Source organism: Spea bombifrons, chromosome 13 (assembly GCF_027358695.1).
Source record: "Spea bombifrons isolate aSpeBom1 chromosome 13, aSpeBom1.2.pri, whole genome shotgun sequence".
Classification (NCBI taxonomy): domain Eukaryota; kingdom Metazoa; phylum Chordata; class Amphibia; order Anura; family Pelobatidae; genus Spea; species Spea bombifrons.
The window spans coordinates 25,438,421-25,726,778 of NC_071099.1; the positions used below are offsets into that span (position 1 = coordinate 25,438,421).

At 41.8% G+C, this 288,358-nt stretch overlaps 11 protein-coding genes and 3 long non-coding RNA genes across 17 annotated transcripts in view; 7 read left to right on the top strand and 7 right to left on the bottom strand.

Moving 5' to 3' along the window:
- Nucleotides 1-1,679, top strand: part of GPRC5C (G protein-coupled receptor class C group 5 member C) — an 11,648-nt gene extending 9,969 nt beyond the window's left edge. For both annotated transcript variants that reach the window (XM_053453702.1, XM_053453701.1), the window contains exons 5-6: nucleotides 369-500; nucleotides 683-1,679. In XM_053453702.1, coding sequence (XP_053309677.1) covers nucleotides 369-500; nucleotides 683-709 — 159 coding nt within the window. In that variant the 3' untranslated portion in view covers nucleotides 710-1,679. The remainder of the gene's footprint in view (nucleotides 1-368; nucleotides 501-682) is intronic.
- A 12,622-nt stretch (nucleotides 1,680-14,301) lies between these two features.
- Nucleotides 14,302-17,598, bottom strand: CCDC137 (coiled-coil domain containing 137). Its single transcript, XM_053453389.1, has 6 exons — nucleotides 17,445-17,598; nucleotides 16,542-16,672; nucleotides 16,136-16,424; nucleotides 15,650-15,732; nucleotides 15,368-15,447; nucleotides 14,302-14,985 (listed from the first exon to the last, which is right to left on the bottom strand). The coding sequence occupies exons 1-6, from the start codon at nucleotides 17,504-17,506 to the stop codon at nucleotides 14,824-14,826; spliced, it is 807 nt and encodes a 268-aa protein (XP_053309364.1). The 5' UTR covers nucleotides 17,507-17,598; the 3' UTR covers nucleotides 14,302-14,823.
- A 129-nt stretch (nucleotides 17,599-17,727) lies between these two features.
- Nucleotides 17,728-18,976, top strand: OXLD1 (oxidoreductase like domain containing 1). The gene is made up of 2 exons (XM_053453390.1): nucleotides 17,728-17,870; nucleotides 18,198-18,976. The coding sequence occupies exons 1-2, from the start codon at nucleotides 17,868-17,870 to the stop codon at nucleotides 18,585-18,587; spliced, it is 393 nt and encodes a 130-aa protein (XP_053309365.1). The 5' UTR covers nucleotides 17,728-17,867; the 3' UTR covers nucleotides 18,588-18,976.
- Nucleotides 18,977-25,413: 6,437 nt separating this feature from the next.
- Nucleotides 25,414-29,373, bottom strand: ACTG1 (actin gamma 1). The gene is made up of 6 exons (XM_053454223.1): nucleotides 29,255-29,373; nucleotides 27,820-27,953; nucleotides 27,496-27,735; nucleotides 26,770-27,208; nucleotides 26,477-26,658; nucleotides 25,414-26,392 (listed from the first exon to the last, which is right to left on the bottom strand). Exons 2-6 carry the CDS (start codon nucleotides 27,943-27,945, stop codon nucleotides 26,249-26,251), a joined length of 1,131 nt encoding a protein of 376 aa, XP_053310198.1. The 5' UTR covers nucleotides 27,946-27,953; nucleotides 29,255-29,373; the 3' UTR covers nucleotides 25,414-26,248.
- A 16,698-nt stretch (nucleotides 29,374-46,071) lies between these two features.
- Nucleotides 46,072-55,688, top strand: FSCN2 (fascin actin-bundling protein 2, retinal). The gene is made up of 5 exons (XM_053453417.1): nucleotides 46,072-47,422; nucleotides 52,000-52,156; nucleotides 53,509-53,630; nucleotides 54,182-54,349; nucleotides 54,952-55,688. The coding sequence occupies exons 1-5, from the start codon at nucleotides 46,597-46,599 to the stop codon at nucleotides 55,155-55,157; spliced, it is 1,479 nt and encodes a 492-aa protein (XP_053309392.1). The 5' UTR covers nucleotides 46,072-46,596; the 3' UTR covers nucleotides 55,158-55,688.
- A 28,705-nt stretch (nucleotides 55,689-84,393) lies between these two features.
- On the bottom strand, nucleotides 84,394-91,422 carry FAAP100 (FA core complex associated protein 100). Its single transcript, XM_053452810.1, has 10 exons — nucleotides 91,366-91,422; nucleotides 89,785-89,973; nucleotides 89,143-89,261; nucleotides 87,989-88,890; nucleotides 87,512-87,665; nucleotides 86,343-87,088; nucleotides 86,130-86,254; nucleotides 85,897-86,007; nucleotides 85,504-85,590; nucleotides 84,394-84,860 (listed from the first exon to the last, which is right to left on the bottom strand). Exons 2-10 carry the CDS (start codon nucleotides 89,935-89,937, stop codon nucleotides 84,729-84,731), a joined length of 2,529 nt encoding a protein of 842 aa, XP_053308785.1. The 5' UTR covers nucleotides 89,938-89,973; nucleotides 91,366-91,422; the 3' UTR covers nucleotides 84,394-84,728.
- Nucleotides 91,423-91,681: 259 nt separating this feature from the next.
- Nucleotides 91,682-92,431, bottom strand: LOC128471590 (uncharacterized). Its single transcript, XR_008346114.1, has 2 exons — nucleotides 92,313-92,431; nucleotides 91,682-91,976 (listed from the first exon to the last, which is right to left on the bottom strand). It is a non-coding gene; the product is annotated as an uncharacterized LOC128471590 (long non-coding RNA).
- An 8,847-nt stretch (nucleotides 92,432-101,278) lies between these two features.
- NPLOC4 (NPL4 homolog, ubiquitin recognition factor) lies at nucleotides 101,279-110,936 on the bottom strand. Its single transcript, XM_053453692.1, has 17 exons — nucleotides 110,811-110,936; nucleotides 109,803-109,883; nucleotides 108,835-108,947; nucleotides 108,068-108,250; nucleotides 107,085-107,133; nucleotides 106,879-106,973; nucleotides 106,255-106,378; nucleotides 105,641-105,820; nucleotides 105,108-105,194; nucleotides 104,805-104,876; nucleotides 104,596-104,722; nucleotides 104,024-104,184; nucleotides 103,649-103,720; nucleotides 103,191-103,286; nucleotides 102,793-102,909; nucleotides 102,093-102,195; nucleotides 101,279-101,853 (listed from the first exon to the last, which is right to left on the bottom strand). Exons 1-17 carry the CDS (start codon nucleotides 110,823-110,825, stop codon nucleotides 101,696-101,698), a joined length of 1,833 nt encoding a protein of 610 aa, XP_053309667.1. The 5' UTR covers nucleotides 110,826-110,936; the 3' UTR covers nucleotides 101,279-101,695.
- Nucleotides 110,937-112,253: 1,317 nt separating this feature from the next.
- Nucleotides 112,254-114,446, top strand: TSPAN10 (tetraspanin 10). The gene is made up of 3 exons (XM_053453940.1): nucleotides 112,254-112,358; nucleotides 113,343-113,959; nucleotides 114,140-114,446. Exons 1-3 carry the CDS (start codon nucleotides 112,272-112,274, stop codon nucleotides 114,444-114,446), a joined length of 1,011 nt encoding a protein of 336 aa, XP_053309915.1. The 5' UTR covers nucleotides 112,254-112,271.
- A 1,535-nt stretch (nucleotides 114,447-115,981) lies between these two features.
- Nucleotides 115,982-120,875, bottom strand: PDE6G (phosphodiesterase 6G). Its single transcript, XM_053453409.1, has 4 exons — nucleotides 120,786-120,875; nucleotides 117,427-117,658; nucleotides 117,152-117,192; nucleotides 115,982-116,837 (listed from the first exon to the last, which is right to left on the bottom strand). The coding sequence occupies exons 2-4, from the start codon at nucleotides 117,570-117,572 to the stop codon at nucleotides 116,761-116,763; spliced, it is 264 nt and encodes an 87-aa protein (XP_053309384.1). The 5' UTR covers nucleotides 117,573-117,658; nucleotides 120,786-120,875; the 3' UTR covers nucleotides 115,982-116,760.
- A 6,951-nt stretch (nucleotides 120,876-127,826) lies between these two features.
- On the top strand, nucleotides 127,827-227,398 carry LOC128472067 (uncharacterized). Its single transcript, XR_008346145.1, has 2 exons — nucleotides 127,827-128,004; nucleotides 227,061-227,398. It is a non-coding gene; the product is annotated as an uncharacterized LOC128472067 (long non-coding RNA).
- BAHCC1 (BAH domain and coiled-coil containing 1) lies at nucleotides 146,813-214,948 on the bottom strand. 2 transcript variants are annotated; one of them, XM_053454115.1, is made up of 28 exons: nucleotides 214,645-214,948; nucleotides 203,185-203,429; nucleotides 183,694-183,873; nucleotides 174,548-174,661; nucleotides 171,360-173,057; nucleotides 169,471-169,573; nucleotides 169,161-169,366; nucleotides 168,796-168,954; nucleotides 168,338-168,528; nucleotides 167,854-168,232; nucleotides 164,764-165,576; nucleotides 162,356-162,555; nucleotides 161,954-162,090; nucleotides 161,618-161,716; nucleotides 158,288-158,408; nucleotides 157,301-157,547; nucleotides 156,937-157,128; nucleotides 156,619-156,857; nucleotides 156,374-156,469; nucleotides 155,900-156,032; nucleotides 155,295-155,409; nucleotides 153,870-153,945; nucleotides 152,954-153,062; nucleotides 152,741-152,857; nucleotides 152,238-152,324; nucleotides 151,031-152,115; nucleotides 149,332-149,568; nucleotides 146,813-148,889 (listed from the first exon to the last, which is right to left on the bottom strand). In XM_053454115.1, the coding sequence occupies exons 2-28, from the start codon at nucleotides 203,336-203,338 to the stop codon at nucleotides 148,683-148,685; spliced, it is 7,494 nt and encodes a 2,497-aa protein (XP_053310090.1). In that variant the 5' UTR covers nucleotides 203,339-203,429; nucleotides 214,645-214,948; the 3' UTR covers nucleotides 146,813-148,682. The 2 variants fall into 2 exon arrangements, with proteins under 2 accessions (XP_053310090.1, XP_053310089.1); XM_053454114.1 differs by having other exon boundaries at nucleotides 152,238-152,408.
- Nucleotides 227,399-253,484: 26,086 nt separating the features above from the next.
- On the top strand, nucleotides 253,485-255,403 carry LOC128471836 (uncharacterized). Its single transcript, XR_008346126.1, has 2 exons — nucleotides 253,485-254,211; nucleotides 254,756-255,403. It is a non-coding gene; the product is annotated as an uncharacterized LOC128471836 (long non-coding RNA).
- A 29,667-nt stretch (nucleotides 255,404-285,070) lies between these two features.
- Nucleotides 285,071-288,358, top strand: part of SLC38A10 (solute carrier family 38 member 10) — a 20,293-nt gene continuing 17,005 nt past the window's right edge. Inside the window, exons 1-2 of one of the 2 annotated variants that reach the window (XM_053453111.1) lie at nucleotides 285,071-285,766; nucleotides 286,283-286,400. In XM_053453111.1, the coding sequence (XP_053309086.1) occupies nucleotides 285,677-285,766; nucleotides 286,283-286,400 (208 nt within the window). In that variant the 5' untranslated portion in view covers nucleotides 285,071-285,676. The remainder of the gene's footprint in view (nucleotides 285,767-286,282; nucleotides 286,401-288,358) is intronic. The other variant, XM_053453112.1, reaches the window with a different exon arrangement.

Here is a 288,358-nt window from a genome sequence, read left to right on the forward strand (position 1 = left end):
GTAGAATTATCCAACAATGGCCATAAAGCTCCATATATAATATATATAATTTCAATAAAAACACCCTTTTAAGACTAAGGGATCTCCAAGGTAGACCGGCCGCCACAAAAGAAGTAATACTTTCTAAATAGCAATGAAAACCTCAGATAAAGGAGCAACTGCACCCTGATTCCCCTCGTCAGTGACGTATTTTGCCCTAGGCCGAAATAGCCCTGGGTGGCAGGTCCGGTTTCCACTACTCAATTGGCCAGAAAAAAGGTGGTCTTCCCAACTGGCCCACTAACACTATGAAGGGCTGTGCCAGGATATGGCATTCCCAATTTAATAGCCAACCTATTTATTAACCCTTTTTTTCCTTCTCTCAATAGCCAGATGTTCCCTATGATGTCATAATTCCCCGGGCCACGGCCAACACTCATCCAGCTGCAACGATACGGGCAGACGATGCCTACAATGCACAAAGTCGACAAAACGCAAACAACTCATCCAATGATACACAGGTAAGATTAAACGCAATCGATAGAGGACGACCTGCGTAACGTAAAACCAAGTGAATTTATTCAAATAGTTACAGCTGGAGCTATTTTTGTTCGTCAATCTTGTGTAATTATTCTGTAAAATAAGAATTACAAAGTGCTATGGTAACATTTTAATTAACGATGTGTTTTTTGTCCTTCCTCAGACTCACTCACCATACAAACAATGGTAAAATCCCACCGCTGCCACCAACTATGGGATCCGCAATGGACTTCTCCTTTCTTCTTCTATACAGATGGACCTGGGAAGGAAGCTAAAGCTATGGGGACTTCCACGCTCAGTTACTGAACTCACATAAGAAGACTTCTACCAGAAAACCGTAAAGAGGATAGCCTTCCATGTTGGATTTTATAATAAAGATTCACATAACGAATATGCACGGAGCCCACATAACATTCAGACTATCTTATGTTTCTTCGACCCGCAGTTATAAGGAACAAGTCAATAACACAACATGCTGTCAGCCTCTTGTAGGCTCATGTTTATTGATAAGAGGTCTTTCCCACGTTACATTTTTTTTTCAGTTTTATGCTTTCTTTGCACAGGAATTTCTAAAAACGACGTCTTTTCTGTCTTTAGGGCTAAACGCTGCTACCAAAGCCCGAGTGCCTTTAACACAAATCATAACTATTATAAAAGTCCATTTATTTCACCTATACACTAATCACCACCCCTCTCTACCTGTTTGAAATTAAAGTGATGTAAATGTATATATTTTTTTTGTGTATATTTAACTGACATAGCATTCTGTATGAAGGGATAAGTGTTGTTTTTACAATATGGCATGTTTGATTCTTGTATGAGTGAGCTGGTGTTTAAATTCACATGATCTATCTGCCCCTGCCCCTTATCAAAATGTGGCAACCATCTCTTCAGGGACTAGGTAGCCTCTAGCCCTAGGAGACCTTATCTTTCTTAGCAGATGTACCATTAGGTATGATGAATGCTGGGAGGCGAAGTCCGGGACAGACAAGATGCCCTGGGTACTTATGCCTACTAACGAGATACACCTTGGGGCTGAAAAACATGTTCTATTTAATTGGCCCCGAAAAGCCTGTGCAATTTTGTACACTCCAGATGTGTCTTGTGGCTGGTCATGATCAACTTTGTCGTCAATAATAATAAAACTTTTATTTAAATTATTTTATTTTTACTGTCGCGCTTCTGGTAATCATTTCAAATAAAATCATTTTATATTGGTTTGATTTAATTATGGATTTAAAAAAAAAAAAGAAGAAGAACTGTGTATATGTTTATAAACCCTTCAAGATGCTTGTAAAAGTATTTCACAACTTACTCGTCACCAAAAGCACTTTGCCAGGCATGAAGAACGTTCTTGTGGAAATATGGCTAAGAATATCGAGGTCTTTGGCCAGCTGAACATCAGAGGAGCTTCCATAATAGCGGTTTGCTCATCATACAAACAAATAAATGTCAACGAGTCAAGTAAAGTCCCCGTCCTACCCACGTTTTGGCCAGGATGTTGGCCCACGTGTCAGAACCATGTGAGAGTCATAGTTGCTCAGATGTTGTCCGACCCTGAGTTAAAGGGTTAACACATCTGAGATTACGACATAGGATTAGTACCAAACAAGTAGGGGGTAAGAACAACATGGGGCATACTGCGATTCTCCAGTTTATTGCTAGTATAACAGGAGGTCTGCTTGTGGTTAAGGCAGTAAATGTGTTACAATTCTTTAGATCTTTAGTTTTATAGGTAACATACGTAATGTATGTGACATCTTGCCCTGTGAGATGCTACAAACCATGGGCCACAGTAGCTTCTAGACAACTGGTTAGAGAATCACCAGTTTTGTTGGATCCACAGGTCAACTAGATGTTCACGATTAATGAACAATGAACAGACATGGGTGACATTATTGTGGCTTCCAGGTCTGGAGAACCTTGTGATCCCCTCATACTCAGCAAACATTCTGAGCTCCTAGAAAAGAGGGACATCGGGAGAGGAAAGAGAGGCAGAATGACTGGGGACTGGACAAACCAAACAGGGACACTTGGTAAATATGGGACTGATTCTGCTTCTTGTGTCAGACACGAGTTCTATTCTGTGATCCCAAGATAGATTCCAAAGTTCTTAGCAGGCTGCTTGGGTTAATAATCTACTCACATCTGCAAAGCATGAAGACATCTCAGTAACATTTCCATAAAGATTTGGTCCTTGGGAAAGAAAATAATGGCAAAAAGAAAGAAAAAAATATATATATTGTATATTCTTCATCTTAATCAACGTATAATCTTTGAAAACACTTTCAGAATTTGTTAAATGCACAAATCATCTACAATCCATTAAAATGAATGGCGAAAGGTTCCAATTAACAATGCCGATTGGTCACCTGGGCTACTTGATGCCCCAGTTTGTCCTTTGGAAGAAATTACGCAGAAGAAGAATTACGCAGAAGAAGAAGTTGGCATTAATAGAATAAAGCAGGGTTCCCTCTGGATACATGGATACTGTATCCCTTTATAAAAGATTATCCAGAGCCAAAGAGAAAATCTACTGTTATTGACAATACATGTTGCCGTCATCGCATTATCACCATGCGCTTTTATCACAGAGCACGCTATCTGAATTTGGTAGTAAGTGTCGTCAGTGATAAATCGATAAGTTCTTACATCACAAGAACGTCTTATCTTTATTTACCATTGCACTGAAAATCACTCCAGTTCTCTTTATCTCTGTAAAGAGTAAAGGACTTTTGTGGAATTTAATTACATTCGGCAGTAGAAACATCATTTTTACTGCTGGGCAGTTCCACGGGAAAATGGTGGCAGTGTTAGGAGTAAGTGTAAGCATGCGCAGGCACAGGGTACATCTTACTAAAGAAGGCAGACCCTGGGTAAGTCAGATATGCCACAGAGAGCGTTGAATCAGCTCATGGATTACACTGAGATAAGGAGAGTAAAGCTGGTTGAGGATGATGATCATGGCTCATGTTGACGTTGACGTTGAGGGTAAATATTCTGGGCTATTTTCCAGGAAGAAAGGTGTCTTTAACTAGAAATTCAGGTGTGGTCCTCAAATACTTAAGACCTGAGTATGAACAAGACATTTATCAAGTGTGGAGCTTGAGCTTGCACAACTATGAGTTGAATCAGGCGACCTTGTTACCTCTATATTACAAAATCAGCTCTCGGAATGCTAGGATTGCGAAAACTGAAACTCCAAAAAAGTTGCCATGACATGAAGAAAGCTGAAATACAAGCGGCTACACAACATATATTCGTTTTTCTTATATTGTGTTCCATTGCATGTGGTTTCCCATAGTGCCAATACACAGGTTACCCTGATTTTTTTTTAGTCCATTTAATCCTAATGGAAAAAGTTAAAAAAAAAATGGGAGATGAGTTTAAGGAGGTTGGGGCAGAGACGTCAATAACGTTGAGTGTTGGTAAAAGTTAATGGACCATGCGGTTAAATAGAGGCCATCTGCCAGACTTTGAGAAATCAATATTTGCTCAGTGGACACTTCATTTTATCTTTAGAAGATAAGATTTTGGAGGAGTAGAAAGTGGGCCTTTGGCATGGTGCGGGTCGCTGGTTCTGTGGAATGTCAATATAACTTCTGTGTTTACAAACCGAGCATTAGAGATTACGTTTCGTTAGGAAAGTTAGGAATGCGCGCTTACACCTTCATTGTGTTATTGTCCTGGGACCCATCAAAACAGAACCTGTATTCTGGAGGTACTATTCACTAAGGGCATATAAAGACCGAATTCCCCCCTATCTAGTACACAAATAAGCTTACGCGCCTTATGGACGTTCCATTGGAAGTTGATAGACACAGGGTTGACTTACTGGCCCTCACACTCATCAGTCTAAAACAAATCTAGGTAGTATGTGAAAACCTGATGGAGAATCCCATTGAAGCTCACTTGGTTTTACCCTAAAACATCGATGAGACCTCTAATATACTATTCATAGAGAGATTACCCTGCGCCTGGCATGTGTACATATCAGAAGGCCATGGCTACTGTAAATGGAGTTTATATATGTTCTTCTACTTTGGTGCCCTTTGGGATCTTGATCGAGCTCTTCTACATCCGTGTAGAGGGTCCTACCAAAGCCAAGGTCCTTCTCTTCCAATGAAGAAAACGATCTGCAAAGACTAGCCTTATACCCCCCAAGAAAACAATCCAGCTCTTCAGCCTTGTGCCTCCAGTGACCTCTCCATCCTTGGCAAACCAAATAAACAAGAATAGGAACTTCCTTCCGCTTCACTCACTCCATCTTACTAAGGGCTTTCCTGCTGGGGATCTCATTACCTCTCTGTTTCCGTAATCAAACCCCTTTTCTCACACTGGGAATGTTTATCTCGGAGGATGAATCTTGGCACTTTCGGGGAATGCTTGAGACTAATTTGGGACTCGTTCTCTCGAATCCGGTGCAGAGTTAGAATAACAGCCATTTCTTGAGACTTGTAACAATGTCTTTTTTAAAGAACGTATCGGGATAATAATATCTTCTGTGCTTCGCTGATTAATTAATAAGCCAATAAAACTCTGAAAAGTTTATTTCCTAAGCAAAGTTTTACACAATTTGGAGAAGGGACGGTTAAAATAAGCGATAAGGATTTGGGGCGTTAAGTTCTTATTTGAAACTTGTTATTCCAGACTGAAAATTCTATCTGGAATAACGCCGTTGGTTACAGTTCAAAAAAAAACGATAGGTTTTTTAAGGCTGTGGATAATTAAAACTTTGAGGTGACTTAGTGATCTAAGCTATAGAGCGCTGTTGGACTTGGGCTAGCCAAAAATATTGACCCTTTACCACTCCACAATTATGATGTCATAACTTACCATATAGCTCTAATAGTGGAATTCCAAAATTGTAACATATCGGTATCTTGGGTCACCTGAATTCAAGCAGGGATAAGGTGATTTGAGATAAGGTACTCAGATCCATTTGTCTTACAGGGAATTAAAAATGGTGCATAGTACTTGAAAACAGCTTAGCAGATACAGCCCACAATAGTGTAAATTGTAACCAGTGGGGTAACCTCAGGTTCTGGCAGTCATCCTGAAGGCAGACCTGGTGCCCATGGGCCGCACGCTTTGCCGGCTGGCTCGCAGGAGACCGGTTCATTGTTGGAATCGAGGGATCTCAGCCAGAACGGATATTCAAGGGCATTCAGGAGAAAAGCAGGGGAGGCTTTGCCAAGTTTAAGGATACACAGAGTAATGCGTACTGTGGGGACGCCCCCGCTGCAACTACAATTCCCATCATGCAGAACATCATAGATAATATAAGAATTTGTTTCAGCAACAAATTTGTTGTTTTGTTTCTTTATTTTTTTTATAAAATGCATTTACCCCGGACACCTATGGATTCTACAACCTGCTGCAGTGCCCATAGGTGACATTATTAAGCACCACTTGATAGGGTAACTAGATTTTAGCTGGTGGATGCTTACTGAATATATATATATATATATTCTAGACAGATTTTCATAGTATTCTTGGTTAACATGTCCTTCTGCGCATCCTACACTCCCAATAGCTGCCAACAGTCCAGATTTGGTAGAGAAAGTCCTGCAGGTAACTAATTAACAGACGCCCCACCATATTGACCAGTGTCCAAACATTTGGAACTCTGTGCCCAAATCTGGTACTGTACGTGCACACAAAGGGCGTCACGTGGCCAGGGAAGAGCATGATGGCATAATTATCCCAGCATAACATAGGTGGGCTGTGATGTCACAATTGGGCTCAAGGCCTCTGGACAGAGATGAGTTATAAGGTCCTGTGATGGTGGGTGTTGTGACAAAGGGACACTAAAAATGAGCACGTAACCATGGGTATTTTTTACACTTGTCAAGACACGCTCCTGCTTTATTAATGGAAAATGTAGCCGCAGTTTAAAGAAGGGACTGGAAATGTAAAAAAACAGGTGGTTTGCATGCATTGTTCTAAATAAAACAGCACTTCTAAGGACTACCAGTTCTTTCTTAGGACCTAAGCACCTGATGGCCCTTTTTCCTCCCCTGATGCCCCTCTTTTCTAGGAGCTCAGAATGTTTGCTGGGTATGTGGGTGTCACAGGGTTCCGCACCCCTTAAATTGTGTAAATAACATGCATTCCAAAGTTACATAAATAGCTATTAATATGTCACAAAGTCATATAAATAGTCCCGTAATGCCCCGCCCCTAGCCACGCCCCTATCCCGACAGCCTTAAAACAGAAGTGCCCGTCTGTGGCCGTTTTAAATGTTCGCACCGACGTGTTACCGTGGAAACGCCACAAAATGCCAAACATATCCAGCACTAATAAGTCCAGGACTGTGTCCCCATCTCGGAGTCTCATCTGTTAATTCTCATGCTAATGGCTTGTGGCAATAAACAGGAAATAATTATATTTACTAATGATGTGTATTCTAAGCCGTGATTAGACAGGCGTGAGTAATTACCACATACACCAGAGGAGTGTCTGGGGATGATAAAATAGCATGTTCTCTGCAACATGTGAACGTGACACATGCCTGACTCATGCAAGGAACGGCACTAGCATGTATTCCGGGATCTAGTTCCTCTTGATGTGACACCCGACATTGTGTGATGTCAAACACAGCTCTATATATATCACAAGGGCAGCAGCATGATGTCATAGTGCTCTCTGTCATGGGATCCCCACAGTCCCTCACAAATATACTGCCTCACACAGCCCTGTCTTCAAATGTAGGGGCTTCTCACGTGTGCCCCATAAAGAGCTGGACCTCTTTAATGGGGGAGGCTTTGGGGAACAGGAAGGGGGTTTAAAAATAAGGGACCTTGGGTAAAGGAGTGATTTTTTTAAACAAGGGAGCCGGAGGAGTTGTCTTTTGTTAACATGAAGGGCACTTTGAGGGATTACCAGGATGATCTATTGAGGTTGGGTTGTGAAGACCAAGGCCCAGAAGTTTCTAATGGCGTCTCTGGTCATCATACGAGACTAGGAGTATGGCATGTTGGAGGTGCCTTCGATGGTCTTTATTGCCTAATCCCAGTCCTGTCCTTTGTTTCATCACCAAGACCTATAAATCAGTCTTTCTACCCAATATCCAGTGCCTATCCGCGCACATTAAACACACAGCCCTATGGAATATTGTATTAGTAGTTAATCATTTGGTGATCTTGGTTAAAATGTCCCTTTTGTTTCCTGCCTGAGCGCACACGGTGAGAATTCTGCCAGCATTGTCCTTGGGAACGAGTGGGAGGTGAGGGCCATTGATTTTTGGATTGCGTTTCTGAATAAACCTTACTCAGCCCAAATTTAATTCCCCCTGAAGAATTAGCTGGAGGCACAGAGCTGCCAGCTAATGAGCTCTTTGAACACAAAGTCTACAGAACTCCATAGTATCGCTTTCCTAAGACTTTGAGATCGGTTCGTGGGAGACTTAAATGAGGTTAATGTTTATATTACAGACTCGTACGTTGCCTAGATCCTGCATAGAGGATGCATGAGGCTGTCCTAAAAGACAGCTGGCATGTTACTGGGATAAACCGGACGGGACCCCAAGCCAGTGGCTGCGGTTCCTGGTGGCCCTAGTTGCGCACAGGCCGTAGAAGTCACCATATTTAATGAATTCCTTCTGGACACGTGAGATTCAGACACGGACGATCTCAAAGTGCTGCCCCCTACAGTACGCGGGATGTATAAACGCGCGGAAGGGAACCAATTACACGTCGCACACTGCAGGGGGCGCCACTTAACCCATGCCGGTCAGAAATATGTGAAATGACACAGTCGCTATGGTCACCCTACCCGGTATATCTTCCCCCCCATCTTACCCAACACTGCCACTGAAACATGTGACCTTTTGGCCATGGCACAGTCCCGTGGACTCTTTTATGCCTCTTTTATGCACCTGCTCTTTAAGTGCGATTCCACCTCCCAGCTCTGCTTTTCCCAAAACACAAGAACCCCTGGTTTCTAGGAAACCAATCCGCACGTCTCTGCCGAATGTCCCTTGCTGTCACATTAATTTATCCGACGTGACTCGGCGATCGGCCTCCTGTTTGTTTATTTGTAGTAGAAGGTCTGCCTCTAATGAAAGCGCGTTAATCTCTGGCGTGCGCAGAAACTGCCCCCTTCCCCGTTTTAATAAGAGTAACTGGCTGCTGCTCAGGGACCAATTATCCCGTCTACACAAAGGAGCTTAGAACTTGCCCAAACAACATTAGTAATTAACCCATTGCTTGCTGTAGGCCGGGTACAGCAGATATTTTCACCGCTTGACTTGGTGATTTGGTAAACGGACCAACGAATCAAGCCCTGGGACTCGTCGATAAACTCTTAAAGCGGTCACTCAATTCATTAATTAAACCTAGCTTTGTATTTGCCAATTAATGTTTTATTCATTTATTTTCTAACTCCCAAGTATCCCTGTTTAGGAGATCAACTTTGGGACCAAACACCCTCGTTCCTCCCCTGATGCCCCTCTGCTCTAGGAGCTCAGAGTGTTTGTTGGGTATGAGGGGATCACAGGGTTCTACAGCCCTAAATGTCACAAAAGTAGGCTTATGAATTAAATTGTGTAAATTAAATATATTATTTGTCCTATGATATAGTAACATAAATATCTAAAAAAAAAAAAAAGTCATAAAGTCATACAAAAAGTCTTTGTAGCGCTAACCACGGCCCCTCTAAAATGTTAGGAGGTATGAAATGTTAGGCGGCACTAAAATGTTACCTTTAGGGGGAGTACGAATGTATGGCGGGATATTAATCCGTTGGTAACACGTAGACGGGCGTTTACGGGACACCGGCTCTCGGTCTCACGCCTTAGTTCTGTAATGACAGATAAACATCAAGCGGCGAAGGGGGAGAACTTCCAGCGCATGCATTCCTCAGCCCCTGGCGACACAAAATGCCTTTGTTCTGGATCACCAGGTGAAGCGAGTCTACTCCCAAGGCGCCACTTAAAGAAAACACCGGGACATAGAAAAAAAAGCTGTTACAGAGAAAAAATAGCATTCCCCCCATACCTGCGTCCAGGTCAAGACAAGTGTCTACATAAACATGGAAAGAGAAGCCAAGACTAAGTCATACGTATAACCACCTTTACAATGGGCCGAAAAATCTCTTCCTACCTGATTCTGGTTCAATTAAAGTCTTTACTGGGATCGATGAAACCTGTAGATTCAAGAAGCTGAAGAAATACCTTTGAGGAGTTCCAGAGTTGGTGGGACAGAGTTGGTGGGACAGAGTTGGTAGGACAGAGTTGGTGGGACAGAGTTGGTGGGACAGAGTTGGTGGGACAGAGTTGGTGGGACAGAGTTGGTGGGACAGAGTTGGTGGGACAGAGTTGGTGGGACAGAGTTGGTGGGACAGAGTTGGTGGGACACCTGATGACCACTCTGAACCACCTGCAGATACCTCTTAATATTCCAAATGACTAAAAAGGGACAATGTTTAGGGCTGGGAAAGGGGTCTTAATGGGGGGGTTAGCCTGGAATCAGGACTTAACGGAGACTTCTTAGGTGACTTAATGACCTCTTGATAGATCTTTATGTAAGTGTGTGAGTCAGTTGGAAGGAGAACAATGTATCCCTTTGAAATAAAACGCAGGTATGTTGATAAGATGTCTGGTATTTCTTATGAACAAAAGCTTCTTTTTTTTGCTGTGGCTCGAGGCAAATCTGCAACTAACGTCATGTTTTAAGCGTACCCTTTTTTTTTTGCATCAGTTCCATTTATTTAAGGCAAAACACGGATGACAGAAATACCTTAAAGGCAAAAGACTGCGATATTTGGGTGTGCTTGATATTTGAGCACGCATGACCTCTCCGAGATACACCCAGGTGTTTGTCTCTGCCACCTCTGCTGGAAGTCAGTGCCACCAATTTACCATGCTTTCTCCAGGAGGGCACTACCTTCAAACGTATAACGTCTCTCAATGGTTTGAATTCATGTAATTTTCTTTTAATTTACATTGATTAACGTCTAAAGCAAGACATACAACCGGACATTACTTAGAACTTATTCAGTCCGGGTCCGGTCAGCAGTAAAAGAAATATATTGTCCAAACTGGAAAAATGTTCCCTTTCATGGAAAAAGCTGGGGCTGAAACTGTGAAATGTTTTATTCGTGTCTCCTAGAATTCTTATCTTATCACTTGTGCTAACACAATATATTCAAATCCTATCCCTGTGAGATGCCTGTTGAGGAACATCTCCATGGCATTATCGTCCATCATGGACTATTGGACCTAGGTCTACTCAGGCTAGCCCAAAATACGTCGCTGCTTAAAGGTGCTGTTCCACTCAAACAAAATATTATTTCCACTCTTCAACAGCAGTGTCTACTGGCCAAGGACGGGTCCCAGCAGTTGCGTGAGGAACCAGAATGGAGTTTGGTCTTAATACCCCACTCAACCAGCTACTGTCTACATGCCCCTCACCTGTCCTCCTCACCTGGAACGTGAGTTTAGTTTCTGTAAGCGTTGACCAGACCTTGTCATCGCTTGTGACGTATAACAAACAGACTGCTGTGGTTTCTGGGCAGCCTATACTGAAACTTTCCAAATGCAAACATCATCCTTCACCGGTAATCTACAGTTCCAAATGACAGACGGTCCCATTAGGTGCAGTGAATTAACCCTTCCCCTTAACGCTTTGGTGCAAAATTAACCCACATAGGAAGAATTCTACATAACGTAGTTTCGTGAGAGGTCCAGGATACATATGGTGCCAAACGCGTCCCACGTGACCTGTGAACGTGGTTGTGCATCTCCGTGTATCGTGATTACCACCACATCCATAACTGTAAATAGGCATCCCCTTTACCAATAGTACTTATTTACTGAGGATCCTCTAAAGGGTTCATTTTCCCAACGTCAACGGAAAAATATCAGTTATACGGAAACGCCATCAGCAAACTCGTTTTAAACTGTCACGCAACGATAAGCGTTTAAAATTCTAATTATACTCGGCACAAACTTGGACAATGGGTGGTTTTTGAATCATCTCTAGTGAGTAACGTCTCCATTTGTTTTACGATTCTTGGTATCTCTCAAAAATGCATCTCAGACGTCCTAAATGCTGCAACACAGGATGGGCCGGACTGGGGATTAAGAGGAGATGCAGGCACTTATATATATATATATATATATATTTACAATCAGGGGCAGGTTGACCCAGAGGACAGGGAGGCAGTTTGCCCATCACACCAGTCCAAAATTCTTCACATAGGCCCGGTCCGACTTGGGCACACAGATGGAGTGTATGTTAGCATGAGTGCGTGTGAGTATGTGTGTGGTAGCATGAGTGCGTGTGAGTATGTGTGTGGTAGCATGATTGTGTATGCGTATGGTAGCATGATTGTGTATGCGTATGAGTGTGTAAGTATGTGTGTGGTAGCATGAGTGCGTGTGTGGTAGCATGATTGTGTATGCGTATGAGTGTGTAAATATGTGCGTATTTGAGTTACCAGGGGGGCACAAGGGGCAGATGGGGCCGCGTGGTTTAGAAAAACATAGATTTCTTCTTTTATTCATTAGCTCGGGGCGTTAAATGTCCAAACCTTTTTGAAATCGTGTTGCCGATACGCAGGACTCCGGGCCTCACAGGTGTTAGGGGACGCAGCATTTTCATAAATTATTTTAGGTTTATCGCGTGCCCACCCCAAACCACATCACTTTCCTTCCACAACCACTGCTCAATGGGGGCTTTTAGACACTGAAAAGGCATCTCTGTTCTTCTAAGACTAAGAGATGGTTGAGTACTCGGATGTTTGAAAGCAACTCTCCACATTCACGTTACCGAGATCCAAGACGCTTTGGTCAAATGCTCCATGGAAGTGGATACATTTGTAGGAGATATAGATATAGATATAGATATAGATATATATATATATATATATACACACATACATACACACGCATTTATATGGAATCTCTACCATGGACTAGACTGTCTGTGGACTACAATTCCGACAATGCTCTTCAGCTTTCCTCCCACCCGATTTTGATGGAGACATGCACCTTTGTATATTTTGAGCTTAAAAACTTGCAGAACAGGTAATGCAAGGTTTTTTTTGGGGGGGGGGTTAAGTTGCTGGTAAAACCAGCAAATACCTTCTCTTTCTTGATTGCCTACTGAATCAGGCCAAGCTTTGCGTCCTTTTTTATAGTTGTAAAAGAAAAAAATCCTTAAATGTCAACATAGAGGGGTTAATTATCTTTTGATTTATACAAATGCTAATGAGTTTGCAAACTTTGCAGGCAGATAAGCGTGTCACCTCGTAAGTGACAGCTTAGTTTTTAATGTCCCGCATCAGACTCCGAGGTAGCCCTATGATCATAATGTAATGTCTTTTTGTAACGTACAGGTGACAGGTCCACGTAAACACGCATAAATTATAATAAAAATCACAATCTAAGATCTGATTTCCATCATTCTGTCTGTAATGAGATAAGTGGACCCGTCGATGCCAGAAGAAGCATTATCTAGCTGTCTGAATGCTGGATTAATTAGCAACTCAAAGCAATGTTTAACCCACTATGTTTCCCAAAAAATATACATGGACAGGTCAATTATTTAAAAAAAAAAAATCAAGCAAAATCCAAGAAATAATATGCAATAAAATACATCATCAAGTCACAGATTGAAACAAAATCCAACACTTTATTACCGATACTAGAGTATCCAAATAATCTGCTGCCCTCTGATGGGTAATCTATGTTATCACAGCCAGTTTTCCACTTCAAGGCTTCTTCGGGAGCTAAGCACACTAATACTATTATGATATAATATATATATATATATATATATATATATAATTATAATATATGTCATTATAGTATGATATACAATATATGGACAAAAGTATTGGGACATTCAACCTTTACAACCACAAGGACGTTTATGACATCGTATTCTAAATACACAAACAGCTTCCACTCTTCCACAAGATTTCGGAGAATACTGTGGTAAAGCATTTGTGAGGTCAGGCACCATTGTTGGGGCCGGCTCGCAATCTCCAATCTATTGAATCCAAAAGGTGTTCGATGGGGCCGGTTACATTCTTCCACCCCAAATTCATCCAACCATGTCTTTACGGACCTTGCTTTGTACACCACTATACGGACAAATGTATTGGGACGGACCTCTTAATTATTGAAATCAGAGTTTGGGCCCCCTTACTTCCAGTGAAGGAAAAATGTACTGCTTCAGCATACCAAGACATCTTGGACAATGCTCTGCTTCCAACTTTGTGGAAACAGTTTGGGGAAAAGCCCTTTTCTATTCTGGCGCACAAAGCGAGGTCCATAAAGACACAGTTGGATGAGTTTGGTGCGAAAGAACTTGACCGGCCTCAACCCCATCCAACACCTTTGGGATGAACTGGAAGGGAGAGCCAGGCCTCCTCATCCAACATCAGTGTCTGACCTCACAAACGCTCTACTGAATAAATGGTTAAACATTCCCACATTAACATTCTAAAATTGTGGGAACTCTTCCCAGAAGAGTGGAAGCTGTTTATAGCTGCAAAGGAGAGACCAACTTCATATTAACGTCTGTGTATTTAGAACGTGATGTCATCAAAGTCCCTGTTGGTTTAATGGCCAGGTACATACCAGCCATTGTAACCTGGTTGCTATAAGACAAAGCAATGTAAACATCACGTACGTGTTTAAAGAAAGAAGCAAAATACAGAGCGTTCCAGTGAATGTATCCCTGACAGCTGGCCGCTCAAGTACTTGAATAATTGCCACAAAGATATGGATACATATGCTCATCACTGTAAATTAGCCTAAGTTACAATAGATAACTACAACTGGGTTATTCACTCGGCATTTATTGGAGGAGAAATGTAGAGGACAGTGGGTTCCCCGCAGATTAGAAGCTCTCATTAAGTCTGAAGATGAGACTGTGTTTCTCCTTTAAGATGGGCCAAACAGACCATTTTGAAACGTTATAGTTAATGCAGAACTTGCACACACGTCCCACAACAGGAGTGCATTGTAAGTCACACTAGCAGTATTTTCATGGTTGTAACTCATGCCGGGAATTACTTCATCATATAGCCCAACAGGTATTGGATCTCAGCTCCAATAAAACCACAGCTCTTTACAGAGTTTTGACTGGTAAAAAAAACCCCACTGGATCATATTAACTCGGCATGTCCTTTCATCAATGCACCAAAATGACAAAAGGTCACTTGGAACTAACGTAAGATTGTCCCTTGTGCAATGAGAAGTGTTTGTGAACTTTGTGAACAGTCTTTCAGATTGCTCTAAAACGACGATGCAGCTTGCTGGCACTGGAAGTGCGGTTAAACATGGCAGATTCAAAGGCCAGTCTGTTGCATTTTTCTCTTCTTCATTTCCCTGTAAGCTTCTACAACCCTCTCTCGTTCCTCCAACAACAGTCTCTTCCTTGCCATGGACAGAGCAGGTACTTTCGCATCTTTGTTCAAGAGCTTCTTCAGCAGAAGCTGTTTCTCCCCAGGCTAGTGGGCAAAATACGCATATTGGGTTACTATATCTACAATACTTACGTAATGATGTCATATATGAACAATGACTCCAGCTAATAAAATAACTTATTTCACTGAGATAAAGATTGTTTTCTATGCTCAACAGAGGTCTAGCAGGGGACTATATGTCCTCTCTTAATGGGTGTGTTGCTAGGGACCCAGGCACATAATTATGACATCATAGTCCATGTTCTGGCACCCAATGCCCTTGTGATCTCTTGGCTATAGAAAAAAAAACCTATGTACATAAAACCTACTGTTATACCGGTGGTTAACTACACTTTTGTTACCAAGCAAATGAGAAAACTCACTACACAATCGTTACTAGCCCCATGACCCAAGATTATTTCGTTACCTTTGACCACTCTTTGCTCTTCCTTGGTTTTACTGTGAAAGATGGTGGCTCCATAGCTACCTCCCCAAACTTTATGTCATCTGTTAAATATGAAAACATAACATTATCAGGTACCATGTGAGTTGACAACTATATGGAAGGGCAGATGGAAGACATGTTTAACCAATAACACCATGGCCGACACTGAACACGTACATTGGTATAAACATAAAGATGTCCGAGTCGGCTTCATATATGAGAAGTCAGAATTTTTAGCAAATACATTGTACAACGCAACCTTACCTTTGAAAATATCCTTCTCCAATCGACTTGCCTCCTTTTCTTCTTTCTTCCTTAAAACCTTTTCTTGTCTCCGCTGGTTGAACCTGCAGAACAAACATAAATAGATATATTTAGAGAGACTAAAAACAGGCTGTGTCAAGGAGGCCAACACGTAGCTTACTATGAGTTGTTGATCTACAACTCCCAGGATCCCATGCCAACCTATGGCTGGGCAAAAGATGCTTGAGTAGTTGAAGATCAACACCAGCTGGCAAGGTATGTTTTGGCTACCATCTAGATAGATTTATATACCATACAAACTGTTAATCATGTAAAATAGCAGGAAGGATAAATGTAATGAGTGTACGGACAAACAGCAAATGCTGTGTATTGTAGAATCAGGTTTCTGCGAGGAAACAATATCAGCGGTCGGAAATCTACTGGGTCAGCCAGCCAACTGAATGCGATTCTAAAGTAGTAAGATTGTTTTTCCATGAATGAACATACGCTTTCTTAGATTTCTCTGGTTTTCCTTCCTGGGTACTGTCTGTCTCCGTGTTGTCTTTTGAGATGTCATCTTTGGCGATGCTGTCTTTTGGGGTCTTCTTGGCCTTTTTCTCCAAGTCCAGCTCCCGCTCGGGCTCGCGATCTGGCTGGTTCTTGCTCAAGAACATAACGTGTTTGGCTGCCCTGTCCATGCGATCTAAGTAAGCACCCACAGATTCACGCTTTTGCCTCTTAAACTTGGGGACTGGGATCTCGGTCTGGATCTCTGCATGATCTGGTCCTTGTCTTGCTGAAAATGCAAAATTGGGCAACAGTTAATAATAAATCAGTAGGATCAAGAATTCTGAGGCTGCCTTCTTACCCTAAATCACAGCCTATTGTGACAAATACAGAAAAATAACCCTACCTCCCCTTTTCTTCCTCTTTTTCGTGGGTCTGTTCATTTCCATTTTGCTTTTCATAATTTCCCGCAACTTGAATGGGATTTCCTGCATGTCCACATCTTTCGGTGCCGAATTGGTCTTTTTCTTTACATGGCTAAATACAAAAAGCCAAAGATCGGATTATTACAGATGTGCATTATATTAAGGAGCAATATCTTTACCCCGTCACAAAGAAATGTACATATCGTGTAACATTACATTTCTCAGCAGTTCTAACAGGTTGAAATAGAGCAATTACAATATAATAAACTTGTTTACATTAAATTGCTGTTCGAATAGCCATGCTTTTGCTCTATGCTTTAAAACTAACATAACAGTAAGTATTAATAACCACGATAGATTAACACCGTTAATTAAATCGTCAAAGCTTCCCGTTACTAATTAATGTATGGACTGTTAAGAAATACTGCACTAATCATTGGCGCTTTATAAATAAATAATAATAATAATAATAAATAATCAAAAGGGGTTGTATTATTTTTTTTGGTTTGTTTTATATAGCGCCGTCAAATTCCGTATCGCTGTACAGACGAACAGGACATAGCATGTAGTATATAACATAACAACTTGATTTACAGAAACAACAGATGAGGCGGGCCCTGCTCAAAGAGCTTACAATCTAGAAGGCAATATAGCGCAAAGTTGGATAAGTGGTGCAGACACCATAGCAACCAAAGTGCTGACACTATTGCTGGACAATTACTTTGGTTGCTATGGTGATAAGATAACTTTCCAAACTTTGCACCAGGCACTTTTTTCTATATAATCCTCTTATGTAGTCACTAATTAAAACTACCCAGCTCTTAACGGCCCCATTCTCCTGTTTTCCCCGGTCCAGGTTCCCGAAGCCCATTCCCCGCACACACCTGCGCTGCTGCACCGGACGCCCGGGCTGTTCCATACTTTTATTGGGTTTATTCTTCCCCATAGTTTCAGCTCCCCGGACCCACGTGCGCCCCACAGCCCCTCACTTCCGGCTGTTAGTCATGGCGTAACCCAAAACACCAGCGTTCATTGCGTTGTTGGAACTAAGACCCGCCTACCCCTCATGCTATTTGTCAAAGCGCTTGTCACCGGTATCATGCGCCGCCATCTTGGATATGGGCATCACCTACTGCTAAGACGTATTGCCTTTTGCGGCGGATGTTATTTTTTTTTCAAACATCATTTCCGCTATAGAGATCATGAAGGGTCAGGAGCTATGACGTGAAATGAAAACAATTAGGGGACAAGAGAAGACTTAGCCCCGTCTGAAGCAGCCTCCGTCCCCTTAAGGATTCAGCGTTGCTATGGTAACTGGAATTGACGTAAATTGAGGCTTTCTGAGTACCACTCACCCAGCATTCATAGGGCATGAAGGATATGCAGTTACAGTAGATGTGGGTTATAACTCCCACTATTCTCAGCCATTCATTAGCATTCTTGGATACAATATTGGTCTTATAACTTAAACAGTATGCTTGGAAAGGAAAAATCATTATTTATCTCTTAATTTTTAACAAAAAAAGTGCCTTTCGGGTGGATTAGTAAATGAACGGCTTCTGGAAATAAGAAAGGTTTGTAGGAATCATAATGAGAAAATATAAGATAATCCACATTTCTCTCTTATTTTTTAACAGCTGCTCTTTTGGATCCTGAAGAGACTTCACCGTCCTGCGTCGCCACCATCCAGCCTATATTTTTGGGCCAGAGGAGTTTCTTTGAGCGGATCCTTGAACAGGTCTAACGTAGAGAATCCGGGCGAGAAGCCAGAATATTCAAGCCATGGACCCGACTCTACGAACACCGTCTCCACGGACTCGCAAAGAGTCACAATACCACCTCCACCCACCCACTGCTGCATGAGCGGGTGCCATAACTGCGTGTGGATCGCGTATGCCGAGGAACTGCTGGAGTTATATAAAGATGGAGGTGAACGGGCTCTCCGTGCCGTGGAGAAGAACATAGAAGATGAGACTCTTAAGATGTTCATAAAAATGGAAATCAAGTTCAGAATAAAAAAAAGATGAGACATGACTTCCTTATAGCGACAAAGACTTACAAGGCGGACAGGTGGAAGGAACAATGCGTAGGTTATGTCTTGTTCCTGTTAAAGTGACATCTTCTCATGTTTGAAGATGTCCCATTTTGTTGTGAGCTAAATCCTTTAAATTATAATTATTTATAGAGCGCCAACAACTACAACCACTACTGGTACGAAGAAGAGGTCCCTGCTCTTCAGAGCTTACAATCTAGACGTTCTAGTTTGACCGGGAGTGAATTTTTAATCTTTTTTCCAGGGATGAAAGGACTTTTATATAATATTTTATATTATATTTCCACAATTTACCATTAATAATGTATGTTTTCCCATTGTACATTGCTGCGGAACAATAAATAATAATAATAGTCTTGATAACTACACCTACTTCACTGTCTCCACAAAAATAAACATGGCGGATAATTTACTGGTTTGCGGTGGGGGGGGGGGTTCAGCTGCTTGACTTTACTATATGAAGGTCCAACCCCAGTGAGCTTCTTCTCCAGGAAGAGCTTGGTCGATGTTGTATAATGTATAGTTACATCAATGAGGTTCCTTCATCCATTGAATTATACAGGGCCAACCTACCCTTTCTAGAGAAGCCTGCCAGCGATGGCCCTTCATAATAAATACTGAACTTAAGGATCAATTAACCCTTTAAGCTTGGATCAGCAAACACAATGTGCCATTGATAAGTGATAAAGGGCCTCTGTACACCTATAAAGATATTCCATTAAAATCAGTTGTTTCCAGCTACAATGGTCGTTTTCAACATTGACACCAAATTCTGATCCATTTCATGTTATTTTAATGGACAAAACCAAGGACACCTCCAAGTGACCCCAAACCTGTGAACGGCGGTTTACGTTGAGTGAATTAATTGGCCTACATCATACATTTCATGGAGTATCCACAGTTTGTGTAAGACAAGGGAAAGAACGGGCAAGGGATCTGCGCGGAGGAGCAGAAAATGTGCAGGTTTTACAGTAACTATTAAATGTAATCTGATATATTAATATGGCACAGCGCTGCGGAAGAGGATGGTGCTATATAAAGCAATACATAATAATAATGGCAGCAACAGTTTTTTTGGTTTTTTTTATTTTAATTCAAGTCCCTACTGTATATGCTTGTACCACCTCTGCTGGCAGGCAATCCCATCCGCACACAGGTTTGATTATTTTACCTATTGCCTCCCACTATATTTTACATGCAGTAACGAATGTAAACTTACATCATCTTCTAAATTCCATGAAACCGTCCTGATAAGCTAAATGTTCTAATTAATGGGGCTCCGTTTCCGGTCTTGATATTGAATGCGTTTAGGAGGAGAGTATAGGTGTGAAGCATTGGTCAGAAACAAAGGAGCGGTAACCCAGGTAGTTTCCCCCTTACTTTTTTTTATAATTAATTCTAGAGATGCTGAAAATTCTGAATATAATGTTTATGTAATATTAACCCTATTTCCAATGCCATTGCTATGTCAACATGCCTTCTTCTCCACCCCGGACTGATAATGGCCTTGTTTAAATCCTACTTGGAAGGTCAAATTCAAATGCTACTTGGAAGATTTACCATTCTTGTATCTGTTTACCACTTCTCAGGTTTCTACCATAAAGCCAACAATCAGTCTCTGATGACATTTTGGGAAAGGTAACACTTAGTGGTGTCCTCTTATAGTTACCAGATCATCCTACCTGGGAAATCATAGGGGTTTGCCCCAATCTCAGGGTCTCAGAGAAAAAGTGCAGATTCTCATCCAGTCTTAAACTGACTCATTCCTATGCTACCCTTGCTGCGATCATATTTAAGACTCCCAATTGGTGCTTTTGCGTCCAGTGTGTTATGGTTGATATCCCTGCTTGAATGCAGGTGACTCAGATAAGTGTATGAACAAGTCAAGGTTCCCATGAGGACCACTATTAGAGCCATTTGGGAAGTCGCTACATTTACTATGGGCTATTAAAGGGTTAATATTTCAAGTTCCTCAGTATGCAGATCACACACTGACCTACACTGGCAGTAAAGCATAATAGGCTTCAGGGCTTGGTAGGTTAATAAGACTGTGACGTACATGCAGAGCTGTAGCTCCCTCTGCTGTCGATCTGTAATATTACATGATGCGCCCAGCAGTCTGACTAGTCAGTGGAGCTGATATATCTGAACTGGGTGCACAAGTAGTCGTAATCTGTAAGTGCTGGGGAGGAATCACATGCCATCAGATAAGAGTGCCACAGCTAACGGTATAGAAGAATTAAACTGTTGTCCTATTCACTAAGAGTCAGGTTCACTCCAACTTGTCATACCGACTTGCGGGCCAAACTGGATTGGAGAGGCATTCATAGGTGCCTTTTGCCGACCTCACTGGAAACTCAACCAAGGTGCAACTAGACTTGCTCTGTGGCTGATGAAATCATTCCAGTAAATGGGAAATTTAGCTACCTTCTTATGAAACATTTTTAATGTCCTGCTTGTGATGTCCGCCAAGAGAAAAGGTGCACCTGAAAGGAACAAAAATCATGACCTGCATAGATGTTGCAACCGGGGGGGGATGAACAGTCCCACTACACTTCTTCTACACTACACTTCTTCAATTGAAGCAATAGCAAACATGCATGGCACATTGTATAACCCAATAAGGGGTAATAGTCATCTCCTCTTCCATATTCTTCACGTGCATCAACAGAGGACTCTTTAACGACCCTGACAGGGGCAGAGTGGCGATATTGTGGAGGATTACAACAAATTTGCAGAAACAAAGCATCCCAATAACCAAATGGAAAGGGGATTTTAATACACTAAAGTGCATAATTTAACCCTGTGGATGATGGAAAGATAAGCAGTGCGCTATCCAACCACCTGGAACTCATCGGGAGCGATTATCATCTTTCTCCACCAATGGCTCTGGGGCATCAGGGAGGGGTTGCCTGGCTTAACGTCTTATAAGAAAAGAACATTTATTTTTCCAGTCATTCAGAATTAATTGAAATCTGCATTCAGACTGCTCCATTCCGGTCGCTGCTGCCCTGCATTTTCCTTTCCCACCTGATGACACAAATTCTGCCACATTATGGCCCTCCGAACCCAACCCTGCAGTCTCTTCCAGTCTCAAGCGACTCCAATGTTTTGTTTGCCTCTCTACAAGTCAGACACCTATGCTTTGCTGTAAATCCTTATCACATCACTTGCACTTACTCGGCTCAATTGTTACCCCACTTATTTAAAATAAATCTAATCTGTTCCCTAGTGCTGGCCCTGGCTTTACCTTCGCAGGGACAGCAGAGAGTCATCGTCATCATGTCTCCTGCAATCACAGAGTTGTGTTTCTCTGATTCCACTCTGTGTCACCTTGTGATTTGAGGACTGTCAAGGAAAGGAATCCCAGAGACACGTTATAATGGGAACGTCTCCACTCTGTCACTCTGCGGGTTCTAGACTGGCTGTCTGCGCAGGGAGATATAAAGCGAGCTTCTTAATCTTACACAGTCACTAATGGAAGGCCAGGATATGCCTCATTGACACGCGGTACTCATACACATCGCTATCGCGCACATACGTGACCCTGTCTCACTCTCTCTAACGCGCCAATTAAGAGACAATCATTCAGTATACAAATATTGGACGGAGTATCACTTTGGCTACTAAGTATATCTTAATCAAATCAATTATAGGTGCCTTTGATGGTTTGCAATGAACAGAATTGTGTATTTTTTTTCCAATCCGTGCAGCTAATATAATTACAAAAAAAAAAGGCAAATGATCTGAAAACAAGCAATAAATATCTGGTACCCTTTAGCAGTATCCGTTTTGATCACCCACACTGATGAACCACGGCCATAGTTATAAGACACAGACACGTTGTTCCAATGACCGATTTCAATTTCAATCTTTATCGTTCTCGGCAGGATGCGCTGCAATTTATTTATGAAGGGGGGGGTTCTGGTGGAAAGTTCTGGTTTTTAGAGCAGCAGCCAATAGGATGCTTCAATTAATAAAAATGGCCATTCTGTTGGTTGCTATGGTGACAAGACCACTTTTAAAAGTTTGAACCTGAAATGGTCATTAGAAATAATAGCTATTATTTATTGATAATATATTTAACCCCTACTGGGGCACAAAGAGGTTTAAACGACAGCCACAGAATATTTGCCCCTTTATATACATATACATATATGGGGTGTACTGATACGACGAAAGACATTGATTTATACTTGAGGTATTAAAAAGAGGAATAATGTATTTTGCTTTCGCAATTTAATTTATAATCCTATTTCTGCTGTTTCTATACACATTTTCCTTATGTTTAGGCCACAGAAACCCTGTAATGCCCTCATACCCAGCAAACATTATGAGGTCCTAGAAAAAAGGGGGCACCAGGGACTTGGGTCCTTAAAGAGGAACTTTCCCTCCTAAACAGGGACACTTGGGATGTATCTGCACCCTGTCCCATGGCCCTGTAAAGAACTGCACATACTTTCGGCGCTATAAAAATCTGTCCATACCTACTGTGTGCTCTATCAGCAGCTCCTGAGGTACTTTCAGCTTGTTTGCCCCAACATACAGAGCGCCCTCTTCTCTGAGGCACACAAAATACAGAGCGAGGACCCCTGCTGTCTGGAGGAGGAACTGCAATGGCCTTCGATTGGCTGGACTCTGTGAGATGTCAGACTGATAATGTAATAACCTGATAAAGTTTTATTTGTAAGTAAATAAAAAAAAAGATTGTGCACTATTGTTTATTACTATTACTTGTTATTAGTCCCCTTTTTTCAGATTAATATTTAAGTTTTATTACAAGTGTTTCTTTATCATGTATATTTAATACTCACAGTTGGTTCTGAAGAGAACTGGGATTTGGGTTCACATTGTTCCAGTAATTTACCTGACTGTGTATCTGGTGGCGGCCATTGTTGTCATGTGACATTTTGGTTTCATTCCAAGCTTGGGCACCACACTGTAATGCTAACGAAGACCCTGTAGTCTTTAATAAGTCAGAGTCCCTTCCGGTAACTCAGACTGAGGCATTCTATTTATTTATTTATTTTTTTTTTACAGTAGATTAGTCGAAGATAACATACCTTTAACATACAAAAAAGCCACTATACAGCTGCCACAGCTACACTATGGTTTACAGGTATTTTAAGTGATTTGGGTATGGGGGGAAAAAAGAAAATAACGGAAGCTTCCCTTTAAATAGATTTTTCAATGGATGATGAGCTATGCAGTCCTGCAAATGATCCCTTTCACAATCGACACATCTTCTCATGAGGCTGATAATCAAACTAAACGTTACAGAAAAACATCCCATTGTATGCGCTCTACAAAACCCGCATTTTCCCTTAAATTTCTAACCCCCGCTAAACAAATTTGATTGCGCTTATGAGCGAGATTACCTAAAATGCCCATAAAGCTCATCAGCAGGGGCTGCGCGTTGAATTCATTCCCAGTGACGCCTTTGCTAGAAGCCCTAGGAAAACGAGTTTGGAATGGTTTTATAAATACCCCACTGGGATTTAATTTCTATATGTACTTTTAGAATTGTATAGTAATCTCTTTAACACCCCCCCCAACCTCATAGAAGCTACATAACAGAGGGGTGAAAAATGGGTTAAATTCTCTACCACCCCATTACCAGCTGCTTTTGTGTGAAGTGCAAAGAGAGTACAAACATGTTGGTTTTTTTGCTGAGGTAATGATCCTGCGCATGGGTAGGGGGGGGTGTTGGTGGAATGGGGTTGGTATGTGTGCCAAGGCTGTAGATCCGCTCGGGAGGGGGCCACACAGACATCTGGCATTTAAAGGACCTGCAAGCGAGGCAGCCCCTTTATATGAAGACAAAGGAGTCCCAGGATGCTGCTTGCTGAATCAACAGGGGGGTCCTGTCAGCCACACAGCCCAACACAAAAGCCCCATGTGGTCTGGATTTAACTCTTAAACCACCGCCTGGTATCAAAAGTCTCATCCCCAGCATTAACACCATTAAAGCAAGACCCAGATTAAAAGTTACAGGTTGTGTGTGTAACGCGGCTACGGTTTCCACCTCCAGTTTGTTTGATGTATAGAATAGGAAGGAGAGGGTTTAACGCTGGAATATAAACCATCTACTCAGATTATGATTTATCGAGCCATGGGCTGTAGGTACCTGCAACCAAAAGCAGTAAACAATTTTTCCTAATCTGCGATTCACAGCCATTAAAATAGCTATAAAAATACCAAGGTGTAGTTTTGTGTCAGATGGCTGTATACAAACATGGCATAAAAACCCACACCCTGGGCAGCCTGGGTTAACGAAGCCAATTCAGGAAGGTTAGAAAAAAACTAAATTTAAAGCCAAGGGCAGCACTTCCAGCTGGCCAGTGATTGTCAGACTTTGGCATATGAAACTAGAGCTACTTAATCACCCACCACTATCATTTTGCATCACCAGGCAATTTCCATTGGTGGCCCACATAGGTTATTTTATTTTTTTTTTTTTTTAAATGTATTAAATGGGTAGACCATACATGTGAAGTGTGAGAGATACTGATGTTGCTTGAGCTGAACGCCTGTAAGGGGGGGGGGGTTAAGCAAATCCCCAATAGACCACCAAGAACCTACCCTCTGCTCGGGGCAATTCCAGCTGCACTGGTCACCTTCCACAAGTGCATCAATGTGCACCTTGGCTGCATCTATTTGATGTAGACATCTTTGAATGTCTACTTCATGACGTAGGCGATCGGAAGTCATGTTATTACATTCTTTGGAGAACTTGGACCCATGTGTAACCTGGTATTTTATTTTAACCTTTAGGATTTTCAGAAATCACCAAGACAGAGTTGTATTACTGCAGCGCTTTATTCTTACACAATGAAGTGTTTCCGGGAGTTACAATTCAACGGCAGGATGACTTGCAAATTTTGGTTTTCTACTGTCATGTGAGAACATTAAGGCAACGTACAAAAAAAAATTTACATAAATTAAACTTGGATGTATAAATTTACAGGTGTAACTGCAATAAGGTTTGTAACTTCTTCAGACCCATGGTGAATGTTGGGAATACAAGCCGGGTTAACAGAAAAATAAACTGGATCTAAGGCCTGGATGTCACATTTTCCTGACTTAAGGAAAAGTGGCAAGACAGAAGTGACAACTCCTTCATGACTCTTACCAGCCTCCAACGTGAAATTCTGGAATATTAAGCGCTATTTTGATAGCTGGAAGCCTAACTTTGGATACCCTGTACACAGCTCTAATGTCAACTTCTCCCCAGACAGCTACTTTATTGGTTAGGGAGAAGTGTCATTCACAACACTGTTGCAGATCGGCAGCCTTTCACAGAAATGCTTCTTTCTACGCAAAAAACAAACTTAGCTAAGGGATACCCAGACGGTATGCCAACCAGGGTTTGTATCAGAGGTGTGTACAGGGTATGATACGCTATCACTGACACCAAAGGAATGATTTTGAGAGACAGGTCCAAGTCTTGCATTAGAAAATCCCCCCCAGAAAAAGTGACTTTAGGAAGTGTCTCACATTCCCAGGGCAAGTTCGTGGTGAAGTTGGCTCTATTCCAGTTTCACGAGGCTAGCATGAGGCGTACACATTTGCCAAGGCAAATTAATACTTTGAAGAATTCACGCAGCAAATGCAACGCATCCACTAGCAGTCCATTTAGAAGCATTTGCGGTGAACAATGGAGGGACCGGACTCATCGTATTCCTGCTTGCTGATCCACATCTGTTGGAAGGTGGACAGGGATGCAAGGATGGAGCCACCAATCCAGACTGAGTACTTGCGCTCAGGTGGTGCAATGATCTGCCAAGAAAGAAGGGGGCATTTAGTACATCAGGTAGGCTTGAGGAGTACACAAGCATCTTGGCATAGTGAATCTGAGCTCACCTTGATTTTCATTGTGCTGGGTGCAAGGGCTGTGATTTCCTTCTGCATTCTGTCAGCAATGCCAGGATACATAGTGGTACCTCCAGACAGGACAGTGTTGGCATACAGATCCTTACGGATATCAACATCACACTTCATGATGGAGTTGAAGGTGGTCTCATGGATGCCGCAGGATTCCATACCTACAAACAAAGAGGTACTGTAAGTCTTCTGGACAGTGAAAGTGTCTTAAAGGAGCTTTGCTTATACAGACTAAAGACCAAGCTTAACGTCACACATTAAGAGCTACATACCCAAGAAAGATGGCTGGAAGAGGGCCTCTGGACACCTGAACCTTTCGTTTCCGATGGTGATGACCTGGCCGTCAGGCAGCTCATAGCTCTTTTCAAGGGATGAAGATGAGGCAGCTGTGGCCATCTCCTGCTCAAAGTCAAGAGCAACATAGCAGAGCTTCTCCTTGATGTCTCTCACAATTTCCCTCTCGGCTGTGGTGGTGAAGCTGTAGCCTCTTTCAGTCAGGATCTTCATGAGGTAGTCTGTCAGGTCACGGCCAGCCAAATCCAGACGCAGAATAGCGTGGGGCAAGGCATAACCTTCGTAAATGGGCACTGTGTGGGTGACACCATCTCCAGAGTCCATCACAATACCAGTGGTACGACCAGAGGCATACAGAGACAGCACAGCCTGGATGGCAACGTACATGGCTGGGGTGTTGAAGGTCTCAAACATGATCTGTTAAAGGATAAAATAATGTTACTAGCTGCTGTATGAATACTGGTCACCCCAAACCATGCCAACATGCAGGCATGCATAAAAATCAAAAAGTTAGGTGTAGAAAGAACAGAACAGGCAGAAATAAACCAATGAAACAGAAACCTGAGGCTTCAGGAGGGAAATGCCAGGAGAGGTACAGAGCCCTGAAAATATTGAAAGAAAGGTTGAGTCTGAGAAATAAAAGAGGGATGAAGTCTACAAAAAGCTACCCCTGAATGTGGTCAGCCCATTCACTAAACACAAACCTGGGTCATCTTTTCCCTGTTGGCTTTGGGGTTCAGAGGAGCTTCTGTAAGCAGGACTGGGTGTTCCTCAGGGGCCACACGCAGCTCATTGTAGAAGGTATGATGCCAGATCTTCTCCATATCATCCCAGTTTGTGACAATACCGTGTTCAATGGGGTACTTCAGGGTCAAGATACCTCTCTTGCTCTGGGCCTCATCACCTACATAGCTGTCCTTCTGACCCATACCAACCATCACACCCTGAATTTAGAAATAAGGGACGTTATTCCTTGTGGCACATTAGGCTTAATACATTAGAGTTTGTTTTAATATGTTCTTACAAACCTGATGTCTTGGGCGTCCAACAATTGAGGGGAAGACAGCACGGGGAGCATCGTCTCCAGCGAAGCCGGCCTTGCACATACCAGAGCCATTGTCAATGACGAGAGCTGCAATCTCTTCATCTGCCATTTTGTTTGCTGAAAAGGTAAAATATAGCAATATTTACATAATGAAACTAAAGGCTGTAATACAAGAAAAGTGCAGAAATACACTAATTAAACCCACAGAAATATGCATTATTGTCCTCAATGGGACCAGGTTCCCTGCTAGAAGCCCCGATTCCATTAAGGGTTAATGAAAAGCTCTGTCAGCCTTGGGCCACCGACAGTTATTGGACTTTATGACTAGCAGGTTAATGGCTGACTGGCTGCGCATTACCACCCAAGGCCTGATCTCCAACGGGCAGGCCATCTTCAACCAAGCTCTGAAAGCCTCCGGGCCACACCCCACCCTGCTCTCCACTAGTCATGACAGGAAACGACAGTTCATAAGGCCCGCCCCCCATGCCGGCCGTTTGCGCATCCGCCCACTGCATCAGTACACACCCAGCCAATCAGCTGAGCCATTCCCATATATGGAAGCGAGACAGGGCTCATGCTACGCCTGACGAGAAAAAAAAAAACCCACCAAGTTCAATTCAAACTATAAGGCGTGGCTGTCGCTCGCTACAGAGCAGACTAAACCAAACGCTCAGAGTAAACGGGGTGGGGCATGTGTCAAGTTCATGATGTCAGTGCCTGACTAATTTGTATACCCATTCACCCACCCACCCTTTATGCTATCCGCCTGGCGCCTCAGCCCGCGCAAAACCTCCTCTTGGGGCCTCCACTCCCCCGCCGCACAGCATGCACGGACAAAGCCCCCAGCCGCCCCACCCTGCTGTATCTGGCACCAAAAGCATCCGCCATGCCACCCTCTTCCCTGCCCAATGAGCCAAGGACAGGCTCCACCATCACCGTCTTTTCAGCACAAAGTGCACCTTGCAACTTTAATGCAGTCCCCCAATAGGGCGACTCTTAGGGGGGAGGGTGATAAGCCATGAACTGCACCCCCAATAGCTAGGAACAGAACAAGCCCCGAACAGCCACCATTAAAAAGTACATTCAGAACACGAGCCTAAACACCCCAAAGCCACACCCATCTTTAACCATTGCACTACCATGCAGCCACCCATCACAGAATCCTATTCATTGTCAGTATTTGGAGCCCCCATAAAGCAGTAGAGAACACGCGTTAAACACCCCAAATAACAGGCAGATCCCAGCCAGTGACCCCCTTCTACACATCCAGGAAGGCATAGGAGTACCGGCTAGAAATCACCGAGGGACACCGCCCTGCAGCAGAATAAACCGACCAGTCCCGAAACACCAGCCTCGAAAAGGTATACGAGAGACGCAGATATCCGCAAAAAAAAATAAAGAAGGCTCGCTTTATTTACCTGGAAGCAGGAGGTTTCCTTAGAGGAAAGAAATAAAGCGCTGAAGGTGACAGGAGGGGAGGAAGTGCTGTCGAGTCCTCTGCCGGCGGCTGAATGAGACCTCTGATGCGGCCGTTATCCTATTTAAGCAGAAAGCAAAAAGATCCGCCCTCCCAGCGCGAACAGCGAAGATCTCCAAATATGGGCATCTTTCAGAACTACGCTGCTCCATTGGCCGCCTGCGAGGGGGGAGGAGGCGTGGCCGGGGTGAAGGGTCCTGCCTCCCGGAACCCTGAAGCTGCTTGAGGTTATGAGCAAAGGAAGGTGTGTGAACGGCCCTGATACTGACAGGGAGAGGGTGCAGCCCTAATACCAGCACCCTGTATTATTTATTGGGCTTAACAAACGACACTGAGACCTATTGTTATAAAATGTAACAAACATGTGGCATGTGACGCTGTTAATTCATAAAAGCATAAAAGTACACGCTTATATGAAAATGTTATCGACATCCTATGGGCTTTAAATTAGCAGGGTAACATTAATAAATAACATCCCCAGGATCATGATAAAGGGGCCCGGCCACGTGTGGGTTTGGGTGGGCCCCTTCCTCAAAAAGAAGACAAAAGGACAATTGTCATTTTCTCACACAGTAGATTGCAAGCTCTTTGCGACAGTCATAGCCCAAATTCACCAATCGTGTCCACGTTTTTATCAATGAAGTCTTATATGGCAAGACCAGGTCCCCTTTCTCCTTCTGTACCGCTTTAATGTGATTTTTATTCATTGTCCTCTTTGTAAGCGCTATGGAATCTGCTGGTGATATATACAACTGTGATGGGAAGTATAACCTACGATCATTGAGAGGGGGGGGCTCTTTTTTTCCGGCTGAGATGTAGCTTTAGCAGGATACAGGAAACTGTGCAGACGCGGGGCTGAGTAAGTGTGCCACTTCAATCTGCCACCCACTGTGACACGCACATGTGGACGGGTGGGTGCAGTTTGCTGCTGGGCTTTACTGTAAGGAATGGGATTTATATATATATATATATATAATTCATTTGGTTTAATAAGGAGCTGTACGAGATAAGGGTTTAACCCCTCGTGTGCCAGACACCCAAGACCTCTTCCTGTTTCTGGCACTCCCAAGGATGAAACCCTTTATTGTGTGCACTAGCCCATGATATCCTGTTATACAGTTCCCCAGCCTGTATTGTTTAGTTCCTACGCTGGATTCTCCGATCAGCTGTAGAGCTTTGCCTACCTGCTGCTAATGTATGTGTTGTTTACCAGGAACAATGTAACCACTACGACGGCTACAAAACATATTGAGTCTTGGCTTTATTAGTTATAGCGATGTGTACCCCCCCCCTTAAAAACCCCACACAATTTGTTTCCTGTCAAAAGAATGAAAAAATCACTAGTATTATTTCCTGTAACTATATGAGTACAAAGGAAACCCTGGAGAGACCAATAGGAATGACGGAACTGAACGTTGCCTAAAATAATTTAAGGCTACGAGGATGCTTTTTCTACAGGTTAACCAACGTAGGGGGTCTTTAGTAAACGTTGACACCTTTTATTGGGCCAGCATAGAAAGAGATGTAACCTTACACAAGCTTTGGGGACCTCGGTGGTCTCTTCTTTAGATGGGACGAAGAAGCTGTATTTAAATGTCCTCTTATTGGGCGGTATCTCTTATAAAACTCCTAAAAAGCTCGTAGAATGGCTTGTCGGGACATAAAAAGGCTCATCTGACCCAGTCCATTGTTAAACAGGGACCATCCAAGGGGAATACTTCTTGGTTGTTCCTCCTTTAACCTTTCATTAATGAAGATGCCTGACGAGGACAGTGCTCAGTGTGAGAGCCATTGTTCCCTGCTATGGCAGCAATGTTTTAGAAACTCATTCCTTTTGTAGTGCTGGGTAGGAATGACAAGCTAACACTTTAAGAGGGGCTAATGACAGATGCTTGCTGCAGGGCTTCATGGGGAATAACGTAACCCAACAGGCCGCATTGTTCCTTAAGATATTGTCGTAAAAAGAGGTCTGGAAAACCTAAACCTGATGGTATCACAAATCATTAGTTGGAGGGATTCCTGAGACCACAGAAAGGCACCAAGGTACATCTAGCAGTACATTTTATTTGCAAGAATGTGCAAGAATATTTTGTCTGGTGTCTTAGGCAAGGCTGGACACCAGAGACTGGGGACCCGAGTTGGGACAGTCCTGCTAGATCTAAGAGAGTTGCCAGATATGCTATGACTAGGAATTATCATTTTGGGCATTCACTACATTACTAGGATGGCCAGATCAAGCGCTCTGGGTTTCAGTGTTGCTAAAACTCGAGATTTGGTGCATTAACACTACAGGGAATAAAGAACTGCATTGAATGTGAGGTTGTTTTATATATATATATATATGTGTGTGTGTGTGTGTGAACTGGTTAGTTGTCAGAATGTAATCTCTATTAATGTGCCTGTTTTGTGCGGAGTAATGTAAATGTCATTTACTGCTGCGGAGCGATATAACACAATTGTCAAGAATTCCAGAGCGGAAGCATAATTGGACAGAAACACCAGTTTGGAGTATCTGCTTCCATTCTGCACACAAATCATTGTGGGTGCATTAGAGGGCAGCACGGGGTCCATAGCAGCTGTATGCAGAGGTCGGGAGCAACCCAACATATGGTAACGCATGGACTTGGCACAGCAGGTAGTAGCCAGAGATTTCAGTGAACAGGCCAGGGGTCAAATGCCAAGTAGAAGTGGAAACAAACGTTTAAATACCCTGCGATTTGAATAATCAGCTGAGCACACTGGCCACTGTACCCTCCAAACGAAAGGGCATCGATAAATACAGAACATCAGGAGGTCACAATTCTTTTTTAGTAAAAAAATATTATTATTGGTGAGTTTCCATTGAGAAAAGATGTGTGATATCATACGCTGTGCATCTACAACATATTCTGGAATACTGATGGGGGGGTGAGTTTAGGTATTGGGTCATCTGTGCTTGTAATATGCCAATATGCATGATGTAAGCAGGGTTATGTATCATCTATAAGCAGTTGCCTAACAGGAATGATCACGCCAGCTTCTGACTTTGAGAAAACACCCATAACATCAAAGCGCACGAAATCTGTTAAACGTTTTTTTTTTCTTGGCCATTAAAACATTGATAGCCGGCCGAGCTGTGCTGGGTTGGAGATCTGGCGTAGAACGCTTTGATGGGGACATACAGAGGCGTACCTAGAACAGAATAGGTCTGACTTAAGGCTGGGAACCAGGCTAACAGGGGATGTGATTAATGACATAATTCTAAAATATGCTGCACTGACGAAAACATCTCTGTAGATTGTTTGCATTAGAGGAATTCCTGAAATGCTCTCTGTTTGTAGGGAACAAGGTACAAATTTCCACGGTGGGGGTAGTAGCTTGGGGGATGAACCCTGGCAGAGGATCCCATGTGGATTTTCTTTATTTGGATAAATTCATCTGGCCTATATTTGGTTAGGAATTCTTTTTCACAATCTCTGAGAAACCCAGATATAGTGGACAATCATAATGACAGTTCGGGTAGCATTTCGTACGTGACGGAACGATTCCCATCGGAGGCTGAGTATGGATGATAGGAGTAATAGTCTATTAAGGGTCACAAAGGGCTACCACTACCACTACAAGTGAAAAGGTCTACCTGTAACACATTTAATCAAACCTCATAGATGAAGAAAAGCTGACTTCCTCTTTCAAAATTTCCTCCTATAGGCTGTAAGGCATCACCATAATGGAGTTTATTCACTAAACTGGGAGTCTGCCGAGGAGGTGAAACATTTGAACCATACGCATTATGCAGGGACAGCTTGCCCGTGTATTGACTTATAAAAGACACAAGAGAATGGTACTCTATTACCAAGACCTTGCAGAAGGGATATTACAATTGCAGGGTTGCTATTGCATGAAACTCCCAAGGGTGAGTCTTAATTATAGCGAGTTTTAATTATATTAACTCCTACAGGAAGCCATGAACGGAACACCTACAATGTAGAGACTGTGCAGTCTGTGAATTCTAACCTTATTCTTCACTGCCTAAGTGTTGCATTTGTTACAGTAATGTAGAGGATAGGACAGGAAGACATGCAATAAGTGGCTTTGTCATTTTTAAAGGATGTTGCAGCCATCGTATTGCCTGGCAGTAACTCAGAACTTCCTCACATAACTGCCGACAATCCCAAATTTGCCAGGCTTAGGTTCCGTTGGTTGACTGCCCTGGCAGGCTTCCTGGTTATGGATGATGGTGCTGTATGCGCAATGACTGATACTGGTGAAAAAAAGGCAAAGATGGGGCATTATTTGGAAAGAACACTCCGTGAAGTCATGTCACTGCCAACCTTTGTGGGCCCAAGTGAAGTCACACTTTTCAGGTGTCCCGGGAAAGTTGAAAAGTCACCAATATAGTTGTACTTTAAAGTTTGTGAGCACCCAGTAGGTAAGAAGAAATATGATGGGCCAATTGGTTCCAATCTGCTGTCAACTACTATGTAATTTGCATAGGTCACATAGGTCCTAAATGTAATTGGATGATCTTGGATAACCCTAATGTTGCAGTCCTGCCAATTAACATCCTAAACACGATTACTAGGACAGTCATACGCTGCAGTACATCAGCTAACATACAATTGCAGCTGGCAGGTCACTACACTGGCATTCCTAAATACATTAACCTCAAGGCAACTTAGGCTACTGCCAATGGCCCTTTCCATGTGGCTGTGATCCTCCTCAAGGAACAATGGGCTATGTCCAATCACTTCTGCACTGTATGCTGTGAATTAACCATAAAGGAGCATGGATTGGCTGCCATAATTCAGTTCCCTGTCATTTGGATTCTTAATACTTCTTTTTCCCAGTGGAAGCAAGAACTCTGATTTACTTTGTCTGCTTGGATGTGCATTTACAGTTAAATAGAAATGAAAATAGATCATGCGTGCTTAATATTGGGAATAGTACTAATAGCATCGGAAATACATGATTCATTGCATAGCTTTTAACCCTTCGAGGCTGACAGTCACATACTTTCACTTATACTTATTAGATGAAGAAGTGCTTCTCTCGGTCCAACATATAGAGTTCTCCAATACAGCAATAATGCCCTTTTGTTAGCAGCAGGTACTTATTAGGACCTAATGTAGTTTCCTTTCAAGCCCACACATTTATATTACACATTCAAAATGTCATATGCTCTCAATAAAGCCTCTTTACATTCCTACAGAGAATTAATGATGCAGATTCAAGTGAATCGTCACATGTTTCCGGTGGCATGTTCATTGTGCCTGCTTCCATGCCACGAGACTGAAACTCTAAGCTGAATGTGCACTTAGATACAGTCCACCGCCCTGTTTGGCACCGATACAGAACTGGTTTCAGATCTTCATTCGCTGAGGTCCCTCTTCCTGTGATTTCAGAGCTGCTCCCTGTTATGATTCCACCTACTAATCAATGCATCAGTGAGCAGACAGGGCATCTAAATTACCCCGGATCCAGGGCAGGCAGGTGACTCAGTGCAATTATCTGTTGTTGATGGCACCTAGGTATCTATTCTTGTCTGCTACAACCATATTTGGTATTAACCTCGCAAGTGCCAAAGGGCTACTCCCTGTATACTGTCTGGGTCACCTGATGCAGAAAATGAAAGTCAAAACTTCTAGAATTTAGCTTTCTAAATGAGTTGACAGTGACCCTCTCCATAGTAACTCTTTAATAGCCCATCACAAATGTTCTATTGTAGTGAAACACTGATGGTGGCAAATAGATGGTTATAGTAATTGAGCTTAACTAAATATCTTGAAATGTTTCATAGCCAGGAAAACAGAGATGTCCTTTAAAATGCCATCTTATGAAATCAACTTAATCGAGAGAACATGGAAGCAAATTGGGTGGACTCGATTTACTCCCGCTAGGCAGATCATCCACACACTACTTTACAAATGGAATGGTTCTTAAACTACATAGGCAGATACGGCTAGCACCCTTTTCAATTCATTTTATATTATATCTTGAAATTTTACACAAATCATAACTATCTCTCATCAAGTCAGGGGTGTGCCACAGCAGGTTCCCAGGCCCAAGAAGAGAGAGAGAGAGAGAGAAGGAAAGAAAGAGGGAGAGAATGAGAGGAGGGATTGAAGGAGAGGGGGAGAGTATGTCTATGTGTTTTAGTGTATGGTGCTAAGCATGAAAGTGTGTGTCAGAGTGTGGTGTCAGGGGTGTGCCTAGGGTTAGTTGGGAGAGAGAAAGTGTGTGTATGTATGTGTAAGTGTATGGCACTAGCATGAGTGTGTATTAGTGCATAGTGTTAGTGGGTGTTGGAGCAAGTGTGTGTGTTAGTTACAGGGGTGGGGAGCAAAGAAATACTTTAACCCGGTGCCCGCGCTTACATTAAGTGAAAGGTTGAAGACCTCTGATAAAACACTCACATTTTGGTACTTTATACATGGATTCAAATATTAATTAGGGCACTGAACAAGATTTCAAATCAGGGCCTGGCATCATTCCTGTGCACATATAAGTAAAGAAATGAAACCCCAAAACAAAATGAAACTAAATTAAAAAATGTTTCATATCTCCTAACATCTCATTTTGCCAAAGATTAACACTTTTGCTTTAGGGAGTGGTTAGAGGCCTGGCCACGAAGCCTTTCAAAGACTATTTATGTAAGGCATTAGAAGAACAATGTATTACGTTAACAGCTTTATTTATAAACCTATGTCCTGTTGTTTCTATACACATTATTGATACTTTTTAGAACCCTGTGATACCCTCATACCCAGCAATCATTCTGAGCTCCTAGAAAAGAGGGGGTCTTTCAAGTGACACATTTTCTTTTGCTATTGTCATTCAAATTTTAGATGATCTGATGTGTTATGTACCCAGACCAATAATAATCTAAATTATTTGAATGAACATCACATGCTGGGTATGCTACATTAATATATACATCTGATTGACAATATTAAGTAGCATCTTTTTAAGCAGCCAGAAAGATTAGTTAATCGCTGTAGACTATGTTGAAACCATTCATGAATTTGCAAAGCTAATGTGTTTTAATGCCTCTCTCCACCCTCCTTCTTCATGAGTTCTGCTTTTTTCCCCCCTTTCTTGCAGACAAGACCATGATCCATAGCCAGCCAGCCACCCACCAAAACACCCTTAGAGGCCCCAGATTGCTAGCACGTAGGACAGCTGTCATTGTCACAAAGGGACAGATATGCCTCGGGGTACTTAGCTAAAAAACAGGACACCTGGCTTTTTTCAATAATTAAATATGGCCTATACAATTCAGCTTGTATTTGTATCCTGTATAGTAAACCTCTAGGATGTCAGATGGAGATTGTGAAAGGGGTTAACTTTGGTGTCTGCACAGATAAAGGAAACTGTGTTTCCTGTTACAGTAATCATCTCAAACCAGGGCGTGGATATGTTATTGTGCTGTGAGAAGAGTATGTCTTCCTGGCCACTAGTGCCGAGGATTCTTCTGGCACAACAGTTGCCGACAACCTAATCTTTCATTGAGCCCTTTTTCTAGTTGCGCATCACGGGAGTTGTAGTCCTCAGCAGGTGTGTGGTTAAAGATTTTCCATCCTGCTTTTAACAGAGGAGTTAAAATGTCACATTACAAGTTTGCTTTTCAGCATTTCATTTAATATTAACATAACGAATGATACATCTTTGGGGTGTTATTACCATTCTGGAGATTCTAAATGATTTAGGTTTTTATGTTGATAACTGTGTTCATCCAGCTGGAAAATCGTTGCTCCTAAAGTGTCGACTTTGTTTGCAAGGAATGAAAAAAGCGACATACCTTATACCATTATGAACATCTAAGTCTTAGACGTCTCTAGATTGTAAGCTCATTTGAGCAAGGACCTCCTCACCTGTCGTATACTAGTTGTTATGTCCTGTCTACGCATTGTACAGCGATGCGGAATCTGATGACGCTACATAAAACAATAAATAATCATGTCTATATTGGCATACGTGTATTTTATTTTGCTTGTATTGTACAGTCAAGATCTTTTGTCACTTTCTTTATATATTTAATGAAAGCAGAAAAGGTTGAATCTCTGTGTATAAAATAGTGCTTTTTGATGGCCATGTATCTGAGCTGTATGGATATGGTATCTGAGTTATGCTTAGAACTTGGTAGGTTGGGCAAGGCTTGGCCCTGCTCATCAGAAAGGGGATCGAAACCGGCTGAAAATGCCTCCTCTCCTTCCATTTTCAGTTTCTATGGTGCAAATCCAGCTCACCTAATGGGTGAGGTCAGGTTGGGCTCGTCACTGACAAGCTTGTGCCCACCACCTACCTCCTAACATTTGAAATGTCCACAAACAGATACTTTTGCTGGAAGGGGTTTGATGGGGGATGAACTTTTACCAAGACTTTTTATGTGACTTTGTGACCTATTTAGCAGAACAACAATAGAATTCTTGGCTTGGTTCTTTGTTGACCCCCCAATGCAATGCATTACAAAAGAGGAACAGTGTGGTTGCCATATACTTTTACAACACGTCTGTAAAGGTCCCACTCTGAAAGCCATTATCGTTTGCAGAAGAGGGCTTTCACTGCCTGGCCCAGTAACTTTACGTTTTCTGAGAGTTTTGTATCCTTTAATCTCTCGCCGACATGAATAAAAGAGGCAGAATATATAACAGCCATTTTTTATGAGTAGAATAGTGGAAATCCGCTGGAAATCAATAAAGTGCTCTCTGTCTGACAAAGGACAACAGCGTATAAGACCAAAAGGGTTAATCAGGAGCTGTTTGTTAAAAGGTTCTAAGTCAGCTGTCAGCACTGAGTCATTAGCCTGAGGATGAAATCAGGGCCTGTACATGAGGTGTGGCCACCTGAGAAGGAGCTGCTTTTATGTCCATATATGGTGCTTAGACGTGGCGCTTATGGTCTCCTCCCCTTTCAGGCACACACCTAGCACCCACAAGCATCTGTATGGAACAAATAAACAAGTGCACGCTGTCAGGGTGTTTCCTGCCTGGGCGTGTTATCATGTGGATTTCTTAATAACAACTTGTTTTAATATTGACAGTGTCATTGTGATACTTATATACAATACCTGTCTTCTAAAGGCCGTACAGTCATGGGCACACTGAGGCGATACAAGGGACCACATGAATCAGGTTGCCATATTCATCGATGTGACCCCCATAAAGTAGAAGCTTATTGCAAGTGTTTTTAAAAAGAACCTTCATTGGTTTTAGCAAAGCCAAATATATTAAAATTACTTGCAGGTTTCATTTTTTTGTTTTGCAATAAGTCTAATTTGTGTGGGGATATATTTTACATAGATACAAAGTAAGTTAGGTTAAAAAAAGAGATATCGTCCATCAAGTATCAAGTTCAACCATTCCAGAAACCCATATTAGTTGAAACATTTAAGTGATTTATTTAATTATATTGAAGTTGAAGTGTGAGGCAACGAGTGAAAGAACTACAATATCCAATGATATCTTGAGGTTAACATCCACCTTTACAAAGGCAAAAGGGGTTTTTACAGAAGACAGAAATTTTACAACAAGGGGGGATAATAGGAAAGAATAATGATTATGAGAATCAGGATTTAGGATGGCTGCTCCTATGGTATGCATTCTAATATATAGAAATACAATTGAAAAGCCCTTTAAATACTTTGCTCTGCATCTTTGATAAGGGCCCATCTGGTCATCCTACCCTAAGGCGTTCTTTGCTTCAAATGTGAAGTACTCTTATCAAATTGCATGTGGAACAGTAAGGGCTGTGTGGGGCAGGTCAAAGGCTCCTATGGTTCCATCCGTTTCTAATTAGGGAGTTTTTCGTATTCGCCTTCAGTCATTGTTGGGTCTTCTCTGTAAAATGACCAAGAGCTGCGCTTTACCATGACTTTTTGTGTGACTGTGGTATTTTCTGGTTTCTATGCATATTTCTGTGACTATTAGGGCCGTAGAACACTGGATACCCACATACCCAGCAAACATCCTGAGCTGTTAGAAAAGAGGAGCATCAGGGGATGGAAAGAGGGACATAAGGATTTGGGTTCTTCGCGGTACAGTCCCCTCTAAATGGAGGCACTTGGGAGGTATGGTACAGCGAATTTTGTACATCTGGAAAGTTGTACTACAGGTTGTACTACACCTAAAGTACCATAATTAGGGGTGTATTTCGCAGCGTTGTTGAACTCCTTCGACATTCTTGGAACTTTTAAAATGTCTTGCTTCTTTGTAGCAAGAGCAGAAACATCTCCTTTCGACAGTTTCTCAATTCACAGGCGCTAATAAAAATAAGCAGCATTGAAACACTTACTAATCCCACTCTTGGCTTGTATAGGGATTAACAAGTATTTAGTTTCCTTATTTAATACATTCTTATTAAAATGTTTATTTAGATCAGTGGTGTCCCACTTTTTCCTTGGATCCGTTGTATATTTTATAGACCTACCAGATTGTAAACAGATTCAGAATTTAATTCTAGAATCAGACACTTGATTGTAAAGAAGATTCTGTGATGTTATGGAAATGTGCTTAAAAATGAACTATTAATTTTAACTATTCTCCTTCCAATTGCCTTAAAATTAGCAGTAAACTTTATTTTTTCACTGAAGAAAACGATTAAGCAAACCCTACTTAGATGCAGGCCCTCTGCAAAATCCTGTGTCACTTTCTCGTAGTTTGGGGAGCGCCCCCTTTTTAGTTTTAAGTAAATGTTTAACTGAATGCATACAGTATGAGTATAAATTGCAAATGAAGATCATTCTGTTTATTGATTGCTGCATTTGCACAGCAGATAATAGAGGAAAATAGGAAGATAGGAAGAGATCGTTAAGAGGAAGAATAGGCAAACATGAGGGGGGTCCCTGGAATTAGCCACTTGGTACAAGGCAGCAGAAGTTACAGATAAAATGAGGAAGAGAGAGGGAAAATGAGGAATTTCCACAAATGTAATAGTTACACAATGTCAACAGTAAAATGTACAAATAAGGGAGAAACTACTGTAATTTGTCACAGGTCACAGGGGCTTTTGTAGGGAAGGAAAAATAAGGGCAAATTTTCTGTGAGGCCCCCAATCATACTGCAGACTCGGCATGGGAGGGCCTTCTCATGCTGAACAGGGCCAGACTGGGGGCAGCCTATTTTCGAAGGGGTCAAGCCAGGTTAAAAGCATGATTCTCATTGAGGACAGCCTGAGAGGGTTAAAGTTAAACGCACCTTATTGTGCTTTGTATTTCCCTGAGCAACAGGAAAACCTAAGCCTACACAACGCTGAGTAACCGCCCTAAATCGGGTGACCTAGTAATATAAAACAAATCAGTCCTACTTTTGCCCAGGTGGGCACCTAAATTTAAAGTATGCCGTAAGTTTTTAAAATGTGGTTTATTGTTTGCCTCGCAAATAAATTCTGTGAAATGACTGTGGACTCTCAGGGACAGGTCTCTACTAGCAAAGGCTAAGTACACAGTTACGAAAACTATAAAGGCCTCTGAAAAACACAGGTTAGGTTATGACAGAGGGGAAAACATGTTACATTTCTTATTTTGGGGGATTATAAACTACTGATATAGTACAGAAGAGCAATACAGTTTGTCAGCATGATAAACAATGTAACAAGGACATAGAAGAATTCTTATCCTATTTGAAAATGGATGAGTGGGGCGTTTAAAGGTTTTAAAGGTTTAAAGGTTTGGCTAGATGTCCCCTGAAGCATCCTTGTCAGTTTTTCTTTTTAAGAGGACCTTAAAAGGTAAGAATAGTGGCCACCTAGCAGGAAAGGTAGGCCACCTGCACAGTGCTTCTGGCAAAATCTGTTCTCTGCTTTATGATATGCCCCCTTCCATGTACAAGGAATCTGACCTTTTGGGATGTCTAAGTCTACCTTATGATGCCATTTTTACCTAATTTAATTTGATCCAGGCGTGCATAACAAATCTGTGATAGTTAAAGTGGATGTGTCCCGAGTTCTATAACCTGAAGTTCGATACCTGAAATAAACCTATGTAACGGTGTTAACAGATTAAAATTATATATATATGTATTAAAATGCACCTTACATACATATACCCCGGGACGAGCCATATTAACTTCCTGTTCTCAGGAGCGGCATGATTATTCCTCCCTTCTGTTAAGTTACTGCTCCCTTCTAGTGGAAGCTGATTGGCTCTGGCAGCCTTTCAAAGGCTATGGTGAGAAAGGGAGTTTTCAATAGGAACTAATTGTAAGTCTCCCAGACTATTACAACAAAAAGTTAGAATTATAGTACATCAATTTAATCATTTTAACCATTATAAAGATGACAACTCTGTATTTGGGGTGGGATTTTTACCCCTAGTACAAATTAGGATCCTTATCTTGGTACTAAAGCCTTCAGGTTCTGGTGTCAGGTGGCACCTTGCCAGTCGAAGGACAATGTCTGTAGTCAGACCTGATAACACTATCTCCTTGGTCTGCATGTTGGTTACACTCAAGGACACAGGTGGAACATTTCAGTAACAGCCTGGGGGCACCTCTGGCTCTCGCAGACCAGCTGTTAGTGGAATGAAAAAAAAATTCAAATGCAGATATATTTGTTTCTTTTAGTATATGTCCATTAAAACATGGGTAAAAAATATTTCATAGTTGGGTATATTGCCACTTTACAATACTTAGAAACGCTCTAATTTTCCCTGGGAGATTCAGTGGGACCATCAGCGGACCTCCCGTCGGTGTTCCTAGGTATGCACAGTGCTGTTCTGAGTAGAAAACAAGCAACATTGAAGATTGCAGATATGCTTAATAGAGGGATAAATACAAAAATGCTTATCATGGAGTCATGGTGCAGTTGTGTTGATTATTGTTAGGAAAAAAATCATCTTTACTAAAGTGATGCCTGATTAGAACTCCCTTTATATTTAAAAAAAAACACTTTGGCCTCTGCAAAGCTCCAATGTGGAAACTTGGGCTGTGCTGAATCTAGCGCTCTGTGGTTGGAGAGCTACATCATATACCCAAACTCAGTACGAGCTACAGAGTTTGTGGCTGAGATCCTACCCGGTTCAGCTAAATATGTGACTCTCAGTAAGTAGGATGCCTAAAGAACACTATTCAGAACTCATTTGGGCCTTTTATACACCTTGGTGAACAGTTCATTTTCTGAAATAGCTAAATCGATATGCCGCGCTACCCTAGGCACAACAACCTTGAATGCCTTACACTCTAAACAAATTCAGTTTAAATGAGCTATGTGGATGCCCCAAGGTCAGAAATTGAACTTATTACAAGCAAAATGAAAGAAAAAGTGGTGCAGACAATTGCTGATTAAACCCCTCACTACAACTCCAGTTATAATCCAGAAATGTTCTTATTTTTTGCTTCCTGATACATTTCTTATAGTTTACAGAGACAGTACCATTATTGTCCTGGTTTCCAGTACTGTATTGAGTTACATGTGGTGAACAGATGCCCACCTGGGGCGGTTATAGTATAATCTATTGGTATAGAATAATTATAGACTTAGGGCTTCCGTCACGATATGCTTACGTCTTTCTGTGCTAAACCTACGTACAGTAGAGACAGTAGCCCAGTTCCCGTGCGGCGACTATATGGTCAAAACGCTCTCACGCTCAAAATAGGTTGTCTTTGGGTGATTTAGTGTGTAGGCCACGTGTGGTGCAGTGTGCAGTGGAATCCACAAGGTGTGCCAGCATCCTGACGGGAGGCTGTGTCCTGAGACCAGTGTCAGTCTATAATTGCTGTGCAATTCAATCCTCACCTAAATGTATCCACGGCTCACTCCATAATACTATCTTGGATGTGGTAACATCATAATCTACATAGCAATCAAGGCTGGGAAAAAAAGTTAATCGAGATCAACTCCCACTCCCTGCTGTTGATCCAGAAATAGGCTAAAAAAACACTGTAAATCTGTAAATAAAATGTAATGTACTGATATTCAGACAAAAGGATATTCTGAAAACAAGAGCACGTAAGTTTTGGGGTCTTACAACAGGTTAAAAAAATGGGCAAATGACATGGGTTCATTGACCATTAAAAATGTTTCTATGTCCTAGATGACTGGATTTCTTCAGAAGCAGGTTGGAATCTCTGCATCCTTCTCCGATACGAGACATTTAAATTAACACGCTGAATGAATATTTTGACATGTTCAATCTTGGAGATTTAAGTAAAAACTATTTTACAGCCATTTTTTTCTTTTGGTCCTGACAAAGGTGCCACTGCATTGTTACAGTTTGAAATATTTAGATCCGCCTCAGGCAAAAAGTATATTTCACGTAATTGACTTGGTAAAATGACCCAGAAGCTTCTCTCTGCAGCTGCACACTTAGTTACATTAAGTGTTACGGGTATATGTTATCCTAAACCAGCCATGGGCCTAGTAGGTAAAGCACACCCAATGAGCAGGTAAGAGATGATCTACTCGCGCAGGCTGGAAAGAGATAACATAGGCATAAAAAAATCATTAGAACCCAAGCTGACGGCCTTATTTTCAGGAACAGAGAAGGGGGAGCTTGAAACACAACCTCTGCCTTTAGGGATATGAGCAACAGCAGGAGAGAGTCAGTTCCTCCTCCCATTATCATTAGGGGAGAGAGAAAGAAAAGTGCCATGTCTTGCAAAAAGTGACAGGCACTCTGAGACAGATACAATCAATCTTCCTTGATCATCAATATCTGCTGCAGTTAGTTTTTCGTTGATGCCATTTTATTTTATTTAAATACATAGTTATTGATTCATACTTTCCTTTTTAATCTATTCTGGTGTGTGTTTTATATATATATATATATATATATATATATATATATATATATACGTGTCAGGTTCTGTTGGGTACATCTTCTATGGAAGATAACAGAGAACCATCTACTCAGTATATCTGTTTTTCCAAATAAAAAAAGCTGGACAAAAATCTAAAGCACATTTTCTGCCCTCCCTAAGTAATGTCACCTGCCTTAGAACATGCCAACTGTAAAAAAGCAAAAGTTTTGTTTGCAAAGCTAATGAGGTTACTTCGGAAAAGCTCTGGCACAATGGATCTCTTTTTAGTAGGTAAACAGTGAAGAATGCAAGGGATTTGAATTTCAGCCTTCTGAGCCTATGCTGTTTACTCTCTGTGATAAAGACCCAGCGGTATAAGCCAAAAGTGCCCTTAGTAAAGTGGGGATACAGATGTAACAGTACACCCCTTTGTAGTTGTTGTTGTTGCCAGAGATGGGTGTCCCTTGGTTTCAGATTACTCTGTCTTTTTGGCCTGGTATTGTTTTTTTTTGTGTAATCAGTGAGAGAAAGATAGACAAATGTAGGATCACTAAACAAAAATTTCACAAACATGACAAAGAAATGGTTATAGTATAATATGCTCTTGTATGAAGTGTGTTTTTAGCTTCAATTACACAGGTAAACTAAAGCTAATGTATAGGTCAACTGAAGTAATTTAGAGATAGGTTGGGAATACCCACCAAGTTTAGTTCTCAAAGAGTGGTCTGTAAATTAAATCCCAATGTTTAATTAATAAGTCAGATAGCTAGGCTGAGGGGCAAACCAACAAAACATGGGTGAAATGCTTTCAAGTTACTATTTATGAGTAAACTGATGAGCTTGACCCTTATTGACTTCAACTGGAGTTTCTGTTGAAGTTGGCTGAAACTTAGCTGCAATCTCCATAGCTTCAAAAAAGCTCCACTAAACTTTGCTCCTGTGTTCTTAGAACTGAATTTGGCTGCTGAGGAATTCAGACAAGTTCAGTTGTCGAGTGGAGTTGTGTCTATGCTCTATCCAGTATTTACTGACTTGAGTTTGGCCATTGTGCAAACCTCACGTTAATGAAGATGTATGTTTTTTAGCTGGATCTCGATAAATATCAATGCCTGTTCTTTAGGTGCGGTAGCTGGGTTTGAGTTAAGAAGTAATAACCATGGCACCCTTAAAAACATTAACATAAATAAAAATAGGCACATGCTATATGTGTTACAGCTGCCTTTTAGGATGGGTCAGCTCAATGGGAAAGTTGTTATAGTAGAATATCACAACATTTTAGAAGGCACCATGATTTTTCAAGAGAAAAAAAGCAGCTGGTCTTTTATCTATGCTGTATAATCTGCACTTCAGTGTTATCAGAGATTCCAAAGCCTGTTACCAACCAAACGACCTTGACAGTACCTCAGAGAGCTTTCAAGGTCAAACACAATTGTAGAGACTTTAACCTTGATGACAGTGCTTTTGCATTTAACAGCCTTGGCAAGGACTCCTGTTGAACTAACTTCTCAGCTTTGTCCTCTGAATATTAAGATGATATCAGTCAGAGACATGCCGTGTGCCCAGCACATGCTATGTACGCTCTCCTGATGCACCACGGAGGTCTGAGGATTTACAGCAGTAGGGGTTACGGACAGATGGAGACAAAGCACAGTGGGGAGCCATAGCAAGGCTAAACGGATTAAACTAAAAAAAATATCAGGATAATTGTTAAGGAGATTATACCATGGGCGGCAGAATGGGGGAATAGTAGGTGACCTACAGAGGCACTGCAGGAATCAGAGAAGTAGGTAATTTTATACAGGTGTAAAAAGGAAAAGATACGGGCAGAATTCAGCTGGTGGGGAGGTGGAAAGGATCACATTACCAAACTGTTTTTTTTTTTTTACTTCTTTCCACCTGCAATTTTCTAGACACAGGAAAGAGAGAGAGGTAGTACAGGCGAATATATGATTTTTTAGCAATAAGAGGATAATGAAAGCGGACTATTCCCGAAAAATAGAAACATCTTTTGAATGTTGAGCTTCTGCAAAAACCCAGGAGAAAGTGAGTGAGTGAATATTTGAGAAGCAAGTTGACAAAAGGACCATTGTTTCATCATATACAGGCTCTTTGTGGCTTATGCAATTGGTTACTGGAAGCTCGCGGTTCATTGAAAAGCAAGGACAGAGCCTTTGTAATCCTAGATGTGGCCAATTAAACAGGCTGCAGCTACCACTTGGCTAAACAGGCAGCAGCTTCCACTTGGCTAAACAGTCTGCGTCCTAGCTAAATATGAAAAGAGGAAAGTCCGTCTCTCTTGTATCCAGTCTCGGAGGGTGATGTCAGTGGTATTACTGCGTGCAGATTATCGGAAGGCTACCAACACAGCCCAATGTACAGGCAATAGGAGCCGGATCAACACAGCGTCATTAGGTGTTAAGTTGAGGTGCTTGTAAGTTCATTCATTTTAATCCAGATCCTACAGGGCTACTTACAAAGTGCCTACCTTTTGCGCTCAGACAGGGGAGCACGAAAACACGGATACTTTTCTTACAGCCTAAAGCGGAATATTGCTTTCGAAAGAATATAAAATATGCCAACCAATGGGATACACCAGATCCTTAAGATCCAGTTTGGCTTAATAAACTGTGAAAACAAATATTTGACAGCGGAAGCCTTTGGCTTCAAGGTTTATGCATCCGCTCCAAGCTTGAAAAAGAAGCAGATCTGGACTTTAGAACAAGATGAGATAGATAGTTCAGTGGTCTATCTCAAAAGCCACCACCTTTCAAGGTACTTGTCTGCTGACAAAGATGGTAATGTATCATGCGAGGCTGAGAAACCGGATAAAGACTGCCGTTTCTCCATAACTGCTCAGTCGGATGGGAGGTGGGCCCTCCAGTCCGATCCCCATAAACGATTCTTTGGGGGTTCAGAGGACAAATTGTCATGTTTTGCGCAAACAATCACAGAGTCAGAGCTTTGGGCTGTACATCTTGCCATCCACCCTCAAGCTAACCTACTAAGTGTCAGCAGAAGGAGATACGCACACTTGAGCCCTCAGGAGGATGAAATCTCCACAGACAGTAACATACCATGGGGCGTGGACTCCCTTATTACTTTAGTCTTTCAGGACAAAAAATACTGCTTGAAGACTTGTGACAACAGGTACTTAAGGAACGATGGGAAGCTGGTTAAAGATCCTGATGATGGGACAGGCTATACTCTGGAGTTCAAGGCAGGAAAGTTGGCCTTCAAAGACTGCACTGGGAAGTACTTGACACCTATGGGTCCTACAGGTACCCTGAAATCAGGGCGGAGTTCTAAACCTGGCAAGGATGAACTTTTTGATCTGGAGGAAAGTCACCCACAGGTTGTCTTTATGGCATCCAATAGAAGATATATCTCTATCAGACAAGGTAAAAAAAATCACTTGTCAATGTCATTCATTAACAAGTAGGTTGTAACAATTGTAGCATTTTGTAACAAGTCCACATTTGTGATGAACCCATGTAAGAATAAAACATCTGTTATAACTGTTTCCTATCAAATACCCTTAACCATTGGAATTAAAAAAGGTTTTCAAGTATGCCTGGTCCCATCAGGATGGGTTAAGAAACAATGATGTATATAATGTATAAATAGTCTTCTATATCTAACACTTCTTTACACACCTAACAGCCTTTTGATCATCCATTATATATAATTTAGCAGCAGCTCTACATAGGACTGAAATAATTCAGATTATAACAGCCCAGGAACATAAATTATATGACAGCAGATAAATATTGGGAGCTTCCCATTTAGTAACCCAATACTCACTCACTTGTTAGGGTAGCTTCACACATAACCCATGCATTTTTAAATGCTTTCATTAATTTTATCTACTTATTTATTACTTTGGGACTTATTATTTTTTTTCACCTGGGGGTCATGTGCTAAAATGTTTTAAGTTCTACTGATGGTGTGGAGTGGAGTTTCAGTAATGGCTCACTGCCAGAAATAATACCTACTTTCTGAAAATACTTTGTGTGCATAACATTACAATGTAGCGACGTCAAATGCTAGTATGGCAATAAGGTGTGTAAACTGTGATATATCGACACCGACAAGGCAACCTCTTGTAGTAGTGTTTGAAAATTAGTAACTAGTTGAATTCATAAAGTTATCAATATGTTTTCTTTCTCTCGAAGATGAGATTATATTTAACATGAAAATGAGTAATAGCCTCATGGCAATTGCCCACCCAATACTGGGGACCGACAAATAGTCTTCAGATGTGCTGTCTGGCAACAACAGAGGGCTGTGGAAACCCAATACCTTCCCCCTGAAATGTTTTAATTTTAGGGTGTGAACAAAAAACATCTACCGACCTATAGAAACCTCTATTACTGGAGTTAAAGTTCCCTAGGTTATAACACATTAGTGCTTCTCCCTTTGAGTTTATTTATTTCTCCTGCAGCACACTAAATGCTAAATTCTTAGCATTGGGATCTTCTGTGTCACCTTCTCCCATCTACAATGCAGGATAATGCTTTTAGACTGTGTAGGGAGAAACACGTCCCTCAATTATTTAACCTCATGTATGACTACTGGCCAGGCTACAGGGTTGGGCTTTCCAGTTGCCCCCAATGTCAAAAGACATTCTAAGGACCTAAAGACTACCTAGCCTGAAAAGATCATGGCATCCAAGTGTGCTTTAGTATTACTGGGAGGTTCCTACAGACCTCAGAAGAAGGCCATGTACTGTGACTAGCAGATTCTTCCAGAGTTGAAAGATTCCATTCAGAGTTTTGGGGTTTTTGTCTTTTTCTAATTTACACGTAACCACACAACTGTGCTTAATTAACCACTGCAGTGCAGCATTCTAACTACCTTTTTCCATTACGGCCCTCGAAGATGTGCTTGGACATCCTTGCTGCAGAAATACTTTGACCAGCAACAAGTTGTCAAGTCTCAGGAAATTTCTTTTCTGATGAATCCAGTAATTTGTTTTAATAATATAGTTATATCTCATAGGGGTTCAAATCTATTTGTGTTGTCTGGGCAGCAAAAAAATATCTTGGCACACCGATAAGGACAGTGAGGCACTGCCACTGGGCTGATCTCACACTAGGGAATTAATGGGTGATTGCTTTGGTATGTAGGCCAGAGGATAATTGTTCACATCAAGAGCCTCCCAGTACCAAGGAACAGACTTATCAGCCTGTGAAACATTACTTGTTAACAGAGCAACAGAGAGACCCTGGCTTCAGCTCTTATCAATAATAACTCAAGAGCTACTACAGGAGTTAACACCACTGTACTTATAGCGTTGACAGCCCCATATATGCATGGTGGTATTAACTGGACATCATTGGCACTTAAAAGGAACTGTCACTGTCATGATTACCCCCGATCCACATTCATATTCCCATACATCATACTAGTCACATGTTAATAGCATTTACAAATATTTTTTTCTTGTTGCTGCATCACATGCTTTATAAAGATACCGTATCCTAAAATATTTGCTGTAATAGCTTTACAAACAAAGCGCATGTCTACAAACAAACTCTAGTGCTAGTTGCTCAGACGCAGTTCGCAAGAAACAATCCAGAGAGAGGCCCAACTTACTAAGTAGACTGATAGCATAGGAAATTAAGGAAAATCTGCATGAAGTGTCCTGTTATGGCTTTCTATTATTAATAAATACTAAACCATATAATATTTCTAACTTGACTAGAAACAATGTTTCTTAAAAAGAAGAGAATGGTAAAAATTTTAAATTGTTCAAATGTATAAAAAAAGGATGCAATGCAAGTACTACTGTGAGTACCACCTTAATAACCTTTTAATTTCTGAGTTCGCATTATGTGTTATGTACAACTAAAGATCTTCTCTTCCATAAACACTTTCTTTCACATTCTGATTCTATTATTAAACAAAATTATTTTTCAGAGTTTAGAATACTAACCCAAATGCTATTGGATACTGCATTAAAAATTATCAGCTTATCCTGGGAAATACATGATCAATAAATCTATTGATCATTTGCTTATTTCCTAAAACTATTATTTTTCTAATAACTGATAAACAAAAGCAAAAGACAGGCTCATAGTTATGTGAGTCTCATTATGACGATATAACTGACCAGAATCACAGGTGGGTGGGCTGCACACAAGGTGAGCCAGACAGTGGGGCTGGCTCGCCAAAATACAGTCATTTTATAAAAACACAAGGTGCTTCCAAACAGATTGAACATGACTTCAAAAATCTTTATTCACATTGACTATTTACTGACTATTTTTTAAACCGATAATTTCTCTATGTATTAAACATAAAACACTCATTTTTGACTCTTTCTTCCTCTAACATTTTCTGCACATTATAGTTTTGGAAGAAAACTAATGTCTATGTTTAGAAGAAAGTATTATCTGCCTAGGCTCTCCAAAAGCCCAGCAAAAGCGTTCACACCATTCTGCTGAGCCTAACGCAAAGCTGCTTATGCAAAATGAAGGCTAACAGTCAAGATTAAAATAGGGTGAGGGTCGCAAATGCTGGAACAGCCAGCCAGATGGAAATAACAGCAATCAGATTAACAGGCTCAATTAGAGGCAATTGTTGAGGGAATTTGCAGATTTAGAGGGTTGGGCAAAGGAGCTGCAGTTGGCATCCTCACACCAGGCAATGGGGGTGGAATAAATAATTTGGAGAGGGCTGTAAGACAGAGGCCATGCCATATCACAAGGGGATTTCATATTGTCCATGTTATAAATTACCAATAGGTCATTTGAAATTCATTTAAGGTTTGCTTGTTTAAAGTTATTGGTGTTTGCACCTCAAGACAGCATGGGGACAGGGTGGGAGTTATTTATTTCCTTGGCTTAGGGCCAAATAGTCCACCCCCAAACAAAATATGTTCTTAATGGTTCTTTACATTACCTGTACCCACAGGCAGCAAGCTATTGTTTATTTAACTAGCTTACTATGACTTTTAACAAGGTACCTGGTTAATGTTTATGAAACCTTTTTAGTACTGAAGTTGTGTTTAGTATCCATATTCGGGGCTGTTGGCCTTCCATATCAAGTTATTATGCCTATCTTCGTAGGTGGAATCTAGGAAATATTGAATGCAGTCAACCATATATGAAATATACAGGGGACTCAGCCTACACACTGTATGAATACTGAAACACAGGCACCCTTTAGATCCATTTGTAAAGGATCCCAGAATGTGACATCACTTCATTACATGCTCGAACCACATAACATGATGTCATGCACAAAAACTGTAACCGTGTACTCAAACAGAGGACACGTCAGGGAAACATCTTCTTTTTAATAATAGGTGAATGGCTAACGCAGGATCAAGAAAGATGAAGTTTTAAACAGCAGTGACATATTTGAAAAGAGGGAAGAAACAGAAAATAAGTCCCATTCAGAACAAATAAGAACTTGAAAAGCATGTGATTGAACCTATGAAAGGGTATTTTCAAAATCCAACTGATACAACTCAGATCTAACAAACCCCAAAATGACTCAAGAAAATATGGATCCTAAATGGTTAATGTGGACATCCTTTTTTAGAATTATATTCTATGTTATGTTGTTTTGTTCCATAGGTTTGTAAAGAGCTTGTTATTATGTGATTCTGTGTCTATTTCATCTGTTCCAAAATATATAGATTGAGCTTATATTATGCTTGAGATCCATGGTCAGAATTTAACCCAGACCCTGACTTTCTACAGTATTGTTTATAGCATTTTAAGAATAGTTATAAACTGAGATATTATTATATGGGTGAAATGGAGAAACCTGTAATGCAAGCAATATATAAATAAATGTTAAACATTTGTGTTTATAGGTAAAATATAATCTATACTACATTTAGAACTGTGTTTAAAGGTATATAAAATAACTTTAAAAAAAATCATCTTAAGTATCTCTATCAGCTGTTTTGCACACTGCAGTTTAGTCCAATGATTTATCCCAACTTTGCTACATCAACTTCCAGGTGTAAACGTCTCAGCCAACCAAGATGAGGAGACAGATTTTGAAACCTTTCAAATGCAAATTAATAGAGAAACCAAGAGGTGTAGTTTTCATACCAATGCTGGAAAGTACTGGACCCTGGTGAGCCATGGCGGGATCCAGTCAACTGCCACTGAAATGTAAGTACCACATTTTCACATACTTGAAATGGAGATGACGAAGGAGGCTATAAACTAATTTAAGAATATTAATGCTACTGCTATACCATTATATATTAATTTCTTGCTAGCAACAGCCATGCAATGTAGAACTCCGTATATATTCCACCTATGACCTAAAAATGATTTACTATATAGTATAGTATAACAATCTCCGAGAGTGGCACCTGCATCCGGTGAAAATATGAAAGTCACACTTATGCCATTTGCCTGGCTCATGAATAGTGCACAAGTGCACTCAAGAAAAACATGTTTGTCCTGTAGTAGCGGTACCCTTAAAAAGTAGAGGTTAAATTCACAGGGAATATACACCTGGCTCTCTTATGCTGTGGTTAACAGTTCAGATCATATAATAAGTCAGCATGGACTGTAAACTCTAAATTGGCAGTAAAGAAACAACTCTACTAGATGCTGCCATCAAGCTACCACTTCAGTGCACCATGTGTTTGGAGGGTTGGAGAGATTTAATGCTATCTAATTTCCTATACATGAGCTGTCACTCTGCTCTTAAATATAGGAAATGAACTAAAAAGCCCTACTTAATGTTGGTCACTGGGTGATAAAGACCCATGACTTCTGGTTGACTGAATTATTGTATGGAAAAACGGCAATTCCAATATGGGCCATTTGCCCTTGTTTCTCACCCATCACAATACATCAAACAACGTCTAGAATGAAAGCTGAAAATAATAAAAACAATGCAGACATACTGCAGGCTTTCCAAGAAGTAACCGAGGACCTTGGAAAAAGCCAACACCAATACGAGAGCTATACTTCATATATTGCCGTCTGAATCAATCAAGGGATGTTCAATAAATCATCTATGTCCTTGATGGTTGAGCAAGTCTGCAGCCAAGAAGCTAAGTAAGTAAGAATATACAGAGCTGGTGTTTATAAGTTTTCTTTACAGAAATTTAATGTAAAGGTCTAATTATGACAAGAAATGGCATGTATTTTTTGAGGCATCTTACCAGCCACACCATGGAGGGCAAGTAAGATCATCTTAATTTTTAATGAACGGGATCGACAGAATTATTCTACAGTTGAAAAATACCAGGAGTTTAATGTTCACACAGCAGGTTCAGGAGAAATGGATCCAGTCAGTTGTTCAAGTCTGAGCAAAGGACCAAACAACTTGGTCTTAAAAGCTTGCAATCAAACGCTCAGTTAGCCAATAAATAGCATGATTAAAATCACCACTTGGGAAAGCCTCAATATTAAATGAATGTCCCCGATAAAGCTAGAGACGTTTCCAGTGGGCAAGAAGTGAATTAACTGAGATTGAAACACGGATTATTTTCATGTCTTGACAGTTCTGCCAACACAATGTTTGATATTGAATGGCGAGGCAGGAAAGTTGCACTGAAAGCCAGCAATGGAAAATACATCTGTACAAAGAAGAACGGGCAGCTGGCAGCTGTCTCAGACACAGTTGGTAAGTCATGATGGAAGGGGTAAGAGGACAAAGCCTGGTGTTCCAGCTGCTGTGCACCATAACAAACTGTGATTGTTATATTTCACATAAGTAGAAAGATGGTCATGAACTTCTTCTACCTGATGTTCTTCTGTACCGTACCATATATCAGGAATAACAGCTATAGGCTTGAGGTCATCAGTCAGTGTGGTCTGACTTGACAAGAAGGTAAGTGTGCAGGCCATGCAAGTTAAAACGACTTCCTTTCATTCCATTTCAGGAATATAATCTACTTGCATTTGTTTACAGGTGCACAACAGAATCGTGGCTAAGCTAGGATGCAAATATAACACAATGGAATCTAGAGCTGCTCTGTCACTTTGTGAAAGATAATATGGGTTTAATATTTGCTACTCTGCACAGTCAGGATTGGTTTATGGCAGAGAGTCCTATTTCCGGGTTAAATAAACCAAACATAAGGGAGTAAGAAAACACAATACAAATATGGTAGATAACATTTAATGAATGTAATTACTCGAATAATCAATGTTATTTTTCCTCTATTTCTGCAGGTGAAGATGAGGAATTCATGCTGAAGCTGATTAACAGGCCAATACTGGTCCTACGTGGGGATCTGGGGTTCGTTTGCTATCACAAAACATCGAACACACTTGATGCAAACCGTTCATCATATGATGTTTTCCAGATTGTCTTTAACAATGGAGCCTACCAAATCAAAGGTCAGGTACAAAAAAATGTAATAGAGCTTAATTAAAATGTCAAGGGTATTTTTTTAAAATCAACTTTGGACAACAAGCTGAATTTAAACCATTCTTGCACTAGTGGGGACAAGATGTCTATTCGTGCAGGGGTAGGCCTTCATAAAAGCCATTGGGTTCAGCAACATAGCTGCCACACCTCTTTATATCGTTGACACACTCTTTCCACCCATGGCCCATGAATTCCTTTTACTCATCCTTGTTCTTCTGTTGAAGTCCTGTAATGAATGTAGTTAAGCTCCATGAGACAATCAAGTTTCCAACTTAGGGAATGCAAATGTTTCCAGCTGATGCAGGTAAATTTTCAGCCTCTGTATGAGCTGAACCAGACTTTGAGTGGTTACCTTGAGTGGTGGTACCCATCCTTATAGACACATACATGCCAGAAGACAGAAGGGACATTTTTAGATGGGTTAGTACATGCTTCTCCAGGCCTGATGAGCTAGGCTGAGCTAAGTACTGGAGCTTGCCCAGCGATACTGAAACCTGTATTGCCCCTACGCATACATATGATTATGAACTACTTAGATCCATCAGTAAATTGTTCTCTTCTCCCTTTTCAGGTCAGGCTGGCAAGTTCTGGTATATCTCCAGCAATGGCACCATTTGCACTGATGGAGATATGTCGGAGGACTTCTTCTTTGAATTCCGAGAACACAATCGTGTAGCAATCAAGGGCAAGAATGGCAAATACCTGCGTGGCGACCAGGCTGGCACCCTGAAGGCAGATGCAGAATCTGTAAATATCGCAACCCTCTGGGAGTACTGATGAACATACAGCACCTCTTAGGTTTAGAGGACACTAGATAAACGTCTTGGTGGCAACCAGTCAGAATGAGTCAGAGAGAGGTTTTCCAGAAACCACCATAAAGGACAGCGACACAGTTGAACCTGAGCATTATACTTCTCTAACGGTTCACAGCTTTGTTCTGATTGTAAGTTGTGGATATAGTGACGCTCTCGAAACACTGGTCCCCTTAAGGCATGTAATTAACTATCTGATAATACAATTTATATTATAGATTAAGATTATCTATATTAGTTTTGTTACCTTCTTTGACTGTGCTCTTTGTGTACAGTCAAAATGACCAGTGTATCTTCTGCGGTATACACTGTTAAAATATGTAACGCGTGTACTGTGTAATTAATAGTTACGTTACTGGGGCAGCTTATTACTAGGGTAAATCTGATCATTCACTAATGCAGGTAAGGCCTGTCCATAAAATTTGTACATGCAAACCACACAAAGTTGTCCAAATAGGTGATGGGCTTCAGAAGGCTTCTAGGTGCAAACTGACACCCCATCCGGCTAGATGTTTTTTTTTTTATCATTTGTAAATGAGGTGCTGCTGCATTCACACAAAACAGTAATAAAGATTTATTTGGCAAATCCATAACAGGTTTATTTGATTTGACCTCAGTTTCACGACTCATGAAAAACTCAAGAAACATGACTCGAATGTGTATTCACTTTTTCTCTTGGCATTAATAGTCATCTAACTTGCTGAGTCAACTTTACCAAGCTTGGGTGCTGAATACATGTGTTTCTCAGAGTGTGTAAAGTTCCATTCAGAGCTCTCTGACTGAGTCCCCGGTGATTTAAAGTCTGGACAACTCAACAGAGATACTTGTATGGGTTAGGTTAACTTTTCCTGCCTAATAGGTTTCTAGTATTTTACTCCTCATTTCAGTTATTTGCTAAATTCACATTTGTTGCATACTTTTCTATTTTCCTTTAAATTGCTAATTTCTGATCGTCCTTCATAAATGTGATCATGTAAAACATCCTGAGGGGGAAAGGAAATACTCTCCATGTCATACAAAAAACAACTTCCGGTGATTCCTCATTTCCCAGGAGAAAGTTCTGGCACCAGGCTTTTGCTGCGTGGAAATCAGAAGCTGGACTCGCTTGAATGAATCCTTGAGTCACCCAGTGATTCACATAAAAGAACCAGCATCATCGTAATCAGTACCAGGTAAAGTATGACAGATAGATGTGTATATATAAGATACACATTACGAAATCAAGCCGTTGCCTCCTAGCGATCTTTATTCCAGGAACATAGCATTTTGAGCATTTGGCAATTGGTAATCCACAGCAACTGCATGGCCTGGGGGTGAGAAGGGGAATCTAAGGATGAGCTACAACAGGTTTCTTAAAAAAATATATTTCACAAAAGTGAAATTGTGGTTGTGGTACACCTCCTCCATTACATGCAGAGCCTTATACTGTGGTAGCTAAAGGGTTCCCACTGCTGATGCTACATAGGTTAGGATAACACCCTTGTTGAGGCGAGTTTTAAACCTCTGGCCTTTGAGAACATATACTACAGATGTTCGAAAAACCTAAAAACAAGAAAATCAGCAGGACTTCCCAGAACATGGCAAGACTTAACGCGTTATGTCTAAGCCTGGGGAACTAAGGGACGATCCACAGATAGTAGACAGCAAACACCCAAATCATCTGGAAACGCTATAGCGCTGTGCTTTTTTCATGTCTCTATTCTTAAAAGTGTGCACTTAGTCCTTAAGCCTGAGCTGATAAAAGTAGTGGAAGTGACAACCTAGTGCATGCGATAGACTGCTTCTGTTAACCCCTACCTTGCTACGGTTATTATTGTAAAAGACAACAAAAATAGAAGCTTGGCCAGATGTGTCTTCTTATACTTTTATGACACACAGAGGCATTGATAGTCCCTGCTGCTGTCATGTTACAAAATTTTGGGCCACTACTAAGCACCGTGTAGGTCTGGATTAGGTACCGTGTCTGCTGATGTCCGATGTGCTAAGAAAAATATTTGAATAGATTGATGTCCTTCAAGTGTACCTCTTTCTAGTTGTCTATGAAAGGGTCCTGTTATGATTCTGCTGAAAGTTAACACTGCAGAGAAGTAAACTAGAATCCTTAACATGCAGAATATGAAGTTTTCACTTTTTTTCAGCATTGAGCCCACCCTTCCCAGCACAGAAGAGGTTAGTTCCTGCATTCCAGGGGGTAACATCCGCTTCCATACATCAAGCTACTTGTTAACGGAGGCACATAGTCTCTTCTCTATACCTTGTTGACTTAAACAATGCTAATGGTTACTTTCTTTGGAATGTAGCCCTGTATATCCTGTTCTCTCTATCGTAAGCATCTCCTGGCCACAGTCATGGGGTTGCATTTCTTTGTTTTGGGAGGAAATGTTCTCAGAAGGTTTTAACTTCTATCTGACATCTGCCGCACAGTGGCTATGTAGCAGGAAGCCTAGTTTTAGTGATGGACCAGAGCCTGCTTTACCATATGTGGGGAGACGAGAATGTTCACCTTTGCGTTCGTAGTCCTGGCCCCTCCCACTGCACTAACTCCTTCCTAAAATGGAAGTCCCTTTATGGCTGCTGCAGAGTTTTGGCAGGAAGGGCCGAGAAAGTATTTTTTTTTTTAAATACCTTAACCCTTTCTTTGTAATAAACCTTCTTAAGAGCTTAGATAGTATTGTTTTCGGTGATGTCCCATTCGAAGATTTAACCATGTAGTAAAAAAATATGTTCCCATGCGGCAAAATGTTTTAAAAGCAGCATTTTATTGGGAAAAAATGTATTTATTCTGAAGTTGATTTTAACAATGCTATAGGCTGAAAAGGTTGAAAGTTAACATATGATAGGTTAATAGTTAACTTTTCTTGTTGTCTCCCTTGCGAACGCATGGAGGGAACCTGTAGAATCCCTCCCGCGCATTTGCCTTCTTCGATACCCGTCATCTACCTGGCTTGCAGAAGATGTGTTTGGCTGAACATTTCCCTTGCTGTCTGCCTCCACATAGTATACCCATTGCCAATCAGCTTCAATGCTGTCTCAGCAAGGATTCTAACAAAACTCCCTATATATGCGCATAAAGTCCCCCCCACTGAACACTTTCCTGCCACTGGCTGTTTAAAGCAACTGAATGAAAATGGAACCATGGAGGAGGTGTTACACTGCAGCTGTGGAGCTGCAGCTTCTGCTAAATATTAGTGCTTTAACACTTATTGCACATTAAAGTTGTACAGAGTAAGTTAATGCACATTCTTTGTTGATAAGACTATAATAGACTGCCTCTTTAAATGTGACATTTTTTATCTTGTTTCTCTCTACAACTCCTGTCACCTACAGGCTTCAAAATGTGGGATTTCTAACGATTTCAGCTTCTCTCAGTGTGTTATTTTTATATAAAGGGTATTAAATGAATGTGCTATAGTGTCTTTAATTTAAAATGAACACATCTACCCTAAATTGACCTTATGTTACTACTGTGGATGTACAGTTCTCAGTGATACGGTGTCATTTTAGCATAGGAAAGACACATGCCACGGCTGAAGGTCACAAGCAGTTTCTGTCCCTGTACTACCTGTTGGTTTAACTTGCTGAACTTTAACTTCTCATGTTACAAATGACTCAAGTCTGTAAGTCATTAACCCAAGACAAAGCCTTTCTTGAGGTTGGACAGATCTAAATTTCCTTATATAGGAGTGTTTATACTCCTGTGTGACCAATAGAAGCCTCCGCGCAGCATGTAATTACTAAGAATGTGTGAACTATATCTTTAAATAGTTTGCATTGTTGTCTAGTGCATAGTGACCAAATACTAGTACCCAGCGTTTGCGGTTTAAAGGTTTAAAAAAAGATTCGTATAACACCCCGGTCGTTCTGGGAGATTTATTGGAGAAGCTTGGGAAATAAGTAAAAATAAAGAAAAATTGTAAAAATCCACCACACTATTCCCAAACTACTGGTTTCAACACATGACCATGGCATTTGAAAATCGCGGCTTGTACAATCGCGATGTTTCCGACTGAAACTCTATTTTTCCGGGCTTTACATAGTTAACAACATTTACGCAAATTACACATTGTAAAATAAACAACATTTGTTCCCTAACATAATGTGTGTTATCGGTCCATATGTTATTAAAATGATTGGGGCTTTAGAAGGTAATGCAATTCTTTCAAATTACGTTACTGCAGTAGTTTGCCTGGAAAACCACCAACCAGCCCTGGGAAAGTTTTGTAGACAGAGAAAGATTAGACTGGACTCCATTAAATGGTTTTTGATGACATCTAGCCTTGTTCTGTAACATTTCATCTTTATTTATTTGCCGTATCCTGTGAAACAAGCCTTTCCAGCAGATAAGAGATTAAAAATCTTGCTGACTAACTGAATATTAACGTGTTTGCAGATTTCCTAAACAATGGGCTTAAATCCACACAGTATCTGAAATGCAGAGGTGGAACTCTGCGATGTTTAATAACCAAGAATTCCATTCCCTTTCGTAACCCTTGTACCAGGTACTGGTTCTCTCCTTCAAATGAAATCTATGATTTGCAGTAAATAGCAGCTGGTGTTTCTAAGACAAGGCAACAATGAAGCACCAGGTTTATTAGGTCTCATTTACAGTTATTTACTATTTTTTGTATATGTGGGTGGTAGTTTTTAATCTAGTCCAACTTTTTTGAGTACCTGGAGCTATGAGGTTCTGTGGGTAATTAAAATGAAGGTTAAGAATACCGGCAACAGGGTTGTTGATCAAAATAAGAGAAAAGGTACAATTTATCTTGGGTGTCCTATAATGGAGATTAGGGGAGGCAAATCAATGAAATAGAATAGAATATAAAATCTGCTGCAGGAGTACCTGACGGCCCTTAGATTCCCTGGTGGAGATGGCCTTATATCTGGTTTCCGTTCAGGTAAGTACTGATGTAACATCTATGTATGATTGTAAAATAGACTTATTTTTCCAATGAGGTTTTCATTCAAGGGCCGAGAATGAATCGCAAGAAAAATTGCACTTCACCTCGGACCCAATGCTCTAACTGCGGACAAACAGTCTAGTCACAGCTACCAGGTTCATGTGGGATGTCATGGACCCACACGAGCGAGGACGGTCTCTACTCAACTCAACTCATTCAACTTTAAATTCATGAATTTCCACCAAATGTCACCACATTCCTGAGTGTGCTACAGAACGCATGAGAACTGTCTTCTACGTAATTGTAGCTATAATAACTTTGGTTTAATACAATTATATCCATTTTTAAGAACCACCAAATCAACCAGCCTTCCCCTTATTCAGAAAGCCTAACCACGAGCCTTCATTTCCTAAATTGGTGTGCATCCATGGTATTTATCCATCTAAGAGCTTCGGCACCCAATAACCTTTGTTGCTAGGCTATTCCAAGCATCCACCCCCTACTGCTTTCTCTAAAGTTGTAGCCTATAACCCAAACATGACCTAAAGTTCAATCGAAACCCTTTTGTCATAGAACATAAAAAGCTTCCCACTTGTTATTTGTTCTATTCCAGGGGTAACCAATAGGTTACAATTCTGATGGTTCCCAGCCAGCAGGCAACTGAATGCTCTGAATATGAGCCCTTAAAGGGTTAAGGATGAATGGTTGCAAGTGAACAGAGAGGTACAGCTCTGCTGGGCTGTACTACAATGCTATGCAGTAATTCAAGTGGAATGTGAGGCAGCCAGCGGCTCTCTCCGGAGCTCTTTGGGGAACAGGGAGGGGCGGAGAAGAATTCACATAGAAATACTCTCAAGTTTCACCTTATAAGGACAGAGCCTGGAAAGAGGAAGTTAAGGATTGGTCCTTGAGACGTGTTCAAACTACATATTCTTCACATTTCCACCTATGTAGTGCAGCTCTGTACGCAATTACATTTTTACTTTAGGTAATAGACATGTGCAACGGACTCCCAGCAGAAGTGGTAGAGGCTAACACAGTGAAGGAATTTAAACATACATGGGGTAAGCATAAGGCCCATGAATCCAAGAAACTGATTAAAAAAATCTAAAAAAATCAATGTTTCTATTAAATGCCAGCTTCTTGTCTGCACATTGTATGTTGCATGATCACTTCTTACTATTAAGCCTTGAAGAGAATCCCTAATCAATGGTACTTACAAATAATGCATCCTAACTTTGGGGCCCATGTGAAGACCCACTGATCACATTAGCTTATTTGCTTCTGTCTGGCCCCCTTATTCCCTTATAGGTTCAAATACAATTATATAGTAGTCTTGCAACTGTGCATGTCCAGTAGTCAATGCCCACAGGGCACTTTACACAGATGGAAGGGGTGGGATGCTGGGTGGGACATGACTGCATGATGCACCAGAAATATCAAACCAATATCGACACATCGTAGGTTTTTCCCTAGAATAAAAATTAAAGTTGGCAACTATAAGTCAAAAAAACCTGAAAGTGATAGAGGATATGGATCTTGGGTACTGTGGTTTAACCTCAACTAGGGAGCTCCAGGTGGACTAGGGATCATTAGAATTATAGTGCATCATCTCTAGAGCAAAAGACTTTGGCAGCTTTAGTCTCTGGCAACTTGAGAAAGCCATTGCTGCTACTAGCATTTACAACAGAGATAAAGTCCTTGGCTAAACCACATGACTAAGACTAAGAAAACCTCTGGAATGCAAGGTTATTGTGACAACATGTGCTTATTATCAAGAAACTTGTGGGTGCAGATATACATAACAATGTACTGTTAGGAGTCAGGACCAGCTTTGGTTTCATATGCTTACTTTCCCTGCCTCTCGTCACTCTTCTGTGATACATGGGAAAATATACAGTTAAAATCTGTGATAACATTATTACAGTTATAAAGGTTAAAAATAAAAAATACATATTATATATATACATATACACACATATTATATGAGAACGTGCTTATAATGAAAGTACTTATAATGTACTTATAATATGATTTTTAGGGCTGCAACAACTAATCGATAAAATCGATAATAATCGATAATGAAATTCGTTGGCAACGAATTTCATTATCGATTAGTTGAATCGATTATTATCGATTATAAAATGAGGGTTTTTTCAGAGCAAACGCTCTGAAAAATCCCCCTCATTATATAATCCGTTTAGTCTGACTCACCGTCTCACAGCAGCAGCTCCTACTTACTCCCCCTCCCTGTAATCACTGTGACAACTGGCCCCGCCCCTTCCTTCTCCAGGCCAGAACCACATGGCTGTGGCACTCATCTAACTGTAAGTATATGTGTGTGTATATATATATATATAATATATAATGTGTATGTGTGTATATATATATATATAATGTGTATATATATATAATGTGTGTATATATATATATATATATATATATATATATGTGTATATATGTACATATATATATATATATATATATATATATATATATTTGGGCTACTGAAAGTTAGGGGAGGTGGGGGTTAATTTAGGGGCAGTTATGGTTAGTGGGGTGTTTAGGCTTAATTTAGGGGCAGTTATGGTTAATTGGGTGTTTAGGGTTAATTTAGGGGCAGTTATGTTAATAGGGTGTTTAGGGTTATTTTAGGAGCAGCTGTGGTTAATGGGGTGTTTGGGGTTAATTTGAGGCAGTTGTGGTTAATGGTGTGTTTAGGGTTAATTTAGGGGATGCTGTGGTTGATGGGGTCTTTAGGGTTAATTTAGGGGATGCTGTGGTTAAGGGGGTGTTAAGGGTTAATTTAGGGGCAGTTATGGTTAATGGGGAGTTTAGGGTTAATTTAGGGGAATCTAAATCCTGGGGGCAGTGAAGTGACATATCTGGGGGTATAAGGCATATACAGTATATAAGGCATATGTGGGGAGGGCAGTGTGGCATGTCTGGGGAGGACGGAGTGGTGTATCAGGGTGTATAAGGCATATCTGGGGGTAGAGTGGCATATCTGGGGGTAGAGAAGTGGCATGTCTGGGAGGCAGGGTGGCATGTCTGGGGAGGATGGAGTGGGGATATAAGGCGTATCAGGCACAGTGGCAGATGTGGGAGGCAGCGTGGAGTGGCAGATGTGGGAGGCAGCGTGGCATATGTGGGAGGCATTGTGGAGTGGCAGATGTGGGAGGCAGCATGGCGTGGCATATGTGGGGAGGGCAGGGTGGCATGTCTGGGGAGGATGGAGTGGTGTTTCAGGGGGTATAAGGCGTATCAGGCACAGTGGCATGTGGGGGGTAGAGTGGAGTGGCAGATGTGGGAGGCAGCGTGGAGTGGCAGATGTGGGAGGCAGCCTGGAGTGCTGTGGTAGGCAGCGTGGCATATGTGGGGGGGCAGCATGGCATGTCTGGGAGGCAGCGTAGCAAGCCTGGGCTCAAATGTGCATATATTGGGGGGCTGGTTGGGAAATAAAGACAAGAAATTTATTATCAAAGTTTTTTTTATTCTGCTGTTTGTATTTAACATCATTTGTTTAGTAAATTATTTTAAATAAATGAAAAATTTACATTCATTTTTTTTATCCGATTAATCGATTAATCGAAAAAATAATCGGCCAACTAATCGATTATTAAAATAATCGTTAGTTGCAGCCCTAATGATTTTTAATCGTTGAAGTGCAAAAGTAGAACCTCTTCATAGAATTTCAATTAGACTCACTGGAGTCTAAGGTCCTGTGAAACCTACTAAAGTTCTCCTCTGAGTATACTGTATACTTAATACAGTCAGATACAATTTTCCATCTCATCACAAACCTACTCTTTGTGAACCAACCTATAAATGTCTCAATTTTATTATCTAGAGATAACTTCTACGTTAGGCTTTTATTTAGTAATTTCAGTCGCTCAATAACCAAGTCTTTAACCTCCTAGACTGCTCCAGCATGCCACCCTTTTTTCACATGATAGTCCACATCTTCCTCAGAATGTAATGCCTTGATAAGGGCATCGCCTTGTAATGTGTAGCACAGTCCTCTAGCTCTTAAAATGTCACAGATTAAACAAAGCAAGTTTTGTCTTTCACCTCCTGTAAAAATACCATACTTAGTTGGTTCTCTTTGTTGCAGAATCTTAGCAGAAATAGTGAGTGGGCCTTGCAGACCTCTTCAAAACCAATGGTGGCTGGCCCAGCTGTCCTAATTCTTCTCCAATTAATGATTTAAAGAAAAAACACCCAATCCCCTACCCATTGTTGGGAGAAATTTTTTTCCCACCATAAATTACTACAATAGCTAGATATATATAACTAGACCTCAGCCAGTGTGGTGTTGTTAAGTCTACTTTAGTTTTATATTTTGTCTTGCATTTTGTCATTAGCCAGAATTTCCAGAGCTACTAAGGTTTCCATGTCATTCACAAATGTGCAAAATAGCCAGAGCACTAGCAAATGTATAGATCAAATTACATTTTTATCTAAGCTTTTCCTGTACCTTATAGAGTGGATTCAGCACCCTCTTTTTTGAATGACTAAATCAATTTACAGGTACTTTAAAGGTATGCTAACTAGATAAATATGGAGCACTGTTCATCAGTCATGGAATTCTGGCAGGGGAGAGGCCCTGGAGGACCATTTTGTACCATACTGCTTCAGCAAACATATTTCTTTGTCAAGCTACCCTTTGTCCAGATGCTGACAAATCTGCTGTTTAACAGTTGGCCATCTGAAACGCTGTCTCGAGAACCATTTCTTGTTTTTCTATTTATTGTCTTTTATGGTTTGCAGGGAAAGCTGTTTGTGTGTTCTTATTTTAGAATGTGCAAATACTGCTTTCCTGTAATATATGTATCAGCTAAGAGGTTGGGAAAATAATTTCCCTTGTCTTCAAAGCACTAAATGATCTGTACTTATTTATTTTCAGTTTTTTTGAGTTTCCTGTATTTTTTCAGTAGCCTATACCTGAATAGATAGTTTGTGAGTTTTAATTAGCAGAGGGTTCACTTGTTGTTAGTGGATTCATGGTGGTTTTAATACAGGAGCTCAAACAAAGTATTTCCAGCGTAAATGGTTACACTGTATCTGCTGACAGATACACTTCTGTATTAAGTGGCATGTAAAGTGTAGCTCTGATTGCCCTGCCACTCCTCTGATGTCAAGGAAGCAGACGTAGCTTAATCCTAAAGTAGAAGCTGCTTGTTAATCTAAAAACAGCATATTCTGCTTTCAAACACATGCTAATCACATGCACTTATTGAAAAAGGCTTGAGGCATCTTCTTTCACATGTTATCTACCACTTCTCAGGTCAAACCTTCTCAAGTGGTTGTCATACCCTGATGCCACACTTTCTCTCCCCTAATATCCGACTTGCCGTCCTGTTTGCACCCTCAATATTCCAATGAGATCTCACCCATCAAAGTACTCATTAATGGATTTATTCACTAATCTGTGAGCTGTAGGTTAGTTGAAACATTTCAGATCACCAACTTCGCTAAGCATTATCACACCTTGGAGCTCTCTGGGATTATCCTGGAGGTTCTGAATATCACAGCGGATTACTAGGCCTCTGGCTAAATCCTGTGGGTGGGTGGAATTCTACTGAAACCAGCCATACTGGCCAATTTGACCTCTTTAATAGCCTATTAGTCCTGCCCTCGTGCATCGGTAGCCCAACCAACCCCAACCTGGGATGGAAAGAGATCCAGTTATGCATGCGCAGCCCACACATTTTTACAAGGTTTCTCTGCTTACAGTATGCTATATTCAGCTCATTATCCTTTTGGAAAAAATATTACAGGTTTTACTTTCAAATGTGTTGGCACTGCATCTATCTACATACCTTTATAACACCAACCCTCATACTTCATAAGGACACTGCACAATGCATTTTGTATAAATGTTCTGTTAAAGACAGTTTACTGTCCCATTCAACCTCACAACAAAGAATGCAAAGTACTTTAATGTGCATTCCCTGACCTGTGAAAAACTCACAAAGAGAAGCTGCAGTTTTTCACTCCCTCATGGGTGCTTTCTGCTCATGTGTGTGGGGTCTTATTTGACCCCTTAAAACTCTAGAGCAATTGAGTATCGTGTTAGCATGTATGTGTGTTTCTGTTACTGTGGGGTGTTTCTGTGAGTGTTTGTCAGCATATGGTGTTAAATTGTGTATGTTTGTATACGGTGTTAGCAAGACATGTGTTGGTATTTAGTGTCAGTATATGTATGTGGGTGTTAGTATATGGTGTTAGCGTGAGTGTGCATCAATGTATGGTGTTAGAGTGTCAGGGGTGAGCCTAGGGTTAGTGGTGCAGGGGAGAGGAAGGAGATAATGTGTGTGTACTTAGGTATAAGTGTGTGGCACTAAGAGGGAGTGGGTGTTGGAGCGAGTTTGCGTGTTAGTATACATGCCTGTTTTAATTAATTGTGGGGCACTGAAGTAATACTGCACCCATGCGCCACAAACCCTATATACTTAGCTATCATAATTGTTAAAGCCATGGAGCACCTCTTTAAATATGTCAATGCTACATGGCTCACTTTATAAGGAATATATATATTCCTGTTTTCTTTCCTCTTTATGCTGTGTAAAATATTTTTTGTTCTCAAACTATACTTTCAATTCTGTTTTGATACAAAGTAATCCTGCAACAAAGCTGGTACTTCCCTTGTGATGATACTGTTTTAGGAAGAAAGAATGCTTTGACCTGAAAACTCCCCCAATATACGGAAAAAGGAAAGCATACTCAAACTGAAATTGTTTTGTTTTTAGTATACATCCGTTTGCTTTTGAAAGGCCTGCTGTTTTTTCAGGAATGCTAAGATTATCCTTTCATGGTTTTGGCAATTCTAAAACTGACAAAGGTCTGTGGTTTTCTTTCTTTACTCTGTAAATAAACCCCAAAAAACCCCTTTTGGATTTCATTGGAGCTGTGATTCGGGGACAGAGATAAATTCTCTAAAATACAGCCACTTGCCCATAGCAGGGGCTAAAGAATGGATAAATTTAGGCAGGCTATTTTCTACATTTTTTGTGACCATACCACGCTACTTTTGGCACACCTTACTCCATCATGCCATGCCCACAATGTTATTATTTTTACCTTTTGCAAACAAGAAGGATGCTTTGGATTAAAGCATGTGGTTAAAGATGTTCCTGGTGTCGGGGCTAAGTGTTTTTATGTGACTTTGAGGTTTATTTAGTAAAAGGAGAGTTAACAGGAGAGTTCCTGCTCCTTAACTTAGTTGTACATTATGAATACTCAAGCCCAGTGAGTTCTGCTGCAGGAAGAGCTTGGCTGTCCCTTTATAATGTTTAGTTTCTTCCAAAGTCTCCTTACATATTGTTTTTATACACATTATTGTGACTGTTAGAATACTCATACCCAATAAATATTCAGAGCTTCAAGAAGAATCGGTGGGGAATAGGGACAGTGAGCTTTGGCTTCCAAAGAGAAAATGGTCCACCTAAACAGGGACCCTTGTGAAGCACTGAGTGGATCTGAAATGTAAAGATGTGCCATCTTCAATTAAATGAAGACTGGGTAGGTACTGAAGTCATGACCTGAGATGATTTTTGATGTAATCATATGTCATGCTTTTGCATTTGTAAAATCATAGCTGAGATGGCACAAAGATTGTGGTCAGGTAGCCCTAGCAAAAGTTAAAAATGTGGCTGCAGACCTGGAGGCATTTAAAATTATACTATAATTTATGCTTAGTCAAATGAAATTATTTCTTCCTCTGCCTTCTTCCTCTAAGCTGCCACCAGATGACTTTTCTAGATAATATCACTGTTTTCTAGTTCCTTATAAGGAAACCTATCTGGCCATCCAGCAAAGGTGCAGGATTTCCCTTCGTACAAGGCACACAGAGGGTTAAGCTAGAAAATAAGTAATGATTAAGCATTACTTCCTCTAATAGCTTATTCTTCCTATAATGTATTTCCAAATACTATACCAGCTATGGCCATTCATGACATATGTGAGCATGTCATCTCGTCTATGCTGACTACATTTTTAAAACTGAATCCAGGGAGAATTTTTTGTTTAATATGTGTTTTATTTACATAATTTTCACTTTATGTAACAAGCAGAGGCTCAGGAAATATATATGTGGTATACTGAAAAAGTATCCACAATAAATAGTTAAACTTGTTTGTCTCAAATGTAAACATCATTTAAATAACTTTTTAAAATCACATTTAATATTAATGATGTTTTTTTGAAGCTTTGTATTCAATAAAATTAATAGACTGGTGGAGATTTTTATAATGCCATTTATTAAGGCAATGACCTACGTAAAAACGTTTAAATATAATTGACCTTTAGATCAAAATGGATTTTGGGGGGCAATTTCGAAACAAAGAGAACCTAGACACATATACCTCAAGCAAGGGACACTCCTATATAGACATAGATGCATGGTTACCCATTCCCTAAGACAATTCCTTTTTGCTAAGTGAATCCCCATTAACACTTGTGACGCGATCATCACGCATACTGTCTTTGGGTTAACTGTCCCTTTTAAGAACATTATGTTTGAGCACAATCATTTGATACCAATTCATTTCAGACCCAAGCTTGAAGCTGGGGCAGCAGTGTTTTGGGAACTGAGTATGCTGGATTAGTAAAGGTAACATCCTCCCTTGTCCCAGAAGCAATAGGCTTCAGCCCAGCTGGAGGAACCCTTAAATAATTGATGGTGACATGTGGATACACGAGTCAGGAAGTGATATGAACCATGCTTTGTGAACTGGCTGCATCACAGCCCCCACCCGACTTACCCTGCAACGAGGAAGCAACAGCAGGAAACCGATGTGCTGCTTCACTTCAAGTTGAAGGGAATCTGAAAAACCATGAATTCCTACAAAATATTTAAGTTAAAATATGCACTTAATTTTGTTAATGCTTGCACACAGAATTATAGAGCTCTTGTTACAGAGAACCAGGGGTACAAAGTAGTTCCTCTTTTTAATTTACAACTTTGCTAAAAAAAACAAAACATTACTAGGCATGACTGCAAAAATGCAAAAGAATTCTGTCTCATCTCAGGTGGTGGTCGTCTGAAGGGTCGATCCATTTTGGGACTGTCATAGGTCGGTGGTAGAAATGGGGTATATCTCCAACATTAAGTGGATTCAGTTTAGACATACCCTATATTAGTGCTGAAACAACGAATCGATAAAATCGATAATAATCGATAACGGAAATCGTTGTCGACGATTTCCGTTATCGATTAATCGAGTGATCGATTCGTTGTTGGAGCACTCGGCTCCTTTTACTTACCTCCGCGAGCGTTCCCCGCTTCTGCTACACGCTCTGCAGTCTCCGCCTTCTAGCTACGTGACGGATGTGACGCGTTCCGGAGGTAAGTATTCTTCATGTCTATGTGCACAGATCGCACAGAGCCACTCGCACAGAGCGGTTCGCTCTGTGCGAGTGGCTCCATTCGCACAGAGCGGTTCGCTCTGTGCGAGTGGCTCCATTCGCACAGAGCGCTTCGCTCTGTGCGAGTGGCTCCATTCGCACAGAGCGGTTCGCGGGGGTGGGGGTCCACGGTGGGGTGGGGGTGGGGTTTCAGGGGATGCAGGGTGTGAGTGTGGGTGCAGGGCAGAGTGGGGGTGGGGGTGCAGGGCAGAGTGGGGGTGGGGGGTGCAGGGCAGGAGACTGGGTGCAGGGCAGAGTGGGGGTGGGGATGCAGGGTGTGAGTGTGGGTGCAGGGCAGAGTGGGAGACTGGGTGCAGGGCAGAGTGGGGGTGGGGATGCAGGGCAGAGTGGGGGTGGGGATGCAGGGCAGGGTGTGAGTGTGGGTGCAGGGCAGAGTGGGTGCAGGGCAGAGTGGGTGCAGGGCAGAGTGGGTGCAGGGCAGAGTGTGAGTGTGGGGGCAGGGCTGGGTGCAGGGCAGAGTTGGAGACTGGGTGCAGGGGCACAGTGCAAAGTGCTGGGTGCAAAGTGCCAGTGCTGGGTACAAAGTGCCAGGGCTGGCTGCAAAGTGCCAGGGCTGGGTGCAAAGTGCAAAGTGCTGGTGCAAAGTGCTGAGTGCTGTGTACAAAGTGCTTGCTGGGTGCAAAGTGCCAGGGCTGGGGCAAAGTGCTGGGTGCAAAGTGCCAGGGCTGGGGCAAAGTGCTGGGTGCAAAGTGCCAGGGCTGGGGCAAAGTGCTGGATACAAAGTGCTGGGTGCAAAGTGCTGAGTGCTGGGTGCAAAGTGCTGAGTGCTGGGTGCAAAGTGCCAGGGCTGGGTGCAAAGTGCCAGGGCTGGGGCAAAGTGCTGGGTGCAAAGTGCTGGGTGCAAAGTGCTGGGTGCAAAGTGCTGGGTGCAAAGTGCTGGGTGCAAAGTGCCAGGGCTGGGGCAAAGTTTCTTGAACAGTAATAGTCCACCTCTTTTCAGAATGTTTGGGGTTATTTTGTTTCATAAATATTGTGTTTGGGTTCTTGTACTTTGAAAATATTGTTTTTTATTACATCATAACAAAATAAGAATGTTAATGTAAATTTTAAGTTGTTTTTTAACATCCAGTTCATTAAATTATTTTAAATAAACGAAAAATTTGCATATTGTTTTTTTTTATCCGATTAATCGATTAATCGAAAAAATAATCGGCCAACTAATCGATTATTAAAATAATCGTTAGTTGCAGCCCTACCCTATATAGACAAAAGTATTGGGGCACCTGACCATTACACCAACAGGGACTTTTATGACATTGCATTCTAAATACAGTCATTAATATGTAATTGGATGAATTTTTGCCCATTCATCCAGTAGAGCATTTGTGAGGTCAGGCACTGATGTTGGACAAAAAAAGCCTGTCTCGCAATCTCCAATAGGGGTTGAGGCCAGGGCCTTGTGTGGTCAGTCAAGTTCTATTTTGGACCTTGCTTTGTGCACTGGGGCACAGTCATGCTGGAATAAACTTCCCTAAACTGTTCCCACAAATTTGGAAGCATAGCATTGTACCAAAATAGTATGCTGAAGCATTTTCCTCTTCCACCAAACTTTACAGTTGGCACAATTCAGTCAGACAGGTAATGTTCTCCTGACATCCACCAAACCCAGAGTCGCCCATCAGACTGCCAAACAATTTTTCACTGCTCCAGAGTCCAGTTGACGGTTGCTTTCACCACTCGAACCAACGCTTGCCGTTGTAGTTGGTCATGTGAGGCTTGTGTGCAGCAACTCAGCCATGGAAACCAATTCCATGAAGCTCCCATGCCAGTGGAAGTGTGGAACAAGCAGAGCATTGGTGTCGTTTACACACCATGCGCCTCAGGACTCAGTGACCCCACTCTGTGGCTTTACGTGGTCTTCCAATACTTTTGTCCACATAGTGTATTTGATTGAGCTTACATGTGGTCACAAAGAGTAAGCACACTCAGGATTCCTAACAAAGAGACCTATACTAGCATCTCTTTACTCTACAAAGAAGCCTGTTAGGCTTATATATTTTTACCTTAGGCTACTAATGTTTTGTGCCATTTTTTACTGATTTTAAATGATGAATGCCTTCTGACCTTTACTTCTGAATGTCTGGGTCCTATTTTGTATATACATTTGACTGATGGTAGAATTGCTGGTGACCAGACCACCAGGAAAGAGGTCCTCTCCAAACAATAGGTATGTAAGAGGGAGGAGGTTTCTTTTTGTCTTACACATGGAGATCATAATTAAATTATTCTGAAGAAGGGGCTAAGACTGCCAACAGGGATAAAGATTGGGGGAAGATGTTTCAATTTAACAAGGAACATTAAACATCTGTTTATGAAATCAGGTTGTAAAAAAAAAGCATTACTATAATTTGATTTAATTTTAGCCACACTGGAATCAAACACTGATCGCTCCTCTTCAATATTCACCTTTTTGTAAAGTGTATTAATTTGGAGACATACACTGTCACAGATGGTCACTTTGCATCCAAACATATCTGTAAAAATCCTTCTAAATATAATAAGCGAATCATATATACGATTAGATGATTGATATTAGCAGTGAAGGTTATAAGCACAGTCTATCCGTTTATTTTGGAATCTTTCATGATTTGTGCAAAAGCTATCCAGGGGATTAATTCATTGCTTCAGATAACAGTGTAAATTAAGTGATATCTCTGCAGCTGCCACTAGCACAAGGTCCGATAAGTGTGCTTAACAAATAGCTGTCTCATTTTATTTATATATATTTAACATTTTTGTTATACAACTTTAAGTATGCGCCATAAAGCATATAGAATGTCTGTTATATCTATGTACCCAACATGAGGTAGAGGTCCGCAAGACTAAGCACCTATTGTTAGGATCCTTAAAAGAAACTAAATTGTGAAAGATTATATTTGCAGCAATTAATATTGGGAAAAAAATTACATTTTTTTGCTTAGGTCTTCTTCTGAAATTTGTAGTTTTCCCGCCTACATATGGTAGCGCAAAAGTTTTTAGGACCGACAGGGACTCTACTGGCCTAAAAAACTCTCTTAACTAATGCATGAATTATATTTCAACAAATCAGGCCACATACAAAATCCATCAAGATATCTTATGTATGAGATGCACGAAGATATATGATGATACTGCCGACGGCTCCTGAAAAAACAACCCTTGACCTTTTACTACAGATTCCATATTCACATTAAGCAGAGGCGATGTGTACCCTACGGCCAGGTGGGATTTTAATCCATTCTGAAAACAAATTAATACAATCTCCTTCATGAGGTTGTAGGAGTAGATCACGGTGTAAAATTCCCTGGGTAATTAAATAATAATAATAATAATAATAATAATAATAAAATACTGGTGCCCATGGTTTGTCAGGCATGCTAGCCTAAGCCAGGGGAACTTCAGCACGAGAAGACCCATGGTCCTTTACATCTTCCAACAAACACTCCATTAACCATCAACCATTAAAATACCTAGTGATGGGCTTTATCAAAGGAGAGTCCTTTATTCACTACATGTATCTTCTGCTTTTGTACAAGTTTATCATTGTTTGTGATTTTAAATATTATCCTACCGATTAATACTGATTGTAAAGCGTTATAGAATCTGTTGGCGCTATATAAATAAATCGAATGTAATGTAAAAGAAGCAGCGTTTTACATCCCTGCAGTCTTTAGTCTGGATCTTTGTTCTGTAGTCATTCAGAAAGTATGCAATAATTTGCAATATCTTCTGTTATGGATGTGCATCAATTATCTTCAAGGTTACTTGCCTAGCATAGTAAGCACAACTATCACATCTCTGCTGTAAATCAGTGTATGTCACAGGACTCTCAAACTTCCTTGGAATTCAGAAGTTAAAATTTTTTTTCTCTAAGCGGGAAGAGGGGGGGGGTGATAGATCTGTGGTTCCCTGGACTTGATGTGGGGAGAGGGGGTGGGAGCTGTTGGAAGAGCCTTTTGCTTTCCTAATGAAAGAGCACAGAGCCCACTGTAAAAGCTGTAATGTATGCCCTCTGGGGAACATTGGCTCACATCAGCTCTGACCAGCTGCCAAAGTCTGTGCTAATGGGTTAAATGGGATTGAGAAGCTGTGGGTAAGACTCAGAGGAGTAATGCAAAGAGAAGACCCATCTGTCCTCCAAGTCATAAACTGGGGGGAAGGGAGCCGTGTAACAATTAACCTACTCTGGGTATTAAGCTGCATGATTATGCTGCATCTAGTTAGTTATAACTAGTTCTTATTTTCCACCAATCTGAAGGTCTCGGGGGTGCTGCATAGAACTGAGCCTATTACAAGAACAGAGATTTTACTGTTCACACTCCACACTAGTCTTACTATGGAGAGGTCCGCCATCCCATTTGTAACATGATTACAATCCATGAGCCTGAGAGGTACACACCACGTGGTTGTGATGCAGATGGATAATCAGTCATGCTTCCACTACCGTTTTAAAGAGAAAGCATGGTACACAAATTTTACCCCATGAACCCTCTGTGAAGACTGCATTGGCATCTTACATGACAACAGGGGAGCAATGTGTTATTGGGGGTAAATAATCAGGTCTGGGGAACAGGAATATATATATAGTTGCCTCTTGGTTTTTAACACTGTAGTGACCACATCAATGCTGTAGAGTATTGCCAGTGAGGGTGCTGGTCCGCAGGCTTACACTCCATTTGAGGCTGTGTGCATACAAAATGAGCGATGTTAGACAGCCTGGCATGGTACACCCTTCTCTGTGCTGCAGCTGCCGTTCCGCTGTTTGCAGCTGTGATGAGCGAAGCGTTTTAAAATCCATAAAAGATTCAGCGCAGCTCCCGGCTCCAGTTTCATGCAGGGCCATGGATCCATACAAACCAGATAAAAGGCACTTGCTGTAGAAGCAGAAATTGGTCAGGTGCCTTAAAAACATTCCCTTCTCCAGGTGCAGAACAAATTTAATGGGTTCATTAAGGACCCAAGTGGTAACCGCCTGGATGGTTACAAAAAGGCATCCTGTATTAGCCAGGTTCTTGTTCTGGAGCGCGGCTCATTGTTATTACATGCATTGTATTAAACAGAAAAAAATAAACAGGCGGTCACCTCCATTTCACCCTTCATATTCTAATCTCCGCCCTACTAGACTTTTCTCGAGACTTGAGAAAAAGCATTGTAAGTAGAACAAGATTGGTTCCATGCTTGAGAAGACTTTATGGCAGTAGTTCCCACTTTCTGGCTGCTGGAAAAATATGCATTGCCAAGAGGACACTTCTTTCTTCTCCTCCTCCATCGAAGATGCATATATTTTCAATTACTCCCAGAACACATTTTACGCTAAACTAGAAACTGTTCATTATAGGTAAAATCATCAGTTATCATGTTAGCGTTTTTAAATCTGAGAACACAAAGGTAGATTATCTGATTGATCAAACTTTTTGATTACTAGCTATAACTGAGATAATTGGTACATTATGGGACAATATAGAAAGTTCCTCCTGGATCTTATATTTCGATGTTTTACTCTACAATAGTTGCTACGTTGATATATGATTGCAATATTTTCTAATATTTTCCTCTCCCCCCTTTCTACTCTCAAAACTTAAAAACCCGTTATTTAAAAAATAGAAATAGTTTCCATTAAGGTATGTGTGAATCACGCAATCTTGTGGTTTGGAGGAGTAATTTGAAAAAAATATAAAAATATATATATATTAAATAAATATATATTATATATTAAAAAAGGCTCAACCTATAATACATAAAAGACAATAGAAGGCAGTGATCTGGTCAAGTATCGGAAAGCAAGGATTCTTAGCACCATACAGAGTTGCTAAAGCTGTCCGATTCTTTTGGTTCCTTAACCTACCCCATGCAATTTCCTGTTTATGGGTGGGGGCTGGTACAAAAAAAAAAAGAAGAAAAAACGGGAAGAAGCTTTGTGTGCGGAGTCTGCAAAGTCTGAGCCATAAAAGGAGAATCAGCAATGAAGCCTTCAGAGGTAAAAGGGAGAGGCCAGCCTACAGATGGGTCCCCAGTGCTCCGTTTTATAGATCGTCACGCCTATTTCATTTAAAAGGAGAAGCATACATTTTTCATCCTGTCCTGCGTGAAATAGTGCTTTGTAGTAGGAAGATGCAATGGTGTATGTGACCAATGCAGGTTGATGTCACATTCCAGGTATTTGTGAGGGCCATTAAAAACATGACACCCACCAAGTGCAAATATTTGCAGTGACCAAGGAATCGAGACCTGGATGAATGCGGATTCTCTATCAGTCTGATGGAGCCGCAGACATGCTGATCAATATCTGATTTTCTTGTTGCCTGTCATTAGTCATTCTGACCTGAGGTGCTCGGTAAGAGCTGAATTTGCTCCTGCAGAATAAAAAACAGCCCAAAAACGAAACAATGTAAAATCTATCGCCTGCCACGATTTCTCGAGGTCTATGATATTAAACAGCTAGGTTAAGGCGTAGATATAAGCATTATTTAACGTAATGAATAGTCCAACATTTTCCAAGTGAAAAGGGCCTCTGTTATGCTTAGTCTCGCTTTATATGGCAGTGTGTTCGATAGTTATGTTTGGGAAAAAAAAAAACTAAAATGTACTCCAAGTGAAGTATTAGATGTTTAATTGTGCAAACAAATGCTAACATTCCAGCTGTCCGGGGAATGAAAATTCTTGCTTTGCTGGATGCTGGAGATGGGCAAAAAAACTTTGCTGACTCCACATGGCGATAATGTGGAACAGCATTGAGTCTGGACTCTTAAATAAAAACATTTGGCCAATCAGAAAGGTCCTTTACTGTCTGCGAACATTAAACACCAATCAGCTTCTTACACACAAATTTTGAAAGTGACGATCAAAAATTTTCATGCATTAGGCTGACGTCTTCACTGTGGGTGAAATTTAAACTTCATGTCAGCTGCTGGCCTGTGAATGATGCTTACACAAGGAATAAATTGTGGTCCTTTAAACATCTCGAAATATATTTTTTTCACCAGAAAGCACAATTTAGACAGGATCATTCCTCTACAGGAACTTAAGGGCATCATGCCTTGTATCATTCATCATGTAGGCTTAAAAGTCAATTCCTAAGACCAGCCAGCGCTTCAAAGGATAAACATATTAGGGATGCATTTGGTTCCCACCAGCAGTTCCTTGAATGGGTTTGTAAGCCATTTTTGAGTGGTTTATATACAAACTTGGTTGGTTGAGAATCAGGCCCATAATGCAGCTTTACCCACATTGGGTTATGCATCATGGTAAAGGATCACCACCTGCTGGCCACGAGAGCTAATAGCAATGCTCTGCCTAAATTGCAGATATTCGCTTCAAGATGTTCCTTTACACATTCAGCACATCTGTGCCACTCTAAAGGATGATGCAAACCACAAGATTCCACTAGAAGAGACAAGTCGGAAAGAGTGGAGATTAACCATTCTGTTGCCTGTGAATAGGCCAGATAGTAGCCGCTACCTGTATGATTAGCACCTTGCAGGAAGCTTGGGAGCCCTGTGGATTATTCTGCAACGCCATGTGGTTTTCCTCTCTTCTGAAGCCGGTAATCTCTGCTTGTGCTGTCGTCTGTGATAATCGAAGCTGTCACAGAACAAAAGAGCTTCCTTTCCTTTGGGGACTATTGCCCGCCTTGTAAGCTCTGAATGCTACAAGCCACTCTTATTTATCTTTAAGGGAGTGGGCAATAGTGTTTTGGAAATCTTGGCCAACATGGTATCTTGGACAACTGCTGCCCTCTGGTGGCTGTTCCCAGTTCTGCAAACTTTGCTTTCTCCTAAACCATATCCCTCGTTAATCCGATAAAAGTTTTTCTTCTGCACTTAAGAGTCAGGCAATAGTAACATAGTTCCAGATATTGCTTTGCAATATACACTGAAATAAAATATAGTTCACTTCATTTTAATATCTATGGAATTCTGCGTTACATATTTGTTGCATAAACCAAATCTGGAATTGTCTTTATATGTAGGACAACAGTATTGGGCTAGTGATTTTACAGCCTTGCAATGTAAAGCTACAGTAAAATAAACCCAAGCCCATAAAGAAGTGACAAAGCTCAGATCTTTTCCAAGTCACCATAAAAACATTGTGCTCACACTTTTCAGGCTGCTGATGAGGATCAAAGTTGGTTAGATGCTTGTTAAAATAGATGCCAAACATAAATCTTTGCAAATACGGCCAGACCATTAACAATGAAATACTGCTTTCAACTTGGCTAAGGGATGATGCGGGGACAGCGTTCTACTTCTCTAGATTCTAGAATAGGCTTTTTCTTAGGTGGCTCAGTCTAGAAGAAGTGTGAATGAGGTTTGATGGTCTACTCGCTGGCTCAGTAGAGGTTAAACCCAGTGTGTTTTGTATTAGTGGTGTGTGTTTGTATCTCTCTTCTGGCTGAAATCCAATTAGGTTATCCCTGCAGGGCGGCTGCACAAGACCCAAATCTGTCAGCTCGGAGAGGCCAATTGGACCATGTAACCCAAGAGAGCGGCCTCTATGGGGCATGTAGGCAACAGAGTGTCAAATGCTAACCGACAGAACGGCATCCTCCTCCCAAAACCACAATACTCAGCGGGATCCAGAGCAACTCCATATTCCCACTTGCCTTCTGAATACAATTCCATTCTGCACATCGCATTCTGAATATGATTCTTCAATTCAATCTACCTCTCCCTGCTGAGTAACAACAAATACCTGGGGCTGCTCTTAACGCAGTTATACACCGCTCCAAAAACCCACCGGCGCCTCCTTTTAATAAGACTCTGTTTTCTTTCTAATGCTCACTACCCTCATTGTCTATTCCAAAAGACATCTGCTCCAGTAAGTTCCTTTTTCGGTGGCCGTTGCGAGATGCAAAACCCCTTAATGAGCCAATGTGAGAGCCCTCCAAAGCCAAACAAATTTATGCTTTTCTAGGACTTTTAAATTCATGGGATCCAGGCACATTAAGCTCCTGAAATGCACATCTTTTCCTCAGCTCGGAAATGGTTTTAAAAAACCGGCGTTAAAAACAATATGTTAGCATGACTGTCCGATAAAAACAAGTCATTAGATTTAAGTGTAGTCTGGTCTAATAAAATGAAAGTATACCATAACACAGCGTAGTCTTCCAATTACCTTCTGCATCCAAAATCCATTTCCAACCTACGCTACGGGCATATTCACTAAAAGTAAGTTTGCAGGAACGTTTAAACTAAACAAGTTCACTGTGCTGCATTGGTCTCCTGCAAGGATGAACAAGGACAATGCATAATTTACAGTATAAATGCATAGTTAAATCACCAGGATGACATCCAAGTTCAGACCTACGTTGTATAAGAATTTTGCCAGGACTGGCCTTTAATAATGCATGGCAGAGCTTGTGAGTTGAAATGTCCAACTGCAAATGAATACACGTTAATAGAGTCTCTCCAATTAACCTGCAATAAAACCTTTTCTATCGGTGTGCAAAGTGGCACATATCTTACTGAAATCCTCACTATATACCCTTATATATCCCCCACAACACTCATCGGAGCACCCAAGCTGTTACTAAGGTCCCATGGGGTATTCTTCTCTGCTCAGAACAATGTAACTAAACATTAAACAATACAAAGCAATGTAGTAGAATTCTAAGACCTTTACTAAAGTGTGGATGTTATAAGCTGCAGCAAGAAGGGTTTTTTCCTTAACAGTGGCCTCTGTTCATTTCTATGTACTTAAAAACCCCGTTGTGAACTGCTTTGGAACCTGCTACAAAGGCAAAATGTAATAACAAAGTGCACTGGAGGTAAGTGTATAATACGGATATCTGTCGACACACTATAAAGCCGTTCAGACACTTTAGAATTTCATTAGCCTCCACCCCGCACACCTGTATAAGTGAACAAAGAATAAACTATTCACTCCAACTGTCTGGACAATCTTGTTTGTAAAGTTTTGTAGGAGTCTGAAGTATAAATCAAGGTATTTGGTTGTTTGTTATACAATCTAAAGAAGGAACACAATGCAGACATCCATACACTTTGTATTGCATTGTATCATTAAACCGCAACGCGAGTTGAGGGGTGCAGTCAGGAAAGGGGAACTTGTATTCCCAGCTTTTAGTATAACTTGAGTCGTTCATCAAAACTACATGATGTGATGTCTTGATTTGCTATCAGATATTTAGTGTAAACGCTAGCAGCTTAACCTTCGATAAACGGGGAGGGATAACCATGCAGATCCGGAGAACAGAATGTTAAAGATGCGGCTCTAAACAAAATCCACCGATTCTGCTTTCTAATATCTTAAGTAAAAAAAAATATGTATGAGGCAAACTTTTATGCGATTGAAAACACATATGGTAGATTTCTATAACATATATTACTTATTTGAATCTATACACCATTACATATGTTTATTGTGTGTACTTTATTACATATGTTTATTGCTAACTGTATATTTTATATGTATAAATGTCTTCATGCTATCTTCACAGACAAATCCCTTTAACCCCAAAAAGGCTCTTTCGTAAAAGACGTTTCCATGCTCTATACAGGGAGGTTCACGGCTTACTAGTCATGGGGAAAAACTCTCTTCCCCACTCCTTAGAGGTGTATCATTATTATTTACTTTATGTTTAGTTTGGTATTTGTGTATTATCGTTACCCTCTCAACCACTTAACGTTAGCACAATGTACTCTTGCTCCACAAGACCCCAACCATTAATCCCCCCTCCACGTACTCCTATATTAATCCACAGTGTGAGAGGACAAGCTGCTGATGCTGAACAGATTGCGGCGGGTCACGAATCCCATCACGTTCAACCAGACAACTGCATCTTTACTAAGAAGGGAAACAGTGCTTCTTCCTTCCAAACTTAAATTACCATTATTAATATATAAGCGGAAGAAAATGGTTCTGCATTGATAAAGGATTCCCCTTTCTACGAATCCAAACTTGAGTATAATCATTAATGTCAATGGAAAGCACTTACTAAGAGTCAAAAATGCAATCGCTGGTAAGTAATAATTTAGCTGGAAACGATCAGTTTTCCAGGTGCTCAGGCTTATTACATTGAAACGTGTTAGCCGCCAAAGCTCAAAGACGCAACGGCAACAACTAAACAAATAAAACCACTAAACAAACAAAACAAGTAACTCTGGCTCAACGAAGCCTTGGCTTTAAAGACAAATGAAAATGAAGCTAAGAACAGTGCTGATCCAGATGACCAGACTAGTGGACTTTTCCACATACATCTTTCTTTCGATAGGAGAGGTAATATTTGGTCACACTATGTTTGAGGGTGACAGTTTGTATGACGCTGATACCGGCAAAATTTGAAGATGGAGTGCGTTAGATAAAATCGTTGGTGGTATAATGGTGAGCATAGCTGCCTTCCAAGCAGACCGGTCGATGCTCTATCACTTGTTAATAAATTCTCTAGATTGTAAGCTCTTTTATAGCAGAGCCCTCCTTACCTGTTGTTTCTGTAAGTCAAATTGTTATGTTACATACTAGTTGCCACTTTTCACAGCTGTGAAATATGATGGCGTTATATAAAACAATAAATAAAAATAATAATAATTCAAGCACAAGAGCAAAGCTATCCTGAACATAAGACAAGATCAAGAATCAAGTAATGTTTTACAGTTTTAGAAGGTTTGAACTTGATGGACTTAGGTCTTTCTTCAACATTATGTACTATGTAACTATGTAACAACAGGAAAACATGGCCACATTCAAAGGCATGAAGGGTTCTTACATGCAATTAATCTTCTGACAGCTAGAATAGGCTCTCCAGCATTGCAGTAGTAACGTTGTGAAGGACAATTATAACCCCCTTTCCTTAGTGACCCTGCAATGAATGACATGTCCTATCAACATTTAGGAACAATAATATTCTGCTTCCTGTTTTCTGAGGATATCCGTGTTCAGCAGCAGTCGCAGCGTCCGTCGAAAGAAACATCCTAGGATTTTACTGCTTTACCAACCAGCACTCAACGCGTTTGGTGTGACCGCATTTTGTTTGCCAGCGAGACACAGGAATAGAGAGCTTTGCCTGGACCTAATGGCTGATTGGGTTAGCTAAAGCTCTACTGTGCTACTGTTTCAATAATTGATAAGCCGTCGGTGCATTTGTGAAGCTGCCTGCAAGCTACCAGTCCATTAGTTTAAATCCATAACTGCAGACACTAACCACAGAACAAAAGGGTCTACAGCTCCTACATTAACACTGTCACCCGGTGAGCTTCAACCATTAGGCTGCTGGCTTTGGCCTCTCATGTACACTCTGGGGAGAAACTACTTTGTACAGATCCACAGAATACAGCCAGCCTGTTGCTGTTAGAAGTAAAGTAAATTGGGGCTTTATTCAACCTACTGGGCATAATGACAATTTACATCAGGACTGTTTATGGTCAGGAACAATAGGGGTTATGCTTAAAGTGCAAAAGGGAGCAATCAATGGGAATGTTCCATCAGTCGCTATGGTGACTGCACTCCTCTGCAGTAGAATCCCTCCTCACCTACGATTCTAGTTAACGCAGGGGGTGAGGGCAGGACAAAAATCGAAGAGCCAGAGAACTATGCTTCCTGAAAGTCTTACCTATGGGTCCTATTTTATCTTTTTCTATAGAAATGTACGGACGTACCTATTTCCTCGTTTGTGTTTGGCTCCTAAATACATCTTCGTGGCTCCTAACCTCTGCCCAAATTGCACAAGCCCTGGTGGGAAGACATATAAAAGTGTTTTACGGTAATGTAAATATGGCAGACGTCAAATATCGATACAATAATTAGAGTGGGGGAAAAGCCTGGCAATGACTTAAGAAATCGTTTATATTACCTACTGCCAAGAGGTTAAGTTTTCATTTACTAGAATTCGACCCCAAAACCACTTATTAAAAATATCCTCATTTGGGGCAAGGCCAGCCCTTGCATTTAGGCAAACGGTAAAGGTACCCAGGGGGCACAGACGTGAGTGAGCCGGCCAATGGTGATGCATAAAACATAAACTAAACTCAATGGCCATTATGAATTAAACTCCATGAACATTAGTTCTTCATTTGCATATCCAGATTTCACATGTGAAGTATAACTGTGTTAATGGCTTATCGTGAAGCGCGAGCTCTTAAGCTTTGGAATCCCTTAATGTCTAGAAACAAACCAGCAGGACACTTCTCCTAAGGCAGTCTGCCATAAAATAAGAACCAACAGCGAATATATAAATAAAATATAAATAAAGTTTTTCGTGCTGAGGCCATCCAACTGTAAATGCTACATTCGTATATCCCTTTCCGCACCCTGTTTGCTATGCAGGAGATACGTTCAGCCAAAGTTATCTCCTGGCACGTGATATACTTACTTCCAGTCAGCTCCAAACGCTTTGAGAATGGGGTCTAATGTGATCCCACGAGAAAAGCTCTTCAAGCAGCCAATCAGTGGCGCAGAGAGAGAGAGAGAAAGGGCTGTGAACTGCAGCTTCTCCCTAAGGTAAGCTTAGGTGTCACTGTTTATACTGCTGGATGATATGCGGCATGAAACAATCAAATACCTTTGATTGTAAAAGTTCCTTACATTACACCCAAGCCTCTGACCCTCTAGAAAATGACCTCTTGTACTAACTTTCCACCTCTTTTATAAACTTCCTCCCTGTCCTTTGTTAAATCCCATTATGTATTTAAATCCCATCACCATCTTCAGAACTGTCCACAACATGCAAGGTCTAAAACCCATCTGTTTACTAGATTAGGGCTTGAAGATGAATTTAATATAGTATAGAAACAACATATTTTACAAACAACAGATTAGTTATTCATCATCATGATGCCGACAGCCTAAAGCCATTTGCTTTCTTGATAAACATGAATTTTAACTAATAATCATATGGTAAAAACATGAACATAAAACACGTGATGATGTATGCCTGCCATCGCTTTTTATAGCTGAGGTGTCGTGTAAGCAGCAGAATACGCTCTAAAACGTGTCATTTTTAAAACCAAAGAAGACAATTCATCCACAACTACGGGTTTGACGTTCTTATCTTGATGGTTATTGTTACACATATAAGTAAGGTGTCAGTACAGATTCTTATTACTTGAAATTACATTGTTTTATTTGAAATTAAAGAGACATTCTATTAGCCAAGTTTGCAAAAAAAAATATTGCATTTTAAAATAAGTGAGACGTAAAAAGGTGCTTTGAAAGAGATTTCTTTCGAAAACATAACTGTGTAATATGGGAAGTGTGCAAAGAAAAAACACTAAGCGAAACAATCTCCAACCAGGAGAAGTCATCTGTGGACGCAGATCTCTTTGGGGTAAATGGTGCATTATGGATCGGGGCATTGCCTCGCCACCGTAAAATTCTATAATCAACGAGCTCTGGATTGCACATGGAAAACAGCACTTGTGACATTCACTGTCAGTGGAGCTACACCCAAGATGTCTTTTGTCCTAGAGGTTTACATTATCAGGATTATCAGATTTGCTACGACCATCGGGTATTCCTGTTAATTGGAGCACACAGTAACTTTGTATTCCATAATGGATATTGTCAAAGTAGACTTTCACACAAAGTCTACTTGCAAAGTCTACACAACACACCAAAACCAGATTTCTATGTTTTGCTTGTGGGTGATATTGATGGAATATAAAGTTATGTGATGTCTGATAAGTGTCTTCCATGCGCATTGTATAACACCTCAAGCTTGTTCTTCTGTAGCTATGAGTGTTGCATTTTGTATTTACATGAGATATACTCCATCTACAATGCCTTTGTTTGATAGCACAGGTAACCTTTCTGCTGTTGCTCTCTACGGGGGCCGTGCATTCCCATGGGCAGTACAGGGTATCGTGCTGTAGTACCCAACACACCTCACCTTTCAATGTGAAAGGATAATTTAGGGTTTGGGGTATACAATCTTTTAAATGAACCAGTCAAGACAGTAGCGGGGTCAGGTTTATTGAGACAAAAAAAAAATTAAAAACAAAAATAAAGTGTTCTCAAGGGCAACTTATCATCTAAATATGCACCTGACAAATCCAAACTGTTTTTTTCCTGATGATTTACTAAATAAAATGTAGCAAAATGTGTAGGCAATTTTCCATGTTCTCATTACCTGTTTCTACCACGAGGGGGCAGGCTCACTTTAGCTTCTGCATGCATTTTTGATGTCTAGCCTCATCCAAGCTTTTGGTCCTGATATATCTCCAGAAAGAAAAGTGTTCGTCTCCTCCGAGGAGCAGACAGCATCACTCAAGCTTGAGTTAGATGAAAGGGAGCCCCGGATGACGCAATGCTCTGTAGGTGTCCAGAAGTCTGTGCAGAATCGTGTCTAAGTTAAGTTCCTTCTGCACACAGAGTCTGTCCCGCAATGCTTGTACCTCTTTTAACAATGACTAGAGAGAAATAATTAAGATGTGTCACTGACCCCATGCAACTTACGGTCCGTTTAAACGTCACTAGTCATACGAGTCATTCCTTTTACCAAGGAACTGCAAACTCCCCCTGTACAGAACCAGTGGCTTTTCAACCAACTACATTTAAAAAAAGAAGTGGAAGAATAATAAGGATGTGATAACATGTATCTAGAGAAAGAGAGACATCCACAAATAAAGTAAAATATAGTTTATCTGCTTTCTTTTAGTTACTGTTGGCCCAAGACATTTTTTAAACATTGAATTTGGGTAAACTACTAATATTTGCTAGTTTGTCCTATTATAAGTACTAATGTATGCACAAACTTTTAATATGAAATATTATACTTTTGAATACTGCAGACATATTTTTTTGTCTGTTATGCCATTGCATTTAAAGTTATTGGGTTCATGTTTTTTTGTATATATGAATACCTATGAAATTAGAATGTTACAATGTCTATCAAATAAATATATAGTGTAAGCAGATTGTGGCACCCAAATGTTACTATTAACTTCACTATGTCGTGCAGAAAAAGTGTAACTCACCCTGAGACTTATACGATGCACTACAGCAAGAGAAAAGTAAATGTTACTGGAACAACAGAACTGTCCTGGCACTTACCTTTCGGGCAATAAATTGCTCTTGGATGTTTCTGAGTTTCAGTTCAGGGACGTTGCCATCATTCCTTTTATGTTGCAGGACAAGAGTCTGGAGAAAAAGGAGAACATTCAAGAAAAGACCAAACTTTTGAACAGTAGTTTGTGTGTATATATATATATATATATATATATATATATATATAACAATATATTGTTTAAAAAAAAGATGCTGTAGTTGAGCACAAACAAGCAAGAACAATAAATCACCCAGATTTTAACTGCAGGATGATTAATCTGAAGCCAATTATGATGTCACATAAATGGTGACAGTAAAAATATTTTTACATAACCGAACAGTTATTGGCAGGCAACATGGAAGAAATTGAAAAGCTCCTATTTATTCCACAGCCTGTACCTTCAGGCGTCTGATCACTGCCATGTGCAAACAAGCTAAGGCATCCAGGTGAGGGCTTGTGATTTCAATATCAATGGCAGGAATGGTTTCTGGAAGATCTCCCACAGACACCTGAAAAAGAGAAAAAAGGCCCATGAATTCCTACGCAGTTTGTGAGCCTGTTGCGTGCATTGCGTTGCATACATTGGTGGGATGTTCATGCATAAACAAAGATCTTAATTATATTAAATTACCTTTCTAACACGTAAACCAAGAGCTCTTCCGTCTGGGGTAACACCGTGCACTTCCTCCTGATTCTCTGTACCTGTCCATCGTTCCGGGAATAGCCAGCGGAGCACAGCACAGCAGACAGAGACTCCTGGAGCTAATATATAAACATGAGAAATGAAGGAGTCCATCGCTGGCTCTGAGTGTTCGTGATTCATCTGAGAAGAACAGACATTTACCTGACTTTTCATTCTGTAAGGCCTGGCTTATCAGAAGGGATGATACTCGCACTGTGGCTTTTAATTGTGCTGCATAATTAACTCTCAGGCTGCAAATATCCTCCGGTAGATGGTTCCATTTCTTGATACCACCTTTACCTCTTGGGGATGAGAGCAAAAAGGACTCCACGGGATCCCACGATAACACCTGGGGAGCGGCCGGAGTGAAAGGAAGGCCAGCCTTGGGGTTTACCTGAACGCAGTGCAGAAAGTCAATAATAAGTTCTTGTAGAGGTAAGCAAATTCCCTGTTTGTGGGGAACAAATGGGTCTGCGTTGTTATCAGAGTTTCCGAGGCCTGTTGTAATATTCCTAAAACTGTAAAACAATGTGCATGAGACTTTTATAGGGAACCGAAGCTTTTCACAGCTGTCTGCGGGTAGAGGGAAGCATAGTTCTGTTGTCTCTCCTGGAGGAAGTCTTCTGATAGGGAAGGAATATGAAATACTAGAGTCAGAGCCCTCGGAACATAAGTAAACACACAGTATCCATCCTCTGTCCAGGACACAGTCTGAGTTGTTTTTCAAGATACAAGATGCCATAAAACGTTTCTGTTGCAAGATGCTGGTCTGCGACACCTTAATCTCACAGTGGACAGGTGGCTCTGCCAGGTGACTCGACAACACCACGCGGCTCAGTGTCATCACTTGGTTAAGAGTCAATAGCGAGGTGGTCTTCTGATCAAGGACGGTCCTTAGCTTAGAAACCCTGAGGAGGAAAAACAACACTTACATATTTATCATATATATTTATGTATATTATATCTGTTTTTTTTAGGGCAAGCGAATCATGAAATTATAATGTAATATAATAGAGAAAAATAAAATAAAAATCACAGTACCCACCTAAATTATCTCTTTCTTATGGTGACCATTTGAACAGGCAGTGTAGAGTGTGCAAGTTAGTGTAGAGTTATGCTGTTATAATTGTAGAAACATTACCACAATAAGATTCTAAACAAGTTACGGTGCCTAAAATATTTGTCTTGTGTGTTACGGTGAAGGTAAAATACTAATTTAACAATACCATGAACACAAATTTGTCTTATATTCTGATTGTTAATTTTGGATACAGAAGAGGATCCTGCTCTTGTGAGCTTTCAATCTATCACAGCACCAATGCCTTGCTCACCTGTCTGATATTGTGCCAATCCCAGACAACAAAGTTTTGATCCTTTTGCCCATATTGGTACACAAAACTCCAACTTGTGCCCCTTTTTCTCTCTGACACAGTTTACAAAGCATGAGTCGTCCTCTGTTAGAAAGGGCCAGAAGTTCGATATCACCTGCAATTTAACATAAACACTGATGGTATATGACTTGAAGACTTAAAGTATAAAATACAATATATAATATATAATTTATTTCACAGTGCTGGGTAAGCACCAATGTCTAGTCCATCAGTAGGTGGCAATGCCGACTGCCATAATTAAGATTATCACCAAGTGTCTTACAAACATATAAAAGAAAAGGGTCAAGTAGAGGGAAGAGAAGTTGGAAATGAAGAAAGAACGAAAGAGAATGAATAGGAAGTTAGACAAAAAATATACAGACATATTAATACATACACTCTTTGTTTGTGGAACACAAAAGTACATGTACGGCTCACCTTGTGTGGAAACCAGTGATACTGCCACCACCAGAGTGATATTGTGACTTGTAGAAGGCAGTATGGGATTTTGTGGAGTCCTTGAGGCAACTTCCTTCTGTGCTGGAGGGACAGCGACAGACAGGAGGTCAGTGCAGGTGCTGTAATAAATACAGGAGCTGGCAGAAGCAGCACACGACACAGGGGCCTGCAGATGATATTCTCTGAACTCGTAGGCAGAACCCTGTGTATTGGCCAAATGCGTTATGGTCACTAAGAGTCCTCCTCGTCCGATAAACAGTATGCAGTCAGAGGCCAAACGTTCAGCACTCTCAGCCGAATGAGCAGTATTGCTGGATTGAAATTCTGCTTTTGTTGCTCCAATGAAAACTACAGGCTGCTCGAGATGATACAGGACTTTTACGGGTACTAGAGGTTGTTCCTGGTTTACAGGTCTGGAAAATCCAGCAGCATTTAAAGGAAAGCATGCAACTTGGCCATCGGGAAAACCACAGAAAATAATAGGGCAACTGAGCAGCGTGCAGTCAACGCCAAACAAGCTGGTGAATAGGGAAGCTTCTAATGCTAGGTGACACGGATCACAACTCGGTTCCTTCTCTTTCCATAGACAAACACAACATAGCACTGGCTGTAAAAAAGCATGTTCCATTCCCTTAATGTCTCCCGGTGAAGGTCTGAATGATAATTCGATTTCTCGCAGTGGAGCCATTGAAGGGGGCTTGCCATTCATGGGCCTCAGTTTGATACCCCATTTGTCTGGATACTTAGATACAGTAACTAAAACATCATGGGCCACAGCAATGGAGCAAACAGAGGGGTCGTACAAACAGCAAGATTCTGGTCCAACAGAGACGACATTCATCCTTCCTGCACTTGAAGAAGAGCCTGGTTCCTTCAAACACCTTAGTGCAAAACAAGATTGATGTTACTTAATACAATTTTAGCAATTTACCAGTTTAATATTTTTTTTAATAACACATCTTATCCTTCATATTCATTATCATAATAGACCATTCTCTTAATGTATGTTGATTATTATAAAATTGTTTTAGGTGGCAGAGCCACTTAAAAAGGGTAAACTAGGACGAATGGGGTGTTTGAGAGTTTAACTAATGTCATTTAAACCTTAATACAAAAAAACATGGGATCCTCACCTTCCTTGTTTATCCAGTTCCAGCAGATATATTCCATTTTTGGCACACAGGACATAGAGCTGTTGTGTAGATGAGACCAATTCAATTTGACAGACTTTGGCAGGAAACAAAAAAGCAGCCTGAAAATAGAAATAAATAATATGTATCATCCTAATAATATTAATTACAATTTACAAATTACAATTTTGGAATGTTATAAAGTAATTACTGGATATTTAAGAATGTATAGTGTTTTCATTACAAGTATATTACTAAAGAACTATTCAAATTATTTTATAGATGGTATTTAAACTCAGAAAAATTAGGTTGGATATATTGGAACAGTTCAGGGCTACGCTGAAGATGTTTAGACCAGGTTGGCTTCTTTAAATTTATCTGGTGGGAATTTATGGTTATAAAACCTTTACGGTTAGAAATTTCACTGAGGTTGACCTGAAACCGTTCTTCTTCGCTTGAATTTTCCTTCTCCATGTACTTCTTGTGGTTTTGGCGTTTACCAATTCAATCAAGTAGGCAGGAGATAGAACCACAAATTGAGTTTCAGTCTCAAATGGAGAGAGGTTATTACTTGGACAATATGGGTACCTATGGGTGGAAAGTGTTATGTGATATAAGAGTAGTAAGAGAATGAACATGTCTCACCACTGTAAGTTTCTTCTTTGTATCATATCTGTAGACAAACTTGGAGCCAGTGGTCACGTAGAAGGTTTGTCTCCCAGAGATCACCTGTGCTTTACTCGTGGACAGATCTGCAGCTGGACAGTGGAACCCAGCAAGGTACTGGACCGAAGACATGGCAAAGGCTGCCAGGTGTCAATTCTGTATGAATCTCTGCGAAAAAAAAGAAGTGGAACTCTGTCACGAACAGCATTCAACAACCTTCAATCCACCAATAATCACCGATAGGCATATGGCTCCTGAATCAGGGACTGATTAAGGTAGTCACAGCATGAAAATAGGCAGCAGGAAAAATAGGCAGACTAGATGGACCCAAAGGGTCACCTAACGGGTCTCCTCTGTGTATCCTATGATTTATAAGTATCTCAGGTCTGACAAAAATAAATGCTAGCTGAGTCATGGAGTTGTAGTTTTAGTAAATTATGCTGATAAATCTGTGCAATTACCCTGTATATGGACAGTTCTCAGAAGTGTCCACAGAAAAAGATAGGCAATTATATAGAATTATATAGAAACTATATTTGGGCACTATTTAATTTCAGAAAACAATGCACAGCCGTACATACTGTATATTAGTAATGTCTGCTAGATTAAGCACCGAGGGTGAAGGGTCCTAATCTCCTAACACAGGGGTCCCCAACCACCGGTCCGTGGCCTATGAGCAACTGGGCCTCATGGCAATTCCGGGCGGGTGTTTATCTTTTTAATTTAGCCCTGCTGCGGGCAAACAGCAGGGTGAGAATCCAGATCGCCCGCAGCGCTGCAGGGGACCTAGATGCCCCTCTCCGGCAGCCATGGACGTCTGTGTGATGAAGACAACCTCGCTGCGGCCGGCACTTCCGCTGGGCTTCTATGAAGGAGCGCCGGCGTTACATGAGCTTCCAGTGCTCCACCATAGAAGCCCCGGCAGCGTATAGCACAGACTTCCCCGGGCTGCCAGACATGAGGATGCCCCTGCAGGGGACCTGTATCCTCCTCTCTTGCAGCCGGGGAAGGTCTGCGCGGTGTGCGTAGACAACCTCTGCTGCCGGGGCTTCTGTAACGGAGCACCGGCATAGAAGCCCCGGTGGATGTGACGGTGTAGAATAGGACGGTGCTTGCGTGATTCTGAGTATCTGCCCCTTCACCTGAGATTGGGGCAAAAACCCTGAGACTTCCCAAGTATAGTAAAGCCCCATCCACACCCCTTAATGCAGAAGTGCCCCCCTTTGGTCATTTAACCTTTGCAGTGCATATACTATTGTAAAAGTATGTTTTATCTAGTATTTCCACTGTGCAGTTATGCTGTGGACTTCCATACCAAAGTGCTAAGCGTCATGGCGGTTGTAGTCCACAGTTACTAGAGGTACCACAGGTTGCCCTCGCATGCTGTTACTTCTACCGCTGTCAGCGTAACACACACTTTATTCAGTAGCGAACCGCCACTGTACTCCGCCACTGCACATGCCAGCGCCTTTATAACAAGGGAATTAGCCAATACTATTAACCCTTTAAGGAAACGTTCGGTGTAAAATGCCCCTTTCCCGCTCTCCCAGGCCCCGTTACCATGGCAGCTTCTGCTAATTCCTCGCGCCGCTAAGCACCAGCAGAAGCCAAGGACCACGTGAGCTACGCGGCCCAATCGTGTAGCGCACACGATTCTCGCCGTTCATTGGCTTCTCAGAGCTGCTCAACCCGGAAGTTGGGAGCTTATGGTTGGCACATGTCACTAAAGTAAGTAGTGATCTGACGTCCGTGTGTTGTGGTTCTTCTGTTAATTGTCCTCAATAATTGTGAAAGTGATGGGAGGATCAAGCTGGATCTGAGCCTAATTATATATTTACACTGTATTAAGGTGTTAATAACAAAAAAAAAGAATGAATTGCACAAATATACTTTTATTTGGCATGTAAAATGCAGTGAACACATGATCATAGTCACTATTGTCAGATATGGCTTGTGTTATGTATGAACAGTGTAATCAGAAAGAATACTACAATAATATGAGCTTATATAAAACATTGCTTATTATTAGTTATTATTAGATTTATAAAGCACCTTCATACTCCACAGCGTTGCACAAATGGTAATATAAAACTTATAGCAGAGCTTATACATCAGATCTATGTAAGCAGTATGGACTATAGTTAAAAAGAGCAAAATGATACATTTGTTTGCTCAGAATTGCTTTATTTATATCAACGACCTTAACCCAAAAGAAATTAGAAGGTGAGAACACAGAAATATAAAATCATGGGAAACATGTCAATTGTGGGAATGTTTTTGTGATGCAGCCACTTCTTTTTCCATTAAAGTGTTAAATCAGCTTAAATCATAAACCAATATTGTTTCTGGTTGCTAAGCAAGGCTTAGAAAACACACAGATCCAGTGAAAATGAGGTTTTGAAACTATATTGTTGAGTCACGATGAATATCATGTTGGTCGTTGTATACACTGTGTTAAGTTACTACACTGTTATGTGGCTACACTATATGGACAAAAGTTTTGGGACATCTGACCATTACACCAACAGGGACCTTTATGATATCACATTCTGAATACATAGACATTAAAATGTAGTTGGTCCCCCATTTACAGCTATAACGGCTTCCACTCTTCTTGGAAGGCTGTGTTTTGCCCATTCATCCAGTAGAGCATTTGTGAGGTCAGACACTGATGATGGACGAGACGCTCAGCTCACATTCTTTGTTCCAGTTCTTCACAAAGGGTGTTCGATGGGGTTGAGGTCATATTTAGAACGTCATAAATGTCCTTGTTGGTGTAATATCCCAATACTTTTGTGCATTTTAAGCTGCTCTTTGTCATATTAACAATATATTTCATTATCTTGCCAATGCTTACTGGTCAAAATCAAACTGAAATAGCTACTGAGTCCATGAGAAAAGCTTTACTATTAAGGCATAGTTCGGAAAATGCTACTGAGAGGTGGATTGCTTTCGATACAGTATAAAGGATTCCTCCTTTTCTACTAAGGGTTGGCTGCTACCCTGGTCCTCTTAACCTTTCTTGTCTGACCTCTATTCGTTGCACTTCCTAGGATCCCAGGCTTTAGAATAAGTGTTGGGACTTTTGAGGACTCTTGTGGTGGTGCAGGTGGTTTCGGTGGTGCAGGTGGTTTCGGTGGTGCAACTTGTCGAGTATTCAGGTCTTCCATAAAGGCTTCAACACTATCAAATTTGCTGATCAGCTCCCCGAGACGTTCTTTCAGAGCATTGAACTCCTTATACAAGTCCTCCAAGGCTTCAGAAAGAGACTTAATCCTAAAGAAGAGAATGAGTAAATTGCCACTGACCATAGAGGACAGTCCATAGCTAAACTGGTTTGTCCACTGCAACTGTACCAGACAGCGGAAACTTCTTACCAAGAAGGAATACTTCATTTATTCTCTGGATTTATACACGTTCTGCATCTCTAGGTCTGGGTTTACACATATGAGATATTGAAGGACGTTAGCATATAATTATTGGGTATAGGAGTAAAAAAAGACTTCTCTAAATTTGGCGAGCCAGCCATGCTATTCATTGATAAAATTATTAAGCATCATTCATATCGTCTCGTCTTAGATTTAGGAAACATATGTCTATCCCATGTATGTTTCAATTCCCTCACAGTATTACAAAATGTTACTGTTCTAGCTAGGAATTCTATTAAATAAAGCATCTTTAAAACACCTAAAATCAGTAAAGTGAGTTGAAGTTTTTATGGGAGCCGCACTCACCTTCCGTACTCAGGAAGCACAGTGTGATGATCGTAAAGGAGCAAATTCCTGAATTGAGTCATGATGGCAAATTTCCAGTTGTCCAGAACAGTGGTCAGGTTGGCACAACCACGCATGTTTACTTTCTCAGCTACAGAAGAGAGGACATGTCAAGCAATCGAGACAGATATCTCATATCTTAGAGGATGTCAAGTGAAGGTAAAACAAGAACATTCAAGAAGATGGCCTGTGCCCAGTGTGACACTTGTACAATTTCTCTTGTGTACAATTTTGATCACCAACTCTCACGACATCATAAAGACTAAACTGATCCTGAAATATCACGTGGAAGAACCTATGAGAGAACCTTAGTTGGCCATAAGACCCTTTGCGATGCTTGATGGGAAAGTTATGTTTATTTTTTAAGGGGATATAATTGTCAGGTCTAGATTTTTCTGACCACGAGAATCTGTTATTTTGCCCCGAGGTGCTAAGAGTTTAGTATAACTATACATTCCAATAGAGTCAGATGAAGGGTGTAACTTTCATGGACAATGGTGCTCTTAGAGGAGCCAAATATGATCAGAGATCATAAAGTACTGGGCTTCAGATTACTATAGTCTTGAGTACTATGGCCAAACACTACATTTAGGTTAATACTTTAATTTTCTAGCCAGTTCTCCAATGGCCAACAGATGAATCTTCTCCTTCACAACCACTCCTTACCCTCCGACCGATAGTCCCATTCCGCCGGCTCTCGTCTCTGTTTTGAAGGGAAGCCCAAAGCAAAGGTCAGCAGCAGACACAGGAAAGTCTTCTCCATAATGGAACCTGAAATGTTTGTGGCAAAAGAGGCTGACATTTACAGGCTCATTGAGTTGGGAGGCAAAACCTGAAGACCTGGTTGCTTCTTGTGTGAAGCCAAGAGTAGCTTAGTCATTTTTGAAAGGCGAATGAAACAGAACATACTATTCTGGTTCTCTGTTTTCAGTATGCTTCTCTTGGTACAATTCTCTTGCGATTTAAAATGCTACCTTTTTACATTAAAAGTCCTTAAAAAGGCTATGAAGAGGATGAGTGTATAGGGGAATTGGGAGGATGACCGTGGGAAGCCCACAAAACAGATGTGATGGGATAAAAAGTCCAATATAATAAGTGAACTTCCTCTTGGCAAATGGTTCTCTTAGTGTTTAACATCTCATGTTTTCATCTGTTTTTATGTTTCCATGAGGCAATATGAAGGGAGGCACATCTGTGCGTGGAACATTCGAAGCATGTACAGAGTTTATGACTTCATTCAACGTTCCATCCAGACACGCAAAGTACCAGGGCTACTTACTACTCAGCCCCTTCTCATGCACAGATACCAGAGGCGTGCAAGTCTCTTCTCTCCAAATACACAGACGTCACAATAAATAGGTCTTACCCCTATGAGTACACAACATCTGGACACCTACCCCGCTTCATCAAGACACCTACACTTCCCCTTCTCCTAATACACAGACATCAGGACAGCTACGTCTCTCTTCATCCTAATACACAGACATCAGGACACCTACCTCTCCCCTCCTCCTAATACACAGACATCAGGACACCTACATCTCCCCTCCTCCTAATACACAGACATCAGAACACCCACCTCTCCCCTCCTCCTAATACACAGACATCAGGACACCTACATCTCCCCTCCTCCTAATACACAGACATCAGGACACCCACCTCTCCTCTCCTCCTAATACACAGACATCAGAACACCTACCTCTCCCCTCCTCCTAATACACAGACATCAGAACATCCACCTCTCCTCCTAATACACAGACATCAGAACACCTACCTCTCCCCTCCTCCTAATACACAGACATCAGAACACCTACCTCTCCCCTCCTCCTAATACACAGACATCAGGACACCCACCTCTCCTCTCCTCCTAATACACAGACATCAGAACACCTACCTCTCCCCTCCTCCTAATACACAGACATCAGAACATCCACCTCTCCTCCTAATACACAGACATCAGAACACCTACCTCTCCCCTCCTCCTAATACACAGACATCAGAACACCTACCTCTCCCCTCCTCCTAATACACAGACATCAGGACACCCACCTCTCCTCTCCTCCTAATACACAGACATCAGAACACCTACCTCTCCCCTCCTCCTAATACACAGACATCAGAACATCCACCTCTCCTCCCCTCCTAATACACAGACATCAGGACACCTACCTCTCCCCTCCTCTTGGATTAAAACAGAATAAGCTGTTTTGTTAAAAGCCCCCTTTCAGTATAATCCTGGGGAACTTGCCCTTTAAACAGTCAATCGGAATTCTTCTCTATGTGTTTACTTATTGCACAACTGTCATCTCCACTGGAAACGAAACTGTGATATTTTGCCATTATTTCCTCGGTTTCCTTGAATTCCTTCCCAGGGAGAAGAGGGGTGAGGATGAAAAGAAACAGCTAAGAGCTTTAAATATTTAACAGATTGGACTCTTTACCTGATGAAGCCTTGCTGCCTCCTGCCTGTCACCTTCACCGATCCACTCTGGTCAATTAAGACCGTCTTCTCACTCTGCTTCTCTCCACCCTTCTCTCTTTGGGATCCTGCCCCTTGTATGATCTCAATGGGATGCCCGTAGGTTATGGACATATATTTAAGAAGACAAGCGATCGGTATTCTGGCCGGGATGTTGGGACCTTTTATACTTTGGAAGGACAATACGTACAAGGCACCTGTTTAGAAAAACCGTCGCATTATTTCAGGGTGCAAGGGTCAAAGATTTATACGTAATGTTAGAAAGAATTTAGTTGCTGAGAAAGTGGTGGATAAATGGAACGGGCTTTCGGCAGTGTGGGAATTTAAGCCTGCATCGTAAAAAGACTATCCTGAACAGCAGACCAGACCAAGGACCAAGTCATTTGAAGCAGGTAGGGCCGTGGGCAGACTAGATGAGCCTAATTGCTCTTATCTGTCATTAAATTCTGTTGGGAATTATTTTACAATAATGAAATAAAAGGTAACGTGCAGCACTACGATGCCTTGGCGGTTAATATATAATTTAATTGTGCGCTCCTGCCATCAATGTGTTAACCATATGGACCATAAGTTAGCTGGTGACTAGTCCCCTGTTGGGCCATGTGTCTACCAGCTGCCAGACGTAAAATAGAAACAGGTTTCCTAAGAAGTTTTAACTTATGCATCTCATTTATCTTAAACACCACAATTATGATTTAAATAAAGCAAACAGCCTACCCAGTGATGATTTCTCCATCCTCCGGGGCTCTTTTTTCGAAGGCGAAAGAGTTGAATAATGGGTTAAACTTATTGTGTTGGCTTGTTCTAGGTTTATCTATAAGCAATGAGGGGCTAATATCGCAGGCACCTATAGGTGGAGGACTCTCCCTAATGGGATAAGGGGCCCAGGTCATGAATGAGACTGAAGGTGAGGGACTCCTTGGACGAAGATGATTTGATTGTAGCGAAGGTCGTGTGCCAAAGTCAATGGTCTGGAGAAAGCGAGATGGCTTCGTTCCATGATGTAGGTTGTGGGATATAGATTGTACTCTTCTCAGAAGATGAGCATTTTATGCTGGAGTAAGCAGGACAGTCTGACACAACACAAGGTTCTATTTTGTCACCTATAGAGTTGCTTAAAGACTAATCCTTCAGAATCCACATTTCCACGCCAAAAATCAGGAACCCATAGAAAAGGAGAGGGCCCTTCAAGAAAAGTGAGATAGGTAGGTGTAGTGCATTTTAATACGACTCCTGGGCCCGGTCACAATAGGGTTAATCAGTTTAGTATAGTCATATGTCTTGTGACTTAGGCATCAGGCGTCAACACGTGTAGACCACTGTGCTAGACAGATTACGAAACGCCCAGGCATATAAGAACAAAATGGCGAAGGACCTCTGTTTAAGGTGCCCGGCCAACATCATAAGACGGAGGGCCAGCCTGCGTCACAGAACAGAAGCCACCTAGAGATAACACCATGACGTAAAGAGACTCGCCAATGGAAGATTCTGGAAAAGTCCCCACGATGGCTATAAAAGCTAAGGCCGCGACCACAATCTTTGGAACCTCACCTGTGGTGTTAGCACGGGCAGCCCAGGACGGATCCAGACATCCTTGCGTCCAAGACAAGTGGCTCTTCGAAAAGACTGTTCTGAGGGGTTCCCCAGTCCCTGCTGAGTTGCGAGTTAATCAGCTAGAGGAGTGATAACTACTTGGCTTGGTGATGTATTACCGTATTGACACTTGACACTATCTTCTGTAGTAAGAGTTCTATATTAACGTTTTGCTTGATCAAATTGCTGTGTGTTGTGCTGCCATTCCGTATCCTCATTGATTGGGCAAAACAGTAGGTATCTTCACTAAGGGTCAACTAATTTGAAACCACTCGACTGAGCCTACTTGAACAGCAAATAGCCAAGTTCACTGCCGTTGAGTTGCCATTGACAGCTAATGCCAAGTTCGCCAGTTGAGTTAGTCATGCAAGTCAGACGTTCCCCATCATTCAAGCCGTTGTTCTAGATTGGCAGCCCCATTATTTTAGAGTTCTGGGTCAGCTGAGCTACCCCAGGAATCGACTTGGCTCAACTTCTGTAAACAAGAAACTATGCTTTTCACAGCCTTGATGTGAGTTGGCTATGATCTTGAAATATGGTTTTACGAACTAAGGATCTTAAACATTCCTCCAAACTCCTAGAGTCAGGATTGGACCAGTTGAAGGGGAGCTTCAACATTTAAAATGAGAAAGCAAGTACAGAAATAATAATGAAGTGCTGGGCTCCTTTGTGTTTGCCGCTAGGTGCTAATAAGCTGGTGTCTTGTCTCCTATACGGCACGGGGCACAAGAGCTTACCTATATATCCTTTACTGGAGCCATAGTGCCGCTTCCACTTGTAATGATAAAAGTTGGAAAGGTGAGTTTTTTTGGACAGATCACTCAGATGATGATACCTTCTAGAAAGTGACTCTTATACAAAACAGATTGAGCTACGAGTTCCATGAGTAGACGCTTAGAAGTGTTTATGTTCACATCATATCCAGACTCCTAAAATCTATTTTCGTAAATCACACCCAGGAACTTCAAGATAAAAGGGAAATTTACAACCGTGAGGACCAGGATAGGATTGTAATGAAACCCTTATGGACTTTTTTTTTTCCCTCCAGGTGGTCTGGAACCCATTATTTCACGACATGGTAGAAAACCCATGAATTTTATGTACAAATGCAAGCATGACTGTCTGCATTAACACTTCTGTGTCTGAAAAGAGCTTGCAAACACATTAAGCAATTAAAGAATGATCCCAAAACTGAAAATCAATGGGTCTGTTGGCCGTAGATCACTGCCCAATATCAATTAATGCCACCATGTATGATTTAACCTATTATACATTCTTTTTCTGTAATTGACTAGAACTAAATACAAATAGTTTTACCGGTTAACGTCTATGTTTCTACGAACCCCTGAAAAACAGACGAGAAGATCACTGCGACGTTTCCGGTACCCGCTTACATTGGAGCAGGTGAGTTTGGGTGACTGGTACAAATAACACAATATAACAGACTTCCATTTTTAAGATCTTTTATTACACACCAGAGGCAGAATAAACCATCTCTGACCCTTATGCCCCACACTCCTATTTAACCCCTATTAAGAAAAAGAAAAAAATTCAAAGCTACACTCCAAACCCTGCGGGTGAACAATTCAGTCCCATCACAACATTGCTTTGCGGGAGAAAGGTTACGTTTGTAGAACGTCCAAGACGCTAATTTGCCATGGACCCAAGCCTCAAGCAGTCTGGCAAACCGATAATAATTACTTTTACTGTCGCATCTCGTGGATCCGCTAATTAAAACGCTAAAACGAGAACCGTCACAGGGCCAAACGATTGGCAGCAAAATAATGCAGACGGTGGTTGGGTGAGATTTGTGGTCGCCAATATTAACCCCGGGCTGGTAACTACAGCCCCCCAGCCTTCTGTGGGTAGTGCGTCAACACCCTAGGACATCCGATTACCTGGAAGCGGGGCAAAAATACTGGGAAACATTTATATAGGTAGCGCTCTAGTGCACGCTGGGGGGGGATATCTGGTATTATTACAAGGCAATAAGGCACTCTAGACTTTGGTCGATAATCCCTTTACAAAAAAAAAAAAAAATATGTTGCTTGGGTAAAGAAACTCAACTGATTTCTGCCTTGTCAGTGGACCTTTATCTACAACCAAGGGTGACCAGACCTTAATTTTTAAATATTTAATTTATAAGGAACCTAGATATCAGCAGCTCATCTCTGATGTCCTGTTAGACCAACAAAGGGATGCAATTGTTCTAGAGTCAGACGGGGATTCTGTACTATTTTGTTCTTTCGTGACATCTCTAAAACCCCGAGCCAAATAAAAACTGGTTTACATTGATGGGGGTTATATTTTAATAGAGCAAAACTGCAGATATGCAGAGAAGTGTATATATATATATATATATATATATATATATATATATATATATATATATATATATATATATATATATATATATATATATTTTTTTTTTTTCCTCTGCATATCTGCAGTTTTGCTCTATATATATATATATATATATATATATATAATATATATATATTATATATATAGTGTTCACTAGGGGTAGATGCCCTACTGTTGGTAGGACTAGAACTCCCAGAAGGATAGGATATGGATTTCTGTGATTGCCGATGGCTCTTCAATGCAAGACCCAAGAGATGTTTTAATCCTGAGGGGTCCCAGCAAAATGCCTAAAACTAATTTGCCAATTTTAGTTGTACTTCCAACATATTTTCAAACCCACGTGCCCAGTGAAAGTTACAACATTTGAGGAACGTTTACCTTGCTCCATAGGGGTGAGAAAATGTACACATTTCTCAACTGTGCAACTATAAGATGTGAAAGTATATACATTAAAAGTCTATGGCCATATGAAGTTGACATTTGTGGCATAATAACGGAAAATATATCTATTAATAAATGAAAAATCCACGGGGATGGGGCCTTACTGTGAAATAAATTCCAGATACACTGCATGTTGGCTTAGGATTTTGTGTTTTTAAACTTTGTAAATAAAATACCGCATTTATTCCATCGAGTTTTGTTCTTAAATATAGTATTGTCAAATGGTAGAGCTCTCAATGGCAAATGACGCTTGCCAAATACTTTAATAGCTCTCACCGAATGTTATATTTGATCCCTGATCACTATGGTATCTCTCTACCGTAGCATCCCTAAGAAAGGCATTTTTCACTACACCAAATGCTCAAAAGAATACTGAATTCTGGAACTAAATAAGTTAATTTTTTGCACTTTTTTTTTTGTCAAATTCACTAACCTGAATTTTCAGGAAAACTGAAAAAAGCTCAAAATTTGGATTCACAATACATTGTCACAGGCCAGCCTCAATAAGTTTCTCCTGCGGGAACATCACGGAGATGACTTTCAAGAAATTAACTATGCACACTGCAGGGCAAACTCGGCCCTTTTTGCAGGGGAAGCTCTCTGCAGATGGATCATTAGAATGCACAGAAATGCCAGGGAGCTGGGTTGGTGAATACACTCCAGAGTTTAAGGTGTTTCATATGGCTGCTCCCCTGTTAACCCTTTTTGAGAGCCAGAGTGTCATGGTCATGGAAATAAGAGGCTTGAACATTGAAAGAGTTAATAAAGTATTGATGCGAGCGGTTCTTAAACCTCAAAGTTCCAGAACAGTGTGTTCCGCACCTTTCTGGAAGTGGAAACATTTATTGCTCTTGGGGAGATGTGATTTTGCATGGATAATAAAACACAAAGCTAGACTCATTAGAATCGAGGGGTATGTTCCAGCTATAATTTTTTTTTTGTCACTGCAAAACGCAGACAGTGCTGTGAAGTAATACAAGTGCAAAGGGTTAAGCTAGCACCCCAAAACATGAGAGGGCCAGCTGCAGCGTATCCCTGTCTGTGGGCGAATAAAGCTTTGATGCGTTGGACACTACCCTTGACTTGCTTGGCAAAGTTCATACCCACGGAATCGGCACCTAGGGCACCTCACTCAGCCCTAAAAGCAACATGATAGGGGACGGGGGACTTGCTGGACACTTTCTGCAAGGGGCAGCTTTCCGACGGAGATCTTTGAGGCCTGCCCCCGATCAACCTAGTCTTAGGTCCGGGGAAGCCGGCACATCTCACACTGGTCTGTACCCGCCTGGTTCATGAAGGTGCAGTGCAGACAGGACCACATGGCCGATGAAGCTGCATGCGTGGGTCCCCCAATCGCTCCATATGGATGCAGGTCAGCCGGTGCTGCACCAACAGTACCTGGTGAATGAGAAAAAAAAAGCATAAGGACAAAGGTGTCCTCAAAGGGTCCAGACACAAATCTATATTGTTACAACGCTCAAACTTAATTATTTGATAATGCTTCAGCTCACAGCAGACATGGTGCGCGACACAGCATCATCTAAATCTAACTGGTAAAATATATTCCGTAAAAAAAAATTTATTTACCAGACCCATAAAACAAACAATATACGCAAACAAATCCAGAGTGCACTCACTGCACAGCTGCTCAATGGTCGCCCACTGCTCTGACTTCTTCCACGTCTGAGCCAGCTCTTCATCCCGGGTTCTCACTGCGTCCAGTAACAAGCCGATACTGTCCTGCAGAGAGAATGAGTCAGAAAGTTGGAACCCATGAGATTAGAAATTGTGAATATTATGTTTTTTAAAGTAATAAAGAGACAGTTTTTTCTTATGGAACTACGTACTTAACATGCTGCTACCTGTGCAATCTAACTCTCCGAGCCACCATTAGCGAGACATGAGGCTGTGCAAATCTTCTTATTGGTCCTGATTACCAGACTGACAAGGTCATCCCAGCTGCTTCGCGCATACTCTGACTACAAACTGCTAGGATCCTGCCAATGGGCAGCTAATACGATAGGGACTGGTCTCCTGCCAGTATCCCTGCCTGTTGAGCCAGCATTGGCAAACACTGCAAGGACATTCTCTGGCTTGGGATACACAACTCCCCCTGATCATTGCTCCAGGGGCCAGTGCAGCACGGAAGGGCTGGGAATTTCCGGGACTGCTCTTTAATACTTTATTTTCTCAGTAAAGTTGCTTACTACCAAATGCAGCATACTACCCCGCTGGCTTAACAATCAACACCGCTGAAAAAGAATTCTACGCAACGGCTGGCATTTAACCCTCACAGAGGAGCTGTGTGCAAGAACAAGCTGGTGCCTGGCTACTAACCTGTAGGGGCATCACCTCGTTGGTTACCAAAAAGAGGAGCAGGTGGAAGTCAGAGATGATCTCAAGGAAAACTGAAGATGGGTTTTGGGAAAGGTAATTGGCCAAACTGTGGAAGTCCTGTAAAGAAAGAAAAAAATGGTAAATAAAATAATCCACACTGGGGTGAAACAAATCAGGTGCCCTGTTATTTAATCATGCCAGAAATCAGATGCATTCATATTAAAAGGACTGCCTAGTTCTAGCCTGGTGTCATGAGACGGAGTGCCGATAGATTGGAAGACTGTTGCCACAGCACAGGCTGGGGGTGACGAACGCCACAAAATTACTTAATACAAGGGAACCAGCCGGCTACTTGGATAGGCTACATAAGCTAAATAATACAGGAACACTGATATTACCTGAGTCTCACCCAGAGCATCTCTGTTTTCGATGGGGAACAGGTTGGAAGAAGTGGAAAAGGTGTACACCGGATCCTTGGGGAATGTTGTTGTAATCTAGAAGGTATAAAGGAAAGCCTTTCTATTTTTTCAACAGGTACTTAAGACACGATTTTCCTGTAAGTTTTATTTCAGACTTTGAAGTTCCCCAAATATATCTTTCTTGCCAATCACCTGTTCAAATCTCATCATGTGCAGTGTGGCTTTTACCGGAAAAAAGAACAATAGCTTAACCCCTTGACTCATTCCCACAATATTTTACATGACCTTACCCCGTCGGTAAAACACAAAGCCTCCAGTACAATGTGTCAACTGATTGCCCAGTGGCCAACACAATTCATTTACAGCCCCTATTCAGTATGACCCATTTCTCTTTCTTACATCAAGCAGCTTTCACGGGGCATTGTGCGCATACTCACATCAATAATCAAATACTCAACGGGTAGTGGCCGAGCAAGCTGGGTGATTTCATTGCCAAATTTGTCTATATCCTGTAACAAATCAAATGGTATGATCAGCAGCAGTTCGGCATACAACAAACTTAAAATAAAAAAGACATACGTTGTGCTGGGGACATAAAAAAAAAAACTTAACACGGCCAAATCCTTCAAAGGCTCCATGATACGGACATCATAACGATTCATGTTATATCGATTACAGTCAAACAGTTTGCGGTAACGCAGCTAGTTTGTTTTGCATCTGGTTACCTTTCAAACCACAATGATCTGTCTTTTTAAAAATGTGATTAAAATGTATTGTAGGACAGATAGCCCAACCCCATCGAATGACCGTACCTTGTAGAAGACATCAGGCACATACTGCTCACTGCTGGACTCCTTGGCATATCCCAGCTCTGGAGCGTCTCTGCAGGGCAGCAAGCATTCATCCCGCACCAGCGCCATGCACTGGTTGGACACCTGGTAACCCTCAAAGTGCACCTGGTTATCCGGTCCTCCTGAAACGGAAAGAAAAAATGTGAGTTATTCTTGACTCAAGCAGGACGGTTCCATTAACAATTACTTTGTGTTAAAACTGCACTTTACAGGTAACGGTTATAAAGCCAGTCCTTCTTCTGATCTCTTATTTATATAGCACCGACAACTTCCACGGTGCTTCTAATAGTCCATACATTCAAAAGGCCTGGTAAAAGTAGAACCGACACAATAACTGATGCATTAGGTAAAGAGGACCCTGCTTGGAAGCTTACAATTCTAGTGGAAAACACTTTGCTGTAAAGTTTTGATAAAGATCCTTTAAGATCACATTTTGTTGTTTTGTTCTCTTATCTTTAAAGAGAACTACAAGCTTTGGTTTTTAGTTCATCACCTTAAGACACCACAAGACTTGGTAGAGAAGCCGTGCCTACCTGTGGCTACCACGGTCACAAATTTGGAACCAAAGTGCCCCTCTGGTGATAAGCGACACAGGTTTGGGTGTTTGTTTTGGAAGTAGCCGGCCGTGATGCACTCCTCTGCGCTCAGGTAATACGTGTCCTTGAAAGAGACTTTGCTGAAGTAATGCAACTCAACAGATCATGTACAAGGATGGGCTGAATGACTAGGTGCTCAAACATACCTTGTTTCTACTGTACCGGACAGTACCTTTCCTTGTGTCTTCTGACATCAGGTCTGTAAAAATCCAGCCAACCTTTACAGAGGAATACAAATAATGCTCAATAACTACCAGAGCCATACTCCAATATAACACAGTGTAAAATGACGTCAAACATTAGGATTAGTCGTTCGCTGAGTTGTATGGCAGGGACACTGCGATAAATAAAATTTAAATAACATTTTCAAACTTTCTGCTTGGGGAGTTCATTATACCCTATGTGGGTCGTACACAAGCCTTCATCATTAAGCAGTGACTGCTACTTGCCTTTGTAAGCCCGAGTTTAGCCGCTATCTCATCCACCACCTTAGCTTTAGGATCCTCAAGCAGCTCCAGGCTGTTCTCGGTTCCAATCTGCAAGAAACAATTCAAGAACATACAGATATCTAGAGATGCAACGTTATGTAAACATGTGTAAGGGAAACACTCATCTTCATAAATGTCAACAAACGTATGTATTACAACTACCAATAATGTGTGCTTTTGGTTTTGCAATAGTTGTTATTGTTATGGGGATATTTGGTTTAAAATAAGGGACTAACTCACCTTGGGAAAATTCAGATTTGCGGCTAATGTAGCGATAACTCAAATTTAATCACCTCCTGAAGTTCTCAGTTACACTCTTTACAAAGACTGGCCAAAGCAATCAACAATAACCAACAACTTAACAAGTTAATAGGAAGTAATAATCATATGGATTCTGAAAACAGGAATAGTATACAAAATGTTGTGTTTCCAGATACTGCCCCTTTAACTCTGGGGACTAAGCATGGAACGTAGTTTGTCTTTTAGGGTCTTACCTGTGGAGGCTCATAAATGGCAGCAACTTCTGCCCGAAGGCCGAGGGGAATGTCCTTGTGCTCAGTGTATCGTCCATACAGATAGCCAATATGCTGGTTCCCAGTCTTGCGCCAGTAATCTAAGAAGCGGTCGGCAATGGTGTGGTTCTCAAACATAATGTTATCCACGTGCCTGTATTTCTAATGTTATAGAGAGATTCGCATTAATTTACTACTGTGAAGGTAATGCAATCTGCATATCTCCTAACATACAGCTAACCTATACTCCTAGAGGCAAATAAGATAACCAGAACACGCGGAAACGCAGAGAAGGGAAATTTAATATACCAAATACAATTGCCAATATGTAACAAGACAGAATAACAAACATGTAAATAATATGTAACAAACACCTCATGAAACAGCCAACGCTTACATAGTAAGTTACATATAGTTACATAGTAAATAAGGCTGAAAAAAGTCCATCAAGTTCAACCCTTCTACCTAACCTTCCTATTCTTGATCCAAACAGCTTAATGAACTTTTCTTATCTCAAGGTACCAAAAGAGAACACTAACTAGCCTCAACATGGAAATGTCCCTTGCTGTGGAAGAGCTCTACACCCCGCCACTCACCTGTCTGTTGAGAGTGATGGCACTAGGCTGGCATTTGGTACAGATCCCTTCCGGCCACGGAGGATGCCCTTCACACCCAGATTTGATTTTACAGCTGATATTCTCCAAGGCCACAAATTTCCCTCTGAAAGAAGATAGTTGTTACTTTTGGGACCTTGTCGGCAAAACTACCGATATGCGCCATCTGCCCATTAGAACATATTTTTCATTGACGATATGGATTGCGACATCCCTCATGCAACTGTCAGTTAGCTGAAGCTTTATGATAAAGGAACTAAGATAAGATAAGTTGTTGACAAAAAAGGGTTTATGATAAAACGAGACCAAGTTATAATCATGGTTTCCTTTACATAGTATTCACAAGCACAAGGCTGTCCGTAGTGTATCTGTAACCACACCAGTCCTAGTGAGAAAAAGCTGAAAACCCACATCTCCAAGGCTTTTCTGGTGGCATTCGCACAAAGGCACACGTGGGAATGAAAGACCATCCTGTGCCTGGGCAGCCACCCCTTTGTGATAAAGGATGGCCCCGGTGTGAAGAATGAAAGTACAATCGCCTAATAACAACACAGGGATATCATGAATCACTCTGATACTGCATATTAAAATGGTTTTACTGCTTACTTGTCTGCACCGCCTGTCAGTTTCCTGATGTAGGCATGGAAGGACATGTGTTTGACGGGGGGCTCTAGATGGTTCAGATAATCCTCATCGAAAGGCTGCAAGGCAAAACCATAGCGGGATAACGTATTAATACACAAACACAACACAACACAGAGGAACCAGCCACCCCGTCCTTGCGTTGCTTAAGAGAGGAAGGTGACGCTTACCTCTAGGGGGACGCAGTGCACACATTTTCCTAGCGGTCCATGTCGACACCTGCAAGTGGTAACGAGAACGTGAAAGCAGAAAAATAAATTCCAAATCCAGGAACCATTCCTTAAATTAAAGTTATGATAAAATAGAAACAGTTGGAAGTGTTTTCTCTCATGGATCATATATGCATGAGCACAGTTAGCCCACAAACATTTTAAATATAGACACAACAATAATACAGCCAAATGTCTGAAATGTGAAGTAATAAACATGGCAACCAACGGAGCATTGCTATGGAGTCACCTCCATTTTGCACCTTTGGACGTATTTATAAAAAGCGATTGAATAATTACAAGAGGCTCCGTGTGTGCGGGAATGATCCCACAGCTGGAAACGTATACAAAGCTTTGGTGAGCTGTCCAACCGCAGCAGGCAGCTACAAAAGTGTTCTTCTACCTTTATAGCACTTAGAAAGATCGCCAGATGAAAAAAAAATGTTCTTTTACTGACTCGTAAACCTAAAATACATTTATTGTGTTCAGTACTGTAGCCATAGTCCTGTTTACTGCTTGCGGCTTTAATGCTAGAACTAGAACTCTGCTTCTCATTAAACAGCTGGGGGCATGGGCAGCAAAAGCGTACAAGGAGAAACTACCCAGTATTTGTCAGGCCTTGATTCTTCTTGGGGGGACGGTTAGACGATAAAGTCCAACAAAACAAAAACCTACATTTTTCTGGAGCTCTTTGTCGAAGCCTATATTACAATTTAAAGTACTTTTTAAAACATACGGATTGCTTGTTTGTCCTGTACTCAAACCAAAAGTAAATAACGTCAAACAGTAATAAAAAATGTCATGCATTGCAATATCTCCCATAAAAGAAAATCAGTCAAAACTAGTAAAAAAAAAAGTTGCCGAAGGTTATGCGAGTTGAACGATCTATATATTGGCCAGTCCCAGTTTAGACAGCATATCAGCTCAACTAGGTCTGTACATACAGCTGTGGATCTCTGTTCCTATAGATCTTTCCGTCCTGTTTGTTGAGATATTGGTCAATTTCATCTTCGACCACCTGGGGAGCACTTGAAGGCCGAGCGCTCTGCGTTTGTGCGGACATATCCATGACCTCATTGGAGGGTCCGGCGGAGGCTGAAGGGAACAGGAACAGCATGTCCCCATGTCTGCATGGAAAAAAGAATACGCAGAAATCAAGAAGAGATCAAATATTTAAAAAGAAACACTGTTTCCCATCATGCACACATCATTGCGAGTTGTGTTACAGTGTAGTTCCGAAATATATTCATGCACACAGAATATTATATGTACGCAAAAATGATGGACATGTAGATGTGCCCACAAGAGATGTGTAAAGGTTGGGCATGTATGGACACTGTGCTTTACTGGAGACGTGAATCCAACCACTAATCCAACAATGAAGAAGTTGCGTGCTTAGATCAGAGTTGCGTCACAAGTGCCATGAACAATAGCGCCAGCAGGAACGCAGAGCCACCAAAAGGCTCCATCTCAGACTCTGCTGTCTTTCAAGTCTAAACATGTAGAAATCAGAACACATCAGACATAGGGCGGTGAGGTGAACCTTTTGGTGACAATATGGGACCAACATACTCCTCGGCCCTTAACACTTAAAGAGATACAATACACAAGCTGGGGGTACCCCAGACAATAGGTCACACAATTAACAAAACAGGATTGTCACATGCATTTTTTTTCATATTTTGTCCTATTCACATAAATTAAAACTCACTTGATTTTCAGTAAATTAAGCGACTTGTTTTGAGACGCAGATATTTCTCCTGTCCGGTTTCTGTTCAGATACACCGAGAACCCATTATTCCTAAACCCAAACTCTTTTGCTACCTGGAGAAACACAAAATGCAAATGCTTTGTACAAAATCTTTTAACACACTCAACACAAACAAATGTATGACAGTCCCCTTCCCTGCTATCAGCAGTACAGCTACAGGACAATTAGCTAAGAATAAATGAAGTGTCTGTATTGAAATGTAACAAGAGCTTGTAACTGAAACCAACGCATGGATGCAGGGTGTGGGTCGGTTTACATCAGAGAGACGTCGGTATTACAGCATACTTCATGGATCAATATTCTTACGGCAAAGGCTATTCTTCTACTCGATAAACAACTGCAGGATTTATTTGGTGGCCATTAAACAGATAATATAATAAAATGCCCGTGGCCAAAATTTGCAAAACTCAGGAAGCTCACAGGAGAAACTGATCCCAACCCATCTCTTGGATTTGTCAGCCTTGTCGGATTACAAACCGCCTTGCAGACACCCAGCTCAGTATAACACGGCTGTTGTGATGTCATCACAATAAAAGTTCCTCTTTTATGGGACATAAAACATGGAAATACATTATCTACTATCTTACTTCTGTTTCTCCCAATCTGTTCTTTTTCGACCATGTAAATCCATATTGTTATATTTCAGATAGAATAACGACAAGCAATGTTTATATTATATAAATATATTATCATTATCATTTAAATCATATCACGGTGTTGCTGTCAGATCACAGTGTCATTATTTATAACTTTTTAGAGGCCATCAGGACGCGGCCACAGAAATAAATAGCTATAATTGTAGCGGTATGAAAGGTTTGCCAAAGCTCACCCAGCGACTGTATCTAATGCCAGAAACACTTGTCACGGGCGCTATAAAAACATAATAGGAGTGGTTACGGAAAGAATACCTTTTTAAGGAAAGCTGCTGCCGATTCTCGTTTACTTGCAGTAATCCTCTTAACTCCGTCTGGAGACTGAATACGAATTATCTATATAAAAAAAAAATAATAATGGATAAAGCACTTAATGATAAATTCATATTTTATGGTTATTTCAACATATATGTCTAAGAAATGTATGTTTTCAGTTCATGTGTGTATTATAATTTCATATATATGTATCTCTGCCTATTCCCTACTACTACTTAGATTGCAAGCTCTATGGGCCAGGGCTCTCATTTTCTAATACATACAATAAAAATTATACGACAGCACTTATTGTACCTTCCCTTTAATTATACGGTAAACTGTAAAGCACTAAGTACATCGGTTAGCATTTAATAAAAATATATGAACATATATATAAATATATATATGATATATAAAGATAAGATTGTAAGCTTGCGGGTCGGGCTCTCTCTACCTAATGTATCGATTTGTCTTAGTCTGTCAATTCTTATCTTGTCATACCCCTTGAATATATCTATTGTATTAAGCGCTGTGTAAACTGTTGGCTCTATATAAATAAAAGATAATAATAATATCCATCTATCTATCTATACAGTATATAATATAGGCAGATCATAAATGTGTATAGTATTTAGAAGCTGTGAGCCATTTACTCCAATCAGCTTCCATATTTAATTGAATATTTTTTTTGTTATTATTTGGCATGAGGTAGCTGCCTAATTCTTCTTTTCTTCTAATTTATTCTATTTTTACTAAATTACTTTGAGATAAGAAATCATTAAATCCTCCAAGCCAGCACCAAAGTAACACAAACACAGCATGGATGCTCCTACCTAGTCGTGTATTATACACATCATGACGTATAGAATGTGTATGCAGCACTATGACACATCATATACACTGTGCCATTATTATGTGTCAGGGAGTGGGGGCTTCCTGGGCCTCTGTCACTGCTCTGGGGTGATACTGCTGCCCGCTCTCCAGACTAAGCTCTTCCCCGGTACTCACAATACTTTCTGCCATTTCCCTCTCTTCCCGGCTTAGTTCTGGTAGCTGTCCGCCGGTAACTCCCGGGATCCCCGGCCAATGACGTTTGCAACCTGCCGGTTCGGGTGTACTAGTGTAACTACAAGCTATTCCTCTGCAAACGGCGCGGGGCGAAGGTTCCGGGACACATCGTTCCGCCCTGATACTGAGTGCGCCAGTAAAAGTCCTCCCCCATGAGAATAATATATAAAATATGTTACAATATAGACCAGAAATAACGTATACGTTTCCTTAACTGTCAATGTGCACATACCTGCCTATAGTAAACACATATGCAAACATGTAATGTGTAACTTTATGTTTTTTTATGAACAGATGAGTCATTTATGAAAAATTTATGCTGGAGCCCTGCATTCAGTATGTTTTATGACAGAAGAGAACTAGCATGTATTAATGCAAATCTGACACTAGATTAATGCATTAAAAACATGTTTCCATACAGACTGTGATATAGTGTTACATCATTAAATAACATTATATAACTTTAGCGAGACAGAATTAAAACAGCAGTAAAGTATGCCACTGATTAAGATTATAATAATAATAATAATAATAATAATAATATAAATCACATATATTCTTAATGAATATGAAATGACCGGACTATGGCAGTTGGGCTATCAAGCGTCCTTGCGCATATTTGGTGTTATACATGACATCATACATGACATCATATCATGTCTTCGCTCGCATTAGGTAACCTATTTGTGCCATGGTTGGTATTTCTGCTTGAATGCGAGTGACTTACAGTTTCTGTTTAAATAATCTTTATAGCCGTATATCATAATTGGCGACTTTTTCTGACGTTCTTTGATATACAGCGTGTCATTTTCATCCTCATTGGGCACGACGGTGAGATGACATCATACTCCAATCACACCACATCATACTCCAATCAGAGCACCAATCATTTTACTTGGCTATTACTGATACAAAGTATTTTGTTTGTTTGCGGATGTCCAGACCAGCTGAACTTACCAACAATGGTTTCAATAGGGTCAGTGGCTAGGTATTTATGGAACTGAGCGAGGTCTTGTGTTTTATTTACATAATTTAATATATAAACCCATTTCCAACTGTTTATAAACATATTATTGGGGCTTTTAGGGCTGTAGAACCCAGTGATACCCTCATACCCAGCAAACACTCTGAGCTCCTAGAAAAGAGGGGCATCGGGGAGGGAAAAATGTATAAAATATACCTAATGCATATAGAAAGAGTCACAATATGTTCTCTCGCAATCAATGCTTGAAAAACTCTTCTAATGAAGGGTTAACAGACAATTAAGACTCTCATGGAGTTGAGATGGAGTAGTCAGATACGGCCCCTCACATGATAAGAGGCTGACCGGTCTGCTGATTCTCTGTAGGGTAGGTTAAAGAAATCTCAAGACCCCTACAAACTCACAGAGACCCCGGGAAGATGGGCGTAAAATCCCTCCAGCTTCTCTTCCGACTCTCCAGAAAGACCCCGGAGGAGCCGAATGAATCCAGCAGCTTAATACCCAAGGTGACCATTCTAGAAATTAACTCCGGGGGGGATTTGCACAGAAATATTTAAAACTCTTACAGAGGCGCCGTATTCAATGTATATGAAATTAACTCTCAAAATGCTGAGCTGTTGCTTGATATTCACTGTATTATATGAACCACGGGGTTAAACTTTTTTATAGAACTTTTAATTTCACATTTTTGTAATTTATTTTTAGTTTGTGTTGCTTTACCGCCAAGTCGTAAGAATACTGTAATTTCCGTTTTGGACTTCATGTTTCCAAGAACCTCTTGTATTATTAGAACATTAATTAGAATCAGAACTTTTCAGTTCCTGACCCCCTTTTAACCCATTAATTGCTGCAGTTTCATGAAATAGCAATCTAAGAGCATGGGAGCGCCTTGGCAGCTGTATCGTATATTTATTATAAAGATATATATATAATATATATAGTAAAAAAAATCAACAAATGTGTTGCATACCATAGTTTGTGTATAGTTTAACCCATAGCCATGATTAAGGTGGAGGTATTTCTTTGCTTAAGGTGGAGCCCCATCTGATTGTAGCGCAATTACTCTGTGACAATGAAATGGTTAAATTAATACGTTAACCAGTATTTTATATATAGGAATATATTGCATGTAAGAATTTTCAGTAATGTTGTTTTTTTTATACCCCCTCCCGGGGGGCCATTTTGGCTGGGAACCATCCTTTTTAGGGTAACCAGGTGGCTTCTTTAACCACGGTAGTTGGGGAGCCTGTGGCAAGAGCCGCTACCGAGCTAGACCTTAGAATATGCTTCTATCCACAAGTTAGAAGACAAACTCTGAAGGAGGGGGACTGTGTCCTAGAATAATCGTAATGGAACGCTGTAGGTTTCATCTGGTGATTCCAGGCAGAAAAAGTAGTTGAAGAGATTGAGGAGGAGAAACAGGTCAAAGAACTGAAGCACATCTTCGATTTAAAACTTCACGCTTCTATGAACCTTTTTTTTTCTCTCAGGGTACCGCTGATCTCCAGAAAGCAGGCTATGGTCAAGGTTCTGGTGAACACCAATGCTGTACCTCTGGTTATTGTCCTCCTTCAGACCAACTTGTGGAATCTCGCCTCACCTCAGTCAAGAAATGGCCGCCGCTACTGACCCATCGTCCTAATTTGTTCATACCTCTCATTAAATACTTCATGTTCTTTTTCAACTTCATCTTCTCTGTCCTGGGTTTTGCCATCCTGGGCGTTGGAGTCTGGGGAATTATAGACAAGCAATCGTTGATGAGTGACAAAATTGGCAATTTAGGCACTGATCCGATGCTAGCATTTATCATTTTGGGTCTGGTTGTTTGCGTCCTTGCTGTGTCAGGTTGTGTCGGTTTCCTGAGAGAAAATTCTTGCCTCCTGAAACTTTTTTCCGCCGGGATCTCCGCTCTCATAATCATCCAGAGCGTTTCGGCCGTTGTTGTGCTTTCCTTCAGGGATCAGATCAAAGATTCTGTGAAAAGCTCAATGCTGGTGGCTGTATCGAGATACCAGGATGATTCTGATCTAAGATTTATTATGGATGAGATCCAGCTTGGAATGGAGTGTTGTGGGGTACAGTCCTATCAAGACTGGAGCATCAACCAGTAAGTATCACTAATACACCCATCTGTATCTTTAAGATAAAAGTTGTACAAGCTCTACTTTCATGATCATTTGGTTTGGCCAAGAGCCACCATGACGCTTAGGGCATATGTTTCAGCTCGTTTTGAATGCTTCCGGGTTTTAGTGTCTGAAACTAAAATCTTGTGTGATTCTCCCTACAGATATTTTAACTGCAGCTCTCCCGGCGTTCTCTCTTGCGGGGTTCCCTATTCCTGCTGCATCGACCCCGTGGAGAATGGGACGGTACCCAACTCACAATGTGGATTCCAGGTCCTGGGAATGGCGGAGACAATGGCCGGGAACTTGGTCTACCTGGGAGGGTGCGTGCCTCAACTCTCTCTGTGGCTGAACCGCAAATTTTGGGACATCGCTGCCGGATTCCTAATCGTAACTGCGTCAGAACTACTATGCATTGTGTGTGCCCAGAGGGTCCTAGAGGAGATCAAGGTGATAAAATTACAGTGGTAGGAACTGGGTGCCCAAAGTGCCAAGAGAAGCACTTTCTTTGCGGGTCACATTCAGCTGATATTAGCAGCTTGCAAACTTTGACGCTGCCAGTGGATCCTGGGAATAGGGAACATTATATATTTTCTAAAGTGTGAACCCTTAAGAGACTCGTTTTTATGATAAAAGCAGGCATTGAATCTTTGTGCTTCTTCGCGATCAATGAAAGGGTTAGTGCAATTATGGATGGCAGAGGGGAAAATAATGGGGGTTAATAATTAGCAATTATATGCATTGGGGGGGTACAGCAAGAATATTCATGGCAGTAAAGCTTTGATGCGGAAATGTAAAAAATGAATGTCTGACGGTATTTTTGGACCCTGTGATCCTTTAATCCTGCTTGGCTTGCTAAGCATCATAGGGGTTATTGTTTATAGCGGCTGGAATGCCAGTGACTGGATATTTTTCATGATTTAATCATGAAAGGGCTTATTCTCTTTACTTTTTTTTGCAAACGGAATCACAGCTGTGTAATTGAGGGCTCCCCCAATTTGTTCCTCTGAGTAAAGCGAATGAAGCTGTTCTCTAGACCTTCAATATATGTATGTATAGGGGAATCAGATTGCCGTATGGTGTCTCTTCTCCGGTGTAAATAAATAAAATCATGCAGATAACACTTTGTCCTCTATCAGCTTCTAAAACTCTTTATATATATATATATGTTTGTATATGTAAATTTATTTCGCTATACTGTGTCCATTCCGGCAGCCATTGTTAGAGCGGAATAAGGGAGATAACGTGGATAAGGATGGCTTTGTCCTCTTCTGCCACAACTCTCCACTTCCATAATGTAAAATAGTCCCTACAAACCATCTTCAAAACAATTCCACTGATCGAAAAATAAAAATCTCGAGCTACGCCTGGTTTTAAGAGGTTAGTTCAGTTTTCCTAAAAGCTGAGAAGGTGACAGTCCCTTTAAACTATGCGTCACGGAAGGCCAACAGTGGCAAATGTCTCCTTTCTGAAGGGCTGAGTTAGCCCTGCATAATGTATGTATTTCGTGGCTACTCATGGAGTGAAGTATACTATACTAGCACCCTATTAAGGAAAATGCCATAAGGGTCCAAGAGTAGACAGTTGATAGCTTTTTCTTGGGCCAACGTTGAAGATGATGTAGAGTCATGAAAGCTTTCAGGAGCTCAGGGATTTTATCTTGGGATGAAACGCATGGTCTGTCTAAAGAAAAGACCTCTGAGACCAACACAGAAAACAAATGTATCGCTTACATCTAAAGGCTTTATGGGGGAACCTCCGAACAGAGCCATTTTTCCCGGTGGTCTTCCAAGCATGAATTGGATGTATCGTTCCATCTGAATTGGCTGAACCAATTACACAAAGGCACCGCAATCTCGTTTTAACAACGTAACACAATCTGGAGTGTACAATCGATGTTCTGCCCAGCAGGAGTTATTATAGTGAATTATCACTTTGATCTCTGTTTTATTACATGCACTTGTTTCTGCGAGATGACCTAAAGCTAATATCCGACTCAAAAGGAGTTTGTATCACATTTTTTTTATTATTTTCAATACCAGCCTTTGTTAACTGCGGGATTTAACCAACACGTGATACTTTCTTACAAAACAGTTGTGTGGCAAGGATTAGATGAACAGATTACAGGTGATTTGTAGTCGGGATCGGGGGAGAGACGGAGGGAGCAGCAAGGACGTCGGAAATATGTACAAAGATTCATTTTACTGCAAGCTGGCGGGATATTAAGCTACAAGGAAAAGACGCTAGATGTTCCAAACATGATAGTGACTTTTAAGTCAACTCTATCACAGTACAGATAAAGGGCATCATATGATATATAATAAATAAGCATATATTTTACTCATTGATTTGCATGCAACTGGAAAGAAAAATGATTTTAATAAGTTAGTCCATCCCCATGTGTGACATCACTACATAGCCCCATATGTAAATGAGCAAATGTCTACTGATCTACTAAGATTATATAAAGAGCACGTTCCATGCCGGCATTGGTTCCCTAAGCACCAGATGTAGTGATGGCATGATATATCAAACTTTTGGGTAACTGTCTATCAGCTAGCAGAGCAGCGGGTTAGTGCAAGCTGGTCACGTACATGTGTGAAGGTGAGAACTGAGACGCGCGTATCTGCCAGCGCCATGATAAAGAACTGGCCGCTTGACCCGTAGACGTCTGAGGAGTGGAGATTTGGGTGCTTTTGACTTTCATTGAGTTCTATGCACACTACATCTCCATGCAGTGATGGGGCAGAGAAACAGGACTGGGTAAAGACCGGATCGGGGGTCTCTAGATGATACCATATTGGGCCAACTCGTGCAGCTCCAGGTGGTTGAAGGCTTCCCAAGGGCAGATAACGGTGATGTCTGTAGACAGGACACAGAACAAGGTTGGATGTTATGATACTGATGCCTCCAAACCACCTTGCTTCTTAAGCAAGTCCATTAATCACGACCTGGGTCGCTCAACCAATATATAGACAATAGTAAGTGTTAGCCATAAGGTTAAAAACATTGATGGACCCTGAAATATTTAAAATGCCATATAACCATGTCATATTTTGTTACGAGCTCTTTCGGATACAAAACTAACACCAGTGGTGAAGGATGGTCCATAACTCTGGACCTTCTGTTTTTCTCTATTAGTGTATAGGAAATTGGTGCCCATGTAATATTTTTACCTGTTCCTAGACCTTCCATCCCAGGGATATCATCTCCAAATCTGCATGGGGATAAAAAGAAACAAGTGAGATGTTGATGAACCATCTAAAGGTGGGTTTAATGGTTTAATTCATGGAATGCGTTGGGTTTACTTTAGCTTTGTTTAAGCTGGTATTCAGCAAAGAAACCTTACAAAGATTCCATTGATCTCAACAGAATATGATGGCCCATGTGCCCAAGACCTTGTATATGCACCATGCCAAGCAAATAGTTTCTGTTGAGGATTGCATCTTACCCTTGCACCCCTTTCTTGGGTGGTTTGCTCTTGAACTGCCTGGTCTGTCTTTGCTTGAATTTTGGGGGTCCTTTCCTAGGGGTGGCTGGCCCACCTGTCACACGGGTGGCTGGTTTGATATCAGATTTGGCAGGTTCCAGGTTCATGGTTTGAGTAGCGTCTCTCCTGTCTTGGGAGTCTCGCTGTCAGAATTATCGGGGGGAGCCAGTTGTATGAAAAACTTGCTAACCACCTGTCGAAAAAATGATAAAAGAAAAAAGAGATGACCCAAACTTTTTAATGATGCAAACAGTATACCAAGATTCCCATTAGGTCTTTGATTTCCAGTGTGTAAAATATATATTGTGAGACATTGCCATACCTGGGAACCGTTTTAAATGAGCAGACCCTGAGACTCTTGACATAGACCCTTTAATGGAATATTGATGATTCTATGCAGTGACACACCAAAAGTGTTATCCAAATGGTTTTAATACCGGCCCTCATGGAGACCATGACTTGTCATTATTTAAAGAAACACTTACTTGTGTCACCTGCATTTAAGAAGAGATATCAACCATGACATACTGGGGACCAGTTGGTAGCCTTATTTATGAGCATAGCACTCTAGAATAGGAAAGAGAACCTTCTCCTTCACCCTGGGATTGGGGCAAAAACCCTGAAACTTAGAATCCCAGATATGGACATTTCCCCCACCCCTTGAGATAAAATCAATTCATATTTTCTTTTCTTTTTGGCTAAATCTGAAAATAATATTTCAAAGTCTGGAAGCCGGCTGCAGCATCACCATTAAGTAGGCATCTGCCAGATGTTCTTCAATCTCTTGATGGCTTAATACTCGTTACGCAAACTGTGACCTTCAAGCTGTTTTGGGGTTACATTCATCATCCAGAGACTGCATGGAGGTATTAAGAGTTGCCATGTCCACTTCTGCTTAAATCCATGAAATTTATAATCTTGAACCCAAAGCTAATCTTGTTCTTGATTCTTCATCGATATGAATTGCCGGCAGAAAAATGTACATGTATTTTGTTGCATGTTAAACAAGAACGTATCTGTACATACTGCAACCTGTATTTGAAAACCACAACACAGAAAATATAAGCACTGCTGCAATTCAGTTCTTCCACTTTTCTGTTGCGTTGTTTTTTATGACCCCATTTTTTATCAGCATAGCTTTCTCCGGGAAGCGGTAATCTCTGTTGACCCGGGCATTAACTCGGCTCAAACCTGATCCTCTTAACCCAAGGACACCAAAGGCAACTGTGAGCACGTGACCAACCACAGACGGGGCAAAGGGTCTCTCCTAAAATGTAGAGAGTGGAGGGTCGGGATCCCCTTCTATATTTAAAAGTATTACTGACACATAGAACCATTCCACCCATTTAATTTGCCTATTTTATTTTTTGACCACATTACAAATTGGCACAGGATAAGTTAATCAGACTATAACTCCCATCATCCTCCAAAACCTCCACACGCTACTGTCAGACGGCTCAAAGGTTAACAGCAATGCATACACTTTTTGGTTTGGAGCGATTTGTCCCTTTAGTTTACTGTGCTATGGGCCATTTGGTTGGGCCCATAGGTATGAAACACATACAATTTCCTTCATTATTTAACTTGCATCAAGTCTAGGAAAAAGATAACGTTATGTGTGAGAGATGTGTTCTATGACGTGAAACCCGTGTTGAACATTGAAGTTCAAGAACAGGAAGATGGCCGTTCAATGTGGTCTATTCTCTAAAGGTTGAGCTGGCCCAAGATGAAAAGTCTAGTGAACCTTTATCTCCAAAGGGCTACCTTGAGGGGGTCAGTCAACCTGTGTCAGAGAAGACCAAATTCTGATTTCCAACGAGCTTCCAACAACCCAAAGAAGCTAAAGGCAAATTATGGAGGTTAGTGAAGGGACATAAAAGTCTTCTCCTATACTCTTGTTCTGTTTCATTTCATTGTCCATGTACTTTACTGGCTTTCACTTTCATCCTCTTTACTCTACTTCTTCATTTACACTTCATTTCACTCGTTTACTTTTCCAAGCTTAACCAAAATGTCAAATTTCACTAAATACATAAATATCTCTTATCTTCTTAGTTTGAAATCACATGCGTTTCACTGCCTGGTACTGGTGACGGCACAGGTTTGATAGGATTAAGTGCAGGTTTCGCTGAGGCGGCAAGATGGTTCCACCTAAAGCTACTTATCAATTACACAAATCCCTAACTCTCTGGCCTCTTCTGGAGCTTTCTCCACTGAAGGAGTCCCCGTGCGTAGGCAGTCCCGTGTACCTGGTGCTAATGACAACATCGGGGGGGGGGTCACGCTCTATGACCCCCATCACAATATTACTAGGAACTATTTGAGAATATGTTGTTCCTAGAATAGAATGACATTGTTACTGTTTCACAATGTAAACACTCAAACCCTATCGAAACTTTCCTACCCCATGAGCACTCTTGATTATTTGTACAGACAAGTATGCACCGGTAAATCGGGTTTAAAGTGACAAAAGGCTAGAGGAATAGCCACTAAATGCTTATTTAACAGTAATACATAAGCAGTACTTGTAGAAAAATATGTAGAAAAGCAAAAGGAGCCTCATCTAAAGTCTTGGATGGCTTTAATAAAAGATATACAAGAATAACCAGTATGTTTCAGCCTGAAGAGCATCCTATGCTCGTAGGAAAGACACTTTGTGGGTTTTGTGAATGTATTACAAGATATGAGGTTTTATGGAAGAATTCTGCCTAAAAAGCCCATGGACTGGTCAAGCATGAATGGAGAGACCCTTAATTCTGTCAGCTTTATCTGTAAGGTGAGAAATCCTAGAACGAGGATCCATCAACTGTGTTGATAACCCTGATCCAACCATTCTCCAACACAGGCCTCACAAAGCTTGGTCTCATTGCAACGTGATCTGTTGATTATCGGATGAACCGTGCATTAACTAATCTTTCACATTACGTAAAAGTAAAAAAACAAAACGTCTCCATGCTTTGATATACCCCTGTTTCAGGGCCGACGTAAATGGCGTATTATTGGTATTATTATTCCTCGAGCCAACAAATAATTTACACTGTTAAGGCGTGGAAAAAGCATCTCAATTATATCTTGATTGGTAGTATATATTTATCTATATTAAAAAAATCATACACAGTGAGTTCCATTGAAAAAAAACACCTAAGGCATAAATGTTGGGGATTCGGTCACACTATCTGGCCACAAAATGCTTCGCCTGCCACCACCAAGTACCCCAAGTTTGGCGAGGACTATCTGATCATATATTTATCTATACTAACACTTTATAGTCTGTTACTTGCAGTTTATAAATGTCTTCGTCAGGTTTTGCTATCACTTACCCTACCCGGAGATTTTACATGTCCAGCCTTAGTAATATCTGGCGAGTGGCATTCACCTCTTCACGCGCTCGCTCCTGGGGCAGCTCTGATCCTCTCCACCTCTGTAACTCTGGATTTATGAGACTCAGGGCTAATAGGATTATTGCTCTCCATCTCAAACGGTAATCTGATAGCGCTTCACCTGGGAAGCATGGGATGTGACCCTTTCCAGCGTTCTTACCCTCTGTACATTATAAGCTTCAAATAAAGTGCGTTTTTCTCCGTCACCTCTGGAAGTGGTATGGAAGACGGTGGGTGACTTTGCTGACTAATGAACCCACTGGCGCTCTGTAATCCATTAATATCATATACACACACACACATATTCCAAGAGAGAGCTGCCCCGTTCAGTCATCAGTCAGTGTCCAGTTAAGCGAAAACTGATTTTTTTTTTCTAACCAGGCTCTGAAATAGTCTAGATGTTATATGATATCCTCTTGACATAGCTTAACAAGATATATAATGATTTTGTGCAATTAAGTGATATCTATGCTAAATCTATTTAGAGCTAGGAAGCTTGTAGACTAAAGTTAAGTGTGTGAAAATGTTCTCAGATGCTTACGTGGTGGTGCGTGGAGCGAGCAGCCCTTGAAGCAGGTGTTCTAGAGGATAATACGTTAAGGAATGTAGTACCTTGCATGAATAAGACATGCCCACAGGCTTTGGAAAACAGATCTTTGTGTGTTGAGGCATGAAGGAAAAATTGATAGAATACCACGTAGACGGTTGACGAGCCTGCCCGCTGTCCCGGGTAGACTGTTGACGGGCCTGCCCGCTGTCCCGGGTAGACTGTTGACGGGCCTGCCCGCTGTCCCGGGTAGACTGTTGACGGGCCTGCCCGCTGTCCCGGGTAGACTGTTGACGGGCCTGCCCGCTGTCCCGGGTAGACTGTTGACGGGCCTGCCCGCTGTCCCGGGTAGACTGTTGACGGGCCTGCCCGCTGTCCCGGGTAGACTGTTGACGGGCCTGCCCGCTGTCCCGGGTAGACTGTTGACGGGCCTGCCCGCTGTCCCGGGTAGACTGTTGACGGGCCTGCCCGCTGTCCCGGGTAGACTGTTGACGGGCCTGCCCGCTGTCCCGGGTAGACTGTTGACGGGCCTGCCCGCTGTCCCGGGTAGACTGTTGACGGGCCTGCCCGCTGTCCCGGGTAGACTGTTGACGGGCCCGCCCGCTGTCCCGGGTAGACTGTTGACGGGCCCGCCCGTTGTCCCGGGTAGACTGTTGACGGGCCCGCCCGTTGTCCCGGGTAGACTGTTGACGGGCCCGCCCGCTGTCCCGGGTAGACTGTTGACGGGCCCGCCCGCTGTCCCGGGTAGACTGTTGACGGGCCCGCCCGCTGTCCCGGGTAGACTGTTGACGGGCCCGCCCGCTGTCCCGGGTAGACTGTTGACGGGCCTGCCCGCTGTCCCGGGTAGACTGTTGGCGGGCCTGCCTGCTGTCCCGGGTAGACTGTTGACGGGCCTGCCCGCTGTCCCGGGTAGACTGTTGACGGGCCTGCCCGTTGTCCCGGGTAGACTGTTGACGGGCCCGCCCGCTGTCCCGGGTAGACTGTTGACGGGCCCGCCCGCTGTCCCGGGTAGATTGTTGACGGGCCTGCCCGCTGTCCCGGGTAGACTGTTGACGGGCCTGCCCGCTGTCCCGGGTAGACTGTTGACGGGCCCGCCCGCTGTCCCGGGTAGACTGTTGACGGGCCCGCCCGCTGTCCCGGGTAGACTGTTGACGGGCCTGCCCGCTGTCCCGGGTAGACTGTTGAAGGGCCTGCCTGCTGTCCCGGGTAGACTGTTGACGGGCCTGCCCGCTGTCCCGGGTAGACTGTTGACAGGCCTGCCCCCTGCAGTGGACACAATGAGAAACCGCTCCATGGTCATATAATGGCACCTGGGCTAGAGAAGGCATCTTGGCATTGAAACTTCTTGATCTGAAAGTTGAAAGTTGAAAAAATAGGAACGGGACAGTATTTGACATCAAATAATGATTTCTGGAAAGGATTTTCACAATTAGCAGTAAGAAGAACCAATTATCTTAAACCGAGTGTATTTGAGCAAGTGTTCTGTTTAGAATGTTTTGTGACCGAAACCTTTTAGGGTCACCTAGACATGTTTTTCTTCTGTGATCATGTCTATATTCCAGAGTTGGATTTGGTCATTTATGTTTAACAGGTGGTAAGCATGGTATTATTCTATATTATTCTTATGTCTTCATACAGAATATTTTGATACAGACCTTTATTTCTTTAAACTCATCTGTTTATTCTCAGACTATTTGACCTTTGCAGTCACATCGAAGTAAACTCTCTATTGTAGGGTCTATTTCTTTTCTTCGTTCTATTTTGTGACAGTCTTAAGGTCCCTGTCTCACCACATAAACCTGAAACACACTGATTTAATGCCGGGGTCGTATGGGTCGTCATAGGGTAACTGCAATGTTTTGTATAGTTTGGATCCAGCGGAACGCTGCTAGTGATACAGGTAAGGAGCCACGCGGCAGAGGAAAAAATCTAGCTTTGTTCATAACACTAAGGCCAACCGGCTCATCACTAAGATGAAGAGATTTAACGATATAATATAGGGTTTACAGGAGACTGGAGAACTAAAAATACAGTGTGAGGTTATGAGGTAGAGAACAAGGTTGTCTAATGTAGGTTTGACTAATGGGATTTATTGATATACCGGCTGGACGCTTTATTGAGTCATCTAGATCTTGAACGTTCTGAGGGAGTCTGATGGAGTAAATGTGTTCCGCGGGCCGGTTAGAGAACGGCTGAAGTCTTATCGGTGGTAATGAGATATGAGATACAAGTCATCGGTAGAGGGAACGGTTTGGAAAGTGTACAGAGAACATACGCAGAAGGAACCGCGTCGAGGCTTTTCGTAGTTGGGTCAAAACGTTACGGTACAGATAGACAATAGATTTCAAATACTTGTTTGGAGTTTGCAGTAGAAGTTGACTTTGTACACTCAACTTGTCAATGGAGGTTTTAACATGAAGTAGTCTATTCACTATCCGCCTCAAACAGGAGTAACTTGGTAATGAGCTCTTCACCGGGTAGATCTTAGTCTCCCAGAGGTGTTTCCGATCGAGTCTCCATTCAGGCTTAAGAGCTATAATTGGGAGACGGTTGCTAAACTTGATACGATGGCGTGTGAGTTTGCTGTCAACGCGATGTAAGTTAGACTCGCTTAGCCCTGAAGATTAATTGGTGTTTATTCACTAACATCGAGTGCTAGGTGTGCTGTGGCAAGATGGAGAATTTTAATCCACCTCAACTGTGCATTATGATCAGCCAACTCAACCTTGCAGGAGGAACTCAACACTCACGTAGCCTTGTTAATTTGATGATATATTTGGAAAGATCATCTAGACTTGTAATTTGTTATAACAGCGACAGTCTGACGGATGGACGCTTTCTGTGGTTTGTCCGGAACACCAACGTAACAGAAGAAACGCAGTGTCTTATTGCAAATAGCAACTATTCCTGTGGTTGCTATGGTGATAGAAGCACTTTAAAAACTTTAGAATGATTCTTTATAGATCACTCCCTGTGTTTTTTTAATTTTTATGTCATATTTAGCACACATTGACTAACTTTGTGGCGTTAAGGTGGCACCGGATTTACCCCCCTAGAGGTACTTTGAAGGCCTCCATGGAGAGGCGCCGCATTTTTTCCATGTGTCATGCCTTAAATATTTAGAGGACAAGGCAACACATCATGCCATACAGACCGTGTGTAATAACTCACTTCAGCTTATATATAACATTTAAAAATCTGTAAATTATATATATATTCTTGAATTAAGTCATAGAGATAACACGTGTGTGCTTCATGTCTTCTAATCAAAAAATATTTATCCCATAAATCTTAAATTTGCATTTTAAAAACGTAGCCATGATCCTCTTTTAAGGCAGAGCTATCTTCCACCTATGAATAGATAATTGGCTCTATCCAGGGTAAAGCCTAACGTTGCATGCCCACTGTGCAGCACTACGGAATATGATGGCGCTATATAAATCAATAAATAATCTGTACTTGTGCTAGTGAAACATTAAGAGATCCCGAGACAATACTCGTCTCTGCTGGGCCCGTTGCTCTTAGATTGGACATTATGTCAGTAGCAAGTGGCTGGTTTGATAGCCTCCTCTCCACTTCATCAGAAAGCCCTGGGGCGTGAAGGATAAAATAATGTTACGAAGGCCAAACTTGCCGTACTTAACTGAAGGACAATAAGATGAGACCTGTCAGTAGATAATGAACAGTTTTTTGATGCGTCCAGATCAATGAGCTTTGAAGCTTATCACTGGCAGGTAAGGTGCAGAGACTTGGATGGAATTATCTACAGCTGGTGGCTTCCGAGAATAACTCAACATGCACAGTAGGGTTCCCGATTCTGGTAGACACCGAGCTCAGGGGTGGAAGAATGGAAAATTATGAAGTGGGGATTCGTAAGGGCGCTGTCAGAACACTGTCTGCTATCCACAAAGGAATGAATGTTTCCATAAAATAACTGACCTTACTTTATGTTAGCATCTGTGTAAGAACCAGCAATAGGCCTTATAGCAGGGAAAAAGGAATGGGCCCACTAAAGAGCAAAACAAACAGAATGGGCCTAACTACCCCACTGAAGAGCAAAACAAACCGAATGGGCCCACTACCCCACTGAAGAACAAAAAGACAGAATGGGCCTTACTACCCCACTGAAGAACAAAAATACAGAATGGGCCTAACTACCCCACTGAAGAACAAAAAGACAGAATGGGCCTAACTACCCCACTGAAGAGCAAAACAAACCGAATGGGCCCACTACCCCACTGAAGAACAAAAAGACAAAATGGGCCTAACTACCCCACTGAAGAACAAAAATACAGAATGGGCCTAACTACCCCACTGAAGAACAAAAAGACAGAATGGGCCTAACTACCCCACTGAAGAGCAAAACAAACCGAATGGGCCCACTACCCCACTGAAGAACAAAAAGACAGAATGGGCCTAACTACCCCACTGAAGAACAAAAATACAGAATGGGCCTAACTACCCCACTGAAGAACAAAAAGACAGAATGGGCCTAACTACCCCACTGAAGAACAAAAATTACGTTGGTTGTGTGTTGTGTATAAATATTTTTAGAAACGCATTTTAGCTTCTCCGGTGTAAAAGACGCCAAGTTAAGGGCACTTAGGATACAAATCTGATCTAATTCTCCTGATGAAAAGATGCTTTAAAGAGAATATACGTCTGGAAGAAGAGGCCAGGTGAATGCCGGGAATTGTTACAAGAGCAACATAGTAATAGAGGGCATTTTAAAATATATTTCAGCATATTCTTTCTTTTTGAAGACGGCATACCTCCCCAGTGTCGTGTTTTTTGCAGCTGGACAGTCCTGGTTCTGTCCCACTTTTGAGAATGATGGGCCGGGTTTGGGGATCAGAAGATCTCTGCTCACCAACTGAGGTGTAAAATCGGCTGCAGCAGAAACCTTAGTTGCAGTTTCCATGTGGTCGACTCACAATGCGTTATTGAGACACAAGCTTTCAAATCCTCTATTTAGGACAGATACAAGGAGAGAGAGACCCCTCAATGCAGCTCGTGGGGACCCCAAAATATTTTGTGTTATGCCTCTGTCTTTTCTAAGTGTTCAGGTCTATTATCTCGTTGTCATGCTGTCTTGTAGGGAGCAATATAGTGTCTTGGTCTTAATCACCCAGAGGGACCATCTGGCTAATTAAGGTGTATGAGGAAAGGGACTTCATTAGCATAAATGTGTCTTCATTAGAATTGCCATAAAGAATCAGCTCTACCGTGTACTGCTCCGCTCTGCTTCTTTGTGCGCTTTTAAAAAGCGGTACACTGAAGGCATAGACTTAAAGATGAGTCGCAGAGCTGACACTTAATTAATAAAATATGGTAATAATGTCGTAGTATAGAGTGCTAAAGTGGCATCTGTCACAGCCGGCTGCCGGATTGTGCAGAAAGCCCACACTGGCAATGCACTTTAAAGGGAATACTGAATTAGCACCTCTGCCCGGTTTCAGAAGAGTTTGCAAACCTCCGATCAATTATAAATGGCCTATTTTGAAGCACGGTAGCGCGGTTTTGTTGTTGGTCTGTAATTAAGGGATTCGCAGGTTGTCTGATGGCAAATTGGAAAAGCCGCGCCAGTCCAAGGAAAGATCGTCTTTAGCGGAAGGTGATGCCTTTCATTGGGTCAACGTAGAAAAAGATGTAGCGTCGCATAAGCTTTCAGGACCTCAGAGGTCTCCTTTTTGGGTTTTTTTTTTTTTTTGAGGCTTTTGAGAGTGAATGTTTGTGTGGAGCTGTTAGTTTGGGTGAACACTTCACTTTGGTACACGGAGCGAGGACACAGAGATTAGAGGCTCAGCATTATGAGAGAGTCTGAGTCTCATTTTTAAGGCCACCGGTAGAAAGTGCCAGATATTCCACAATTGTCCTTGGAACCAGGATTTTAGAGACGTATGATGTGAATCTGTGATTTATTGGTTGCTAGCTATAAGTGTATAATTTATGCATTCTTCACTTGAGGGCTGTAGAACCCTGTGACACACTCATACTCACACTCATACTCAGCACCCCTGGAAAAGAGGAGACATCAGTCCCAATGAGGGACAATTAGGAGGCCTAGGACCATCTGTAGGATATCACATAGCAAAGACCATTGCAGGATAGGTGTGATATTTGCATGGGGGGGGGTCAGTCATGCCTGAGAACTTTCTAAATGAGCTGGCCTGGAAACTCTTGAAATATTAACCCTTTAATAGCCCAACTGAGAAGGTTCTATGTAGTTATGCTGCTCCTCATGACCCTGGGACCCGGGGTGGGCATGGTACGCACGGCAGACATGAGACGATTCCGGGTTTCTGAGTCGCAGCCGCCGGCCCGGCAAGCTTTGTCATAGATTGCATTGAAATATAATTTTGCCCGTTCTATATTTAAAAGTACATTTGTAACGTTCAAAAATATATTAAAACGTTTCCGTTCTTTGGCAGGATCCGAGGTGTTCGGAAGTGCATGTGATGTTTACCAGTCGGTTGGGCTGATGCCTCTGTTGTATACCGGCTTGAACGGGGTGCTGCTATGAGACACAGCAGGGATATTGACTGCCAAGGAAAAGAAACGCTGCCGGGTGATGGGAGAAGAGTTAAAAAAACAAACGTGAAATCATCTCAGGTAGGCGGACTTTCATTTGGGTATATTTTTATTTAACCGTATAACTTCATTGCTTAATCATTGCTGTTGGTTTACCCAAACACTATTGTTAAAGGGCTTCAATAGACGTTAATCCAGGGCTTGACAAATTTGTTGTGAATCTAGGCGCCAGGTAAAAAAGTTAGGAGCCAGGATTTTTTTAAACTAACAGTTGGTCAGGAGGGATCCGATCATCATCAGCCCACTTACTAAACTCACAGCGTTTGACCTGGAAGCACCCTGGACTTTCAGGTCAGTGCAGGTTTTTTTTTATTATTCATTTTTTTTTAATTTTTTTTAACTCTCTCGATGCTGATGTTCCATTGGAGCACAGCATTGACTGATGTTTAGTCCCCACAAGCTTGTGGGGAAAAAATGTTAACCCCTGCAATGCCACGAATGTGTCATACACAAGTGTGGCATTGAAGGGGTTAACGTTGCACTGTCGCTCTCATGGAGCGATCAGGCAGCAGTGGGGTGTTGTGTCAGGTCTCCACACTCATGTGGAGACCAAAGAACCCTCTCCCCTGTCCCTGAAGCTGCCTCTGGCAGCTGGGACTCAATTGCTGGTCTATAGACCAGCCATTGCAGGGGGGAGTCTTTGATGACTGCTGTAGGCTTCCATGCCTACAGGAATCATCAAAGGGCTTCTGGGGGCTCGTTTTTGCTGTTGCTGGTCTGCATGGGCTTCCAGGCAGACCACCAGCAGCAGAGCCCTGTACAAAACGAGAATTAACCCCTAAATGCCGCGATCGCGGCATTGAAGGGGTTAACGCTGCACTGTCGCTCTCATGGAGCGATCAGGCAGCAGGGGGGTGTTGGGTCAGGTCCCCACACTTGTGTGGGGACCCAATCAACACACAACCCCCTTCCCTGAAGCTGCCTGTGGTAGCTGAAAACACGATTGCTGGTTTTGCAGCAACCGCGTTTTCAGCCTAGAGCCTACAGGATCACTCCGTGGGAGTGATCTCAGGCTCGGGGGCGGGCTCGGAGTGGCTGTGCTGTCTGCCCAGACTCCTGGGCAGACAGCAGCGCCCCCGTGTGGTTACTCAGCCTCTTACATCCACAATTTTTTATGGATGTAAGAGGCTGACAAAACCTAGGCGCCAGGACAAAATTCTCTGTCGCCATGGCGACCTGGCGCCTGGGATTTGTCGAGCCCTGCCGTTAATCTAAAAGTCATAGAGACAACTAGGAGGCTCCAAAGAACTTGGCCTAGCGATCGGCGCACATCACTGAGAGGGGTTGTTCCTTGGAATAGAAAGACTGACATTATGGAAATGTCAGATACTCCAGATCTCTCTGGGGAAATTTATGTATGAGAGGAATGTACAGCCGGATCTGTAACTGGTAAAATTAACCCTTTACAATGCTTTAATGTTATTTATTGTTTTATATAGCACTATCATATTCCACGGCGCTGTACAATGGGTAAAAGGACATAATAAAAAAGTAATGCATGACGGTACAATTTGATTTACAGAAACAAGAGGCAAGGAGAGCCCTGAGCTTACATCTCTGACAATGAAAAGTCCTAGTGTTGTGGTTACCATAGCACCCAACTTTTAGCTGGAGCAAGGGTCATGGGAGTTGTAGTTTATCAAAACTCGGGGGGGGGGTACATTTTGGCACCCCTTGGTCTATTATTATTATGAATTTCTATAGCGCCATCAGATTCCACACTGCTGTACAATAGTCTAGATCCGCTTCCGAGCCTCATAGGAGTCGTAGTCCAATATCAACTGGAAGGCGTCATAGTCCTGGTTGCAGTTATATCGTTCAAGTATTTTTTTCCCTTTGTAATTCGCGTTTCAATGAATCTTCAGCGTAATTCAAGCAAGCATATAAAAGATGATTTGCTGCTACATTGCAATAAAAAAACTACGTGAGCGTTTAAAGTATGAGGTGGTGTGCTTCCAGATCTAAGCGTTGAAAATCTTTTATTTCTTTTTGTATTTCTTAAAAAAAATGCAGATAGATTTGTTTTGACAATTATTAATATGTTTCCGTGAAGTTCTGAGTCGCCCGGCTACCTAAAGACCTGAAGTCTGCTGTTTTTACGCAGCAGAAAGAAAGCTTAAACTGCAGGCAGATTTATTGAGGGGGGCCGGGGAGATAAGAGTCACAAGCTCTCCGACGTGGAGACACGGCTGCCAAACCCCCAGAACTGCATGTAGATTTACCCACACAGACCATGCCGAGGATCATGGAGGAGAATGCATGAAAGAGGAGAGTTAAATATTGTTGCATATGCAACATGCTATCCCAGGAATTTGCCCCACAGAGCTGACAGTCGGATGATGGGTAGGGTACTTGCAGCTGTGCCGGTGTATATCACCGTGACAGGATGCCATGCTAAGCCTGTTTCATTCCAGATACAGTATCACACTTGAAATCTGTTTCCTTTTTCCTCCCCTACCTTGTGCAAAAGTATCCCCCTCCCCATCAGCCCATCACTAAATCACTGTGTGTTATGCCATTGCCTTGTCATTAACACCTCAAGCACCAGCACAAACCGCGCACGTCGCCAGAGACTTAGCTGACCGTAGCTGGTAAAAGCACAGAGGCTGCGCTCTCTTAGGTCTCTTGTTCCACTGTGCGGAGTTCTTTAAATCTCGAGGGTGTCTGCACTGTGTTTACAGCGCTTGGCAAGCCTCAGGGGTCTCCTGTAATGTGTTCGGGGCTATACATACCTCACAGGTCATTTCTCCGTGTGTACGGGACTCTGGGGCTCATTGTCATGTTTAAAGTGCACCTGCCATGCAAAAGAGCAGACACGTTGATCTGTGCATTGTGCTTGCCAAATGGCTACTAAATTTATAGATCAAAAGATTTCCCAGCCTTATATTTATTTAACTTACACATAAATAATCACCAGCATGGACTGTAACAGCGACACATTGTTCGCTATACCACAGCTTAAGGTGCATGGGTGCACCCCACCACCTAAAGAAACTCACACGCAGCGACTTGCTAATGGTAGCAGTTAAATGGTCACAAAGTCATCTGTATTCAAGCAGGAGTTTCAGCTGTGATATAGCAGCGAGGATGGTGTGATTTCAGAGTAGAATATGAAAGAGTCGGTGAAAGCACTGATCCAGTATCCCAAAGCAGGTCCGTTTTTCTCTGTAACTGTTTCTTCATGCGCTGCACTTACACACACTCTCATACACTCACACTCGCACACACTCACACTCTCACACACACTCGCACACTCACTCAGAAGTACAGAAGGGGAGATTGGCATTACTGGCATGTTTTTTATGTCGCGTCCGCATCGCTCATGTGCTTTATCTAAGACACTCTAAGGAGAATAAAGCGTCTTGAGTCAGGTTATTCTCAATATTGGCCAACATAGATTCCTCCCTTCCCTTATATCACCCCACAGCGATACCTCACCCTAAAGGTTAAGCCCGTATTTATTTCACCCCTTAGCTGAAATGTGTGTTAAAAAAAAAAAAAATCTATAGTTTCCCAATATGTACTAAATGCACCAGCCCCGGTATGTGACCCTACAGTTCCCAGACTCTTTTTATATGTTTTAGCTATGAAGAATTAAAGAATATTTTATGATGAGCTAATTTATGTCCTTGGAAATGTGAGTGCATTACTGCTAAGCCTCATTTGCATACGGGGTTACACTATTTTGTGTCAAAAATCTCTTTTCCCCCTATTTGGATGTGCGCCCCATTTGGAAGAGTTGTATAGATTATGAAGTGTTGGAGGGAAGCTTTTTTGGGTGCTGCTGCCTAATTAGGGAAAGTATTATTTACTCCAGTGTTGTGTGTTTGCTTTTCTTGTGTTTTCGGCCCTACTATACAAACCCCTAGGACAATGTTTAGGCTTCTCTAGAATCGGGATCTTGTATGTTAAGTTATTTTGGCTTCATTCTACAGGCCAAAAGATCGGCCATTTATCAACCGGTGGTCTTGTGGTGTCCACATACCCTTCTGCCAAGGTCAGGGGACGGCAGGATGGTAACCCGATGGTTGCCGGTGGGGCCACCCTAATGGTGAGGAGAGGACTATTGCAGTAAAATGTGAGATCAGTGCCCAGAGATGCACAGAAAGGAAGTTTGGTTCATTAACCCCGTGAAATTCATTATTTAGTGCATCCTGTACACCGGGATTAAGCATTAGATATTACTGGAACTGAGCATAGTGCCGAATATCAGCATCAGTCCAAAAATACCAGTTTACTCATTCACATCAGACACTTGAAGCCTCGAACGTCAAGCGCCAAAAGGTTATTAAACTATAAGCGTGAGGGATCGTAGGAAATATAAAACGTATACAGAGTGGGATTCCGTAAGTGTATCCCCCCGACCTCCACGTTAAATATGGTTCTATAAATATTCAAAACTCCTAATAACTTGATGGAGTGTTAATAGACTTGTTTGTTTACGCAGAGTTACAACATAATAACACTTGTTTGTTTACATACAAACAATTACATTAACCCCTGGCTCCCCTGGCCTCAGGAGATAAAACATCACAAGCTAACACTTAGGATTTTTTCCCTGTTTTATATAGAGGACATACCTCGTTCTGAAGACCCCCTTAGAAAATGAAGTGGGTTCCAGGGTGTGTCTGAAGGGCTTCTAAATTCTAAAAACATTTGTCAACCCTATGCATTAACCCACTGATTTTTCTATGGTTAAATCGTTTAGCCTTTGACTAAAGAATCCATCGGTCTTTCGGACCAAGAGATCTTTTATGCTTTAGCGTTTAATACATTCCCTGGAACAAAAGGAAGCAGATTTGGTAAAGATGGTAAATTGGCTAATGAGGATACCTTTATTGCCCGAGATTGCATGCTTTCTCCTGAAGAAGAGACCTAAGTAGCCCTGAAAGCTTGCAATCCAATGCAATTCACGTAGCCAATAAAGCTATCATCTTTATGGTGCTTTTCCTTCTGTGGGTAAAACAGTACAATTCTATACCTGGAATAAAAGGGTATACTTAAATTAAATGTCTTTAATGCCCCCCCACACCTTTGCAGCACATGCAGGGTTAATTGTAGCTTGGGAGCAGCTATGAGTGTGTAGGGGGTGGGCGGGGCTCTGGCAGCCAATAAATACAAGGTTCTAATCATCTCGCCCCACGTGCCTTTGACAGTCAGGAAATGCACAGCAGCCACTGGCCCGCCGCTGACCTATCAGAGCACGCCAAAATGCATCTTTGGCCCGTGATTGGCCGTGGGCTTCCCTTTTGTTCTGCCTGGTAATGTATTGTTAAGTGTCGTCCATGGGGATGCATCTGGGTTCGTCTCAGAGACCCAGGCGGTCACTTTTCTAATGGAATATCACCTGCGATGCATACAGGCGTTTCGATTGAAAGCTCTTGCGACCAGAAATAGCTGTACCTCCTCTGCCTGCACGTCTGTCCCTGTGTGTGTGACATACTGAATTTTCCCTGTTTTTTCTCATGTGCAGATCGCCCTGCACAGAACAATAGAATAGGAAAATAAGTATCAGAGCACCCAAATCCTCTGGCCTAAAGGACTGGGGACCCAGGGTGCTGCAAATCCTCTGGCCTCCCATCACCCCCAGCCAGCCCTAAGTGCTGAACACACATCATCCTGAATGGTAGTTTTTTTTCAGTCCTGAGCTAAGGTTGAGTACCTATTGTTGGATCATTAGGGTCCATTTCATCCGCAGGAAGTCCGGTTCCTGTACCCACCTACATTTCCAATCAGACAAATCAAGCCATTCATAGGATAAAAGTGACCTGACTGCGACATCTTGCACCGTACTGGCTTCAAAGTCATTAATAATCCTCTTGTGTTTCCAATGCCTTCCATATTACTATCAGGGAGAATGGTTTAATAACCGTTTTATCACCAGGGATGACTGAGTGCTAGCAGTTCTGACACAAAGTGGCCGAAACATTGCGATCGCAGCCGCAACCAATGGTGGCTTCACTCTCATCATCTAGCAGAGAGAGACGAACGAGACCCCCCCCCTACACACCCACACACCCATTGTCTTGTCACTTGAAAGCCCCGGGCTATTCCATATGCCTCAGCCTTCCAGGAAAGCAAGAGGTTAATTTCGTAGTGTTCTTTTAATAGCATCACCACGTTTTCAGATTGAAAATCCTGTCCAGGTTATTGGTTTCATAGGATTAGCATTGATCTCAAGGTACATTTTTACCTTCCTGCTGGTAACGTATCTGCTGGGTGGCAACCCTATCTGTCGAAGGCGATTTTCTCGGAGATTATTCTTAATTAAAGGCTTCCTGGTTTCTTGTTTGGTTTTATTTATTTATTTTTTAAATGAAATAATCTAAATAGAACCACAATAATATTATTGTCAAAGTATTGTGTCTTTCCTACTCTAGATGGTCGTTAGAGCGGCAGGTAAAATGTGAAGCACCTGATAGAACCCAAGCAAAGTATAAAATTGATATTTTAAACTAGATTCCTAACAGTTATTTTTTGTTTTTAAATAATAAAACCAGAAGATAGTATAAATACATATTTCCATAGGTGGAAATTGGCAATAAGCTAATTTAAGCCCCTCCCATCCTGGATCTGGCGCTGCCACTTAATAAATTGTCGAAAAAAGTCTTATCGCCATAGCAACCAATAAAATGCCCCAATCAGTCAGAAAATCAGTTGTTGTGATGTTAAAACTACTGTTTTTTTGTTACCTAATCCTACTGAAATATTAGAGTATGTTTGCATAAATGCATAGGCACCTTTTAGCAAGAAGCAGATACACAGTGTAGCCAATATATCCTTAAACCTTTGCTAATTTGTTACTACTGTCCTGTAACATTCAATAAGTTTACAGGACTTTCCCTGGACTGCTTGATTATGGTGGGGGCCATCATTTTCCCAGATGCCATAGGCAGCAGCAGAAAGCCATGACGTGTTGGTAGGTAAAGATATTTTAAATGCAGTCACCTGTATTCAAGCAGGAATTTCAGCAGTGATGAAAAGGTAGCTGGGATGCTCCGATATCATTATATCAGAATAGAATATTTAAGGAGTCAGCATCGGACTGCGTGAGCCCCTGAAGTTGGGGTAAAAAAAACCCTGACTCTGGTTTCCAGGTCCAATGATCAAGTGTTTACGTCTCCGTTAGTGGTTTTGCAGGCTTTGCGCACGTTGTCTGGCATATTTAACATGCGGTGAATCTTTAGATAACCCTCCCAGATAAACCAGATGTCTCGTACCCAAGAGCTAACAATGCAGAGGACTACAAATCATTTAATAGATACAGATGTCCCGTTGTAACATGTCACTTGCATGTCGCATGCTTGTAGCACTCAGGGTGCTGTGTAATAGCGCACACGTTAATTCCCGAGCCGAGACACTGTGTCAGGGGGAGATGGCTAATGCCTACTGACACACACTGACAGCACCGTGACAATCTGCTCCCCCTCCTCCACCGTCTACCTTACTCAGCATCGCCACGACTCTTTATCATACATACACAGCCAGCCCAGGGCTCTTATAGCCTTGTGAGATCTCTGATTTTTGCTCCCAATCTACTACAGGTATCCTGATGTCTGTGTGTTAGGAGGAGGGAGAGGTAGGTGTCGTGATGTCTGTTTATTAAGAGGAGGGGAGCGGTAGGTGTTCTGATGTCTGTGTATTAGGAGGAGAGGTAGGTGTCCTGATGTCTGTGTATTAGGAGGAGGGGAGAGGTAGGTGTCCTGATGTCTGTATATTAGGAAGGGAGAGGTAGGTGTCCTGATGTCTGTGTATTAGGAGGAGAGGTAGGTGTTCTGATGTCTGTGTATTAGGAGGAGAGGTAGGTGACCTGATGTCTGTGTATGAGGAGGAGGGGAGCGGTAGGTGTTCTGATGTCTGTGTATTAGGAGGAGGGGAGAGGTAGGTGTTCTGATGTCTGTGTATTAGGAGGAGAGGTAGGTGTTCTGATGTCTGTGTATTAGGAGGAGAGGTTGGTGTTCTGATGTGTGTGTATTAGGAGGAGGGGAGAGGTGGGTGTTCTGATGTCTGTGTATTAGGAGGAGAGGTGGGTGTTCCGATGTCTGTGTATTAGGAGGAGGGGAGAGGTAGGTGTCCTGATGTCTGTGTATTAGGAGGAGAGGTGGGTGTTCTGACGTCTGTGTATGAGGAGGAGAGGAGAGGTAGGTGTCCTGATGTCTGTGTATTAGGAGGAGAGGTAGGTGACCTGATGTCTGTGTATTAGGCGGAGGGGAGAGGTAGGTGTCCTGATGTCTGTGTATAAGAAGGAGGGGAGAGGTAGGTGTCCTGATGTCTGTGTATTAGGAGAGGTGGGTGTTCTGATGTCTGTGTATTAGAAGGAGAGGTGGGTGTTCTGATGTCTGTGTATTAGGAGGAGAGGTGGGTGTCCTGATGTCTGTGTATTAAGAGGGGGGGAGAGGTAGGTGTCCTGATGTCTGTGTATTAAGAGGGGGGGAGAGGTAGGTGTCCTGATGTCTGTGTATTAGGAGGAGAGGTGGGTGTTCTGATGTATGTGTATTAGGAGGAGGGAAGAGGTGGGTGTTCTGATGTCTGTGTATTAGGAGGAGAGGTGGGTGTTCTGATGTCTGTGTATTAGGAGGAGAGGTGGGTGTTCTGATGTCTGTGTATTAGGAGGAGAGGTGGGTGTCCTGATGTCTGTGTATTAGGAGGAGAGGTAGGTGTCCTGATGTCTGTGTATTAGGAGGGGGGAGGTAGGTGTCCTGATGTCTGTGTATTAGGAGGAGGGGAGAGGTGGGTGTTCTGATGTCTGTGTATTAGGAGGAGAGGTGGGTGTTCTGATGTCTGTGTATTAGGAGGAGAGGTGGGTGTCCTGATGTCTGTGTATTAAGAGGGGGGAGAGGTAGGTGTCCGGATGTCTGTGTATTAGGAGGAGTGGAGAGGTAGGTGTCCTGATGTCTGTGTATTAGGAGGAGAGGTGGGTGTTCTGATGTCTGTGTATTAGGAGGAGAGGTGAGGTAGGTGTCCTGATGTCTGTGTATTAGGAGGAGGGGAGAGGTAGGTGTCCTGATGTCTGTGTATTAGGAGGAGGGGAGAGGTAGGTGTCCTGATGTCTGTGTATTAGGAGGAGGGGAGAGGTGGGTGACCCGATGTCTGTGTATAAGGAGGAGGGGAAAGGTAGGTGTCCTGATGTCTGTGTATTAGGAGGAGAGGTAGGTGTTCTGATGTCTGTGTATTAGGAGGAGAGGTAGGTGTTCTGATGTCTGTGTATTAGGAGGAGAGGTAGGTGTTCTGATGTCTGTGTATTAGGAGGAGAGGTGGGTGTTCTGATGTCTGTGTATTAGGAGGAGAGGTGGGTGTTCTGATGTCTGTGTATTAGGAGGAGAGGTGGGTGTTCTGATGTCTGTGTATTAGGAGGAGAGGTGGGTGTCCTGATGTCTGTGTATTAGGAGGAGAGGTAGGTGTCCTGATGTCTGTGTATTAGGAGGGGGGAGGTAGGTGTCCTGATGTCTGTGTATTAGGAGGAGGGGAGAGGTGGGTGTTCTCATGTCTGTGTATTAGGAGGAGAGGTGGGTGTTCTGATGTCTGTCTATTAGTAGGAGAGGTGGGTGTTCTGATGTCTGTGTATGAGGAGGAGAGGAGAGGTAGATGTCCTGATGTCTGTGTATTAGGAGGAGAGGAGAGGTAGGTGTCCTGATGTCTGTGTATTAGGAGGAGAGGTAGGTGACCTGATGTCTGTGTATTAGGAGGAGAGGAGAGGTAGGTGTCCTGATGTCTGTGTATTAGGAGGAGGGGAGAGGTAGGTGTCGTGATGTCTGTGTATTAGGAGGAGAGGTGAGGTAGGCGTCCTGATGTCTGTGTATTAGGAGGAGGGGAGAGGTAGGTGTTCTGATGTCTGTGTATTAGGAGGAGAGGAGAGGTGGGTGTTCTGATGTCTGTGTATTAGAAGGAGAGGTGGGTGTTCTGATGTCTCTGTATTAGGAGGAGAGGAGAGGTGGGTGTTCTGATGTCTGTGTATTAGAAGGAGGGGAGAGGTGGGTGACCCGATGTCTGTGTATTAGGAGGAGGGGAGAGGTAGGCGTTCTGATGTCTGTGTATTAGGAGGAGGGGAGAGGTAGGCGTTCTGATGTCTGTGTATTAGGAGGAGGGGAGAGGTAGGTGTCCTGATGTCTGTGTATTAGGCGGAGGGGAGAGGTAGGTGTCCTAATGTCTGTGTATTAGGCGGAGGGGAGAGGTAGGTGTCCTGATGTCTGTGTATTAGGGGTAGAGGTTGGTGTTTTGATGTCTGTGTATTAGGAGGAGGGGAGAGGTGGGTCTTCTGATGTCTGTGTATTAGGAGGAGAGGTGGGTGTTCTGATGTCTGTGTATTAGGAGGAGAGGTAGGTGTTCTGACTTCTGTGTATTAGGAGGAGAGGTAGGTGAACTGATGTCTGTGTATTAGGAGGAGGGGAGAGGTAGGTGTCCTGATGAATATGTATTAGGAGGAGGGGAGAGGTGGGTGTTCTCATGTCTGTGTATTAGGAGGAGAGGTAGGTGTTCTGATGTCTGTGTATTAGGAGGAGAGGTGGCTGTCCTCATGTCTGTGTATTAGGAGGAGGGGAGAGGTGGGTGTTCTGATGTCTGTGTATTAGGAGGAGAGGAGAGGTGGGTGTTCTGATGTCTGTGTATTAGAAGGAGAGGTGGGTGTTCTGATGTCTGTGTATTAGGAGGAGAGGTGGGTGCTCTGATGTCTCTGTATTAGGAGGAGAGGAGAGGTGGGTGTTCTGATGTCTGTGTATTAGAAGGAGGGGAGAGGTGGGTGACCCGATGTCTGTGTATTAGGAGGAGGGGAGAGGTAGGCGTTCTGATGTCTGTGTATTAGGCGGAGGGGAGAGGTAGGTGTCCTGATGTCTGTGTATTAGGTGGAGGGGAGAGGTAGGTGTCCTGATGTCTTTGTATTAGGAGGAGAGGTAGGTGTTCTGATGTCTGTGTATTAGGAGGAGAGGTGGCTGTCCTCATGTCTGTGTATTAGGAGGAGGGGAGAGGTAGGTGTCCTGATGTCTGTGTATTAGGGGTAGAGGTTGGTGTTTTGATGTCTGTGTATTAGGAGGAGGGGAGAGGTGGGTCTTCTGATGTCTGTGTATTAGGAGGAGAGGTGGGTGTTCTGATGTCTGTGTATTAGGAGGAGAGGTAGGTGTTCTGACTTCTGTGTATTAGGAGGAGAGGTAGGTGAACTGATGTCTGTGTATTAGGAGGAGGGGAGAGGTAGGTGTTCTGATGTCTGTGTATAAGGAGGAGGGGAGAGGTGGGTGTTCTGATGTCTGTGTATTAGGAGGAGGGGAGAGGTGGGTGTTCTCATGTCTGTGTATTAGGAGGAGAGGTAGGTGTTCTGATGTCTGTGTATTAGGAGGAGAGGTGGCTGTCCTCATGTCTGTGTATTAGGAGGAGGGGAGAGGTGGGTGTTCTGATGTCTGTGTATTAGGAGGAGAGGAGAGGTGGGTGTTCTGATGTCTGTGTATTAGAAGGAGAGGTGGGTGTTCTGATGTCTGTGTATTAGGAGGAGAGGTGGGTGCTCTGATGTCTCTGTATTAGGAGGAGAGGAGAGGTGGGTGTTCTGATGTCTGTGTATTAGAAGGAGGGGAGAGGTGGGTGACCCGATGTCTGTGTATTAGGAGGAGGGGAGAGGTAGGCGTTCTGATGTCTGTGTATTAGGAGGAGGGGAGAGGTAGGTGTCCTGATGTCTGTGTATTAGGAGGAGGAGAGAGGTAGGTGTCCTGATGTCTGTGTATTAGGAGGAGGGGAGAGGTAGGTGTCCTGATGTCTGTGTATTAGGCGGAGGGGAGAGGTAGGTGTCCTGATGTCTGTGTATTAGGTGGAGGGGAGAGGTAGGTTTCCTGATGTCTTTGTATTAGGAGGAGAGGTAGGTGTTCTGATGTCTGTGTATTAGGAGGAGAGGTGGCTGTCCTCATGTCTGTGTATTAGGAGGAGGGGAGAGGTGGGTGTTCTGATGTCTGTGTATTAGGAGGAGAGGAGAGGTGGGTGTTCTGATGTCTGTGTATTAGGAGTAGAGGTTAGTGTTTTGATGTCTGTGTATTAGGAGGAGGGGAGAGGTGGGTGTTTTGATGTCTGTGTATTAGGAGGAGAGGTGGGTGTTCTGATGTCTGTGTATTAGGAGGAGAGGTGGGTATTCTGATGTCTGTGTATTAGGAGGAGAGGTAGGTGACCTGATGTCTGTGTATTAGGAGGGGGAGAGGTAGGTGTCCTGATGTCTGTGTATTAGGAGGAGAGGTGAGGTAGGTGTCCTGATGTCTGTGTATTAGGAGGAGGGGAGAGGTAGGTGTCCTGATGTCTGTGTATTAGGAGGAGGGGAGTAGTAGGTGACCTGGTGTCTGTGTATTAGGAGGAGGGGAGTGGTAGGTGACCTGGTGTCTGTGTATTAGGAGGAGAGGAGAGGTAGGTGACCTGGTGTCTGTGTATTAGGAGGAGGGGAGAGGTAGGTGTCCTGATGTCTCTGTATTAGGAGGAGGGGAGAGGTAGGTGTCCTGATGTCTGTGTATTAGGAGGAGAGGAGAGGTAGGTGTTCTGATATCTGTGTATTAGGAGGAGAGGAGAGGTAGGTGTCCTGATGTCTGTGTATTAGGAGGAGAGGTGGGTGTTCTGATGTTTGTGTATTAGGAGGAGAGGTAGGTGTCCTGATGTCTGTGTATTAGGAGGGGGAGAGGTAGGTGTCCTGATGTCTGTGTATTAGGAGGAGAGGTGAGGTAGGTGTCCTGATGTCTGTGTATTAGGAGGAGGGGAGAGGTGGGTGTCCTGATGTCTGTGTATTAGGAGGAGAGGTAGGTGTTCTGATGTCTGTGTATTAGGAGTAGAGGTTGGTGTTTTGATGTCTGTGTATTAGGAGGAGGGGAGAGGTGGGTGTTCTGATGTCTGTGTATTAGGAGGAGGGGAGAGGTAGGTGTCCTGATGTCTGTGTATTAGGAGGAGGGGAGAGGTAGGTGTCCTGATGTCTGTGTATTAGGAGGAGAGGAGAGGTAGGTGTTCTGATATCTGTGTATTAGGAGGAGAGGAGAGGTAGGTGTCCTGATGTCTGTGTATTAGGAGGAGAGGTAGGTGTTCTGATGTCTGTGTGTTAGGAGTAGAGGTTAGTGTTTTGATGTCTGTGTATTAGGAGGAGGGGAGAGGTGGGTGTTCTGATGTCTGTGTATTAGGAGGAGAGGTGGGTGTTCTGATGTCTGTGTATTAGGAGGAGAGGTGGGTATTCTGATGTCTGTGTATTAGGAGGAGAGGTAGGTGACCTGATGTCTGTGTATTAGGAGGGGGAGAGGTAGATGTCCTGATGTCTGTGTATTAGGAGGAGAGGTGAGGTAGGTCTCCTGATGTCTGTGTATTAGGAGGAGGGGAGAGGTAGGTGTCCTGATGTCTGTGTATTAGGAGGAGGGGAGTAGTAGGTGACCTGGTGTCTGTGTATTAGGAGGAGGGGAGTGGTAGGTGACCTGGTGTCTGTGTATTAGGAGGAGAGGAGAGGTAGGTGTCCTGATGTCTGTGTATTAGGAGCAGGGGAGAGGTAGGCGTCCTGATGTCTGTGTATTAGGAGGAGGGGAGAGGTAGGTGACCTGGTGTCTGTGTATTAGGAGGAGGGGAGAGGTAGGTGTCCTGATGTCTCTGTATTAGGAGGAGGGGAGAGGTAGGTGTCCTGATGTCTGTGTATTAGGAGGAGAGGAGAGGTGAGGTAGGTGTTCTGATATCTGTGTATTAGGAGGAGAGGAGAGGTAGGTGTCCTGATGTCTGTGTATTAGGAGGAGAGGTGGGTGTTCTGATGTCTTTGTATTAGGAGGAGAGGTAGGTGTCCTGATGTCTGTGTATTAGGAGGAGAGGTGAGGTAGGTGTCCTGATGTCTGTGTATTAGGAGGAAGGGAAAGGTGGGTGTCCTGATGTCTGTGTATTAGGAGTTGAGGTAGGTGTTCTGATGTCTGTGTATTAGGAGTAGAGGTTGGTGTTTTGATGTCTGTGTATTAGGAGGAGGGGAGAGGTGGGTGTTCTGATGTCTGTGTATTAGGAGGAGAGGTGGGTGTTCTGATGTCTGTGTATTAGGAGGAGAGGTGGGTGTTCTGATGTCTGTGTATTAGGAGGAGAGGTAGGTGTTCTGACTTCTGTGTATTAGGAGGAGAGGTAGGTGTTCTGACTTCTGTGTATGAGGAGGAGAGGAGAGGTAGGTGTCCTGATGTCTGTGTATTAGGAGGAGAGGCGAGGTAGGTGTCCTGATGTCTGTGTATGAGGAGGAAGGGAGAGGTAGGTGTTCTGATGTCTGTGTATTAGGAGGAGAGGTAGGTGTTCTGATGTCTGTGTATTAGGAGAGGTAGGTGTTCTGATGTCTGTGTATTAGGAGGAGAGGTGGGTGTTCTGATGTCTGTGTATTAGGAGGAGAGGTAGGTGTCCTGATGTCTGTGTATTAGGAGGAGGGGAGAGGTAGGTGTCCTGACGTCTGTGTATGAGGAGGAGAGGTGGGTGTTCTGATGTCTGTGTATTAGAAGGAGAGGCGGGTGTTCTGATGTCTGTGTATTAGGAAGAGAGGTAGGTGTTCTGATGTCTGTGTATTAGGAGGAGAGGAGAGGTAGGTGTCCTGATGTCTGTGTATGAGGAGGAGGGGAGAGGTAGGTGTCCTGATGTCTGTGTATTAGGAGGAGGGGAGTAGTAGGTGACCTGGTGTCTGTGTATTAGGAGGAGGGGAGTGGTAGGTGACCTGGTGTCTGTGTATTAGGAGGAGAGGAGAGGTAGGCGTCCTGATGTCTGTGTATTAGGAGGAGGGGAGAGGTAGGTGACCTGGTGTCTGTGTATTAGGAGGAGGGGAGAGGTAGGTGTCCTGATGTCTGTGTATTAGGAGGAGGGGAGAGGTAGGTGTCCTGATGTCTGTGTATTAGGAGGAGAGGAGAGGTAGGTGTCCTGATGTCTGTGTATTAGGAGGAGAGGTGGGTGTTCTGATGTCTGTGTATTAGGAGGAGAGGTAGGTGTCCTGATGTCTGTGTATTAGGAGGGGGAGAGGTAGGTGTCCTGATGTCTGTGTATTAGGAGGAGAGGTGAGGTAGGTGTCCTGATGTCTGTGTATTAGGAGGAGAGGTGAGGTAGGTGTCCTGATGTCTGTGTATTAGGAGGAGGGGAGAGGTGGGTGTCCTGATGTCTGTGTATTAGGAGGAGAGGTAGGTGTTCTGATGTCTGTGTATTAGGAGTAGAGGTTGGTGTTTTGATGTCTGTGTATTAGGAGGAGGGGAGAGGTGGGTGTTCTGATGTCTGTGTATTAGGAGGAGAGGTGGGTGTTCTGATGTCTGTGTATTAGGAGGAGAGGAGAGGTAGGTGTCCTGATGTCTGTGTATGAGGAGGAGGGGAGAGGTAGGTGTCCTGATGTCTGTGTATTAGGAGGAGGGGAGTAGTAGGTGACCTGGTGTCTGTGTATTAGGAGGAGGGAAGTGGTAGGTGACCTGGTGTCTGTGTATTAGGAGGAGAGGAGAGGTAGGCGTCCTGATGTCTGTGTATTAGGAGGAGGGGAGAGGTAGGTGACCTGGTGTCTGTGTATTAGGAGGAGGGGAGAGGTAGGTGTCCTGATGTCTGTGTATTAGGAGGAGGGGAGAGGTAGGTGTCCTGATGTCTGTGTATTAGGAGGAGAGGAGAGGTAGGTGTCCTGATGTCTGTGTATTAGGAGGAGAGGTGGGTGTTCTGATGTCTGTGTATTAGGAGGAGAGGTAGGTGTCCTGATGTCTGTGTATTAGGAGGGGGAGAGGTAGGTGTCCTGATGTCTGTGTATTAGGAGGAGAGGTGAGGTAGGTGTCCTGATGTCTGTGTATTAGGAGGAGAGGTGAGGTAGGTGTCCTGATGTCTGTGTATTAGGAGGAGGGGAGAGGTGGGTGTCCTGATGTCTGTGTATTAGGAGGAGAGGTAGGTGTTCTGATGTCTGTGTATTAGGAGTAGAGGTTGGTGTTTTGATGTCTGTGTATTAGGAGGAGGGGAGAGGTGGGTGTTCTGATGTCTGTGTATTAGGAGGAGAGGTGGGTGTTCTGATGTCTGTGTATTAGGAGGAGAGGTAGGTGTTCTGACTTCTGTGTATTAGGAGGAGAGGTAGGTGTTCTGACTTCTGTGTATGAGGAGGAGAGGAGAGGTGGGTGTCCTGATGTCTGTGTATTAGGAGGAGAGGAGAGGTAGGTGTCCTGATGTCTGTGTATGAGGAGGAGGGGAGAGGTAGGTGTTCTGATGTCTGTGTATTAGGAGGAGGGGAGAGGTAGGTGTCCTGATGTCTGTGTATTAGGAGGAGAGGTGGGTGTCCTGATGTCTGTGTATTAGGAGGAGAGGCGAGGTAGGTGTCCTGATGTCTGTGTATGAGGAGGAGGGGAGAGGTAGGTGTTCTGATGTCTGTGTATTAGGAGGAGAGGTGGGTGTTCTGATGTCTGTGTATTAGGAGGAGAGGTAGGTGTCCTGATGTCTGTGTATTAGGAGGAGGGGAGAGGTAGGTGTCCTGATGTCTGTGTATGAGGAGGAGAGGTGGGTGTTCTGATGTCTGTGTATTAGAAGGAGAGGCGGGTGTTCTGATGTCTGTGTATTAGGAGGAGAGGTAGGTGTTCTGATGTCTGTGTATTAGGAGGAGAGGAGAGGTAGGTGTCCTGATGTCTGTGTATGAGGAGGAGGGGAGAGGTAGGTGTCCTGATGTCTGTGTATTAGGAGGAGGGGAGTAGTAGGTGACCTGGTGTCTGTGTATTAGGAGGAGAGGAGAGGTAGGTGTCCTGATGTCTGTGTACTAGGAGGAGGGGAGAGGTAGGCGTCCTGATGTCTGTGTATTAGGAGGAGGGGAGAGGTAGGTGTCCTGATGTCTGTGTATTAGGAGGAGGGGAGAGGTGGGTGTTCTGATGTCTGTGTATTAGGAGGAGGGGAGAGGTGGGTGTCCTGATGTCTGTGTATTAGGAGGAGGGGAGAGGTAGGTGTCCTGATGTCTGTGTATTAGGAGCGGAGAGGTAGGTGTCCTGATGTCTGTGTATTAGGAGGAGGGGAGAGGTAGGTGTCCTGATGTCTGTGTATTAGGAGCGGAGAGGTAGGTGTCCTGATGTCTGTGTATTAGGAGGAGGGGAGAGGTGGGTGTTCTGATGTCTGTGTATTAGGAGGAGAGGTGGGTGTTCTGATGTCTGTGTATTAGGAGGAGGGGAGAGGTGGGTGACCCGATGTCTGTGTATTAGGAGGAGGGGGAGAGGTAGGTGTCCTGATGTCTGTGTATTAGGAGGAGGGGAGAGGTGGGTGACCCGATGTCTGTGTATTAGGAGGAGGGGAGAGGTGGGTGTTCTGATGTCTGTGTATTAGGAGGAAGGGAGAGGTAGGTGTCCTGATGTCTGTGTATTAGGAGGAGGGGAGAGGTGGGTGTTCTGATGTCTGTGTATTAGGCGGAGGGGAGAGGTAGGTGTCCTGATGTCTGTGTATTAGGAGGAGGGGAGAGGTGGGTGTTCTGATGTCTGTGTATTAGGAGGAGGGGAGAGGTAGGTGTCCTGATGTTTGTGTATTAGGAGGAGGGGAGAGGTAGGTGTCCTGATGTCTGTGTATTAGGAGGAGGGGAGAGGTAGGTGTCCTGATGTCTGTGTATTAGGAGGAGGGGAGAGGTGGGTGTTCTGATGTGTGTGTATTAGGAGGAGGGGAGAGGTAGGTGTCCTGATGTCTGTGTATTAGGAGGAGGGGAGTGGTAGGTGGTCCTGATGTCTGTGTATTAGGAGGAGGGGAGTGGTAGGTGGTCCTGATGTCTGTGTATTAGGAGGAGGAGAGAGGTAGGTGTCCTGATGTCTGTGTATTAGGAGGAGGGGAGAGGTAGGTGTCCTGATGTCTGTGTATTAGGAGGAGGGGAGTGGTAGGTGGTCCTGATGTCTGTGTATTAGGAGGAGGAGAGAGGTAGGTGTCCTGATGTCTGTGTATTAGGAGGAGGGGAGAGGTAGGTGTCCTGATGTCTGTGTATTAGGAGGAGGGGAGAGGTAGGTGTCCTGATGTCTGTGTATTAGGAGGAGGGGAGAGGTAGGTGTCCTGATGTCTGTGTATTAGGAGGAGGGGAGAGGTAGGTGTCCTGATGTCTGTGTATTAGGAGGAGGGGAGAGGTAGGTGTCCTGATGTCTGTGTATTAGGAGGAAGGGAGAGGTAGGTGTCCTGATGTCTGTGTATTAGGAGGAGGGGAGAGGTAGGTGTCCTGAGATAAGTGTCTGTGTAGCAGGTGGAAAGTCACTTGTTTGTAGTTCCTCTGTAGTAGGAGAGATGCCGCATTGCTCTGGTTGGCGCAGCAGTTACAGCAGATCAGGAGCTGTGAAGATCTTTCTTAAATATTTGTTTTTCTGAAGGTAAACGCTTCCTATCGCTGGGTATTTCTTCTTTTCCTCTCTGCAGTTGGTTTGATGAATGTTAGTGAGGTTGGAGACCTGGCACGGGTTCTTGGAGGCGCATTCTTCGTAGGATGTGTCCAGGAACCATAAGTCTAAACCGGTGGTGAGGTCCATCACTTACCTGTCTCTGTGGGATGACCGTAGCAGCCATTTTCCCGTATAACGTGTGCCCCGCAGCCTGTGAGTTTATACATTACACATACTGTATGTATACTGCTGACTGTAACTGGGGCAACTCACCTAATACAGATCCATAGTTACAGATGTCAATGGTCCCCTAACTCTGTATAGTCATACATCTCATGATCATACGTACTCTCTCTAGAAAAATAAGTCTATTCTCCATCTGAAATATTACTTCCCGAGTGTCCCCTTTTCCTCCCCCCAAAGTCCCTCTTTTCTAGGAATGGGTATGGAGTATCGCTGGATTCTATAGCCCCAAAAGACCCAATAATGTGTATAAAAACATATTAATGCCATGCCGACTTTCCAGGTATAAATGCAAAATAAATGCCAGACCACACTTCATTTATATAATATATATTTATAGAATATTTCCTTTTTTTATTCCATCGGACCATATCGACATTCCCAATACATTTTCTTTACTTTTTCCTTAAAAAATGTCTTAAACAACACAAAAAATATTTCAGATCTATTTACATATTTCCAGGAATTTGGTATATTTTTTTTTCTTTTCATTTTTTTTTAAACAATAAAAGCATTTAAATGTGACGATTTTATTTTTTAGATACATAAATTGTCGTTCGTTGCCCCCTTCAAGTCCCTGCTTAGTTCCCAAGTGCTTTTTTCATGTTAATCCCCATATATAATTACAAATTATACATAAATCCTAATATTACCAGCCTTGCTGAGGGAGCACAGTGCATAATTTATAGTTTAGCGCCAGCAAAATAGGGGAAAGATTTTTTTTCTTTTACGTTTATTATTTATTTTTTTTAAGGATTTTTTTTTTATTATTATTTTTGTTTTGTTAATAAAAAAACTTTCCAAAAAAGAAAAATGTATTTACAAAGTGAATAAATAGATAATTATTACACCTGATCCTGCCTTTCAGGAAGAAAAGCTGTTAAGAGGTACTGGGGAAAGTATGGCTTGAAACTTGAGGCTGTTGACCATAAATTAGAAAAAAAAAAAAGAAAAAAATACAAATAAAACACACAAAAAAATACAAATAATTACAAATAAAATGGGCTGGAGCAGATTTGCTAGGAAATGTTTTCATTTTGTTTCTTGCATTTACATATTGACAAATAGTGATTATCCTGCACCTAACATCTCCGTATGTAACATATATTTCATTAAATTATACTCCGACTGCATGCTCCTTGAAACAGGGCTTACTCTGTATGTATTTTGGGCACTGTGTTTCTCAGCTTGTGTCTTTAAGTACTGAGAGAAATCTTAAGTGCCATAAAAATAAGATTTTTAGCATCTGTTAGATCCAACAATGTCCTTCGATAGAAGGTGGGGGGCCTCAACTTCCTGTTGGGCTGGGAAGTGCTATGGTTAACTTCCTGTTACTGTTTTATGATGCTGTGTTGGCCTCTAAGGTCAGGAAAGACATTTAATACTGTTGGTTGTTAAGAGCAAATACTTTTTCTTCATTGGTTGCAGCTATTGGGTTGTCAGCAGGTATAAAAATTAAGTTATTATTATTTTTTCTTCCTAGCATTGCTGAGCTCAGCTCTTCAGGTTCAGAAGGCCCGTAACACATTTGTTCTACGGTTTTATGCGTCCCACGGAGCATTACAGATCCTTCTGGTTTTTGTTTCTCCTTTAGATTCGGAAGGGCAGATTTTAGACATGCTTCCTCTTAGCGTTTGGCTGGCAGCCACAGTAATGCTGCGGGGTTCGGTTAGATGAGATTAATAACAATGATCGCTATAAAATAACAAACAAGCAAGGCTTGCCATCTACCCGGTCTGAGTAGCCCTTGAATGTGGGATTCCTCCAATTAACTTTCCTGTTCCTGCGTAGAACAAGGACCAAAACAAAAAAAATGGATTGAAGAAATGTTTTAACTGTTTGGATGTTTTTCGATGATTAGCTGTGTTTAGAAGACAGAACCAGTCCTGGTCACCAAGGTTGATGTTTCTGAACAGAAACGTATAACGGTGCAGTATACATTAGTGTAAGCGTTAGAGGTTTGTGAGAGCGCTCTCTTGTACGAGTTTCGTTTTGTGTACCCACACAAAAAAGGGACTGCGTGGATGGAGGCGTCTTCTAGGTTTAGGATTTGTGCGTATCCATGTCCGAGTTCATATTAATGTACATATGTATCTGTACATGGTTGCCTTCGTGTCTTTGCATGTGCTAGTGTTAAGAAGTGCAGTTAAGTGACACCCTTCGCCGGCAGACAAGATTGGCGTCTCAGCACAGCACCGGAACACCTTCAGCTGTTACTAGCCGTCCAGTTCCCGGGTCGTAGGTCCCTGCCAGGTAGTAGAGGTTTTGCCTGTCCTGGTAGCGCCTGCCGTGGCTGATCTTGTCATACTGCTGGCGGCTCACCACCTGGCACTTATGTGAGATTGTCTGAACATCATTCTCGTCCTCGTGAGAGGACTGGTAAAGCGCATTCTGATGAAACAAAGCAATATATGATTACAACGATGTTCAGGGAAAAGGTGAATTCATATAACTCTGTCTAGTTAGTTCGTTAAGTTCCACCATGCCTTGCCAAATCTATAAATTAGGCTATTGAGACCCTGAGTGCAATTAACTGGCTACGGGTTAAGAATGTCCTCTGACCTGCGAGCGACCACTAAATAAGCGCATTGTATTAGCGTCCTCTTCATGAAGTATATCTATCATTAATAGGGGAAAATACAATCCAGGATAATCTTTTGCACGTTAGGTGAGATCGTAGCAGAGATCTAAATATTATATAAATATTGCTGATTTTCTGTTTTTAGTCTCTATTTGTGTAATTGGGTTTCACTACGTAAAGCGTTTCATCGTTATCCGCTTTTGGATCTCTTCCCTCTTTTTCCTATGAAACCGCCTGCCCTCCATGACTCACCTTGCCATCACTGTGCCTTTTGCCCAATTTAGTCTCCTCTGGGTGGTAGAACCATTTGACTTTCACCACCATGTTTCCACCCCAGGACTCCCACATGCTCTCGATGCGTCCAATGTAGGGCAAGTTTGGGCGTCCAGCCGACAGAAAGACTGCGCAGTCCCCAACATGTAGGGTCTCCTTGCCGCGCACGATAGCCTTGTAGAACAGCTTCCGGGCTTTCCCTTTCATTCCCCGTCTCTAGAAGAAGCAGAAGTCGAAGGCTTATTAAAAGTGCTTAAAAAAACATCTACCCAAAAATAAATCTGGAAATGAACCTGGCTAATCAAATTGATGTACCCGGCTAATTCTTGACCAAGACAACATGTCTGCAACCGTAGCAGGGATCTGGATTGTGCAATGAGGTTTTAGCAAAGGAATCTTCAGCATCGGAAAGATAATCGGAGCTTTTTACTTTTCTCCAATTATGCATTAACAGGAATGTTTTCTGAAGACCAAGGAAGGATTTTCCTGACAAACGGAGTCCTTCTGGTCTGCAGCATCGTCAAGGAGGACGCCACAGCTGTTAATTCTAATCTATTACCTTTTGTGTATTTCGGAGAGTGACAAACTGATAGAGCTTCTAAAAATCTCTTTCCACTTGACTGACACAGCAGGGGACCTTTTCTTCTCTTTCTTTATAACGACAAAACGCCTTTGACTACATCATTAGAAAGAAAGTAGCTTGGAACATGTGCAGCGGGGAAAATGCTTTTCTATAATTTCTAGTGTTCTGGTTTTGCTGTGTAGTCCAAACAACCATAATTTCTGTTGTTAAATGTACAGTAGCCCATTCCCTGTGTGCCCGTGGAGTCATTTAAACTTCACTATGCCTGAAATAACTGCCAATATATACGTTTGTGGCCGCCTATCTTTCAGAAGGCTCACCGTCTCCTGACGTCACATCGTATCGTTGGACCTCAACAGAGGGATCTGGTATGATACGGGCTGTCACATCTCCATCTGATGTCGTAGCAGACACATGCCACCACGTGCAGCCATGAAATACTTCCAGACTGGAGCATTCTCTGCGCTTGCGCAGTAAAATACATTGCAGCAGGCATTACCACAGATCACATTTTCATTTTGGGGATGGGGCTATTTTATTTTCCTTTAATTTTTACCTATGCCTTGAACATTCATACGTTTCGGATCTTGCTATATTCATGGAGGGAAGCATAATGTACACTGCAGACATGTATTCAGGGGTGGACAGAGCTCTATAAAAGATTATTGTACCTTTATGGCTGTTTAAAATAAAAAATAACTTTTTTGGGCATTTCATTGTTTTTGAGGATGGGAAACATTAGGGTTAATTATATTCGACATAATTCTAGATGACATGTTTAGGAGAATCTGGGTTTTAAATATCAATTATTTTAAAAGGCTTTATAGTGCTTGCGCAAGAATGTGAACAAAGGTGATGATAAAGATCAAGTTATTGGAAAGTGTACCAAGCTTCATATGTCAAGTAGGATTTTGTTACACAAGATGAGGCAACTACAAGATCAATAGTGTTTGGTTTAGTGAGAGCAAAAAAAAAACAGTTTCTGATTTTGTTCAACTTCTCACCACCAAATCCTGCCCACCCAGCCCAAGTTACCTTTCTGGGCTACTATTCTCTGTTTTCCTAGGCATAACTGTACAGGGCATTTTAACTTACCTGGGTGGGTTCCCCGGACCACCTCCAGAGCTGGCGTGCAGGCAGAAAGGCTGAGATCTTTGGCCGGTTTTCCACAGAGGGCAGGCGTTCCTGTCTGGGGGAGGGCTCTTTGGTTTTAGGGAAGTTTGAAGGGGTCCCTTTCCTTCTCTGTTTGGCCTTTTGCCCTGAGGCAAAGCACCCTCGTGAACCTGGGCTCCTATCCTCTGGGCGCCGTGCCAGCAATGTAGGCACTGGATGTGAGAGGCAGGGTTGTAGGAGCAAGGCAGAGTTCCCTTCGTCAGAGCTTTCAGATGAGTCCTCATTGTCTGTAGAGCAAACGCTGGAACTGGACACTGAGCCAGAACTAGAAGATGAAGAAGAACCAGAGGAAGAGGATGAGCCAGAAAGACCTGGCAGAAATCGAGATGGAACTCTAGTTTGCAGACCCCCTTCATTCTCCTCTTCGTCCTGGTCTGAACATGAGCTGGGGCAGTCGCTATCACAGTTCACTCCACATTTCCCCTGACCAGTGTATTTTCCCAGCGCTAGGCTCATTGGCAGGTGGTCATGCAAAGGGGGTCTCTTTTTTTTGTCCTTGCCCAGCCCTGGAGGGGCAGTGTAGCTCTGTCCAAGGTGGAGACCAAAGTCCTTTTCACACAGCAAAAGGGCTTTACCATTTTTTGTCTTGGGTGACATCACCCCTTCATGGTCAAGTTTCACGAGAAACTCACTGCCTGTTTTTCTCTTGCTCCCTTTCCCCTTGTCGTCTTCCTCCGGTCTCTCCCCCTTTTTTGTCCGTACTGGCTTCTGTCCAGGAGTGAGCCCGGCATTGGCACTTCCTCCAAAGGGAGTGTAAGAGTTGGCCAGACTGCTGAAGGAACCAGCTCCAAACCCGTTCCCGAAAACATGGGGCTGTTCTCGGCACTTCTGTTTCTTGCTACTCCCCTGTGATTGGAAGGGATCGCCGAGTCCCGCACCAGTCTTGCCCCCAGCTTTCCTCTTCCCTTGAGATGTCCAGCTCATTAGCTCAACGTTGGTAGAACGCCCTAGGAAGTTTGTGGCTGGTAACTGCGACTTTGCACCTGAGTTGAACGCATCTGTTTTATCTGAAATAAAAAGTAGTAGTTTAAAACATTAAACATTATGACAAAAGACATTATGGAATACTTTGAAGTTTTTTCTTTTTCTAGAGGTAAAGAAAGTGCAGATACACAGGGCTCTCACTCACCATTTTTATCTTTACTGGCTGCCTTCTTTCCGCTGTTCTTCTGGGACTCCGTCTCTCTGGTATCAGGGCCTGGGTTCTGGGAAAGATCTGTGGGAGCAGTGGTGTTACTGGTAAAGCGCTTAGCTCTGCGACTCTCTGCAGATAACAAGAGAGCAGGGGCGGGTTCTGTACCTGTAACCACAAATGTGAAGGATATCACATCTGAGCACGTGTCACTAGGCATATGATCCCCAAGCTTATATAGTCTGCTTACTGGATAAACCTCTGGAAAGCAGTAACTATGGGTAGATATTCCATTAAGATGTTCTGTTCCGAGTTACACTCTTAAACAGTCCTCGACTAGAAGTGGAATCGCAATGGGTCGGGTCAAAAAGAAAAAAATAATCCCCTAATTAGAGGAAGTTCCCACCTCTAGGAGCCCTGTCTATGGAGGGGACAGTAGTGTCCCTTTAAATAAAATGTTTAACAGCTTAATTAAGGCACATGGGCAGACTGAAACTCACACTGAATGGTAAAATCCGGAGGCAGCAAACGGATGTTGTTTAGAGTGATTCTTCCCCGATCGCCATCGTCAAATGCAACGGTCACGGAGTCGGATTCACTCTCATCGCTGGAGGAGCCTGGAAGAGACAATGCCAAACACGGCGTCATGTTTCCATCTATCCCCCTTTACGTCTCTGGTCTATTATATAAAGTAGGCCACAAGGTTGAAGTACCTCTCACCACGTTCCCTGGATAGAGACAGCGTGACTTCTGACTCCAGTAGGCACAGACCCTTGTACCATGGGGGAGGCACCGAGTAGACTGGGGGCGTACATCCACCACCTGCAGAAATGGAAACCATGGATGATGTTCGGAGGCATCGGGCAGTAAACAATTTATATCATACAGGGAAAAGAAAAAAGAAGAAGCGCAGACAGTTTTTGTTTCTTGTATACATTGTACAGCCAATACACTGTTTCTTGCTGCATGCTTACACCTGTTTGGTAGGCCTCGTATTACACATTTGTATTATTTGAGCCTGTGACTAGCTTAGCGCACCGACATTTTTTCTTTTCCCTGTTTGCACATATTTGAGGTTGTTGGCTCCTCATCAGTCTGGTTGCAGCTTGCTGTCCAGGGGTTAATAGGGAGCCGTATAAACTGCTTTGTGTGCCCACTATGTAGGAGGTGAGAGTAGGTTCTCACCCTATTTAGAGTGTGCCTTGACGTGGCGGGTGAGCTTAATTATGCTTTGGCCAATTCATATAACCAAAACCTCTCATTTACATTATGTTTATATATTTGTTGCCAACTTTATTAGGGTAAGAAGCGCAGACAGTTTTTGTTTCTTGTAATTTATATCATACGTTCATATATTTTTTGCTAGACCTGCTGTAAATTGGAGTTCTAATCTTGAAGTCCAAATAACTAAGATTTTATGATTCTGGATACTGTTTTTGGCAAGAAATAAAAAGGATGTTTTAAGATTTATCTGTTGTTAATAGGATCAACTTTGTGACCACCGATGGTTATATATACATGGAAACAATCCCGAATCAGAGCTGCAGGACTTTGTGATGTCAGGGCTGTGCCGGTGACAGTCCATCCTGGTCTCCACAGAACACAAGCTTTCCATTGGAAGAAACTTACGGCTTCCAGCAGCAGTTGCTCCTGGGAGTAAATTCGAGGTCGGTTTCCTCTTTCGCCCTCTATCACAACACTGTATCTGCAAGAAGGTATTATATGGTTATAACATGTGAGTATGTATGTGAGTATGTATGTATGTGAGTATGTAAGTATGTGAGTATGAATGTATGTATGAAAGTATGTATGTATGTGAGTATGAATGTATGTATGAAAGTATGTATGTATGTGAGTATGTATGTATGAGAGTATGTATGTATGTAAGTATGAAAGTATGTAAGTATGAAAGTATGTATGTGAGTGAATGTATGTATGTGTGTATGTATGTATGTGAGTATGTATGAATGAGAGTATGTATGTGAGTATGTATGAATGAGAGTATGTATGTGAGTATGTATGAATGAGAGTATGTATGTGAGTATGTATGAATGTGAGTATGTAAGTATGTGTGTATGAATGTGAGTATGTAAGTATGTGTGTATGAATGTGAGTATGTAAGTATGTGTGTATGTATGAGAGTATGTATGAAAGTATGAGAGAGAGAGGGAGAGAGAGGGAGAGAGAGGGAGAGAGAGGGAGAGAGAGGGAGAGAGAGGGAGAGAGAGGGAGAGAGAGGGAGAGAGAGGGAGAGAGAGGGAGAGAGAGGGAGAGAGAGGGAGAGAGAGGGAGAGAGAGGGAGAGAGAGGGAGAGAGAGGGAGAGAGAGGGAGAGAGAGGGAGAGAGAGGGAGAGGGAGAGAGAGAGAGAGGGAGAGAGAGGGAGAGGGAGAGAGAGGGAGAGGGAGAGAGAGGGAGAGGGAGAGAGAGGGAGAGGGAGGGAGAGGGAGAGGGAGGGAGAGGGAGAGGGAGGGAGAGGGAGAGGGAGAGAGAGGGAGAGGGAGAGAGAGGGAGAGGGAGAGAGAGGGAGAGGGAGAGAGAGGGAGAGGGAGAGAGAGGGAGAGGGAGAGAGAGGGAGAGGGAGAGAGAGGGAGAGGGAGAGAGAGGGAGAGGGAGAGAGAGGGAGAGGGAGAGAGAGGGAGAGGGAGAGAGAGGGAGAGGGAGAGAGAGGGAGAGGGAGAGAGAGGGAGAGAGAGAGAGGGAGAGAGAGGGAGAGGGAGAGAGAGGGAGAGAGAGAGGAGGAGGAGGAGGAGGAGGAGGAGGAGGAGGAGGAGGAGGAGGAGGAGGAGGAGGAGGAGGAGGAGGAGGAGGAGGAGGAGGAGGAGGAGGAGGAGGAGGAGGAGGAGGAGGAGGAGGAGGAGGAGGAGGAGGAGGAGGAGGAGGAGGAGGAGGAGGAGGAGGAGGAGGAGGAGGAGGAGGAGGAGGAGGAGGAGGAGGAGGAGGAGGAGGAGGAGGAGGAGGAGGAGGAGGAGGAGGAGGAGGAGGAGGAGGAGGAGGAGGAGGAGGAGGAGGAGGAGGAGGAGGATTATACTGCTACCAAAACCGGATTCCCGTACATGTCAGGAGGTTGTAAGCTTCGGATACTGGCTGCATACAGTAAATTGTCCTCCTTGGGTATCAGGACCTGAAGTCCTTCCCTCAGATCCACCTTGGAGAGGGAACAGATGTGAGCTGGGGAGGGGAAAAAATGTTATTCATAATACGAGGGTGAGCCAGGTGACATAGGACAGAGTTCATAGAACACGTTTCTGTTACACATTGAGTTATTCATGGCTTACTTCACCAATACATGATTTTCTCTGCTGTGTGGCACCTCGATTCCATCAAGATGCCAAGAACAAAGCAGGAGAGACTGCTTTCTTTCAACTAACTTTTATTTATACATCAGAGGTTACTCCTGTGATATGTAAATATGAGCAAAGGTGCTTCAGAGCACACTGGCTTCTAAAACATTCCCTGTTTTCTTTTTAGATTAGTCTTGTCAAAGGCAACAAATGTAAGGTTGTGTGACTCTAAGCAACTAATACCCCAGGTATCGCAGGGTTTTTAATCGCTATGCTCGGCCTTCCATTGTCTATACAGAAAATCTGTGACTGCCTTGATACTGGGGCCAGAGATAAATATCATTCCGCAATTTGTCTACCTACAACAGATTCCTCACCTCGGTCTTTGTTCATGCCAGCTTTTGAGTTGTCCTCCTCCTCTCCCTCTGAGAAGCTGCTGTTATCATCAAACTGAAAGTCATCTTCTACAGCGAAGCTTTGCAGAAGTTTACTGACTGCACGGCCTCGCTCCTGGGAAGGGAAGGGGAATGGAAGTGAGTAAGCTGGACAATGAACAGGGATGTGCAAAGGAACAAGAGGCCAAAACAGAATCAAGGGATCAGGTGGGGAAGACTTTGTTCAAGGCACGATGTAAGGACAACCCTGCCAGTTCAATATATAAATATTATCCTCGGTAAGTGATATTTATCCACAGTCATACTGACTTTTTTTTAAATGAAGTCAGAGAGACTAAACAATACTTGTCAGCTGTGGTTGTGACGTAAATTGCGGGCGATGCAGTTTTTAAGGCTGCACAACAAACCATCTGAATTTTCCAATTAAACACAGCAACATCTAAGCTCATAACGTACCTGCTTGGATTTTAGTCGACCCAGTTTCATTCCTTCTTTTAGGAGGTTTTTGGGGGCTCTGGTTGTCAGGGCAAGACTTAACACTCCATTCTTTCTCTGTGAAGAGTAACATTAAACCAGAAGACCGTGAATTTACTGTTAGTTGAGGGCAGGCTTACAAACTGAATACATAGGTTCAAGGAATCTCCTGGTGCATAGTATATACAAATAGGTTTGAGGAAAAGTGCTGTCTATTGGTAACTCACCCGGAGGTCCTTGACTTTCCTGTCCTTCTTTAGGCCCTGGCTGGGAGTGGAGAAAAGGCTCTCGCCAGGAGTGAGTGGCCTGGTGTCTGACAGCATCCTCCCCCTCATGTTGCCTTTGGTGTTGTTCTCATGGATTATTGATTTCTTCTTCAGGGGTTTGGCAGGAAGGCCTCGAGCATCTAGCTTGGAAGAACGTTTGCGGATCTTAACCTCATTCTCTGGGCTGGTGATACAAGAGCCTGGAAGAGATGGTGCATTGATTAGCTCTTATCACTTATACCTCAAAATCCACCGTCCTTCTTTGTCTCAGATCCTCACCTAACAAACCCTGCCTCTCGATCTTCTTCTTGGCCTTCTGATTAGCTTCCATCTTTACTACTGAAGATGGGGAAGGGCCCATCATTGAGGGATTCACGGGCGTGTGCAGGGCCAGCCCTGCATCGTGGCTGGACAGCCCAGGGTGATCTTGCTCGTCACCCTCACTGTCTGAGTCTGAGTCGTGTTCTTCATCTGATGAGAAAAATGGGAAAAATCCAATAAATTTGTATTATAGATCCTAACAAAACATGACAATTATCTCAGACCACATCCATGCTGCATGTCAGACCCTGCACTCTGCAGTAGAAACTCTGATAGAGTCTCTGTCGCCAATGCTCTAAAAATTACATTTAAAGAGCCTCACCTGCTTCTCCAGCTCCCTCTGTATTGGTTGCCATTCTTAATCTCTCCTGGCCTTTTCTTTCTGGCCCTTTCTTAACCATGAGATGCGGCAGTTTCTTCTGCAGTTTACCGACGGGATGAATCTCCTTACGACGGAAAGCATTGGTGGTTGAGCCAAGGGCTTTGCTCTTTAGCTGAGAAACTTTTCTTGCCAGTTTGGACGCAAGCTTGTTCTGTGGGCATGGCATCTTTTTACAATGGGCTTTGACCTAAATGTAAAGGGATACATCTTATAAAGAGCAAGTTAAGACTGCAGACGCACACTGATGTCTTCACGCGTCTCAGACAATCTTAGCCAATGGTTTGGGTGCATTGAGTGATTGTTGGCAACTGGGTCGCTGTCTGCAAGGCGGCAGTGCCAGTCGCAATGTGAATACAGATCGTAGCTAAAATACAAGTTGCCTTCTCAAAATGTTGGGGGCATTGAATAAATATTTTGGCTTCTTTTTGAAGTTACAACTGTTTTTTTTGTTTAAGTTTCAAAGTTTAAGGGCGCTTTAATTATATCCAACATACATTACTATTATACGCAATGATTAAAAGGAAAACAGCTCATTTTAATAACTTTAATCAGATGTATTTTGCTTGAGTAAATGTAATCATGGATATGGGATGAAATCCAATAAAAAATATGTAATGAGAACCATACAGTATACTTAAATTAAGAGTGGCCACCAGGGGGGACCATATGTTTTTTTTTTTTTGTTCCTGTGGAAGGCAGTCCTAACCAATAGTTTTCGGTTTGTTAATTCATAGGACTGATGTCTGAATACCATTCCTCGCATTAACCCGTTTGCACATCATGAATTTATGTATTTTTTTAATCCAAACACTGATTTTTTTTTATTCTTTTATTAAATTTCACAATACCCTGTTAGTTTATGGGAGATCATGGGGTATAAAGCCCCAGGTAAAGGTATTTTAACATAATCCAGCCGCAAGTACTCACCACTCCATGGGAGCGCTCCTGGTCGCTGTAACTTTCATCCGATGTCTTCGCCTTCTTCTTCTTGGGTTCTCCATCACTCCGCAACTCTGCACACAGCATACTCAGACTTCTGTTCATCGACCTGGCAAAAAAACCCAGCAACTTCAGAGTGGAAAACCCACATCACGTAACATGGCGTGTACAAGCATTTCAATAAACGGGTGTATAGAAGAGCAGCCTAAGACCCAGTAACACTGACCACCAAACCCCTCTTACCCTAAACCTATACCTTACCCACATTATATTCAAGGACCCCAAGTATCAACTCAACAGTTGCCAACAATCAGTGGGCTCTAATTACAAGACACAGATGTGGCATACAGATGATAGGGTTGGCCAAAGTGCATGCATGAAGCGACGTGACACAGGACATGTAAACAAGGCATGTTCTTAACATACGCTTAAACAAAGTCCTGCTTGACTGTATAAGGTAGATGTTTGAGATGCATGAACCATTGGCCTGGACTATTTCACTGCGGTGATGCAATCCAATAGAACACTTGGCTGAGAAGTGCTGATGGGCCACCAGTTAGACAGCCCTGCCTTAAGTTTATTGTTTGTCGGTGACCAATGTGGGTCATGCCAAGTGCACGCGTGGCTTAATCGAAGAGCCTATCTGAAATCTGTCACTTCCTAACACGCTGCAGCACAGAAAGCAGAGTCTCCAGCCAGGGAGAGGTTCCTCTGCCCGCTGCTAACCTTACCTCCCCGTGCCAAATTCTGCGTAACTGCAGACAGGGAGGGAGCGGGGATTCCCCGTACAGAGCATGGAAAGTGCTTCCCAGTCTGCGCGTTCATTTCTACTGGTTCTCACAGTCTGGATCTGCCGGTATACACCCCATGCTCATTACTGTGTATATTTCTGGGTCTGATCCTTAACTGGCCTTTATGGAAGGAGGTTGCAGAAAAAAGGACACCTTTGGTAGTCATTAGGAGTAAAATTGTTAAATATTACAGATTTCAAATATCTGGTTAAGGGTGATGGGGGCTTTAAGTCTGAAACTGGCCTGTATATAGCCTATATTAATAGATCAAAAACATGTTATTTTTGCCCTCTTGGAAAGAATTTAAAGGGTTATAGTACAATCTAAGCAGCCGATTCTTTGGAATCTGCGTTTTCAGGTCTTTGGCATCCAAAGTAAAGGGCAGAAGGTGCCAAGGACAGACTGTGCCAGTGTTGGCACAGCAGGAGCCTGGCTATAGAAACAGAGGACGTGGGTCCGACGAGCGTGGACTGCAGGTCAGCGAGACCGTGGGGGTTTCTTTACAGACCGGGCTCCTAGCAGAGAGGATTTCATCCGGCCCTTTAAAGCCTCAGTAAAAGCATCTCCCGCAGGCAGATCCATCAAAGCCTCTGAAATCCGCTCAGAAATCTCAGCTGGGATTGTTTAACTCTTACGTGGTTCAAGGACTAGGCTTGTGACCTTCTAAGGATAATAATAACTATTTGAGTTGTGCTACTATACAAAATATGGCTTTGAGTGTGACTAGTTGGTCCAAAGTTTATAGTATGGGAGTGTCTGGAGGATTAGCATGCATTTAATGGGTTAATAAGGAAAGGAACCCAGGTCTCCTTTAATTTATTTTACAGATTACACCGCGCTCAGGTTTGCTTTCGGCGGGGTGCTATGAGACTAATGAAAGACGCGGGAGGTTGCCAGGCAACTACCTCCGGCCTACTGATGCCTAAACTGTAGCAAGGCGCCCTAACATAATGGAGGAAACTCAGGCATGTCAATATGGGGTGGCAAGTATAGAGAGGGGGAGCAACACCTTGTATCATGACCAAGGAATGGAGACACCGTTATGGGCATATGGTCAGTGTATCGTGCGTCCACTGTTAGTTCCCCTGTTCTGTAGTTACAATATTAGGAAGCGATAAAGAACAGTGACAACAGAAAATAATTTGTAAAGGAGTGGTGACATCATCACACCATATAAGGAGCAGTGATATCAACAAACATGACAGCCACAGAGGGCCACTATAGCGGAGAAGAAACAATGACATTATAACACTATGTGGAAGCAACGTGTCCGTCAGAAGACAAGTGGAGGGAATTGGGGCAATATGTAGATTTGGAGGCAGTGACACCATGCAATGGAAAGGGCAAAGCAACGAATAGAGGCTGAAAAGGAGGAAAAACTGACAATATCAGCATGCAGAGAGAACAAAAACCTAATGATAACAGAAATCAAATGGACATATTGCTATTGTAATACAGTCAGAGGAGGATAGAGAGACAGAAGTTGGAAAGGAAACTTAATAAGAAAGGTCATTATTAACTCGTTTCTATCCAGAAACCCATTTTTGGGATTGAGGGCCTCTGCCTGGCAGACATTGATAAAATATAAATAAAACCGGAGACATTATTAAATCATTCTTGCATCTCCTGTTCCTAATGACACAGCCCACTGGGGCAGGGACGGAGCCACCAGCCAGTCTCCAAAAAACAGTGGCCCAAACATGTCCTGTGACGCTCAGTAAACATATGCCTTCCGTTGTCCCAGTGACTCTGCCAACCCAAACACTGGTTCTTTTTGTTCAGTTCTTTTTTCTTTCCCCCAACCGTGCAGCATTTTGCTAATGTTTTCTGACATAAAACCGAGACATTTATTTTTTTTCCCTCTGTCTTAATTGAGGGAGTCATTTAGCAGAGATTTAACTATTATTACCAAATCATGGCGCTTGATGCATTGCACACGCTCTCCAATCATGTTTGGACTAGCTCGGAGGATTTATGCAAATGGGCCTGCCGGGAGAGGCAATTTGTAGCAGAGAAGGACAATTATACAGGGCCCGTGAGTGCGCGAATAGCTGTACCAGGCTGCTAATGGGTAATAGCAGAGCGCTGGAAGCAGCGAGCGGCACCGTAATGTGACCAAAGGCAGCTGAATGGCACAGAGAGAGGCTTCATACGCTGTGCTCTGTGCCACTTTTCTGGGGTCCAAACACCCCACCCCCCAAAAAAAAAAAAAGGCTGACAAAGAAGTGAATCGTGCAAATACTGTAACAAAATGATGATAAGAGAACATAGAGACTAAACAGGGAGGGTTCAACTGGAAGAAGATGAATAAAGCTGATCAACCTGTTAAAGTCAAAGGGTTACGGGCGGACTATTCACAGTTTATCATCCGCTAAAGGCAAAAGTAACTTCATTTTTAAATAGTACCAGCGTCGAGGAAAGTAAATATTTCATTTTGTTTTTGCTTTAGAGCTTTTTAAGTTCCCTCCTTTGCGTTTTTTAAACAGTTTAAAGCAGAATAAGGCAGTCATATTCTATGATATCTTACTTTGCTTTCTTGCCGTCATACAGCGGTGCGCGGCAATGCGGCCGTTTCCTAGGCCTCCCGGGGCCCCGTCGGACTGGACTCCTAGAACTTTCTTCCTTACTGAGAAGGCAAAGAAAAAATTTAGAAGCTTGCCGATTTGTATAACGAGAAGAAATTATTAATCCACCCCTTGAACAAGAAATCCAAGCACCATGCCTTCCGACGAGGTGACATTAACTGCGTCACCATAGCAATGAACACGATCTTCTGCTTATTAGAATAATTTATTGTTTTATATAGCGCCGCGTCATTCCGTAGCTCGGTACAATGCTCATGTGTCTCCCAGAATTCACTCACTCATGATCGTGCCGTCTTTGTAGCTTCACCAGCTCCCTCTGCTTTTCCTTATATCTCCTCTGGATTTCTGCTAGCTTCATTCTCATATCCACCTCCTGGGTGTCCAGTTGGTCAATGGCTGCCTTTAAGGGACAAACCTGACAGGGGAGGTGAGGTAAAGGTTCAGTTTCAAAGTGACATCATCAGAATGTACGATACATTGACACCACGAACCACTAATAGGAAAGGAACAATATCTGGTCGAGGAACCAAGACACTGGCGATTCCGATGACTTCTCCTTAAAGGGTAAACAAACAAGGTAGGGGGAGACAATTCTTGTGGTTCTGTGATATTATCATTTACTGGCCTCCTCATCCTCACACCCCAGTTGCTTTATCACGGCACATAATTCCCGTACTTACTGGTTTGGTTTTTGGGGTCCAGGTAAATGTCCGTCGAGACAGTCGAACCCTGGGAGTGACAGCGGGGCAGCAGGGGAGGAGGTTTTGTAGGGGAGCACCTTCCTGGCTGGCAGCCTCCGCCAGAGACCACGCAGCAGCGATAGTAGCAAAAACTTGAAGATCTGAGACCAAGGATTCATCTTCGTGGTGATCTTCGCTGGCTAAAAATAATTGAACAAGGTGTAACAGAGATTAGCAGACAGAACCTTACAGGGAATTTGTCCTTTACTTTACTAGAAGACGATCACATTTCAGAAGCACAAAATACTTGTATACCAACTTAACAATAACTACACACTCACTGGGCTGTAATTAAGTTTAGCTGCCGGTTAGGAAGAATTTCTCAATCCAATTCTCAAAATATAGTTCAGATCATTTCTTGAGTTATCTAGGTGTGGGAATGAGATGAGACTCGGGTGTAGGATGATGTGTTTCGAAGGTCCTCTGTTTGCCTATAACTAGCCGGGCAGGCTGTAAAGATGCCCATGTGAGTGTGTTTCTAACTATCTTCCAGACACCATACAGTTGATGAGGATGCATTTCCGTACATTACTTTATACACTATAGCAAAGAAATCAATGTTAAAAGCTGCTCGGAGAACATTCCTCTATTTAAGCACCGCGTCCTGTGTTTTATCGCCGCGCGGCACATGTGTTCATCTGTCTTACAACTGACAACGTACTTCCGATGGCTCCCATGACACCCACTGAGAGAGGGGCAGCGAAGGGATATGCAGATTTGATTATTACCCCAAATAAGTCAACCACAAATTTAAACTAACCCAAGAAAGGGCAGCAGGCAGCCCTCACGCAGATTCTTGTGGATCCAAGAGAATAAATAATGAAGGTATGTCCTTCTAGATTTCAGGGGGTTTAAAGACGCAGTGACTGGAAGACGAGCAACTCTGAACTCTCAAGTTAGGGCGTTAGAAGACGGGAATGTTAGGTCTTGGAAGCAGTTTTATTGCCGGTATCAGGAGTTTGCATTCACCAAAGCCGGGGATCAAGTTGTGTAAATGATAAAGTCAGGGTACAAAACAGAAAACTCAGGATCAGATTTTAAAGGCACCGTATACATAAAACTAATTCTTTCCCACTGTACAAAATAACCTGCTGTTTTTGGCCTTTCCTGAACGACATCTGCCATTGGATTATGGGTGCTGTATTTCATTAACACCTGGAGATCTGCATGCCCCCCCCAACATATTTAACCCTTTCAGGTCAAGAAAGACCTGCCTTATTAAATTTCAGCAGTAATAGATATTTGATGTATGTCAGAGACGAAGCACAAGATTAATGAACCTCCTCCACGTCTGTAAGACACAGTGAATCTGAGATGAGGCGCATTAGTATACGCTGTTGCTTGTTGTATTTGCAGGTGGAAGAAATTAAATCCTCCCTCTTAATGGCTGCTTTAAGAAGTGGCTTTGGAGGGTGAGGTTGGGGGTTGCGTATCCCTGTGGTGCACAAGAGGCTATGATTAAGTAGCAAGCTGCACTCAGAATACAGGCTGCAATGTTTGTGTTTAATAATCTCACAGGAGAGGACAATACCCAGCCTGCAGGGAAATCAACTTCATAAGATCTCTGGCTTTTAGCTGCTCTTAGCCTGAAAACCTTCCCTTCCCTCCAGACTTCTGGCACAGGAAAAGAAGAGGCTACTCCCTCCATACGATGTCTCTTAACCCCTCCTGTGCCGTAGGGAGCCTGCTCTATACCGTGCTGTTTGTTCCAAATCCAATTGACCACAAATATGAGCCTCTCAGTATGATGGTCCACTTAGATGTCTCACCAAATGGCATCTTTACAGGCAGCTTATCGGAGTATATCAGGCCGAAGAATGGGCACAGCCTTTAGTTTAAGTTCCCGATTTCGATATTGGCTTGTGAGAGCTACTCTGTTAAGGTTTGCCTCATTAAATGCTCCCCTGTGTTGCCATTTCCATTGGGGACAGTCAAAGGACAATGGTTGGCAAGACCAAGGCTGCATGGAAACACCCAACAGATAACAGAATCTTGGTTACTTTGTAAGTAGTTACAAATACTTGCTAACACTAAAACAGGGAGTTTTGGGGGATAGCCTATGATCTCATATTTTAACAGAACTGAGTGATCTCCATTGAGTTGGAATTTGGAATATAACCTTCTCTATTAAAATGTTGGTGGCCCCTGACTGTAACAAAAGTGGTTAGCAGGACAATTTATGGTACTGCAGTAAGACTGACCTTGGAAGAATTCATAATCATTAACATGATCTTGCAAATATATGTTCTGTGATATAAAACCTGCTTGTGTGGTCTCTGGATGCAGAATATGAACTAAATCACATTTACTGGTAACTAAAGTTGCATTAACTGGAGGAAAGCACTCACCTTTTGTGTCTTTAAGCCGTTCCTGTAGAGCTAAGTCTGCCAACTCGCTGAGTAGAGCAATTCCGTGAATACCTGAGCTGGGGGGAGAGGATGAAGAGTCCGTATGAAATGGGTTCACCTCGTCCTGAAAGGATGGTATTTCTCCCAAAGAGATACTGGCTGCTATTAATGTGTCCAAATTAAGTGTGAGCTCTGAGTGTTCCTGTGTTTCCAGGGAGCCTGGCGAGGAGGGAGCCGAGAGCTCCTCTTCTGCTACCTTTGCATCTCCAGAATCAGGACCATTTACTTCTTCGGACACCGTTTCATCAGCCTCATTGGCTTCACTAATTGCCTCCTCCACCGCCACCGGTCCCACTGATGAATCATTTGAGATGGTTGGCAGCTGTGCAGCTGATGTGTCCACCAGGTCATCAGCTTTAGCCTGTTCTGTCCCCTCATTGCCCTCCACAGGTAGAGACACTGTTTGTTCATCGTCATCTTTCGCACTTTCCCGTACGTCCAGAATTTGCCTCTCTGCGGCCTCTTCGCATTCTAGAACGTGAGGTTTAGAAACAACAGGTTCTTCACTACAAACCTCACTTAGGTCCGTCACACCTAAGCGGGGCAAATCCTGGCTGACCTCCAGCGAACCTCCAGAGACAGGTGTGTCAGATTTCTTGGAGGGGGTAAACGTCCGTGATTGTTCAGGTTCTGCAGCAACGGATGCCCTTTGCATAGTTTTGGGATCAGCAGGGTCCGCGGAGTGCACATGGTGGGGGGATGGGGAGGTATAGGATCGGACAACATCTGGGTAGGTATATCCAGGAGGCAGATCTGCAAGAAACAAAGGAAGCTTAATGACTTCACCCAGGGAATGGAGGTTGAGATTACATGCACAAACTTCTGTTACGAGAAGGTCCAGCTATGCTGCAAGAGTTAGATTACAAATGCAAGGCCACAGAAGAGGTTGATTACACAGAATAGGGTAAAAGATCAGGCATAACGGACATTTAAGCAACATCTGTTTATCTGAAGGCATTGGTTACATGTGGGGAGCATGTAACCGACTCCTAATATCACGTGTAAGCAATCCCACCGTCTGCTGCTCACTCTCACTTTCTGAGCAGATTCCAGCCACTTGTGAAAAGTTTCGTCAGGAGTTATCTGCTGGCAAGTGAGGAGAGAATTAAATTGTTTTCCAGAGGTGGATAAAAAGCGTAAATATTAGGAAAACGGTTCTGGGAAGTCTTAAACATAAACCAGATCTTGGCAAATTGTGTGTCCGTGTACGAGAAGAAGCCAGAGGTTTCCACTCGGAGATTGGGTAGTGAATGGGTATTGTTGATTGCAATTTCAGCTTTCTTTATAGAAAACTCAGACACCTGCTGCCAGGCATTAGATGTCTGTGAAATAAGTAACAGAGTAACCTGTACTAGAAGTCAACGCTATGCCTAGAAATCTTTCACTTGGATTGGTTTACACAGCTACTGCACGTGTGGCTTTATGGGTTCCGTCAGCCAGTCCGAGCCGCGCCATGTAATCTTTGATACGATGTACGTAGCAGAACGCCAGGACTTTTGCAGGTTTCTACTTAGAACCAATGGGGGTGGGTAGGACGCATTTTAGAGGGGACTCCCCTTTTTAACCTATATTTTATAGGAGAAAGATAGCCAAAACAATGGGAGTTTGGATAAGGAACATTATAATACAATAAAGGATTGAAAGATGAGGGGCGAATTGTGTAAGTGGTGAGTATATGTTACCCGTAAACGCATTTACTTCTTTAGATCTGTCTTCTCTAGTAACACCCTGAGGTCCCCACCATACGGATTAGAGGGTTAAGGAGATGGTGAAGGATGACAAATGTGAGGGGTAGTGAAGGAGGGGGAGCCGTGTCACCATGTTTGTAGGAGAGCGAGAGAAAAAAATAGAAGAGAAGAGATATGACGAGAGCAAGTGTTAGATGGATGAAGCAGAAGACGACATGAAAGGGAAGGCAAGTGATTGAAAGGGGAAAGCTAGATGGACAGAAAGGGGGGTGGGTGGTAAAAAGGGATTAGACAGATTTGGAAGATGAATGTAGGCAGCGGGAGTCATTACCCCGGCTGTTTTCTGGGTGTTTATGCAGCTGACAAAGGCTGAGGACCAGGAAATAAATGTTATTTCTCAATCCTTGGAAGGCGCTGAAGGTGCCCTAGGTTGGCAATGTCCCCTTTGGCTTCTCATAGTCAGATGGTTATTAATGGTATCCATCCGCCCTCCTGACAACATGGCCAGATGAATAGTGTATCCTTCCCCCAGCCAAGCCCCTCACAAGGACTATTCAAGGAGACTTTGATGACTCATAACCTTGGGGTTAAGACTCAGGTCTTTGAAGTAGGATGTCATATTCTATGATCCCAAGCCAGGGACTTTGGGGTAGTCATTTCCAAATATAGTAGGACACAAAAAATGCAAGCTGCAGGCCGTTAAAGGTGCTCTTCCCGGATTACAAGACTAAATCCAGCTGTAATTGTTTTTTTTTTTCTTCCCTTTTTTATATTTAACTCTTCTGTTCTCTGATGGAGCCAGTAATATCCTGCAGAGATCCTGCCAAAAAAGTATAAAGCTGGCATAGCGCAGAGAGGGGAAGAACAGATTCCCAGCCGTATGCAGAGACGTGGTGACAAATGAGCCTTGCAACATGCAAATATGTTTTTAATTTAAAAGGCAATCAATAGCGTTGTGCAATTCATTTGAAGAGATGTGTGGATCTCCATCTCCCTATGAAGCTGCCTCTAAAGAATCTCTGCCGTGGGACCTGGTTAACCTTGTGAGTGCCAGAGCATGATGCAAAACACATTGGCTATTTTGCATACAATGATTAGCGGGCGAGATGAAGCCGTCCTGAGCCGGGAACGTGCTTTCTCTGTTATTAGAGTGCCGCACGCCCCATCGATACGTGTGGGATTCTACGCAGAAGCAGAGAGCCTCAGTCACGCTTCATACATCACATTACAGGCAGGTGAATGAACAGAACGTTGTGTAAACAGTGAAGTGAATGATTATGTGGATCTAACTATATATCCGGAACCTCGGGGTTCTGCAGAGATCAAATTGAATAAGGCTTACCTGGTTCCAGTGATTTGGGGTAGTCTTTGGGGGGCTGCCCCTCCCCCCTCCTCTCCTCTCCTTCCTTTCCTTTGGAGCTCTGTACAGGGACGGGGCTGACGGCTGGGGAGCTGGGCACGAGAGCGGAGCTGCCGTCTGGGCAGGCAGGTAAAGTGCATGGGGCCAATGGCCGGGGAGTTGGACACTTGGACGGAGGCCTCAGACTGGGCGAATGACAGCAAGGAGACAGTTTAGGTGGGGCTGGGGCAGAAGGGGGCCGCAGCAGCAAGCTGGGTGGCGTCTGGCTCTTGGAAGTGTTTAAGGCATCTGCTTTGCTGTGGGGCTTTGTGGCCTTTTCTGGTGGGTCTTCTGATTCTGGCAGATGATCCTCTGGCTTCCGCTGTGGGGGGGATGAAGTGGGAGAATTTTAACTCCATGTGCTTATTTTTAAAAATGCATTCATCTTTTATAAAGTGATTTAAGATTTCAGTGCCACGAGGCATACCTGAAGTTGACTCTGTCTTTGAAGTTCTAGCGCCTGAGCAGCCCTTTGCTGCTGGAGGGCATAAAGCTCCTGCTGTCGCAAAAACTGCGATCTAGAATACACTGGGAGCTGTCCTGGGTGCTGCAAGTGAGAAGGGGGTCCTCGGCCAGGGTACATGGGTGGCCACAAAGAAGCCTGATCCATGACATCAGCTGGAACAAAAACACACAGGGCACAGTTATGATCAGCCAAGTACAAAGGCTTAAAACGTGCAAAAACAACCAATCAGGTTAAAGGGCTTACTTCAACCAAGTTGCTTTAATCATCTGTACAGCAGAAATCTATTATTTCAAATCTCTTGTAAACTTAAGATCCTTTTAAAGTGTTAACCCTGAGATTTTTTGTTTCTTTAAATCTCCAATCCAGAATGATAACGCTTTGATGTTGTGCTGGACGGTGAATTTGTTGGGGGGTCTTACCGAGCGGGTGTGGAGCTGTGTGGGGTGAGGGCTCTGGAGGTAGTATGACCAGCTGCGCAGGAGGTTCCTGTGACAGGGGGAACACTGGTTGCATGGCACTTGGCATCGACGGCGGAAATCCAGGGGGCAGGTTCTGGTGAAGCGCTGGGTGGCTGATACCTGAAGAAAGAGCCAGAGGTCAGACAAAAGAAAAAAGTGCCTAAAATACCTGTATGAGCTAACTGAATTGCATTACCGAATTAGTTTTCATTCCATAACTAACACAACTTAGTAGTCATAAAACAACAGCCTGCTAATGGTTAATTTCGTGTGACAGTTACCAAGGTTGGAAAATCCAGTTGATCTCACTCAATAGAAGGACTTACCGTAAGAATGACCTCCCATCCAAATGGAGGGACTCCTAGTTCTGGGCAGCCAATGAGCGTGGGTAGGGTGTGTGTGTGATGTTGGATCGCCTCCCAATTGGCTCGCCTGGAGGGAGGATCCACCTATCATGAGGTGAGAGGTCAAGTCTCCCGGGCATCCGCTGGAAGGATGGATTCTGGCAAAATCCACCAGGTCCTTGTTTTCCCTGGAATGGAGAGGACACAGACGTGACGTGGGTGCTCACCATGTATTCCTTCAGTGAAGCAGATTAGTGCAGCAACATTTCTCATCAACGTGAATCAAACTTACTGCATTAAAAGGTCTCTCCCAGGGATCCCCAGTCTGTCATCACAAAGCCGATTCCTCTCGTCTTCGGTGTCTAAGTCGATGACATGCATGGATCGGCCAGCGCCTGGAAATGATAGATAAACTTATTGGTGGGGGACTGCTTGCTATAAAGGGCATCATGTAACCACAACAAACCCTTAGGATAACCATTTTAAGTTAAAACCACCAAGTCTTATGAAGCCATGGACTGCGCATCTATGCAAATATTTATTTATATATGTAGCGCCATCATATTCTACAATTCTGTACAATGAGATAAAGATGGAGATTAATTAATGTTAATTAATCATATGTTGTAGCCCTGCAAGCAGCCATTAGAAAGGCTAAACTGACCCGATACACACTGTAATCATTTTCTACAGCAAAATAACTTCTCATGTTTAACGTATCTCACCATTTATTGGAAACCTAACCAACGAACGTTGAATTCCTTTTCTGGATTTGTAATATTTGTTTGGACAAGATGCCCAGTTTTGGACGAGCTGTGTCTATTTCCAGTTACAAAAAAGTTTTACAAATAAAATAAAAATAGCCTTGAAAATGAAGCAGTGTCCCTTTTTTAAGCTACAGAAATTGGCACTGGATACATTTAACGCTATATGCACAACTTTAAGACATTTTAAAAGGCACAAATGTTTAATCTATTACAAAGTCATTTTGTTTTTTTGTTTTTATATTTGTTTAGTTTTATTAGGATTGGGCCCTTGTGTGTTCTAGCCTTTTTAGAGGGATTCCACAATATAAACAATTATGGTTGGTTAATTTTAATACAAGTATCTGGCCAATATAATTCATTCTTAATTCCTTTAATGCTGGAGGGCCAGGAGTTCTGGGTTAAGGCTGAGCAGTAGTTAATTTGTTGATTCTCCCAGGTCTAGCCGTCTGACTAGACTAGAAAGCCCTCAATCTGGAAGCTGTGTCTCATCAAGAAACTGGCCTAGAGGCCGGCTAATGAAAGCCATGTGTCCTAGGCAAGCTAAGGGCTTCTGGTAACCCCGGATATTTCCTTCCTGCCCCCCCCAAACCACATGATGACATCACTCTCATCACACATCAGACAGGAACCTCTCACGCCTCCTCCCACACACACAATGCTTCCTCCCAGAGGAATCCAGTGTGCAAATCCTGATTGAGTAGGATTCAGGAGTACTCGGTACTGGCACAGTTCATGTGCCTATAATGCCACGTGCAACAAACGCGTAGGCTTCACAACACTGAGATTCAGGGGTGGCTGCCTCACAGGGCTCTCCAAAAGGAAACTTTGGGGCCAGATATACGTTGTTTTCTATTCCCGTACGTCTGAGAATTTAATTGGATTTAAATTTTACATCATTGGTTCAACATGTGGCTTTTTAAATTATACAAAAAAGTCCACAACACACACGCTATATAGATATCATACTATTATACAATATAATACAAGGCTTTGAAGTGCGTTCCCCTGTACATTGTATACATTTTTCTTTTATAGTTGCATAATCTCCATTTTAGTGACCATAACCATGTAGCCTTAAAAGTTAGTATAACCTTTTTGTCAAGGAAAAAGGGTGGGCGCTGACAGACCCATGTCTACTGTGATGCGAATAATTTAAAACAGCTTGTGATTCCACACATAGGGTATACCTGATGGAGGTAGGCTCTAGCATATCTTGGACACTCATGTAGAGTGCATATTTGGGTTGTGTCCATTGGCCAAGGAGGACAAATTGGTTGGAGCCCAAAGCCTTAAAGGTCACAGTCTACCCCCTACTGGTTACCAAGTATAATTGCAAATCCAGTATAGCCCTTTCATATAAAGGAACAAAATATCCCAAAGTCTTATGATTGCAAATTGTTTGGTCTTTGCTTACCTTTTTGTCCCATGCTATTTCTGCTCTGTCTGCTGGAACCACCCCCATAGGATGCCTCATGGCGGCTTCCCGTGTCTTTTTGACGGGCGACTGCCACTGCTATACCGACAGGGGGCTGCCTTACTTCCCCGTCTCCTTGAGAAGCCTCGTTTTCCCGACTCCTGGCACAATCCATCCTCTCCTGCTCAGGCTGGCACTTGCTGGAGTGGAATTTCATGTCTTGGTGGGAGCAGCTGGCTTTCATGTTGCCCAAGCCCACAAAGGGGGCTCTCTGCCCCACTATAAGTGCTTGGTTGCTGTACTTCAAAAGGTTTTTCATGGCAGAGACCTCATCGGTTGGGCCTTGCATTTCTTGGCTTAAGGGTGGACCAGGGGTCATAAGCGCAGCCTGCTGTAAACTTGTGCTGAAGGGGTCAAGGTAAGAGTTCTTCCTGTCCTCACTCATTGAGATGGGAGATTCTGTCCACGGGGGAAGGTGAGGGCCGTTGTAGCCCAGCGAGCTCAGTTCAATGGTTTTTCTCTTTCCATCATGGCCATTTCCTGATTGCTCCATGTCAGGGGGCCTATGCTGCTGGTGCCTTATCCTAGCTACTTTTTGAGAACCATGGGTTTGGGGTTCCTTCATGGGCCTGTCTAAAGTGCAGCAGGACTGGCTATTTTTGACACAGTGTGTATCCTGGTGATTGGGACGCGGGCAGTCTTGTGATGGCATCTCAAAATATCCCCCTTTTTCCATGGCCCTCTGCATAGCAGGATCAGAGCCCGCACTGTTCAAAAATTCCAAGTTTTTGATCCTGTTCTGATGCCACTCTGACCTCCTCTCCACTTTAGCCTCAGCTTTTAAATGGGAAAATGAATTAGAGTAAGACCCTGGATGGTGGGAGTCAGAGTTCATTTCGTGGCTCTTGTCTTTTCCCTCACTTCTGTCCATGTGGCAGCTCTCCTGGGCCACCTGAAAAGGCCGGCTTTTGTCAGTGAAGTGCCCAACAGAAGGCACAAATGTGGGCCTGCCCATTTTCAGTTCCCTGCCAGCCTTGTCCTGCAAAGAGCATACCACATCTGGGTTGGAATGAAGCTGCAGACAGGGAAAGGAGCCGGTGGATGTGTTAAGAGGGGCGGGAATGCTGGGGAGACTGGACGGGACAGTGTAGGATACAGAGTGGTGAAGCATTTGCCTCCTTTCCAGGCACTCACTGTACGGTTGTTGGGGCTCATGCTGTGAATATGAGCGGTCGGACCTCAAAATGTCTTTGGCACATCGGCTCTGGCTGCCTTGCCGAGGCATCCCCGCCCCGACCGTGCAGCTAGACAACATTGCTTTGCTGGTGTCCCCATTTAGCACCTTGGACGTCATCAGGCAAGAATTGAGGTGCTTGGTCCGGTTGTCACATGAGCCTCTCTGGTGCATATCCTCCTTACAATGACTATCCATGGGCAGCACCACTTTCTGCCTCTCCTTGCCCTCTTCCTCCAAGTGCCTTTCCTTTATTTCCCCCTTCCCCATCTTCTCCTTGCTTAACTCGGCACTCCCGAGGTAACGGTCAGTGTCCTTATGAATCTTCTGCATGTGACTGTTCTCTCTGTCTCGGCTACAGGAGCCAATGGGGTGACCAGGAGCCGCTCTTGCAATGCTGGGAAAATTGTGATTGGCAGACAGGAGGGTGGGTTGTGCAGGAAGATTCCGTAAATAGAAATTATCTGCAAAACAAGTTAACATATTATTATAAAAGCAAAAAAGGTTAACGCTGTGGCACCCCTCTTATTACACCAATACAAAAATTGAGGCAATCACAACTGATAGCTGATAAAAAGTCTGCAAATCCTTCTAAAGGATTCTAAGGGAAACTTTACTAGGAATTTACGACTCTTTCCAGGTTAGCAATTAGTTCCCTCATCCCCCACACAAGTTTCTGCTTTACATGCAGCGCCCCGCTTGTACAAGGACCTCCACAAATGTAGGTAATTTCTGCTGTTTTCTATGCCAAATAATAGGGGGCAAAGGGAGGGGGGAAACAGAACCCACAGTCTCACTGTTTCCTTGGATTAGGGGAAAAACACAATATTATGAAAGGTGAGACCCCACTTAGGAGGCTTCTCTGTCAGCACAGGAGATGAAGAGAGTCATAGAGACTCCAGAAATCGGTCAGCCTGGGACCAGCGCCTTGGGTTTCACCCAGGGGCAAATCCCCACCTGTTCAGATTCAAAGAGTCAAAATATAACATTTTAATAGAGACAGATTGTGAGCCAGAGGCAGGAAAAAACAGATCGCGCTCAACTATTCAGCTGGTCGGTGAAATGAAATCTGCCAAAACTTGAATGTTAACCTAAATCTATGGGGCATGTGGCTCCTCCCGCTGGAAATACGCGTGCAGCACAATATTACGGACACCAAACATCCACATTTTACTTAGAACTGAAATATCACGTCGGAAATAACTCATTACGGGCCACATGCTACACTTATACAAGAGTGGGGGGGGCTCCCTACTTATGTCTATTTATCTCTACAAGGTACGGGCAGGAGAACATCAACATGTTTCCTCCTGGGCCTTCCGCTGCTTCTGTTTTGGTGTCCATTCTTGATATTACCACCATAATGCTTCCCCTACTGGCACACGAGCCTCAGAAATGCAATGAAGGGCAGATTAGCGGAGGATTACAGAAGGAATTTCATGTAGCAAGAAAAACAGCACGTTGAGAAGGTTTAAGTAAATGCAGGTCACTGAAAAATTCAAGTTCGGTCCTGTTATTTCAGCTTAGGACTATACAAAGAAAAACACATACAGAATAATACTCCGATTGGCACACAGGACTCTGTACAAAGTGCAAATATCCAGATTTATGCAAGATGGCAAACCAAGGAAAAACTAGTTTATCCTGATGGGTCCCTTGAACAATAAAAAAGGGGCCTAAAGACAACATTACCCAATAAAACTCAAAAATCTACAAATAGTTTATTTAAACAGCAGGAATCCTTTAAAGGTATTGTTTAAATAAACATCATTTCAGCCTGCCTCAAAGCTTTTTATAGGTCTACGCCTAGCACACGACGCACAGTTTGTGTATGTTTTAAAAGACATTTGTGTCAAGGGTGCAAAAAGAAAAATTGGAATTTACTATAATGGGGAGATGGCATATATGCCTCTAGTGTAACACGACCGGTTAAAAGCTTTAACGCTAGACTTACCTTTCTGTGATTCGTAGAAACGATGCTGTCCGTACAAGACATTGCTGTTCCCGTGGTCCAAGTGGCTCATGGGTAGGAAAGTGGAGGCCAGGCTGGCTGAAAACCGAGGATAAGCTGAGGATCAAAAAAAAATAAATAAACAAAGTTAGAATGTTACAGAACTCTACACAAAAAACGGAACTTATGTTAAACACTCCAAAGGTCCCACCAACACTAGAGTAACCAGAATTCATTCTGCCCCCCGTGGTGTTTTCCATCACTGATAAATGTTTCATCTGGACATACGTTCTCGAGCTGCATAGACTATGATGCGGTTCTGGTCACCGGTGGAAGGTGATTTGCCCGGCCGCAGTAGGTGAGGTAGAGAGAAGGCCATTAGTGAGGCCAGAACTGTGCGGTAGAGTTCGGCAGAATTAGAATGGCTCCAAGCGAATGCCGATAATGCTGCTAAAACTATTACACCGTTCAAAATGTGCATTTAAAAAAGACAAAAATCCTAAAAGTGAAAGAAGACGTGTATTCGTGGCTGGAAGCTTCATTTTTACGTGTAGAATGTGCGTTTATGTCAAGTCCTTGACGTCTCCCCATTACTGGGGTTGTAAAAGTACATGGATGAACTTGGATATAATATGTCTCTGATGCAGGATGTCTCATGTAGCCATAAAATTGTTGTGTTCCTTTGACCTGAAGTGGAAATATCTCTCTCAGAAAGGGAGGGCTGGAAGAGAGGAGTTCCAGTCTTGCTAAATTGTTACAGCTGTCTCTTTTAATTGCTTGTTGTTAAAAGACTTTTACTGGCCTTCATTTAAGTAAACACCAGTCAGTAAATTCCTTTGCCACAGATGCCCCTTTCCCACATGTAACCTTCCTTTGACCCCCGGACTCGTCTGCTGCCTCCCAGCCCTTTCCTTATGCCTCCTCTGGGGTATTATAGGTGAACATCTGCTCAGCTCTGTGCCTCCCCCGGCCACAATCATCCAACCTGTTGCAACAAGGAATGTAAGTTGTATCTTGGGGGTAAAACTCAAGGAGATGAGTCGGTTTAAAAGCTTTAAAAGGATTATTACTGCAAATGTCAATTTTATATCACATCAGTTGGAATTAATCAACCTTACCCCTCGAGTGAGAGATTTGGGGATGGGCTGGAGCAGGGATACGAATGGACAAAAAGGAAGAGGCAGAATGTTAACTCAACGGAATCACCTGCACTCAGGGGAGGAATTAGAGCAGGTAAGGGGGGGATTGGGAGTGTGCAGTTAGGGATTACAGAAAAAGTGAGAGGTACAGCCAGGGAAGACCCTTTAGAGTGCAATTAAGGAAAGATTTGGAGTGTGCAGACATTGGAAGAGCTTTATAGCTCGCTTCGGAAGAATTAGAGGCTGCGGCCTGGGCAGGAACTTTAGAGTGCAGGTACCGATAGGACTAGAGAGTGCAGTCGAGGGAGGAGCCATAGAGTGCAGTACAGATAGAACTAGAGAGTGCAGTCAGGGGAGGAGCTTTAGAGTGCAGGTACCGATAGGACTAGAGAGTGCAGTCGAGGGAGGAGCTATAGAGTTCAGTAAAGATAGGACTAGAGAGTGCAGTCAGGACAGGTAGGATACGAGTTGTCTTGAATGGAAAGTTGAGAAGAGAGGTGGGGTTACTGAGGGAATTAGGAGGGAATGGCTGGGTGCAGCAAAGGGAAAAGTAGGGTGCAGTAGGTAATGGAACTCTGAAGCAGTCGGGGAGGTATTGAGTCGGTGTTATAGAGGGCAGTAAATAGATGTTTGTAGGGTGTGCTGGGGCAGTCACGAGAGGGAGTTTCCGCAGCAGCAATGTACAACTGGTTAGGCACTACAAGATATAGTTAAGAATTGTAGCGTCCTGTTAAAAGGGGCATGATAGGCGTTATACCCAGTGCCAAGGTTTCTTTTTCCTGCTACGATGCAGTTATATCTGGAAGCCTTCACTCTGTCTGTTATGGGGTTAAAAATGTCAGCTCTCCTCCCGCTCTAAGCAGAAGATAAGGTCCCTTTGAGCTAGAAGGAAGGCTGGGGGTTATGCTTGTGAATTAGAACAGCTGCCCCATGGAAACCAAGTCTCTCGTCTCGGCCCCCAGTCCAAGAACAGTGCTGGCAATTCTGAGCCACGCAGAATGAGGTCCAGTGCAGCTGCGCTTCAGGAATTCCCAGGGCAAGGGGCAGAGATGCCCAGGCACAGAATGTGCAGCCGCTTTGAAGCCTGGAGCCCACGCCAAGGCCTGAAATGGCTTCATTCAAGGCCAGGAACACAGACAACAAGTCTTTGTGTATATGTCACAAAATGATGAGATAGACATGCTAGGGAGGGTGTACAGATAAAGCGAACAAATGAGAATATGACATAAGACGGGAGAAAAAGAGAAGGATTGTGTGAAGCTTTAAACTTTATGCAGTCAGCGGCGCCCTGGGTGCACATTGTTCCAGTTCAGTAACATATTATTACTGGAAAATGTATCTTCAGCTTGGTTTAGTATATGTATCCGAAACTGGGAACAACAGTGACAAAAGTATCACAGAAGTTGGCAGACTCGTGCACCCGATGGGAAAAGGGGTCTCTGTCTCAGCCCCATCCCTTTGAAATCCTAAGTTTGAATTCTGAGGAGCAGCAATATACTTTTATATACGTGGACCCTCGTGTAAGAATACCGAGCAGACACGTGTCTACATGAGGCCTCGGGGAATATGGTTAAGTAGAAGTAGCCCGTGCTAGAGCGGTTCCTTGTATTCTGCCTTGTAGGGGTTAAGCAAGAAATGTGTACAGTCAGAGGAATTTTGGTTAGTGGTTGTAAGTTTAATTAAATTCTTGAGTGCTCTCCTCTTGTCTAGAGTGGAGGAGGATGGGGAGGGCTGTTATCACCACAGGGACATATGAGAATTAGAGAGGAGGGTTTGGAGTTGTGCTGATGAGACAATACAAGGAGTAATGTTTGTTTATTAGATACAATGGTGTATTTTCCTCTATCTGGTGTTACCTCTAGAGTTTAGTATGCACCAAGGGTGTGACCAGAGAGGAGAACAGAACAAGAACAGGAGGAGGATCAGGCCCCAAGGACATGCGAGGGAGAAAAACAAGGATGGAAAATGATATTTCAAGAGCGGGAGCATGTAACAGAAACCTCAAAGAAATGAGAGCGGGTACAGGATCCTTTTCGCGAGGAAACCCTGCTCTGTCCTAAGGCGGATTATCTTCGCTATGCGTTATAGGAGGAAATGGTCTCAATAATTCTGTATAAAGCCATATGTAGGCTGGTCATTTATTACCAGCATTTAGAATGAAAATATGTATTTAATAATGTCTCCATCTTTGGGCAGAATCTCCGGGAATACTTAATTTTTAAAATAAGAGACACAAATGTTTCAGTCCCCCTTGTCCCATCACAGAGCTGGAAGATCCCATTGGCTGGGGGGATTACTTTGATTCCACCCCAGCCAATAAGAAACAGGAGAAGGGAATTGCATTCCAGGCATCACATGTATGGTTCGCTTCGCATGTGTGGCACTTTCGAGTCCTTCCCTATTGCTGTTCTAGATTAGAACAGTCCCAAACTGCTTGTTCCATTGACTGCCATCCCCACGTGACTTACAAACCCAGTATACATTTCCTTTATTTGCCTCTTAGAGGTTGTTAGAAAGTCTCCAGCAAATGAATGGTTAACAGATGAGACACTAGGATTCCTTGTGACCGTAGAGTACAAAGTAGGTGCTTGAAGCTGCTGGCTTTTTGGCAGGCACATGAAAGGTAACGGCAGGTATTTCCTTGACACCCAACGCCGCAGGAGATCCCAGGCGAAGCAGGGAGGGGAGGTGATCAGAAGGGAGGACAACCAGACAGAGCTGTGTTTATAAATACACGCATCAGGTGACAGAGGGAAGTCCTGCAGGAAGCTGGCACCGACACACGCAGCTAGTCCGACACCTTCTATACCAAAGCAGCCTTCTGTACTACATGCCAGAAGCGGTGGCCGTAGCTGAGAACCCACCCAAAAAAAATCATGACGGTGCAAGAAAGGGTAAATAAAATACAAAAAAGATCTGAACTTGGAACAAGAGTGGATCCTCCACCTACCCTGCCAGTACTGAATGGGTTAAAATGCACACTACACCCAATTTGAAATGTATTCCTTATTGTCAGTTGAGATGCCAGGACCCGCTCCCATTGCAGAGGGCTGAGATGCGGGTTCGTTATCAGAGAGGACTGTTATGTGTCAACAACAACATCTGTACATAGGCTTAACATCTGCCAGCGCCAAATCCCCCACCGGGTCAGACACACCCCGATCCCCCCACTGTATAATCTACAGTTATTAACACTTGCATGGTCAGACAGCTTGGTAAACAAGCACTGTGTTGAGACAGTTATCAAGCTAGTTCCAGGTTTTAAGAACGTATCAACTTATTAAGACCTTCCAAACATGGTCACTGGTAATGTCGCCATCGTAGCAAATACCAAAGCGGAATTCAACAAATTGCACCTTACAGAGTTAATAGTTCAAGATAGGAGTCTTCCACATCCCATCACCTAATGTAACCGCTGACCTACCCGCCAGTGATAATCGGCAGAGCCGGGAAGAAGAAACGGTAACGCACCTCCATCCTGCTGCTTAAACAGTTAACATGCGTGAGAAATTGCCCCCTCACGGCTGTGCCGATAGATACAGGTGGTGGATACAGACTCGGCAAAACATACGCCAAATAAACCTGCGTTCCTACAAACCCGCGTTAGAAACAAAACATAAAGGCACTGTGTGGGGAGCGACGCGTGCCGGCCACGATGAATCGGACAAACGCATTAATGAATTCACCGTGCCAGCGACAGTAAGACATTCCGTCCAGTGTTTACGCGACGTTCTGTTTGTCTTCTCCCTAATTGGCACTGCACTTTGTTTACATGTATTTTAGCTCCCATTAAGCGATGGATCTTACCGCAGATAAGAAGTAGCGTCTACTGCTATGCTTTCCCGACGACGTACTTAAAACTGCAGCTTTTTATGTGATTTCCCAGTTTATGGATTTTCTGGTTTCTTTTTTTATATATATTATATTATAATCAACAAAACTTGTATTGTGATATTCTTAGAAAGTATTTTCCAGAACATAGAGAAAAAAGGCATAGGACTCCACAGTTTACTTTGTATGATGGGACGTAGATGAAGTGACATGTAACTAATGTGGCGCTCCGTCTTTGCTTTGTCCTCGAGATCACACAGAAAAGTCTTGATAAAGCCGTACCCCCTAAAACTAAAAGTGTCCCTCTTGGGCGATTTGAGATGGAAATGGCAGGCAAAACCCCCCAGAAAAAAACTATTATTTTTGTAATGTTAGAACACACGCTGCACTATTGGTTTATTTCTGCTTTCTTAGTGGTTACAACCACAAAGCTCAATGTGTGTCATTATAACAGAATTGTGTATCCATTTTCTCGTGGATAACTAGACCCCTCTTTCTCGTTACTTTGAAATAGGGTGTCCTGTAATTACGCTCAAAGGAGCGGCAGGCCGCAGAAGGCACGGCATAGGGGAAGCGCGAACAAATTGTATATTTTGGAGGGGAATTCTGAGAATTGTCAACGTAAAGTAGGAACATCGGGCTGCTTTGGTGGCCTGTTCCCTTTTATTTTTAGATCAATATGCCTTGGGTCTTAAACCTATACGATTGTTGGTAAGGGCCCCTGGGTGCAGAACTATTAACTCGTTATTGCCTGGGCTTCATGTTTTCTCCGATATACTTAACTGGAAATTCCTTTGGTTATGGAAACAGTAAACCAATAAAACAAAAAAGACATTGGTGCCAAGAGCTTGCAATCTATAAAACAGATTATTTTATTTAGAGGCGTATGTTATAAAGGTGCTAATGACTAGCAGGAAATGACAGTGATGATGTGTGCTGAGGCGCGATTAGGTAAGTGCAATTTGAAGGAGAACTGATGACACATTTTAAAGCGGACGTGGCCGGTGTTTCGACATGCTGTTGGCTGGCAATGTTTTGGAGAGAAGTGCACTTGACGGACTGAGTGGGGTTAAAATAAGAGCCTCTGCCAATCTGCCCTGAAGCTCTCTCAGTGGTGAGGAAGGCTGGGCAGGAGGAAGCTCACACTGAGAGGAGATGAGCAGCAGATGTGAAGTCTTCTCTGTTACTATGTGAGGCTGGGTGTGTCAAAGAGGTGGGAGTAGCGAAGAACTCCAAGCCCCAAATCCAGTCACTCAACCAAAAAAATCCTATGTTTCACGCCAGTGCGCATGTTGGAGCTGAAAGCAGTAGGCTTAGGGTATCAACGGCAAAGTCTAAACCCGCAGTTTACTTTGTACAAATGAACTAGATAAAGTCACTCGACGTGTGTGACAAGTGATGGTGTTGGGTCTTTGCCATGTCTAAGTCCTCGAGATCCTGATGGGAAATACGTTGCCTGGCTCTCTCAACCGATTGGCAGGAACGATTTCAAAGCAGGACGTAACAGCCAGGCATGTTCCGTCCATTCTGCATGGCACCGTGTCAGCGATGGCAAGCGTAGTGTTAACGGCACGGCCATTAATTTGCCACACCCTGAAGCCTCCCAAATTAGTTCAGTCTCAGAGCTACAGAGACACGCAGAGTTAAAGAAAGTGAGAGCAGGAGGTGGTATTGGCCCGGGGCCCTGGCATGCTGCCCGGCTGCTAGTCTGAAAAGATGCCAGCTGGCTCGCGCCACACCACAACTGCACCCTCCCCCTCCGCCTCGTCCTACACATTCTAAGGAAAGCGCAGGGAAGGAAGGGGGGCAGAACGTCAACGTAAGAAAGAGAGAGAGGAACCTGGAGAAATGCTGGAGGATTTTGCTTCGAACAAGAAGTTCGCATGCTAAAAATAACAGGAGGCACACATACAGCGTTATACAGGAGTCCATACAGCGTTATACAGGAGTCCATACAGCGTTATACAGGAGTCCGTACAGCGTTATACAGGACTCCGTACAGCGTTATACAGGAGTCCGTACAGCGTTATACAGGAGTCCGTACAGCGTTATACAGGAGTCCGTACAGCGTTATACAGGAGTCCGTACAGCGTTATACAGGAGTCCGTACAGCGTTATACAGGAGTCCATACACTCAATGACTTCAATACGCGTTGGTAACCAGCCAACTATACAACAGCGTGACACTTCAGTAAGGAGACACGGGCCGGCGCATTAACACCCAACATTATACGCAATGGCATTGTACTGACACAATAACACACGCAGAAGCCAAATTGTTGTAAAGATATGGCTGCCCCACCCAGCACCCCGCAGGCGAAAACTGTTTGTCCTCATACAATGGGTGTTCTTCCCCACGAGCAAAACGGACTTTCAACACCTTGATGACAAAATCATCTGTCTCCCTAATATCACCGATCCCTCCGGGCTGCCTCGCTCGCTCGGCACGTACAGGAAAACGCGGCGGGGTACACAGAGCTCTCATTCCGCCAACATCAAAGAGATCTGGTGCTCACCACATTCTTACTGAATATGCAAGAAACATTTGTTGACTTGGCTTCACTTTTCCGAGGCTTTAAAGTTTGTTTTTTAGTACAGCAAACATATGTTACGTTACGGTCCGAGTTCATGATTTGGTATCGGCCAATAAAGTGATTGTGGAACAAATAGTTTATAGTACAGTCCAAGGTCTGCCAGACATAAAATACGCTGGAGACCCCAGGACGTTGAGTCTGCGTGTGAAACATGATTGCTCTTTTTCCATCGTCAACTCGCTTTCCACCAGCATTAAAAGCGAAACTTTGCTGTAAATAAACCCGGATATCGTATAGTGTTTTCGCTCCCACCTTTCCTCCGGACCGACTCGTTTCAGAATAGAATAACCCCGGACTGCGAGGCGAAGGAGGTTGCTATACCCTTAAAGGAACAACTTGCCGAGGCGGTATTAAAACATCGGAGCGCTATAACATAAAAATATATATCGACGTCTTTGCAGAAACGTTTCTCCTTGGTCCCTAAGCGTTACGTTATACAAGTGCGGCATTCACATGAGGATAGGGGGGGGGTTCTTACAGGCTCAAAAATCTCTAATCCACTCATTTCTACGTACAACATGAAAAACATTATCAGGCTCCCATTATTATGAATGTATCAAAAGCGAAGGAAATTTAGATAATTACTATCTTCAAAAAGAAGGAAAACAAAGGGAAATCGTTGACTTTGGACCCATTTATCAGCTTTATGCTTTGCACTGTTTACAAAGGGAGTGCTAGCTCATTGGGCTAGATAACAGGTCAGACTCTTAAGCAACATAAAAGGACTGGGATATTATTTTCTCAATCAATGAAATCAGAAACCTCCTGTCATTCTGAAGACTCAGACAAGATAACCCCCTGACCTCATCTCTGATAAGCTCAGGGCCCCTCTGCTTACAGGTGCCTACAGACAATGCCACCAAGCAGGTTTGGGGTGGGAGGAGACTGGGGCAGCAGGGGGGGTAGGGGTAACAGGGTTAAAGTTTAGACAGACTGTGGCTGTTGAAATTCCACCCAGAAGAGGTGAGAAGAGACAAGGTGATGAAAGAAGGGATGGAGCAACAACAGCTTTCTCTGGCTGGTGGCACAAATGTATCCAGAGATGATGGATGGGAAGGAGAGGCATAATCTGAGAGACTGGTTTCTCAAAGACGTTTAACCATTTACAAACCAAAGGCACGGTTACACCTGAGGGGTCACGCAGAAGACTTGAGACCCCGTTACAGAGTCTAGTCTCTAACAGAAATCATTAAATGTAGGTTCGAGATGTGGCAGGGGTGGGGCTTGACTTTTTATATGACCAATCAATAAGCATTAATGTAACTAAGTTGTTTTTTTTTTTCTTCTTCCACAATTGAATTTATAAGTCCATTTTCTGCTGTTTCTATACACATTATTGGGGTTTTTAGGGCTCTAAACCCTGTGATACCCTCATACCCAGCAAACATTCCGAGCTCCTAGAAAAGAGGGGCATCAGGATTTGGATCCCAAAGAGAGACATTCTGGGTGTAGGCATCTCCCTTAATGTTACGGTTAAGCCCTTATTTTTGGGGAATCTATTCCTTGTTTTTTCCTGCAAATATCTGCTGAAAGATGACATCAGACGAGGATAAAGTAACCAATGTGAATGCAGCTTGTCACTAACCTTCATGAGAGTGGGAGAACCAGATCTGGGAAGCGCCGGCTCCATGGGGCCCCCTGTAGGTGGTTTCTGACGGGGAGGATGATGCTCCTGTAGGGTGTGCTGTTGCCGTGGTGCCCAGGCTGCTGCTAAGGAAACTGCCCATGAAAGAAGGGGAGGAGTTTGCCATCAGACCGCTTCCTGCTGGAGGAGAGAGGAGACCAAATCAGTAACGTCGATGACATAGCACCAACGTATTCCAAAGCGTGCTACTATATAAAACGACACTTAGGAGCGAATGGTTAACTTGTTACCAGCTATAGCATTATCACAACTCTCTCCATAATGGGACTGACCAAGTCCATCTTACAAGATAACATCATCAAACGCATTCTAATGATGTCATTCTCCAACCAGATGAGAAAGCAACCTTTTTTATCTTGTATCTTCCCCAGCTGCAAAGTTGCCCCTTTAAAATGTTATTTACATAATGGACCCCCATACCTAATATAGAAGGTGTATCTGCATACCCCTGATGTGTGTTGTCTGGGGTACAGCACATGATATATAATATGTTTATGTCCTACGAAGAAGGAATCGAACGTAAGAGAACTAAAAGGAGCGACACTGGAATAGCAGAACCGTGCGCAGGGTGTATTCGGAATTATTGGCCGATCATCGGGCTCTCCCTTTCACACCCAGCCTTCCGGGCACAATTAAAATATCACATCTTTAAGGAAGTTCTTGCCAATTCACCCCCTCTCCCCTTTCTCCAACTTGCTGCTGTCCCCTGACTACAGGGAGGGGACTCCAGATGTGAGCTCCCGGTGAGTTCTTCCATTCAGCTTATTCCGCCCCAGCCCCTGGCATCATTCCCTCACCCAAATGAATCTTCACTTGGATCGTGAGCTCTGGCACACAAGACAACACCTGTGTCCAGGTGTGGCAGGGTGGTTACGGTGCGAGGTTAACACCTTCTATACCAATCCCCACTGAAAAGGAGTCAAATACATGGAGCAAGGGGTACGTTATCTTTGCCCCTTTGGTACCCGTCTATCATTTTGCAATATCCTGACCCTGTATTAATAAGCACGAGTTATCTTTGCTATTTTATCCAAGACTTGCTTTAGCGTTATAACCGTACACAGCTCAGTATCAAAGCTGTTAACAAGCTACCATGGATGGATAATGAGTCCCTCCATATAAGAGCACCTTATACATCCCGCTCTACACCCAGCATCCTCAGTCACCGTGGAGACCACAAACAGCATCTCAAAGCACAAGTTACACCGAATCATTCAACGTCCAACACGATCCTGGGTCTGTTCTGAGGGTAAATCCGGAGTGTGACCCGCATGCTCTTACTGGGCACAGAGGGTCTGCGGATCCCGCACCCGAGTCTCCCCGCAATCTGCAGACAGCACATCAATACCAATGAAATATTACGAACATTACGCTGAATGATCCATCGCTTACACATCCACGCTGCAGGGTTATACCAGGCAAGAGAACCCTGCTAGAGGAATCATCACCTTCTGTGCTACCAGGTAACTCTGCAAGCCATCTGGGCATCACGCTGATACTTCAAGGATTAAATCACAGGACTCCTTTGATCTACTAGCATCTGTTACTCCCAATGCCCACTACAACTAGCCTGGTCTCAACATATTCAGATCATTAAATCCATACCCATGTGTTCATTTACACTGTATAAAGTTCTATACATAGAGCTGAGCAATGGATATACTAGTGTTGCGTTATTGGATTGGCTTCACCCCTGTCTGCTGGCACACTGCTCCCTGTAAGCACTGCCATTACAGTGAAGCAGTGCTCCGTACCAGATACACAGATTGGAAGAGCTGCCCTGAAGAGCTTACGGTCCAAGTCCGCAAGGCGACGGGGTGCTCACAGCTCCGTTACTTACCCCAGATGTACATGGTGTAAGGCATCGGTTAGGTCTGTCCTAATAACCTCCCTTTACTGTTTGTTCCAAGCATCACTAGGGGCTGTTAAACGACGATGCGGAAGCAGGGGGAGAGTCGCCAGTTGCCAGCCCAGCAGCAGCCGTTCACAGGAGAAAAGAGCAGAGAAACAGTTACACGCATCGTAAAATGAAAGTTTTATTGTGAGCTCATATGGTGGAGATTTCTCGTGGGACACAAGTCCTGGAAACATGGATGTAGTAACCCTTTCACTGCCACGCCAGGCCCTGCAAAAACGCATCGGCAACAGCAGGAGGTTTCCAGATCTGCCACCGCTGGCTTTCCTGCGAGAACCCCCACGTGTCTTTGAACAGCGCGTATTTCCAAACGGAGAGCAGAAAAATGTACCCAAAAACACACAGCAATTTGCTTCTGATAGAAAACAGGTCCGAGCTGCTGTTGATGGGAGGTGGGGGGTCCTCCCACGCCGCAGACTTTTCCCTCCTAGATGCTTTCGAAATGAGTCTCCCAAGTGTGGTTTAAGGGAAAAAAGGATCCATTCCTTCTTCCGGTAAAGATTTCACTCTCACAAGTGAGTTCATCAATGAGTTAGGAAGACAATTATCACGTGTTCCTCGTGCGCTCCGAATGCTTAACTGCTCTCTGTCCTAAAACATGGGGAGCCTGATCACTGCACACTTTATCCCAAAAGAACATCTTCTCCCTGGTTCTTGCCCCGCACCCCCGGCTGCTCCTCACCTGGAGGCAACTCTAAGAAATGAACGAGAAGACATCATCCACTTGGGGTAGGAAAATGTAATGTGTTACTTCCTGACGCGACCGAGTTAACCGGTTCGAACAAACCTGATTTATGTCTTGGCACAGGTTTAACCGGCAGGAGTGATTGCACCTCTGGAAAGAAAATAGGGCAAGAGGAAGCGGAGCTCAGAAAATATGGCAGAGTGAGTCTGGCACGGCCTGGCACGGCAAGATGTTTCCCGAGGCGAGAAAGGGGAGTGAGCCGAGTCAGATGTGCCTGCCTTTAATAGCAAGCTTTGGTGAACGGGCGCTTTGACTTGAGATAGTTTCACAACTCAGCACCAGTAACACAGACATCTCCGGCTAACCCCCAGTAACCAATATCTTAATCACCATAGCAACCAATGAAAGGTTTCTCCGCTTTTGCACCAAGGTACTGCTCTCAATAGATCTATAATTAAAGGGACACTACGGTCACGTTAGCCTCAGTGTATCACGGGGCACAAAACGCTCCACTCTGCCATGCCTTTCACGCAAACCCCGAGATGGCAGCAGTTCCGCTGGTCATGAGTTGGAGATAGTGGTGGAGAGGAAATCTGAGAGAAGAAGGGGGAAGAGAGAGGGAAAACAAATAAAGAGGAGTGTGGAGACAGGATGAATGTGAGAGCGGACCCAGTGCCAAGAGTTACTCAGCAGTTACAGGCAGCTTGCTATTCCCAGTACACAGAGCTCTGTTTTCCGCATGCTGAGTATTTGCAGACTGTGGGCAGACTGGGCCCACTCTGGTTTCTGCTGGCTCCACAACTCCAGAACCAGGCGGCAGCTCTGAACATTCATCTCTCCCTCTGCCACGGTTTCAAAATAGTTCTGTGCAACCTTACACCAAGGCCACCCTGTGTAAGATACCACGGGTACTGCTGTCTGCCCCCCGTCAGCCACAATTATACCACCTATACAGCCCAGCCGAGTACCCAAGTGCTAGCTTTAGCGGCAACGCTGCTTGGTCCTGGTATTCAGAGTATTAATCCAAAGTCTAGCCTTTCCAAGCTGTTATAAGACTACTGTCTCCCATTCTAACTCTACAACACCGCCTAGTTAAATAATATGAATCAAAGGTCTAACCTTGATTGCCTTGTAACAGAGTACTAGTTCCAAGTATAACTGTACGGTCTTTTCTAGTACTAGCTCCAGATCGAGTAGGTCTAGTACAGAGTACTAGTTCTAGATTTAATCACATAGCTCTGTCTAATATTATGGTACCAACCGCGGAGGACTGAATGGTATAAATGTTCTAACTTCAGATCTGCTCATGCAACACTTCCTGTTATTAAAGTATTAATTGCAAATAATTAAACATGGCAATCTCAAAATTTCCCTCTTCCGCGGACATAATGCGCAACTCTCCATTTAACCCTCTCAGTGCAGAAGGGACCAAAAGGGTTACGCATGCATGTCCTGTCTGTCGTCTGGACACTGTGAATGAATCGACTCTGTCCCTCAACCTCCACCCCCTCCTTGGTCTACAACTGGTGTCACTGCTTCTTCTGTTATTGTATGATTCTTATCTGACCGGGCACCCTGCCTAACCGCACAGTACACACACGCGCACACACACACACACACACACACACATATATACGGCACGTCGAGTGTCATAATACATAAACAGCAACACCGCGAGCGACGAAATACTTCTCACGTATCAAGAGTGACCAGAAACCAAACGGACACCAAGATTCTTCCTCACCTTTTCAATAACAGAATAATAATTTTAGGTTGATCCCTATTAAAAATGGAATTCAGCACCCCCCCCCAGTAATAAATACCGTAATAAAAGAAAATAATTACGTGGCGTCCTGGGAAGACCATGTCAGACCTTCTCAGAAGACAATTTATTAGTTCCGCAAGTTTGTTACGTGATTCAGCTTTTCAAGAATGGAACAGATCGGATGAGATTATATTCTATATCATATATAATACATAATCGTATACACACACACACCATATCCACCGTTATGAATGCCATTTGTTTTCACAATTACAGGCGTTTTACCAATTCATGTACTTTTAGAAATGAAGACTCCAAGGGATCAAATGTGCTTTAAATTCCGGCTTTAGCAGCAATGGATTGTTCTCCTCCTTAAAATTCCGGCGCATTTCTAAGAATACAGTCAAAGCAATAATAGAAGATTAGTGGTTTAGATTGAAGTGCTGAATATTCAAGACATGCGCCATTAATCGATACTCATCCCTTCATATTCTGCCTCTAGCGCATGATAAACAGCATATTGTCGCACCCGGAAACACGCCGTGTTATCACCTGTACGCAAGCGCCATGTAAGAACAAGTATGTGCATGACATGGCATGTCTGTAATACACGTGGAGCAAATGTTATAAGATAACACATGTAGACACACGCAACATATGCGCCAATAGGTGTAGATATTAAAACACATACACCGAGCCCCCTTAGATACAGTCATGTGATATAAGCCTGGCATCTAAGGCCCTCCTGAGGCATATGGCAGAAATTGGGTACATATGGAAGTTTGATGGCAACCCCTCCCCGCTGTGATAATGGAGCAGGAACCGACATAATGAAGGACGGGAAACAGACACTCAGCATTTGCTTCTAGTTACAAGAAGAAGCCTGAGGATCTTTTCACAAATCGCCCTGTTTTTGTTTTTTAAGAAGCTGTGAAGGAAGCAGGGGACCAGCTCTGGGGCCGTCTGCGGGTTCCTGAGAACGAAGCTTGGTCTTTGGATCCCACACCCCCTCCATCCCTCCTCCCAAAGTCTGCAAGGAGGACCAGTCCCAGAGGTTGTCCTCCCGCCTGGTCCTTAAGCCAGGTTCCCAGGCTTCATCTGCAGTGTTCACACACACACGCACACACTCTTCTGCCCCTTCGCACGACCCACTCCCCGGCACCAGCGACCGCGGCCAGACACTGAATCAGAGGCTCCCAACGCCACTCCGCATTAACCCTCTTATTCCGACAAAACGCGGACCTGCGACAAGCGTTAAACAACTTCATCAGAAGAGATTTATTCACACTGGACCTGTCCAAACAGCGTCACAATCGGCTTTTGGGTTCCAATTGGACCGGTCTCAACACAGTCGCGTTCAAGGTCCAGCTGTTCCAAAATAAAACGCTGGCAACATGTTGTGAACTATTCGGTCGCGTTGAACGTGATCTGTACAGCGGAGTCGCTATGAAAGAATAGCTTAGGAATATTTGAAGGCATTCAGGTGATTTGGACGATCTTTATAAAAACAAACAGCGTTACATCTTACACTAGAATAACAAGATCCTCTTAGAAAGTTTCTTTATTTACTCAGCTGCCCAACGTATGCTCTCCAATTAAGTGCTAAAAGAATATATATATATTTTTTTTGGGGGGGGGGTTCATAGGGAAACATTATTCTTCGTCTTATTAATTGGATTTAACACTTTCAGTGCCATGGCTTTGCAATGTACTGTGCAACTTTCTAGCACCCGTAGCCTAACACAGTAGTCGTCTGCATCAGCTGAACATGTCAATCATTCAGACAGCTGTCCATCAAACGAGACGGGCTATCAAGAGCTTATCAACAAGGATTTCTGTGAGCTACTGGCCGCCAAATCTGTATCCATAATAGGGAAAAATTATAACTAAATACGCAAAAGTGGGCTGTAACTGGGTGCGTCGGATTCACAGGAAAGGCAGACCCCCCCCCAAAAAAACCCAACACAGTCTATAAATTACAATCACTCATCAGAATGTCATACAGGATTTGGCAGGTCTGTTAACCCTTCAGATGCTATAAACATGTTGCACATGTATCCCACATCATAGAATAAGAGGGGGAATACAGAAAACCCGTTATTTCAATGGCTGGCAAACATTCACCGAACATATCGGCCATACAAGAGAGATCTCGGTTTGCCAGAGTCTTAGGGTTTTTACCCCAATCTCAGGGTAAATGGATAGATTCAAAGAGCCGACTCCTTCATTTTCTACTCTGTTGTAATAAAATCTGAACATCCTAATTGGTGCTTTGTTCACAAAAACTCCATGCTTGAATGCAGGTGAATTAATTCAGAATAACGTTACTTCCAGACAAGTTGTGGTTTTCATGTTTGGTTGCCACCATTACAGAAGAATCTTTATGATGGGCTATCGAAGGGTTACCATTTGGTGAGTGTCTGGGTCAGCTCATTAGAACGTCCCCAGGTACTCGAAGCCTTGGCTCTCCCTTGGCTGTGAACGGGAAGCGGTGTCCGTATTTGCGAGCTCTGAGCTGCCAATGAGTGAGTTGTGATTACACAGACATTCCTGAGAGCTCCGTCACTGGAGATTCCCTACAATCACTCTGAATCACCACTCGCCCCCCACTCACACCCGGGACGAGCTGGGGTTACAAGCCGATAAAATGTCCGGGGTAAAGGGAGTGTGTTCAACGACTCAATTTATTATTTAAAAGTTTGTTTTGAGAGGGAATTGAACATTTAAATCAGTTAATTAGTCAAACACGGGGGTGAGATGGGTTTGAGTCCAAGGCTTGGTTTAGCCTTCCTTGTTTTTAGGGCCATTATGTTTTATGTGCAAATAATAATGAATTGAAAAAAATAAATTCAAAGATTGTTCACAGCAACCGAATAAGGTAGCTTATCTAGTGATAGTTACCGGCACATGATGTCATTTGTTTCTTTATGACATGTTTTTTAAACACTATTGCATTGTGTGTGTTGTTCTGTTTTTAAAGCTGCTATTCCATTGTTAAGACGCCAACGGCCCATCTACAGGGAGCGTAATTTGGGAGGGTTATGCATTTTTCCAAAGGTCTCTAAATGGGGTGAGCAGGTTTAACTTCATTCTTGTCTCCAAATCCCGCACAAGGATAATCGGCAAGGCCTCCAAAAATTGTTATGGGTAAACACCAAAAAGAAAATCAAAGCATTCCCTTAAATAAATCAACTTTATCTTTTTCCGCTCTCCTTTGAGATAACACAATAAGCATCTAATCACGCGAGCCGCTTCCTGGCACCTGTATGAACAAGAGAGGAGGCGCCTTCTTAAATGTCGGAAAATAAACACAAAACTTGTGAAGAAAAAAAAAATGGTGGAACGTCATCAAAGCGAAAAGAAGAGACTCAACACAAACCCGAAGAACGCTCCCCACAAGCACAGGGTGCGACGACAAACATCCCATTTAATGGCTAATAAGACCAATTCGTCCCGTCTAGTCTACGCATGTTCCTGCCGTGAAGACTCGTAATTGGTACTCTGTCTCCCCTTAGATTCAGGAGCCATATGCCTATCCCATGTGTGCTTCAATCCCCTCGCTGTATTAACCTCTACCACTTCTGCGGGGAGGCTGTTCCACTTATTGGGTAAAAATGCTTGTCTGTTAGCACAATGGTCACATGAAGTAGGCTACGAGTATCCCTTCCTTGAGTGCGCAATCCCCGGGCTGCCCCATCGGCCGGCAACCCCAGCTCACGTGAGGCTTGCAATGTGATGTACGCTGTAAACCGCACAAAATTAGGGAACCGTTCCTTCTGCTAATTTTCCCTTTCCCCTACATTCTCTCCCTCCAAGCAACCCGCACGTGACGCCATTTCACAAAACCACCAGCGCGTCTCCGTGTTTGCCGAAACTCGGTGGCTGTCCTTTGTGCTGCGGGCAGTAAAGCTCCGCCACAGGGGTTATGTCTCGATTTATACATTATCCAGCTTCTTGGGGAAGGCCAAATACCCCTAGGAATGGCAGTCAGGGCGAGGGGGACATATAAACTAATTATGCAGCTATCCCCCTCCTCCTCCTCGGCTTTTTTAGGTAGACTGGGGCTCATAAAACTTACGGGGGTGCGTTCAGTCCGTGGGAAACCAGCTGGACGACAATGCATTAAAATAAAACTGTCCTAATCAAACCCGGAGAGATTTACCGGGTTCTGGATTTCTACTATTTTTGGTTGTTTTAATTTTGTTGCTGCTTCGCAAACTATTAGCAAGTTGACAGGTTGTGGGAGCAGAGCATGATCTGACGATGATGAATACGCTGTGATATAGATGAATATACAGCAGAAAGAGTTAACCTGTTTCATTCCAAGGGGGGTACCCTATCTCTCAGTTTACCAGCACAGTAAATATGGAGTGTGAGTGTCTGTACGGTCTGCGTTTCCCCAGGTATCAGGATGATCTCCGGGTGAACGGTCGCAGTCTGCAGCCGATACTTACATATTCTACTCAGATTTAATGATATGACAACTGAGATTGCTGCTTGAATACTGGTGGTTTATTAGCGAGTACGTTAGACTCCAGACCAGTTAGGAGTTTCACAAGGCCCATTATTTAGTTGCCAGAATGAACCTGACACTACAAAAGAATCTTTGTGATGGAGAGAGCCGGAGTCACTTAGAAATCCCGCCGGTAAGAGCATAACGGACGGTAACGACCGCTCACAAGAGCTCCCCAGGTAAGCAGGTGAGTTTCCGCCCTCTGAACATCTTGTCGCCCTGATCGTGGGTGTGAGTGTCACTCCATAAGTAAAGCGAGTGCGTCAGGCTTGCGCTAGTCGGAGCCAATATACTCAGACTCTGGCCGTAAACTCCAGGCAGCGAAATGAGAAGGGGGCGGAATGGAGGCGTGAGAAAAAAATCTGTGTATCTGGATTTTTGATGATTTAACTAACGACGGGTTCTTCTGAGTAATATTTGCTTTCTTTTTCCAATTTCACCCAATGCAAATGTCACATTGTATCAAAAAAGGTAAATCACTTTAGAAGCCAACACCATGAATTCTGGAAAACTATCTAATTTACATTATACAGCAGATTGGTGCGAAGGTATACATTACCTGTGTATATATTGCATATACCGTATTTGCTCGATTATAAGACGACCCTGATTATAAGACGACCCCCCAAAATCTGAATATTAACTTAGGAAAAAAAGAAAAAGCCTGAATATAAGACGACCCTAAAGGAAAAAAGTTTTACCAGTAAATGTTAATTCATGTAAACTATTTTTTTTAATAAAAGCTATGATTGAGAAAAATATTTTTTTTTTGTTTTTATTTCTTGTATTTTCCAACCTGTCCCCCAGTTACGCACATCTGCCCCCAGGCTTGCCGCACCAATATGGCACTGTGGCCCATGATATGCCTTTTAACCCTCTATATGCCACTGTGCCCCATGGTATGCCTTTTGACCCCCTATGTGCCACTCTGCCTCCAGAAATGCCTTATACCCCTATATCCCATTCTGGCATTTAGGGGGTTAAAATGCATATTATGGGGCAGAGTGGCATATAGGGAGGTATAAGGCATTCCAGGAGGCAGAGTGGCATTAAGGGAGTTAAAAGGCATTATATAGAGCACTCTGCCTCCAGAAATGCCTTATACCCCTATATGCCACTCTGGCATTTAGGGGGTTAAAAGGCATATTATGGGGCAGAGTGGCATATAGGGAGGTATAAGGCATTTCAGGAGGCAGAGTGCTCTATTAAATGCCCCCTTAACGCCACTCTGCCTCCTGAAATGCCTTATACCTCCCTATATGCCACTCTGCCCCATAATATGCCTTTTAACCCCCTAAGTGCCAGAGTGGCATATAGGGGTGTAAGGCATTACACACACACACACACACACACACACACACACACACACTTACTTACCGGTGCTTCCAATTTCCTGCTGCATTGCCGGGGCAGCGGGTTGACGTCTCATTCCGCGGCAGCCGGAAGGAGGTGGAGTTGGCAGCGGGGGTTTGTATGCGTCCGTCGCAAATACCTTCCCCGGCTGTCAGAGATCAGGAACTCTGGAACTCTAGTCTCTGACAGTCGGGGAAGGTATTTGCGACGGACGCATACAAACCCCCGCTGCCAACTTCACCTCCGGAAGCACCGGTAAGTGTGTGGGGAGGGGGGGGCGACGACAGGAGGATCCAGGTCCCCTGCAGCGGTGCGGGGGATCTGGATCTTAGTCTACTAATCAGACCTCTATTTGAGGTCTGATTAGAAGACGACCCCGATTATAAGACGAGGGGTATTTTTCAGAGCATTTGCTCTGAAAAAAACCTCGTCTTATAATCGAGCAAATACGGTAATATTTATTAAGGGTGTAAAGGTGCATAAGATTAACGTTGACAGATAAGTCACCATCATTATAAAGATCTATTGTGGAGCATTGCTATGGCGACGGCACCATTAATGCTATTTAAATATCACACCGAGCGAGCCGTGGCCAATAGGAGAGACTAACGTGTGGTGTTTTTTTTTTTTTTTTTTTTTTTAAGAACACAAAAGTCTTTTTTATTAACATCCCTAGAAAGGGACGCAAAGCCATATCTTGAGATTCTAAGCCGGTGAACAGGGAAGTAGCTTTATGTAAGCAGGTGCATCGAGATGGTCCCAAATAAATAAATAAAGGAGAAGTTCCCTGGCTCCTGGGCCTCGGGAAGCCCTGGTATACCCTGCGTCCCCGTCCCCTGGTGACACAGCGATCCCCTGGTCATTGAAACAAGATTCAGTTCCCGCACGTATATAAATTGTTTCCAGACGCTGCCAATAATGTCCTCATCTTTCTAGGAACGCGGTCTGCTCCCTGCCTGTAATTATACCTTGGTTCCTGTATCCCCAGTTCGCGAACGCACACCTACTGCCTTTAGGTAAAAAAAAAAACATACATTTGTATCGGCTGAGTGCCTATTCCCTAAAATAAATGGAAACGATGCGGCGCTGAATAATCAGACAGCCGACACATTTAGGAGTCAAATCAATCAAACCCGGAATCTCCAATATTTCATCTAATGGAAACAAGAACACTATATCAAACTTCGCTGTCATTCCTCGCACTTAATTAGATTTTAATGTCAAGTTTGGGTTTTTTTTTATTCTTTAATATTTTCTTTAGCATTTTTTATCATCTTTATGCTTTTAATTTAAAACTGTTGCATTTTCTGTTTGTATTAAGGAAATTGCTGGCCATAACGTCAACATTTTGCAGAAAACATTAATGGAAATAAAAGCAAAATGGTTTGTAGAATTGGCAACAATTCTAGAAAAAATAAAATAAAAAAAGGTATGTTATAAATGAACCAGCAGTGCCATTTAGGTAATTATACTGCTTTTATCAAATGATTGAACCAGGAACTGACAAAAAAACTCCCCTGTCTTTTATTCCGCCCCTGATGCCTCTCTGGGAGCTCAGGGTGTTGGGTTTGAGGGTATCACAGGGTTCTACGGTCCTAAAAGCCCCGATAATGTGGATTGAGACAGCTGGATTCCTTAGCCCAGGATCACTATGAAGAATAAGAATGCAGCACGCAGGAGGCAGTCACGTCTCTAACACATAGTAAAGAAGTCACCCCTCTACGGGGCTCCGCAGTATCTACCCCTCTAAATCTCCCTCCTATCAGCGCTGGGTCTCCTCCAAGCCGCTCTCCCCTCTGCTGTAAATCAATTTGTCCAATAAAACAGTCTGACATGCTGAAATATCGGCAAAACAGCCACTCAATCTGTTTATGCAAATCAAATAAATCTATCTGTCCTTTCTAAATATTGATTATATTTCTTAATTTATAGCAAAATAAATACTGAGATGACATGCAAAGTTGGGAAAGAGGGGGGGGGGCCGGTAGAGGAGAAGACAAGTGATGGAGGAGGACCCGTGGTTTGAAAGGTGAAGATGGAAACGTTACATATGAGGATATGACAAGAAGAGTAAACAAGATAAAAATGGCCGTTACATTTAACACCCCGAAAACACTACGGTCGCGCATACACATCATGAGGATGGGCCGACCGACATCCAAACGGCAATAACGATACCCAGTCCAGTAGTAATGGGGTACGGAGTCCAGACAAATTAATATATAATCCTTACTATTAAATCTGACCAGAAATAAACCTTTGATAAAGAGCGAGACCACGAAAGAACTTTGTTTCTGGTCCCCGTCTGCAATCTACGAGGAATACAACATTCATTTTTTTCTTCCCCCTTCCATCTGCTAATCACAGAGTTTGTTAGCTGAAGCGTGGATATTTATAGGGAGCCGGCCCCCGGTGTTATGGGCCACAATGTGAACTGTGGAGTTTTGTGGGTTTTAATGAGGTGCTGGGAACATCTAGCCACAGCTCGAGTCCCCAACTTCCAAACAACCAACGTTTTAAGGACTAAAACATTTTGTTAGGTGAAACAAGGTTAACAAGAATTTATGGAAATTCAACAGTAGCCCCATGAGGACCAAAGTGGACAACACTAGGACTTGAAACCAGTTGGTTAGCGATGACCACATCTCCACGTTAAATCAATGTATACACACTGGAAGACACCAAGCCCGACTCCAGCTGTATTGCCAATTAGCCGACGTCTGTCCTAATCACGCCTTAATAAATGAATGTTAATTATCGCGCTCCTACGGACACACGCGTGTATGATCAGGGTTGGATTGTGTATTATGCAAAGAAGGGACGTGCCCGGAACATCTAAGAAATAAAATTAGACTCCCTTATGCCCGGGGCCTTTAAATATAAAATTCTCACACGTTCCATTTATTCCCCTAGTAGCGGGCAAAGCGATTAAATATGCAGGGTCACATTCCAGGGAGCTGCCGAGTGCTCGGAGATCAATTCTGTCAATTCCTTGTGCGTTTCTTCTACAGGAGCCAAACGGATCAGTCATTGTTTCCTTCACAGTTCATCTCTATTCGTCCCAACATTAAGAACGGCCGGCACACGATACCCGCGAAAGAGCTGACATTCAGAATAACAGCCACTCCCCAACCACACACGTGTAGTAAAGGTAAATCACAGAGGGTATGATGTCATGATGTCATGATGTCATGGGCTAATACTGCCCCTTTTCTGAAGTGACCTGGAGCGTTGCCTCGGGGATCCAATAAGGACTGTTTCCCCAAACCCAAGACGATAAGGTGGTACTTTCTCAGCTTTCACCAGCAGAAATCTATATACCTCCTAAATCGTATAAATGGTTTATGGTGGTAATATTTTTACTCCCCTACATCAGCAAACCTGCATTTCAGTCACAAGAAAGACGCGCACGAAAAAAACTCGGGACAATCCTAATGTCATCCTAAATCCAGAACAAGGCCAAGGATCAAGCAGGGTTTGAGGTTTTACCGCAGCGGACAAAAATGCAAACCGCAACATTTTTTTAATCTCTTTTCCATTTTTGTGATCATTCTGCATAATGAAGGCTCGTTTAGTATAATTTTGTCTTTAACCGCAAAACTCTGCAGTCACCAAGGCTAAAATAATGAGTTTTCTTGGTAACTCCACTGGCCTCTAACAATAGCCGAGAGCAGAAATAGACTTGGACCTCAAGGGCCAAGGCTAGCCAACAAGTTTAACTAACGGAGTGCCAGTCCCACCGCACCCGGTCATTCATGTTCCACAGACCGGTGACCTGCGATTCCTCTGTTTAGCCACAGATTCCCGCGGGTATCACACATTTAGTGGACAAATATCTTACACCGAAGGAAAATATCACATTTGCCTTGAAAAGTTTTTTTTTTATTATTACAAGCAATTTGAGATTTCACAATCAGGCCGAAAAAATGAATTCTATTTTGAAAAAACTCCTACGTTACTCCAAGACCAGACAGCCACAGGGGCCAAACAAGTGCTACAGACCGGGCCCGGGCAATATGGAAGTCTTGAACTCTAAGTCACACTTTTGTGAGCGTCACGTAGTCCCTGCTCTCTTTTGCTGTCTGTTAGCTCTGATAGCGCATGCTTTCACTACAGGTAAAATGTTAGGGCTGAATGGTAAAAACCTTCTACATACCAAGCGCTTGTACACACACGTACCAACTATCTTACATCAACTGGACTGTTCCCCGCACAGCCTTCTTTGGGAAATCAAAACCACGTGTTACCTGCCTACCATAAAGCGGCCTGTCTTAACATTCTTCTATAATCCCCCCCCACCAGGGAAAGGCACCGTCTGCAGGTGGGTCAAAAACAGGCGAATTATGGAATCATACATTCATACATTATACATTCATTCGCAATCGTACATTGAGGTTGGATAAGAGATTACCGCGCCTTTTAAAAGGGTGTGAAATTCATGGCTGAAATGTAGGACAGTCTGCCAGCTACTGCTTCTTTACCATTTATGCAACACGCTGTAACAATTAACCCTGTAGTAAACAGGTTGTACGTGGTGCTTTAACCCCATGTCTGCCAGAAAGCAGAGGCTAATTGTCCCTAAACACAAGAAACGCCTACACATTATGGGCAAATGGTCAGTCGTTTGGGATCAGCATCCTAAGTGAATGCATCTTCGCTTGGTATCATTAAATAAGGACTTTTTGCGTGAGCCGCGGAGGGCGAGAAGCTCCCCTTTTGTCCTGTGAAAATATCCCTGATATGTTTTCCCTGCCACATCACAGTCGGAAACCGCCGGGACCCGGCACCTTGATCAGAAATACATGGAATTCCGCCGTATCTGTTCTCCCAAATTGTAATATTCCGTGTTGGTGATTTCCATGGCACAGTTTAATCCACTTGCTAATTGTAATCCCATTATAGCACAGAGAAATTCATTAGTATTCACAGCTCATCAACCTAGCAACAATAACAGTTACTGCGCTATTCCAAAACTGCTAAAACTCACTGCCATATTTAAAGCAAGCGGTAAACACAAAGTGGGGTAAAATGTGGCATTGTAAAAATTAGCTTTTCAATAAGTATGGAATTAGTTTAAAGGGACAGGGAGGCGTTACTAAAAATTGGCAGGTTAAAAAAGTATGTAAAGTATTGGACGGGATTCGTATTTTCCTTTAAGAAGTCTAATATATTAGGAAAAAGCAGGTATTACAAGAAATAATTCCCAGTATTTTCTGGGTATTTTTTTTTATTATTTTTTTTTTCTAGCTGTGAATTTAAATTCTGATCACTGACCAGAAATGTAAGAATGAAAATAAAAAAAAATGGGGATCGCCGATCTGTTACCAAAAAACTCATGATTCCTGATTTTACTGATCACTGCGCCTTTAACGCGCGCCACATACAGAGGGTGAGTGAGGACACACTAGGTCGGCCGAGGAGGTCTGCCCTGTAATGTATATTTTAATGGAGGGAGAAGACTTCTTAGAGCAATGCCCTAAGTACAGACTTGCGTTAAATTATTTTTATACCCAAGGCAGCTTTTCTTGGTTAGAACACAAAGGAAGTTTATACCAGATGAAAGAGTGCTATAAAAAGACGTATCTATATTTAGGAATGATACAAAAGTATACAGCCACATATACACAAATCAGATTCATATAAAAGATACAAAATCTAGGAACTATTAAAAAAAAACTGTGAATTAAACTATCTCCATATATGCGCAATGTTTTAATGATTAAAAACAAACAAAAAAAAAAAACACTACGTTCTATAGGCTTCGGAATACATTGATATAGATTCATCGATATTGGTGTATTGTTTAAAATAATTTTAATACAGGGTATTTAAATGTTTTTTTTGGTTTTTTTTATTGCTGAAACATCTTAAAGAGACAGAAACCAATATTAAAGGTCTGATCTTACGTCCTTTGGCAAGTAAGTCCTGGTGAAGGGAGATTACATTGCATGCATAGCTTTGTGATTTTCATTAAATGCATGTTAATTTAAGCATTAAATATTATTTGCTGGGGAATATGTTAATATTCTATAAATAGAACATGGTAATAACCTTCCTATACATTTGATCTTATTGTCTCTGCATTAAACATACATATTTCTGGGTTTATTCCCCAAGGTTAGTGTCCGGTCACATGACGGATTGAAGCGTGCAACCCTTTTGCAACGGCCATTGATGGGATGGGGGGGGGGTCGATACATTTTGGCCTCTTCTACAAAACACTGGAAAGTTCAAGAATTTTTAGCACCGATTTAAATCGTCAGTGCCCGCATTGTAAACGATTTCCACTTGTGAATAACTGCCTTTGTGTGTCACATGTCTCCTCGCACATTCTTTTTTTAATAATATAGAAAAAGAAAACTTGGAAAAAAAGAAGTAATTGTGAACCCTCCAAGGACGCACGTACATAGCCGGGCCCTTTCTCCTGGGGGGCATTGTATGTCTTCATAAGGATACCAGAGGCACTTGTTAACACTAATACATGCCCTGCCAATTCATTCTCACACTGACACTTCATCGCTTTATATAGAAACTGGATTTTCTTCTCTTGCAGTCGCAGAAATGCTGTCCTTCAAGTAAAAAAAAATCTGAGGCAGGACCCTTCAAACCCCCTGCCCCCCCCACTCACAAACAACAACCCTTTTTTGTTCCGATACAGAATGCGTTTTTTTCTTTTCTTTCATCACTGGATAAGAATTGGGGGGGGGGGATGATATCCAAGCACAAGATAGTTTCTGTATTTTGGAGTCTGAACTCAGTTTCCCCCAATGTGTTAATGTTTTGATGTTAATTTGCAATAGAACTATATTAAAAAAAATAAAAAATAATGTTGCATGCAACATTAAGGCATTTTAAATAATTATTTTAGGTTGATTACAGAATTACAAGTTAAAAATATTTCTATGGTAATGCAAAAAAATAACTGATAAAAACAGAATCGCGGTGAAATTTAATTTAATTTTTTGTAAGTTTTAGGCCCGTGAATCATTTTATGGCAAAGAAAGGAATTAATTTAAGAAAGTAAGGTCTGGCTCAAAAGTGCTTCAAATATGTCTGTTAAAAACAGAAATTGCGTGTGCGTGTGATATGTGGAAGCTGTGAACACGGGAAGCTAAAATTTGCAAAAAAAAAAAAAAAATGCTATGTAGCCTAAAACAAATCAATTTGCCAAGTCTTCTCCTGGACCCCGTGTATCACCTTCACATATCCTTCCAGGTTTTGGCTTTTGTTGAAGTAAGATTGCTGAGTAGCCCATTTCTAGATTTTACATTTAAAAAAAAACAGGTAATTTGCTGATTTTCCGATAATTGTTTCTATCCTAATAAAAACTTTATTACAAAAAAAAAAGATACGAATAAAATCACAAAAATATAAAATAAAAAAGATACAATATTAAAACATAAGCAGGAATGCCTCTCACAAAACAAACCCCATTCGTTGGAATTTTAGGAAATATTTAACCTCTCCAAAAGTGAAAATGTAGTTTTTATAGCGATAATCTGTACAACGCATTTTCAAAATTCTATATAAAATATATAATATATTAAAATAGTTAGCGCTTCTTACAGTCCCTACATTCATAGGGTCTGACACCACCAATGAAACAATTGCGAGATGCCTCAGAGCTTGCAATCCATTATGCAAAGGATGTTTTGCGTGGATCATGCTTACAGATTAAGTAAATCTACCAAAGATCCGTCTACTATTATCGTTTTTTCAAATATCTGTCAGGAAGTCATTTGCGACCACATAAAAATAAATGGGAAAATGAAAAGCCGAGGCTAATATACATGTAAACAGAAGGAAATTAACATTTTAGAACAGAATTATTGTGTGAAATGGTCGTTTTGCCCTCAGTTATAATAAAAACCTTCTGCTTTCAGTGTCAGTGTTTTGTGATTTTTCTTCTTAATTTATTTTGTTTACAACCAAAAAAAAAACTGAATAAGGATTTTTGGATTTCTGTAACCTTCTGGGTACAGGAAGCCTTCAGAATGCACTGCAACATCACGGGAATTATCCGCCTTCAAAGGCCCCGGAGTTAGCATCTCATATACGCTCATTAGCAGTAAGAAAACAAGGTGCTTTATGAGTTTAAAACAAAAGGAAAGGCAAATCTAGGCTTTTAGGTAAATTGTGTGTTTGTGGCTGGCACACAGTGTTTGTGTGGCCATGAAAGGATAAAGTGTTTTGTTTCCATGGTGACAGGAGAATAGATATGTGAGTGCTGGTATCTATCAATACCTCTGCGCAGCCATATGCATGTATGTATGTATTTGGATGGGTAATAGAGGACTTACTTTTCCATTACACATTTCCATGGCAACCTGATTTACACATAGCAAGAAACAAAGAATTGCAATTTGTCAACATTCCAAAAAACAAAACAAAAAACTGTTTTTAGGATGATTTAGTGTTAAGATTAAAAGGTTGATCTGTGGTCCCATTGTACAGTGTTGTGGAATATGTTGGTGCTATATAAATCAATAAATATTAATAATAATGGTTCAAACACACAAAGAAATCATACACACTTTAGGAAGGTGCCAAAATGGCCACGAGCTCTCATGGGGGGCTCGTCGCAGACATGCGATTAGAACAGTTTGGATTACACTGAAACTGCCACAAACTGCCACCTGCAAGCTTCTAATTATAAGCCCAATAAAATAACACAATATGTATAAAACATTATCTATGTGACAACACATCACGCAGCCACCAGTAACCTACTCTCAAGGTAATCGGGGAAAATATTCTGTTTTTCAGTTAAGATTAAGATATTTCCAGCCACATGGCTCTTAAAACAACAAATACTGTGAATGTCCAGTAACCTTATAGACACATGAAGCACAACGGTTACAATGTATTACACTTTACACTTTACACTGTAACGTGTATCGCCGCGCCCTGTGTTACATTTTATCATTGTGTTATTGTTATGTTACACACCATCACTGTGACATTTGTACCAGTATATTGTACCCCTGTGTTGTGTGTCACATTGAACCCCTGTGTTGTGTGTCACATTGAACCCCTGTGTTGTGTGTCACATTGAACCCCTGTGTTGTGTGTCACATTGTATCCCATGTGGTGTTTGTGTCAGTATATTGTATCCCTGTGTGTGTGTGTGTGACACATTGTATGGTGTGTCCTTTATCACATTGTGTTACTGTGGTATTTATCATGCCCCTGCCCCTTACCTGTGTGGGTGGCCATGGGGAGCGGGGAGGAGAAGTACTTGGTGGGCTGGAAGTGGCCCGGGTGCTGCACCGCGCTGTGGCCCGCAGGCGGGTTCATCCGGCCGGCTCCGCGGTGACTCAGGTGAGGAGGAGGAACAAACTCCCGGCCGTCCATCCCGGAAAGGGGTGTGGTCAGTGGGTGGTGCTCCTTACTGGGAGGTCCCGGGGGCGTGGCCGGGCTCCTCCTGTAGATCCGGGGTCATTCTCTGAAAATGAAACATCGCATCAGAGGTTACTATCTCGGCCAATGGGATAGCCCGCTCAGCGTGAAAACTACCAGTTATCTTTATACTATTAACAAGCCATGTTTAAAGAACCTGCGCCACGTGCTGCGTCTCCAACTATGTTTAAACTACATTTCCCATGATCATCGCTTAATGATCCTTAGGACTATGGGAGGGCGGTAGATAAATAGAACAGCCTTCCAGCAGAAGTGGCAGAGGCTAATACAGTGAGGGGATTTAAACATGCATGGGACAACCATGCGGAATCTAAGACCAGACCAACAATGATTAAGGTTTCAATCTTTACAGCCATAAAACTTGGAGCCTCCTGTAATCTAATGACATCGTATTATGTAATGTGTGATAGAGCACAATGCATCGGGTGCCATGTTTATTGGGTCCTGCAGGTGGACAGAGGCCTCAGCATTGTGTATGAACACGTACTCCGCAGAAGCGTCAGACGAAGCCTGTTAATTGTCCAATCAATAAACGGGTACATTAACCATACACTAAATTTTATTTCACCCTCGTAAATGCAAACGGTTACCCTTCGCATTTTGGCTGCCGCAGCATTACATGGTTGGGTTCAAACATATGGAATGGAGGAATTTAGGCAATTGTGAAATCCAGTTATGAATGTAAGAAACAAAATAAGCACTAGATGGGATTTGTGATTTCTGGATCGCATGAATTAACCCAGAAAAACGTGGAAATGATGAATCCGGCATTCAGATTGCGGACGTATTCTTAGTGTCCAGTCTATAGGTTGTCGTGAGAAATGCACAGAGATCGACACCTAATACTGATCCTTAGGAATATCCGAACAAGCCAGCATATGCATTCAATGGATGTCACTCTGCGGGGTTCAGAGCCGGTATGCATACAAATAAAGGCTGGATTTGGGAGCCTTACTGACGTACTTAGTAGCCATACGTAGGGGAGACTACATAACACTCGCTGAGGTCTGTATAAAATACTCGGCACTCGTTGGAGCCATACATCCCGGGCACCTGGGATCTGTCAAGCGCTAGCCTGAGGTTGATGGTTGCCAGCTTCCCAGCTGTTTTAGGACTATGACTTCCATAATCCCCAGCTGCCGTAGCTTGAAATCCTCTGGAGAGTCCACTTACCCGCTCCTCGTCATAGGCTTAGGGAAGAAATGATGATGGGGGTGTGGGTGCCTGAGAATATTTTGATAACGTCCTCCTGCATATGTACATCTATTAGAGGATGGGGGTCTTCATCCACCTATAGGCCTTAATAAAATGTAAGGACCTGTACCACGGAAATGTCAGGGTTTGCTCCCAATTCTCAGGGTGCGGAGGCAGCTCCTTCACACTCTGCCACCCTTAGCGAGTCACTTGAACAGAATCTCTCCCCTAATAGCGCTTTAGCGTATGAGGGTTCTCTATAAATAAAATGTAATGGGCTATTGAAGGGTTAATATGTGAAAATGTCTCAGGGCCAGGTGATTGTTCTTGGCTCTTCACCTATGAACTACAAAGCCTATGACCCTCAGACAGCATTAATCATCCTTAATGCCATTTTGAAAATTCAGACCCCCCCTTTAGAATGATTATAAATAATATTCTAATAAAAATATTACTACAATAAACTCTTCCTGTTCCCGGCCCCCCTTCGCTGCATAGGGATAGTGATGTGTGTTACGGCAAACTCCAAATACCCTTCTGTAGTGTTTTATGGTAATCCCAGGGATTAAAATGACACACTGAGCACTTATTCCAGGGGAATATCTGATTATTAGGATACATTATTAATAACGCCATAAATCTGTCACAGGCGTGGTCTGGCAGCTCATGCCCTTCACAAGTACAAAAGTCTTTCCGGCCAACAATCACTACTGTTGCCCATAAGCCTTTTTACAGACAGAGCATTGGCAATGAAAGGGTTACTCTGTTAAAAAAACGGAGGTTCAGGTATAGGAGTGTGTGGGAATCAAACATATTTAAGACACCTAATTGTCACACAAATGTGAAAGGGCAGTCTGTTCTGAGCAGTTCATGATATTTTTACTTTACTGAGAGGGTGGTAGGTAAATAGAACAGCCTCCCAGCATATGTGGTAGAGGCTAATACAGTGATATAACTTAAACATGCATGGGATAGGCAAATGGCTCCTGGATCGAAGACGAGGCCAAAGCATATGGGATAAAATAATTAGTAGAAATCGACACCATGGTAAAGTTATTGAAGTAATCGCAGGAGTGGGAACATGGGGAGTGATGGCATGTGCTGTGGCCTTGGAGACTCTTGTGGGGTGGGTTATATAATGGTTTAGCCGTTATAGCCCTAGAGAAGTTATAGAAAGAAACCCTACAACTGCACACCCTTATGGCACACAAAGGGTTTCTAACCCTTTCTGCACTGAGGAGAATAAATAAAGGCAATCCTGCATTTGCCACAATGAAAGCCCAGCAATGAGGGAACAGGTAGGGCATAGCAGAGAAGGCAAGGAAATGTTCATAATTAGAGAAGCATATTAATTAGCCGAAGAGCCTAATAATATTGTAGATTATGTAATCAAGGCACCATAATTACACGAAGAAATACTGGCCTTTTCTACATATATATTGCATGGATAGATGGACTGCCAGTTTCTATGTTAACTAATGCAGTGATTACATCATACAATGATGCAATAAAAAAAAGCAAAAAAAAAACCCAACATTTTAAATATGACTCTGGGTATTAAATATTAATAAATACAATATTCCAAACAGCAACCACTCTCGTGCATCAGACCCATCAATATGTATTATTGATAAGATCTGCTCTGGATGCAACTTCCCTTCTACGCCCATTTTTACCAAGGAGGAGCCGGGCGAGAATTAATCAAGAGTGACTCAAGTGTTTTGCAACAATGGAATAACCAAGTCCAGGCCATGCCTAGATGCCATTCAGGAACTTTCTTGGTGCTTTGCATATTTGCTTGAATTGATGCCAGGCGGGCGTGCGGTGACTTCTCTGGCACTTCAGAGTATGGGTTGCCCTAAATACACAGGTCTATGCAGAAAGAAATGTACTTTTAAGTGGGGGAGGTCAGGCTGTCCCAGGTGGCAAGGAAGTGGATTTCAAGAAGTCATTGAAAGATGGTCCCCAAGAGGATATGGGCAGGGTAGTTAATAAGGGGGAGGGGGTCTTGCAAAATTGCCATAGGTAAAACAATACAGGGATTCTCACTATTTAAAGCTTTCTGTTCACTAGAGCCATAGGGGTTCCATAGAAGTGGGTCATGTGCTTGTTTAGGGCCCTTATTTTCTCAGGATCCAACCTATTTCCCACCAGGCCCTTTTGCCCTTAAGATCTCCTGTTACAGTCTTATGTCTGCTGTCTTCACCTACTACAAAGCTGCTTCATCCACCCCAATGTGGCCCCTGGAAAATGTGGCCCTTGGTAAATGTCTATGCCCCTGCAGAGCTCCGGGTAGACAGCATTGATCCCAGAAGCTATTGTATGAGATGTAATCATGAGAACTGCAATGTTATAAATATACAAGTTCAAAATGCCTTAAATATCCCTTTGAGCCCCCAAAGACACTCTTGTACCACCCATGCGTTTGTTAAAGAGTCAATCTTGATTTTTTTTTGCCTATGGTCTTTTTAAATGTAGAGATGTGACAGTATTTTGGGCAAATAATATTTTTTCCCCCTTTTCACTAACTGGAGATGCTGCCAGCCTCAGACTGTACATCAGTATGCTGAAAATAGCCATACACATCGCCGTGTGTTCTGACTAATTATTATTATTTTTTATCATTTATTCATAAAGTGCCAACATATTCTGCAGTGCAGAGCTGTACGGCGGAGGAATAGTAATTTCGGGAACACGTTATAAGACAGATACATACGAGCCGATGCACGAGGCCGATTGGATCTAGGTTTAAAAACTGCAATATTGGGGTTATGAGACGAAAAGTCTCCTGTATTAGTAATTCACATAACACTGTCCAGCTGTGCCGTGTCCTTCTGACCAGATATACTTGGTTTTAATATAAAAGGCATGTTCTGTTGGGAAAGGTAACCCTTTGGTTGGCAGGGGATGTTAGGTACACTCAGGGGTATCAGTGAGGGAGGGAGCACCCTCTGTGCATTAAACAGATGCATATAGGGTACACATTGTGCCGACACCTAGTGTTAAAAGTCATGTGCTTCTAGGGTCAGAGGCATGATCAACAGGATACTGCTGTTTAACCTTTTGTATGCCATAAAAACCATTATCACATGTCTTTACAACTCGTGTTTAACAAAGACCCATCATACACGGTGATATCCCATTATAAAGATACATTTAGTGCTTCTACTTTATAGAGCTAAGATGGCTCACAGTTTAAAAGAGCTTTAACTTGAGAAACAAACTCATCTTACAGGCTACATTTAAATCACAACAAAAATGCAGGCAATATTTATTGTAATTATGGAAATATTAATAAATGGCTTGCAGAACGAATACAATAAATATTACCCATTCTTTACAGGAATTAGTGTCACAACTGTGACATTTTGCACACAGACAACGCAAGCTGTACAGGTTCCATACCCTACATGGTAGATAAACCCTTGCTCGACAGATTTGTGAATGTGCCTTATTGTTGTGCTTCATGTCTATTAGTGCCCACTGGGCCAAGGGATGGGGAACAATTATTGCCCTGTTAGAGTGCAATATTTCACTGGGCTCTCCCATAACACCAGGCTGCACTCCCCTCCTCCATGCCCCACAGAGGCGCACTTGGTGTGGGACCTCTCCAAAACGCACCTCTGGGACAGATCCAGCTGTTTTCAATACTCATTGTATAATCTTGCCACTTACAGCACAGTGAGGGCAAAGAAGGAACATAGAAACATAGAATCTGACAGCAGATAAGCCCCATTCAGCCCATCTAGTCTGCTATAAACGTCCAGACCTTAATTAGCCCTTAGTCTTGTGTTAGATTCAGGAACCATATGCCTCTCACATGCATATTTAAATTCCCTAACTGTATTAGCCTACCACTTCTGCTTGGAGGTTGTTCCACCTACCTACCATGCACTAAAACAGTGGTTATTTAAAAAAATCTATTTTGTGAATAGAAAATGTGTATACATATACAGAAGATGAAGCGAGGTAACTATTCTTACAGGTCAAGTTCATCTTGTATCTGTGTATCTGTGTGTGTGTGATTATGTAGCTAAAGCATAACATATATTATATATATATATATATATATCATACATACACACACAAACACATACATACATACACACACAAATATATCGAATCAGCATGCCCAGATTAATGCTAATGCATATTTTTAATTACAATTCACTGGACAAAATTAAATAATTATTGGTAAATTTCACTCAATTGTGCAAATAAATTGTAATTTATTGAGCATCCACATTTTCCAAGGAGTAGTACAATGAGCCCTAAATAATATACAAGTCGCTGGTGACATAACGTTCAGGCAAGAGGGTCCTGCTCCAAGAAGCTTACACTCAACCTTCTGCTAGTCTGCACAATATAATGTTATTTCCACCTTCTTGTTCACCCTTAAAAACACCATATGCTAACCACCACTGTATACACTGTTATATACTCTGCATATGAATACCCCAGTGCTTGCTCAAATACCACCGGGGGGGGGGTTATATACCCCACCCTAGGAAACAGCGAGAGGGAATTGATCTTTCTCTAAACAAAAACAAACCATCCAGTGTCCCTATATTTGGAATAAATGTATCAGTATATAAATTTAATACCAATTAATCCGGATGTCCACCCAGTGCCACCAGTTTATTGGATGCATGTGCGTGGGGGACAATGGTGATTTGCACCAATTATGGCCAGCGTTTGAAACAAGTATGGACACCTTCTATCCCTCCATAGCACTGATATTATTGTCTAATTATTGTATATTTTCAGTGGCTGGAAGCAGGCAGGTCCGTCCCTGCAAACGACCCAGACAGCTAGAAGGTGTAGTATAAATAGGAGTGTAAACGCTATTGCATTTTATGAGATTGGGTTTAATAGCAATATATGTCTAATAGAAGAGTTGATCCTGAGGCTGGGAATAACTAGAATTACATTAAAATGTACTAATTCTCCAAATTTCAATTGAATATTACCCTGTTGTGCAAAAATTGGTGGAACACTCAAGGAACTCATCGCAGCCACAAGATGATTTAAATATATTACTTTATCCCCCCCAATAAATAATCAATAACAGAACCCCAAGAAATTGATCATAGAAAAGAAGGAGCCTTTAAAGCAAACAAGATTTCCTTTTAAAACGAACCTTAGCCTCGTTTTGTAGTGGAATTAATCTGATTCGGATTAATTTCCTTTCTTTCTCAATTGAATTAATTTGGGGGGATTTTAACATTTGTTAATTTACATTTTTAATAATAAACCAAAAAGGTACCGAATTAAATCTCCTTTCATTTAATCTCGGTAAATATTAATAAAAATGCCTTTCCGGTCCTTTTGGGCAATCTAAAGAGAACATATTTATATATTAACCATTTTTTTTAAATGCATACGACTCCAGTTATATATTTATCAATAATGGATATTAATAGTATGTCACTATTAATAAGTAATATTGCTGCTATTGTTCAAAAAATAAGATTGACATCGAACATCCACTTTAAACAGTCACTGGATCAGAATGTACCGACAACTTAATTATAACAAATTAAATAAATATTAGAATTAATCTGCACTCAGTATTACCAGAGTCCCAGAAATAAAGAGTGATTACTGTATAAATAAATATTCTTTAAGGAAAAAAAAAGTCCCACGATTCTATATGAGATACAAAATATAATAAAAAATAAAAAAAAAAAAACATTGTAAATAAATAACGCAAAAAAAACATTGTAAATAAATAACGCAAAATATAGCATATTAATAGGGGGGAAAGTATTTCTTTCATTTTGAAAATTCCACAGAATAAATTATCTGTTCACAAATTAAATCGGTATATTATTTATAAATTAACACACCATACATGTATAAGGTGTATGAAGGGGGATTTGCTAGGTAATTTAAACAGTCCAGCAGCTTTGAAGAACCAATCTTAGAATTATTGATCCATCGATTATCTATTGACCTATCGTCTACCAACACACAGCTCTATATTAGAGAGAGGGAGAGAGACAGCGGGCGAGAGATGTGTGTAGGTAGACGATAGATCAAGAGATCAATAGATAGCTGCCTATGCATCTGTCCACATGTATGCACACAGTATACATACCCATGTATCTACACACACATACACTGCAGGGATGAGGACACCATTGTATGTCATGTATCAGCAATCCTCAGGCTGTGTAGGAATATTAGACAATAGACCCAGTTTAGTGACTCAGTCTTGTCTTCTAATTATTCATTGTGATCAGAGCAGTGATGGAAGGCAGGCAGAGTCACAGCTGTGCTCCCCTTCTTAAAGCCCCCAGGTGTACATCAGCCATCTCTCTATCTCCCAACAAGGACAGGCAGACAGAAGATGGGGTTCATGCCTAGCTAATGGGCACTGGAGGGGGGTATTGACTTTACACCCTTACAAAGGGGACACCTTAACCCAGGTTTGTAGTTGGTGTTTTGTGCTGGGACTCTGTATTTGGCAGGCAAAGGGTTAAATTCGGATAAAGGAGAAAAAAAAATGTTCTCTGCTTGTGTGAGTTGATCTAAACTGACATTGATGTAACTGTTAAGTGTAATATTCTTTCTAAATTGCGTCAATCTGCCTTTTATTATAACGAATATTACCCCCCACACCCACTATATATAATATATATTTACATTATATATATATATTTCTCATTTTATATTTAAGAATTGTATAGAAAGACAATTATACAATAAGAATCTTATATAAATATTTTTTTATTGATCAAACACAATTTATTCATTACACTCTTTAACATGAAGAGTCTTATTTTTACAAAGTCCTTTAATTTGTTTTGCTTTAAATTAAAAAAAAGTCACATAATATTTAAATAATGTGGACTTTGTACTATGTATCTGATATCAAGAACCCTCACTGTGAATAAACTGAAACTTAGGGAAAAACTTTTCCCACTTCAGGTTTTACAAAAGATTTCCCTCCCCCTATTTGAAATCCTAATCTATTGTATTCTGTCTGTTTTCCTGAAAAATCCCCCTGCCTTGCAATTACAAGGTATTGTAAAGATCAAGCCCCACACCCCCTTTAAACACACACCCGGACAACAAAAAGGCAGTGAGTCTGACCATTATAGAAAAAGAAAGCAGAATGACCCAAGGTTGTGTGGAAACCTGATCATTATATGTATATAGATATATTTGCATTATATAGACTATAGTTAGGAACTGCTTTCCTGGTCTAACACAAAATGACAAAGCCTGCCCTGTTATTATGCATACATATATATATTTTATAGTGTATAATACAGAGTTTCTGTATGATTAAGTGTATGAAAAAGTGTATGTAATTATATAAATATTTATTTATATTATATATTATATATATATATATTGCATGTGCTATTGTGCTATTTAGATTTACTACATTTAAAAGGAATATAAATTAATATGTGAAAACAAGCATTTGCAGATGGAGAATGTGGTTATTTGTCAAAATGATCTCAAAGGCAATTCAGTTGTATGAAGTGATGCAAATTAAGCATGGGCTAATAAAAGGTTAAAATAAAATTACCCTTCCCAGTCCTCCTACTAATGATTTCTGAGTCCTGCAGCAATATCGGAGCTGCCTTATTCTTTTCATTATTATATATTTTATTTAATCCGAGGTCGTTTCAAAAAATAGAAAATATTTGTCCATTTGGAGGGTTAAAAAATCTGGTATTAAAAAATAATGACGACATTTCCCAAACAGTTTTTGTGGATAGATCCAAGGGATTTTATGTATAGGACCAAAGAATCCGGATTCAAAATTCTATGAACCAGGCTGATGTGGGATAGAAGCTTGGGGGTTTAGGGAGACAAAGGGGCCCCATATAGAGATCCCAAAAATCTGTGATCGAACCTCCAGCTATAGTGACAGGGGCTGGAATCCCCTAAGTACCCCATACCTCAGCCTGTTATAAATATGCTTCGTATTTTATAGTGAAATAAATTATTTAGTTACACCAGGTCAGAAGATCGTCAGGAATCATCACATTATTTCTTTCAGAAGATCTTGTGCATTTTAATCCTAGGAGAAAAAAAATCCAGATTTCTTGCCAGAAAGCGTAAGGCCGAGCAAAGCAGCTGCAAAGACGAGAAAGGATCGCTTCGATCGGTTCAAATATTCAGCCATCTCCCACAGATCTGATGAATGTCCCCCAAAAATATGCGAAATTTCCAAAAATCCACGAAAAAAAAAATCAGTTCGGAGAATTCACTCTATATAGCTGCCTAATATTAAACTACGGTGAAAAATAAAATAATTGAAAATTTAAATAAAATAAAAATGAAACTCCAAAGGAGTGACGAAAAATGAAAAAAATATGAAATCTCAAAAAAATTATTTTGCATCAAAGTGCGCAAAAACAAGCATATGTTCCAATTAATAAATATTTATTTACACAAATACAAAGACACACGTATCGATAGATAAATAGCTAATAAAATGTATAGACATAAAGGTAAATACGAATGAATATGATGGCGCTGTATACACAGTGATAAATAATAATATAAAGTACATTACTGATTTAACACCTGCGTTCATATTTATCATTAAAAAAATAAAAATGCAAAGGTCATCAAAATTATATTTTCTATAATATTGTAAACAATTAAAATTAAGGAAAGAATAGAACGTTCATTTCGTATTGTTTTCCCTAGTAAAAGCATTGTGCTCAGAATTGCATTAATACATTTGCAAACAATTGGGTGCTTGGGGTGTGTGTGTGGAATTGGGGGGTTGAGGTTGGGGGGTTCTTTCTGGATCTAACCAAAGCACAGACGGGGTGAGGCATCCAGCCCAATTATTATATACACACTATTAATGAAATCCATGAAAGCTATGAAATAAGAGAGGAAAAAAAGAGAGAGAAGGGGGTGTGGAGTTTTGGGGGCTAAATATGTTTGATCCGTATCCATAGTTCAGAAGCCCCCCAAACATGACACACGCTCCCACACACCCCCAGTCACATCTATTAGATGTATAAATAATACGAATGTTTCTTTTCCAGCCATCACACCTTATTCTAGATTGGGAAATTTTGTTACATTTTGATAAATATTGTTAAATTGTGTTTTATTCAGAGCAGCGTTTTGCATGCATATGACTGCCAGGGGGTTTCTGGATTCTTGAAAATTTACTAAAAAGCCACTGTTTTCACAACACATAATTCCAGAAAAATATACATTAGCTTATGTGGGTGTTTCTTTGTGTGTATATATATATTTTATATATAATACATAAACACAGTAAAAAAAAAAAAAAAAAACCTGACAATATCCTACATAAATTTTTATATATATATATATATATATATATATACACACACACACACACACACTAATTTAAAACTATTTTTGTAAATTATAGTTTTTGTATAACTATAAATTGATATGGTGACATTATCCTTATTTTTAAAATAGTTATATAATTTTTTTATATATAATATATAAGCTTGATCTTATAAAGCGAAACCCTTATGGATCTTAATTGGAAATTAAAATTTAATTTTTTAAATATATACATATATATGTTTTTCTCGTACTGGTTTGGTTCCTGAACTATGCGATCTTATTTTATATAGAATACTGTTTCAGAGCGATATTTTTGTGTATTTCTTTTAATTGTTCAATCACCGATATTATTTATAATACTTTTAATATTAACTTCATTATTATTTACACATATCTTATCCTAGATTATTCTGCACGGTATTGAATAAAAAGAATGAGATATCAGGATGATCAGGGCAGGCTGAGGGTCTAATTATACGAATGAATGGCATTTTTATAGAATTAGCACTGTAAAAATAAAGCAATAATATGATCGGTATATAAAAATAATATATATCTAAATTATATAGTGTGATCTTGGGAAGCAAATTTAGAATTAAAAAAATGTATTATTTTATAGGTGCAATGTTGTCTTTAAAGCATTTTTTTTATTTTTGTTGGGTGCAAATATTTCAAGTAAGTGGGATACAGTGCGATCACTGGAAGGGTGGTTATTTTGGGGGAGATCGGGTACTTACTGTGGGTGCAGTGGGTGCATGGGCAGGCGGCTGGGCGCAGTACTCTCCCCGGGCTCTGTATGCAGTGACTGGACTGGGCGCTTCCGGCCTGAGCCTCTCTGCAGCCCCCCCCCCTTGTCTCCCGCATGCTAATGAGCCGCTGCCAGTCAGCCAAGCCCGGACACTCCGCTCATTGGCCGCTGGAGAGGGAGCTCGTGCCGCTCTCCTGGCGTAAACAGGCGGCCCCATTGGTTAGAACTGTGTATGGGAGCTGCCAATCAGGGACCATGGGGGGGTGGGCTGAAGGAAGGGGGGGCTGCCAATCAGGGAGTATGGGACTGGGGGGAGCTGAGAGCTGCCAATCAGGGGGCTGGAGGGGGTGTGTCTGCTACTCAGCACAAAGGCGCCTAATTCAAGTGTGGGGGAGTGTGCAGTGAGTGGGGGGGAGTGTGCAGTGAGTGGGGGAGGGGTGGAGAGGGGAAAGGGTCAAGGGAAAGGGGTTATGTGGGGGTGAAGGAAGGAGGGGGAGGATCAAAAGAGGAGAGGTGAGGAGAGAATGTAAAGAAAGGTGTGCGTGTGTGTGATTGGGGGATATGGGAAGTTTAACAAGTTTGGCTCATATAGATGAGGTAAGTCATGGAAACCAGTTACAGCCACTGGGAATTCAGGGCCATTAATTTTAAGGAACCCCAAGGTCTTGAGACACAATCACTCAAGGCACTCATTTGGTGACAGAGCAACTGGGGGATTACTGACTTGCAGAATGGATCAAATCAGTGAAGGAAAAGAAACAAGGCAGGAAGTCCCTGAAACTCCAGAAGATCCTGACTATAACTCACATCATGCTCAGGCATGACACTATTAGAGTTTTGAGCATACTGCAAGTTGTCAAAGTTTTTTGTTTGTTTTTTTCTAATTATGCAGAAGTGACTATATGAATGTTTAAATGAGTTAATTTAATAATTATAGAGTGCAAGCTTCTAAGGCCACTCTCTTACCCTTGATCTGCATCAGTCATGGTTTACAATCGGCATAAAAGTTGTTTTCTTTTAATCAGCCTTGGGGGGGGGGTGAGACAGGATTAGGGGGCAATAGATCAGGGAGGTTAGCACAGGCCATTGTCAGGGTATGATGGAATGAGGAGTCACAGGGTTGACATGTATCACCATTAAGTGAAATAATGAATGGGTTAAATTAACCTTTGCTGCTTAACTATAGAGCCATGGTAAATATCATCTATGATGGCAGATATTAGGTACAAGGGCATTAGCCTGGGGGATAAGGGTGCGGGGAGGGGGGAATTATTCAGATTTTTGTTTAATTCACTGACAGATTGAGGTGTTTATTGATAAATGTCAGTGTGGATTAGAGATCTGGAGCTGCAGATCCCACACTCTGGGGATTCCCAGCCATGGACTATTCAATTAAATCTGAATTAAAGGCACAGAGACCCTGCTTATTATTATTATGGCCATAGAACTGGAAAAAAATAAATATGCAACAGAACACCTCATAGCCAACTTCAAACAATGGAAGCCTAAGGTGTATTTAGGTATTTTCAAGGAGGAACAGACATGAAATGTTTATTCACATAAATTCAGTTTTATATTAAAATAAAAATCATCAAAGGTGCTGTCAGGACTAAAATTTCTGCCAGTTGAAGGTTTGTTTGATTTTTTTTTCTTTCATTTGGGGAAAAGTTTTATTTTTCCGATAACCTTTTCCCCCAAAATCTTGTTTTTGCGAAGATCAAATCTCACAATGACCTCGGTAATAAGGGATAATCTCCTATGTCCAATCTACTTCCAAAAAAAAAGGGTAATATCTCCAGGATTGGTAGTGGAATGAGTGGCCCTACTGTTACATGATGTCTGGAATGACATTAATTAAAAAATATATTTTTTCCTTTTTGCCAATAAATCATTCCTTTATCCACTGCGAAATCATAGGGAATATGAAGGGTTAAAAGCCAGACCCCTCTTTTTTTAATACTCCCCCTTCTTTTTTTTATCCCCCTTGAGACGTCTGTGATTGGCTGGCACCCTGCCAGCTAGCTGTCAATCACCGATTGTAAACAAGGCGCTGATTGGCTGCTGGCCAGTCCGCACTGGGCTGCCTGAAAAAAGCAATTAAAGGGCCGCGCAGTTTCGAGGCTCCCCAAGCTGCGCGATGAAAGGAGATAAGCTGGTGACGGTTTCAAGGCTCCCCTCAATAGACAGACCCCCATGGCCCCAGAGCCAAGAAGAGAGCAAAGTGTGAGAGCTTCAAAGGGAAACGATGCATTTACTATTAGAGAAAGCCTTAAAATAATGCAGGGCGGTGTAGGGGGTTTCTGTGCATCCCCTGTGCACGGAAAACACGGGGAGTGCTCTACAAAGCTGGGGGGGGGGGGTGATAGGGGGATTGCACCCACTCCCCCGAAATAAAGTGTGCAGAAGCCTCGGTCGGCGCAGGAACAGATCTGGGATCCAGAAAAGGAATCTATGCATCAGATCAGAAGGTGAAAATGAGCCTGATCGTCATGGAGAACTACCATAGGGGGGTATTTCATGGGTACGGGATCAGGGGTATGGGGGTGGCCTGGAGGGAAAATTGTGATCGGATTTAAGAATTGAACTGAAGAGAGCAATTTCGGTGAATGGATTCGAAGAACGCATTTAACTATGATTCCCCAAAGGAGTGGGAGTTATGGAGGAGCTGGGACAATGGGAGTTTTTAGCCCTGGTAGCTTATCCGGGCCCAAGAAGGTAAGTACAAAAAAAAAAAAAGCGCTGCTATAAACTAGGGTTTACAATTTGCCATAAGAACCGTTAACCCAAAAATATATTTGCAAAGCAGTCTTTAACTAAACATATAAATGCTGTTAATTAAAGGGACATAAAATGGCCAAAAGGAAGGGGTAGCGAAGAGTTAACTCGTGCAGATTGCTTTGCATGTATGCAGATCTATAACATTTCTGATCTTAATAAAATTTAATTTAAAGAAACATGGTTGTTTTCTGTGCAATTAATTACAAAGGATGAAAAAATAAAATATTAGATACAAGCTGACAACGGAACACATATACAGGGGGAGATTCAGGCTGAAAACAGATAGATGATGTAACAATCATAACAACAAAAAGATAAACAATGTGTCACATCCATTATACGGCAAAAGAAAGACTCAACGAGGAAACGAAATAAAATAAATCGCAGGGGATATTTATATAAAATTAACGAAATTTACCATCGACCAGCACGGTAGCTGGTTATATATACCGTATATATATATTAGTGTTATAAAAAAGATATCAATTATAATGAAGGGATGATTTTTGGAAAAACCACATTTTTGATAAACAATGAAGAATGCTGATCAACACCCAAATTCTCTCCGAACTGGTGAATTTTCGTTTCGTTAATCGGCCGGCTGTTAATAATTTACTAAGTATAATATATTCCCCTATATATGGGAATATGATGTATTAAAAGGGGGGGTGATGTATGTTAGGGATTCGGGGGAGAAATTCCTCTGGGGATTTAATACAATGTTAAAATGAGCAGATTATTCCATAAAGGCGCCGGCTTCCCAGGGAAAGCAGATGTTTAATGTACAGGTATCAGAAAATCTCTGATCTCAGGAACACGCGAGGATATATAACGTGTGTAGGTAGAACTGGACACCATCCTAAGATTTCGATGGGCTTTCTGGATGGGTCGATGCCTCAATCACAAAGGAGACGTACATATTAAATAGGTATATGTCTGTGTATATATCATATATATATATATATATATATAAATTATATCAGTACTTTAAATAATTTATCCATGCTATATTTATACCGACAGAAATAGGACATTATGGTCTAAAAAGACTTTATTCGTGTATTATAGATTAGTGCATTTAATCCCATATTTGTAGATCTTATATATATATATATATATATATATATATATATATATATATATACACACACACACATCATTTATTTATACATACTATATTTAGATCTACAGTGAAATGACAGCGTTCTATGTGTTTCTCTGTTAATACGTATAGAGATATTTAAATGAGTACAGAATAAGCAGGTATACATAGAAAATTACGTATAACAAATGTACCATATAAATATATACTGCAGAGATGTGCTCGTTTTTTTTATTCGATTTTAAGACCAACACATAAACTGAATAGTCCTGCATTGATCTAACAATAGATTTAATTTATATAAACCCTTTGATACAGTCATCATAATATTACAAAAATAATATTCTACAAAACCTAGATTTTAGTGGCAGTGGTGGGGGGTCCTGTGAATCCTGACCAAGATCGTGGAAGTTGATTGTTTTCCCGAAAGGAGCCAACAGAAAAGGGGTATCGGGGCAGAGGAAGAGCGGACACCGCGGACCAGCGCCCGTACGGAGAAACCTGGGAACCGGAGGAGGCACATGTACCCACTGTACGGCACTGCGGAGTATGATGGCGCTATATAAATCAATAAATAATACTAAGAATCCTGACATCCACTGTCTGTAGGACAAACTCTCCAAATTGTACGCTATTTACCCTTCGCTGTTACCCCTCTCTCCCTCTTCTACCCCGGCTCTTTTCGGTAGAAATGACTCCCTTTCTCTCTCTCGCTCTCTTTAGATTCTGATATTTTTTTTTTGTATTAGAATCTTAGGATCCAACATCTAAAAGGGGTTAACGAGACTCCTCGGCTAAATGCTGCTGACTATTTTGAACGAATACAAGCCAGATCAGTTGTAGAGGAATACATTTTATGGATTTACCAGCGAGAAATACACAATTCACTCCTATATATCCCCTGTTGAGACCCATGTTAGCATGGAAGCATGTCACCCATAGATCCCATATAGATAGATAATATGATCTATCGTAGACAATGTCCTCAGATCAGGACAAACAAATCAGGAGGATGTGGGCCATGATTAACCATTTCAATCCCCCAATCGATTGTGCACACTAAAGGATTAATGTAACTCGGTGAGACCTGAGCAATTAAAGCTATACATTACAGCTCAATAAGATATATATATATATAGATATACATACATACATATATATATATATCTATATATATATATATATATATATATCTATATATATATATCATACAGCAGACACAGTGACAGATCAAGAAAATGACAATATTCCCCTTGTTTGGTGGCTTCTATGGATATAGATACTGTAGGTTTCCCTGTTCTAGGGAGATACTTAACCCTTGAAGGACATGGACTGTATAATATGCCTGAAGAAGATAACTAGATAGTCTCGAAAGCTTGCAATCCATTTTATGGACTGCGAGATCCTTAAACAGGGCATTTGCCACCCCCTAATATAAACTGCCCTACCAGTCCTTTTCACTGTTAATCGGGAACCCCAAATATCTTAATGGAATTTATCCCAACCCCAGCAATACAAAAACTGACATAGACAATGCCCACTGGGGCACAGAATACCCCAATGCCTTATCTGACTGACACGTACACGTGGACGATTCACCTAAATACCTCTGTCAATATTATAGAAAGTCATATAGAATATTTGCATCAGATTTTTTTTCTAATGTTAGCAAGCCAATAAATTATATAGATATGAATATCGAAAATCTGTTGCAAACATTAGATATTTGGAATAAGCCTATCTAGAAGTATAAATGTAACCTTCTTTTGAATACACACACACACGTATATATATCAAATAGTTTTGTTTTTTTCAAATGAACTACCGGTACATTTGCTTGTGAATTAGCCACAGGTTTATAAACCCCAATAAATAAGGTGGGGGATATTTATAAAGAATGTCATTCATTGACATTGCATGGATGTAGGTTTTTAAGGGTCCACAATTATTTGTGTGTTCACACCCGTCATCCAAGCAGGGATTTCATTTTACACGAATATAAAAATGCAATATCCCTGTGATGAAAATACAGTATGATAAGGATGTACAATAATCTTAGGGTTTCCCCCATTGATCTGTGGGACCCCAGCACCACCACTGCTCCTGCCTATATTCTGCTCTTAAAAACTTTTAATTAAAGCTCCACAATGGGTCCAGTAGAGACGTATGATGCCTATAGATCCGAATTAAAGTGTCTGTACAGAGGATGCTTGGATGCAGGAGAATTGTCTAAACCTTTGACACCTATTAGAAGTGACACAAAGGGGCGGGGGTCTTATTAAGTTAGAATCATACAGAAAAAGGACAATTAGTTATTTCTACAGATTGTCCCCCTCCTATTACCAACCCACACCGGGCAAGGATTCCATTTAGGAATCTAAATGCTGAAGATCCAGTTGTGTAAAAACACGATAGTTTACCTTTTCACTGCCACTTTAGTAAAATATTATATAAGACGAATCCAGAACAAGGAGCCTCTGGTTATTTGAATTAGAAGAGATCTGTGTGTTTCTGCCAGGGAAAGGGTTACATTTTCACCCATAAGTTCTGTGTTAATGTATTCCCCTCTGACCCCCAGGGACTCATCTCGTCTGTGATTGGTTAGTCTGTTTGGAAAGTGGGTCCTTTGGGGGTTTGGTGCTGGGGCCACTATTGTATCAAATAACCTATGTGACATACATTAATCCATCTCACCCGTAATATATACCAATACCCTAAAAAGAATGTACATAGCAGTGTCTCTACAAGTGGTAGATAGATAGATAGATAGATAGATAGATAGATAGATAGATAGATAGATAGATAGATAGATAGATAGATAGATAGATAGATAGGGTGCAGAATTAGCCAACATACACTCATTGGTCTTTAACTGCCAACGTTTCGGCCTCAGAATTCAAAATCTAAGGGCGTCCTCGTATTAAAGTGGAAGGCACATTTCATTTTGTACACACTCATGATCTCAAGTACATAATACAGCGATAAATGAATGTACATATGAATGCAGAACACACCCGGATTTTGCCCCATGCGGTTTCCTGCCCTTGCAGGATGGGTATTTCCCTGCACATATCACACATGACACCACAGCTATCAGCACTGCAGGGCTGTACTCACTGCAGACATTATCCTGTGCATATATTGTGCAGGAATCCATGGCTGGCATGTAACATTTCCTTTCCATTCACACAACAGATAATGCAGCTTTAGGTAAATATTTACCCTCCTCAGCTGAGCAGGGCAGCTCGGAACTTCATCTGGAGACTTTCCACCCCACAGCAGCGATCTTCTCCATTAACCCCATCCTGGCCTAACAGATATTAGGGTTCCTAGTAACCCAACCATCAGAAGCATTGACAATTTGCCCCTTGATCTGTGTAGGGGTACATATATGCTTTCCCAGAATGCTCTCCTTTGCATTGGATTTATTCCATTATTCTAAAGATTATCACTAATCTAAATTAATTCTGGCTCTTGGGGCCACGTGAACTTGTTGTCACATTTACCTATACGTTTTAAGGCAGGGGTTACATGGGGGTTCAGAAACTGGGTATGAAGAAATATGTTTCTCCAATGTGTTTTAGCCCCCATTACCCTCTACCCAGATAATCTGGGAGGAACTGCACCAGCCTGGGGTTTTCTCTATACCCTCGTGGGGTATTAGTAAGTTATCACTTACAGGAGGAAGACATATTCCAAAATACAGATGTTAAATGCATCGTATGGAGTATAAATTATATAAACTCAGAAAGGCCTCCTTGCAGTTAAAGCGACCCAAGGGACACTAGGCATCAGCCTGAAGTGTGATTTGGCATTAAATGGATGCACAGGGGAGACCCCGTGGAAATACTGGCAGTGGCAGTGTATTAGGTATTTTGTGTCAAGATTTGAGGTTTTGCTGCAGGATGGGTCTCTCCAGAGACATCAGTATTATAATGGGCTGGAAGAATCACTCCCTGTACCAGGGGCTATCAGGAGCACATCTCAGCTTTAACCCTTTGAGAGCTGGCTGGCCACTGGCCTGTACAACCCTTGTAATCCTTCTACCCTCTGACAATTAAAGCGTCAATTACACTTAGGGCCACAGTTTAGATTGAACCCCTTGTTAGCAGATTGACCAACACAGCCGCCTGTGGTTCTAGCCTCCCAAGTACACGATGCTCTGTATAAATCAAATAATTACAATCCCAGTCTTGTCCCAGTCTGGGTTTTGAAAGGGTTAAAGACCCTTTGTTAACCGGCTGTTACCTGCGTTGTTGTATCAGGCAGCGGCAGTGAAAAGTTTTATTAAAGGGTTAACCTTTTGCTTTGTGGCTTGTCCCTTCTCTAGCAGTTAATATGTTAATATGCATCGACCCAATCAGAGTATCCAGATAATTATTTCTCAGGGTGCAAAGGTACGCTGGTAAATTACACCCTGTTCGGCCGTGAACCCTTATGGTAGGATGAAAGGGATGCAGTGACTACTGGAATCATCCAATATTATATTTATTATATCTCTATATATATCTATCTATCTATCTATCTATCTATCTATCTATCTATATATATATTCAAACACATACATATATCTTCACAGTTTTTATTATTATTAAATATATAAACAGACCCTTTCTGTAACTACATTTTCTAAGCAACAAACCAATAAAATTATTGATTTCAGGATCTTCAAAATAATTTACACCCTAAATCTCCATGTATGTGCTGTGGAAAGGTTAGCGAAAACACGATGTAAATGAGCGTTTTATACGTAAATATACCGACTACATTAAATCAATGTTTTGTATATTTAAATAAACTAATAATTTACTAGAGTGTCAGCTCTTTGGGCAAAATCATATTATATCTATCCATCTCTCTGCATATCATGTATTGTATCCCACAGGCCCAAACCGCTGTATGCATTGATATATATTTCTTCGTGTCCACTAATAAACACTAAGAATTTGATGTCAGAGACTTCATTGAAATCAGTAGATCTATCTGCCCCAACAGATTGTCTGATAATTAACCCCTTACTACAGGCTCCAGGGATTAAACCACATACTATGGGGTTATAAACACTGAAAGCCTAATAAAAGGAATACAAAAAAAAAACACAAAAGGGAGCACAAAAATGAGCCAGAATCACGAAGATAGATTGTTTGTTTGCCTTTTAATTTTGCTTAGAATAAGGAAGATTAAAACATTCTGACCAAATGAACACGCAATCATTATGTCATGACCTCATCTCACCTTACGGCTCTGGGGAATTCTGTTAAAATATTGTCATGTAATATGTTACCATCTGGAAAAAAGTGAGCTCTATTAACTACAAACGTGGATTAATCCGTCAGGCTAAATAATTACCTAAGCAGCATTAAAAATGCCATTCAGCAAGAGTGTGTTACCAAAATAGGGGAATATAGGTGTGTATTAGATATGTATTCCTCACAAATACACGAAAAACTATGTGATCTTTTGATGCCAGATTTAATTGACTGGTACCCCCCAAATTCCCACTTGTTTGCACAAGGAAATATAAAAATAAAAAAAATACCACCCCACTGCTTTGTCTTGCGCTTGTTGCCCTACAAACAGAGAAGTCAGTGAGTATCGACCACCTCTCCTATACTGCCCCCCTGCCCCCACTACTAATTGTAAAGGCAGCAGCCATTTAGGTAGCACAAGGGCGTGATTGCATCCTTCCCCATTGTCCCCGGGTCTCTACTCTCTGCTGCTGGACAAGCATCCTCCGACCAGGGGCAGATGGTAATTTGAGTTACTGATATATCTATAAATCTATCACACACTTGACTCTTGTATGTATTACACACATATGTACAAATGTATATGGGTGTACAGCTAGACGGATATGGCCATAACACATGTGACAGAGATCCATATGAATCCGAGGGACATTGCTCTACAAGTGAATGCCCTTATCTTGTAGCTTAACCCTCAAGGCAGTAATTACACGTGGAAATACAGCTACATTATCGCCTGGGCCATATGTACATAGATTCGCATCAGTCATCCACGCTCTCAAGGTTATAACAGGAGAATCTGATGTCTCCTTTGTCTTTAAGCTATATACACCCCATGCACACGGGCTTTACATGGGAGGGGGGCAGACAGAATATACCCCAAAATCACGTTGGATTACCTGCCAATGGAACCAGCTATTACCACGTTATGGCTGGTTTAGATTCTGAAAAAGTGCCACAGACACCCAGTGATCACCAAGTATACCCACAGACCAGGCGTATGCTCATACACCTCTCTTCCACGTAGAGGGTTAAACTTGACCTGTGCTGTGCAGTTAAAGGGCCAGAAGGAGTCTGACATTGTTGCTGCCTTTGGACCCGAGATGTGTTGTTTCCTCGTAAACATCATCCGTGTTCTTGTGCCACTTTCTGGACAGGGTTATAGTGTGAATGAAACTCGAAATAACGCAATCCACGCATTGATGAAATGCAATGTATGTGAAACTTGGATGAAAAATACAGAGATCATCCACGTTGCATATTCTGTTTCTAACGAATTTCCCACTCGCACTGCATGCATTTCCCAGTGCGGGAAGCCTAGTATAGAAGTAATTCCACATTTAAACTATTATTTCGTTACATACAATTTTATTAGAAGATTAAAACTCACAATTATCCACAGTGCCCCTTTTGTAAAAAAAAAAAATCCGAAAAAACACATTGCTTTGCCGAATCTTTAGTAGAAATGCCCCACTCTGATAATTGCTTTTTGGCTGGACTTTAGTATAAAATCCACACTGCTTGTCCTTACCCACTGCACTGAATTTTATGAGAAACTTGGCACTTTCTGTAATTGCAGTGCAATGGATTTTATTACATGCTCCATATTCTGCACTGCACATCATTATAAAACTTCCACAATTGTGGAATACATTATTTTTAATGCAAGCAAACTACACAACTGCAATGCACTGGATTATCAAAATTACAACACCCAACCACAATATAATTTTTGTACCAATTTTATTTCAACACACACCAGACACTCCACAATTTCTAAAACTGCTGTGAACAAAATAAACATTTCCCGGATAATTTATTGTAATATAATGTATACACTGTCTGTAACTTCCAGCGCACTTCATAGAAGCCTACATATAAATCCAGTGTCTACTTTTGGCACTGCCAGTAACTTGTAGGGCAGTATACTTAAATTACTCACTGTATAGATTTGACGGTGGATTTTTTTTTATACTGAAAACTAGTAATTCGCATCGAGTCTTATGTCAGAATGAATTTTACGCACGGAATGCTGCGATCGTATTATTTTGCAGTGAAACTGCCTTTAATATGATTACAGTTCCACCAGGAACAGTAATATTGCTTTTAATTTCCAATACAAGACTTATATTATATATGTAATGCAACAATACATGTAATACATTGAATATATATAGAGATAGATGGATAGATAGATAGATAGATAGATAGATAGATGGATTAGATACACACACACTACTTAGTAATAGGGCTATGCCAGTCATCGTATTTAAAGCGGCTGTATCACTTGGGATCCCTTCTTTGCATGCAAAAAGGGGAGCTTGGGCCCCCAATACCCCAACAATTTTAGATTAAGCGTCACTTTTAGCTCTTGTCTGTGCCGCTGGGGGGTCCTACAGGGTATATCTGGGACCCTTACACCACAATTCATCAGGATTATAAAATAATCCCCATTCCTCTGACTGTACAAATGTAGCGCATCCAGAACCGGATTAAAAAAAACTCAAATAATTGCCAAAAACATAGAATCTGAAATAAATAGTATTAATGATAAAATAAAATTGGCTCTATAATGTGTAGGCAGTCATATAGATAATGCATTGCTAGTGATATATAGATGATTGACAAAGAATAATTACTAAAATATATGTTTAACTTTTCAATACCCTAAGTAGTGCCACAGCCCTTATATACACCTAATGATGTATTTCTAGACAGCCCTTTCATCTCCCCTATAGATCACTGCATGCTTTATAATGTAGGTGGCTCCAGCAACCCAACCCCCACCAGTCTCTAGCATTTTTCTCTGAACTTTTATACACTCCATCTCCATGTTTCTATTTTCTTGTTTCCTTGTTTAATGAAAATCCTAATTCGTATCTAGATAGAAATGATGCGTTCCCAGGCATCCCCAGACCTGCGTTCTGTGGGCTGTGTGAGGTGATCAGAGAGAAGCCCCTCATCTGTCTTCCATTAAGCCAAACTTCCAAGCACACAGACTGCAGCTACAATGCATTTGACTGATAATACAATTAAAATGTCCACTCATGATACATATCATCAGGTCACTGATGTGGGTTAAAAATAGCAAATCGGCCTTTCCTGTGAACTACTGTCACTTTAAAAACAAACAAACAAAAAAAAAAGCTAAAACAGCTAATATCCAAAAATATAGGATCAGTAGAACTGGTTTATTATTGTATATATTGTAATGTACATTTCCTTTAAAAAGGAGTTTTCATTTGTATTGTGATTTCACGTAGGTATTATTATTTTTAGCACTATGATTCTGTAGAGGGATAGAGAACCCTCCCAGCCTCGTACCCTAAGCCTTCCCCACCTGCCACAGATCCCATATGTAAGACTTCCTGATCCAAGCAAGATTTGGGAAAACTGTTTTCATGAGGCGAGTTCCTGCATGTCAGAAGGAGCATGTTGAGATAAACAGGTAATTAGTTGCAGTGATGTGAGACAGGAGACAGCAGAGAGGCTGCCTCACACACCCAAATATTCCTAGTATTTGCAAACGCAGCTCTGAGTGATCATTAAAGGCTGCTAGGAGAAGGGGATCAGGGCTGGTGTGCAAATTGGGGAAATGATAGAAAAAGATAAAAGGGTAGAAGAGAAAACAAAAAAGCCTCGAGTTTCTTGTAAGAGTTAACATAGGAGACCAATCCTGTCTGTGTGTATAGAGACCTTTAAACCTAGAATTGCATACACTCTAACAACAAGGCTCTGGGGTACCTGGATCAATTCCAAAAACCAGTTATATATATATAGATCTACTCTCAGCAATTAACATGTCTAAGCATATGCATATTAACACTCTCTCCATATTCTTGGGACCTTTGGATCTATTTCCACAAACGTGTATATGCCAGGGAATCCATTGTCCCCAAATAGGCCCACCTAAGGGATCATGGCAATAGGAGAGGTTGGGTGTAGTTGAGAAGCAGGAGGGTGTCCATCCAGAAAGGTTTATTTCAGCCCTAGTCTTGTTAGTTATTAATTATCAATGCAAACATGGACTTTGGGCAGATCAAAATCAATGTTATTGAGTGGAGCTGATGTTTGTGACCAGGGACAGCTAGTTGATGGATGAGCTGCCCAGATTGGGTTTGTGTGCTTGAAATTCATGGTTTTTTTTCCTCCCCCTTTTTTAGCCCTGATTGTGCCTTAGGCTCAGGAGAATAGGGCCGGGTAGTCCTGGGCTGTGTACCCGCAGGAAGAGAGGCTCCGGTCGGTTAGAGGAGGCAGCAGGGACCGCTCCCTTAAAGGAACCTTATCTCCAGGCTCACAGACCTGGCTTATCACTCTACCCCTTCCAGCTCACTGATCGTCTAATACAACCCGGCCCTGTGTGATTGAACAGCGCTGTCAGATCGCCTCAAATGCTAAAAGCTATTGAAAAAAAGAGAATGCATTTAAACAAGAGAGTGCCATACATTATTAATTCCTTTAAAAAGGGGAAACGCGCCCTGCTGAACACAATCCTTTATACAAATAGCCCACTAATGTATCCTGAGCAAGTCTGCAAATAAAGAAATACAAAATTATATCAAGGTTTTGTTTTTTGCGCAAAGTCGCGACCCATGTGAGCAGGGATCACACAAAGACGAAGTCCTAAGAGAAACTATGGACAAAATGCTCCCTCTCTCACACACACACACATATATATATATATTATATATATATATATATATATATATATATATATATATATATATTATATATTAAATCATACTGTACCAGGGGAAGACATATGATACACTAAAAAGTTTAAGAGACTACAATATAAGGTACAGAAGAATAATGAAAATACTATGGTAAATAAGTTTAAAAAATGCATAAAGTATTGTGTGTTTTATTGTATGGAATACATTCACTGGAGATGACAACTTGGGGGAAACACTCAGGTTATTTTAGCAATGGGTTGGCATGTGAATGTTACAAAACAAAAAGCTATTTCAAGTCTGTATTAATCTGAGACACATTTACCCACAGCAAGCGTTTGTGGTATCTGTGTCTTTGTGGTAATAACACTAAAGACCGACTTCCTGATTTAAACAAAAAAAATAAATGCTTCCTTATCTCAAAATTTGATTTAAAAGTGGCCCCCAAATCAAGATTTGCAATTACAGACAAAGGTGTCTTTGTGGACAGTGAGCAGGCAGGGCTCTGATGTACTCTGTGCTGCTTTCAAACAACAATGTCTTTCTTTAGGATTAAAACATTATTTAAAACCCAGACCCAAATCTCTAAAATGATCGTTTATATATTTCCACGAAAATAAAAAAAAATCCTAAAGAAAAAAAAAGACATTCATAACCTAATCCTTGATTTTGTTTATCCAACAAATCTCTCAATTAATTTGCATCTTGAAAAATAACCCAAACCCGCACAAGAAAATGCTTTGTATCGTTAAATAAGATCCCATGGTGGAAATGCAAAGGAAATCAATATTTTATTGCTAATGCTTTGCATAGGAAATGTATAAGGAAATTATAATTACAAGTTAGAAATTTTAATCGAAAGGACACAAAATATTCAAATATTCGAGCTCATTGACACAAGGCAAGAAGAAATAAAATTATTTGTATTGTTTATGTAATCTTATATATATATATATATATATATATATATATATATATATATATATATATATATATATATATATTTATTTATTATGTGCTTACAACCCTAAATCTAGCTAAAATAACGTCATGATAAATGTAGGCATATTAAAATGGATTTTAGTAGCCTAAATTCCTATATTAAATTTTGGAGAAAACTTTAGGAATTGTTCTGTAAAATATGAAAAAAAATCTACTGGATATGATTGTATATCCAGCCTAAATCGTCTTCTTGTTGAGATTAAGTAAAAATGGTTAAATATGTATTAATATTTTCCCCTGAAAACAATATAATAATCTCTGCCCTGGATAGAAAAGACAGGGTTCGATCGGAAAGCCACATTTTGTTTTTAACCTGACAAAGTCTGTATTTCGAAACACCCACAGTGAAAATTTGATCATTTTGTTTAAAAATACATTGTCCTTCTCTAAACTCTCAATTTATATAAATTACGAAACCTATCACTGACGTCGTTTGAGAAATAAAATAACATAACACCCATTTCTAATTTTACATAGCACGATTTATTTTTTTGTATCTTAGTAACACATGTTACTATCACTAGGTTCAATTGCATTAATATATATATATATATTTTTTAATATAGGTTTAACCGAAAATTTGAGTAATTTCTAATGCTGTAAAAGCTATTTTTTTTCGACAAAAAACGTACCGATAAATATTAAATTGATCAACACTAATAAATTATAAAACGCGAATTTAAAACTATATCAAGTACAAAATAATATTTGTAATAATTTTACTTATTTATAATTAGACTCTGCAAAAATGTTGCCTTGATTGATTGACTCATTTTGGACAATTGTATGCACCCATGAAATGTGACCTGCTTTTAAAGTTTTATTGCTATATTTTAGCACTTTTTATATTTAAACTTATTATTTTTATTAAATTATTTTTTTGCCAGAAACGTTGCACAAAATTAAGATTTTTTTGTAACATTTCCTACGTGTGATCACCAGATATGGATTACAGAGTTAGAGAGTTCATACCCTTACGGCCTTTCGTTAAAAAATACACATTCAATTATTTATTAGTTACAAGAGAAATAAAAGAGGAGATCTCTACATTGGAATTTATTTTCATCTGTTTTGTTTTGCACTAAAATAATATTTAGATTATATTTTTATTAATTACATACACATTTCTGATTACAAGTTAAAAGAGAAATAAAAGAAATGATATGCGTATACGAGAATTTATTTTATTCCTCTCTCAGGGCGCAATCTGTTTTGTGCTTAAATAATAAAAATAGTTTAGATTTACATTAAATTATTTCTAATCAAAAGTTACATGAGGAATAATAGAGAGGAGTTTTTTTCTCTCTCTATCTGCAAGTGGAAGATTTTTTAGTAAAATAAAATAAAGGTTTAGATGTATAAGCCACCTACCTACAATGTGGTGTCCTCTCTCATTTTAAGCAATCCAAGAAACAGGGTGAAAAATGTAAAAGGACCTTGAAGAGCGAAGAAATAAATCGTTGTCTTGCAAGATTCCTCTCTTGCTTTTATTGTTATGAGAAAGAGGAAGTTTTTTTCTTGATTGTCTCTTATTTTGACTGCTGGGTCACTGTACAGATCCTTTGTGCTGGAGTTTGTTCTTAATTATATAATTGTTATATTTTTTAAATATTCGATTTAAATTTTTTGGTGGTCTGTGTTAGTGTGTGGATAGCTCCAGATCAGGGGTCTGCAGTACCTGCCTGACTGTATGGAGCAAATCCATTCAATTAGAGCAAAGGCTGCTGGTAGCAGTATAATCACAAATTTATGGCTCTGTGACGTATCTCCTCTCCCACAACGGAGTCCCAGTGACATTAAACAGAAAATTGATGAGAGAGAAACGAAATTTAATCTCTTTCCCCCCCATCTAGGCATTTAAATGTTGTTGTATATATTTTTTCTCTTCCACCGTCTTCTTTAACCCTTCAAATACCAGGAAAGTAGATTGAGTCCCTGCAGTGTGATCTAAATTTCTACTACTCACACTAAAGGGTTAATCTGAGCTCTTCGATCATGCTATACGTTTTTTCTTCTCGTTACATCCTGGATTTTTTCACACAAGTTTTAAAACACCCCACAACATAAGACCTCACCCAGCTCCGTAGGAATACACCAGTGTACATTAAGTGATCAATTCGGTGTTTTATTTGTTTACACTTACCTGTACTACAATCAGACTTCATTAATGTAAGTCCTTGGGGGAAGCATGCAGTCCCCCCAACCTCAAAGCCACCATCACCCCCTCCCCCATTCTAAAGCCACCATCACCCCTCCCCCACGCCATGGTACTGTGCAATTTGACCCCAATGCAAGATGTCCAGCAGGGCAGAGATGTGACCCCTGGTTCTGCAGGCACCATGAACCGCAGGGCCCTGCAAGACTTGTGCATCCCTCAGGATAGAAGCAGAATGTCCCTGGAGCAGCAAATGGTCTCCCCGCCAGTCCCCGGTCCTCAGATCGCCGCCGGTATCCAGTGCCCGGGGTCCTTTAGGCTCGGAGGTTTCTTAAAGGAGCCGCGCACTATTCTCTCCCAAGCTCCCGAGGCTGCTATTGTCCACCATGCCTGCCAGGCACCGCCCCGAGGTGTGACGTCACTAGACACGCCCAAGGCTTGGGCCTGGGTGACACGTGGTTGCATGAAGCACACAGAGGCTCCCTTTGCATGTGCAGATGGCCCCTCTCACCAGGGACACACGCAAAAAACATATCAGGGAAGGCTGCGGTGATGCTACTGCTTCGCTGCTGCATGCGTTTTCTATATGCACACAGGGGATCCAAGTCCAAATGTTATTTCTCTTCTTCTGGCCCCAACTGGACAGGCTATCTCGCACACAGGGCAGATATACAAGTGACACACAGGGCAAAACACGTAGATATTGCTACACATCAGTATATTCAGTTCAGTGCTGTGTGGCTATTAAAACATAGCATGTGGCCACAAGTATTCAGCTGTGCATGTATGCCATTTGGCGGCCACTGGCAATAAGGAGCCAGCGCCACATGGTCATCCACAGCCTGGCCCTGCTTAGCTTGATCCATGAATAGATTTTAAGTGTGTGAGAGATAAAATATTCACAGCTTAACACAGATCGCGTTATGATTTTACATGCCAGTAATAGTGGTACACTAAATGGACAAAACGCAGTCTGCATTTACAAAACATTTGTTTCATTGAATGGGTTTCCATGGCCGAGCAGCTGCACGAAAGCCTCACATCACCAAGTACAATGCCAAGGGTCGGATCGAGTGGTGTGAAGCCCTCCGCCACCGGCCTCTGGAGCAGTGGAAACGTGTTCTGTGGAGTGAGGAATCACGCTTCTCCGGCAGTCAGATGGGCGAGTCTGGGTTTGGCGGATGCCAGGAGAACATCACCTGCCTGACTGCATTGTGACAACTGTAAAGTTTGGTGGACGGGGAATAATGATCTGGGGCTGTTTTTCAGGGGTTGTACCCTTTGCTTCCAGTGAAGGGAAATCTTAATGCTGCAGCATACCAAGACATTTTGGCCAATGCTCTGCTTCCAACTTTGTGTGAACAGTTTGGGTTAAGCCCTTTTTTATTCCAGCGTGACTGCACCCCAGCGCATGAAGACATGGTTGGATGAATATAAAGAAGTTTAATTGTGGGAGCCCTACTTGTGGGAACACATAAAGGACTTGATGCCACCAGACATAACTGCACAACCAATAAAAGGGGCAATGCTTGGGTCTATATATATATTTGTTCCAATAAATGTTTTTATATTATCACATTGGGATGACTATAGCTTAAACACTGTAGCAAATAACAGCATATGCTGCACCTAATAAAGAACATTCTATCGTGGAACTCCAAAACCACATTAAAGGAAATCTACGTATGGGGCTTTCTATCAAAATGTACATATCCACTGTTTCGAGTGAAGCCACCGGCTTTGTTTTTGTTATAAATGTTAGATTTGGAGACTATTCATCAAAATGTCCTTGATGTAAAACAGTGGTAAAATTAGCACCAGATTTATCAGATAAAAAGAAATATCACATTTCAGCCAATGGTATATGTTAGACTTGGATTGGATTTTTGTTTTTAGGATTGTGGCTTGGAGAGACTCAAAAGCCACTAGAAGGTTGTTGCCTCGGCCGTAATGGTATTCAGAGGCAGGTACAGTGCATTGTTTGATACAAAGGAGGGAGGTGGGAGATGAAGTCCATTAATCTGGGGGCTCTGAATTTACCAAGCCCATCACATTATCAAAACAGGCTGCAGGGCCCCTGGATAATGTCTCACAGTATTCAGTGACAAGTTGTAAAGGGTGTGCGACCCATGGGGGAAGGGGGCTGGTTAATATCATAAAGGCCACGGGGGGGGGGGGGGGGGGGGACTGAATATGATCCAAGGGTCTTAACCTGCTTTCTATCATGGAATTTGTATTACTGAAAAGGCTCTACGGCAAACTTATAGTTAACGCAGACCCATTTTTTTAAGGTTTTGAATGCTCTAGCTTGTCTGGGATGGGAAAGCACTTAACCCTTAAAAAGTGAAGTTTGAATACCCAATAGATCGTAAGCTGAAAGAGCCGGGCCCCCTACTCTATTTGCATCAATATATTCGAACGTGTGTTAAAGTGATTTTCAATTACATCAATAATAATAACATCAATGTCCCCTATTGTAAGAGCTCTATGGAATCTGCTGGCACCATATAAATTGTGATGCATATTGTGTTTATTTCTGCGGTTCAGGTGAGACGGTGTTGTGAATAGCAAACATTTCGTTTTAATTCTAAATCACTAATAAATAGATCCACTGGGTTAGGATGTTTAAGAGATATTAGTAACGATCACTTTAACTGGTTTACAAAGCAACCTTTCCAGTGGACTATAACTTACATCATCCTCAAGTGACTGTATGCTTGCGAGCCGGGAACATATTTAATTTTCAGTTCTAGTTTTGTCTGACCCTTTAAATGTATGGACTGTAAGAAGCGTGTGGGAAATTGATGGTGCTATATAAATAAAAAATATTGTTATGAGAACGGTCCCTAGTTAGCATGCATGGCCAGATGTGAAAGCTAAATAAACTCCTATAAAAGTCTAATTTTCACGCTTGTGGTGTGTGTTATGCACACACACACATATATATATACACATAAATACACACATATATGCACACAGATGCATATAGATATGTGTGTGTGTATATATATATATATATATATATATATATATATATACACACACACACACACACACAAACACATCTATATGTATATATACACACACATCTATATGTATATATACACACTTGTGTGCATATGTGTGTGTATTTATGTTTCTATCTGTACAGGACAGAGCTGTGCATCAATGCATTGTTCAGAACAATAAATATTTGCACATAGAGGCGCGTCTGCAATATATGGTGACATTTATTTGTATACAAAAGGGGAAAGTGTTTTTAGGCCGCGTATTTCCATTTTACACGTAGCTTGGGAAAGCTGTGTTTGTCTAGTGATTATTAATGGCTGTTCATTTATACAAAATAACGGCGTTTCCCTGTGAATATTGACACCTATTAGCATAGTGTTCAAAAGAAAGGTGTATGAGATGTATGTACACACGTTATCAAGTGAGAAGGAGTATCACATACAGAATAAATTAAACTATGCAGGCCTCAGAAATCTACCTGTCTGTCTCTATGTATTCTGTATGTAGCACCATGTAGTGAGTCATATACAGCAGAGCATGTATGTGCCATAAAGCGTGATTTAGGTCTGCATTGTTCCAAGTGCCCCCCAGCAGTAACCTGATGGACATTTTAATTAAGTATGTATAACTTTAAATGATGGCTGTAGGGGTCTTGTGGTACAGAGCATCCATTCAATGTGCATATTTAAATTCCTTTGATATACTGCACCCCTATCAGGAGGGGGGATCAGATCAGCAGGACAGAAGGAGCCCAGGCATTGGCATGCTTCAATAGATGAGATAGAGACAGTTTTATTACACGGACAGCAGAGGCACACAGCCCTTCATGCATACAGGATGAGACAGTCCTAGAACTGCCGACTCTTCCATGCATTACAGGACTACATAGTTCCATGTTCTCACGACCTTTCTATGGAATATAAAACCTTCTGAGAGCTTTACTCTGGATTGCTCCAGTGCTCCTTTGCTCCATCACCCACAAAAACTGATGTGGTACATTAATCACAGAGGCTTTGATCTCTAATTGGCTTATCTATGTAAACAGGAGGGTAGAAGAAACTCTTAACTTATTAACCCCTTACGGAACCAGGCCTGTTAAAGTTCTCAAGGTCCAAAGATTACAAAGGCTCTGTCCTTAGAGATTACTTCCCACTGGGTGAGTGTCTTCAGATCACCTCCTACTGGGTGTGATTCTCCATTGCTGTGACTGCTTCCCCCGGGGGTGAGATTTTCAATTAATTATAGTGACTGGGTAAGGTTGTCTCTTTAATTTATGGGATTCCAACTATAAGAAGACCAGGTTAGGACTAAAGCTTACTGAGATCTTGTCTGCAGTGAGGATCAGCCATGAAGACATGTCTGACTCTTACCACTGGAGTCCATTCAGAGCAACCTGATGTTCCATCTTCACTGGGACAATTGAAGGGAGAGCAACCAATATTTTCCATATGGTGGCTGTGCTCTAGCCTACAGCTAGGAGAGATTTAATATAGTTCCTACTGGAGTCACAACAACCTAGTCCTGAAAAAGTAGATTTTTTTGATCCGTCAGACTCCCTTCTGAGCTTTGCCATCCAATGTAACAAATTATTTGTACAAAATCTGATAGAAACTAATATAAGCTGCCACTGGTTCCAATTTTTATATATGATTCACTCATAAAACAAGGCCCCTTTAATAAGTTTTCAGAGTCATGAATAACTGCCCGCCTCTAATTGGTTGAAATTTTCTGCTGATGAGACTGCGTCCAACTGGGTGAGACCCCGCTGGTGGGATTTTCCTCAGGGATTGCTACTGTCCCTCAGTGAGTCAGACGCTCATTATTGACTCTCCTAACTGGTGAGATTTTTCATTAATTATCAATTGTCCAATGATGGGTAAAACTCTTACCCCACGGATGGGAACTACTCCGTTATCTTGGTGATTAAGGAGACAACCACCCACTGGATAATCTTCCTTAGTAAAATATGGATAATTAATATAATTATTTTATAGAATTTTCATTACAACAATAGAATGCAGGGTTTGTTGTCTTTCACATAAGAAATATCTACAATCTATTCTTAAAAAAGAATAGTGGACTTAAGGAAACAAAAAAAGTATGGAGGGTTTTGCTCAATATGTCACCTATTGAAACAAACAAAAAAAAAAAAGCCAATTGGCAGGACGCAGCGCTCACCATAGAGTTCTTCAGCTGTGTTTAAACTACAACTCCTATAATTCCCATAATCATGCAGATCCTGAAAACAGGTTAAGATGGGTGCTCTTATAGTATACACACATGGGGAGTATCTAAACACATACATTTATTTTTTAATGTGTAGAAACAATGTCCTTATTATGACTGCTGGTATTTCCAGCCCTGTGTTGTCAGCATGGTTTTATTTTATGTTGTACAGCGTTGCAGAATATGACGATGCTATATAAAGCCATTATAATAATGCGCCACATCAAGGAACCATGAACGGGTCAGCCTGCGTACAACCAAGTGACACAGCTTCTTAATGTACGAGAAACCTTTTTGAGGACATTTTCTTTGGAATTGTGTTGGATCCTTTCCAAGTAGGCCTCTTCTGTTAGAATTATCCACACTCAGGACAAACCATTTGAAGTCATTTACATTAATAATACGCATTTTGTTTCCCAAGCCTACAGCAGCTCTTCCTTTGTATGTTCTTTCTTCATCCCAAACTCATAAAAATAAGTTAAGGAATCATCAGGTTGCCAAGAAGTTGTTCCATGTCTGGATCAAGATGCCACTCATAAGGTGAGCCTTTGTTTGGTGTTCCTGACTTTCCCTGGTATGACCAAGTTCTGTTGGGGTTCTTGCCCCTTTGTAATTTCGTTTTATTATTATTTAGTGCTCTTGTATTTGTTCGTCTCCTTGCGTTGTTTTTTTCTGTCTTTTTGTTGTCTCTTACTCTGGATGCTAGTTGGACCCAAGATTCTGAACCAGGAACCCCACCATGTTGTGTTTCCTGTTGACCTGGCTTTCTCCCATCTAACAACCAGAGGGATAGTGCTATATTTTGAGTCTTCTCACCGTCTCCCTTGGATTTCCTTGTCCCTGCTGTAGGATTGCCTTTCTTTATTTCCTGATTGACATTGTTTTGCCTTCTTACTAAACTAGATATTATTTCAAAACCTACAAAGTAGGTATCATTTTACAAAGTTGAAAAAACGTAGCCGTTCTGCTCCAAGTTTCCAATCTCGGACAATTTAAGTATCAGTTTATAATCTGGCTAAAAGCTTAGAACCCAACTAACATTACAAACTATGTATCAATTGATCGGTTGGGTAATTTGGTAGAAAATCGACGTATTCGTTTACAAGTTAGGTAAGGGTTGACAATGTAAGTGTCACTTTACAATACAGGTAATAGTTCACAATGTAAGTTCACAATGTAGGTATCATTTTGCAGTCCAGCTCAGAGATGGTAACAAAAGTATCATTTTACAATATAGGCTTTATTATCTTCAATCCCCATAATGACTGCAGTCAACCTAAAGTATGTCCGTCACTTTATAACATTTTTATATTTTAGTACACCAAGTAAATGCTTGTAATGGTATTTGGAGAATACCCCCCCCCCCTCAATATATATGTATTGGGAACCCTTTTTTTCTCTAAACAATGGGGGCAGCCATCTTAATTACTGTTCTTAGAATGCGTTATTCAGGCAGTCATGGAAGAATAAGTATATGACTGGAAAATATGCATTTTTTAAAGGTAAAGTACCAATGATTTTTGTTTTCTTGTTTATGCTATTAGAACTATTGTAATTATCATACAAAACACCACTTAAAGGTACGTTTAATGTGAAAACTGATTGCTGATTGCTGATTGGGCTGATTGGGTTCTACCTTAGGCTCTTTGATAACTCATCTCATAGGTACAATTTAAAAGGCAAAAAGTCCTTTTTTAGATATCCTGATACATTAAACAATTTAATATTTTTATATACTTTTTTTGTTACATTTTAATATATTTCCAGTAGAAACATTGACCTATGCAAGTTACAGAGATAACCATTCAGGCCGAGTACGGATGGCAGAATAGGATACAAGAACGTAGAGGTCACCGACAACGTAGAGGTATACTGACAAAGCTATGGAAGGTTATTAGAGGTTGTTTAAAAAGGATAAATGTATTGTAAGCATACACACGCTCACTTTAAGGAGCTGGGCTGATGATGTAGTTCACCCTTTGCAAATTATTTGATGCCCTGGAGAACTGGTGTCCTTAATGCCAGGCAGAGACAGCCAAAAGCACTGCAATTATACTTTGGAGTCCTATTTTAATAACATATAACTTTTTAATTAGTGCGCGATTTATTATTGTTGAGACATTGCTTGATGAGCAATCCTAAATGAAAGTGAGTTAACAGTGGGGGGTATGGGAGGAAAAGGGGGAGAAGCAGTGACAGGTTGTCTACAATGAAGAATTGTAGACAATTTAACATCCCTCCCCCACCCACGATATACAGATACAACTATACTTGCAGGCATTAAAAATGAGTTGTGTAATAATGTGTAATTAACAAGGAGCCATCTAAAGCCGTTCTTAATGTTTGTGTTTGTTGTTAACCTGTTCTTTTATGTCATTATTCGGATGATGGTGATATCCACCATCGACACGAGTGGAGCGCCTGACTTTATTATGAGACTCCCTGTGCTAAACACCAAAACTGTTAAAATAAAAATGGAGAACCAAAGGATTATGGAACGACACAATGGGTACCAGGGGAAATTGTTGCGCAGACAAGTAGAAAAGGCTAGCTTTCTGCTCTAACATGGAGAAGACTGGTGATGCCAAAATAGGACCATCTGGTGGGAGAAAACAAATCTTTATTATAAAGTTTCTATTTTTAGATAATATAAATGTTTTAGGTGTATCCACTCGGGCCTTTTTAATGACGGTTGGATGGAAAAGTATTATTAAAAACTCAAACTGCACTTGGCGGCCAAGAGCTACTGGTTAGAGATGCTGGCATTATGGCCACAGACACTCCTCATAAATTAAACCAACTAATAAATCAACTATTTATTTAGGGCCATCATATTCCGCTTAGCTGATTAAAAAAATGGATCAATAGGGATGTGTCATTGTGACAGATTGACCTCTGCTAATGACAGTTCCACCTGTGGCCATGTGCGGATATCCTTACAACTAACACAGTTGGGGGTACTTGAAGGCTGTAGTCGGGAACACCTGATACAGTGGACTGAACCGAGGATACAGAATCTGAGTAGATGAAATGGTACACTCAAGCTTCTGTGTCCATTTTAAGCCACCGACACACTTAAATACATCTTTAAACTTGATCTGTAAATTGCAGGAGATTGTCGCTTAGGCATTGGTCAACACTTGTGGGTGGCTAAGGATCCAGCAGCACTAAATTCTCAATATGGAGGTATTAAAGGTACCGATCTCTCTTCCTAGTGTTTGATATTACATCCTTCACCATCAACGGTTACTTTGACAAAAGAACATGGTGGTGGGCACTGAAATGGTGTGGACGGTGGCTGCTGAAATATGATGTCATATCACTGCGCTCTTTGCCACCTATACATGCACCATACCAAGGTTCTCGCTTTAGTTAGGCAGTACTTCTTTGGTACCCAAATCCACATGTCCGTCGTTTCTCCCTTGATGTCCATTTGCTCTAATAGCTCGGACCCCTGTATGCATGAACGGAAAAACTGACTGGCTGCTTCAAGCAGCCAATCAGTGGCAAGAATCAGACTATTGAGGAAAAGAGTAGCTGCACCTTGTATCTCAGGTAAGTACTTGAATATGCATTCTTCTTTAGGGGGCTTTGATCTGTCCCTTTGATCTATACTATTGCTGTGACCAGGGGTAAGGGTGACAGCCTCTTTTGACTTTAGCAAGTTTTTTTTTTCTTATTGCAAAAATTTAATATGTTTGTTCCTTTTTTACCCCCTAGTGAGGCTATTTAAAGGGTCCACGTGTGCTACAGAAAGTAAAGAGTTGAGTCAAGTTCCTTATATTGCGGTCTCCAATGGCCTCACCTCTTTACTCAGTAACTCAAGGTTCTTGCCTATCATTACGTGAGCGGCTGTTCCTGTCTGATAGATTCTCAGCACGACCTTAGCACTGATTCTACTGAGTGTATATAGGCAGGGATAATAACTAGTAGTGAAAGGGAAAGAAAAATTACAATCCACGCAGAGTGCAAATAATTACAACAATAGAAATAGGACTTCCAGCCTCACTAGCAGTTGGAGAAGGCCGTTATACCGCAATAACCTCAGAACAGCAAAAGGAACCAGAAAGCTGTGTGGTAAAAGATCACACAAGTAACACTATTTAAAACATTCTGTAAAACCTAAACACGGCAGCTTTCACAGCTACACAGTTTCTTCTGGTCTAGTGGGGGACAGGGGGTCTGTAACTCCACAGACAAACATCTCTTGCCTCCTGGTCCATGGGTGTTGGAGACGCAGTCAATGCTAGGTTTTGATGTCCTAGTTTAAACCTCATCGAATCTTTCCTAACACACGGATCAGTTAGGGGAGGGCAGGAAAAGAGAAATATTAGTAGGGATAGGAACAGACCTCCCTGTTACCCACTAGTCCACCAGGAGACCCCCCCACATAGGGGAATACAGGAGGTTGAGAGAGGCAACAAGAAGCCTGGGCACCAAAACTTGAATGGGGCCATCTACTTTATCTAAGGAAAATATTTTTCCGGGACAAGCCACTACACTGGAGGATGAAAGTGTTGATAAAGGAGCTTACAATCTAGAAGGAGACATTGCATTTTATCAATAAATTAAGCCTGACTCAAAGTTATATTTAAGAAATCTCAAAAGAGGGTATGGCGTGTTTGCAGGAAAATTATCAGCAAAGAAAAAAAGTGGTCTCAATATGTCCAGCTTGGAGGAGAGAAGAGGGGATAGAAACTTTTAAAGGCATAAAAGGATTTAACAAAGTTAAACTTTACCGAGAGGGTGGTAGATACATGGAACAGCCTCCATTAGACTCGGTAGAGGTTAATACAGGGAGGTGATTAAACATACATGGGATGGGCAAATGGCTCCTGAATTTAAATCGAGACCACCAACTGATTAGGGTTGAAGTCTTTACAGCAGGGAAAAAGTAGACTACAGAGGGCCGAATGGCTCTTCTCAGCTGTTAAATTCTGCACATGCAAATACAATTTTAGTACATAATAGGATGATTTGGGAATTCTTCATCTGCTTTATCTTTAAACCACAAGACTTTTATGTGCTAGCCCTTTAAGACAGGAACATCGGGAAAGTCTATGCAGATAGTCCATACAAACTCTCCAGCTAGCAATCAAGCCAATCAGCAGGTAGACCACAGCTCCACATGACGGCTCATTTGCTAGTAAATATAAGTCTCGTTGATTTATAGGACCCTTTTGACCTGGAGGAAGGAAATAAGTGACCAGCCCTTTTTTATGACTGGAAGCAAATGGTCTATCTGCATCCAATCAAATTATATGGAAGTTGGGACTTGGAAAAGCCTGTATACTGAGCCTTAACGCGGGTGTCATAAAAAGACCACAGTTAGGTATTGTTTCACAGGTAATTAAAGAGGTTCCAGTCATCTCTGCATCCTCTTACACAGGATGGGGTGGCCCCCCTGATGGTCTATGCATATGTTTGTGAAATGTAAACCATCCTGAAGAAGGGGTCTCTGTATGTTAGAGGAGCTACATTAATCAGTAGCACAATAGTTTATTGACCTTTTATTTCGATGTGATTTTTGGAAAGCCAATTCATCCATCATTAGACACATTACACACATCACACACACAATATATACCCCACAAGGTCTCCTCTTTGAACCTCCAAATGCTTCTATTCCTTTTTCCTCCCCTGATGCCCCATCTTTTCTAGGAGCTCAGAATGTTTGCCGAGTATGAGGGTATCACAGTGTTCTACAGCCCTAATTTCCTATTATCTCATGTATATCGTGTGGATCACAAAATAATCCTAAAACATTCCCATGCACTATATCTGCTGCAACCGCGACCTTTCTGTAAAAAAAAAAAATCTATTCATTTTTATATTCTATATTGATAGCAGGATCCTTTGTTGCAGACATAGCATTTCTGAGATTAAAGAGGATCTGTCACCTTCACAGCTTTCAGCATAACTAAATTCATTTAGAATAGCTACGTGTAGCCTGTGCTTTCTGCTTTGGGGGAACTTGGTTTAAACCATAAAGGTTTTCTTTTACTATATTTAAAAAGGTGGCAAAACTAGAATAACTACTTTCCTAAACTAACCACTTTCCATGAAAGGTTGCAGTAACCAAACATTAGGTAAGGATAACGTAGGACAATCACGCGGATCCTGAGAACAGGGCGATAAGGTGGCTGTTCTCATGCTATGCACATAAGGTGGGTTCCAGATCATACAGTAGCGAGAAAAGATAACTGAACCCTTTGGAATTACCAACGTGTATGTAAAAAAAGAAGCTATTGTTAAGATTTTTAGGTCTTCGGTTATATGGGTTATTGTTATTTATGGCTTTATACCGTGGCATCATACTCCGTAGTGCTATACAATGGGATTAATACCGTTTGTGCACACCGGAGCATTGATAATGTGCTGCTCCCTTAGCTCTGGTTTGCACAGATTTTTATTACTACGCTGTTATGGCAGTGCGTACTCCAGAGCAGTATTACCCAATTTTTTAATGCAGAGGTCTGGATGATGGAGAACAGAAATTTACAGGGAATTCCGTATTCAGACCACAGGGAGGTGGAGGCATATTTTTTTGGGTTTTGACTCCAGGGATGCTTAACATTTGATTGATAAAAAATAAAATAAAAATAAAAAAATCAGTAAAGTGCCGTCATTAGTTTTTGCCTTCCCTATTCTTATTTCAATGGTACTTCCCTACCCAACTTTCCATATACAATTATATGTTTTAATTTTTGAACTGGCAATTTAAAAAAAAAAAATCCAAAATACAAACCATGCAGTTGAATAACTACTGATTTAAAATTATAGTGGCTGAAAATAAGAGGGGAAAAAAATAACGACATTCCGGTCTTTTAGATCATTAGTGGATAGTCCCTCTTTCTGTCTGAAATGAGGAGTACTAAGTGTACCCCCCCAACAACTCCTACAAATAACACAATGAATTGGCTCCGTACTGGCGCAGACAATGCCTGAATGTTGGACCACGCAAACCCTTTATTAAGGCCTAATTTAATGCCGTTTAACCCAGCGTGTGTGCCCAATAGGATGGCTCTCTGTAGCCTGGTTCTTAGCAACATTTATTATAAGGTAGAAATTAGAAGCTAGGAATAGCTTCCTGCTATAATCGAGGAACAAAAAGAGCCCAGGGTAGCCTTGCAGCGCCTGACCTGGATTTTCTGTGTTCTTAAGATTTTAATGTTAAGAGGGGCCAGTTGCAAACTTGTAAATTGAAGATGTGTGACAATGAAGCATTAAACACGGTTAATAACGAGAAAGGTATATGAATACCAGCTAGGAGGGGCATACATAGGAAATAGATGGCCCTAGCAGTTTAGGTCTCTTAGGAGAAAAAAAATAGGCAGACGCTTACAGCTCAACATTTTGAGTGGGGCTGAGGATGCTTGGCTTGGTGGATATGGCTGGAGAGGCAGATCGGGGGAGTGTGGCCAGTGGCCTACAGGGCATTTGCCTGGTGTGCAAGATAATTTGGGCCTGCTCAATGACTTTTAGCAAATGTTATATTTTCTACTATAGCATTGTGACCACAGTCCTTGGAACATGGTCTGGAAAGATGTCATGCTGTCAAAACTACTCCATATTCATTAGGACTGTTAGCAACTATGAGCTCATACTCTTTCTGCCTTATCCTTTATGATGGCGGAATGTTATAGGGCACGACCATTTGGGCATTGTCACATATAGGTTTTATCATCTACATTAATTACAACTTAAGCTAACAACAAAATTGGCTTTATAAATACGCTAACAACCGGCTTTTAAAATAAGTGATCGGATTATTTTACATTTTGGGAAAAACACAGTTTTCAGTTTTTGTTTTTTTTCGCATCTGCTCCTTCACACAGGAAGCTCATGTTTCCTGCTTCCTTCCGGCACGGAGTTTGGCTGCAGTGAACTTCCTGTTGTGTACACCTTCCTGCCTTCCCCCTACAGCTTACGCCTTCTGCAGGGAGCCGCACTACAGAGGTTCTTTGTTCCACTGATATCACAATTGTTACAAGATCGTGAAATACAGATATAAATATTTGTATACATATTTGGGGATCTGGATATTATAGTATAATGCCAGACATTTCAAATAGGCAACTTAAAAAAATCAATATAAAATATATATATATTATTTTTTGACATAGAAAATCCTCCATCTCTCCCGCGACATGGGTCACCACTTTGCGGCAGATCTAGAGCATAACAACTAATCTTAAGGAGGAAAGGCTCTTCTCTATTGGACTCAATATTTCTGGTAACTTCTGCTTAGACAAGTATAAATATCTTGTAAAATGTCTGCGTTGAATGCGTACTTCTTGATCTTATATATTTAACCCTACACATCCTAACACACGCTTGTACTCATGGCACAAAGGCATGTAAAGAGTTACAGCGCATGGCACTGTACTGATTGACCTCATTAGAGTCCTATACATTACCTGCTCAATCAAACTCACAATACGGCACTGCAGAGTTTCCATAACAACTGACAAAATTGACATTTCAGGGCATTTGGGATTTAGTTTTATGTTCCTTTCAGGACTGCCGTCTGCTCTCCTGAAGCGTTTCCAGATATTCCAAAGGGAGAGCTTGACTTTTGATCTGGATAACACAATATTTTTGGGAGTAAAGCTTACAATACACACAAGAACATCACTGTGATGTTCTCCTCCTCCTTGGGAAAAATATTGTATGCAACGTAAATAATACCAGTATGAGATAAATGCCCTCTTTAAACGTTAGTATTTTTTACTATATTGGTGTTTAAGGCTTCTCCACGTCTCCAATTATACAGGGAACTCATTCTCCAAATGGATGGATTTAGCGTTAGGGCATGTTGACATAAAGGCTAGACTGAGGCTAAAATGTGTCTCATGGCATTTAAAACCCACCAGCCGTGGACCATGTGACTACATGCCCTGGTAAGACGAAAGACATGCAACAGTCAAACAGCCTAATGGGCAAAAGTCCCAGCCTAGATAACTGGTGACGAAAACCAAAACCATTTAATAAAACAAAAACAGAACATAGAATGTTCTCTCGCTAGCAGCACATACAAAATAATTGGCACCTTCAAAGGTAAGCGTCACAAAAAATAAAATTAAAAAAATAAAGAGAAAAATAAATGTAAATTTTGTGTCAAAAATTATTCTGATACTGAATAAAGTTGATTAAATGTAAGAAACAAAAAATATCAGTACCATGCCTAAAATTTGCCAGGTACAAAAATGGTGACTGTACCAAAAATTGGGCAAAATTATGTTGAATTTTGGAATCTGCCAGAAAATGTATATATAATTATAATACACACACAAAAAAAAAAAAAAAAGACAACACAAATTTTAGGTACTATGAATGCCTGCCATTCTCCAAACTCATCCTTCAAAAAAATATACACAAGAAACTGTTTGATGCGTCATAAGAAGCAATAAAATTGTAATCTGTAATTAGAAAATGCTTTTACGGTTTATTATAATTTTGAAACAAGCTAAATTTATTTACTGTCCATCACTTTCCCCAGTATTGCCACAAATGTCTTCTAGTGGGTTAAAGTGTAGTGTAATATGGTTTTTGTCAATAATAGCCGACACGTTCATTAATTCAACCTCATAATGTAGTAACCGAGTCCCAACAGAGAGAATCAGATAACACAGGGACTTTTCTTCATGGACACCCTCGGGCTGGGTGAGGTTATCTCCAGACAAAGAGAGGCCTTCACACTTTCACCATTCATCTTAAATCAGATGTCCTGCCCCAGAGGCAGCTTTTATCAGATGGTAAGCAAATCCTAGGCTATTTCAGTGTTGTGTTTCAGCTTTAAGACTCTCCAAATGCTAATATTGTATCATAATGGTTCTGTCCATCAGATAATCGGCAAACCTTCATTCATTTCAAGGTAAATCTCTATAATGATGTCATGTTTGGAGGAGCAGTGCTTATCCTTGCATTCTCCACTAAGGGCTGTAATGTACGATAATACCAGTGAAGCAGTTATATCCATTATGGTTCATCAAATCACAGCACATGCAAGATATAACACAGTACGAGATATAATAAACAAATCAGGTGGGTCAGAGAGCGGACTTGTCCACGTCTACTATATTTTTTCTTTTAAATGCAAAATGTGTAAGCCTGTTATAGAAAGGGTGGTAGATAAGTGGAACGGGCTCCTAGCAGAAGTGGTAGAGGGTAATACAGTGAGGGTATTAAACATGCATGGGAAAGGCGTATGGCTCCTGAATCTAAGACGTGAGGAAGGACTTATTGCGGTTTGAGTCTTTACATCAGGAAGAACAGGCTGACTAAACTGGTTGAACGAGTCTGATCTGCTGGCAAATTCTATGCATCTAAGCGAGTTTCTATGATTTTATGTATATGGGGGAATGGGGGGGATGAATGGGACAAAGGATAAAAAACACATGGGGACAAGAGAAGAGGAATAATAGAGTATAATATGGGGGGGCTACCAGGGTAAAAAGATAAATAAGGGGAAGCAGGATGGGAAAATAGCATGCAGAAAAGAAGGAAAGTAATTTGGGAATAATATAAATGGGGAGGAAATAAACAGGAAAATAACATGGGGATAGAATGAGAAGCATTCTGAACGTATGCAGAGGCTTCAGTCATTAGAAGGAGGAAGACTACCGAGTATCTATAAATAAATACATTTTATTGTCAATATGTTTACATCATGTAGTTTATGTGAATGTACAGTAGCTACTTTGTTGATATCAAGGGTGCGATTTAATAGAATCGTGTATTTAATATTCATGATAATAAACAAATGTGACAAAAGATGAAAACCCAACAGAATCAATTATTTCTTTATAATAAGGTAATCACTATAACTCACTCCTTCTCCTGTCTGGCTTTTCTGGTGTAAACATTCGTGACAATGCGTGGCCCTCAGTCTGACTCCCCTGCTCTAGATCGTAAGCTTGGGGTCCGGCCTTTCCTCCCCTACCGTATGGATTTTTTGTCTGCTTGCAGTTGGTTAAACCCCCTGACTACTGCACCAAACGCTGTGTAATAATTCACACCAAATAAAAAGCCGGAACTTACAACCAGTATCATATAATAAAAAAATAAAACCTACCTACATCATATCGCAGGCTCATATTATATATAATTTAGGATATTCCTTATTTAGTACATTTAATATTACGTCATTTATATTATTTTATTAAGTATATTTAGTCTAATAATGTTAATTTTTATATTTAAAACATACATACATGAGATGACATAGCAGGAAACCATGATATGATAAAAATAATGCATATGAGGTTAAAGAGTATATCACAAAAGAACATCAAGACTGATGGATTGTCACGTAACTGGGAAAATAATTTGTTACAAGAGGGACTGTATAACTGTAACAAAGAGGTATTACCATATAAATGCATATTTACAAATACATATGAAGCTTAGGAAGTTACAATTAAACAGCAGCACTTTTATTAGATACATGTTTCATGTATGCTCATTACACGTGTTACAGTAATACAGTACAAACAACCCTACGAATACTTGAGTAATTATACAGAACAAACATTTATGATGCAATACTGTGTAATAATTGAAGTCGTTCATAACGTAGCACCTGGTAGCATTTATATTTAATACGGCACGCTATGGTATTGATGTGGGCTATGAAACTGTATAGCACAGAGAATGTTACGTTTACACACACACTGCAACATACAATACTGAAGAGTAACACAACAGTAATACATCTGCACAAACCTGAATATCTTAATACAGCTCATATCAATGATTACTAGCAGCAGAATGAGGACCCCCCCCAGGGACACAATCTACACCTCTCTACGTGCAGAAATGGCCTAATACCTGATTAGGTTAGTGGAATCTGATGGCCAGGTCTTTGCTGGGGTCGGCAGCCAGGTAAGCCATCGTGTAGGGCAAAACGGAAGGCAAGGTTTGGTGCTGGCACGGCCCAAATCCAAATAAATAATCCAGGCAACAACCAGCACTGGATAGGGACTGGGCAGTGGAAAACACACAAACAGAACAGGACTCATGGGTGCAGGAATAGGAAACGGACGACTCAACTGATAGAACTGAATAAATTAAGCACAAGCCTAGTCCGGATTACACAGGACACACTCTCTGAGATAAAGAGGGCCCATAAGGTCCTTAAGACAGAAGGATCCGTCTTCTGCATCTTAAACGTAGGCCAGTATATACACAAGCAGTTTTAACAAAAAACACACAATTATTGTATTTTTCTTGTCAATATAAAATACATCATCCACACATTCACAGTGTGGGTTGAAAAAGTTTGTAACCCTTTCAGGCCAATTAGTTTAGCAAAAGCTACTTGGAGTCCGGAGTTAGCAAACCTGGAGTCCAATCAATGAAGTGGGGATTAGAGGTGTGTTTTAGAGCATCTCCTGATGTGAACCACATCTCACAAAAAAAAGAAATCTCAGGAGACTTACACTCAAGAATTGTTGATTTGCATAAAGCTACAAAGTAATCTCAAAGGGTTTACATATTCATCAGTCCACAGTTAGACAAATTGATTATAAACGGAGATGATTTAGTACTGTGGCTACGCTCCCTAAAAGTAGGCGCCCAGCCAAGATGACTCCAAGGGCACAATGTAGAATTCTCAAGGTGGGAACACTAGAGGAACAGCTAAAGGCTTGAAGGAATCATTGGACCTGGTTAACATCTCTGTTCATGAGTCTACCATATGTAAAACATTCAACAGACATGGAGCCCATGGCAGAACATCATGGAGAAAGCCGCTGATCTCCTATTTAACATCACTGTTCATCTGAAGTTTGCCTTTACACTTCACAATGCTACTTGGGAAAGTGCTTTGTTGACTGATGAAACTAAGGTTATTAAAGTTATTAAGGGTTCACTTACTTTTTCCACCGGCACTGTCAATGTTTAATGGATGTGTTCAATGATTGTTTCTGTGTTATTAGCCTATATTGTATTTGTCTATACTTAAACATAGATCCGATCACATGTTATGAACAATTAATACAGAAAACCAGGAATATATACACACACATACATACACACACACGCCAGGCACATAAAGACATGGGTATTAGGCTTCTCCTGAAAGGGCACGGCTGAGCAAAAATGGGAGGTTTAGTATGATTAGCTGACATTTCAGCACAAATAAGCCTAGCTTTGGATTATTATCAGCTTTTGTTTACCAAGTGTCAACATGTTCTTCAGAGCTGCATGGATAATGTTGAGACGCGGATATTTATAGTGGGGGATAAGAAGACACCCTGTGATGTATAGTCAATTGAGCCTGTCCTTGCCAATACAGGATAATAGGTGGCTCCTGGAAAAAGGACCTTGGGAACCTGTCATGGCAGCAGATACAGTAAAATACTGTGTCTAGCACCACAACCCCCCAATTCCCATTTCAAACCCTTCCCAGTCACCCCAGCAGCCCAGATTTAACCTCTCATGTACCAATGGCAAGTAACCAGCATATGCCCCATTATTCTTCTATGGTGCTCAAACTTAAGGTGCCCGGTTGTCATAAGTAAAAGATACCGTTAAAACACAGCGAAACATGAGTGAGATTTAAGGACAGTAAGAAGGGGTACAAATTGTGCTATCGAACTGGCAGGAACTGCATAAAAGTATATTTTATTGGACATTTACATACGTATGCCGGAAATCCCCCCCATAATCATGGCATGAAGGTATAGGGCCAAAAATACTAAACGGGCATATGCGTTCACTAGCTCTTTAAGGCTAAAGAACCTGTAAACATGGAATTGAATTCAAGCTCTAGTGGATTCCCCTCCTACCACTACTGCGAGGCTGCGTAATTGTACAATAACTGATCTGACAAAAGGTGAAGTTGCAAATTACAATGACATGGCATGCTCTAATCAACAAAACAAATATAGCTGTACATGATTTCCATCTAAATAAGAGACCTCCGAGCTCCTGAAAGCTTACACGACTTTTTCTATATTGGTCTGATAAAAAACACACCAACGTGTCTAGGTTCTAATAAGAAATATAACGGAGGTTAGGTAGAGAGAACAATTCCGGTACGAAAGTAAAGGAATCTTCCATTGGTTGGCATGGTGACTCCACCACTTTGACCCACATAACCCACAGCACTGCGTAAAGTCCTAGTAACTCCGTTTTTTTTCTAATTCCAGGCCTTTCACGCGGTGATAATTTGCCTAGAGATAGTCAGGGCCCACAAAAGGTTAAGAAAATCCAAAAGGACCCACTACAGGATTACTATGACACGTCAAAAGGGGGACTTAAACCTAAAAACTATGCAAACATCAAACAATAGACCTCCTGAAAGCACTGGGGATTTTCCTGTTGACAACCTGGTGTTGTTTTGGGGTTTTTATAAGCAGCTGTATTTGCACATTGACAGTTACAGCCCCCTAACCATCCCACCCATGGCTTCAAATTTACATTTCTATGCTTGAAAATAAGTCAAAAATGATGACAATCTCAATGCTAATGGAGGGACAATGTCCACATGGAGCCCGGGCAGACTTAGGAGGCCCTTAACCTAATCTTGGTAAACACTCGAATAATAATGACATTTTAAATGACGGAATCCCAGAAGGACAGACAGCGATGACAGATAAGATCTCTTGTCGGACACTCCCTGCTTTTTTACCTCTCTTCTCTCTCGAAGCTGCGGCTCTTGGACTTGTTTTTCTATTTAGTGTTACAGGCAAAATAACTTATGACAAAAATAATCTTTGGCGAAAATCGTAACGGCACCCGAAATGGAGCGTTCAAAACCCGTCTTTCTTTCATGGTTCCAAATTGATTAGAAAATATGTTGCAGAGAGAAAGTTTGCGAATTAACCGGCGAGGAGGGCTAATTACTTTCCCCTGCGTGGTTTATACCCGTATCCGCTTAAAACATAGGATAGTACAGGAGGGAGGTTTATTTCAAAGGAGGGGAAATGCTTTACTTTACAGAGAGGGTGGTATATAAGTAGAACTGACTACCAGCAGAAGTGGTAGCGGGTAATACAGCGAGGAAATTCAAACATGCATGGGATAGACATATGGCTCCTGAATCTAAGACGAGACCAACAAGTGATTAAGGTTTGAGTCTCTACAGCAGGAGAAACGGGGCGAGTAGACGGGAGCCGAATAGGGCCGATCTGCCGGCAAATACTATGTTTCTGAAGCACATATAATAGAAATGAATAACAATAGATTTAGCCATCCCTTTCTCTCCTTCAGGAAGTATTACCTATAATACACATCTTCCCAAATAACCGTCGTTATCTCTGCCCTTACAGGGCGGCCTGTCCTCCTCGTATTACCCCCTTATAAATTCTAGTTATTCCTTATATATTCTGCCTGGACTACGAGTCACATATGTGAATTTATTCTGATAAGGTATAACTATGTCAAGTCACTGAGGATTCGCATGCAGACTCCTTTCCGACAGTAATCTGTCTCCATGCTTCTGTAAAACAACGATCAGCCTACAAAAAAAGGAATATCAAATACCGAAGCTGCAACTCCCCACCTGACGAGGGGAAGGAATAAAGCGGCGCGCTGAGTGGCTGGCCGTCATCCACAGCGCTTCAAAAAGAAAGGACGGCAGCGCTGCGATTGGACGCAGGAAAGGAACCAATAAACCAGATCAGCTAAGGTGGAATTTATCTCAATTCTAGAGCGTCTGATGACTCGAAATGCAAACGCAACGTTATTTCACTGACAAATGGGAATTATTATGGGTTATTTTATCACCGACGGAAATACATACTGGTGTATCCGTTTCGTAGTCGACGTTGCTCAGTGCTGCACCTATATACACAATGGATGTCAGAAGCAAAGCATTAGCCAATAACATTTCATCTTTTGCTGTTACTGTCGCTTTAATTTTTTATTTTTTTGGAAAGAACCTGAAATATGAATGTTGCATGAGCGTGGCGCTCCACTCCAGCATTTAAAGAGTTAACTAGGAGGTACCAGAACTGAAAGTGTGTGTGTAGGGGGGGGGGGTCAAGTCTCCACACCCACATGTATAGACCTTGGTTCCACCTATTATTAAAGGAATGTTAAATAACGTTATACATCACCTTGTATTATATTACATACAGTGGCATGTGTCAAATTATAAACAATACATAAAAAATGGTAAAACTCTAACATGTTTTTTGTAACGAGGAAACGAGAATGTTGTAATAATCTGAAATGGATATGTAAGTGAAATTAGCACTTAATTGAATGTGTAATAGTTTGATATCTTAAAATATGATTTTAAGGAAATGAGACATCAAGTAAGGTCTCAACAGTTTTTGTAGATGTCTAGGTAAGGATCATGAGACTTGCAGTCGGTTGAAAGACTTCTTAAGGTGTAGTCCAGATAAAGGGTTGGGGAAATGTGTAAAAATCAGGATTAAATACTATAATAACTCTTTCTGAGAATATTAAACAATGGTTATAGACATAGGTGAAAATGCAATATGTATAATATCAAAAGAAATATAAGAAATTGGTTTATTTTTCTTTCCATAGGAGAAGTAATCTGGGCAGCGCCACCTTAAAAGGGGGCGTGTCACAAGGCTCCATTTAACAAGGCTGAAAAGCTGCTGTTCCAACACCCTCCCCCCCAGTGCTTGCCCTCCCCTCCCCCCCTCAATGCTTACCCTCCCCTCCCCCAGTGCTTACCCTCCCTCCCAGTCAAGCTACATCAGCCTGTGCTTTTCCCCAACCGACCAACATCTAGCCAGCAGCACAAAGCAGAACTGGAACCAGCAGCAGGAAGGAGAAGACAGGCAGATATGAGTCTACCATGGAGAAAAGCCTTGGATGGATCAAGAAACCTGCTCCTCACGCCACAATGATCTCATGGATGACTGGACTTCTGGAGACACCTCTTAGGAAAGAAGATCCAACCCTCTGCTGGTTGATACTTTATTGAGGCCAGGAGTTGAAGGTCAAGGCTGTGTAGAAGGAGCCAGACACAGAGCCCTGCTTCAGGCAAATGCCCACTGGGGTTCTTTCTGATTGTAAAGGGGGTGAGGGGTGAAGGAGAGCTTGAGGTTTTTTTGGCCACAGAGGGAAGGAGCCCCCCAGGGCTGCACTGAATCTGTGGGATTTGGGGGAGGGGACAGAGCAAGGACCAATTTGAAAGAACAATAAGAGCCTCCTCATAATGGTGGAGAGGAAGGAGGGAGAGAAAGAGATGGGGGTGGGGGCCTAGAGAGGTGGATTTTTACCCCCTCCCCCACTAACTTTCAATACAATTCCGAAGATGGAATCTTTCTGCATTTTTGGGGCTCCTCTGGAGTTGTGAAATCAGAGTACCCCTTCATGTATTGCACCCCATCTTTTCTTAACCCCCCCCCTGGGGCAAAGGAGCTCAATATCACAGGTAGGTGCCTACAGAGTCTGCAACAGTCCATATTAGACAGTAAATCAGTATTAACAGGAGAATTAACTTAAAAAACACTATGCTTTAAATTATATTAACAACCCCTCCATACCAGAGCATTTTACTTAATAAACACCCTCCTGAAATCCAATAATAGTTTATCATTTCTTGCCAGAGGGTATTTTCCATTACATTACGGTAGATACATTGTAACTATTCATACAAGCCATACAAATTTTCTTTATGAACATTTTTACTGACTACAAGTAGACATTGTAACAGTATGTGTTATTTTGTAAACATTGATCTTAACACATGCTTTTGTATAAACATGCACACGTACATACACACACACACAGTTGCTAGAAAAAGTATGTGAACCCTTTGGAATAACCTGGATTTCTGCATATATTGGTCATTAAATTATTGTTGAGACTTTAGCTGACGCTCAGAACAAGACACGCACAGTCTGCTTCCACAAACAACACAAAAACAATGATATGTTTTCGTGTCTTTATTAAACACATTGTGTAAACATTCACAGTGCAGGGTGGAGTCAGACGCCAGCTAACCTGGAGCCCAATCAATGAGACGAGATTGGAGGTGTTGGTCAGAGCTGTCCTGCCCTATAACGAACGCTCACAAAGCTTGAGTTTTGCTATTCACAAGAAGCGTTGCCTTATGTGAACCATGCCTCGAGCAAAAGAGATCTCCGAAGACCTAAAATTAAAAATTGTTAGCTTGCATAAAGCTGGAAAGGGTTACAAAACTATCTCCAAAAGCCTCGATCTTCATCTGTCCACGGTGAGACAAATTATTTATAAATGGAGACAGTTTGGCACGGTTGCTACTCTCCCTAGGAGTGGGCGTCCTGCAAAGATTACTGCAAGAGCACAGCGCAGAATCATCAAGGAGGTCAAGAAGAATCCTAGAGTCTCGGCTAAAGATTTACAGAAGTCTCTGGAAAACGCCAACATCTTTGTTCACGACTCGACCATACGTAAAACAATGAACAAGAACGGTGTTCGCGAGAGAGCGACGCGGCGACTGCTGCCCAAAACAAAACACTGCTGCACGGTCGAAGTTCGAAAAAGAGAACCTGAATGTTCCACGGAGGTCCCGGCGTAATATTACGTCGACACATTAAACCAAACTACAGTTGTTTGTAAGGAGTGCAGAATTCTATGATAAACATGACATTCCAAGCTTATAAAGGCGAAAAAGTTGGGTGATGCAGTAGGACAACGACCCAAAACACGGGAGTAGATCAAATTAGAATGTATTCCAGAGAAGAACGTATGTATTCTGTAGTCCAGGCCTCACTCCGATTGAGATGCCGTGGCAGGACCTCAAGAAAGCGATTCACACCAAGCATCCCAAGAATATTGCTGAACTGAAACATCTAATTTTAGAAAGAAGAACGGTCTGAAATTCTGCCTACAGGAAACTGGCGAGGTTATTGCTCCCAAAGGAGGGTCATCCAGTTACAAAACGCAAGGGTTCGCATACTGTTTCCACCCTGTACTGTGAATTTTTACGCGGTGTGCTCAACAAAGACATGAAAATGTAGACCTGTGTTATAAGTTGAAGCAGACTGTGTGTCTATTGTCGTAAATTAGTTGAATTTAATGACCAATATATGCAGACATCAAGGTATTTCCAAAGGGTTTTCATGCTTTTTCCCACACTATATGTATTTAAATTATATATATATATATATATATATATATATATATATATATATATATATATATATATATATATATATATATATATATATATACACACACACATATATATATACACCCACACACATATACATATATATATTACATATACACACACAATTAAAAATGTAAAGGTTAAATTATTTTAATTTCTTCTGAACGGAATCAGGTAGGTCCATAACATATCTAAAATCATTATATTATACTTAAAATATCAGTGTTATTTTTGATGAAATGCGTGCGGAGAGATATGTTTTAATAAACAAAACGATAATTAGAATTTTCTGATTTCTTTACGCTCCTCTCGGTTTCGTTACGATGATCTTTAATTTGATATATGGCTCCCATCTATCCTGGATAACAAATATCTATCAAATATTTTTGTTTCCAAATTATATATCACATTTACATTTAATTAGGCTCTGTGGCATTGTGATTTAAATGTTTGTTTTTTTTAACACGCACTTCATAAGATTCCACATAAGTAATTTAGAAAGGAAATAATCTTTTACACTTCATATGTCAGTACTGATATTTTTATCGCATCATCCAATTAACAACGAACATCAATTACGATATATAGTTTTTATTTTCCTCATATGTAGAATATAAGAACATTAAAGGGTTTCGTTATTTTTATTTTATCACATTTTGGCTTAATTTCCACTTTAGTATTAAGACACAGTGAAGGCTCCAATATAATTTCGTTTTTCCTCCACAAATCTAGTAATAATAAAATAATGAAGTGTGAAAATGTAGGATAATAATAACTTAAATAAAATTAAAATTCAAAACTTCCACATTTTAAGGTTTTTTTTGTGCCCTGTATTTAAAGCTATAGTCTACAGTCTTCAAAAACACTCTGAAAGAATTAAAAAAAAAAAAAAAAGAAATAATTGGAAAGGAAGATATGATTAGATTTACATTCTGTACACGTAGGAAATACTGCACACCGCATTTCATCACATGTGTATATACGCATATTATACACGCACCTACATTACAAAATAAAAAATTCTCACTGTTCCCATTAAATTTAAAGTAAATAAATATAAAAATTGCTCAATATGCGCTTTAAAAAAAATAAAAAATACACGTAATGTAAGTGCTGCAAAAGCAATCTAAATGTTTTTTACTTTTTCATACAAGAATGTGAATGAATATATATATATATATATATATATATATATATATATATATATATATACACACACACACATATATATATATACACATATATACACACACACACAAATAAAATTGTATATATATATATTATATACTTTTTATATAAATATATAAATAGATATGTCTAGGTTTTTTTCTGCCATAGGTTTATTTAATCCCATATCCTCTGCACTGTCCCCTTGTTTACAAATGTCACAGATATTTCAAGTTTTTTTCTTTAAGATATCATTATTCCCGGCCAGTTTAATGCACGGTGTTTCTTAGTGCAGCAGGACATACAGTAAGTGGCAGGCTTTTCACTCGGCACTTCCAATAGCAGCAACCTCCAATAATAACATATGCCCAAATACCCCATATGTGCAGTCACTGAATTTTTTGGGGGTGAAATATAGTCAGGCTCTTAACTCTTTCAGTGGCAGAAGCCTTAACCGTGTCTTTCAAATCCAAAATAAGCCCTGTGTTAATGTAAATAAATAATTTATATATATATATATATATATATATATATATATATATACACATATATATAAATATATATATTATATATATATATATATATATATATATATATATATATGTTACTTTGGTCGATTTTGTAATTTTTGGAGGGTGAAAAACAAAATTTGCACCCCCCCACCACATAGGTTGAATTATTTCTTGTATTAAACATGTATTGAAAAACAAAACAAGCAGTGTAAATGTGTGCCTCTGTTCTGAACAAAATAAAATTGAAAATAAAGAGATGCGTTTGTACATATTAAATATTTTTGAGTTTTGTGTTTTTACCCCTTAATGTTTTTAAATAATTGTATCATTATATTATATTTGGACTGCCCTTTGTTCATTCATCTCCTTTATGTATTTGAAAGGCAAACAAAAATCCCAGCAGTTGTTTTACCGAAATTGTTATTATTTTAAACACATACGTTATATATATATAATTTTTTATTTTTTTATAGAAAGGTTAACGTTGGGTAAGTGCAGAAAACTGGCACAATTTGATTTTAAAAAATCTGTAAATAATTATTATAGAATTCAAAATACAAAAAGTATCCAAAATGTGAAGATCACAGCAGTGAACATATTTAGATTAGTTGGCGTTTAATAAAGCCACGTTATGGATAATATTAAACCCTTCCAGCAGACTCTCAGTGTGTGCGCACAACCATCCGAACTGGAATTAAGTGTCAAGACCTGATGACTCGGAATTGTTTTATTTTGTATGATTTTATTTATTTTTTTAATCTGATTTTATTTTTCCTTCTTTATGTGCGTTATCTGCTCCTTGCAAAATTGTTACAACGCAGCTAGACCTGTTTATTAGACATGATACCCAGATAAATACGAACAGAACACCAAGACAGCTCCCAAACTGGGACTTGTGAGGTTCATCCAAACCAAAAAATAAAACAAACACCTCATAAAAACCCATGCAGTTTTTTTTGCATATATATTATATTATATATGTCCCAACAGTGGAGAAAACTGCAGTAAAATATTGTGTAATTTTTAGCTGCCATTTTTGTAATTCCACATAAAAATGTAAATATAAACGTGTAATTTATGTACATGGGACAATGCATTATGAGTTGTGTTTGAGTGTGTTTATATAACGTGTATCTATGCTTGATTGTTATATTTATTATTAATATTATTAAGTACTGCATTTATATTAATGCAGGGAGGGTCTGTGTATTTGACGCACACATTGTATACAGATTTTTGCATCCTCCAACGCGCTTCCATTTTGCCATCTTTAATTCTGGCGATAGGAAGAATTGAGGCAAACATGGGGGGGAGGAGGGGTAATTTGATAAGTAAAATCATCGGAAGGGGAGTCACATTGATTAGGCCCAAGTCCCTATAGCATGCTACACACAATGCCAGCTTTGTCCTTTTGGATATAAGAGAGGACATCTCACATATTAATTCGCAAGCATGGGATCGTTTAGTTAGCTCCAAATGATTTGATTACCGTTGAGCCAAATTGGATGTTTGTGAACTTAACAAAAAAAGGAAGAAAAAAAAAAAAAAAGACACTTGTGTCTTAAAGATGAATGGTTTCCAGGAGGGAAGTGACAGAGCTCAGGACCTGTTCATCTCGCAACTTGGTTTTAGGAACAAATGTAGAATTTTTGGTAATTATGTCTACTGGCTTTTGATGTCGGAATTTACACTTGGGTTGTTAAGATAAAGTTACCATCCGTTGTCACGGGGCGTTTAGCATGTTTTATCCACTGGGTGGTTGTGTGAAGAGAAGGTGGGGGGGGGGGGTAATTTTTTTGTTGTTGCAAATTTAGTTGCTTTTAAATGGTCTAGACAAGGAGAAGTTTAAAATGCTGCCTTTAATTATGTTTAAATCTCTTAACTGTTACAGTTTCTCCAACCAGCGCTAAAACAGGATTCCAGGGAGAAGTTTGTGTGTCAGGATTAATTTGAAGGAACATGAGTGGGTCAAACCTTTTCCTGCAGCAATTTATGGAAAAACGGAGAGGAAGGGGCAATCTGCTTTTGTTGGCCACCTGTCCAACCCCCCCCCCAACCCCTTTACATTTGCTTTGGTAAATCCAAAGCTGCCCTGTTCCAATTCACATTTAGAAAGTTGAGATCTAATCCTGCAATGTGTGACCGCTATCTGGGTTTTAAATTATTATTATAGAACACCAACATATTCCGTAGCGCTGTACATGGATAACCAGCACACAAGAAGTAACAATTTGGATTTACAGGTAAGGAAGGCCCTGCTCATATGAGCTTACAATCTAAATTGTATCTGCTAAAGGACAAGATATCTAAATAGGTATAAGGAACCAATAATGGCTGATCTTACTCTCCCAGCTCACGTCAGGTTTCTATAATCCCAAACGCTGCTCTTGTGTCTTTATATATAATCCATAGGTCTGTTGGTGCTTTTTAGGGCCGGGATACACTTTTTATGCACCAATGGAAAAGTGTGACATTATATAATGTATAACGTTCAGGGGGGCGAGGAGAAAATGCAGCGTGGGGTGAAGTTTCCACTGACCCTCTCCTGCGCATGCTCCTGTGACACGTCCTCACGCAGAAGAGCAAGAAATCCAGAAAGGTATTTGGGTGATTTAACCCTTTCAGTGCTGCTGCACAGACAATAGCGGTGCTCAGACGGTCACAATGTACACAGCGGCGGGGTGACAAGCAGAATGTTAATGGTACAGCTTTGGGGAATGAAACAAAAAATGCATAGGGTCCCTTTAATCACCAGTTACAATAGACCGGAGGGTAATTATACATACATTATATATACATATATCTATATATATATCCCAAATCTGAACATTAATGACATAGCAGATGTGAGTTACTTTCGGAAAATATATTGTATCTCTATGTAGCTACACTAAGACAGAGCACTTAACTGGGGAAATATCAATATTTCAGGGAATAAGTTGGGATAGGAAACTGTACATATTTGGGTGAATTCTAGTACCACGCAGTATTCAGTGTGTTAGTAAGACCCAAATACACCCAGTACGCTCACACTGGACCTCACAAATTGGATAAGACATGCTCTGAAATTTCTTTGGATTACCTCTGATCTAGCGCTATTCCGTTTACATACATATACTCGCCATAAGGCACTGGGGAAGTTCTAATATAATCTCACACCATACAGGGAACACTGGGCATTGGATGCGTTCTAGTACCATAAAGATCAAAAACAATAATATGTGACGAATAAGCAAAAATCCATAGACTGGCAAACAATTCAGTAGGTTTAGTTCTGTTTAAGCGCCAGGAAATGTGCTTTATACTAGAGCACTGAGCGAGGCATGGTCTGTTCTAGTCCTGCGGAAAGCACCCTGAACCCTCTAGACTGAAATCTCTATAGGATATGGATCTCCATTCCTAATGTATAACTGCAGTGTTTCTTCTGGCTGGGCCATTTATTATACTGTAAACGATAAAGTGCTACATTGGGGCACCAGGAAAGTTCTCATCTGATCTAGAACCACACAATGGATATAGGTGGGTTAGGCCTGCATATTGTAAAACAAATTGGATACAAGTGAACACATCTGGGTTTCCCACTAAACATGTGCCCACAACACCATGTTTTTAGGGGAGACAAAGGGGAGGGGTTTAACAAAACTCCACCCACTCACACCAATATATCAGCTATTGAAGCCAAGCGTATATTCAATTAAATGTCCCTGCTACTCCTGCCAGTCCTTTTCATGATATATTGAGGTATGTACGGGTAGCACCGGGGTAAAGATCCCCAGATTATCACGGAACGGATGTCAGTGGAACGTTCTCATCTGATCTAGTACGATATCATAAGCGGGTAAGGCTTGTGCTTGACCGACGAGATTTACGCAATGGGTCCTCGTTCGCAGCTGCATCACACTGCATCCTTCCGTTTAACCCCACGTGCATACACACTATTACTGCACTGGAAACATTTTGGTCTAAAATGTATTAATTTAAAGCCCACAGGCAACATCTAATTGGGATTGTTTACATTTCAAGAGTGTTTTATTTTTTCCTAATGTTAGTGCTGGAGACCAAGTCAGGCTGACTCCCAGTACTACGCTCGTGGGTTATTAGGAAGAAACGTCAAGATGGCGAGAAGAGATAAAAACCACAAAGGCCATGATGTTTCCAGTGAATGTCCAAACCCTGCCACCTGGTTTTAGTTTGCAGTTATGACTTTGGAACAGGTCAGAAAGTTGTCTTTTCACCTTCTCCCAGCGTCCTCATAAGAAAACAAGTATTTAACCCCTCTCAGGAGTGGAATTTGGTGTTCAATATTTAGCAATTATTTCGCTCTACAATAACGTGACCACGTTTAATCTGATTCCACCAGTCTGTAGGTGCGATGACTTTGTAAGCCCTTGCCTAACCACCAGCATTTAGCAGCTGTGGTGGAACTACAACTCCCACAATGCTCAGATAGGAAAAGATTCCCTTAGAGATTCCAATGGATCCTTTTATAGCACACATTGAGTTTAATACACCTGGAGAGCTGGGTGCTTCTGATTTGAATGTTTAAGAAGAAGGCCCTGAACAAACAGAAATATTAAACAAAACACTAATGAGAAAATAAGGTGTTAACGGAATAAAATTGTGATAGTTAAATATATTGCTGCAAGGTTTAAAAATTTTAAGTAAATAAGGTGTTCCTACCTAAAATGTTTAACCTGTTTGTTTAAGAAAAAAAAACACACATAAAAGATCTTCGTCTAAGAAGGTTGGCTTGGAATATCGTTCTCCTACCAAATAATATTAGTTTACACCTTAGTGTGATTTATCTTATCAGTCGGCTTTATCATTTCCACAGGCTACAATGTACCTCATCAGAAAAAAAATCCTTCACCTTGTCAACAAAGATGTCTAATAAAGCCCCCTAATTGGAGTTTGCATTTTTTTTTTTGAGTAGGGGATTTTAATTATATTAATTAACTAATTTCTACTTGTCTCCTGATAACAACTTCCGGTATTGCAGAATACTACCTGATCCCAAGAAAAATAAGACATCTATGATTGAAAATACTCCAAGTGTATATAAGAAAATGGTAATTTTTGGTATATCTTCCCATATATTAAAATAGAGCCTCACATACAGCATATGTCTGGAGTAGTTTGTGGTTTCCGCCTGCACATAAAGTCACGAGAAAGAACACTTTAGAAGTGTACATAAGGTTAAGTTATTTATTTTTTGTATTTTTTAATATATATTACCACTGCTTTATACTAACCTTGATGTAAGGCTCTATTTCATGTCTGGAGATGTTTACCGTTTCATACACGGACATAACGTTGAGAAAAAGAGAGAACACTTTATTAGAGACTCTCACCGGTTGTGACACATTTGGACACGTGAGTTTCATACCTTCTACCCCCTGAAACTGGTGGTCTTTTTAGCCTCTGGACTTTAAACGCAGATCTTCAATAAAAAAACAGTAGCTATGTGGAGGGCCGTTGCTGCTAATACCACAAGGTGAGGTGTGTGTGGTCCATGATGGTTAAATTAGGACGCAGGAGTTTGGCTCTCAGAAACATTCAATCAAGGTAATGGAAATGTTAGACACAAAAGACAAGAGGACTTCTTGAGGTACGGTGGCCGGGATAAAACCACGGAATTGCAAGAAGGCTCAACACTAAAAGGAGGTGTAAAGAAACAGTCAGTTCTAAGACGCAATTTGGTTGGTGTACCGTACTTTGCAACTTTCATAGTTTGTTTTACAGAACAAAAGTCAGCTACGTAAATAGTAGTGAGGTGGGTATAACGGGTGGTGAAACTTAAAGGAGGTGAAGTCCATAGCGGTGGGATGGAATGGAGAAACATGTTATGTGAAGAGGTGAAACAAAGGACACCATGTTTCATTTAGAACCATTTAGCCCTTTTAGTAGTCAACTTTTAAAACCTTTTCTTGAAGACACCTGGAATAATGTCCTAATTATTCCAATGGCCAAGAGTGAGAAAGGCTACAACAGCCACTTCCCAAAAATAAGATGCTCTCTCAAATGAAACATCCCACGATGGGTTCTTCATAAGGTCAAAAGGGAAAGTGATCCATTTAAATAAATGAACTATTCCCTGACAAAACCACGTCCTCATGTCAGATGGGGTAAATTCGTTATTGGCAGTGGCCTACAGCAGTATGGAGTTTGCATTTCAATGTTTGAAGCTTGAGGCTGAAGGAGATTACAAAAACAACTGTTTGAACACACTCATAAAATAGAGAATTCAAAATATGCACATTAATGAAACGCATGTGACTATTTTACCTGCAGCTCTGTGATCCTCAACCCTTCACATTATACCCAGGGCCAGGCAAGTCCTTGCTAGCCCGCTAAAGTATAAACGTCTGTTTAAAGGGGTATTTATTCTGCCTGAATCCCCTAACCCCATGCTTCTGGCCACTGCTAAATCCTTCTTTCTATTTCAGCTCATTTCTGCCTAGCCACAGACAAAATGCCTGTGTGATTAACCCTCGCAGAGATCCTTACGGTGGCCAATCTTTTCAAGAGGGAAATAAAAGAACAGGGCAGACCGTCTGCTATGTAAAGCTCTCAGTCCATCCACTGACTCATAGACCGGAGAGAGGAGGGGGTAGGAGATATAGGGTCAGTCCTACCTTCCCTTCTACATTTAGCCAAATGTTCCAGTTATCCAAGTGTCTTGCCAGTAAGGCTCGTTTTACCGTTCTTTCTCCATTTAAAAAATAAATTAGATTCCACATAGGGCGGACTTTTGGGTGCGTGACCATAGAGGCTATATAGTCACCATTCATGATTATTGGTTTGCCTCTGACGGTGCACCTGTAAAGTCATTGGCATTTAGTGACATCAGTGCAGGGCCTAGGGTAGTGTTTTTACTCTAGAATGGGGACGAATAGCATGTACACACCCCACAAGTGGTTGGTGGCCGGCTAGCCAGCCGCGCATGAACTACTCTGCATGAAATACTTAGGGTTGAATTAGCAGGAGGGAAGGGTGTAATGAGCCGTAAAGTTAGGAGCCAGACAGAAAAACCTAAGATCCTGGTTGATGTTTTTTTCGGAGCCCGATACGCAATCTTCCATAGAGATGAATAAAAAAAATTATACAAAATGTTAGGAGCCAGGCTAGCTGGCTCCTGGGATTTGTCCAGCCATGTCATGGAGTGCCGGGGGGCTACATCTTAGACCCCACTGGATCTACCTTTGAGGAAAAGCCCAGAGATCTTAGTCTTTCAGATGTTAAGGTTAACTTGCTTTCTTCTGCTGGTGGGAGAATAATGAGACATAGAGGTTCTCTACTCCCATGACTCCAGGTGTCTAACAGGAAGAAAAGCCTGAAAGCGTAAATGTTCCAACTATTTGTTGATGCAATAAAATGTGTCAGGGATACATATATTCTTTTCCTTTTATCTGCCTTTGACACTAAATAACAGACTGCTCTCTGCTTTAAAGTAGGAATATTAACACGGGTATGGGTTGTAACTCCAGATAGATGGGGAGGTTGATAATTGCCAGAGAAGTGGGGCAGATAATTGCATACTACAATGTAAAAAGACCGTTTGTACAAACACACCAGCTAATAGCAAACATATACAAAGAGAGACAGAACAGGAATGCGGCCTGTGAAAAGTGACCATGCTTAAAATAGGTCTACGCTATAATTTGACTGTTAGACCTACACAACATAAACTGAGCGGGAGATATGAGCCTTAATCACCGGATTCTTAACATGTTCACGAAGGTCTAAATAGTAAAACCGAGCAGTTTTTAAACATCGTAACCGGCTTTGGCATTTCAGCCGCTGATCAGCTAGAGGTAGAGAGAGCGCGGTACACAGATTCCTTCATCATCATCATTTAAGGTCATTACAGGATCTCTAAATCCAATTATTATTTAAACCCCCAGTTTCTAATTATAATACACCACAGATGACCCTTAGATTTATACACATCAGGTTATATTAACCCATATAAAATCAAAGGAATGAAAGGTGGTTTTGCCCAGAACAGTATATCGGGGAGCCCATAAGAAATCGTTTTTGGGTCACTTTAAATCTGGATCTCAAACGAAATAACAGAATGTCGTTAACATTTCACAAAGAAAAAAAAAAAAGACACCAGCCGTATCATAGACCACATAGGACCATTGCTGGTCATATGCGTTGTTTTATTGGCCTGCTGCCAAAATACTGGTTAGGTGGCAACCTTACTGCCCAGAATATTTCAGGTGCCTGGCAATATTGCAACCGAAACACCCTGTCAATCACCAGATAAATATATCCATTAAGGCCATCTGGTCCCCAAGGACACAAGCCTGGATCAAGAAAGACAGGTTTATTCTGAGTGGGACGTTGGTGACCTGAAGCAGGTTGTGTCATCTGCTGACACCATGGTGGTCAAACCAGTTGTCAAGCAACACCCAACGGAGCCCGAGGATATCGTCCAACGGGTGATTTAATGGAAAGCTCTGTCTTTTCTACGTTGATCTATCAGAGCTTGATAGATTGGTGAGAGAACTTCAGCTGCCATTAGACCATAGCTCCCAGGGTTTGTGGGGAAAAACGGTTGGGGTGCAATTCACTAAGGGTAGAGGCCAGATCTGTAACATTATAAACCATCATGCTACCCCAATGGCAGGTTTATGAGAACTCTTTCTTTTTTGCCAAAGTCAGAAATAATAATGTAATGTGGTAGGGTAGAAAAAGGCTGTAGAACTACCAAGCCCCTTAGGAATTTGTACTATTGTGACCAGCTGGGTCCCTCTAAACTATCCTGTTAAGGACGGGTTGAAAAATGACCCTATGTTATTAGTGCATTTACCAAATTACCACCCCGGCTGGTCTCTTTGTGGGGTGACCTTTCCTTTCTCACCAAAACTACAATAAAATAATGACCAGATCCCCAATACTGTATAATGAATATGCAGCGAACATTTAACTCCTTGTGTCAGTAACATCACATTTTTGGGGGGGACCCAATCCCCGTTTCACGCAGGTTTCTAATGCCTAACAACACAAACTTCTCATATGATCCAAAATACAAGAGAGGCCAGGGTTGACCCATTCACTGCCAGGGGGATCGTAACACAATGCTTTCATATCTGGAGCCCTCGAGGTGAAAATGGAAGCGATTGAAGAATAGTTTTGGATTAAAATTCCACCCCGAACCTCCCTCTAATCTGACAACTCCTTTATAATCTTGATTTGCAAAAGGTCTACGAGAAAACACAACTAGGTCAGGGGTCTACGATACTGCCTTACAGCAACAGAGATTACATTTTCAGGGACGTGCGCTGCTGGCTGGCGTTAACCTGGTCTGAGAAAGCTTCCTAGAAATGTAATATAAAGGAATGTCACTGCGGGCATGTAGTGAATTTATTTGGAAAATGCAGGATGCGTACTACACTAACAACAAATAAAAAAACAAGTAGAAAAACTCAATCATACATAGGAGGGATAAGGCTGCTTGGTCATTGGCTACAGGAAAAGATCAGGCAGCCAATAGGCAATCACTGAGGTCTAACTCCCACCCAGTTCCTCAGCTGTTCCTTAAGCCTCCGTCTACAGATAGCTTCCATACAGCACCGGGGACAGATGGAAAGCGTTAGGAGGGTACGTGGGGGGGTTAAAAGCATAGTGAGTGAATATAATGCAAACATTTGTACGATCCTTATAAACAGACCTCTATCCTAAGAGCAATACAAATTGTTCAAATGTCCCCAACACGAGACTAAAAGGTGCATTCACATTTACAAGCATATGGTACAAATCACTTTTTACAAGCCTTTCCCACCTTATTCCTTTAACTGCGGGGCGATGCGAGACCCCCACCCTTTGGCCGTTTTAGCAGCAATGGTGGGTCACGTAGAAGAGCAGCCCGCCGTAACCAGGAGGCTAGAGAGGGTCTTAAAAGCTTACACGGTGGCAGGAGTAGAACGGTAGGCAAAAAAAAGTCAACAGGCAACAAGAACCGCAAATTGGTGTTACTAAACCAAAACTATTATTTCCACAAGAACGAGCCTTCGATCTCTGCTTGGCCTTCCCGTAACATGGAAAATCTGTTTTAGATTTGGCTTGTTTACTTTCAAAGCTCCACAGGGTACTCGCTATCTGAAGTAGGACCTTGCCTTCTTTCGCTTATGGTGGTATGTTTACAAAGGGAATTAAAACTTCGGCTACCGAAGGGCGTACATCTGTTCCGCACCGTTCTGTACATTCATTTTGCCAATTTTTATCATTTATTTTATTGGAGAGCAATAAGAAGGCCAATTAGTTACCTAAACAAGGTCTAGATCTTTGTAGATCTACCTGGATTTCTATGGCTCCTGGTATATTTCATTAAACCGATCTGGATAAATCTGCTGGAACCAACCCTTCCTGCACTTAATAAAAATGATCAACTCGATAATGCAAATTAACGTTTGGTTGCTGTGTCAGATACCATATGGAACGTTGCTGTTCAGTCAATGTAGATTCTATCACTCATTAAACATAATGTAACGGGGCATTGTCACCTTCACAGCTTTTAGCATCATTACATGATTAAAAGTACCTTTAGACATTATTTGTTTTGCCTTCACCTTAATTGTTTCGGAGATATTTAATTTAAAGTAAAGGACTCCTCACAGGAAGTTAAGATCTATAACAAAGGGACACAAAATTGGGCTAACCAATCAATATTTAAGCCGTAGATTCCATCACATAGGATTTGGAAGATGTGGCACCAATAGTTTGGAAAAACTACATTAGGAAGATGCCTGGAAAACCCTGTGTATTTCCCAGGATCCTCATTGCTTTACAAAATTAGTCAGTGACCAGGTGGCTCCTATTGGCTGTGTCATTCTCTGTAACAATAGCGTGGCCAATAGCAAGCTGAGGTCAACAGCTGTAAGTGAAGTCCGGCTTCACTCCGCCGTCACTTGGGAGAGGGCCAGCACTTTGAGTGAAGCATCTCCTTGACTTCTAAACGCTGCTTCCCCAGAGGTGGAAATGATAAAACAATCCAACATGTATTTTCAATTCTAACATCTGCCATCCTTTCAGAAATGATTAGATGTGTAGCTGTGAGGAGCGCGAAGACCCATTTGGGGAAAAACAGCTTTTTAAAAAAAAAAAAAAAAAAAATCGTCAGTCTCTTGTGCGTCGCGCATTACTTCCATTAAGGTCTAGTTACGTTTCATGACAAGTGCCAGCAAATGGAGCTTTACTTGGGTAAAATTTACTTCCACACTGTGCTGTGCGAAGGGCAATGCCATGTCGATGGTTTTCAAAGCCTTGCATTGTATATGTATATATAAAAAACACGAGCGGACAACAATACACCTGAATGCAGGCACCAGGGCCAGTACTTGACCAAAATGGCGCTCCAGGCAAGAATATTCTTCTTCAAACACTTCTTTATTTTTCATATTTTAGATAGATAGCGATATGTTTTTGGTAGGATATGAGAATCTTATCTTTTGCGGCACCGCCACATGAATTATACAGCACAACAAATCACGGCTTTCATACGCTCACTGTTTCCTTTCTTAATACATCATCCCTTGAGCATTTGCATACATAATAGTCATAAATATTTACTGTTATTATTGTTAAATAAAAAATGATTTGAAACGAAATTATCTGTTATAAAGGGGAAAGTTGTTGCCTCTATCAATCATCCTTTTTGCACGTTGCCATCCACTACCCCCAAACCTTCATTCGGAACCTCTGGCCGCCGAATAGTGAAGATGCAGGTAAGTGTCAAGCAGGTCTCTCATACTATATTTATTACAAGAACTGAACAAATATATATATATACACATATATACATACATATATACATACATTATATATATATATATATATATATATATATATACATACATACATACATATATATATATACACATACATACACACACACACACACATATATATATATATATATATATATATATATATATATATATATATATATATATATATATATATATATATATATATATATATATATATATATATAGTGAATTTTGGCATCAGATGGGCACCAGCGCCAAGTCCAGCACTGGAAGGCAAACAAGGATTGATCGTTTGATCCCTAGAAATCACACACGTCACATGGTAACAAATCGACATCTGGATCTCGCATGTTCTCCAAAACCCCCACTGACTCCCATTTCAAATCCCGATTGGTTTTAGGGTTTTTCGGGTACAAGCACATATCGGGGCGTTCTAGGGCAATAAAACGTAAGAATGCATGAGCCAACCTACTCGTGTGAACAGAATACTAAGCGTAAAGGCAATTATTTTTCTTGACTCGCTAAATGACTTATTCCATCACGCAAACACTGATGATCAGAGGGGCACAAAAAGCCACATGGAACATTTTGGAAATGGCCTGACCTCGGCTTTATACCCCGGGACAGAATTGATAGGCGTTTCAAAATGTCAAGAGGTATGGGTACATATTTGAACTGTTTTTTTATATATGTAGGAAAAGTATATGTTTAGTGATTGCTGTCTTTTAAAGATCTTTAATGGCTAAAGTAAAGTGCACTTTTCTTAAGTTTATGGGTTTAAAATCTCCATTAAAAACAGGCAGGTATGGTAAATAAGCTATGTGTCCTTGGGACGATATATTTTTATATAGTATAAACAGGAACACACACTTAGTGAGTTATTCTCTGTTAAATGACTGGTTAACCTGAACTTTCTGGTGACGTTTACCAGATTTGCAAGGGATCAGTTTGTGCATTCACTTAATGCACTATTTTATAGTATAAAGAAATGAACTGCGCATGCTATGTCTATCGCGAAAATACGATAACTTTGCAACTAGCGATTTTACAAATTCAAATTTCAATAAACATTATGTTAGAAAAAGTCACGGCCCATCCTGTAAAACCGATTCTGGCAGGACTTTCATGAATGAAAATGTGTTTAGTGATAGAAGCTTGTGTGCAGAGATTGTTGTCTATGATCTCCAAAGTGGGAAACCCCAGCAGCAACGCCACGAAGACCCCAGAACAGAGAGGACCAACGATATAAATCCAATATATGGGGTGGCTGTCGTTATGATTATGCATCTCAGATTTGAAAGACTGATGCCGGGGAATTATGGGATGGAAGAGCGGCCGTCAAAGGTCTGATTTTCCAAGATACCAAGGCGATGGAGTGTTGGCTGTTTCTCTTACGTTTCCTACTTGCCCATTGATGCGCCACGTGCACTAATGTCTGATGAACGGGGGGCAACTACCTATGTTGCTTTGCAGCTGAAAGGATGCCCCTAAAATGAACGGGCTGTCAAGATGGAAAATGAATTGAAATGAAAATCCGCAGTGGGACAGACTCAGCCTATACCCCCCATTTGTCGGGGGGGGGTACTTTGGTTACTAATCCCTTCACGAGCTCAGAATTATACATAATACATTGGGACTCGAGGCAGAAGGAATCTCTCGGTTCATCTACCCGTGATTACCATGCTTTAAAGCCTCAGGTCATATGTGATCTTTGACCTCCTCTGGCGTAGCTCTGTGTCTCCACCAAGCATGTTTCAATTCCCTTGCTGCCATACATGCAAACAATAGCAGGGTTCAGGGGCCGAGTCCCACTGGACTTCTCTACAGAAATTCCAAACACCCATTCAGGTTTCACCTGGAAGTCCCTTTGACACGCGACAGACCCATCACCCAACTTTCTAATCAGTAGTTTTAATAATACATATTATCTTTACAATCACAGCTGGAGAAATGTCCACCGAATCAAATATTCTTTCTATACAAAGAAGAAGTTTCTATCTTTGTATAGAAATAAGTCGACCTCCAAGAAGACAAACAATGTGGGTTCCTGAATACAAGATGTGGGGAAAGAAATGCTCCTGGTGGTTTTTAGCGCTCTATAGATATTAGACATAAATATTGAAAATTTACAGCCCTACAATGAAGTTGTGCTTTAAGAAAAATGAGACAGTTTGGGAGTTTTATATAAAAGGTATGTTATGTAGGAACACTAATGACAGTTTTGGCAAGTATACCATAATGGAGATATTTGTCTGTCTATAGGATTTCCATTGAGTATATTTGTCATTGGTGGGTCACAAGTTTAGCATAAACAAGGAATAGAGCAGGCAAATGGGCAAAAATCAATAAAACACACGCTAATATAGCGATAAGCAGCAGGACACAATGTTTCAAGTTTCAAAGACCTAAAGAAGAAGAATTTAAAAGCTCCAAACAATGTATCATGCTAACTGGTAACCGTATTGTTTCATGGAAAAACCCAGCTCGAATAACCTGTTGAGTTCAAAACTCTATATAGGAGAAATCAGATATTCACTGACTTTTGAACTACCCCAACAGCCAAAGACCCCAGCACATGCATTATAGCAAAGCATTTCCGATAACAACATGCACCGGTTCTGAAATCTTAATCAGGTTTGCTGTGGTTGCTGCGTTCCAGGCCCGCTGTATCAGCACCAGTTTGTGCTCTTCCATAATATCGCTGCTCCCCAACAAGATGCAAAATCGCCAAAATGGGATTACGTTTTAATCACTTAATTAAAATGGACCATTCGCTTTATCATATCTTACATTTCAAAGTTCTTAATTCAGGTAAAGATTCAGTCCTCTTGATGATTGAGGTTCATTGTTTGAGGCAATGAAGAAGTTTGTGCCGTCTCTTGTTAAAATGAGACTCTCTTTAGTTACAAACATGGAGATCCCCATTGGAAGCAGCCGTGCGATGATTTAGAGCCACCCGGTAATCACAGAAAACTATGTTGATTGCTTTATGGCAGAGCTTATGATGTTATTTCTCCAGGTCTTAAGTCAATCGGTCGCTTCAGGAGACCGATGTCATCAGTAGGTTTGCCACATGGCAGGAATTAGCGCATCGGCAAAGTCAATTCGGATCAGATGCATAAAGAAAATATTTAGCCATCACAAAAATTTATTTCATTATCTTGAGCAGAAAACTATACAATATTTGCAATCTTTTTATTATGTGATAGAAATAATATAAAATACGTAGGGTCTTCACCTTAATAAACACATGCTGTGGTGCTTAAGGATAGGGAAGCGGGTTTAGATTAGAAGCGGTTGTGTCACCACCTGCAAACCAGAAAATGTTGGAATTGAGGATGGGTTTTGCCCGGCTATTTTTTTTTTTAGAAGCCAGCTATAAATTAACATTATGGATTTTTTTCTGGGGCTTTTCACAAAAAGTCCAGCGACAAAACCAGAATATAATACAACACAAGAAGTCCAGTGGCAAGTTTTACCAAGCAAGTAATCAAAAGATCTAGAGTGATCATTGACTCATAAGTCTTTGGGGGGGGGGGTATGAATAAAAAAAATATTTGAGGGCTTGTATCACAATATCGACCAATGGAATTGACTAACCTGCAAGAATATTCCATTAGTTGCCATGGTGATAAGCCCAACTTTGCTGTAGAATATATATATTTTTCCTACACAACTCCCTTAGTATCATCCCAAAGGGGAAAAAGTTATTGACAGAATATTAAGTGTTTATTATAAAAGGTACCATCTGCTATGGAAAACAATATTCGCTGTCATTTGAAACAAGCAAATTGTGTTTTTTACTCATGGTATTAAAGATGCGGCTGGTTTTCGTGGACTATTTCAGAAAAAGAAGTTATTTTATGTGGCTGATGGAGCCAATTCTGAGAGAATGGCGCGCGAGGAAGAGATTTGGGGTTCCTGGGAATACCAACGCATCATCTCTTTCGATATGTACTTCATAGAGCAGGCTGTGTTGTGACCCACATTGCATGACGGGAAGTCTTAGAGGTTCTATAAATATGCGACAGTGGCAAGTCTAGCCCAAAGCCCCAGAAAGAACAGAGAGGAAGGGTCAAGCCTGACATTTCCTGCCTCCTCTCGCTTTTCCCTCCGCTCCATCCAGGGGAACAAGGGCCCATTCAGAGCTGCAGAACCACGCTTCCAGAAGAACTGAAAGGGAAAGGCAGGATTCGGGCCCGCGGGCAGCGAGACTGTAAGAAAGGCGCCTTGTTCAGCAAGAACTGCTCACAGTCTTCGCCTTTATTGCATTGGGTTATGTGGAAGGAGGAGAGAAGTGGGTGCCTCGATGTATTGGAGCATTGTGACCGACGCACCTGGTTCTTCATTATAGGACACGTCACATACACGGGGGTTCTGTGTTCAGAACCCTCAGAAAATAGATGAACACAGACACCTATTTCTGCGCTCGAAAAGATTTTAAATCCCAACAATAAAGACTATGCCGTTTACTCCCCACTCTTCAGTAAAGCTTTTTGTTTCGGTATTCCCCAATCTCTCTTATACAGCGATGCAAATCGAGCTCCACTGAGCCACGACGCAAAGCGAGCTTACGACGCAAAGCGCTAAATATAAAGCAACAGGCAGAAGAACTGCACTGGTTTCTATGCCAACTACTTCACGTTTTAAAACTTGGACCGGGAATTTCTTTTGAATAAACGGTGGTACAAAATTTAAGTGCAAAAATAATCAGTAAACTTTATATTTTCCATAACAGAAAATATTTTCCAGATTACAAAGTTCATGTAAAATTGTGTTTCGTATTTTAGCATTTCAAAATTTTAAATAAATGCCACGAATATGGAGATCTCGTTAAAATGTCACAGAAAAAGAGATTCCAAAAATATTAAAACATAAACAAGAGTTGGCCCAGACCAGGTGGGTTAGTGAATGGATGGCGAGGACTGAAGACATATTCAGAACAGTAAAAACGAAAGTATGTATGGCGAGCGAGACGGAGTCCCTCCAATCTCCTCAGATCCCAGCGAAGCGAAGAATATCCGTGACTTCAATTTCTCATCTTTGTTCTGTTGTTGGTCTGTATTCGCAGAGGCAAGATATGATGTCATAACAAGGCTGCCTTTGTCACCATGGATTTCCCATAGATCAGCAGTTATTGAGCCCCTATGCTCCTCTTCTTTGGAAAACCTATTGATATGGGGGGGTCTTGACTCTTTATATCACTATTAAAGCTCCATAGCAAGTCTCTGGCAGCTCCTGCAAATGGACTTTGTATCAGACGCAGTCTATTGTATTCCTGGGCATTCCAGGAACACAAACACAGCGTCTCTCCTTTTTTTTCTCTTCAATTTCTATATTGATTTAAAAAAATAAAAATACCAGAGTATAATGCAGGTGTTTTGCGCTGGTGTCATCTGTCATTTGTACAGCTGTGCCGAATCTTCCGTATCTGCCACCACGTGGTGTTACCCGGCGCCTTGTGCTCTCGGTACAATAGTTTTACAAGCGTGTTTGCAGAGATTGTGAGATGCAGCAATTACAGCCTGGCATTTAAGGGAAACCTGGACTGCTGTTTTTTTTAAACTCCATTGAGATTCCTTTAAAGTAGTCTTAATGCAGATGTAATTTTGACTAACAGGGCAGCAGCGGTGGGTCTCCCGGAGCCGCCTGCGTGGAGGATAGATTAGGTACAATAATAAAGAGCGCCGGTTGTGCATGTAAAACCATGGATTCACTTGTACGTGAAAAAATAAAAAATAAAAAGGCTAAGCCTACCCTGGTGGGCCCTGTTTTCTAACACTGGAGCGTCCATTGGATACAATTCAAAACAATGGAATTATCATTTAAAATGCTTGCAATTTCAAAAATGTACAAAAACCACCATCAGCTCTTTTGAAGCAATCAAAATACACACACATCCCTGAAAAAAAAATCTAAAAATAAAAGTAACGCAGACATGGTTTCACGGGAACAATTTGTCTTTATTTTTTTTTAAGCCAATAAATATTATATGAGTTCTTAGAGTTTGTCGTTTGAAGTTCCCCTTCATTGTAGCGCGGCCACCGCTACGGTAGAATTTATTTTTTTGAACACACGTGGTTGGCTTTTGGTTGCAAACCATGATGAAATCATTAGGCAATTTCTGCAGAAAACCTATAGGGATTTTTTTTTCCTCCTGAAAACGGTGAGTTTCAGCTACATAACTTTAAGAGGTAGAACTTAGTTCATGTCGAGTTCAGCTCGGGTGCACTTGAGCTGAACTTCGTAGTAAATGCTGAATTCCCCGAGTAGATAAATTCTCCCCCAGTCAAAGAACCCATTAACCTCATAATTATTTATTGATTTATATAGCGCCATCATATCCCGCGGTGCTGTACAACAGGTAAACAGGACATAAGTAGTACACCACATAACAATTTGGACTTTCAGAGACGTGTCCTGCTCAAAGGAGCTTACAATCTAATCTGTGTTGTATGTAGTTATGTGGTCATAGATTTAAATTGTTAGAAGAAACAGATTTTTTTTCAAGATCAATAACAGCAGGTTACAAGACTACAAAATATTCAAACGCCTAACTTGCAATATATACATTTCACAGCATAAAAAGTAAAAAAATAAATGAGTAGGGGGCGTTGGCCCCTGTTCCAAAGAGCTTACAGTCTATGTAAGATTTTGGGATGTAAACAAGTGACAACGTAATAAAAGTCACTGAAGCTAGCACAGATACGCAAATCCCTCCACTACGAAAGGGTCAGCAACAGTCTGGCGGAGAAACACCGGCCCCTGGCAGTGAATGGGGTTAAGCGTTCGGGATACATTGCACCGAAATGCAAATCACCCGTGGCCAATCCTGTTACTTTTCCTCTCTCACTCCCCCATTTTCCCTTTGGCCTCTTCTCTTTATCCTCTTTGCCCTTCCCTGGCCAGTGTATTTATTTCCCATACATAAGCAACAAATGCAATCTTCCAAGAGTTATTGCTTGTAATAAATACATCTGATCAGTTTCTGAGAAGCTGCTGATAATTGCTGTAATTAAGTTTCTCGAGTGCTCCCACAAGCTGGCCCAGAAGCCCCCGGTATAACCTTATACCCCCACGCCCCGATTCCCAGGGAAATGGTTTTTGCATTGCAACGCTTGATTCTTACAACAGAACCTCTCCTAGCGCTGCCTTCGTCCAAGTCTTGCAGCTGCATCTAGAGCCTTACGACTCCTTCATGGCCAAGGAGAACAGAAACACAAGCGTCCCGGGAAATTAAACCGACCAGCTCACTTATGCCAGGCATCAGACATAGATCCGACCTCTCAGGTCCAGCCAACGTAAGAATCGAAACACCCGCAAAGCACTGGCCAGCGGTGCGCTGCCTTAATAAGCGTTTGCCAGCTTATGAACTGATGAAGGCTCCAAATCGATGGATAAACACGGCATATGGGATTTGTCCATCACTAGAGGGAATCCAATGTCACCAATGCCTCTCAAACGACTTGACAAAAGGTACACCAACCAGTCCAGGCCCTTGGATCACTCACAACATCTCCAAAACATTCTGTCTGAATTATATTAAATGATTGAGTAAAGGATCTATACACGGGGCTATGTTTGCTCTCGATCTGCCACTCTGATTGAGGGCGGCAGACTGGCATTTTCTTGGTGGAGGTCCCTTTATGACCATATAGGAGACGCACCATATAGACCGTCCATACCAGTATCCATAGGCAACCGGAGTTTGGTAAATAAGCTTCGAACATCAGATTTGAAAGAGTCATGTAGAGCGAAACCTTTCGGTATAATAGCATTTGCCCTGAATTGCTCGCTTTCCATATTTATAAGTTAATTTGTATGTTTTTTGAATATCAAGCAATGCTTGTTTAGTGTCCACTTTCACATCGCTGAGCGGGTGTGAAGCGGAACAAGCTCCCAGCAGAGGTTGTAGGGGCCGATACGAGGCATGGGACCCGCATACGGCTCCTGAATCTAAGACGAGACCAACGACTGATTAAGGTTTTTGCCTTAAGATGGGCAGACTAAGCGGGCCGAATGGGTCTGTGAGAGCAACCCCCTAACCATCGATGCAAAGTTATGGAGATTTCAAGGATCAGCCCAACTCTTTTGGCCACGTAAGGAAGTACGATTTAAAAAACGGAAATCACCCTTAGCATTTCAATCAATCTGCTGCTTAATTTAGCTCTGATTGCCGATTTATTTTCTATGCGGGAACGCGATCTAGAAGAGCATAACGGTGCCTGTAAGTCAATTCCTCGCTCATAATACTACTATAGCTCACAATATTACTGCTCACGCACAAGACACAAGGAGCGCAGCGAAGGACATCAAACAACTGGAGCAGATAACATAGATGGTAAAACCTAAACTCAATGTGCTAAGACTGTTTTCATGTCTCGTATGAGCTACATACGGGTTGCATCCAAAAAGTTCTACCTACAAAATCCCGGAAGCGTTTTAGCAGTAAACGTTTAGGATAGGCGCCTTCTACAGAGCTGGGATTTGTCCCCATCGTCGTGTCGATTTGTTTATTGAAGGAGAAGTTTACCTAATTTCATAACCCGCCACGTTCCTTAAGACGCTGTCCCTTAATGGAACTGGGCTGCTCTGGGTAACGAGGGCGAAAGCCTAGTAGTCCAAATGATCTATTGACCTGCTTGATAACCTGGTGAAATCTGTTCTCTGTAGGATTAAGACCACCTTCTTCGAGTCCATGGAACCGAGCAAAAGGGAGCCAATGATTTCCGCCCTTTTGAAATCTACATTTTTTTGACGCTTTCCCAGACTCCCAAAGTGAATTTTGTCTGCTGAAAAAAATGAGGATAAACCCAACACAGGCTTCTAACATCTTAACCGGGCACCCAATGAATAGGCCGAGAGGCTTTCTTGCCATGGCAGCGGAAAAATCTTCTTAAAACATTGCCATTTTTTGTGTGTTTAAATCTTTTTCAGAAAGTAATGAAATGGCTCATCTGCTGAAGTTTTGTTGTTTTACATGTTAGAATAATAATAGTGTATTAATGTCTAGGTGGAGCAGCACCGATCTCAGTATATCCTGTACTGGAAATGTTTTACAAAGGTTCAAGTCCACTGGAAGGCAAATCCACTCACCCACAACATATTTAATGATCCGCATCCTCTGTCTTCCTCTGAAAAAGTTTTTACATTACATCTGGTGTAAAAAAATAAAATATATATGATGGCTTTACTGTGGAAACACAATGCCATTTAACCTTAATGCCATTGGAACAACATCAATGCACCGCTGTATTAACCATCTCCATTAAAAGGGAAGATCAATCCAGTCCTGGTCTTCAAGGAGAACTAATAGTACAGCCAAGTAAAACGAAGGATGAAAAGATTCATGGAGCTTCAGATGACTTAAACAGACCTAAGGTAAGTACTTACTGCCCCCTACAGGTAAAGACAATTCGTTTTCTTTTAAAGAGGTGTAAGAGTGCACTTGGGTTTACATTCTCAATCAAATTAGATCTAATTAATACACAGCTCCTCGGAAATAATACGAGGATACCAACATTTAATTGAATTTTATTTTTAGGGGCAGTCGATCCCTTTGAAAGTAAAACATGATGTGTAAGGGGTTAATAGGTCCCCTGGTCACTCCGGTACCTCCCAAGTCTCATGACAAGATATTTTCACCGTATTTAAAGAGCACCGTTACCGCCTTTGCTTTGTCTCTGATGATTAGCTGCTGTCATTCGGCGGACTGGCAGCCGGGGACACTTCCTCGGCACCTATGATAATAGGATCTATCAGTCGAAAGTTGTCCGTCTGTCACCCGCTCTGAATATTATGAGTCAGCTAGACCCAACCTAGGGGTTAAACCGTCATCTCCAAATTCAGTCCATGTGCCCCACGATGGGAACGTTAAACCAATCTGTCTGCAATGACAGGCTTCAGATAACTAACCCACAGGTGACCCGGTTTAGCTTGTTTTGCTGTCAGCTCTTCCCCGCTTGCAGCATCAAGCAGCGTTTGATCATGAAGACAGTCTTATATGTCTCAATAAAATTAGCCATAATATTTACGCAACGTTTAGAAGATTATAACAGTGTGGGGAAGTAAAACAATATATCTCTCGCTTATGAAAATAAATGCTTGCGGAATTGGCAAGTAATTTGAACGAGTATAATTGATTTAGTTTGTATCGTTTCCTTTGAATAGTATCCACATGTTTCCACCCTCAGGGCAAGCCGTCGGTGAGCTGCAATCAGGGGTAACAGGGGCCTGAGACCCCCCTGAAAGCAGAGGTTAGGTGCGTTCCCAGAGACAACTTGGTATATTTCTAATGCCAATGTCTTTCACTGCAGCCCAGCTAGAGCTTCATCTATGCTTCTGAGTATGCACCGGACACCAAGGAGCAAGAAGGGAAGCCTACGTCTATATCATGTTGGGAGACAACCCAAAACGGATGACCTGGTTCCTTTTGCTCTAGAAAATTAGCCATTTACATATCATTCTGGAGGCCACGGAAGGTCTTGCTGGCTGGCTACATTCCACGCATTACAACTTAGAGCTAGGAAGACCCAATTAACCATGGAACACGGTTGCATATACAACACATACAACCGGTGTGTGACTTTTAGCAGCCTCTCTAAATAATGTGCATTCAAACAGCACCTGGAGAGAAACTAGTAGAGTAACTCCCGGGTGTTAATGCACTCTAGTGCGACATCAATGAACCTGTATATAAGGAGGACGTCGGACCACATATGGTTTCTCAAAAGCGTCCGCCACTCCAAGAACCTCCATATACAGCATGGAAGGCAGAGAGAGCACACATCACCCGACAAAGCAGAGATCAGGGATAGTAAGCGGAGATCGAATAAGTACGTACCTGCTAACACCTCGCTCAACTTTAGAATGGCAACAATGGCAGACAACGTATAACCTCATGTTTCTAAATGATGTAGTATTTTGACACATGGGCAATTGAGAAGAATACGGAATGAGGAGATTATACGTGTCACCCTATTCCAAATAGCAGGCCTCCATGTCTGGCAGTCATCCCTGTCTGATGTCAGGAGGCAGCCTCTCCGTTGGTAGCCAAGCGCAGTATTCTTAAAAAAAGAGAGGCCGATTGGCTTTTCGTAATTAACTTGCTAAGTACCGTTCTGTTTTGGGTATTTTTTTCCGGCAGTTCTGAATTCTAAATGAATTACTTGCGTACATTTTCAGTATTCAAATTTAAATTGTGCAATTTTCCAGCAAAGCAAAAGAAAGGAGCTCCAAATTACCAGGTTTCTTGGGAGTTTGGGAATGCCGCAATCTTATTATGTAAGGGTTAAGGCTTAGCACTTCTCAGACTACTGGCCTTTTCTCTGTCTGGGCAAAGGTAATATTAGGGGGTTTAGTTGTGTTATTGTGTAAATTTAGAGCAAAGGAAACTGTGTTTTGAGAAGAACTTTGCTTGCGACAGTTGAGACAGATCGAACAATAAGAGTACAAGTCTAAACACGTCCCGGCCAAGTTCACAGCTAACGAAGCGGGCGATGCCAATTAGGGACCCTTGTTTTTTGGCAGCCAACTGGCGAAGTGTTCTCTGCACTGTGGGGAGCTGGCACCCCTTGGCTCCGGATTGTTCTGGCCCTGGTTGTTGTAAGAGCTATTATGTCTGTCTTTCTGTTATTTGATTATAAGCCCAACGGTCAAAAATGTTAAAAATGTATTCCAAACAAGCAGGTTAACCCAAAAGTTAACCCATGGCGAAGAGAGGAAACGACCTCCTGGTTAGACGATAAGATTTCCGTTGACATGGTTGATGGACACGTTTCTATCCCGGTTATCTTTTTGGTGAGAAAATTCTACAGACACAATTCAAATGAAGTACTTAAGACCTTTGGGAGTCTCTTAAACCCCCCTTTTTTAATAGAAATTAAAAAGGCCATCTTTAAATTGTTAAGGAATTGCTGGATTCTCCATAACTCATAGAGATCTGAATTGTTAATTTTGTCATGGTTTCTTCTTGTCACTTTACCACTCCTGGTGGTGCCAATAAGGAAATAATCTCTGGTACAAGGAGGAGGACACCCCAATATTTCCTGAAACGTTGATATGAGCCTTTTTTTTTTTTTAATGCCCATTTTTATCGGTGCTTTTTAATGCTTGCCTCTCAGCCGAGTCATCTGTCCCGTTTCTCCCTAGCTAGCCGCGTAGATTAAATCAAGGACAGATAGCTTCTGGATCATCAGCTGCCGTGGCCTACGATTCACCAGAGGAACCGCCAGCTTGACGAGCCTTTCGAAGGCTGCATAATCCAGGAGTGGAACCCTTGAGACCAGATTAACTGCTGAATCTCAGAATTCCATGAGAAGAGGCTGGCGCACCATTACCAAAAGCTCAATTTCAAACCGAACAAATAATTTTATGCAGGCAAATGGTTGCAAGTTGATGCAGAAGAGATTTGAAGTGAAATCTTTGGGGGGGAGAGAAAGCCTTTTGAGAAACATAACCGAGTAAATGAAGCCTAAGTGTTCATTATACAGATGACTGCTTTTGTCATTGTGTCATTTGCATACTTACAATTTCAGTATTCTATTGATTTCTCCTTAGAAGTCAGATCATTCTGAAGCTATTTCTAAAAGCACCGATGATTAATAATAAAACTGTGTTATCAGCCTCATTAGGACTCAGGAATTTGGAAAAAGAAAAAAAAAAGTTGCAGAAATTGTGATCTTTTCGATTGAAACCCTTTCTCTGCCATTTCAGATGTGGGAATACGCAAATCATTATCCCCCCCCCATGGTGAAAAATGTAAATTCCCAGAGATAAGCAAAGTTTGGCAGCGACCCACACATTCATTGAGGGTGTGTATAACAATGTGGATGTACCCAGTCGTCTCACCTTCATAATTTGGTCCTTGTCGAAGTCACTCAGAAGCAGGAAAAACGGGCAGCATAACGATCTGACACATCAACTTTGAGTATGAAATGTTCAGTTGCTCCCCCCCATGTGCCATGATAACAAGATTTTCAGTGTTATTGGCTTCACCTGTCAGTGCTCATAATGTTATGGCTGATCGGTGTATTTTGTACCAAGGGTTATTGGCCCCATAAAATAGAGACACATAATAAAGTTTAATTTCATACATGTAAAATGCAGGCATTCAGTAGGGTGGGGGGGTCAACATTCTGTGTTTCTAATAATACAAATCATGTTATTCTGTTGATCATATTTCACAATAAAAACTTGTTCCAACCAAAAAAGGATTCAGGTATTGTTGCTAAACCGTTAGTGTAAAGAACACTGGGGTTTATTTATAAAAGGTCAATGCTACTTTAATTTTTTTTTAAAAAGCGGTGTTGCCGCCATAGCAACCAGTGGAAAGATCAGCAAGAACATTTCTTTAGTTCCTTTGGTGATAAGAGCGCTTATTTATACTCTTGTCTTGATTTGGATATTCCAATGTCAAACAACGTACATAAATTCAATATGACTGGGGATTGGGTGGCAAGAGGGCAAATAAGCTCCTTTCTCAGTTAAATTGTCTCTAACGACCAACTTAATGGTACTAAAATGCATGTCTTTTTATGATAAACTCAGTAATACTGTAACTCAGTGTTGCAAACATATATTTTTAAAATGAGTGTACATTGTTTATGGTGCGGGGTTATCAGTGCAATTTTTATGGTGTATAAACCAGTTTATCTACCTTTTCTTCAGGTATTTAGCGGAGATACGATCCTTGGTCCAGCTGGGATATTCTGAAGCGCATTGGAGCAGTGGATAGACCATGAGACCTACATCATAAAAAGAAAAAGGAGAAATAGTCAATGTTAGTGTAAAGGAGAGGCAAAACATTTGAGGTTCAACCTTAAAATCTCGCACAGTTCTGTCTCTTTAAACCCGTGCTTATCTGGCAGTTGAAAGCCACTTCACCAAACCGCTACATCGGTAGTTCTAAGGGCGTACTGGAGAACTCTTTTGACCCCGAGCCTCAGGGTTTTTGCCCCATTCTCAGGGTGAAGGGGCAGATTCTCAGAGTCACACAGTCTGGAGCCAACTCCTTTCTCTTCTACACTGCTGGGGCCGTATACGACTCCAAATTGGTGCTTTTGCTACCAGTATGCTATGGTTGATATACCTGCTTGAATACAGGTGACTCAATTAAGTGAATCTTTAAATAATGACTGTTTTGTCTTAGTCTGTCAATTCTAGTCTTGTCATACCCCTTAAATACATGTAAGGTAAGAAGAGCTGTGTAAATGGAAAGTTAATAATAAAGTTACCACAAGGACCGGTATTAGAGCCATTTGGGTAACACATTTGGAGAGTCACTGAATAGAATCTTCTAGATGGGCTATTAAAAGGTTAATATTTCAAGAATCTTAGGGTCCGCTCAATTAGGAAATTCCTAGGTATGGCAATGGGAACAAAGACCACCTTAAACCTACCTCAAGTGCCACTGTAAACATAAGGATCCAGTCAGGATGTAAATGACACCTAAAGCCCTGACTGCATGCAGAATTACAAATAAAACACGCAAAGACACTTTAAGTTGGAACCACAAGTCTTCAAACCAGAGCCGTCTAGGGGGCCACCTGTGCCAAGGCAGGCAGCCATAAACTAAGCATGACCCCGCACTTATGACATGCCACACTGACTCTGGTGCAAAGTCTGAAAATGCAACTTATTACTATGGTAACCAAAGGAATATTGCTGCTGAGTGGGTCATTCCACCGGTTGCTGTGGTAATAAGGCCACTTGTGAAGCGCTTCGCCCTAGCAACTTTTCTCACATAACCCACCAAGCCTAAGTGACAAAACTGAGGTAAAATTTCCAGAAAACTTTGTTTGTAAATATTTAAAAACATAGCATACTATAGCACCAAATAAAACAGGTCATGGGCGACCACCAAAAAGAAAAACAGCTCCCCCAATATGTACCAAACCATGCAAATAATAATTATCTTTAATATTATAACCCCCGGACTGTCTGACTAATTCTCTCAGCAGAATCATATAATCTCAAATTATATGGTAGTTTATTGGCAAATAAATATATCCGTGCCCCGGGGCCTTTACAACCGAGCATAAAACTAGAGAAACATCCCAATTATACCTGTTCCGCCATATTCGTTTTGTAATCAGCACACCACCTGTAGCTATCACTCCCGGCCGCCTGATGTCGCTGCGCTCAGATCACCTGAGAGGCAAAGTAGCTTCCGGCCTCTCTGTACACGACTCACTATCGTTGGTGAGTACAGTTTCCTGGATACGGTTGGCGGAATAGTAACCCGGAAGTACGCGGCAGTCAGGTTGTCCGGTTGTCCAGAAGCCACCGATGGTGACCTAAAAAACCGAGCTGTTTTTTCTTTCTTTTTTTTTAGTTTTTGCATCGCGTGAACAGACCGAGAGGTTGTTGCAGCAGCGAACGAGCTGCTTTTCCCGGGGCTGGTGGATGTACTGAGCCATACTGTGGTACTCGTCGCCACGTCACCCATAACTCAGACACCTTAAATACACGTCATCTGGCCTTTATTTTTGGATTAATGGCACTTTATTCTTCATGCCTTTTTTACTGTTTTTTTCTTGATTGCTCCTGAGAAACTGACACCCCTCTAGGACATGTTTCTTACCTCCTGTCACTTCCACCCAGGGTATTTACTCTTATCTGATCTGACAGAAGGTCTCAGCTGTATCCAGGAGGAGTAACTACCTCAGCGACTTTTCAAAAGTCCAGTTTATTTACATTTAAGGGCAATTTCCTCTGTTGAATTTAATAGTTACTGTATGGACCAGAGATTTACATATTCTGTGTAAAAATGAAGTTTTTTTTAACCAAGCAAGTGAAGCAGATGACCTGAATTCTGTTTTGCGGTTGAATGAGAAATTGGACCAATTTTGCCTTTTTTTTTTGTTAGCCATCACCTCAGGTTCTTTGCCCCAGTAGGTCTCCCTAAATAAGAATTATTGTGAACCCAAATCAGAGGCGCCCATCAGCCATTTGCCCCGGAGAGACAAGTGTGATTTTTGCATTCACTTAATTCTGTTCTGCGGTTTCAATAAATCCATATAAATTTATATATATATTTACAGAAAAACACTCCGTATTTTATAAACTTTTCTTTTTCTAGAGATCTGTTTTTGACAGATATTCCAAACTTGAGTGTTTCCGTTCCGTCCTGTTTATTTTTCCTCCCGACTGTTCTTGTGAAAGGTTTATTTTAAATTCCAAGGACTTATCAACAAAGCAAATTATTTTTGTGCATTTTATATCTTTGTAGTATAAGATTATAATATATATAAATATATTTTGACGTCGAGCTTCGTAAACACAAACATGGCAACTTCAACCTGGGGACTTATCATGAATATAGTGAACAGCATAGTAGGAGTCAGCGTTTTAACAATGCCGTTCTGTTTCAAGCAGGTGAGTCTGTGACGCTGTCTGGATCTTCTTCATTATTATTATTATTATTTAATGCTTTTTATAGCGCCATCATATTCCGTAGCGCTGTGCAATGGGTCCAGATATGTATAAACGTTTTTGTTACTATCAATCGCATGTTTGGGCAATTATAACATGGATATTTATTTTATATAGCGCGGTAAATAAATAATAATAATTATAAATATATAACAAGTACTAACATAACAATTCAAATAACAACAAGCAAGGAGGTCCCTGCACAATAAAACATATATTTCCTAAATTTCCAAGAACAATCATAGTCGTTAACTGCATTAAATGGCTAGTCATTTTTTTCCCTGACATGTAATAAGTGTGATTAATTATGTATGCTTGGCGTGTATGAATTGTAGAACTAAGAACTATTTGGCTAGGGACATAATCTTTCAGGGTATCAAATAAAATGACCTTTAATGTGTAAATGTAGTCATTGTTTTGTTTGTGTCTTCAGATCTCTTTATTTTTTGATCCATACAGTGCGGGATTCTCCTGGGCAGTTTACTGCTCATGCTGTGTTGCTGGATGACCCATCAGTCCTGCATGTTCCTGGTGAAATCGGCCAGTGTCAGCAAGAGACGGACGTATGCTGGCCTTGGTGAGAACTACAATACGTTCGGAGGAGTTAGCCCGTGGCTAGTCAACAAGTGGCTCTCCAGCTTCTTTTCAATTCCATCCCCTGTGATTCTTGGGCTGGATGAGACTCATGGTTCTTGCTGGAGAGTTTCTGGTTGACTGTGCCTGCACTTGATCATACAACTATAGAAACCACTCCATGCAACATATAAACGGTCCCGTTAATTTCCCGTGTGTAAAGAGTGCATCGTAAATTTTACGGGGTAAAATGAATAGTCTGTGTTATAAACTCACCCTGTGGGTATACCACAGGAGCTGCTATTTTAACTTTCTGTTCCCAGGGTCTTCATTATTTTTCCTCTTCATTCAGTTCTCTCTCCTGTTAAGTTGCTGATTGTTGTTGATCGGTTCAGGCAGCCATTGAAAGGGTGGGAGTGGCAGAAAATGTCATGGCCAGAAAATTGATGAGACGTAGTAACTTGGCCACCTTATGCCACATTATCTCCCTTCTCTTAATTCCTCATCTTCTATCGTACTGAACAAACTACCTTGTGGTTAGGCATTTAATTACTGCTATACCTGCCATGTCCCAGCCAGTACCAGATTAGGACCTTGGTAATAATAACATTTGGGTTCTTATTGGCCCTGGGAACGAGGGAATGTGGATATGATATTTTTCTTCGTTGTTCACATAACAGAGCCTTACATGACCTTCCCTGTGAAATTGTTCTCACGGTGATTTTTTTTATAGGACAAATTGTAAGTGAATTTAGTTCGTAATTCTCTTTCATTAAATCAGAGCAGCCAATCCCAAGATGCTCATAAAAAGAAACTGGTCTACACATGTTTCTTACATACACATGTTTCTTACATACAAGAAATGCTTACACACACACACACACATATATATATATCTATATATCTATATCTATATATAGATATATATATCTATATTATATATATATATATATATATATATATATATATATATAATGTGTGTGTGTGTGTAGACATATGGATCAGTGTATTGGTGTACATCCACAAAGTCTCAAACTTTCCATTCCCTTCTCCTTCACAAGTCTCAGCGGTATTTCTGGTCTCTACGGTCTCCGATCTCACCCTTTCCAGCAATAACTTTTGTTCCATATTCCAACATCAATTCTTAACCTCAACACCATTTAAAGCAACACTTACCGTATTGGCTCGGATATAGGCCGCCCCCGTATATAGGCCGCACCCTAAAAGTTTGGTGCATTTTTAAAGAAAAAGTTTTTTTTCTTTAAAAAAGCACCAAAAAAAACATGCTGCCACTGTCCTCCCTCCCCGAGACATGCTGCCACTGTCCTCCCTCCCCGCGATACGCTGCCGCTGTCCTCCCTCCCCGCGATACGCTGCCGCTGTCCTCCCTCCCCGCGATACGCTGCCGCTGTCCTCCCTCCCCGCAATCCGCTGCGCTCCCTCCCCGAGATCCGCTGCCCTCCCTCCCCGAGATCCGCTGCCCTCCCTCCCCGCGATCCGCTGCCCTCCCTCCCCGCGATACGCTGCCGCTGTCCTCCCTCCCCGCGATACGCTGCCGCTGTCCTCCCTCCCCGCGATACGCTGCCGCTGTCCTCCCTCCCCGCGATACGCTGCCGCTGCCCTCCCTCCCCGCGATACGCTGCCGCTGCCCTCCCTCCCCGCGATACGCTGCCGCTGTCCTCCCTCCCCGCGATACGCTGCCGCTGTCCTCCTCTGCCCCCCCTCCTCGACTTACCGGAGCAGACTCCCGGGTGTCTTCAGGGCCGGCGAGGGACATCTACGCAATACGCGTATGCAACTTCCGGTACCGTTACCGGAAGTTGCATTTGCGTATTGCGTAAATGTCTCCCGCCGGCCCCGCAAGACACCCGGGAGTCTGCTCCGGTAAGTCGGGGGTGGGCAGAGGTAAAACGCTTAGATAACCTCCCGTGCCGGCACCCCCCCCGTGGGAAGTGCTGGCAG

Bases quoted from the DNA above. Each gene is read 5' to 3' on its own strand.
- FAAP100 (XM_053452810.1), bottom strand. From the start codon at position 89,937: ATGTCTTCGGTCCAGTACCTTGCTGGGTTCCACTGTCCAGCTGCAGAT. The intron at 87,666-87,988 runs GTGAGCCGTACA...GTTAAATTGCAG, and splicing joins ATCACTGGTTTCCACACAAG to GTGATATCGAACTTCTGGCC. The intron at 84,861-85,503 runs GTAAGTGCCAGG...ATTTCTCTCTAG, and splicing joins AGCAATTTATTGCCCGAAAG to TCATTGTTAAAAGAGGTACA.
- ACTG1 (XM_053454223.1), bottom strand. From the start codon at position 27,945: ATGGCAGATGAAGAGATTGCAGCTCTCGTCATTGACAATGGCTCTGGT. The intron at 27,209-27,495 runs GTTTGTGTTTAG...ATCCTTTAACAG, and splicing joins ACAGGGAAAAGATGACCCAG to ATCATGTTTGAGACCTTCAA. The intron at 26,393-26,476 runs GTGAGCTCAGAT...CTTTCTTGGCAG, and splicing joins CCAGCACAATGAAAATCAAG to ATCATTGCACCACCTGAGCG.
- TSPAN10 (XM_053453940.1), top strand. From the start codon at position 112,272: ATGGGCGTAAAATCCCTCCAGCTTCTCTTCCGACTCTCCAGAAAGACC. The intron at 112,359-113,342 runs GTGACCATTCTA...TTTTTCTCTCAG, and splicing joins CCAGCAGCTTAATACCCAAG to GGTACCGCTGATCTCCAGAA. The intron at 113,960-114,139 runs GTAAGTATCACT...TTCTCCCTACAG, and splicing joins CAAGACTGGAGCATCAACCA to ATATTTTAACTGCAGCTCTC.
- CCDC137 (XM_053453389.1), bottom strand. From the start codon at position 17,506: ATGGGGAAGAATAAACCCAATAAAAGTATGGAACAGCCCGGGCGTCCG. The intron at 16,673-17,444 runs GTGTGTGCGGGG...TTTTGTATTTAG, and splicing joins CGTCCGGTGCAGCAGCGCAG to CCATGTAAAGAAAAAGACCA. The intron at 15,448-15,649 runs GTAAGGTTGCGT...CATATTTAACAG, and splicing joins GGAGAAGGATATTTTCAAAG to ATGACATAAAGTTTGGGGAG.
- PDE6G (XM_053453409.1), bottom strand. From the start codon at position 117,572: ATGAACCTGGAACCTGCCAAATCTGATATCAAACCAGCCACCCGTGTG. The intron at 117,193-117,426 runs GTAAGATGCAAT...ATCCCCATGCAG, and splicing joins CCCAAGAAAGGGGTGCAAGG to ATTTGGAGATGATATCCCTG. The intron at 116,838-117,151 runs GTAAAAATATTA...TCCTGTCTACAG, and splicing joins GATGGAAGGTCTAGGAACAG to ACATCACCGTTATCTGCCCT.
- BAHCC1 (XM_053454114.1), bottom strand. From the start codon at position 203,338: ATGGACGGCCGGGAGTTTGTTCCTCCTCCTCACCTGAGTCACCGCGGA. The intron at 169,574-171,359 runs GTAAGCAAAGAC...TATCATTTCCAG, and splicing joins AAATAGCATGGGACAAAAAG to GCGCTGGCCGATCCATGCAT. The intron at 168,233-168,337 runs GTATGCCTCGTG...TCCCCCCCACAG, and splicing joins AAAGACAGAGTCAACTTCAG to CGGAAGCCAGAGGATCATCT.
- NPLOC4 (XM_053453692.1), bottom strand. The intron at 103,287-103,648 runs GTGAGTATGCGC...TATACCTTCTAG, and splicing joins TTGAGTATTTGATTATTGAT to ATTACAACAACATTCCCCAA. The intron at 101,854-102,092 runs GTGAGTGCACTC...CTCATTCACCAG, and splicing joins GACCATTGAGCAGCTGTGCA to GTACTGTTGGTGCAGCACCG.
- FSCN2 (XM_053453417.1), top strand. From the start codon at position 46,597: ATGCCAACCAATGGGATACACCAGATCCTTAAGATCCAGTTTGGCTTA. The intron at 47,423-51,999 runs GTAAAAAAAATC...ATCAACTTCCAG, and splicing joins ATATATCTCTATCAGACAAG to GTGTAAACGTCTCAGCCAAC. The intron at 54,350-54,951 runs GTCAGGTACAAA...CTCCCTTTTCAG, and splicing joins TGGAGCCTACCAAATCAAAG to GTCAGGCTGGCAAGTTCTGG.